Genomic DNA, 288,358 nt, shown 5'->3' with positions numbered 1-288,358 from the left:
CAAGGGAGGCACTCAGTATAAAACATATTAGGACTTTTCAGGTTCATTCTCTCTTCTATGCATTTTAGACTTTTTGCCTTACTTTGACCCTATCAAGCTATTTAAAGGATGTTAAGCACTTTGTTCTTTGCAATTCACAGTCCATGGCTCCTATCGTCTCTTTTATCTCTGAAGAAAAAGATAAGAAAAAAGCAAAAAGGTGGGGAAAAAAGCCTCTCCATCCTTGTTACAGTCATATGGCCAGTGCTAATGCCTTTTACAGAAGTGTCTCACCTGGGATGTTTTACTCATTCTCCTTTGACTGATGTTATTAAAGGTCTTTGGAGATACTTTTGTTTCATCCTTCTGTTCTAGTTTAGCAAGCGTGATGACATACCAACTGAAATATCTGGAGGCTTGTTAGCAAAAACCCTGTCACTGGGAGGGATCAAAGTGTTTTTATGCTGAGTCCCTGGGGCACTGATCCTGGCAATACAGATGGACTCAGATGCAGTCTCCACATGGTCTAACATGACAAACATCTGGATCCTCAAGCCAACAGACTGAGAGTTGTTTTCTCAGGATGAATAGTGTTTCTGAAAACCAAGAGGTGAAATCAGCATCATTGCCAGAAAATCTTAATTTATTTTGGGATATTAGTGGAAAAAAATGCTACTTCTTTCATCTTATGGAGAAGAAGAAACTGATTCTTTTCTCTGAAAAACCCCACAGAATGAGGACCTGAGCAAACTCATCACAGCACATCAAATTTTTGAACAATAGGGGAGTTGGCAGCAATTAACTTCCATGAGGCCAGCCCTCTGTGTTGATCAGTAATGGTTTTAAGCTGAAAATAAGCCCAACACTGACTGTCAAATGTATATGCAATCTTTGCAGTCTAGCTGAAGGACAATCCACAAACACAAGCTGGCTGTACATCTGTAATCAAATAATTGACTGGCTGACAGCTGAGACCAGTATTTGGCTTGATGCCCCTGACTAGACAGGAAATGGTATTTCCTGCATTTTGATAAAGCAGATGTCACTTGGTCCCTCCAGCAAAATACATGGCACCAGGGGCATCTTTAGTACAGGTTTCTTCCAACACATGTCGTAGTGGTCAGTTAAAAAATATTCTCCTGCAGTTTTATTAGGCAGCAGCTTTTAATGGGCTAAACATTTAGGGTAAAAAAAATATGCAACAGATATATCTTCATAGCTGACTACATCTGTTGCAGTGCTGCTTTCCCAAGCTGGTGTTCCTGCTCTCATTTAGGCTGTGCCCTTCCCTGAGGACTCACTCCCTCCTGCACAGAAACATAGCACTTTCTCAGGAAAGCAGGGATACAGCAAGGGCTCATGAGTTCAGGATGACTTGTGAGCTAACTACAGCTTGGTAGTTCTGAGCTAGTTGTCTTGCTGTTTCAGTTTGTAAACCTACAAGGTTTCATTCTTTGCATGGTTTTCAGATACAGAAACAGTAACCATGACTGCATTTAGTAAATAGCATATGATCGATGTGTTCCGGTTTGAATATGTGCCTTCCTCTGGAAGTTTACCACATAGACATGGATTAAACTTAAATCCCTAAGCCCCCTTGCACGTTTTTTACTTCATTGCCCAACACTTTAGAAAGTCTCATGGAAGATAGAGTCGGCTTCTCGGGGGGTAGCCAGAAATGCGGAGGAAGCAACGTGCAGTATGCACAAGCACCGGTCTCTTCTGCTCTATGATTACTTTTCAGTTGGTTTAATTCCCTGAACCAGCTCACCTCAAAATCACACAAATACAAGCAAGGAAGGAAAGAGCGGAGAGGCAGAAGGGACAGGGGGTCAACTGCAATCCCAGATGGCAGCTGCCTCTGTGAATGTGAGACTGGGCTCCCAGCAGACCTCTATTTATAGACTTCCCCAGAGGAGAGGGGAGGTATTTTAGTTTTGGCCCTCTGGGAGAAATAACAGCACTGCCATCTTGCCAGAGCTCAGTGCTGCCAGTCTGTTTTGCCAAGAAGCATTTGGGACTGCAGAGTAGATGCTCCCTTGATGAAATATGAAGAATTTGCATTACCAGATTACTTCACCAATCCAATGCACTTTCTGTCCCTGACAGCAGCCAGCACAGGTTCTTCAGAGACTGAAGTCCTCATTATAGACAATTTTACAGCCAATACAGTTCTAAAAGCCTGAATGTAGACAAATCCCTGCAGTTTTCACATTTGGAGTTTGCACAAGTTAAAGCTGAGAGCTGACTATAGGATTTGGCCTAGAAGAAAGTGGCAAGCCCCCGTTACCTTCAGTGCTTATGCTACTAACAAACAATGAAAACACAGAAGCAGTACTAGAGTTATCTGCAGAGTTATAAAGAACAGCCCTTAAAGGACACAGTCTTTAGTACTACATTTAGAGGGGAGACAGGTAAATCTTCCCATGGCTGCTTTTTTCTTCCCACGCCAGGTGCAGATGTCTGAAAGCATCTCTCCAGGATGAGTTCTTGCAGGACTCCAGATGCAAAACATAACCCCTGTGTGATCCATCAGGCTGGTTACAGCACTTGGTATGCTGCAAAGACAGCCGAGCTGAACTTAAGGAGGCAAAAATCGATTCATAAACAACGTTTAGATTTGAAAACTGTCCAAATGCTTACCGCTCGGGTGCAGATAATTGCACTTGTATGCATTTCTGAAATCTATGGCCAGGGTGAAAACAGGTATCATTCAATAACTCATCTCTCAACAATAGCTGTAAATATACTGGTTGATCTATAAAGTCAGCTTGGATTATTGTTTTGTGTTTCTTCATCCACTAGTTCTTTCTTGCCTCCTTTTTCTTTTACACTCCCCACCTCCCTGGAATTAGTTTTGATTTGCATGATCCCTGTACTACAAGCATGTCATACACTTACACCACAACCTGTTACCACCCCATATAATGAACAGAAAAGGCTCAAAGTTGTTACAAGCATTAACCTGTGCAGGCAACAACAAACACTGCGAAGGACTGCTTTGGAAGTTAGAGACTTTTCATTCTGGATCAGTGGAAGTGATAGAGATTTCTAGGCATGTCTTTGGAATAGACAATTATTTAGGCATAGGCTGTAATCAAGGTCTGTATTTAGCTCACTTCTGCCGGGCCAGAAACAACATGAAGCGCTCAGAATATTTAATGAAGCTGTGATTCCTTAGTAGATGAGGTTGATCCAAGGGAGCTGTGCCCCAGCCCAGCATTGCATCCAGCAGCTCTGCCCGCAGTTGAGATCTTGCCCACTCCCTTGCACCAGAACCGATACTCACACAGCTGCATGAAGAGCTTGTTTGGGGAGCTGAAACTAACTGCATAAATCTAAAAAAAACCAACTTCAGAAGCATTCAGTTAGTTCAGATCTCATGCCATGACTTTACAAGCAGCGGTAAAAAAAGGAAGGATGGGAACATAAAATTGGAATCAGAAGGGATGGAGAAATCAGAGCAGCTCTGTTTCAGACTAGCTTACGCTGCATAGCATTACATTCCCATTCACTTCAGGACCTATGCTTACACTGATTTGGTCCAGCAGAGAGACTTTAGCATATACCAGCGTCCCCACACCTCAACATATTAGGGTCCCCTCATGCCTCCAAATGCATAAAAATGTGCACCCTTTGAAGGAACGGTCTGACTCAGACTTTAGAACCAGGCTTCTGGTAACACTGAGAAGAGTGTAGCATTTTGTGATGGCTGGTGCCCTCAATCCTGGAGGAGAAGTGCAGTGAGAGACACAGAAAGGCATCTGCACTGGTTTTGCTTTTACACCCTTAGTCCTGCTGTTCTCCTATTGCATGTACTTATCACCCTGGGGATTCTTAATTAATGTATAAATTTATTTATAAATTCTCTTCATTACCTTTACACATCCATCCATTAGAGCAATTTTTATCCCATGATCTGTAGAAACCTGGTGTTCTATACCACTTAATGACAGTCCACAAGGCAACTGTGGCTCTAGGGCTTAAGTCACCATAAACTTGCCTTGTTACCAGGTAATTACTAGGGCAGCAAATCTGCCTACCCACTTGGGCATTTCATTCCCACTCCCACATTATTTTCTTCTTTGTATGGGGTGCGAGAAAGGAGATGATGAGGAGGCAGGACCAAAAGGCTGAGCATGACACAGCTTCATGTGGCTGTGGTGCTGGTCCTACACTATCTGAAAGCAAACATGAAATAATATATTAAGAAACTAGCAATATGGCTGTAGGCTAAAATTTGCTGAGGGTTTTCTGCTCCTCTAAACATTGTCGATTGGTTCACAGAATAGAGGAGGCTGTAGCACCATGGCATTACACTATCCTATGTGATTCAGGGCTACTTCAAAGAGGAGGAGGAAACTGCCATCTGACACAATGCAATCACACCTCTGGCTTCTTCTCCATGCCTTTGGGATTTAAGGTCTTTCTTTTTTTTTTAACCTTCAGTTCTCCTGAAGACCTAATCTATCTCTTATCCTACACAAGCATGTAAAGGTTAAGCTTGAGTGACACAAAGTTCATAGAGAGGCAAGCATCTATTATTACTTCTAAGAACCAAAAGTCAGCTTGCTTCTCTGTTATCCTCATGTTAACATTTCACCTTTGTCTAACACAAAAAGAGTTCTGCAAGGTGGCATAAAGCACATGGTGGAAGCCAGGAGTATATGCTGAACTAGGTGTATTCACTGCTTGCCTCTTGAACAGTGTGTGAGGTACAAGCAAAATGCATCTTCATGTATTAGCCTAATTTGCAGTTGTACAAGTGATTACACAGGAAATAAAATAATTGGGGGGGCAGAAATACAAAGATGTGATCCTTAACTGCTCCTCTCTAACATGGGTTGTGTGGTGCTGTGTTACTGCCTGCAGACTGCCCAAATCCTGGATTAAAAAACCATGTGCTGGACTGCTGACTCCACTGCATTCCTGTGCAGCCTGGTGCCACAGATATCCATCCTGTTGTCACTTCTGTTTAACAATAAAAGCCCTTTCTGCTTTGTATTGTGCTACATGCAAAACCAACAATAATGAAAGGACATTGTGGTGCAAAGTCAACTGTTCAAAGGTTAGGAAATGGCAGGTTTAAGATTTTCTACTCTCCTTCCACTAAGAATACAGCCTTTCATTATAAGGCCACATAACTATTTTTTCTGATGAAACCCTGTGCCTCACTCAGTGCAATAAATGGTGTCAATGCACAGCTGTGCAATGTATTGTTTTATTCCCTTCACCTGCCATCTAGTTCCAGCCTCTGCTTAAATATACCCTAACCAAATCCCTTCCAACTGCATCAAATAATTTATCTCTTCATGGAGTCTCCTGTGGTGCTTCTAAATATGCCACTTGAATGCTTCCAAAGCAAAAGTTAATTTATCTTTAAATTAGAGAGGAGTTTATATGACCTCCATTTTAAAGATGGGAAGCTGATGAAATGAGGTTACACTTATGAAGTACGGCAACCCACCAAAATGTGCCCTCACATCCCATTTCCTGCAATCATCCATCCATGCACCCTGGCTGGAGCACACACCTGTCTCAAGATGTGCACGCAGAGGTGGGTGTCTGCCCACAGAAAGGGGGCTGTCAGAAGGAGGGCAGGCACCTCCACTTCACCTCTCTGACGTGGGGCTGCAACGCAGCACATGCAGCCACTGCTGCCGTGCACTCCTGGCTTATACGCTAACCAGTGAGATGAATTTAAAGAGCCTGCAGATATTTATCAGTAGTCACAGAAACAGATTCCAGATTTTTAGAGAACTTTTACTTCAGCACTGTCAAATACGACCACTCTTGATCTTACGCGCAAACATAGCTCAGCATTTTGGTGTGGGTTTGTAAAATTTCCAAGATCTTCAGTAAGGGGATCAAGGAGCACAGTCAAAGTCTGTCTACTGCTATATTTAGTCCTGCATTTTTCCAAATAAAGGTGTATCCACACATAAAATACAGGATCTTTAGAGTGAGTCGGACACTTCTGAGTGACTTGGAGCTCACTGCGCAGCCACGAAGAGCAATAGGTCTGCTATTCCCACAATGGAGAGGGAGTTCGTGCAGAAAGGCCATGCAACCATGCTTCAGCAAGATCTAAGTCCTGTCAAGCAGCTCCATGACATCAGTGGCAGAGTGGCACAGGATAACAGTGCCCTGGAGTCCAGACAGCTACCACCAGCACCTCAGTTCACAGCAAGCAGCTCTTAACGATGACTTGACCATTTGGTAATTTGATCAGCAGCAGAAAACACACACTTCCTCTGGAGGAGGAATCATGGATGTTTCCTTACCTCTGAGGCACAGAACTGTCGTTCCCATACAAAGCAAGGACCCCCTTCCCATGTGTTCTGATAGGCATGAGTACACTTCTTTGCCCTCCCAGGGCTCACTCCTTTCGATGCTATCCTGTCCAAGGATCCTGTCTGGATCTTCTCCATGCTGTCTATTTTTTCTAGTACAGCATAAATAAAAAGCATGTGTTTAGTTACTCAGAGTGGAACTTTTTTCACACATTTACCAGGCCTTTCATTAGTGTGGCTGTTTCACAATGTTTACTTTGTTCACCTCAAGGACTTGGAAGAGCCTTCTTTCCTTTCAGATCTTTGATTATCCTTTATTAATTTTTTGCTTTGTCTGCCTGCATCTCCTCCCTGAAAGTGCTGACTGGCCACTTTGTCACATTATTTTATCTACACCTGGTGTTTTACCAGAGATGGTCTTTTTTTTTTTTTACCCTCAGATCTCGGAGCAGTCTCTCATAGCCTTACTGACTTCTCTGCATCATCTGAATTTTTCATTTACAGTGAAATTGTTTTCAACGACACTGTAATTATTGTTGCATTTATAATCTAACCTGTTTTCACCTTCTAACGTAGCAGTCTGGGTGCTCTATTTGCTGCCCACGGGGATTCATTCCCTGAGTAGCTGAGTTTATTGGAACGTTTTGCTTCAGCCATCACATTGCTTCCTTGCAACAGGCAGAGAGAGACTTTAGGGAGGACTCCTTTCACTGAACAACAGTCACCTTTCATTTTCAAGCCTCTGAGATTTCAGGGACTCCTGTACAGCCAGGAGGCATTGCTATACTCAAAGCTGTCACCTCTTAAATATCAGGATTAAAACACCTTGTATTTGTTATACCCATAGCCCTTTCCACTCTAAATCAGAAGGCAAAAGGTACCTTTTCAAGATCTACTCCTTTTCCTGAGAGCCTGTCAGGTGATGTTTATGCTAGAGCAAGGACTCACTGTAATAATCTTTCTTTGGCAGCACTTACTGCACAACTCGATGGTTCCTACCTCCAGAAATGTGTGTGATCTGACAGCTCTTTCCATTTTACTGTTCCTTCTCCATCTCTAATGAGTTTTTTCCTCTCAGTTTTAGCAATCTAATCTCAAGATTTCCACTCACTTCCATGACCCTGTTCCCAGGTTTCATTGCCTGGTTGTGAGCAGCAAAGGGGTATCTTACCAGGAAGAGGTGGTCCACAGGTTGTTCTGTCCAGAACTGGTGAATTTGTCACGTAGTGTTGTTTTCTTCCTTTTAGTTTAACATTCTGTATTTCTATCACAAATTTTGGGGCACATTTTCATATCTTTCAGTTTTGAATTTGTTTTCTTTTCTTTTCCAAATGAAAAAAATGTGTACTGCTAAAGTGAGACTCTCCCCTACTCCGCATCACTCAACAACAAAAATTGCAGCTATTGAGCTTCACAAAATGAGCCAGAATGCCCTGTGAGGGAATTACCTTTCCTTTGCTGGCAGTTCCTTTTCACCCCATAAACCAGACCATTCCTCCTCAGTCCCCAGCTGTTCCCATGACAGCTGCAGCAGTGGCATGGCAGGACCTGTGATGTGTTTCTGGGCACGTGGTTTGCCACACAGCCAGCAGCTGGGCATGCAGCTCAGAGCAGGTGGGACAACAGGGCTATGCTTGCCTGCAGACAAAGGGAGAGAAGGACTAAGTTTGGCTGATAAGGGCATAAGCAGAGACAATAAGAGGGAGAGGAGGTAACCTCTGTAGGGAGGAAGAGGGAGGAAGGATTGAAGGGCAAGGAGCAGTTTTGGAAGGAAATAAAAAATAAAGCCCATTCCTAATTTCTAGACAGTGTTGTTCCCATCCCCCTCCACTTGTCACCTAACACGGAAACTAATAATTTCATCAGATCTCTCAGAAGGGGGAAAGAATGGAAAGCTAGGAAAGAAACAGCTCGAATCCTGAGAAAAAGTCTCTGCTTGTAACCTGGCACTTCTCTTGCATTGCTGCTGCCTGACACCAGTGCTTTAAGAAAGTAATAACCTTTCCTGCATCTGTTTATGTAGAATATGTCTAATCCAGTCAATAACAAGGAACAGACTCTGGCACCCCCACCCGCTCCAGCATAAGCCTTTCTTTTGCCTTCCTCCTTCATGTGGCAGCAGCAGGATCATAAAGTATTCTCTGAGTCCTCAGTTCTCTACCCAAGTCTCAAAAGTCATATTTCACTGTATCAAATACTAAACATGGGGTGACATTTAATTTTCAGCACAGGTTACCATTCCAGAGCAGCCATCTACAGATCTAATGCCCTGATATGCTCTGTGTACCTGTTCAGATTATAACCAAGCATTTAGAGAAATACCATTGACTCACTACTCAGCTATTTTAAATTAATTAAAAGCAGACTCAATTTTCACATCTGATCCCAAATCTCTTTGCAAATTTGCAACCTCGGTTTTTCTTTAGACAGTTTCTTTCCTCTTCTCACAGATATCACCTTTCTTGAAGTACAAGACGTGCAAGATAACAAATTAAAACTGACTATTCAGGATGAAGCTGTGTGAATGATTATTCTCACAGATACCTAACACTCCCTTTTGACTCACCCCCCACAATATTGTTTGGACCTTATCTCACTGCATCTAGCACATTTTAAGCCTTCAGAGTCCAAATAGAAATCAGACCTCAACTTAGGTTAAAAATTGTAAGCCCATTTCAAGGGTGAAGTTCATCTATAGATTCTAGTCTCAGTGCATATACCCTCCCCTCCTCCTCCCAAGGCTAATCCTAACTTTTTGGGCATTGGACTCCCAAGCTCTGTTGATTTACACAGAGATGTCTGAGGAACTTGCAATGGTCAGCTCTTGCATACTTTTTTTCTTCTCCTGAGTGACTGCGCTAATGGTTTGAACCCTTACAAAGAGCACCAGAGCAGCTGTTCTTGGGCCACATCAAAGGTCCAGCAAGTCCAGTACCTCATCTTTAACAGGAGGCAATAGCAGATGCTCACTATAAGCTGCTATCAGTTTACATTAATATGCCAGGCTGCACAAATCACAACTGAAGCCTCTGACTCATCATCTATCTTGGATGTAGCTGCCCTTGTTACAGCCCTCGCTCCTGCTTTTGGGAGTGGATGTGGTGGGGAGAAGGTAATCAGTTTAGCTGCAGCTGTATGTAAGAAAAAGTGAACCAGAGCCTATAGATTTTTCCACACGGTTTAATTGTGACCTCTTTCTTTTCAGTCAGAGATTGAGCTGAGACTCCCAATTGCTATAGCTATCTGCCTAGCTTCATTCTTCTGCTCTTGACCTCAAAAATGAAAGTATTTCTTCTAAAGATTTATGTATTTATATAGACTCATCTGAAAAAAGAAAATGTGTTTGAATGTGTAAAATAAACAGTAGAATTAAAAAACAGGGTCTGTGGTCTGTGCACATAGGTACTACTTACAGTAATAAAAGCTGGAATAAAAGCTGGAAAATTTTTAGATCAAGGTGATATTTAAATTGAAAGGTGTCTCTTAAAATTATCCCCTTTAGATTAGAATTTTACACATTTGACAGACTGTTAAATCCCACAGAAATCCTCATGGATTTCCACCATGTACAGCTTTTTGTAGGAATGGACATTGTCACTTGAAAATGCAGCTGGACAGACAAAGGTTAGATCAGTGTTGCCTGGTTTTAGATCATATGGTAAATCTGGGTTTTTTAATGGGCTTGTATGTGCTTGAATAATTTACAAACTATGCTGTTGTTTCATGAAGCGTTGCCAAGTACAGGGAAAAGTAACAAGAGTTACTTCTTCCTGAAGGAAGATATACAGAAGGATGTGTAGGAAGAGAAAACTTACAAAATCTGACCTGGGTAATGTTGGCATGCTGTAAGAATAGGTTGGTTAATAGAAGATGGCAGGACAGGTTAATATTTTGAATTTGAACTTATGAACTTTATAGACAGGCAGTGGAACTTTAGCACTGGGCATGAAATCATCACTGCTTTATCACCCTTCCTTAGTTTGGACTTTGGAAGACTATAGGGAAACAACGTTAGCAAAATTTTCAATGCAGTACTAGACAGAAAAAAGAGGTTTGAGTTAAAGGGATATTTTCACAGAAAGTAAGCCTCCTCTTGCAATTTTTTTTGTCATTATCAAAATAACTAAATACTTTTGCAGCACCAAAACTCTCTCAATTTATTCCTGAAAAATGTTCCTTGCCCTTCCCTGCTCTCCTAGACAAAAAGACCTATACTTTTCCTTGCATGGAAACAAGTTTTCTATCCAAGGTTACTAGTAAATAAAATTTTTTTACTTCTTTTGCATATGTGTAAATAACTATGCAAAGTAATGAAGAAAGGGGCCGTGGGACTTTCATGTACTCAGTTTTTTTCAAATCCATTATCCTCCATGATTACGGAATTTTTCTTCTCTCTACTCCTTATGCCTTCCTTTTGCCACACTGCAAATATTAAAAAAAACCCTCCAAAACTTGAAGGCAAAATTCATAATAACAGCAGGTTGGAACAACTGCCAGCTTTCAAAACCATTGTTTAATTGAAAAGTTATAAAGTAAAAGCAAGTACATGAACTGTTGAAATTGTCTGCATGAAACATTTATAGTGAAAAACTCCATTCCATAACGATAGATGGAAGGACATATTTTATGCAAAGATAAAACAATTTATTTACTTGCAAAGCTGACATCTTGTAAGTGTGTCTCTGAAGAACAAACCGGAGCACGGAGCTGCAGAAAAATGCAAACCCTACTTGCCAAAGCATTCCTACATCCACATCAGTGACCTAAGGGAGTGGATGGGGAGCCAAAGGTGGCACTAAGATGTAATGAATTAACCTGCCTCCTCCCATGTGAAGAAGAGTAAATAAAAATCAAAGGGATCTTTATCCTACTGACAATATGGTATGCAAGGTCACATGAACTAATATTTTAAGAGGATTAAAGCTAAATCTCTGCAAACTTTGAAATGGCCCAACCAAGCCTGAAAGCTTTTCAATTTAAATGGGTGCACAGCATGACTTCTATGATCAGATGGAATTTGGTAGGATGAGATGTAGTGAAGTGGACTCTGAAACAATTCAATCCTGCAGGATAGGTTTTACATGGTATCTGTTAATTTGGAGCTGTGCAGGAGGTGGAAACAAAGCGGATCACCAAAAATAAAGCCCATTATGAACAAAGTTTGTGTGAAAAGGAAAAGGTCCTTCGTATTTATTATTCATCAAATTAGGAGCACCATTTCTGTAGTTCTGCTTCCTTTCTAGGAAAACTGCAAACACCAGGGTCCAGCTGGAGTACACAAACCACTTAAACAGCACTTCCATCACTCTTAAAAGCCATAGTTCTCTGGAAAGCGTACAGGAGACAGCCTTGCTAGAGACAGTGAAGAGCAATCTTTCATCAAAACATCTCTATTTGAAACTCAGATGTTATCACGTGCAAGGTACATGTGAAGTAAATCTATGCACCATATGGGGAAAATTGCTAATTGTCCAGCAGAATCCAGCCACCAGTTGGCAGGCAACTACTGCAAACAAGAGGCAGTCCCAATAACGACACATAAAAATAGCATAACAACATGCATTCAACCTGAACCATCAATTGTTGTTAGGGGCACAGATGATAGAAAAAAAAGAAAAGAAAGAAAATGGGAAAAAAAAAGGAAAAAGAAAAGCATCTGGACTGAAAGCAGTATGTAAATTTAGGTGCTTGTGTTTTAGGAGTATTGTGTAATGTTTCCATTTTAAAAGCAGTGGTAGTAGAGCAGAGAGACATTTCCTCTAACGCCGGTGGCCATGGAGCTCAGACTTGATCCTCCATATATGGAGAGGAGTGAACATTTGCTTTCCAGAGTAGTGTTCCAGACAAGTAGTTTTCAAATAATTGTGCCCACACTGTGCTTGCACACCTAGGAACTGAAACTGCTGCTGACCTACCAGAAAGTCTGGAAAGATTCAACAATTTTGTCATGAGCACAGAACCCTTCTAGATCTTAAGATAATTGCTCTCTCCTGAAAAAAAAATGTGAACAATTTAAATTATTTATGAAAAAGAAGTGGCTGATGAATTCTGGTTAGCTCTGTACCTTTTATCCTTTCATGTGGAAATGCTGATATGGAGATGCAGCATTTTCTTTCCTTCGCCATAGCCAATGCTTTCTTCATAGCTCTGTCTTGTCCACTTTCTTTCAACTTTCCTGTTGCTTCTACTAAATAAATTCCTGAGTTAGGCAAGACACCCTTGGGTGAAATAGAAAAACTACAAGAGAGCATATTTTCGGGAGAAAATGTAAGGAGTTTTTGACCAGCCAAGCTTTTAACCCAGACCTGCTCAGAAGGCAATGTTCAGCATTCATGGACTGAGACCTCTAGGTAACCCTTAAGACAACAAAAATAAGTGCTGCTTCCAAAGTAATTTTTCTTTTCAATGTTATTCAGTGCCAGTGTGCTCCCAGAGGCTTTCTCAGCAAAAGAAAGCAGGCAGCAGGACCAAGAAACTGCAGGGTGAGCTCAGTGTTCTCCAGCTACATTTCGGTAGCTCAGACACTCCCTGTGTCCCTAAGAGGTCAAAACAGAAAGGCTGAGTGGAGAGGTTAAGTTAAAGAAACCACCACCACCAACAACAAAAATATTAAAGAAAGCAGCATTTTAAAAAGACACAGTCAAGTGAGCAACATTCTACGTAATAACCCAGTTTTAAGCACCTATCTGAAGATCTTAATTAGCTCATTCTGCTGTTAATTTCACATATCCCCTCTTTGCCTTCAGTATCTTTATAGAACAATTTTCAGGCAACTGCATCTAAGTTTAAACCCATAGCCGTCTAGGCAGGATATGATTATGATTATTTATGATTAGTCCTGCAAGCATTCCCACTTGATCAGTGTAAGAACACAGAAATTAACCCGCTGCACTCCTGTCCCTAAGTAATTGCCTACACCCCATTAAAATAATAAATGTTTTTTTCCTAACAAACCTTTCATGGGTTACTTTTTTCCTTTTCTAATATACTTTTGTTAGTTTTGCAAAAAATTCTCAACTATGTTTTTGCTCAAAAGAAGGTTATTATCTTTTTATTCGTAGATATTCTTGGGAGAAAACGTCAGTTTGCAATTTGGGGCCAGCGGTTTCACCTGTTACTGTCTGAGGTAAGGTGCCCAGAGACTGTGCCTGACTGTGTTAGCTGTCTAAAGTGACAGCTGCCAGCACCCTTGAGACTGGAATGGGCATGGACATAGTGACACTGGATGCCTCATTGATTCACCCAGGTATCCCCTTGTGGGACCAGAAGAGTACCCCACGCCCCACCCCAGGCCTCCTGGCCACAGCTTAAACCCCTGTGGTATGGTCAGAAGAGCAGGTTTGGTTTGTTGGAGCAGGACTGACTACCAGATACCCCCCAGGCAGCACTGCTCACAGGATTTGTGCAACTTATTATCCCATCTCATTTTTGATCCTCCTTTCTGCCACCCTCATACCTCTCGTTGCACACTGCAGCTTCTTCCCAAATAAAGAGCAGCCCTTTTTTTCCCATGGCTGTCAATTTTGTTACATCGGTACCCAAATAAAGTATTACTGATGTGGTTACCTAGGTGCTGGTGGCCTTGTGGGATTACAGACAAGAAGGTCATTGCACTCCTCAGCTCAGTTATCTGTGGTGGCCGACTGTTCCTCATGCAATTCCCTCTTAGCCACTTGTGAAATCCATTCATCCATCCATCCATCCATCCATTCATCCATCCATGCATCCCTCCCTCTCTCCCTCATGGTACTATCTCTGTCAGCTCCTTACATGGTTATCTGTCACATCCAGCAATTTCTCATGGCATGTGCCAACCTTTTCCACTGAATGTCCTGCCCATTTGGCTAAATGGCAGGGCAGGACCCAGACAGAGGTGCACACACTTGCCCGTAGCCCTAAAAATCGGGTGAAGAAAGCCAGCATCTGAGTCACTTCTGTCTTCCAAAGCAAAATGTTCTTTTTTACCCAAATGATACTGTAAACTTGTGTCCAGCATTTTCTGACCAATCCTTCACCAAAGGCTGCAGTGCAGGGCAATATACTTGGCAGTCCTTTTTCGAAACTATTTTCCTATACCTTGTGCTTGAGTTTTCTTCTGCCTTCTGGTCCACTGTTCCTTTTCCTAGGCCATAACTGAGGCAATACACTGCACTCTATGGAAGAGTAACTTTCTACCAGCGAGTCTAGCAGCAATGTTCTTGTGTGTAACGGGTCACATGAAAATAGGAGGCCCTTCAGGTCTTGAACATAACATACCTACGGAGTGGGCTGACTGAAGTTTAGCTCTTCAGTGAGATGGGTATAAAATGAAGTTTCGTGTTACAGGTAAACTGATTGAACAGATATTAAAAATTCAGTTCCTGGTTTTCCCTACCTTCTTACAAACTCTTCCTCTTACATCAGCTCTGGCTGTTCATCTGACCCCACAGCAGGCTGTTGCAAGAGGAAAAATACAGCAGGAAGATCTTCATCAGCATAGACAGCAACTCAGTAATGCAAGCGTAGTTTAAACTGGAGGCTCAGCTCATTTTTGACTCAAATCATAGTTAGGGACACCTCTTCAAAGTAAATGCAGCCTGGAAGACTCAGACTTTTTGCACTCACACTAACAGCCGTGTGTAAAGCCAACTGTCCCTGATGTAGAAGACCTCTCTCACCAAATGGGACACCATGGTGGTACTACTTCATGCATGGCCACTGCTGCTATATTGCTTCTGTAGTGGAAAGCAGATATGTTTCCCATCTTATTTTTGCTTTTCCACAAGCAAGGAAAACCTTCCATCTTTCTAAAAAAACTGTTTTCCTTCCAGATATCTCTGGATAGTTACCTCAAAAATAAAAGCACTGAGAAGGGAAAAAGCAGTCATTTTTGAAAGGTCCGGAGATATATAACTTAGAACTATAACTATCTTTGTTGGACAGCACAGCAAAATAATATTTGAAAGAAGCCAATATATTTTCAATATCGAAGAGGCAGAATATTTCGTACTAAAATTACAATATTGACTTTGCTGCCATTACCTCCTTTCATTCATAAGCATTTGAAGCCTTTGCCTCTGCTGTGGGCATCCAGACAGTACCTTTATAGAGCACAATTGATTTTCTTTTGCAAATTTACATGATATCAACATAATGCCACCTAAAAAAATGCAAGAGAATGGAAATAAAGGCTGCTAAATTATCTTCTCCGGGTTTAGAAGTGTATTATGGGTAGCAATTAGAAAATGCCTTCACTAACCATCAACCAAGTGAGCAGATTTAGCACATCACAGAAATTAATGAGTCTCCATGTAAAAGATGATAGCAATTTTTCCTGAAAACTACCTCCTTGCTTGCAGCACAGCAAATACAATTTAACTTCTTGAGGCAATAGAGATGGTTTTCAATGAACTGCTGAGAGAGTTGAATGCAGATGCCACGGTCTGTAATGCAAGGAATGTAATAGGAACCTCTACTCTAATCTGCTCTGCCTTCCTGCAGCTTGACCTCGCTGGCCCATGGGCTCCAAAGCTGAAATCCTTCATATTTTATACGTGATGTTTACAGCAAGATGTCTATTTGCTGAAACACTTGATCCTTTCATGCTGTGGTTGTCCCTCCCTATTCTCCTAGAGGAATTTCTAGGTAAGGTCTTTCTTAAGAAAAAAAAAAAAGAAAAGAAAAAAAGTTGGAGGAGAACTAGCAAAGGGAATGAAATCAGAAAGCTGAAAAATTAGACAAAGCACAGCCTACCCTCCTGCAATCAAAATTCCCATGGTGGTTTATTTCTAGCCAAAGTTCCCCAGACCACATTCACATGCTAGAGCTTGTCCACCTGAAATAAACAGCCCATCTCCTCACTGAGAAGCTGCCACGGGCCTAGAAAACAATCAGCCACAAGGGAGTGCGATAAAATTATGAGAAGAGTGTAGGGGTCATAACAGGAATAGAAACACTGAACCAACACAAAGCAGAGGAATCTGGAGCATCATCACCTCTTTGCAAGGAATCTGAAGGGAGAAGGCTAGTAGCTACCAAGGGAACAACTTCTGTTTGAATGCTCTGCACAGGCTGGGACTAGAGGTAAATTCCTGACACAAAGCAACTGTATATCGAGCCGCTATCTTCTAATTAGGCAGCTGGCCATCTTTCTTGGTGGTAAGAAGAAGCAAATGAGTGGCAAAAAGAACTAATACAGAGAAAATGAAGACAGAAATTAAACACCTATAAGACTGTGATTTGCTGTACTGTAAAAAGCACACATTTTTCTTTCTTACCTCCCATGAAAGATACAATTGTCCAGGGAATAAAAGAACTTTGTCATAATGGTACACGGGTCTTGACTGAGGAGTTACAAGGCCAGGAGTTTGTCTTAAGAGTGATGAGTGGAGGACTGATCTGAACAGAAATATTTAAGTATATTTAAGAATTAAGGTTCATTAAAGGAAAATCCTTCATTGCTTTCTCATTCCATTATCTCCAGTGTCACTCTAGTTCTGCTACAAGAGGACATGTTTCTGAGAGTTTTTTTCCACAGGGTCTCACTTTCTTTCCCAATGGGATCTTTTCCCATCAGTCACTCCAAGCCTTTTCTCTCTGTCCTCTAAACATCTTGCTCCAACTGATTGGTTTCACCCTTCCTGAAGAGTGACTCCCTCAGCTCATGCTGTGTTCACACCTTCCCCCACCTCCTGCAGCCTGCACAACCTGCCTGCCACTCCAATCACTCAAATACTTCACATGCACAATCCGGGAATTAAACACGAATTCTGCAAGAGAGTGATTAGAAGAGGACTGCATGTTCATCCAAAATAGGACTGATCACAGTAATGTACCATTCAAACAAGGACAGGTCACGGCAGAGCTATATGCACCAAACATACTGTTATGGAGATTGGAGGCCCCGCTTATCAAAAGTTCTGCTACTCAGTTTAAAGAACAGTTGAGTAGCTTTCTTCGGCTCTAACAGAGTCTGCTGTTTGTCTGCCAGCTGTCATATTGTCCCTATCTGAGTGAGCTTTTATACTTGGAGATCATAAAACATACTTCTGATTAGCACTTTTTTTGCCTTTATAACGAGATAGATCACACCATGCTGAAGGTATTTTCAGACACGTTCTCAGGGAAAAAATAAATCCAATACTCCAGAGAGAAGCTTCAACTTAAAATGAAGCTGCATAAATGGTGCATATCTTTTCCCTAAAACCACATAGTGCAGTTCCGCAGCAAAGTTCATTGTGATATGTTTTAACCAGTTGCTTTTGCTTCCATAATTACAAGCATCATATATGTGTTTAGCTTAAGAGAAGAAAAAGCATTAAGCTTTTCCTTCAATCTATAATACACAAATGCTTTATGCAAAACATGTACTTCTAGTGGAGTAGAAAAGATCTGCGAGTCCTCAGTTTACAAGAATCTCATCACCAAAATACACAATCCCTGTGCCTTAGACAAGCCATGGAATGCATAATTCATTAAAAGTATGTATGATTTTACTAAAAAAACAGTAGCGGTATGCTACTCAGTAGCTTCGGTGGGCCAACTATACCTGTTCTTAACACCTCCATAAATGGATGATACTCAAGGTGGGGAAAAGTATATTACAACATAAACAAGGACAAATATTATTGGTTTGAAAACTTACACAAATAACAGCTTCAGCTACACAAATAACACTTCAGCTACATCTCATGTAAGAGGAAAACTCATCCAAAAGTTGTTCCTGGGCTTGTAGAGTGCTCCATGCAGATACCAAGATGGATATACAAAGCTATTGAGGTATACAGAAGAAGGCCACATCAAATCATGCATCCATACATTCTTCCAAGGAACTCCAAAGGCAAAGCATAAGTATCGCTATATTAACTCATTGTCAGGCAAGTCATGAAGACCACAACAATACACTAGAAGAGAATATCTTTTGCTGCCTCTTCCAGCTGTGTAGACTAGTCAATGCCAATAAAAGAACCAAAAACCAGAGCAAGAATGTCTTTTATCAAAGTCCTCTCCAAGTCATGTTAAAGCTAGAAATTAAGGAAGTGGAAAGAAAATTACTGTATTCCAATTATTTATATCCATGATGAGAAGAAAAGTACAGCATCAGTGCTATCTGTACTATTAAATCATTGCCTAAAACATATCTACTGTATTCTTATAATCAGAACCCAGGAAGCTCCTTTCCCAGTCATGCGCCTTGTTTTCTGGGTAAGAAGTAACATAAGATTTCCCAAGAAATCTTATTTCATTCTTCAACGAGAGAGGCAGAATATTATCCCCCAAACAGTCTGTTTGGTGAGGTAGTCTTTTAAGAGGCAGGCATTTTAAATTACTAAGTCTTTAAAAACGTGCTTTACCCAGGCGTGTGATCTCCTGGGTGGATGCTATCACAGCTATGCAACTGTGTAAAACTGAGGCAGCATTCAAAGCTTCAATGCTTTTTAGAAAAATTTGCCAGAATTTTGCATAGAACATAACACTGCTGGCAAATGCGAAAAGGTATGTCAGGGAAGCTGGCCACAAAACTCCCACATTTTTGGCTTGTAACCAGGTTTAGGTGGGAGACAGCTGCTAAAGTAAACATGTCAATACAGCAGAAGCTCTGTGAGTTTCATCATTGAAGCTTCGTTTGAGTTCCTAAATTCCAGGTCTGAGTACAGGCCCAGAGTGCCTTCTAACCAACAAAACACACCAGCAAAGAGTTCCAATAAAAATTATTTGTCTGGACAATCAGGGAACTGTCTCCTAAGGCTATGATGAATTTGGATTCAGTCGTGGAGAACTTTGCACAAGAAAACAAAATTGAGTACAATTTTTCAGATGCAGAATAAGACAGGCTTCAGGCAGGATTATTTTCTACTCTTAGTAACAACAATCCTTTTCTGGGCTTGGGTTCTTGTCCTTTAATTTTTTAGTTCCATATAAAAGATTATATATCTGACATTCCTTTACTGCTTCCAGTGCCTCAAAAAGGATCCACAAGGTAGATCATGAGTGAATGATTACCTTGCTTATGCTCAGCCAAACTCACCTGGCTGAGTGGTGCAGACAGGGAGACAGCTGGGTCTTCACCTTCAGAAAGAAGCTTTTAATAGCTGACAGCCCATTTGCTCACTTCTTGTCATTGCAGTACTATTTTGTACTTTTAAGGTTTTTCGTGGACGTAAAAGAAAAGGAAAGGAAAGGAAATTGCTGTAGTCCCACTCCTATGTGCTGGAAATGGGCAATGTTCAGCAATCCAACTATGCAGGAAAAGCTGGGACAGGATCCACAGTCCTGCCATATCGTAGTTGAAGCTCCTGATTTCAGTTTTGTACACTTAATGAGTTTAGCTGAAGTTATCTGAAAAGTGGCCTGTGACACAGGCCAATCTTAGAAGTATTGACTAACAGCCATTGTTTGGGCTTAACAAATGTTTTTATTACTTCACCCTATTTCCCCTCTTCAAATTTCTTTATTCTCAATTTTTCTCCCCCTAACAGTGTATCTACCTCCACTGCTGTAACTGAAGCTTGTATCTATACTCGAAACACCTTGAATTTGCGAATTTACTGTATCTCAAAGGAAAAACCTAGCTAAGGGGATGGGTAGAACACTTGGGAAGCTATACAGCTGTTGGTAGCTGTTAGTGACTTTAAGGCCTGAGACTCTTAGGTCTCTTTGCACTCATATACCGTGCTGCCACTGTAACTGCAGCAGTATCTCACAGTAACTGGCATTCATGCTTGGGTTTCAGTTTTAGTTTTCTATTAGTATTTCCAAAGGCTTTACCATGAAGGGGTAAATCCTATTGGAGAAAGCCCCATACAATAAATAGTGCTGGTATTATCTGTTAATCACTGGGCTGTAGGTGAATAAGGGATGTTCAATCATGTATACATATACATATAATCATCATAGAATCATAGAGTAGTTTGGTTTGGAAGGGACCTTAATGATTGTCTAGTTCCAACCCCCTTGCCATGGGCAGGGTTACCTTCCACTAGATCATATTCTTCAGTATGTAATATATATAATATATGTATATCTGTAAATACACACACATATATATGATCCATACATATATTTGACTATATCCCAGGTCCATGTAAGGTGATAACCAGTCTCGCACACTCTTTCCCTCCAGACAACCTGGCCTTCACATAAACAAAAAGCTGTTGCAGGAGGCAAATAAGAGTGAGAGCTGTCTCCAAGAGGCAATCAAGAATCAGCCATTGGATCTTTTTTTCTTCAAATTAAGTTTTAGAAGTCTGTTCATAATCAATTTATTCACAGAAGTGTCTGTTTCCTCACTCAGATTCCAGTCATCTGTGGTACAATTAAATGTATGAAATAAGAGAGTTTTCCCCGGACAATGCTAAATTATTGTCTGCTGGAAAGAAAAGTTGTTTTGAAGAAATTCATGATAAAGGCAAGGCTGTTGATCTGCATAGGCAGAAAGACATATCATGCCAAGTTTCATTTATGTATGTTTTTATTTTTTCACTGTTTTGTCAAGCACCCTGCAGCACAGTTCAGTGATAGCGGGTAGTGTTTGAATGAGTGGGTAAAGGATGTCAAGCTGAGTACAAAAATGAAAGCATTGGCCTTGGCTATGGAAGGTCTGGTTGATTTAAAAGCTAATTCAATGATACAAGCCTTCACTCAGCTGGTTTGTTCAAAGTATGCAAGCTGACTTTTTTATCTTCTCTTTTTTTCTCTTTGTCTTTTGAATGTGTGTTGCAGGCCTCAGGCATCTGTTCACAGGCTTTCTCTTTCTTGTCATGGAGAAAAAGCTTCTCACCTGTCTGAAAGATGGAGTTAGGACACCACACCACTTTAATTAGTTGTGAAAGAGTTTTCTTGCTTTTTTTGGTTCTAGGCATGCCTTTTTTTGTGTCTCTCATGCCTCCTAAACCTCCCTCAGCTACATTACCTCAGGACACTCACAGCCTGCTACAGCACGTGCTGTGCTGAGAAGAGGATGGGGTGGGCATGAGGCAGGGACAGAAATTCTGGCTGCTTGGGGATGAAGCTAATCAGCTCCTCCTTGATCTTGTTTCCAGCCCACTGGCCTGCAGAATGACAGTCTGGAGGTCACTTGCTAGTCTAGACCTCCAGCTGGGCTCCTGATGACACCTAGTTGAGAGCTGGGGATGTCTTATCCTTTTATAATTGGATCAGTCTTCTGGCTTGTCTGGACAACGGAGAAGTTCCGTAACATTTGCATGTATATTCCAGTACTGTATGGACTTGACTTGTCACAGTTGAAGTGACTCAGTCATGTAAGAAAAAAGGAAAATAATAAATCCTTCAGATCCTGCAGGATAAAAATGGCCTTCTTGAATCAGTCTTCATCTGATAGTAGTGTAATTATGGATTATTTACCAAGATCCAGTCTTATATTCACAGCACAAAAATTGCAAAGGTGCCTGGTACTAGTAAATTAGATAACAAGGAGGGTGATTTGTCATTATTACACATCATTAGTTCTTTTCATGTTTAAACTTGCCCTTTCCAAAGACAGACTTCTTTTGGGTGTCTGGAAGATACAATATGCTTCATTCATGACCCAGCTGGTATGTTAATCACTGCACTGGATTGATTCTTCCCTCTCCCAGAAAACAGCATTAAAAGCTTTATAAAATGTGATCAAAGAAAGCCAGCCACAAATGGACAAATAAGCCTTTGCCAATAGAGAGATTTTTAAGGTCAGGAACTTTATCAGTAGCGAAAATGTGAAAGGTGCAGTTCTTTCACCTGTTCCTGTGACCGACACATCCTCTGTTGCCAAGCCCTTTAGGAAAAGAAAGCTCTAAATGGGAGATACGTGAAAATCCCAGAAGTCTGACAGGACTGTCTGAGTTGGACCACTTGGAAGTGATGGCATCCTAAAATCCTTTTCCTTGCAGGTAGGAAAGTGTTACTGTGCTGCCCTCTAATGCTCACAGCCTTGCATTCACTCATGGATGGGGAGGGTTGAGGTTAGTGTTGCTTAAAAAGCAAATCGCTGCTTTTTTGTCTGCTCTCATCGCATAAAATTGGAAAAACAAGGCTTTATGCTAAATTCAGTGTCGCTTTTCCTATGCAAGCACACTTGTTATTATGCAGTAAAAGCATGAATTACTGAGCGCTTTGGGGCTGTAATCCAATTTGTGGATATTTCATTTAAAGTGGGCCATGAGTGAATTGTCCCACAGTGATGTATTGATAGGCCCTAGGCTGATACTGTCACTGAGAGGTAAAATAAGACAGCTCAGCACAAATGGAAAAAATAGAGGAACTATTCTTTTACAAAATCATGATAGACGTGTTGGGTTCCTGTGCCTTTAAATTTTGAAGCACGTAGAAATGATGCTCCCTGGTCTATTATATCTTGCAGAACCATTTCACAGGATCACTTAATCTTTTTCAGGAGCTTTCCTACTCTGAGTTTCTTATTGTTCTACCTCTGCATCACCTAAAACCCTGTCAAAACTTAAAACCACTATCCTTATCCAAGATTGACTGCCTGAGCTTTGTGCTTTCATACATCCTGTTTTGCACTTAAATAGCAGAGCCCCATCTTCTTCCTTGCAAAGAGGTGCAGAAAACGGGGAGATGGAAGTGGTCAGAAGCTCCAGTTCAAGGCTCAGAATCATTCATCCCTCTTCTAGCTTCAAAACTTGACCTTGAAATCTGAAAGCTACAGCAACAGCCACATGATTATTACCAGGATGAGGGCAGGAAGGGGAACAGGAGGGAGGGTAGGGGTGCAAGCAGGAAAACATTTCCACAGAAACCCAGTGAGGGTCAGGATCTAAACTAGCTTATCAAGCTGCATAAATATTAATCGTATCGTTTAAGACTGTATTCTGCTCCATCTGCAGAGTTTCACTGTAAGAGGTGTCTCTAATAGTGCATGGTGTCTCCAAGCACCTTTTATTAATTATTAAAACACTATATCTCAAATTACCACCTGGTTCATGGAAGATAATGCTGTGTTGGCAGTGTCAGACAGGGGAGATCCTAGTGCATAATGCCGAGGTGAAGGGGTTAGGTATGCAGCCTTCTTTTCTCTTCATTATTTACATTTCAGTGCTTCTTAAAAGCCATAGGATCATGCCCTTCTTGTGCTAGACTCCTGCTCCACACCTCTTTTGCCCATCTGCAAAATGACAGTGCCTTCATTTGTCAAGATTTTTGAGGCCTACCAATGAAAAGCATCATGGATGAGGTGGCCTGAAAAAGGACTTGTATGCCCAAGAGCTTGTTTATTAGAATGTATCAGTGGAGTTGTTAAATGCTAACACCAACAAATTTTGCCTTGACTGTGACCTTAGACTGTCACAGGCAAGCTCTCTCCAGGAACATAGTAAAAGGTGGCTCTGGAAAAATAAAATATGCATTAATAAAAGAAAATATACAGTTAGGAATTCCCTTCTGCCAAGGAAGAACAGGAAACAAACACAGCACAGTGAAGGGTGAAGCACACAGAAAGGCATGTGTGACCAGCGAAAACCCTCCTTCAGGGATCTCAGCCATAGGAAATGAGATCAGAGTAGTAACAGAGGTAGAAGATGAAATCAATCCAGACAAAACGAAATATTTTAATTGTGAGTTTCTGCTTTTTTTTCTATTGGAGGTGAATTTGCATCTGGCAACAGGCGTAAACGTGAACAAAGGCAGGTGCATGGCTACTGGTCTGGTACGACAATAGAGTGCAGGGAATGAAGTAGAAATGGTGCAGACGGGACTTAGCCCACTCAATGCAAAAGGGACTCTGGAACAAAGATGTCTTAAAGAAATGATGATCCAAGCATTATGGTTAACACGATGTAATCCCTGCTGCACCAACATTAAGTGTTTAGCTCTGGGTGTGGGGCTGCTGGAGCGATCAGGACTCTGCTAGAATGTGTTATTAGAAAGCATCCACACTTGGAGTGACTTTTCTCTGGCCACTTGTGATGTCCCTGGATCAATCTCTGCTCTGCTTTTATTTCAAAATGAGCAAGGCAACTGAATTTGTGAGTACCTGTAGCTTCGTCTGTACTTAAAGTGTTTACATCAGTGCAAGCAGGAGCTGCATCTAGTTGTGTTTGAAATTCCTTGTGTCAAAAATCTCTTTTTATGTGTGGAATGTTGTAAAAGGATTTCAGAACTGAGCTCCTATTGTTTGCAGAACAATGTCTACCACATTTTTAATTACTATACAGATTTACTTTGCACAGGGGCATGGAGGGAATCACTGATGAGAGCTGAAGTTGTCTATTTCAGCTACCTGATTTTTCCAGACATTTAAAGCTACTTGTTCTCATCTGCTCTAGCGATAAGATTACTTCAATTCTAAAAGGAACCTGGGTGCCAAATTTGTTGGCTAACAAATCTGGAAGAAGGAAAATAAATCCTTAAGAAGCAGATGCTGATGAGATTGTTTAGAAAAAGGTTTGTTTAGAGCAGACAGTACAACAAGGCAGTCAGGTAAATGGAGATGAAATTTTATTTCATTTTTAGTAACTATTTTAGCACTCATTACCTTCTTCACTTCCCTTCTGTGCTCCTTTTGTCATTGTTTTCTAATTCCATTTTCCTGGGATAGCTGGTTCACAGGAGGCTCTTAACATTTTGGCTAGGTGTTGTAATTGTGTGAAAACAAATTAGATCGCTAAGTTGAGGGACAAGAGTATTAAAGGACACGTCTGAGGTCACACAATAGGTTAATGGCTAATCACAGTTTGAATCCAGGAACTTCTAGTTATTAGACTTTTTCTGCAATTGACTGTGTTGTCTCCTGGAACTCTAGAGTGCTATAATATCACTTAAAAATTGATGTAAGGGTTGCATAGGTGAAAATAAAAAATGTGGTCAGGAGAGAAAAAGTGAGTTATTGGGAATCACTAACAAGCATCCAACACTGATCACTTCTTAAACAAACAGACTGAACTCTGATGAGATATGCTCGATACCCTCAGAAAAATTAATCAACTCTCAGAAGTGGCAAGTATCAGTAATACCATCTTACCTATAGATCACTGAATATCCACTGAAGACTCTGTTTGTAATAAAATCTTTCTTCTTTTTGTTTCCTTAGTGGAATATGTTGGCACTTACTTCTCTGCTGGGAATGTTATGTGGGAGAAATTCTGGAAGAAGGCAAAGTACTGCTCTCCTTTACCTGTCTCCTTCCAACTAAACCTCCATGGATTTATGTCTTAATAAAATGGTAGTTATACTTTCTTTTTTTCAATTCATCTTGCTGTTAAAACCCACTACTCCGAACATAATAGGCACTGTCTGCAATTACTTAAATTAGGTATAAACACTTATTGCCTCCTTGGCTAACAAATGCAACCTTGCTATTCATAGGATTGAGGAAAATTCCACTCAAGGTCAAGGGACCTGAAGTTTTCAGGTAGCCTCATTACCCACATTAGCACTGTAGAAGATGAGGCAGAACATCTGGTAGTGCCATAAAAAAGACAGAAATGTATGTATGTTTGCTTTATCTCTTCATGTCAACATTGAGCCTGTGCTCCCATTTTGGGTCAATGTTCTGAAAAACTGCTAGAGTCTCAGTGTTTAAGATTAAGCTCAAAAGATTTCATGGTCTCTGCCATTCTCTATGTCTGAAAAAACCCTGAAATTGTCATCTTTTGCTGCTTGCAAAGGATCTTTTGCAGTTGCATCATATTTCAGGCAGAGATGGTTTAGCCAATCTGATATGGATTTTGTCTCATGCATCTGACTCCTGCAAGGTGGCTCTTTGTTGGAGAGCTATTGGCAATCCTCTGTCATCATGTCTATCAATGAAGTTTGCTTACCATAACAAAAATGAGTTACAAATTGAAAGAAGAGAGAGTGGCTTCACAGCATGACAATTTCTGTACTCCTTTCTTTCTGCCCTCTAATGAGTTTCTGCCTCAGTGGCTTTGCAGTATGCCTTTAAGATTCTTCAGAGTGTGGAAGGGCAGCAACCAGTTGCTGCAGGAACAACCCTCCTTAGCTCATTTGAGGTGCACAAGTGGAATTTACAGAGCTCCTTGGGTTTTTTTGTCCAACTCCCACCCTCATAAGAGTAGTTCTGGATCCGTTTTGCATCTGTAGGTTATGAACACACACTGACAGCTGAAAGACATTGCTTTCTGGCTTTGCATTCCCCCTGAAGTCTGTCACATCGGAGATGTGGAAGGAGGGAAGTGCAAGATCTAGCTCTACAACTCCTAGTCATATGGAAACGCTGCTGTTGTATCTTCATATGGAACTTAGAAGAGCTTCCTCTCCCTTAGAGGCAGGGGAGCACTGCAGAAGACTGAAAAGCTGGCTGAAATGTACATGTACATGGCCATCTAGATAGTGCTTTGTATCCCATCAGCACTCCTGTTCATTTCAGTACACTGCAAATGTCTCTATTCAGCATTCAGGAACTCCCCAGCAGGTGCTGTGATCATCAAAAGCTGGGCCTTTTGTGATCAAAAGATCCCAGAAACTTACTTGCTCCCTGAAGGACCAGAAATAAGGCAATGAGAACAGAAAGTTATCTACCAAAGGGTTGCTGTGGATCTGTGATGTAAAAGGCAACCAGGAAAAAGGGAAGACCCTGGTGGGGAACTGTCAGACATGGAACTGGTCCTCTCCCACTCCAACTCATTCCTAATTGACCTGCATGTCTTCAGCTAAAGCGTAGAAGTGACAAGGTCGTCCTCCACTGAAAATATTTCAACCTCGGTCATCACATTGCTGTGACCAGGGATAATAAACACAAGCTGTACATACTTCTGGTGACTAGTTGGAAACTGCTGCAGACAGGAGCATAGGAACTGTACCCAGTGTTTAACAGTGGGCAATGTTGCCTTTTCCAAGGTGGCCTTAGTGGAGTTCCATGCAGAGATGTGAAACCAAGATAATCTAAACCCACAATTTTGCTCCATATGGTGTATTGCCTTAGCACACTTCCTTGCCTGTATTTTAAAGTGCTTCAATTCAGAGTAATTTAAAACCTCATCAGTACTCACTAGAGAGTTGGGGTTTAGAACCTCAGTCAATTAAGTCCATGTGGATGAGTAATAGGAGTAAAAATCACAGTTTTCTGTGTAGAAAAAGAAAGAAAAAAAAAGAAGAAAAAAGGTTCTATAGCCTAGCTATTCAAAAGCAATTATATTTTTAGTTACATGGAGAGACATTTTCAGACTTCTAATTGCTCCAAATCTATCTGCTAAAGAGTCATTACATTCCGTTTTAACCCCTCTCTGACACCAGGAACTAATGCTGTAATTGAACTGTGTCACCAGTGATCTCAGTTCAAAATCATTAGTGGAGTTGTTCTTTTTCATATTTGCTCTAATATTACTTCTCATTGCTTACAGGCTTGGGGTCAGATTTGCTGCCAGCATATGTGGGTACAATGTCACTGAGATGGGTACTGTTGTGTCCAATAAGGGCCCGTGATGAGGCTGGCCCCATGTGCCTTCATTAACCAATATATTCCCGTTACAGACTGTGATCTGCTCACCCAACTACATCCTCTTAAACATGTGGCAATGCAGTAGAATAAAACTCAGTGAGATCACACTTTTGAATTCTCCCCATTATTTTATTTTTTTTTTAATATCCAAACCCCATCTTTGGGCAATTTCATATCCACATATGATTCTGATTTTGCATGTAGACAATAAGGGAACAATATTTGTAAATAACTTGGGTTGCAGTGTGCTCTCTGATTACTGTATGTGTGTATGTAAAGTACCCTGGGTTTATGTCCTTTCTCTCCACAACCTTATTTGAAGAATGAAAGAAATTGAATCAGAATGTCACAGTAAACATGTTAATAAGGATACATGCAGCTTATGTATTAAAGTACAGGTTTCGTTGTACTTATGAAAAAGAAACATTAAAGGTCAGGGATATTGCTAAATGCAGGCCTAGAGGCAATATTTAACCACAAACAGTATGATAGTTATTGGCAACTGATAATGTGAGTCCTACAGCACATAGAATTAAGATTCTACTCACATTTCTAGTTTGAACTCTGTCATAAAAATATGCTCTCTACTATAATCTGGAGCACAGATTTTAGCACAGCAGTGCTTTTTGTTTGTTTTGATTTTAATTCCAAAAAATCATTCAGCCATTTTATAGCTGAGAAAGGCAAAGAGTAAGCTAGAAGTTTCCAAGCCTCCACTTATGATCTTACACAACTCATCCGAGCTCAAGATTAATGCTTGCAAATACAACAACTCAATCTCGTTCCCATGGCATTTGACAGTTTAGAGCCCAGCATTTAGTCAGCAGGTACTGAAGGGGTTTGTTGGTGCCAGTGTCTATCAAACCAGTTGATTCATACCTGCCTTACCACTCTGAGCATGTGTAGACCAGACAGATGTCATTATTTATGACCTACCTCTACTTATGTTCCCCGTGATAGAGTGTACACCATTTGGCAGTGTTAGCACATACTGCAAAGCTCTTCTCAGTATAACACTGGTTTAGCACAACCACTCAACTAAGCTTTGCTGGCTTACATCTGATTAGCTTACAGGACAGGTGAAGGTGATTTGCGACCATCTGTATGTGGTTATGTAGATAGCACCTGAGGAGAAACAGTTTTCTGGGCCAAACTGTGGCCCATGACCTGTTGGAAGGGTTACATTGAGATGAGCAATCTCAGTTTCCATTTTTACCTGTCTTATATTGAAACTAGACTCCCTAGGGACAGAAAATTGAGTTTGTATCTGGGCCAAGATCCTGGCTAACTAGGTCACCACCATGACAATGCCACCTGCAGTCAGCTTAGCTCCCGGGGAAGAGCAAATGCCCTGCAGACACAAACAATGTTGCACATGCTTCCAACGTTGCCCTCAAAGGAAACAGTCCTTCTTTCCCCTGACTCAGGCAGCTGGTAGGTGAGCAGCCCTTTACTCTCTGAGGAGAGAGCATCAGTGCTAGTAGCGGCACACAGTGATATGGAGTAGGGAATGGACCCTGGGTAAAACTAACTCAGAGGCAAGGAAAAAAGAGCAGACAAAAAACCAACCAACCAACCAAACAAACAAAAAAACCCAAACAAAAACCAGCTAGATTTAACCTGCTTGGGTTCCTGATCTTATTCCCTTCCAGCTACACCAACACTTACAGCCTCATCTACTAGCAAGATCTAATGCCAGTACAGTGGGGGAGCAAAGCTGAGGACAGTACAGGGTAACCTGCTGTAACAGCACTGCTGGCTGATGGCAATTTAGCATGTGCAGGGAATTACAGCTCAAAAATTCAGGTGAGATGGTTTGGTAATCACCAAATCATCACTCCCTAATCCACTGTGTCTGTTTGAGAACCCAGTTTTTGACTCAAGAGATGACTGATAAACAAGTGTTAGACCCAATTGAATTCCCAAACCTTTGGACTGGTACAACATGTTTCTTTCTTTGAGGCTTATTAAGAGGTTTTATGTCCTTATTACACAATTTTATCTAAATTTACATTAGTTTTTTTATTATATTACTACCAAATCAATTATATGATATTTTTAAGTATTTACTTTGCATAACAAAACCTGAAAAAATAACTAAAAAGTGAAATGAAAAAAAATTTCCCAGAGCAAAAATGGAATTAAAAGACTATAAAGATTCCATATTCCCAGCTCCTGTCACTTTTTGTAGACGTTTACCTGAGCTTTTCCAAAGTACTCAGTACCACTTTAGCTTAGCCCTCCCCAAGCTCAGCACCCACCCACATAAACAGCCCTTTTCATGGCAACTGGAGGGCAGCTGTGTGGAATATTCCTGACAGCACTACTCCACAGCAGGTCACAGACCTACTTTCCCCACATTTACTTCATTCACCCAAAAGATAGCCTCAGTTCAGCCATACTGAATGCATCCAGATTATACAGGAGGCAAGACACTAGTATAAATGACAATTATTCTTATTAGCTGTTGGAAAATAATCATTATCATTACATTTCCAAAATTGTGTTGCACATTAATGCGGTGCCCTTTATATTACACCACACAGGTTTAATCTGCAACTAGTTTTTCTTGCTTCTATGGGATTATTTTATTGCCTTAATGTTCCTCTAATAGACAGTATTTTTGGCATATGAAATGATGAGTATATATTGTAAACCAATTAGGTTTTATTTAAAAAACAAATTGTCATGGGCTATGGAAAACCATCATAAAGCACTGAGAAATTCTTGAATTTCTTGATAGTTACTACCATCAGAAACTGTGTTGTTTAGCCAATCTGCTAAACCATTGGAACAGTTTTATTTTTAGATTATATAGCTCCTGTGCTAACATTTTTCCTGCTCTGTAGAACCTATTTCCATACCATACACTATCATACATACCTTCAATTTAAATCAAAAGTTATGTTTATTCACTGATTCTTTCTAAAAGAACAAGAGACAAAGATATGCATGCCCTGGAACTAATATTATTCTGTAGAAAAATTCACTTTACCTACCATCATATTTTAAAGAGTTAACTTCCATTTTGACTGTGTTTTATTAATAGGCTACTGGAAACTTATAAACACTTCAAGGCTTTTAAGATTGCGTTTCTGCAAAAATGATTAATTATGCAGTGTTATGGATTATGATGCCCTCTTTTCCATGGTTTACAGACTTTTTGCTTGTTGTCATGTAGCTCCAACAGTTTGATGAACACAAGAATATTTTTTCCCTGTGTGTTCTAAAAGAAAGTGTGATTCTTTAAAAAAGACATATTGCAAATTGAAAACCTGCCACTCACACAGGCAGGTTGTCCTGTGGTGTATATCATATGTAACTGCCCTACACTTTCCTAAAGACTAGTTTAGCACTTATGTTAGACCTCAGACTATCAGCCACAGAGACTGACAAGCTTAAAGTCAGCAGGGACAGTGGTAATCGTCAAAACTGATTTCCCACACAATACAGACTATATACATTCCCTCACTAATTGTTCCAAGGGAGACAATTTTTCTCCCTGGACCATAAGAGCTATTTTATCTCTGAGACAGCAAAGGGACACTGTCACCTTCTACAATGTTATTTTTTGCTGAAGCAATGTCTGAATAGTTTCTTTACAAAAGTAATTCTTAGATTCTTTATGGTCCGTGTGAATGGGAACTGAGTAAATCTTGAATCAGGTATGCCTACTGGAGAATATCGATTTCAGTTCTTAATTAACAAAGACAGCATGTCCCAGCACTCCTAACACAGACATATCTTTTCCACTGTCTTCCTGAGAATATCACAATGAGTGGATTTATTCCCAGGAGTATTAGTGATTTTGTTCAGTAAACCGACAATGTAGAGAAATTACACTTCTGACTTAGTAGCAAATTCCCACATCAGGCCTGATCTAACAGGCCTTCTCTACTCTGCTTGGAGGGCATCCCTGCGTTGCAACAAAACCGTTTTACAAATGCAGGCAGAAGACAAGTGATATGCCAGGAATCGTGCACCGACGCTGCCAGTCTGCAAGGTGGTGAGATGGCCAAGTGCATTCAGGAGCCCTGGAGCTGATTCAACGATGAAGCACAGACAGAAAGATGCACTGATCATGAAGAATCACATTTTGACCTGGCCTGTCCATCCATGTAGAGAAGCATGGTGGGGAGGTAGAGAAATCTCTTATTCCCCTAGGGATTTTTCTTGCTACAGGAGACCAGCAATTTATGTCTTGTGCAGTAAACAAGGCAGACAGGGGTGCCCATTCTTCTCGTCCGTGATATAGTAGTAAGCTCAACTGAGTTTGCATGGACAAGAAAATAGAAGAGCCTAGAAGGCAAAAATGACCTATCTCCTCTCTAGTCTAGGACTGGGGGTGGAGGGGTTGCTGTGATTTATAGTCTGGCGTGCACTTTTCACACGGAGCTGGACAGCCACATGAAGCCTTTTCTCCAGGGACTCTTGGAGATGCACTTCTTATCTGCCACGAACAGTTAGCATAGAAACAAACCGTTTACTTTGTTTCATGGCTAAAATGAAGCAGCTATACCTGCCATCATTCCTCTATTAGAATCTGACAGAGCAATTCATGATCATGCTTTCGCTTTTATTTGTCCTTTTCACCCTTATTCTTGGAGTAGTTTGCACAAGGTAGATGAACTCTACCTTGCTTGAAATACAGAGAACAGTATCAACCCTATGTTACAGACAGGAGAGGCAGAGCATTCTGACCAAGAGAGTACAGGCATGTGGCACCTTTTAACTACATGTAAGCTGACAGAAGGAGCTGCTGCGGTTTCACTCAGTGCCGTTGCTAATCGCTGCTCTCCCAGCAGAGGCTACTGCTCCTTCAGGCTCCCTCAGCTGCCCATGGAGAAGCTCCCCAACCCATACCAGCCCAAACAAGTGGGCTCTGCTTAAGAAGACAATGAGGAAATCTCTGCTAACCCATCTGGTTCAAGTACACTCCCAAAAGCAGCTCAGGCTGAATTGCCCCTGGTGAAGATGGGTAGCAAGGAGGCAGGGTCAGGCTAGTAACCTCTTTATCTGGCACTACTGCTGAAGCTGGAAAAAGAATGTGTGCTCACACAGTGACTTGCCCAGGGTCAGACTGTGGCATAAACAGACTTACAGTTGGTCTAGTTAATAAGTAGAAGATAAGCACAGGAATGGCTTGAAAAAATTCACAGAAGAAATTCTACAGAGCCGTAAAAAGAGAAGAAACAAGGGAAGCAAAGGGGAATAGCAGTTTTCCTTATTAGAATAAAGTCCTTTATTCAATATTAGAAGAAAGCTTATTTTCTGTGATTCTTTGCTTTTTGTAACAAAATCTTTACACAAACAAGTCCTAGTTTTATGAGGCAGCAACTAAACAATCCTTCTCCAAAGCTGTCAGACAGTGGTAATTAAAGCTTCTTTTGAAGAGATTGGATTTGAACCACTGCTTGACAGGGAGAGAGCAATATGCACTACCCTGCATTCCCTCTGCATCATACAGCCTTTCCATTGCAATGAACTCACTAAAAATGAAAGTTAAATCATGTCAGAAAAACACATAATGAGCTTGTTCTGCAATGTTTAATAAGTTAATCAAGTATGTTAATGATACATAGTTACAAGAAAGGACTTTGACTCAAAATCAAGTCAGGAAACAACAAAGGCTAGTAATAAGAACATCTTTGCATTGACAAAGTCCAGATGAATATGGGATAATTTGGGCATCAAAAAGAGAACAGAGAAACTGGTAATAGCTGGAGCTATGAAGAAGAGCTGAATTTCACAGCATATCCAATTACAAAAGTCATTACTGATGGGAATAGCAAAACAACTTGTCTATAGAGGATTTGAGTAGAACTCAGTGGATTGTCTAAATCTGTACCACATTTCGTATTTATTTTTAAAAGTGGCTCGATATGTGGAATTTGAATCTGAATCCCAAAGTCTTGAAACATCTGGAATGTCTAAGGTTTTTGGTTGGTTCATTTGAAATTAAGGCCGTTGTGAGTTTAGGGTTTCCAACTTTATTTCCCCCTTTATAAAATAAAGCATGTTTGGAGTGTCTCAGATTGAGGTTTCTGTTTTTCTGGTCAATTCTCTTGTCAAAAATAAAATGATTGTAGTAGCATCATCTCATTGTGAAAGTCTCCATTTTAGATAATGTAATGGGCTGACCCTGCCTAGATGCCTGATGTCCACCAAAGCCACTCCATCACTCCCCTCCTCAGCTGGGCAAGGGAGAGAAAATGTAATGAAAGGTTCACAGGTCAAGATAAGGACAGGGAGAGATCACTCAGCAATTACCATGATGGGCAAAACAGACTCAGTGTGGGGATATTAACTGAATTTATTACCAATCAGAGCAGAGTAGGGTAATGAGAAGTAAAACCAAATTCCCCAACCTGTCCATTTTTTGACAGGCTCAACTTTGCTTCCAAATTCTCTACCTCCTTCCCCCAGTGGCACATGGGGACAGGGAATGGGGGCTGTGGTCAGTTATCACACACTGTCTCTGCCAGTCTTCCAGGGTAGGACTCCTCACACTCTTCCCCTTCCTCAATGTGGGGTCCCTCTCACTGTAGGCAGTCTTCCATTAATTTGTCCAACATAAGTCTTTCTGATGGGCTACAGTTCTTAATGACCTATTCTAGCATAGGTCCCCTACAGCAAGTCCTGCCAGGACCTTGCTCCAGTGTGGGTTTCCCAGGGTGTCACAGACTCTCTCGGACAATCACCTGCTCTGGTGTGGGGTCTCCCAGGCTGCAGGTGGATATCTGCTCCCCCATGGACCTCCTTGGGCTGCAGAGGGACAACCTGCCTCACCATGGTCTGCACCACAGACTACTGTGGGAATCTCTGCTCCTGCACCTGGAGCACCTCCTTCCCCGACTTCTTCACTGACCTTGGGGTCTGCAGGGTTGTTTCTGTCATATATTCTCACTCCTCCCTCCAGCTGCAATTGCACAGGGTTTTTTCTGCTTTTAACTCTGCTATCCAAGAGGCACGACTCTGGTCACTGATGGGCTCAGCCTCAGCCAGCGATGAGTCCGTCTTGGAGCCAGCTTGCGTTGATTCTGTCTAGCAGCTTCTCAGAGAAGTCACCCCTCTAGACCTCCCACTACCAAAACCTGGCCATGCAAACCCAAGACAGATAAGAAATGTCACCTTCTCTTGATCTCAGAACTGTGAGACTTATTTAGATGGTTGAAAACAGAGGAAGACCAAAGCACATCCCAACTGGGACTTAGCTACATGTCTTTCACTGAAGAGAATTTTGTTTCTGCTTTCTTTCCTTTGGAGAGGAAAATTATTGGTCCACTCTGTGTTCAAGTTTAAAGTTCCCAATTTCCAGAGGTGTGGGTGAAAAAACCACTAAGCCTCATTGCAATACTACATAAGTTTAAAAAAATGTGGTTTCTTTCAATGTCATCACTGTGCTGGGCAGATTGATGGTGAATCCAGAGACATTGCAAGGCACAGTGGCCTCCCTTGTTATTACCCTGCTGTGTGGCACTCCTACCCCATCAAATATGGTTGATCCAAGGTGCACATTCACAGGGCACAGTATCTCTCTGATATTAAAGAATCCACATTCTTTCTTTAAAATCTTTTACTTCCTTAAATTTACTTCGGTTTATTCTCAAGGGTGGTAATTTGAACTTGGAATTCAACGGTGCTTAATTATTTTGAATTTTTTACATATATATCTGGTTTTTTTGCAGAATAACAGGTATTTTTACTAGTAATCTGGTTTTGTTTGCAGTATTTGTTGTCCATAAATATCCATTGAAAATCCTGTATGAATAATTCCCAGAATGGGGGCTTTTCTCAAACAAACCACAGAGTGGTTTGGCTTGGCTATTTGAGCTTTATGACTGATTAACTGAATGGTAGAGACAGTTTCTGCTCCCTCACTGGAGGGTAGAAATATTGCAATCTGGAGAGTAAGGAGTAAGAGAGCTCTTTGCATTCCCAACATTATCTGTGCTTGAGTACCTAGCATTCCAAAGGATTGATTTATTTTTCGATGTTAACACTTTTTAACAAAGTATACTTGTGAGCTGCCTAATGTTTTACATCTGAAATTCAATTTTACTTGTATTAGGGGCTGCACTAACAACTACTAGCCCTTCATCAGAAGGCTAAACATCTCACTGAAGGATGAAAGACACTATGACAGTGCTTGAACTGTTAATAATGCTTTTCTCTAGTAAACTTCATAACCCAGATGTTAAAACCACTTGGAGCTCTAAATGATGACTCTTATGTCATCATCAGTGGCTTTCAAATAGCAGCTTCATAAAATCCCTCCAAAGACCAGCAGTCAGCAGGATAGATCATCTGATGTCTCTGAAAGGTTTTGGTTGTGCTGCTTTGATGGCCAGAATTCAGCATGCCTCAGACCCTGGCAGAGAAGGAGACTGCAAGCGATTGTCTGCATAAAGGAACAGAACATTTCCTAGCGCTGCTTCTCTCTTCCTTTGTTTCTTTCTTTTCTCATCTCAAGGGCTACTTTCACTTGGTCTTTCTGACAGCTGCACTTTTGCCTCCCAGTTCCTCTCTCATCAGTTGTTCTGCTTTTTAGAGTAAAACACATAGACTAGGTGGCAAGGAGACGTTTTGTGAACTGCAGTGAATATCTTTTTCTTTCAAGGTTAACCTCGTTGAACACACAGAAGTTTTCCTGGATTGTCTTGGCTTTTTTTTTTTTTACTTTCTCTAGATTGAAAAGCTTAGCCTCAAAGTACATTTTTCTCTCAGCTTTTGCAGCAGGAAAAAAAGCAGCTGTGCCACAGCTTTAGTTTTTTAATTTCTTCCAATTGTTGGAGAGACTATTTCTTTTCCGCTACAGCAGACTGTCTATGTCTAGCTAAGAAATAATGGAAAATAATAGTAAAGGAGTTTAACGCATTGAATGTATGTGTGAGACACGCACTTCATCCCAAGTCTTTTCTGCTCTTCATGTGCTCCTGTTTAGTCCCTGTTATTGTTCAGTCAGCATTTTATAATGACAGGCATATAAACATTATAGAACTGTGCAGCTGGAGCATGCCTTAATGCAAATTACTTCTCACAGGAAATTGTGTAACGCTCTCAGTACCTGAAAATAAAGATCCAGATAATGAACATGAAGATAGTTCTTTGGATGTGAGTGGAATTACGCTAATTTACAACAGCTAAGGATTTGCTTATGCATACACCTTAAAAAGCAGCTGAAACCCAGCTTGTCCTGTTCATAATTGGCATCTTTTCTGGCCTGGTTCCTCTTACCAGCCCCTGAAAATCAGATGTAAATTTCCCCCCTTCCCTCAAGACTGAAATGCTGGGGCTTGAGGGATTTGACTTGGACATGGTTTAGGTATAAAATGGTTTTAAGTGCACAGATGTGTCAATCCAACAAAAAGGTTAAATTTCTTCAGGGAGAAAGTCTTGTCCCTTGCCTTGAACTGATATGTCCTCCAGATAAAACACCAGACAGTTCAGGAGGCAAGGAGCAGATTTAGAAAATTGTAATGAAGTGAAGACAGGCTCTTCAGAAAGGAACTGATGCAATGTAGCTACTGGAGAAAGCAAGTCAATTGAGCTATGATGACAGAAATTGAGTCTTCAGTAGTTCCTTTCTCTCCTTGTGCTTTACAAAATTTAAAAGGGTTTATTATATCCCCTGGACAACTATTAAAAGCAGGGGATAAATTAATTAATTATACAGAGTCCTTCCACAAAGACAAAGAGTTTTGCACCAAAGCCTCACAAACGGTTACGGATTTGGATATGGTAAACGGTAGTAACAAATACCATAGAGAGAATAGGTTGGGCTAAACTTCCAGTATGGTGATTTGGCTTGTACCAAGTATGTGCTTCGTTTTAATTACTGCTTTGTGAAAAACTCCAATTCCCTCACATACCATACAAGCCTTAAGGAGGGATTTGTAGTGTTTCTTGCCCTTCAGTTTTCCTCGTGGAAAATGTTGATCAGTCTGCCTGAAGAGCCATTGAGGTTCTGAATCAAGGGGAGGAAGGAACAGAAAATACCCATGCCTTAAGTCTTCAGTGGCTGTTTACACTTCAACAAGAGCAGACTAAATCAAAATGACGCTTTCTGATACTTTATATTATGCAAATTGTTCCACAAGGGGTAACACCAGCACACAATGAAGTCCAAAGACTCACAGAAAAAGACTTGCACAGTAATTAAATGTGAGCTGAGTGAAAAGCTGCTGGTAATTCATAGGGTGAAGGGCTAAATGTCTTCATTTTGAAGCATGTGGGGGAACATTCAGGAACAAGGCAGCCACTTAGAGCAAAACATAGCCTTCACATAAACCTTTAAAGACACTGCACAGGCACTTTGAATGAAAGAAGAATGTGATAGTAAAATATATCGTCCTACCATCCCACAAAAATTCGCACACCTTTAATATAAAATGAGTGGAGATGTCTTTAAATTATAGGTATGAAGTCTTCATACCTATAATTGCCTGGAGCATTATCATCCTTGGTTCATTGTGACAGCAATAAAAAGCATGCTGCACACAAACTAACACGCAGTGAGTTCTGCTGCATGTTGGGGGAACATCCACCATGCATGTCTCTCTTAGTTTATTTTCATAAGTTTTGTCAAAAAACACGAATTCATTCACACTCTAAGAGGAATTTTGCATATAAAGAAAACCAGAACTTAGTTCAGAGGTTACATGGTGTTACAGACAACCAGTATCCACGAAATATCTCACCTATCCAAAAATGTAGCAGAAGACTAATTAGAAAAATACTTCAAATAATGCACTTCGAAACCTAATCTTTACCACACTATAGATAGTATTTAGTCATGGCATCCCTCATTCTGACCTGAAAACCAGCCTGAAGGTTCAGCTGAAGCATTGTTATTCCTTCCCCAAACAGACCTGAGATAAAAGTGAGCTAGAGAAAGAAAGGAAAAATCTATGTAATTATGCTCTTGAATGTCTGTTTAGGTTTAATGGTAAAATGACATCAGTGGGGTGAACATGTTGGTTTTAAATTCCTTGAATGTTCACTAAGCAGAAAGTGCAGAAAGGTCGGGTTCTATTGCTACTTTCCTTATTAGTTCCCTAACAGGAAGCAACTGCTATCTCAGTCTCAATGAAGAGCCAGGGAGTAACAGGGCATCTTTCTGAGCTTGTTCTCCATGACACATTCATAATTTTGGTTTATTTCAGAAGATTCCTTTAGTTATACTACACTAGACACTTCAGCTGGCTTTTGGGGTGAACCAAAAATCAGAATCATAGAATCACATAGAACCACAGAATCATAGAATTGTTTAGTTTGGAAAAGACCTTCAGGATCATAAAGTCCAACGTTTTATCCAGGGTTGCCAAGCCCACCACTAAACCATGTCCCCGAGTGCCACATCTGCACACCTTTTAAATAACTTCAGGTGACCCAACCACCTCCCTGGGCATCTTGTTCCAATGCTTGACAACCTTTTTGATGAAGAAATGTTTCCTAATATTCAGTCTAAATATCCCCTGGTGCAACTTGAGGCCATTTCCTCTTGTCCTATTGCTTGTTACCTGAGAAAAGAGACCAACCCCCACCTGGCTACAACCTCCTTTCAGGTAGTTGTAGAAAGTGATATGGTGTCCAGTGATCCTCCCCCTGAAGTCCTTTTCTGCTAGGCAGCTTTCCAGACACTCTGCCCCCAGCCTATAGCACTGCATGGGGTTGTTGTGACCCAAGGCCAGGATCTGGCACTTAACCTTGTTGAATTTTGTACCACTGGCCTTGGCTCGCTGATCCAGCCTGTCCAGATCCCTCTGTAGAGCCTTCCACTGCCACCCACCTTGGAACCATCTGCAAACTTACTGAGAGCACAGTCCAGATCATTGATAAAGGTATCAAACAGAACTGGCCCCCACAGGGAGCCCTGGGGAACATCAGTGGTGACTGGTTACCACCTGGATGTAACTCCATTTACCACCACTCTCTGGGTGCAGCCATCCAGACAGTTTTATACCCAGGAAAGAGCGTGCCCATAAAATCCATGAGCAGCCAGTTTCCCCACGAGAATGCTATAGAAAATGGTGTCAAAGGCCTTACTAAAGTTGAAGTAGACACCATCCACATCCTTTTCCCCATCCACTAAGTGGGTCACCTTGTCATAGATGTTGGTCAAGCAGGACTGGTCTCTCATAAACCCCTGCTGGCTGGGCCTGATCCCCTGATTGTTCTGTCTGTGCTGCATGATGGCACCAAGACAATCTGCTCCGCGACCTTTCCCAGCACTAAGGTCAGACTGTAGCTCCCTGGACCCTCTTTCCAGTCCTTCTTGTAGTTGTCTGTTATACTGTAATTTAGTGTATTCAAGCTCTATAGGGTCAGCAGGAGACCATGTTACTAAAAAATTTTGAAGAGTGGTATGAATAGCATGGCATGTTTCAGAGTTCTGCTGCAGTCCTGAATCTATTAACATTTATGCACAAATTGTTTGTGATAAACAAGACAAATCACATTGCTAAGATGAGACGATGGTCATAGAGAGAAGCAGCAAGGCACACTGCAAGATCAAAGCTTTTGCCCCCTTATCCTTGGGGAGCTTTGAGGAATAGGAAGTCAGAAATGTGAACATGGGATTTTTCTCCTGGGTGCCACCAAATCCCTGTTCTATTTCATTTGATTGGGTGGGATCTGCATCAAGGACTTCCTATACTTCTGCCTAATCAGGTGAAAACACAGTGAAAGATGTGACTAGCCATCTGTAGGGAACAATTTCTGGGCAACAGATAGGAGCACACATTTGCCTTGCTAGAAACTAATTCAGCCTGTGATTCATCATCCTTCCTGAGGCCCTGCTTCGAAATTCACTGTGATGGATTACATATGTCATTACCAAAAACATCTGAGAACATGTCTCTGGGGGCTACATTTATTAGCAAAAATACAAGTAGTCTTTGTTACAATGCATCTCACACCTAGTCAAGGTAGAAGTAAGGGTGATTGCTGCAACATCTTGGGGTTTTGGCAGCTTTCATAGCAGGATTGCAAAGAAGTTTAGGAATCAATGTTTTATTGCCTATTATTACTATTATTATTAATCTGAGAAAGGAAGCACAGGCCAATGAAAATAGATGTCCCATCAGATGAGATGTGAAATGAGCCCAACTCAGTCGCAGAATGTTTGTTCCAGATGGTGGAAAGAACAGGAGGAAAGGATCTACCACACACTGTGGAGAACTATAGAGAAGAAAAGAGAGGAAAGAAGCCCAAGAGTGCAAAGAATAGGCTGAATTCAAGGAAAGGTGGTCTTACTGTCACATAGCTGGTTAAGAGAAAAGGTTTTGATTGACTGAAAGATTAAGTCATGTACAGAAGTTCTCAAGCAGCAGGTTTCCACATAAAGCCGAGGCTTTGTTTTATCCTGTTCTTTATCCTACTGCAACACAGCACGCAATATGGCTCAAGAAAACTTTCAAGACAGGGACCCAACAGTAGCTACTTTTTTTACCATGTATTCAAAATACTTGTTGTCTTTGACATCAGCAACATCTTATGATGTGGCATCTGTGACCGTTTTCCACAAAAGTACAGTCATCTCTTTTTGTTTTAAGTCTCTGAATAGTCTCTGTAGCAACTTGGAGAACCCCAGCGGTGAGTTTATGCATGACTCATGAAACAAAATATTTCTCTGCCTGATGCACAAAGAGAGTATCAGACAGGGTTGCAAGACCATTGCTGAGCTAGGGTGCTTGATGTGATATTCAGTCCAGACAAAGCCAGGAAGGTCCACAAAGCACATTAATTTCAAAGTACATGTGTAAAAATACAATGAGAAAAAACCCAAAGAGATAATGATAGTAGGTTGTTTGGCATAGGGTTTTTTTCACTCTTCCTCACTCTCCCTTGCTACCATTCCCTTTCCCAAAGCAGCTGCCTTCACAAATTGGGCAAGAGTAAGAAGTGTTTTCATCACTCCTTAAATAGATTCTTTAGAAACTTGTTGTAATGAAACATACCTACTACATTTTCAAGGAAAGTCTTTTGCTTAAAAACAATTTCTGTGACCTTTTTAACAATGAAATATCTTCCCATATTGCTCATATTAGTAGAGGGATCTTAGAAACACTTGAAGTTGTTTTTGTGGTGTAAAAAATCCCCACATATTTTTCCCAATCTGTTCTTCTTTTTCAGATGAAAGAACAAGCAGTGGTGACAAACAACCCAGTTTATACGTGCACATATCTAAAATGTGAGTTATTTCTTTAATGATCACCAAAAGTGATGCAAAGCCTAATGAAGTCAAAAGGTCAAAAAGCAACTTTCAAAGTCAAGATATTCTCTGTGAAGATCTTATTTACACTACTTTATACATCTCTCGGAGTTATAAATTCTTAGTTACAGAAACCTTATCTGCAGAGGAAACTGAATGAGAAAATATTTTGTTTCTGCCATACCTTTCAGCATAGGCAATTGTTAATTACCAAAACCTGTTACTGGTTAACAAGTATTTGTAATAGCCTTTAACTGAATTGCTTTTGTCAATGAAGACAGGTGTGAAAATCAATACACCTGTCAGTCCCAGCAAAAATGACAAATCAGCGGGCTAAGTAATTTTCCCATTCTTGTGAAAAAGTCCAAAATGGAAATATATTTTCTTGATGCTGATGCACCATCAAATATTCCACATCACTGTAATCTGAAAAAAAAGTTTGCTTCCTGCTTCCTACATCTCCACACTGACATTTTTTAAAATGCAAATGCTAAGGGTGACTACTTTCTCCAGCATTTTGTTAAGATGTAGGGCTGCAAGAACTGCTATCTTTTATTAAATTTATGAAACAATTAGAGAAAAAAAAAAGTAAGTACAGATTTTGGAGTTCCGGTAAGAAACATCATGTTGAAAAGAAAGCTAGAAACAAGTCAGATATATTTGGTCATGGTTAAATCTAATTTTCTAATCGAGTAGAACACTTGAGAGGAAAGCACTGACAGACGTGGCACACACTAGCATGGAGAGAGTTGACAAAACTTATAGAACAAATATGAAAAAGAAACCTTTCATGTCCAAAAAATAGGATCAGATGGCAAATTCCAATCACGCATAATGCAATGTCTTCATTATTGTCCTTTTGAGTAACCAAAGGAATTACAAATTTTAATTCTAGACTTATTACTAGAAGGGATTTGTAGGTCTCCCTTGAGGTTTGCTACTGAGGAGCCAGAGTTGCTTTGTGAAAAACACTAGAACTGAAGATTTCTACACTTTATTGATTATCTGCAAAATTTCTTGTTTCTGCACACTATTATTCAATTTTTAAATGACAGCACTAGCTGCATGGGATATCATTTTTCAAGAAGAGTATATGTAAAATCAAAGTATTTTGATGGGTCAATTTATGGGGAAGTTCTAGATGTATTCATTACATTATCTGGGAAGAATTAGGTTCACTTATTAAGTATTAGTGTGTTAAAACTTTTCAAGAGTTTGTTGAGGATGATATTGTTTGAGAAGCAGAAATGAAATTCTGGAAAATGCTATTTACATGTATTTCGAAAGTCCCATTTCTGCTGTGCAGTGTGGAATACAATGACTGTATCCAACAGTGGTCAGGTAGAGCTGTGGCTGGAAATAAATTATATTGGTAGATGAAAATGGTGCATTCCTTGCTTTTATATATCAGTGCACAATTATATTTGAAGATTGATCCTTCAATGGGGGCCGGGTACCTATTTTTTTAAGTTTTTCCAGGGAACAGTTGCTCATCCCTTTCACTGTGGAATGCCTATCATATTTGAAGCTCTAAGGTAATACAATTTTAATTCAGAGGTGTAAGTGCAGACCAAAAGACAATCTGAAGGCAGGAAACCTTGGGGCAGATCCTATATCACAAAGTTCACAGAATGTCCCTCCAAGGCTGCTCTTACTAGCATGGAGAAGTAAGAAAAAGCAAAGCTATATACTACACAGTAGAGAAGTCCAGTGCTCAAACCCAGACTCTGGGTATTCAACATGTTCCCCTGGAGTGATGTGAACTGCCACCTTCAGCACACCTGCATTTAACACATCTGACACAAGATAGCAAACTAGCCAGCTGCTTCCAACTGGTGGTGTCACTGGTCAGGAGAGAAGGAGAAGGTGGTGTATAGGAATGCTTGCTGAGACAAAGACAAAAAAGGTGAGAACAATTAACCTCTGACATACAATATAATATATTATGGTCATCACCAGCTTAATTGACTGTAGAGGCTGCATCAGGAATATGGTCTAAGGTGCATAAGTTTTGCAAGGTTCATTTGCAAAATGCCACGTATTTGCTCTGCCTAGGAGTAATTTGCATTTCTGTTCTCCAGTCATTTTCAGACAGGTGAATGCTAATAAAGCTCCCCGGGTAACAAAATATTAAGAAGATTTAGAACGTGAAAAAACCACTTAATGTGGTTAAGGATAGCCACATTAAAGTGCAGGTCTTCTAATAGTTTAAAGGAAGATGCAATTCTCAGGAAAAGGTCTCAGGAAAACTTTGCTCATGAGACATTCCAGTGGCTGGCACAGGCCAGCACATAGTATGCTATCTTGAAGCCTGGAGACAGGAGTTATTTTTTTAGATCCATCAGTTGTTTCATTTTCTTGGCCGTGCTATTTTTCCATTTATCCTGGGGACAGGGAAAACATCTGTACACAGACTGATTCTTCACCTCTGCACACACAAGCTCTACAAAGCATCTTGCTGACAGACACAGAACACACTTCAGTGAGCAGGGAAGAATGGGTGGTTTGGTGCAAGTACATGGAAGATGGCAGTAAATGGGTAATATCTGATTAGGTCTATCTGCAGATTCCTCGTCCCTAAAATGGAGCCATTGAAACTTCGCTCCATTGTCATACAGTTTCAGTTCATGGGGGTAAAAGCACAACAAAATGTTTGGAATCGCTTGAATTTTCCATATTAATAGAGTGACCTGCCATCTGCTTCTCTGCCCACACTTATGGGCTGTTGCTCCATACTTAAGCATCCATTCACATGAGAGGAATATTTGTGTGGCAGGCAGCTAGGACTCTATTGTATAGGTCTTTACAAACAGTGCAGTGTGGTTTCCCAGGAATTTCTAAATCTGTCTCCAACCACAGTTTGCCTGTGTGATTTTGTTTAGTTGTGGTTTTTTTCCTTAAGGAAATCAAATCTCACATCTTAATGAGACTAAGTATTTTCCAAATGTAGAGATGCATGCACACATATATAATATTTTAGTATATATTTCTATGCATATATACATATGTATAAAAGTACAATTACAGAGAGATGGGATTAATATCAATTTCAGAATTAAATACTGCTGTAATTGACTCTAGAGAGAGACTTTTGGGGCAACTAAATGTTATTTTTGCTGACAAAACTGCCTTGGGAAGTTTCTCAGTGCCGCCCTGATCCAGCTACTTCTCCCCCTCCACTGCAGTTTGCTGTCTCCTTGACGAGGCAATGCTATTGTTTGTGGAACACACTGTGTCTCATACCCTTGATACAGTTCAGGGCAAAAAGAAAAACTAGAAAAAAAAAGGCTTTTGTCTTTGTTTTTTGTTTGTTTATTTGCTTTTCAACACAGATCTCCCTAATCTGGTCCACGAAATGATCCCAAGAGCAGTTGTGCTGGCACATCTCAATGAGTGTGGGAGCAGGCATAAAGGGCTGAAGGGCAGTGGAGGAAGGGCAGCTCATTTTGCCACCTAGGAACACATACCATGTAACTAATCCCAGCAGCTCTCTACAACGATGAACCAGAACTTCAAACCTTCTAAACTATTTACTAGATTAGATTCATATATTTAACGATTTAAATATTCTAAGTGTGGGGGTGTATTTTTTTAAAAGACGATTATTTTTTTCACTAAGGCATACTGACAAATTATTCATTTCTTCCAAAGTAGTGTTAGACAGCAAAATGCAGTTTTAAGCTAAAAGAATTTTTTCTTTTTAACGTAACATCTTTCTTGTCAGTGAAATAAACAACCAGCTTATATTTCCAGTTGGTATTCAATTCTTCCTCATATTTGAGTCAGATCTTGTACACTATTATATGAATGCTATTGTTCCTGTTTAACATATGCAGATCACTGGGTTTTTGTTCCTCAATGAAGCAATTTTTTCCTCTAAGATAAATAATTGTGGGCATTTTATTTATGGAAAGGTCAATATTGAATATGCTCATACTAGTCTGGCAAATAATATAAGTGTGTGCTTAACCTCGGAGGTGTAATTTCTGCTGCACTCATCAGGGACAATATTTACCTGCTGAGAGCAAAGCATGGGTCTTACTGGGTCACAGCCTGCGTGTTCAGAACCTCCCAAAATTGAGCTCATAGTTAATTGAAGTTACAACGTGCACTTCAGCAGGAGTTAGTCACCTAAATACCATTGGAGATCTGGTTTTAAATTCTCTTTGGAATCCTACTAATCCCTTTTTTTTCAGTCACGTTTTACATCAATTCATACACAGCTGTATGCTGTTTATGCTTCCCGAAACACCCTTTTAACAGCTTTAAATTGGTTTTCTTTCTCTTTATGGTGTTTCTGTATTTTTTCTATTATAAAAGCAAACAGGTGCCTCTGTCTGACCTTCTCTGTTCTAGTTGGTAATGGATGTATTTATGCTATGTTATAATTTATTTATTTATTTCTAAAGCATTCACCTTTATAATCACCATGCACACAGTAGACATCTTGCTATCCCTCTGATACTTTTTTCTTGCCCTTCTGTGGATCCATTTGCTTTACCCTTTTTGAAATGCTGTGCCCAGAATTGTAAACAGCATTCAAGGTGAAGGTACACTCAGTTTACTTTATGATACTTTCTTAGTGGCATTCTTTTTCTTTCTTAAGATAGACTTATTTTGTTTGAATATTGGCTTCCATCAGCAGGTGGTTTTCATCAAGGAGATTGTGATGAAGCTTTCTTTTTTTTTCTGCAGGCACACCAACTTGAATTGCATACAGACTTATCAGTATTTTACTGTCAGTTTCCTCCCGTTCAAATTCTTTGCCTACCAACATTTTGTCCTTGATTTAAATGTCTCCTTCTCAGGTCCTTCTCAATCCAAATGTTCAAACATGGAGAAATGCTGGTACTCATCTACACACCAAATTATGGCTGAATTGCCATTTAACTTATCCTTCCTTCATCTGTTCCGCAGTACGGCTTAGGTCATTCTCCACACACATATCCAACTGAGGTGACAGTCTCATTGAAAGTATAGGTAAGCAACTCCTCTTTCCCTTCCATCCCTGACACTGCTTATTGATATGCAAGAAAACAAACAGGAGTCCTACATATACAGATCTCCACATTCCCAGGATGCAACTTGTTGTTTCAGTGGCAAGTTCCTCTACCCAGGAGTGAGGGGCTCCATCGTCCAGATACGTGGCAGCCTGCTTCTAAAACAGTTCATTCCTTTTTTTGCTGTAGCAATGCTCTTTTACACTGTTCTCAGGCTTTGCCTTATCCTCCTTTGCTTCTTTACACAAACTGATGAATATGCTGCACCCTTCCAGTCAAAGAGGGTTTGTTTTTTTAATTTATTTTGCAAGTCAACTCCTCCTCGGGCTGCAACCAAACTGCTTAATACAGCCTATGCTGCTGACAACTTAGCAGTTTCTAATTAATTATACGACCCTTCTTTCTCATCCCACAAATGCATAGCTGCCTTTATGGTCTCCCAAGGGGCGTTGTCAGGAAATCTACAGCAGGTGGGAGAGCTCATGTGTCATCTCCTACAAATGGAGGCTGAGAGACTACTTACCCAAGCTAAAGCACAGAGAAGTAACCTAAAATTAGCTGGACATTTGGTGGCAGCAGCTGTATGTAGCAATGCACTGCAAGATGTAGAAACAGATGGCACATCAGAAAATACGGGTCTTGTTTGCTGTCTGACTGAAGGCCTCTCTGCCTCCTTCTTGTAACATCCTCACAGAGTATTTTGGGGATAAATTGGATTCCCTTTCTGCCTCCCTTTCCACTGCTTCTGTAGACTACTTCTTTGGAACTTCCCTCCATTCAGAGTTGGTCATTCCTACTGCTTCTTTTCTGCTTTTGATGCCAAAATACATAGAGAAAAGATAGAGAAAAGGTTTTTTTGGGTTTGTTTGTTTTTACAGAAGAGAACCAGCAATGAAAGACCTGTAAAGTTTTAACAAAGTTCTGGCAAATTTCCAATTGCTTCTCTCAAAATCAAGGAACTTTTTGCACTTCAGTTGAATTTTAGGGTAATTCAGTTCAAAGAGATTTCCTCGGCAGAAGTCCCTGAGCTCTTTCAGCTACAGACAGTAGCTAGGACCTAGGACACCCACTGACTTTCTTTCTCCAATAGTAGTATACAGTATTTCTTGTCATGGAGGGGGAAATGAAAAGCAGAAAAAATTACTAATTAAAAATACAAATTTAAGAGGAAGTTAAGTGAGAGTATCTAGTAAGTCTAAAGGTGTAAGGGAGTGTAATATACACCAAGGTAAGTGTTTCATGGCCTCCAGAACATGTGAGAATAGATTGTTTTTTCAAACACCCCAGGTTAGCTGATTCATCTCCACAGGACATAGTGGCACAACCTGCAGAGAGACCAGTGCTATGTAGGCATTTCAGTCCAAGGCCTAGCATAAACCCACAAAAACCAAGTAAAACACCCATCACTTTCAAAGAGCCAGTGGTCTTCCCTTAGCAGGATGAAAACCATCCCTCTTCTCAAGAAGAACACGAGCAGTGCTGCAGTTAAATCTTCTCTTGGGCCTTCTGCACCTCCACTCTGCTGTTCTATACCTTCCTCTGCTGGTCTTCACACTTCTTTCATAACATCTTCTCATCCTCCCTAGGAGTCCTCCATGGCATTGTTTTGTGAAGTGCCTCTTATCTCTGACTCTGCTTTGTTAGTGCTGATACATCTCTCCTAACCTGGCAGCCATATTCTCCTTCCATAGAAGCTGCTTCACGGCTCCTTTATTTACTCTCTTCCTGTCCAAGTCCTCCCCTCTGTGAAGGGCAGAAGTTAACCAGGTCTACCCATGAGGGACCCACCCTGGTACCGGGACACTCAGAAGCAGCCGGGCAGGAAAATCAGTGGGCATCAAAGGACATCAGAAGAGCATTACTACTTGCTTCTTTGCTGTTTGTCACCTCACCAGGGAGAAGATAAGGTCAGCTGAGACTAGAGATGAGTGTTTTACGCATGTGTTTATAAGTGCTCAAATCCTTCTTTTTCTTTGTGATTGTTTTTGTTTATTGGCAACGGATTAAGTAAAATTTTCTCACTTGAGACTTCTTTGGCCACGACACCCTCACAATTCACTCTGCTCGTGAGACCTCCAGTCTACAAATGCAAGTGTACATGGCCAAAGACAGGGGATGCATTTTATGCTCCAGGCCATAGCTTTCCCTAAATACTTTTACCCTATAATAGCTAGAGATATAAGTCCTGTGCACTTGCAAACTAGATGACAAACTTGTGTTCACATATTCCTGACAAACACAAGCCACAAAATCCCCAGGCACTCACCAGCTTGCTGGAAATTGTTGTGACCTTCACTCTGACATGGGATAGAGTGGCTAGGGGCAGAAAGGAGTTGCTGATCTGTGATTGCTTTTGAGGCAGTGAATCATAGTTATGTTATCCCAGAACAACAGGGTTGCATATCTTCCAAATCACTGAAAATTTCAATTCAGTCCACGAGTGGCATTGTATGACCTGGTTTGATAAGAGCTTCTACCTATCTTTCATCTATTGAAAACGACTGAACTGCAATCTTCTAGACTGGACAGGAACTTTACAGATTCTACAATCTTTTCCTGTTCATTAAAATCCGGAAATGTGATCTACATTGCACTCCAGGATCTTCAATATACAAATATTTGTATGCTACAATGTTTGTAATCCAGCATGGACGTTAGGGACTGCAGCAGTGAGGTGCTCTTTTCTTGTGGAGAGCAAACTCTCTAGTAGGCTTTGGGGTACTAATTTATAAGTGTTTTCTTTCTGTTTAATTTTGGAGAAAAATGAAGATTGTTGCTTCACAGGAAGTGTTAGAGGTGACACTGTTTGCTTGTGTTTCAGTATGTATAAAGCAAAAATTTACATCTTTCCCAATGTCTGCCAGAGTACACAATGAATGGAGAGGAAATATACTAAAATTTATAAGTGTAGGTATACCTTAAGGAATTGGATATCAAGGTATAAATGCTTTCTGTTCCTTAGGAAAAAATATTGTTGCAATCACAGGCTGCAGGAACTACCAGTTCTTCTGAAGCTTGAAAGCAATTCACTTTTTGGCTATAAAATATGTATTATTCATTTTGCCCAGGTTAACTTTATTTTTCTTTTAAAGGAGCTTTGACACTTTAAACTAGCATTTGTGAATTTAATGTAAATCTTTGCAATATTAACCAGGTGACAAGCTGGCTGCAGAAAAAGAGAAATATGACCTGTGGAGTAGTCCATTTAAACAGAAGCATGAATTAGGATTCAGCCTACTTGCAAACACTAAACAAAGTGCTCAGACCTCTTTCTACTGCCTTTCTGTAGCCACTGCTTTATCCCAGTGTCACAGTAACTTCTGAGTTCTATATAAATTTCTTTCTTTTTTCCATCTCTTTCCTAAGAAATCAACTTTAAAATTATTAGTACTAAGTGAAAATCTCCTGAAGACAATCACTTAAATAAAAAATTGAATTAGGTCTGGTCATGTTTTAGCCTGCTTTGCCTTTGTCTTTAACATGCCTCTAAGCAAGTAAATTTTGCTAACATAAGTGCTGAAGAAAAGTTTTGAAATTCACAGTAGAGACAGTGTATTTTAGGACATTCAATGTTGTTTACTCAGAAAGTGTCTGACCTTCCAAAATCCTTTCACACATCCTTAGCACAGAGATCGGGTGATCATTCAGGAAATGTTTTGGCCACACCTTCTGATAACTGGGAGTCCAGATGCAGTCATATTACCAGAGTGGTAATACGTTCATTGCAAAGTTAATTTCGGGAAATAGTATCAGGAAGGATGGGTAGAAAAAGGAGTCAGACTGAAAAGCCAGAGCATGTCACTGTCTCTACTGGTGATGCACTTGTATTATTGTCTGTATCATATATTACTGTTACTTAAGGCTGCAGAAAGTGGAGCTGCTCCATCTCAGTGAAATACTGGAAAACCTGTCTGTCTTTTTAAACAAGATTGAATTAGGAAGATAATTAACAATTTAGCATTTTAGAGTGGACACTGTAGATGTTTTCCAATAATGGCACTCTATGTTCACGAAAAGTATAGTCACAGAGTGGGAAAATATCATGGACTCCAACGAATTCAGTTGCTGCTCTTCTTTTGTGGTAATAAAGTTGTACATCTCTCACATAAAAAAATCTTATTTTTCAGCCATTACACAGATCTCTGCCTCCCCACAGAAACAACAAGATGAAGTCACTCAGAAATCTTACGTGGGTAAGCATGACTGGTTTTGAGTGGAGTCATCTGTGAAACAACACAAGAACAAACACATATCCATTTCTTTTTTTCAATAGAAACACTGCCTGAGAAAAATCAAGAGCTTGAAGTTTAATGTTGACTGAAACCCACTTTGAGCTATGAGCAAAATGTTTAATTCTTTCCACATTAAAGGCTACATGAGTAGAAAGGGATTACCTAAAAGATACCCAGCTCTCCTAACATAATGCTCTGAGGCCCACAAACTTCAGCAAACAGCAGAGGTCAAAAGGGTCTCTTCCTATACCAGCTGCAAAGAGAATGTAAATGACAATGGGCAAAGGATGTCAGATATCCAATGGTAAGTGAGAGCAATAACAGTCAATGGGTGAAATTATCCACCCAAGCAGCTAAGACAAGAAGGATACCTAGGGAAATACTGAACAAGCCAGACAGAATATTTCAGTGCACATCAGTAGAAGAGAAAAAGGTCTCCAGTGGAGAAAAACTGAAATGCTGAACTCACTCTGTGCCAGGAAAATGGGATTTAAAAACCTCATTCATCTTTGACCTTACACAGTGTGAACAAAATGAATGTTCCAATCAAAATATTACAAGATTGTTGCACCCTTATGAAAGCTCTGCATTTGGCCACCATGTGTTCCCAACAGTTGGCAAAAGAAGGCAAGGCATCTGATTGCTTTGTTGCAGCCTTTCAAATGTCTTTCATATCAATGTTGGAACATCCTGTAGAAGGAACAATTACTAATGGAATTACAGATGATTTCAAAAATGAGGTGGTTAAGGCACAAACTAGAGCACCTATAATCTCCATAAAGTGCAAGAAGGCACACCAGGCAAAGAAAAATCTGTGCATGGCACAAGAAAAAATGCAAAGGCTGACATAAGACTGCACTGTAAGCTCTGTTTAAAAAGAAACTGTGTGATAGCAGATCAGGGAAACAAATGCATTCTTGTGTTCAAGAAAGAGAATGAGCTTAGGCAAAAGTGCCCAACAAATCTCAGAGCTGTGAGCAGCTAACAAAATCCTCATAGATGACAGCTTTGAAGAAAAATAGTTTTACAGGAAAGGCACTGGGCTGAGCCTGAGGAGGTTGGTGTTCCCATTGCTACACTGCTGCACATGTTCTCTGGGACTGTAGAGGGGAAAAAAGATTCAGCAAATCTTTCCTTTATAGAATGGAAAGAATATTTCCCTTCCCTAACATCCTTTGCCTTATGTATTTATGAGACATGAACATCTTTGCATTTGCTCTCGGCTGAACCTGCCAGGAGTTACTGTGGAAAACAGCATTCCAGGGACACCTTACAGAAGAAAGGATGTACCAAGAGAACTGTTCAGAAAACCTGCAGATTCAGAAGGAGAAAATGAGGCCATGAATACCACTTACACAGAGGATGTCTTTCATGGAATTGAGGGAGGCTGAATCCACTCGCTTCCTTTCATGTCAGTCAAGGTACTTCTATGCTCTACAGATTGTCAGCAGGTAAATCTTACAACCAAAATGGGGTTTCTTGAAGTCCATTGGCACACATTTAACCAAAAGGGCCTTAAATGGTCCAATTGACCCTGCTGTGGGCAGACTGAAAGACATCCCATGGTCCATTCCAGCCCAACTGATTCAGTGACTCTATTGTTCTGTGAAATGTCCAGACTAAATATTAAACAAAATTAATTACATGATTTCTGTCCAGTGCATGGCACAGTTAGAGTTTGATCTTAAGATATGGCCTGAGAAAAGTAGCATAACACTTATGATGCAGAAGGTCCAGCTCCACTCCTCAATATCTCCATCAGCCCTGCTCCTAGCCATGCTCTCCCACTGCACACTTTGACCTGACTTTCATGTAAGTCACACAGCAAGCCACATCAGCCAAATCAGATGTCAAAAAAGGACAATATAAAGCAGTTTCATTTGAGAGCAGATGAATCACTGTAAAGAAATTAGGAGGGAAAGTCGATGTCTGGGGTCAGAGATGGGGAGGGGGAAAAGGAGAGAGGATGGAGAAAGGAGTCAGAAGAAAGGTTACCACAGTTTCCCCCTTTAGTCAATGGTGAACTTGTACATCAGCTTGACTATATTGTGAAAACATATCCTAAAACCAGAGTTAATTTAAATTTGCAATTTATCTCAAAATTATCCCACTCCACCCATATCCCATCGAGCAGTTGTACGCAGCAAGCAGAGACTTTTGGACCTCAGCAGAATTCCAAACTCAGGAATTAAGTAGTAGTGACAGTGCCTTACACAGCTGATGCTCTTGTGTGTGATATGATGGTGCTCTGACAGAGTGAAGGAAAGGTCAGGAAAATGAGAATGGTAGCTAAAACATGGTCTGAGGAGTTTGATCCTTTACAACACAGACAAAGTGTTATGAGCTAAGACAGAGGAGAACCAGAGCTTTACATTCAAGAAACAGGACATCTTTGTACCTGCAGGATAGAGCTGGCTCACAATTTGTCAAGAGCAGAGGCAAACTGCAATGTCAGGGCAGCACAGGACAGACAGTGAGGCTGTGTGGAACAGGCAGGTGTTGCCACAGGGAAGCAAGGCAGTTACCGCCCTCACCTCTCCTCTGCTGCCTTCTTTCTTGCCAGGCCCAACTAGCAAAGCCAATCTTCTTGTCATTGCCTATTATTTCCCTCCAGATGCAGATTTATCTTCACACCTCCTAGCCTCACCAGTGATGCTGTTTTCCCACAACAGGACAATGATCAGCCCATTCTGAGGGTCTTGTTTTGCTGTCCCTTATAGGCAGCTGCCTGCATTATTTTTCCCTGAAGCCAGCCCAGCTACCAAATCAATTCGTATCCAGAAGAGTAAATCTGAAGAGGATAGTACACTCCTACTCACACTACAAATTCTGCAAGGTTTTCCGGCATCAGTGTCCTCATTGATGATGTCCTGTACACAGCCCTCCTAATTATACACTTTCATCTCTGATTTATTCTGAATGGAGCAACATGATAACTGCAGTGCAGTGCTCTGTAACCTCATAACAGGGTATGTCTTTCTCCAATGACCTGCCTGTTGCAGGCAAACAACTTTGTTTATGCATTTGTCTTTGATCCCAAGGCTATGCAGCAAAAAAACCTAACCCCAAAATGCACTACAAGGACCATAAATGGAAAACAACAAGCCTTTGACACAGGAAAAATTATGCACTCAGTCAAAAGCTCCCAATAATCTAGAGCTGCTAAAATCATGATGAGTGGTACAAAAATATCAGTGATAATGGACATAGAGCTTACTAGCAAAAGAATACATGCTATGTAGCAATGGCTTTGTGAGTGAATGGTATTTAGGAACAGTCAAACTAGAGATACAAAAGACTGTAGTCAATGAGAAGTGATTGCATTGCAAGGAAGCATCTTCCCAGACAGAAGAATCCCAGAGCTGCACTTTGTACTATTAAGGAAAATTTAATCCCAAACAACTGAAAGTTACTCACTCCACAATAAAAGGGATGGATTTAGATCACTGTGTTTGCTTCTAAATTTGATCTTCCTTACAATTTACAAGCATTTACGACCATGTTTTCAAAGTGAATCTCCTCTGAAGGGCTGCAGCTAATACTATGGTAAAGTGGTAGCCATGGTTGGCTCATCTGCACTCTTGAACAGAGAAATATATGCAGCTTCTAGAGCTCTCTAGAAATGGAGAAGACCTTCTGTCCCCATACTCTGACCAAATGAAGCGTAGTCTGAAGGAGACTACATGGTTTAGGAACCTGACGGAAAAGCAATTTTGAGAATACCTCTTGCTTATATCTGGTAGCTGTGGGGCCAATAGAGCTTAGTACCAGAAAAGGATCACCTTTCGGGGAAAGGAAAGGTAACTGGCTAGGGAAAAGCAAATTCAAAACAGCCTGATTCACATTAGGACTGAGCATAGGTTAGGTGCATGTCTGGAAGCAAAATTGTCTCCATTCTAGTTGCTTTAATGTTGTACACTGTTTTAATCTATTTCCATTATTAACTGATTATCCTCAACTTCTTCTTCTCCACAGTCTGAATATGTGGGATAATTCTTGATAGGAAGACAAACCTTTCTTTGGTTCAGCAAAACATATTGACTCCTCAACTCCTACAGCCTAGTTGCTTTATTTCCTTCACTGTTTGCAAATGGCACTAACTGGTGCTAACACAGAACAACCCCGTGGTCAGCACCACCATAGCCTTGCAAAGCTCCAGTGGATGAGCTGGGACCAGTTTTGCCACAGGAGTGCAACTGGTACCTCCAGTTGACCGCCCTGCCCTCCAGCTGTCCACGCTAATGCCTCAGAAAACATTCCTGTGCTTCAGTGGTACCCACTTCACAGTCCTACATGTTCATCTGTTCCACCAGAGAGGAAAGTTTGGAAGGATTGCTGGAGAAGACTGGAGTGGTAACATATGGCCCTTTTCTATTTTGAGGTGAAAGGACTCCAGTGAATGGGCTACAATGAACAGCTGGGCCAGTAATGCCTTCAGTGGCCTCAAGTGTTTTCCCACTGAATGAGTAAGCTAGACCTATATGGGATACAAGGACAGGGTTGCTGTAATTTTTTCAGAACAGATATGCAGTTCATTCTTGCCAAGAAAAAGCACTAATGTGACTTTTCAAAGTTTTTCCCTCCTATGAGGTCAGCTCAGAGAAGAGTTCAGCTAGCCCAGAGCTGTATTTCTTTTCTCTGGATGAATGGCTACTCTAAGTTGTTAGTGAGGAGCAATATAAGAGAGCTGGTAATAGATGTGCCAAAGTCTTCTCTGTAGAATCGATATTAGCTTGTACTCATAATAGCATTTCAAACCATCATGTACTGAAGTCCTGACCATCTGGGCCAGGAAATGGCAATGGAATTAGCATTTCTCCTCTGCTAGCCCCCAGTATGCTACCCTGTGGCTATTACAGCCATCTATTTTGCATTCTGGCTCCCCTGTGATATTGACAATGAACAGTAAACAGTGCACTTGATAATAACTTCTCCAAAGGAAAAGGGAGTGGGAAAAACAACTCTCAGCAAAAAAGCATAATGTAGACACACTCTGTAGGAGTTTCTAAGATGGTTTGCAGCAGCTACTCAGGCATCAATGCCAAACAAAATTATCTGAGCGGTAGAAAAAAGTCCCCAAACAGCTGCCACCAGCTGTAGCAGGCCAAGATAGAAATAATGAAAGGAAGATTTTTTTCCCTGAGCATTACAAGAAATGGAAGCAGAACTTCATAGAGTGTCTGCACCTTCTAAAGACTCTTTTGTTGCACATAATCTTTATAGCAATTTACATATGTCACCATCTGCTGGTACCCTCCATTACTGCATTGCAATATTATGTTACTCTATGACAAGATGATTCATAAAATTCCCATGACTGTGTTTAGAAAAGAGTGGATTGAAAATGCCTGTGTAATGAAAATGGCCAAGCTGGTGTGAAACCACCAGAGCTTGAGATTAGTTTGCAGAAGTTCAGCCCATACTTTCGCCTGGAGAACCATACAGGAGGTTTTAGAAAGCCTTGCCTGGCAATGGGAAAAGGGATGGTCACCCAGTGTAACTTGCTACAGAATGATAGAGGGATTTGTTTGATTGCTTGTTATGGATGAAAGGAAAAGGTCTACAGGCAGCCAGGGATAAAGTAGCACTTCAGTCAGTTTGCTGTCCAGTCCCTAGAATCCTACCTTCTACCTTTCCATCCTTTTTTGCTTTACATCTGCCTGAGTTCTTGTACAAACTCAAATCCTGCAGTTGCTAATTTCAGTGGTTTGGGGGTTTTTTCTCTCTTTTTTTCTTTGCAGCATCTTCTTCAGCTTTTTGTGGGTGATCTTGAAGAATGGCTGGAAGCTCCACCTTCTAACTCTTTTGGACAGTGAATCTGCCTAGTAATGCTTTCTTTGTCCGGAGATGAAAACAGTCCTTAATGCAATTCTTCAGCATGGATCAGTGCAGTGCACACAGGCTAATATTGTGTAATGGTGAATCCAGGGAGTTTCACAAGGCTTAACATAAAATAATCTTCCATGAATTAGTCTCTGAGTGAAAAAGTAATGTAAAAAAAATATTTAAACATGCCACATGGCAGCTTTGTTCTCCTGCATACATAGGTTTGATATGTCCATCTACTTCAGGGCTTCTCTTCACAGCCAAAAAAGTTGTATTTCTAGCTGCAGAGAAGTGAATAGAAATGGGCCACCAAGTGAGGACCAGTTGAATAACATTTCCTTCCAGGTAAAATTTACTCTGACCTTAACTGCAAGAGGGAAATGGGGTTGGTCTAGGTGAATTTACCTTGAAGTGAAACTTTGGTATTTTATTTTCATTGCACTTTTTCTTTGGGATAGAAAATACTTCCTAGATCAAGGGAAAATAACCTACTGGTTTAGCAATGGAGACCAGATGCCAGAGAAACACTGAAAAAAAGAAGTGAACAGCTGAACAGAAATCTCAGAGGACAAAATGTCAAAAATACACCACAATTGCCTGGTTTTGTCATCTTTCTTATTGCCCCTGAAATGCACAACAAGGTGTCTCTCAGTAATAAGAAAGGAGTTAGGAGATTATTTTTTGGTGAGGGGGTATCTCTCTGAGGATTTGGATGGAATATCCATCTTCGTACTCCAGGCTTGAAATCAGCTGTTAAAAACTAAAACTTCAAATAATCTCTTTGCTTTTATCATCAGTTTATAGATATTAGATCGCCTTTGTCCCCGCTCTATGTATTTTACATGAATGGTGTTACTTCACCTTTTTGTAGTTATTTACATTCAGAAGACATGCTCTAAGCTTCAGGTAAGATTAGAAGATAACAGTTAAATTCTGTACTTTATTTTAAGGAACAAGTCACGTTTCAGGAACAGCTTTATCTAGAAAAGAATTTGAATTTTTCTGTAGCTTATCATGTTTCTGTTGTATTCAGGCAAAATGTCACGCGTTGGCATCTATAGGGGAGCTATTGTCAGTGACCTTTATACTACCTTGAAAAAGCAATAGAAACTTTTTTTCTTCATTTGCTTGAAGAAAGAAGAGAGGAATCAACTGTGAACTCTTTCATTAGCAGTTGAATCTTCACTTACTTCTTAACAACAGTCCTTGTCCAGAGCAGGTACCAAGGATCCCAGTTAAGGGAAATAACCTAAATAAATCCATGAAATGCTGAGAAAACTTTAGAGTAAAGCGACATTGTTTGTGGAATTAAAAGACCCAGGTTTTTGTAAGCTCAAATATTTTCTTTTTTCTCCATGAGACCCTCCTCGCAGTGCAGCGCAACTGTTAGTGCTGCACTGTTCAAAACCAAAATTAAGACCAGTTAGCACAGCGTTGTAGATTAAACAAGAGAAAATGTTAGGTAATTAAATGCTAATGATTCAAGCTGGGTGCTTATGTTTTGGATTACTTGCCTAATAATGTTAGCATTTAAATGGTCAGCTTTGAAGTTAACAAACAGCCCATTAAGATGCAACCGGGGAGTTGTGGGCTCTTTGGGTGCCATTGTTTCAGTCTGGCTGGCTGCAGACTCAACAAAACAGCAGCGATGGGATTTACATAGCGAAGACTATTATTGCAATTGGAAGGGCTAGAAGTTTGGTTTTCTTTTTAGTGAAAGCTCGTATTATTGAGAACACAGCATGTGGGAAAAGCCTAAACCTATTCATTTTCTTCTGAGTCCTGGGATTTCTATTGTCCCTGCTGACCACTTAAATACAAATCAGCTCGTTCCTGAACTCTGATCATCCTGCTGCAGCCATCAAAATTCTACCAGATTGCTGACTCTGAGGTGGTGTTGCTGGATACTAGCAAGGGTTACTATAAAAATGCAATCCCGACAGTGAAATGGAAAGGAGCTTCAGTGATGAAAATTGCATCACATAATGAGAAATCCTCAAATTAGTGGCTACTTAAAAGACAGGAAGAGTTAATTGTCAAAGGAACAGAATTTTATTCAGGATAACAGGCTCCTGCAGATGCACAGCAAAGCCCAAACTTTTATAGAAAATAAACGGCATGATGCAGCTCATGTTCATTCTTCAAATTGCACAACAATGATCCTGTGGCAATGGTCTGTTATTCTAAATCATTGATGTAGACTTAATTATTTTATCTGATAGAGGTTGATATGGGAGTTACTTACTGTGGCACTGTAGACCTATTGCATTTGGAGTGCCTCTGAAGAGAAAGGCACTGTGGATTTCAGTGCCTGGATTTCATCAAACGTTTTATCTCTACTGTGACTGCTATTCCCAGTACTTTCTATGTGGTGTTAACCAAGGAGAGATAGTTTTGTGCTACCACAAAAGGCAAGTGCTGTAAGAGCTTGATGTCACTTGGTGGCAACTGTAAATATTGACATTTTAGTGGGAACTTGATGCAACACATTAAAGGTAGGGAGGCCTTTTCACTGAATCTCAAGTGAACAATTTCCCTCGCTTTTTGGTGCATTGTGAGGAGGAAAAGGTCTGTTCTTAAATTGGCTTTGTTTTCTGATGTCTTCAACATGATGTATAAATGCCAGAACAATCTCCCAGTAAAAGTACTTTACTTCTTGTTTTTGATCTTTTGTGGCCTGCTAAAGTGCTGATTAAAAATGCCACAAAATATGTACTGCTAGCTCTCAGATCTTAATTGAAGAAATAGGTGGTCTGGATGTTTAACGAAGACTTCTGTGTGCCAGAAATATGAGATAGAGAAATAGTTCTTAGAAACATAAGTCAGTTGCACTACAACAATTCAGTTCAGTTATTCACTTGCTATCTTCATGGTCGTGATGTAATTTCTGTTATTTATTACAGGGTTTTTTTTCTGAGAAATGATAAATAGAATTTGTCTATTTATTTTGGTCTCCTGTTCCACTCTGTGTTAACTTAGGGAGACTACCCTTTAAAGGATATTTCTACATCTTGCCACCCACATATGACACGACCAACAAAATGATGGTCATTTCAATGCTGCATGGGCTACATTTAGCTGTACAAAACAGCACAGATTTGATCCTCTGTATTTTATGCAAAGGCTGGATGCAATAACTTAGCAGGTCGTGTGAAAAAAACCAACAAAACCACACAGAAAAAACCAAATCCAAAATACAATAATGATATAAGTAAACGGAGAACAATAGTGTAGTTAAAGTACTAGCATCCCACTGTTTTTTCCCAAGTGTCTACAGCAGTTATAGTGAATGCCTGATGATTTTTCAACTAGCCCAGTTTTAATTGAGTAGGTGACTGAGAGAGTCATTTAAAGCCTGCCTTTCTGACTTCTATTTTTTTTTTTACAATGACATTAACAGCATATGATCAGCTCTTTGACCTGATGGAAGGACAGCTAGCAAAATATCCACCTCTGTCAACCCTTTCCAGACATCTCCTTTGAACAAATTACCTTCTTCATGCCCATCCTGACTATCAGATAATTAGGTAGGAGATCGCTACAAATCACATGTGATTTTTAAGCTAAATTGCATCTCTCTGTTATTCTTGAATACTTTAGTTCTTCTGTTACTGTTACAGCAATGCCCATAAACATCAGTTAGGGTTACACAGAAGCCTTGCTATACCTAGCTTAAGCCCTGTATATGAATCTGGCTATAATCCTTACTGAAGATTATGCCATCTGCATCTTGAATTTAGCCTAAATTGCTCCTAGAGAAGCTGATGACCCCTTTTTAGTACAGTGCATTTATTTTTTGCCATATATGATGTTTTTGTCTATTTCTGACAGTTAAGAATATGTGAACATTAATAAATTTTGAGCAACTTGGCAAAGCTGTTATATTTACAATAATTTCTCTGGCATTGTAAATGGCCACTGTATGGATGACACAAGTAATATACATTACTTCAGTTTGTCTGTATTTAAGATTTATTATTATGTGTTGCAGCATTTTAGAATGGCAGTCACAATCTGGGGTCTGCCTCTGAATTCCAAGAAAGGCCAATTACAAACTAGCTCTGTCTGCCTGCTAAAGCCATGTGATGTATTTCATGTTGAAGCTGGAAACTACAGCACCGGCTTCTGTAGCACTTTCTCATGAGTATACATAATTCCCAGGTTCCTATTCTAAAGATGCAAATACTTCGTTTTGCAGCATCTTCATGGGGGGACTGAAAAAGCTTTTTGAGGACCACCTGAGTATGTCTATTTTTCTTAGGACTCTTCCAAGACAGATAATTTTCAATGCGCTCCACTGCTGACACATTTATCCACTGAATAACTAGTGCTCTCTACACCGCCTCTTCTTCAAGTACTTTCTTCTGTACCAGAATATCAGACTGTAGAATTTAAACAGCTGTTGGGAAGAAGCGATGAAACAACACTCCAAAGAGCAGCTTTCAGATGGGAAGACATAAGCAGTCTGTGAGAGTGTGGCTGCATGGCACGCATGCTCTTGCTAAATTTGCTGTTGAACACACTCATAGATATACCTGATGGGTGATGATGTCATACTGTAGAGAATTTATAATACTTTTCAAAAAAGAGGCCCTATTGTCCTTCCTATGCCTCAAAGTCCTGCCTTGAGCATGTCCCAGGCTCTCTCCAAGGTTAGCCTTTGACTTCTCTCTTTACATGGTTAGGGGCTAATCTGCACACGATATCTGAATGTGCTTCAGAGCTCTCTATCAGCTGAAAGACTCTCCATGCCACTATTTCTGCATGCTGCACTTGGCCACCTGAGTTTACCACTCTCCATCTCAAGTGACAGTGGTCCCAGATTCCTTCCTTGTGGAATTTTAGCAATACTCATAGGAAGGTGGCTTGTTACATCCTGGATTTTAAGCCATAGTCTGTGCAGAGTGGCTACATTTTATTTAAGACTTGTAACAAGCCTTTTGGTTCGTTATAACCTCTAATTAACATCCGGAGAAAGAGTCACACACTCTTCTGTAAGAGAAATTCTTTTAATTTAGTGAGGAAAATAAGGTATTTTGGCAAAAGGCTTTTACAGGAGTAAAATACAACCAAGAAAAGGCATTTCACTAAAACATTCAGCACAGCTACTCCACAGGAAACACCCACTAAAACAACCGATATACCAGCTTTAGTAAAACACAATTCATTGGTTTTAAGTTACCCACAAGAGAAGGAAAAGAGTAAAAGAAGAAAACAGATTAAAAGAGAAAAGAAAGAAAGGAAAGAGAGAGAAAAGGAAAGAGAGAGAAAAGGAAAGGAAAATAAGTTACCGACAAGATTCTATGATTCACAGGGTGCCAGCTGGACAGGGAAAGGAGGAAAAGAGAGAGACCACGTGGAGTCTCCTGTATTACAGAGTTCAGTTTTCCCTCCCAGGCAGGATATCCTGTCCATGCCTTCCAGGCCAGAGTGACTGTGCTGTAGCAGTCACAGGCTCCAGGGGTGTGCCATGATTGGGCTACCAGGCAGCTCTGCCTTGTCTGACAGCCCGGCTGCAGGGCCTGCAGTTCTGCCCTGTGCTCTGCATGGGCTGCAGGCCTTGCCTTCAGCTCTGCCCTGTGCCCTCAGCACAGGCCTGATGTGCAGGACCTGCCATTTTCCTGCAGGTCCAGGCCCAGCCCTTCCCCCCCCACACACAGACACTCACAGTGAGTGGGTTCTGAACCACATCCATAATTCAGTGAGATTTGGATCCAGGATCCAAACATGGGTCCTGCCCTGCAAGGCTGAAGTCTATTGTCTTCAAGTCAGTCTAGGATAGTATGGTTCTGCACAAGTCCCATTATCAAACTGTTTAATATTCAGACCTTAAAGAATGACCAGCACTGCTTACGGTAGACATAGAGATACTGCTTCCAGAACAGTTAATAATTGACACATAAAAATAAACAAACTATTCTCTATGGCAACTATTGACTGTCTATCTTTAACAGGTATAGATAAAAGCTATATATAGCCATCCCTTCATTTGCCTTATACTATGCAAGGAGATGCAAACCAATTCAAATGCAGTCAGAACTTGCAAAAAATGTTGTCACCAAACCTACAGTAATCACAGTTTTTAAATAATAAAAGGCAGTTCTTAAAATATTAATTTCTACATTTTCTGTTTTACTCACGGTAGAAAAATGCTACTAAAATTTTCCTGATATTTTATAGTTTACCTAATATTAACGGAAAACTAAGTGACCTTCAATTTTAGTTGCAGCTCAAAGAGATGGAAACAAAGACTGTTCATTCACAAAACACACTTTTAAAAACACAAATTAAGTGCTTCAAGATTTTACTTTCTAGGGTAAGGTTATGGAATCAGCCCAACTATATTCTCACTGTAGGCAGTGGAATGGTTGGCAATGATGTCATTAGAAATGGTTTAGTAGGTCTAACAGTTGCTGCACTGTGCATAACAGGTTAAGATAAGCCCAGAAAGCAGAAAATTGGAATTTCCCATGACCCTTTCACCCTCTGCTTCTTCAGATGATTAACTCTGCATCACTTTCTACCTGGATGCCGTTCAGCACTTTCCTCTTTTTGGCCAGGTCTCTTCTGGTTCCACCACCATCCCTTGATTACCTCTACCATGAGTAGATTTGCAATGTCATCATGTAAAGCAACTGGTTCCCAAGGTGTTATTAATTTGGAATCACCTGTGGCTGGAATTGAGTAGTTCAGTTTTAAAAAAGAAATATTATGAACAATTTATCAACTTAGTAAAATGGAAGCAAAACGGGAGAGGCCATGGGCCCATGAAAGCTGTGGCCTTTGGAATACCTGTAGTACTGATGTCAGAGGCACTTGCAGTGCAGGAGAGCCCCCCACTGTTATGTGTGATAGTCGAGTGGGAAGCCAGCTGTGCCTGTGACAGTAGGGCCCCTCCAGTACTGAAAAAAACATATCTAAGGGTTGCATCAGATTCTGAAAAGCAGAACTACTTAAAGCAATTCACTCTGCTGCTGCCACTCTGTTTTGATTGATATGAACAAGTCTTATCTTCAAAAATATGTACAGCTAAAGTGAGTATTTCTATAATCACTTCAGATTGCATTTTAGAAAGGAAGACAATTTTGCCTCCTCCCTGGCCTTCTTCCTCCTCTCATGTTCCCTCCACTCTGGAAAAATCTTATGCATGGCTAAAACATATGCTAAATGTGGGAGTTAAAAAATCTTCATGTCTTTGACAGCAGAGCAGCTGTATATATCCCTCTTCTTTAACGGTACGAATTAGGGCTGAAGAACTACTGCTCCAAAATCTCTTACCTTTTGACAGATCATTTTTCTGTGTGGTGGCTATGGTTGTCAGCAGCAGTTTGTTAAGTTTGAAACAATATCTGATATTGGAGGGATGTACCATCTTCTTTTAAAGAAGAGGAAATCCAGGAGGAAAATGACTGTGCTGGTCATGCACAGCTATGTATATATTTTCTGTTTGGCTCCTCTGAATCACAGAATATTCTGAGTTGTAAGGGACACACAAGGATCATCGCGTCCAGCTCTTATGTGAACGGCCCATAGGGGGATCAAACCCACAACCTTGGTGTTATTAGCACCACCCTCTAACCAACCGAGCTAATTTCAGGGCTCTTGCAGTCCTTATTCAACAGTACAGATCTTGCAGGCTCTAAAAGGCAGAGTTGCACACTCAAGGATGACATCCCTATCTCTACCAATCTCAGTACGGAGACTCAATGCTTGGTCCTGGTATGGGAGCAGTGCTAGGGGACAACACTTGCAGTACTAAAAAAAATTTCCCCCTGCAAGATGTGTTGAATGTGACTGTGGCTATTCAGGGAGTGAACACAGTCCTCTATTTTCTTAATAGGTATTAAACTGATTTTTAGGACAGCCAAAAGAGGTTTTGATTTTAAAAGCTGTTTCTAACAAAGAAAAAACCTCTAAATATCGGGAGCTGACTACAAAAGCTTTAAGGAGAACAAAATGAGAGACCAATAGCCACAGGAGGATTTTGATGAAGAAAAAATGACCCCTAAAAGGATGGCTGTATTTTAAAATAAAGAGGAGGAAAATAGGCAAAGAAATAAAGAGAACTGACTCTAGGTTAAAGCCTATTCACAGAGGCTGACCAGCCCTATTCAATTGCCCTGTTGGTGGTCTTTAAATAAAGGTCAGACAAAAAATCCACAGGGGGATTATTTAAATGCTTATTTAAGACAGTGGGTTGCCTGTGGGAGGCAGTGCTAGTTTCATTATATTTCTAATAGTGTTTAATTAATTTATTATTGCATTTGAAATTACTCCTTTCTTAGAGAATTTAAGTCTTTTTGTACTGTTCAAACTCTCTTCCGTCTACATGTCTCCCCAGAGCTGCAACAGAAACATAAGTTTTTGAGTTTAAATTTTATATCTTCATCTTTGTATCTTATCAAAGTTCTCAGGCCTCACCAATAAGCTCCTATGCAAACAATCAATCAAAATATCACCCTTTGCTCCATTTGTCAATGCTCATCTTCTGCCCCTGATATCGAAGCAACGTGTCATGCACTCCATGCACTTCAGAACCTTGTCATTCTGAGACTGATGATGAAATCATGGCTGTTTACCCTTTGGCAAGCTTAGTTATCAAGCACAAGGTGACAAAAATATTTATCTAGGAGGGTCTGCTGACCTTCTGTTCCCACAGAAATTGGATAATTGGAAAACGTGCAGTAATACAGTCTGTATGGTTGCACAAGCAAAAGAAGGTTGTGCAGCTCCTGAATGTAACCTACATAGACTGAAAAAACCTTTTGGAGCACGGACAGCATTGCTGTATTTTCTCCTTGTTTCTATAACACATGACAACACTTTCAATCAGGTATACAAGCTTGTGGACAGTTTCCCAGTGGTTGAGAATGTACAGTATCTCTTTGCTAAAATATCTCATCTCCTTACCCAGTTAAGGGAGAAGCTGAAATCTTCCAAAAGACAGTCCTGTATGTGACTGTAATCCACCCAAAATACCTTTTTTTTTGCCAATCTTGCAGCTCAGGCCTGTCCAAGGCTTTGTGGTTGGACCATTTAAAGCCTCTCGATACAATGCTTCAGATTTCCAGTATCTACAGGAGGCTTACAAGAGAGCTGGAGACGGACTTTTTACACAGGCAGATAGTGATAGGGCAAGGGAGAATGTCTTGAAAGAGAATGTCTTGAAAGAGGGTAGGTTTAGATTGGATATTAGGAAAAAATTCTTAACTGACAGTGTGGTGAGACACTGGGACAAGTTGCTCAGAGAAGCTGTGGATACCCCATCCCTGGAAGTGTTCAAGGCAAGGTTGGATGGGGCTTTGAGCTACCTGGTCTAGTGGGAGGTGTCCCTGCCTGTGGCAGAGGGGTTGGAACGAGATGATCTTTATAGCCCCTTCCAACACAAACCATTGCATGATTATAAGGTTCTATGTGACCATAATGGCCTTCTGAAAGACTTAGGTTGGAAATGTTGCTCTCAGAGCAAGCAGGCTTAAACCCCATTGTTTTTGATACTCAAAAGGGATCTGTGCTTAGCCCATACAGATCTCATTCAGAAACTTGTTCTCATGTTTGTTTGAGTAGCCTTCAGCTCAGCTCTCTCACAGCCTAAGAGCACCTCACCTGCAGCACCCAGCACCACCAGTCAGCTCTGTGCTGCAGGCACTGAGGGACTGGAAGACACTGTTGAGCAGCTATTGTCACTGCCCATCTGAGATGATAAAAAATAGAGGGAAAGAGCACTCCATGACAAACATGGATCCAGCTGCTGCTTGGCTGATTACCAACCTCCTATACCATTGTGTTGTCGAGCACCAGGTTGTGTACAGGATTTGAGCTCATTGGACATGGCATGTTGTTTCAGACAGCTCTTCTTTTTCTCTTGACAATAAAGTTGCTGCTTCCTCCAAGAAGCAGACTGAACTATTCCTAAAGAAAAGTGTGTGGTACTAAGGAGGAAGAGATATTTTTTTAGGTGTATTGGTGTGGAAAGTGAATCTTTGTTTGTGGAGAAGAAAGCAGATGGAACAATACTTTATAATGGAGCTACAAAGAGCAAGTACCTCGATGTCCTGGCAGAGTTAGATGTTTAGTTTAAGCTGGTTCATGTACTGTAGGGTCTAAGTGGAACCTTCAAGACAAAAATTTTCAGGATGTGAACAATTCAATATCCATTATTGTTACCATGAGTTTAAGCCTAATTTTACACAGGGCCTGAAATGTGAGCACTATTGGGTCCTTTTACTGCTCACTGTGACATAAATATATAAGGAGCACAATGACATACAGATCTACTTTAGGATTGAAATGACTCTGAAAATTTTCCTTTAGGGCAAAATTGATTTCACAATATGTGAGTACTGTAGGGAAAATTTCCCACTTTTTTTTTTTTTGTTTTGTTTTTGTAGAGAGTGTGCAAGTTGGTCTCTATCTTTCGCAAAATGGTATTTGATATGAATTATTATTAGCTGAAAAATATAATCTGTTCAGTGAAACATGCTCATTTTCTGGTCCTAAGTTGTCTATACTCCCTAGAAGCACCAATCCCATAGTAATTCAGAACACAGGCTCTGCTAATGCTATGCTTGATGCACATATTTATCAGTCTGATAATTATACTTAAAATAAGTGAGGGAAACAAAAAAGGCTGACTGAGAAAGAATTCTCATAAAATGCTAGAGGCAGACACAGTCCAGGTCTGCTAGCGCAGAGGTTTACAAGAAAACAGAAAGATAAAATGCAATTTTACATTTTATTCAGTGCTGTTTATTCAGCTCCTTTCCCCTGAGAATCATTATCAATATTCTAAAGTTATTTATCCTTCCATTTCTGATGGAACTTGGGCTGGGTCAGCAAATCTTTTCCAGAATCAAACATTCTTTCTTTTTTATATTTGCTCACAGATGTTTTAGGATGAGATATTGATTATCCTGCAAATGGACAAGAAAGCAGTTGCTTTTGAACCAGAGGGTTGTTTTCCTCATTACAGCTCTAAACCACTTGCTGTATTTTTAAACCTATTCAATCCCCTGGATCTGTTTCATCAGCTTCCCTTCAGCGCTGTTTTTTTTTGGCCTCTCCTCTCTCAAATCCTTAGGGTTGCAAAATTCCTAGGATATTTCACTGTTTTATTCATGCTGTACAGAGCTGACAGAACTAAGGGACAAGTGTGTGTGTTTGTTTCTATATATGTTTTGAAAAGTTAATGATGCAGTGGTACTGCCACTCAAATATTATTGGTGATATGTTTTTGTAGTGGGTTGACCTTGGCTGGCCACCAGGTGCCTACCCAGCTGCTCTTTCACTCTCCCTCCTCAACAGATGCAGGAGAAAATAAGACAGGGTCACGATACAGACAGGGAGATCACTCACCAATTACTGTCATGGGTAAAACAAATTCAACCCGGGGAAAATGAATTTAATTTATTGCCAATTAGAGTGGGATAGTGAGAAAACCAGACAAAACTAAAACACCTTCCTCCATTCCTCCTTCTTGCCAGGCTCAATTTTACCCCTTGATTTCTAACTCTTCTTCTGGAGGAGGTAGGGAGGGAGGAATGGGGTTGGGGGTTGTGGTCAGTCCATAACATTTCATCTCTGCTACTTCTTCCTCTGCACTCTTCCCCTCCTCCATCATGGGGTCTCTTCCACGGAGAACAGTTCTTCAAGAGCTGCTCCAGCATGGGTGCCCCATGGGCAGCAGCTCCTGCCAGACAATATGCTCCTGCAAGGGCTCCTCTCCATGGACTGCAGCTTCCTTCAGGGCATGTCCACCTGTTTCATCACGGTCTTTCATGGGCTGCACAGGTACAACCAGCTCCATTATGTTCTTCTCCAGGGGCTGCAGGAGAATCTCTGCTCCAGCACCTGGAGTAGCTCTTCCCCCTCCTTCCTCTCTCACCTTGGTATCTCCAGGGCTGCTTTTTACACATTTTTCACTCCTCTCACAGATGCTACCTCACGTTTTTTTATTCTTCGTACATATGTTATCAGAGATGCATCAAGAGTCTTGCTGAGAGGCTCAGTTTTGGGCAGCAGCAGATCCTTTTCTGAGCTAGCTGGAAACATCTCTGGCCCACATGGGGCCAACTCCTGATTTCTTCTCACAGAGGCCACTCCTGCAGCCCCACTTGCTACCAAAACTGTGCAACATAAACCAAATGCATTTTTTTTGAACTTCAAAATAGAATTTAGCTTGGAATGTAGTGGCCATCAAGGACACCTTTGAAAATCTTAGAAATCTGATTTTTTTTTTTCATTGGTATCACAATACTGTGAGCTGTGAATCTTAAAAGTAACAGGCCGAGAACAAAAAACTAACGTGCGTGTCTTGTTTTCTTGTTAAACCAAGAAGGATTGGCCTCCTGAACAAGTAATTCACAGCCCCACCGGTTTCCTAAAGATCTATTTGTACTAGATACTAAATACAGATAAAGCTGGAAGTTCATGAGTATGAAAAGCAAAGAAATCATAGGAGACAGGGAAGTGAGGGCTAAAATATCAGAAGAGCAAATAAGCAAAAGAGATTGGAGGCATTTTGCATTTATTTGTGCATCTTTGGCCTCACAAGAAGATCTGGGTGACCACAGAGCAAATGTGAGGCAGCAGTAGTTTTCTGAAGTTTCTGAACTAGAAAGTTCATTGTAAGTGTTTTCTTCTTTGATTTTTACAGCCAAACGTTTTCGTTTCCAAATGCTGCAAACTTTTGCAATAGGAACCCCTATTTTTAAGTGAAAATGTGTGAATAAAAAAAACAACTTAGCACCTTCAGGCTGAAGGGCAATTTGGAGGGTGAGGCAAGCATTGCTTTCAGCAAAAAAAAATGTTTGAACTAGGAAGAGACTTAATATCCAGAGACTGGTGTTATAACAATGCACAAGTGTTGTAACACAATATCACATAACCATCTGAGTCATCATCATTCTCTTACACGGACAGTCATGGGCTCAACATTTGCCTTGCAGTAATAAACATGAATATCAAGGTCTGTTAAGTTACACTTGAGTAAAAACTGTGTGGTTAGAGGTCATCATTTCGAAAAGTGATGAATGGAATCACAATATTCTTTGAAACTGTTCTTGAAGAAAGCTTGAGGCATAAAATCTCCTATAGTCAGTGCTTCCTAAAATGACACCCTTATCGAATACACAACAAAAGCATTTCATAGCACCCATGTGAAATGGAAAGCATTTTGCATCTTCTTATCTCTTCTGTAAGCTAGACTAACAGCTTTCTGTTGCAGTATCCTACCACATACTTAAGGTTGGTGAGAATAAAGCACATTCCAACTCAGGCTGAAACAAAGCAGCTCACCAGGGTGCAGCATGGAGGGCTGCTTCCTCTCCTGGCAAGTGCTAAGAGGCAGAACCCTGCCTTGCTGTACTCCCATCACTGTGTATAGCTTTACACCTCTTCCCTTTCCTTTTCTCTGTTTACAGTAGGGCTGTAATTGATCCCTTCTATTTCACACCTCTTTTTCCTTCCTGAAAAGTGGCTGAACAGCTTCCAGGCTCTGGTAGGACCCCATCCCCCCACCAAGCTGACACTCATACATCAAATTCTTTGACACTTCATACATACAGCTGTTGGAAGAATTTGGAGAATTTGAACAGCAACAAATGATTGGGCTGGTTAAGATATTAAGCTGACCAAACCAAACCAAAAGTATTCATATCCATTTTCTTCTTGTTTTCTGAGGTATGTTCCAGGCTGAGTTGTCAGTGTAAGACAAAGACCACTCAGTGAACATGACATAGGGTGCAGTAGGAATTTATTTTCTCTTTCAGGGAAGGACATTCTCAGCTAAAGAAGAAGAGCCATCAGGTGAAAAATTCTGGTTTGCCTGGAGTGTTTTGAAGGTTTGGAAAGCACTTTGTGTATTGGGGTGTCCATGAGAGTCTGGAGGGAAAGTCAGCCTGGGGAATGATGACTCCAAGGGTACCCATCATTTTGGGGCTGTTGCTCCTTCTATATCCTGTATCACTACAACATCACTCTCAGAAATACTAATTGATTGATACCTGCAAATATAAAGCAACTGAAATAAATAAAATTCTCAGCTAGTGTAAATCAGCCTAGCCTGAATGGTTTCAGCAGCTATGAAAAACTGAATAAAGAGATCAGAGATTCTTCCCCAATATACAAAATATTAAATAGTAGAGTATATTTCATACATGTGTGGGTATGGGTGTAAATGTGTGTTCATATCCATAAAATCATAATAAAATAGCAGCATTCTGTTCTAACATTTTTTAATATCAGCCTCAAAATGGACCAAGTGGATAATATTTTGAAGATATCAGGTTTTATTAAAAAAAAAAGGGGGAAATCAGTGAAGCTCTATCTCAGCAGTAGTGTTTCCTAATTATGGCCAGTATTCTACGTTGCTACTCTTCAGAGCTGAACTGGAGCAGATCTGAGGTTGGGTGACACTAACATGGGTCTCTGACAAGATGAACCATTCAAAAGCAGTGTCATTAAAAAGAATGTGCCATTTTCTGACACAACTGAATGCAGTACTTAGCCTACCAAAAGACAGAAAAAAAAGTGCTCTACCTAGAACTTTTCTCATTTTTCTCAGAACTCCAATAAAAGTCCCCATGATTCCTCCCAGCTACCAAATTATTGCTTTTAAAATCTCTTCCCTTTAGCTTCTGATGATTAACTTTCCCTGTAAACTGCTTTGTAATACTCTGTATGGAGGACAGTATATAAAAATAAATTGCTTTGAGTTTGATCCAAACCTCATTTGACTCAAAATTACACTGAGGTTTTGGGCTGCTTTTTTTTCACCTTCACCTTTCTAGGTCTGATTGGCAAGCCAAATAATTTCTATTTTCTATCATAAAGGCTAACTAAGAGGGCAAACAACTCATGCTTTTTCAATAAAATTCATGTTATTATTTCAAAATATAGTTCTCCTTTGTCAGCCCCCACCCCCAAATACTCATTCACACACAATGCCACCTGGATTGCTCATGTCTTTGCATATTACAGAGTCTGCAGAAGTTATGGGATCAGGTTCTACCTCTTTTGGTAAACCTGATCACCGAAGAAAGAGCAAGTCTGTTGGAAAATTAGCCTTTATTTACAACACTGGCAACAGCAAAAAGATGCAGCTTTGTGCTATTGTGCTAAGGTTATTACCTTCCTAGAAGTAAATCTCTGGACACCCAATTAAAATCAAGTTGCAGTTTGCAACAAACAGCCTGTAAAATTTTCTGGAAAAGAGCTGCCATATTGTCATTCAAAGTACTTTATACTAAACAGTGCAAGACAGCGACAAAACATCTAATTATCTGATTACACTGCAAGAATAGTTTCTTACATGCACTGAATTTTGCATACCATCAATGAAGACTGTGTTCATCTGGGACTCGCATAAACACAAGAAAAAATGAAAATAAGATAAAACAATGGGTTTCTGCTACTATTGTTCCTAAACTGCTGAGATATTTTAGCTAGTCCTTCAAAATAACAGTGGGAATTCTGGGGATATCCAGCTCACGAACAGAAGTTTGTTCTGTTCTGTTCTGGCCCTGCACAAGGTGTGTGGTGGCCAGAGACTGGCCATCTGGGTAGCCACCATGATGAGAGCTGTGCACCAGCTGTTTGGCAAAGGTGGGAGGATGAAGTAAAAAAATGCACCTTTAGTCTTATTATTTCACATTTGCCTGCCCCTACCACTGAAGAGAAGCCCTTTGGAGGGCAGCTGGGGCCAATACATAAGTTGCTGTGGTGTGAAGGAGGGTGGGGATTAGCAGCTACTTCATGAGCAGTGTATGTGTGCTCACTCTTACCCTAGAAAAATCTCAACGTAACCATCCAAGAGCCCTGGTGGAAACTTGGACACAGACAGTTAAAGAAAATGGATAAATTTCAGTTTTATGCACAGGTTTACCCCTCAGCTGCTTATTTGTCTGAGCAATTCAGCATGTGACAAAAACAGAAGAGCATCAGTAATGATGCTGTGCTCTTTTCCCATCAGCTTTCTTGTTGATAAGTCTTACCATGGCTGGCCTGCCCACTGATTGCACAGACAACATATTTGGTACTGCATATGCAAAACTAAACATTGGTAAGGTACTCTGGTTTCTTTCACTGCACTGTGGGGTAAGACAAAGGGGGAAAAAGGGTTTTTTGGATATCTTAAGACAGTAACAATTTCGGTGGAGGCAGTTTTTTACTGTGCCAGTACTTCACTGTGAGTGTCTTCACATCAGCCATAACATAGTCCCACTTCTTCACAGTCCCAACTCTACACCATTAAACATAAATTGAGGCCTCAAAAGACGCCCTTTTCCAGGAGGGAGAAGCAATTTAGCCTTGATAACAGATCAGTCTCCAGCTTGTCCTGAAAAGGCTGTCAATTGTGCTGAATTATGTATAAAATCAATGCGAGGTGCTGTCTGCCAAAGATGGGTTGACATAAGCAATTTCATTTTCACTGAGGGGGGTCACAAGTTCCAAATCTTCAAGATCACAGAATAAGTGCCCATTCTATCCTTACTTCTCTAGTTCTAAAATTATACACATTTTTACTCATTTTTAGAATTAAAAAAAGGTCACAACTAGATGATGTTGCTATGAAACATCTCTTTAATTTTCTGCAATGGGCAAATTTTTATAGTGTTGGAGATGTGGTGCTGTTATAATCTACCCTTTCTACTCTAATTTCATTATAGTCTTTATTAAGTGGACATTCCCAAACTTCTTTTTTTTTTGGTTGGTTGTTGCTTGCTTTTTTTTTTTTTTTGTCTGTTTGTTTGTTTGTTTTTTGTATTGGTTGTTTTTTTGTGGGGGATCCCATACAGTGTTATATTCAAGGAACAAAAATTTACACTCTTAAGACTCGTAAGGATTTTAAAGTGGTGGAGAAAATCTTCCCTCCAATTAGATGCACAAAATACGCAGAAATGCATCATATTCCTGTGAGGTGGGAGGATAAACAACCTTGTGACAATCTTCAGAGAAGCCTGATATTTATTTGAGACTGAATATGAATCCTATGCTTGTAAAACCGCAATCGCTGTGCAGGTGGCCCACAAGCCTACAATAAATACTTATACATTATATAGTTCATGACCCAGCACTTTTCTATATGCTTCTTGCTACTCTATGTATGACTGGAGCAGTGTTGAAATCTAATTTCACAGCATATCTCTTCCCTCTCCTCTAGAATGGCAGCTGATCTGATATTCCTGTGACAGCTACGAAAAGTCTGAGTGTCTAGTGGTCTTTGAGACCATCAGCCAGCAAAATTGTCATCAAAATTCTCTTCCAAATACTCAGTTCTGAAATAGATTTCTGTAAAAGCTCATTTAAACAGGGTCACCTGTCATCACAACATGGTCCAGAGTTCATCAAACAAAGCACCTTTGTGAATAAAGTGAGTTATCAAAAATATGAAGTCATTAAAGGACATTTTTGAAAAGGAAGCCAACTGACAATTGGTAACAACTTGGAATTGTTATGTCAGTCTCTATTTTCAGAAAAAAATGTATTCATGCATATATTACTGGTGATTCAAGATTGTTTAGCCTCAAATGCTATCATATATGGCTTCAGGAGTATTACAGATGTAAATGTTTTCTCTGAGCTGAATGCTGCTTTGAGGGTACTGACAGTGGGAGCCTCTCAGTTGACTCAGGAGCTTTGGCTCTGAATCCACTTTCAAAAGGCTGTGTTCTGCCACTCTCAGTTATGTTCTGTAGTGCGTTGCTCCAGTATCTATGTTGACACTACCGAGTTTCAAAGGGGCAACATTTTTCATGAGAACTTGACCTGATGGACCGCTGTTCAGCAAAAAGGATTGCTTTCCAGCCTCTGAAGGACAAGCCTGAAGGCTAGGGCTCAAAATATTTCCTTGTGGACATCATCCCATATGAAAACCTTGCCATTTCAATTTTGCCTCCAAAGAGACGAAGGTTAAGTGGGAATGTCCAGAAAACAATTTATTTTGTAAATAAATGCAAAGGATTTGTGATCTGTTTCCTTCACGATAAAGTCCAGAGCTTTCCAGAGATCTTCACGCAAAAGCTCATTATTTTCAAAATAATGGCATTCTCTCAGCATGTAAACACCAAGGTACAGTTACTGAGCATGGACTGGGGCTTTTTACACCTCAAACAGTAATTAAGGCTTTAAAGTCTTTTCTCAGGAATAGCAAGTATTTAATTAGTCATACCAACAAGAAACAACAGGAAACACCAAAGTAACTGACTCAAAAGTTAGAGCTTGGATTTAGACATTCGACATTCTGCAGTCAGATTATTTGGGCTCTAGTCAGTGTGAATTCTTGCAACAGAAAAAAATGGAAAGATCAAAAAACGTGGCAATAGCCTGGAATTCTTCTGTTATGAAACATGACAGCAGAGAAGGTCTTTGAAGTTGCCTCTCCCGTTCCATGAAGGGTTTTTAAGGGTTGGGTTTACTATTTTTGGTCATTTTCTTGTTTGCTTTCATTTTGCCCAAATGAGGAAAAGTCAGTTCTCAGAAAGATAGGGCACTGAATATTGCTTCCTGACTAGGTCAGGCTAAAAGATTAATTTTTGTTTATTTCTCAGTTTATCTTGAAATAACCTTGCTGAGCAAACTGCTCTTTGTTAACTTCAAGTCAAAACATACCAGTAATGATTCTACGTTTTTAGCGTAATTCCCTCTAATCATCCTAGCACACTGCTTGTTTTTATATCTGCTTCACACAATGCCACCAGTAATGAATGTTCTAGAACTGGAACATAATTTTGATTATCTAGCCATTTCTTTTGATTTATGGCACATAGAGACAGCTGGGTTTTTATAAGCTCACTCTGCAGTACTGCAGATAACAAATGTAATGTAATAATCAAACTGCTGTAATTTTGGAACACAGAATGGGTGGGCCCACAGATCTGTCTATATATACCCATACCATATCAACAAATTTTATCTTAAGAAGCAGGAATATAAAGTAATTTCCTCATTGCTACTATTCATTATTCATACCCAGAGCAAAATATGTTGCTTTCAGAACCAGTATTTAGGCTCATTGGGAGGGAATGAACCACCTGAAGGTGGTTTGATGAAATTACATAAATGTGTTCTGTACCACTATGAGATTTATAAATGCATTGGTGCTAAAAGAAAAAAAATAAAAGTGTCTCAAAATGAATATATTTTAAGAAATATATAATCCATTGTGAACAATGCAAAATCTAATTTTTTTTCTGGGTGCAACACAATGCAACACAGGAAAATAGGAAGTCTACAAGAATGTTCTCCACTAGGAGGAAAAAAAATAGCCACTTCAAAGAAGAGGAGGTTGGTCATTTTGTTTTGTTACAGGATATTGATTCAAGGTCTGAAAACAGCAGCAAAGAAATGGTTACAGAAATTGAAAATGGGGAAGTGGAAACAGAAACAAAAGCAGAAACATTCTCTCAGCCTTGCCAGGAGAACCAAGTAGAATCTGTTTATGCAAAACAAAAGGGCTTTAAAACTATGCATTAGATGGGAAATACATCAGGGAACAAGAATAATTCATATACCAGAGCACATTCCCTTTGTTAATAAGAGACAAATGGTCCTAAATACTTTCTAAAATTTAGTCTCTCACAAGGTGGGGGGAGGAGAAGAAAGACAGACGCCAATAGAAAATAACGACCATCTTGTCTAGGCAGTAACCGATTGTAAAGGTGGCAAGGCATAAAGAAGAGATGTGTCAGTGCTTGTGAGGTCCGAGTTTTGCATTCCAAGGGTCCCACATGGGTGGCTTTTGTGTGCTCAGGGAAAAAGGGCAAGAGATCTGCGACAATGCTTGAATCTTCTGAGTGGCAATAGCTACATACACACAAATGCATTCTCTGCAGCCAGAGCTACAAGGAGAGCAGCTCAGAGAGCACGTGTCCGCCACCTCACCCTGACTTGATCTTCCCAAAGAACTCTAAGTGGGCTGCTGAAATTCACATTTTCACCACAGTGTATGTCATTCCATGACAGAAAAATCAAGAGAGCATACAAATATGAAATCTGACTATAAGTACCCACTGGCAATTGCTGCATTTTTAGATGTTCTAGAAACCCACAGAGGTTTCATGCAAAAAATACTGCTCAGGACATTAAACTTTGAAAAGGAAGAAAACTCTTCCCAGCTATTGCTATGCTGAGAATACATCCTGAAGTCTACAGCAAAACAACCAAACAACAAGATTAAGAACTTGACTCCTTGAGGCTGCAAACTGAAGAATATACAGAATCTGATGTGAGATTTGGCAGTGTTCAACTATCTATGTAAACTGAGGGGAAGAACTGGGAAAGCTCAGTGCTGGAACGTAACCCAGCAGGAAAGGCAGCAGCACTGACACCGGGAGCTACAGGGAAGGGGCATCTCCAAGTTCTCCGTTATACCAAAAAAAGCTGTTTGGCCAGTACAGATGCAGCAGCTTGGCTGGAGAGTGTCTTGCACTGATTGATCAAAGGGTCCCTAACAAATGGGATGCTCTTTCCCTATCTGTATGATGGAAGGCACCTTGAGTCTTTGTGAGGAGCACTTAGCCTTTTTTCTTTAGCCATTCTTCTCCACTTCCATTTCCCTTAGCTTTGTTGCTAAGGGGAAAGATTTTCATTATTCCAGTGAGATATAAGTAAAGTGTAATTATCCTATGCTTTAACAAAATTCCTAGGAAAGAACCTTTTCTATACAAAGACTAAAAATTAAAGTTATGTAAATAGATGTAGAGGAAATGAAACAAGTAAGGACATCATACAAATCTATATCATCCTTGGCTGAAAACTGTGTATAAAATATACCATTGTGAATTAGGTATTAAAGCATTTGAGTGACTTTCCTGATTTTTATTTGAATACTAAATATCAACTGAGGTAAAAGCAGGGACTTTGCTTTCACATTTATGATCCATCAAGGTAAATCTGCAAAAACCATACTACCACCACTAGCAGGAAGGCAGGAATAGTTGTGTAAATGAAGAATTGGCAGTAGCTTACATGAGACATCTTTAATGACTACAGACAAGTTTGAAAGACCCTTTCCAGGTTGTGTGTCTCATAACCTGTCAGAAGAGGTTTTGCCTTGCGTGTTAAGGTAAATGGGACCATGGCAGAGCAGATACAAATGTTCTTCTAAGTAAGGAATCTGTTAAGGTTTGAAAAAAATACTACAGAACTCCCAAGGAGCATCCTTTATGTGGCTTTTAGTGACTTCGCTACTTTGGCACGAGAACAACCACTTGGAGTTGAACTATTTGGAGTAGTAGACTTTAGACTGTTTTTGGGATGAGTATTAGCATTCTTCACCAATATTTGGTAATCACAGAGAAAACACAGTAAGCTAGATCCATCCACACATAAAGTCACTGGTATCCATTTAAGATGTTTATTCCCCAAACCCACTCTTCTTCACCTTTATTGACCACAAAGTTCAGAAGGATATAGGCTATGAAGGACTATCATTGAAAGAAAATACAAATTGTAGAAAGGCTGAGATTTCCTAAGGCCTCATTTCTTGCCAGTAACTTGGATATGGTGTCTACATGGCAGAGATAATATGTAGAACTGCCAAATCCCGTTTACAAATTAGGCTGTGAAAATTTCCCAGGATAACTGTAGGGTCAAAACTCAGCCATCTTCCTCTCAGTGCAGTCCTCTGCCGGGATCGAAGCATGTATCATGGGTACAAAACCTGGTTGCCCATTTCTAGAATAAAAACCAAACTGAAACTTGATGAAAGAGGATCAGTTCAAATGTCTTTTTTCTTCTTGAATAAGCATCTGAGATGCAGAAAAATCATTTGCCTTTTGTTCTGCTCAGCAGACACAATGATGATCTAACACTAGGTCTGAGAACCATTGCTACACTTTCAAAGCAGCTGCAGATAGAGCTGGAAGATTGTCTGATCAAGATAAACCTCCTACTGCTGCACAGAAGAGCCAGATGCTCATAAAAGATAACCTCTGCCCACTTTTAACAAAAAAAACGTGCTATAGATCAAACTGGAAATCTTTCACAGAGCTTTCCCCCTCTGTATTTTTTAAAGTTCATTTAGCTTTTCTAGTTTGTTTGTTCCAAATAACAATAATAGAATTATGCTTAAAATACATAAATTACATAAGACAGAAAATCAATGTGCTAAAAGCAGCATTTTGCTTATTTAACATGCATTTACAGTTTAAATCCTGCCCTTCACCAAAATTTTCCTTACTCAACTATGCATGGTCAGATTTTCATTTTCATGTCCTGATCTATATCTTTTTTTCCCCTCACTCTGCAAACTGAATATGGAAATAGTTTACAGGTGGTCATTGGCAACTTTGACACACTACTGAAAAATCAAGGCTTTGTTACAGCATCAAGGTATAGTTGCAAATGCACGAGATAAATGATAGCCAGGCATGCAGAGGCTGAAATACTATATCCCAGTCTGAGGACTGCTACTTCTCACCTGTGTCAGGAGCAAGAGAAAGAAAGGAGACATGCCTACAAAAAGTGCAGTGGAGTTACCCCACATGCAGTGTTTAACACTCCCCAACTCGGATTTCAGGATTTACCTCCCAAAGTCACAGAGTCACAGTTAAATTATGCAAATTACAGTGTGAGTGCTGAGGAAGCACTGAAGTGGCACCAATGAAGAGCATTACCCAGATTAACTCCCTGCCCACCCAGCTGTCCCAGCACAGAAGGCTGCTATGCCAGTGCCAGAGGCCGGACCCCCTTCCACTGCTCCCCTTCTCTCAAGTAAGGAACTGTGATGTTTCTGCTGACTTTGAGCTTCATACTGTTCACAATTAGGTCCTTAATGACTGTAAATGTAGACATTGGACCTGAGCAGATTGCTGCAAGTGAACAAAGACAGAACTGCTGTACCTACATTTACTTTGTTTGCAGATAAATCATCGCAACAGGTCAGAAACATGTTAAGCAATGACTAATCTCCTAATGGGGCTTTTCGCTAGGGCTCCATGACCACGAGCACCTCCTTGATGGACATGATTTGGGGTGCCCTCAAGTTAGCAGGGGCTTGTCTTTCCTTCAGCATAAGAAAGTCCAGGTGGCAGATGACTGCCACAATCTGCAAATTATTTTATTTACGCAACCTGCAGCATAATCACACAATCATGACACTATCAGTCTAGAAATGAGCCAAAAACATTGCAAGTTCTATTATTTAGATAATTCACATTAAACCAAAGAGCTAGCTACTCATGCAGAACTGAAAATTTTGAATTCCCAGACATCCCAGCACAGTTACTTCGCTTTTACTGGGGAACTTGCCTTTCAAATTTGTGCCAGGTTTTCTTCTATATGCAGCTTATTTTCAGTCCAGCAATAAGTATGAAATGCTAAAGAAGTGCATACAAATTCTCATAAAATTCAAACACATTTTATGCACTTTTTATTTATTATAGTCAGGGCTGCTAAGGTAGAAGAAAAAAATGCCAAACCAAGCACCAGATCCAAAATTAGCATTTTATTCAGAACGTTGGGGTCAGAGGTGTATCATTCATATTCTGGTACACAATACAGAGGCAAAGCTGTTCTCAGAAGTCTCTCCAGTTTGAAAGCTTCTTCTCCCATCCCTCCCCACCCCCAAAACATACTGTATATTTTCTCGTGCCACCAGTATCAGGCCAACTTCCCTCCCCTCCCCCCCCCCCCTTTTTTTGGTACAAATTATGTAAAACTTTTTTGTGCTAAGAACTTTTCTCCCTCCCCAAACAAAAAAAATAATAAAAATAAAAATAAAAAAAATATTGAGTACTCTAACTACAGTTCAACAATTGAATCAATGTCACTTGTTTGCAACCTGTTTTGTAAATACTTTATCCATAACGAAAGATATAAACATGCAAAAACCTGAATCCATAGTCCAAATAATACATACACGTGTTCTGAAGTTTCTGCACTTCTCCACAGACTATGCCAATAAAACATTATGTACACATACCATTTTTTACAGTGAAGTGGGAAAAAAATACTAGAAATTAAAAAAAAAAAACAAAACCCAAAAGTGTACATGGATTAAGACCAAAATGTGTCTAACATTCTAGCATTAAGAAAAAAAAAATCAATTCTGCTACAAACTGGTGATATGAAAACTCCCTTTATTTGCAACCAGCTGCATAAGTTTTAGAATTTTAGTGAAAAAAGTCCCCTAACATCTAAAACTAGAAGTAATGTACATTGTTCCACCTCATGGTCTTCTCTCCCAGATAATAAAATTGTTCCATGAGGATTTTTTTGTTTATTTTTAATCTCCTTATTTTAATAAAAGCAATGCGATGTAACAAAAGCATGTTGAAGCATATTGTGTTTCACCTTACTCCTCCCCACCCCAACATATTTTGTCTCTTTAATGCATCATTTCATAAATCAGTACCATTAAAGCCTTAAACATAAAACTAATTCCGATCTGAAAAAGGTACAAAAAGGCACATAAAATCCCAGTGCTTCTGTACTGTAAAATTCAAGTGTAACTGAGCTCAATATTTTTTTCCAAACAGCATTGGATCACTGATATTCCACGGAGCCCAAATTGGTTTGCAGCCTAAGCCAAAGCCTTCAGCAAGCACTTGTGCTAGTAGACTACAAAGTTAAAGCCTAGCTTCTGTATGCTTTTGGGGAATATCAGTTGAAATGTTTGTACTTGTCCAAAACCAAAGTTCACTTTGAAGTTCAGTCATCGCCTCCACCGTACATATCAGCAAGTTTCTTGAAACGTGGGCCCCAGTCATTTAGGTAGTCATAGTCTTGCTCACCACCACTACTTGAGGAGTTAAGAGAGCTCAAGGATCCAGCAGTGGAACCACTTCCTTCATAGTCAAAGACTAAGAGGGAGTCATATGGTGGGGCTGTAGGGTCATTGTCAGCTGCTTTAAGTCCCTGCAAGAGGAGAGGGAGAAAAGAAGATGAAGTTCTGTATCTGAGAACAAGACAAAACATAACTGGAATATTGCAGTGCACTCATCTATTAAGCAGCACCTGAGAAAACAAAGTTCTTCCTCTTCTCCTGTTCACTGCAAAACAGGACAGTTATTTTTGTAACTCCTAGAATGACCAGGTTTCCAGCATTACAGCACTGGACATTTCAAATGTAGTTGCAATTACACGTCTAACAAAACCTTAAGAGAGCATCGTGGCACTGGGACCAAAGCTAATAAATAAACAGTTTCAGAGCTATACAGCTCACAACCTGCAGCATGGGTAATATGAGAATGGTTAAGCAGACAGACGGGGAAGGAGAAATAGGCATGTTTGCAGAGATTCCCTTTAACAGCCATCTCACATGGCCAATAATATACCCACTGACTTTTCTGGCCTGCAGTCCATTTGCATGTGCCAAAATCCTTATTTAGTTAGTCCTGTAAATTCACGCACCTCTGTAGGCTGCTGTGAGAAAAAGGTATGGTATGTTGGCTTAAGCCTTACGTGTTTTCCCATAGCTACCCATGAGATTTCACCTGCTCTTCAGAAAAAACATGCACACAGTGATATCAAAGCTAAATACAAGATTATAAACATTTTTGTTTTCTCGTTTCAAGGTACTGAAGTTATCAAAACAGGAATAGTGGGTCTTCAGTAATTTTAAATTTCTAGTCCACGGAATTTAATAACCCGAACTTAAACCAACAAAAACAGAGTAAGAGGAAAATCCAGGAAAGAACCACATTTACGGAGAAAAGTCTCTTCTCTCCCTGTTTTCTTACATAAGTCCAAACCAAAAAAATTACATGAGTAACTAATTTTAAAATATGAGACAATTGCTCAGTGCTTACCCACAGAAGATTGACATGTTGAATATAAAAGGCTGAACTCTGAAGTTAAAAAGGACTATTATATTTTGCATTTTTCAGCCTCACAGTTTCTTCCATGGGATTAGCAATTTTTTTCAAGATCTTCCACTTTGAATAGGATCTACTCAGGGAGTCACGGACATAGGATAATCTATCTTCCAGAATTCTATAAGGCTGTGCTGAGATTTTAAATTGCACACTATTAATTTTAACCAGTGCTATTTGTGCTGGTTTTGCTTTTAATTTTTAATGTTTATTTATTTAAAGAATGGCTTTATTATACTCCCACTTATTTGAAGGAATGAGTGTGCCTCCTTCAAATTATTTAACATATGCTGGTTCTAGGAAAGTCTGTTTTACTCTCAATTGTGTTTAGTCCAAATCTGACATAATGGAATCAGATGTTGATTTTTCTTCTAGAAATACACATTACAGCTAAACCTATTAATTAAAGCATATGGCATTGATAAGGTAGAAGCAAATCCTGGCTATCTAAAATAATTCAGATGTGTGCAAAATGTACGTAAAATAATTTGCAAATTGGTGGTGGAAAGGCCCAGCGTATTTATCAAACTAATGACCTCTAATCAAGAACACATTTTGGACTTGAAATGATCATTTCATGTAGTGCAACAACATCAAGCAGGTTATTAATAGCCTCCATCAGAAGCACAATTTTGAATTATCTGATAAGAATAATTGGCGATGCTTGTTATCTCTCTTCTTTGGCATTTCCCATCCTGATGGCCATAATAAGCACAAAAGATCTGAGATTTCAAAAAGGCAATTGCCAGTGTTGGAAGACTCTCCTTACCAACTTCAAAGCAGTAGGCAGTTCTAAGGCTTTCTCTCAACTTCTGCTGCTGATGCACAAATTCAATTTTATTTCTTAGGCAGTAAATGGCTTTATGGTATCTACATCTTTCCTTGAGCCTGCTTGGGATGACAGACAGCCATGCATTTGGAACACAGGTGACACAGAAGGAGAATAAATAGCACTTAAGGAGGTTAAGGAGTGCTGAGGTATGAATCCCAGGTATCCATGTGTTAAAGTCATTTAGAAAGTCAGTTTGGAAAAGAAATGCTATTTCCCTGCAGTTCCACCTACTTACAGCCAGCCAACCATGGGATAACAATTTATTAATAAAATCAGTCAGCAAAACATTTTCCTACATCACTGCAGAGATTCTGGTATCTATCAGCCATCCATGGCAAGGCAGAAGGCAGCCTCTTTCTATATGCTTTTCCAAAGGGGAAGTTTTAATTTCTGTTTTCAATTTGCTGTTGGTATCTCACAATAGCATTTAAAAAGAAAACTGGTTTGAGCTACTGACTTACAAGATAGTATCTCACTAACAAATTCACAGTTTCAAAGGTTGTGCTAGCAGTGTAATTCATTTCATTCAGAGAATGTAGCTGTGGGTCACGTTATGGAGGTATTGATTCAACAGTACAGCACAAGTTACACTAACATTTGCACTTCTGGATTAAAATTCCTCAGATTCATAGTGTAGTGATTCAGCTTAGTATCTAACTCTTCAAAAGACAACCAAGCTTTCTCCTATATTTGTGTGGAAAGTTACAAATTAAAATGAGAAAGAAATACTATGATGTTTTCCCTCTCCCTCTGCTAAGCCTATGCTTTGAACGTATCCAGTCTACTTCTGGGTGTTGCTGTCGGGTTCTACAGCATGTCTGACAGCTCTGGCAGTGATATCGGCTTAGAAGCTCCCTTTGGTTTCAGCATTGCCACCTTTTTTGTTTATTATGCCACTCCTTTCAGTGGGTGGTACCACAGCCTTCTGTATCTGCACAACTGAAAAGGCAACAAATGGCTGCCAGAATTGGCTTCTACTGATTTTGCTGCCATGGTGTTGCCAGCCGCTGCTGAAGAGAGATCTCAGTTTTTGCCAGATGTGTTGAAGAATCTCAGAGCAGCAGAGCTGTTAGAGTTACTTGGTTTACAGTTTCCTGATCTGAAAACCCAAAGTTTTCACTGGAGAGAGAAGCTCATTCAACAACAGAATTTCTGGGGCACATACTTGGGACCAGGGGAACCTGCTGGGATAGGGAACTAAGTCACATTTCCTTGCATCTGCTATACCACTGGTGCACAGCAAGAAGTCGCAGAAGAACCATGGCAACACAAAGGTCAGCTTGAGATCTAAGACAGACTGAGTCACAATCTCACTTTTTTCCTCTTCCTCTTTTATATAAGTTGTAGCGACTTTCACTAAGGACGAGATAAGGGGCAGAATGGGAGAACCTACTGTGCAAGTTATACTTGCCTTAGTACGTGTAGCATTCTCAATTTCTCTCAAATCAAAGGAAAGAAAACCCTTCAAATCTTGAATTAACATGAAACATTACAAAATGTAATGCTTTTATTTTCATTAATTCTACTACTTAATCAGATTCAGCAGACTTTTGATGAGAAGGAATGGAAGAACAGAGTCCTCCAGGGAAATAAAAAAAAATAGTTTATATCTGGAACCATTTTTTGACTTGACAAGAGAAAACAGAAAACATCGAAGGGACTCTATTCTGCATGGAGGTGCACCCTATCAATAACCATTTAGCAAGAATGAATTGAGGGTCCTCCATGTCCTCATGGGATGAGACTTTTAGTTTGTAATTCAAATTTAGTTTACCTCAGGCTATGTCCTCGATTGATTATAAACATATTCTTAGCCACAAACTCTCCACCACAATACAATTTGCTTGAGATTTCTAGGGACAATATAGGTGGTTCTTGAAAACAGGATTACCGAAGCTACTTCAAACAGGACTAATTTATACTGTCCTGCAAATCCTGACTATTCTAAGTGTTAATTATGCTCCACACTCTGCAGGTTATGCTTTAAAAGGCTCAAAATGGAAACCAAGGTCTACAGAGGATTCTTAATAACACATGACTTATTTCACTGACTTGTTTGCACAGTGGACTGGAAGAAAAGGAGGTTTTTCCCTTCCCCTCTTAAATTAGAGATTCATCTATCCATTGAAACAGACAAAACAACAAAGTCCCCAAGGTCATTTAGCTTATGCCTGCAAAACATATTTTGACTATAAGATACCTCTGGAACCTTCTTATTTTAGACAGTTCATAGATCTGTATATATTATCTCAACTTTCTAAGTGTTATAAAAACACATGACTTTTTATCATGCTTTTATAACTTGTTTTTCAACTGAGAAGTCATCAGAACACTACAAAATACTCTTATTTATGCACGTCTCATTGAGTTAAGTAGATTTAACACAATGGATGACAGCTAGAAAATAATATGCAAGGAGAAACGGAGTATTGCTAAAAGGAAAAAAACCAAAATGACCCACTAGGTCTTTTTCACTTTTTGTTTTATAACTCCGTAATAAAAATAATAAGAAAAAAAAACCCCAAACATGCTTTTTTGGCAACAGTAGCTAAACCTGCTAAAAACTGAAATCAATCAAGTTCTTTTTTGTCAAAGGTTGGAGTAATTCAGAGGCTAATCTGAACAATGCTGGCTGTGTTTCTGAGGTGCTGGTGAACATTCAACAGACTAAATGAATTCTCCCAAAGGATCATACTGAGCAGCATCTCTGGGAATAAGGTCAAGTCTTCCAAAAGAGCAGACATCTCCAAAAGTGTTGCATCTTTTCAAACCAAGGGGATAAATACAGACTTTGCTACCGAGGTGCTGACAACTCAAAGGCAGCCTCTCCCTGCTCAGCTAGTGACTGGGCTAGTTTTGTGAGTGGTTTGGATTAGAAATGCCCAAGGAAAAATTACATCTAATAATAATGAAGTTGGATGCAGAGATATATGAACTTTGCTCTTTCTTATCCTGCTATGTTATTCTTACAGCTCAGTCTATCTTCTGGATGAACTGCTCTAAGAAACATCTGGTACAGGTTTTACTTGAGATATTTATTTCACTTACTTCAAGTAAAACTGAGAGGAACTTACCAAACTGTTTGAGTATAATCTTACCAGGACTGCAAAGGGAGTTCTCTGAAGAGAGTCTGAAAACCTGTGCAGTCTGAATGTTTATGCTCTAGATACTGATAATTTTGAAATTTAACTATAATAGTGAATACTACTGTGAAAGACCTATTTCTCCCCCACACCCAACAGACATTTTAGAATCACCATTGTCCATTTTGCTCAGACTTTTGGCAAAACAGACAGAGCATTGACAACCTTTGGGTGGCTACTGTCTGCTAGACAGAGGGTTAGGCCCCACAGTAAAATGATACATTGCTGTGAAATCCTAAAAAAGAAATACCTTATGAAGAAGATAAGCTAAATATATAATGCTTAAAACACAGAAAATACCTCATACAGTTCCTTTCAGTCAGAGGATATAATTAATTCTGAGCTAAGTTGCAGACAAGAAAATTGCCATGTTTTCTTTAACTTCATATATATTCCCAAGGTTTATCTTAGAGTCAATGACATTATTTTACTGTGTGTGAATAGCTGGGAGAAGCCTTCTTTTTTGTGGGTGGTATGGGGAAGCATAAAGGGAGGTAGGGATATAATACAGTAGACAGCAGGAAGAAAATGGCTCCATGCTCATCCTCACTGCGATATAAACATACTGGGTTCAATCAAGCCAGCAAGTACTGTTTCTTCAGCTCCACGTGTACACAGGGATGCCCCCGCCTTCAAGAGCAATAGCCTACTGAAAAATAATATTGCAAGAACAGCTTGCTAAGTAATTTAAAAATTGTAGGAGGCTAGACAAACTCTGGCCCCTTCCTGGCTTTCCAGGAGAAACACACCCATTCCCTGCCTTTGCTCTGTAACAGAGCTTGACAGCTGCTTTGATAACAAGAAAAATCAGGGTTCTGTGCCACTGCCTGCCAGGTGGACAGTGTCTGGTCACAGCTGTGTGAGAACAGGATGGGAATCTCTGATTGTTTGGAAGAAGGTGAGGAAGCACAAGGAAGTTTTTGTGTGTACACTGCCTTGACCAACAATGTGGGCTTTTTATTGTCCCATTTCTCCACTATTTTCAGAAGCCAGTTATAACTGTAATATTTAGAGGTGTAATGTATGCAAAAACCTGAAGTCTCTTAAAATACAATGTTATATAAGAATATTTGGACATTTCCTGCTAGTCAACTTCCTGTAGATCTTTTTACAACTGTATTGCTGTATACATAGAAGGGGTAAACACAATTTTCTGCAGCTTTCTAACACAAAAGAGTGTAGTATATTAGCCTGATTTTTCTTCAAGGCAAACAAGAATAAACACGTTGGCAGAAACAGTTCTGCAATACTCTGCAGAATGTGTCCAGGTCTAGTCACCAAAGAAGATATAAGAAAAGTAGAGAAAATAATAAACTACAATTATTCATGTACAGAATATAGTAAAAAACAGTGGTAAATTTCAGGTTAACCTTTTTTTTTCTATAACCAGCAAACAAAGGAAACACATTCTATCATAAGTACCACAACGCCAATGATTTGAGACTGACCAGTGACAGAAATAATGAAACAAATATTTGTAGGAGCATTTCTTTCAGAACTGTGAATAATCTGGTATAGTCTGAATCTTAATTACATTTATCTTTACTAGACTGAAGAATCAAAAATAATGCAAAATTTTGAAAGCCCTATGACAAGAAAAGTAGTATTAAAAGCACTTAAATAACATTTAATTTAGTTGCCCTGCTCACTAACTGTATTTGATGGAATTCCTTTGGTCTTATTGAAGGCAGTGAATTTCCACTATTATCTGGATTCAGAGGGTAATGTATGAGGAGAATGAAAATTAACTTCTTCCACGATTAAATTACTGTGAGTTAATAAATGAATTTAGCCTATACTATAATTTTGTTAGTCTGTTTATTACTTGGAACCCACTGAATAATCCTGCTTGGAGATATTGTGGTTGCAACTGATAACGTATTATGAATGCAATTAATACAAATGTACAGAAGTTAATTGATATATCTTCTCTTTCTGTTTGAATAAGTTAATTAAATTTGCCTGCACTTTAAAAGAACATATTTACTTCTGTCTAGCAAGACAATTTTAATTGTCTAAGGATGTTTTAAAAAGTTATTATGTTCTAACATAACAGCTACTCATGCAGAGTAGAATAAACAAAACATAAAAGCTTATCAGATCTTAGGAGGAAACTCTTTTTCACTCTTCTACCTCATTAATGAAGTCCCCAATGTCCCCAGGATGAGGAGCAGCTGATCTGACTGGATACTGAGGTTCTGCATGAATTGGCCTTTCATCAAGACGTCTGATTCCAACAGGTTTGATGGCATCTGGTTCCACAGTGTCAGGCTGCTGGAGCTGGCTCAAGTCATAATCCTGCAAAATATGAAACAAAGACAGGACGTTAGCAGAATTTCAAACAATATCTGTCAGGGAGAAACATGATGAGGAAAAAAGGGAAAACCCAAAGTACAATTTCACCTGAGGTCCTATTTTCAGGATTGTAATGCTTACTGAGAATAAGTCAGTAACATTGTTATTTGCGTACCAACAAGATGTTATTTGATTCATATTCTCTGCATCTACCATTTTGATTCTATTCCATCAGATTTGTAGAGCTTCTCATAAGTTTTCCATTGACAAGTAAGGATTTGAGTAGTACTATTAAGAGACTAAACACTTTACCTACTAACAATAATTTACTGCACAGAGCAAAGATGCCAAATCCAACCCTCATTTTTCTAAGCAAATAAATATCACCCATTCTGAGAAAAGGGCAAGCACAGTGCTCTGCAGCATTTTCTAATACCTTCAAAGAATGAATTTAAGACTCCTTGCTGATTTCATATGGCTTCCATAATACGAAACCCAAAGGGGGGAAAAATGTCGTAAGAAGTACAAAGCTCCTCAGATTTGGCCTTAATTCTAAGCACTTTCTAGAGATTACTCATGAATCTGTTCATTAAGTACTTGATGCAGCAGTTTCAAACTCTGGCATACTGAAGAAGTTAGCACAGCACTATGAATTCCAATATGCAACATGTATGTATGTAAAAGTTTTAATCAGATCAATGTTTATGCATTTAAGATAGATACACCACAGTTCTCAGTTCTCTTTGCACAGTGTGATGCATTTCAGCACTGTCATTCACCTGACTCCATGACCTCACTGTTGTCATGTCGAGAGGGTAGTCGTGCTCTAGGATGCCGTTCAAGAACTATCAGTAGATGGGGGTTCATGCCAACTCTACCATATGCCAGATAACTGCTTGGATTATTTGTGGGGCAAGGTAAAAAGCATCCTAAATAAGCTACTTTATCAATCCTCAATATCCGTTTTTCAACACTGATGTTCTGGAAAAAAAATCTTATTTATAATCACAACTTGCTGGAAGTCATCTGTGCAGACAATTAGATTTTTATTAGTTTCTTACTGGCTTCTCAAGAAAGGAATGCAAGTTTTTACTTCTGCTGTTACCTCACGGGATGTAGGTCCTTTTTCAGAGCATGACCTACTGCACCCTCAAAACCAGACTTCTAACATGAGGAGAAATCTGTTGATAGCAGTGATGGTGGTTTGTGAGGAGAACAGTAACTGATTACCAAATCCACTACACCTTCTAATTTGTTACTTGGGTCCTCAGATGACTGCACACAAATATATAGGCAAAAAAAAGGTGGAACAGCTCCACTGAGATCTGAGAACGCAGTTTCATATGTTTTAATTAGATTACAAGTTCCTTGAGGCAGAGCTGTAACTCCTACCCTTCGGTACTTCATGTACCAAACAGAATAGTAAGTGATCTCCAGGAAGCGGTATGAACTGGAGAAAAGTAAACAGAACAGAACTTTTTATCCTTTTCCTTTTTATTACGTAATATCAAAATAGTTTAGAGACATGCTATCAGAAAATCCTATCAAAAAGAGAAGAATGTACTTTTTAGAATTTATAAATATGTAACATGAGTACTTTTCATACCCACCCAAGAGATAAAGGTGGAAAACACCAACAGGGAGAAATGAAAAATACATTTTTTTTCAATTCTAAGCATTTCATTATGGAGGACTTCAAATTGGTATGGTTAAATAAAAATGTATTAAAACCCGAAGAGTCTCTGGTCATTTCAATTCTAGATAGAGAAGATGTTTTTTTTCCACCCACGCATACATGTACACAATTCTTTTTTACTGGTTAGTGGTCATACAGAAATGTAAAATGAATCAAGTCAGTCAGCCTAGTATCTTCACACTTAAGGACATCTTTTTGTATGTATTTACAGTTTGAGACATATCCAGGATCTCATAGCTAAAAACACAGTAAAGACTGCCATCCATGAGGTAACAGCAGTACAGAATGTGTCCTTACATGGACTCCCACTTTGGTTTTCTTTTCTAGGGTAATTTATGACATTGCCATTTAGCCTTGTGTCAGAGGAAATTTATTTTGCAAGTCTATTAGTGTCCAGACAGGAAGAGAAGATCCATTGTACTCTCAAACCCCTCGTATCATTCGAATCAATACTAGCTGTGCATCAGCTGAGTATGGGCAAGTCATCCACCATCTCCCCAAACTGCTTTAAGTGCCAGGCAAACACAGCATCATGCAACGATTCCAGCTGTTTCAACATTCTGTCTGAAGTTGACTCTACTCAATTATTGCAAAGTAACAGAAGTAAAAATGTTCTAAAGTGCCAGGGTATAAGCTGTTTAGGGCTGCTGAAGTTCCATCTCTTTACTCAGTGCTGCTTTCAGAGATAGAAAAGTGAGAAAGTTTTTCACATATTACCTAAAGCTTCTGAACAGACTTTAAGGTTAGCCCCAAGCAGAGTTTGTTAAGATAGTTAACTGCAGAATTGAGCGCTAAATGGAAAAGCACCTCATCAGAGAGAGAACAAGACATGCTGGGGTAAGCTGGGACAGCCAGCTTTGAGCAATATTCTGGGTCATTATTTTTACTGTTAATTTCAGGACCAAAAGTCAACAGTGTTTTGGTTTTTGCACCAGTCTTTTCCCATATAACCTGTTCATAATTACAATCTGCTGAGAGACTACTGACAGCAGTTCTTGAGGAACAAGACTTGTCCCTCCACTGGAGGTGTACTTCAGAGAAAGCTGTGAGAATTAATTCATGGGGCTGCTAATTTTTGTCCAAGGCATTTATTTACACTGTTTAGGCCTAACTCTTGCAATTCTAGAACAAATAACTCTTTCCTTCAGTTTGGACTTAAGAAAATCCAAAGGGTTTGAGTTTTTCTCCTCAAACTTCTGGACAAACTTAGACTGTTAATGGAAGAGAGAATCTACTTAGTTTTCCTGTATTGGATGGCTACTAAATTTGCACCCATTTTGCATCTAGAAGAAACTTGGGCCTTAGATACCAGAAACTTAAGACTAATCTGATAGTCCCAGTCTACAGGCAACAGGGAAACAGAAACCTCACATTCTATGACAGGAATCTACGTGAAGCAAGCTGAACAATCCCTTGTCTTTCCCCTTGTTTAATAAGGGACCTATGATCATCGGAGACACTATAGCTACCTTTTAGATAACTGGTGGTTAAAGAGATGACAACCTTAATACTTTATCAGTAGAACTCTTCTGATGCAATCACCAGCATTTCTGTCTCTTTGGTTAGCATCTTTGGCATCGATATTTGTTCTTGCTGAAAAAAAGCCTTGCCATATGTATTAAAAAGCAACATCTGGTTGCTCCTAATAAAATAAAATCACAATGTACTAAAAGGACATTTTATCAGAAGTTGCATCTTGCAAAATCAATGAATGTCAAACAACCCCCCCCCCAAAACCCCAATAATCCCTTCCCCTCCAAGTTGAATACAACATTGACCTTATTAGCTTCACTTAGTTCTAGACAGCTTTAAGCAAAGACTTACATCATTACTAGTTGACACCTTAGGTTCCTGAGATGTGAGATCCCAGTGAGACAGTGCTCAATGTCAAAATCTGCTAGCCAGGTCCTACGAATTAACCCCCTTACCAGATGTGTACGCAGAAGTCTCCAAAACCCCAAAAAGCATTTCTTTAAGAATATGTAGTGTCCAAGTATCTCAACTTGAATAGAAAAAACATCCAGAATAAAAGAAAAGGCTATTTTATATTCCCCAGTAATCAATGAGAAACAAGATAATGCAGCCTCCAAAATCTCCTCCTTAAACAACTTCCTCTTGGGCAAGGCAGTTGTTCCTACAACAGCACCTGAGTAATAAGCCCTCATACAGCAGTCATCAGTTACAGAAGAAGAGATTTTTTTTTAAAAGTAACTCACTTTCTGACTGACAGTTAACAGATCCTACAGTCCCTGAAAAAAAATGAGGGGGATAGGTCAGGAAATAAGAGTTTCTCAGAAACTTCTAGTTTTATACAGCTTTCATTTTTCTTTCTCCTGGATTAGCTGTTCTAAATGTGAAGATTTACTTAGTTTCTGGGGAAAAAAACTTAAAGTAAAAATTCTTACAGTAACTGAACCTGCCTTATATGAATGTTTACTGGAACATTAAAAAGCAGAACTGCAAACAACAGAATGAAACTACAACTTACTGAAACTATAAAATGCTATGCACAGACAGGATTGACTTTTTTTGAGATAGGAAAACTCTGAAAGTATTGTAATATATTACATCTAAATTGAGCTTTCCACTATAACAGCGTAGTACCTGGAATCTGACTGACATTCATTAATGATTTAAGAATCTGGCTTCTCTGTTATCTCAGAGCTCTCCGTTTATTTCCTGGCTGCTCATGAGACTGTGTTATACACTTCTAGGGGTGACTTGGGGTTTTACCTTCTACAGAACTAAAGCTTTGGTAGTCATGAACATAGGCCTGGAAATATGAGTAATATAACAAAAACACTACACCTGTTTCTCATTTTCAAAGGATGCAGCCTTTGCAAATAAATATGAAGGTTCAGATCTATCTCCATACAGGAAACAATCAACTTCATTGTCATCAGATCACTTAATTTGATGGTGTCATTCACTGAACACAATCAACTGCTGTGGTTTAACTGCATGTAAAGCAACATTGGCAGAAATTTGCATTTCATTTGCCCCTTCTACAGGATGGTGCCTTAGTATAAACTAATTTTTTTTTTCCAAAGAGAACAGAGCAAATTATGACATGAAGTACCTATGGATAAAAAAAATGCATTCTCCTTTGCGTTCCAAAGACAATTACTGTCTATTCCAAGTGATATGGGATGAAATATTTTAAGCTGAATGAAAGGGAAGAAATATTTTAAGCTGAATGTTCCCACTGAGGTCTTTTAAAAACAAAGAAAAAGGACGCAAAACCCAATGCTGCTATATCTTACCATTCTACCCCCAAACATCACCCTAAACAACTGTTAGAAATTTGCACTTAAAATATTGCCTGAGTACTGCATAACGCTCCAATCCACCCTAAATCTTACATTTGCTGAAAAAATGGGACTTCAAGAAAAATAAAGCACAGAGGATTGACTACATGTAGGCTGCAGGTGGGAGGTCAGTTAAAATACTTGCGCCAACAGTTGCTCTTTATTTGCCACTTGCTTTTAGACTAATTTCTGCCATATTGCTTTTCCCAATTTTTTATTATAGATGCATCTGGAGTATTACAAGTTAGTAATTTTTAAGATAATCAAGATGCTAAATTTTTTAATAATAAAAAAGGTGAAAGTTAAACTCCAGCTGCAGATAAAACACAGTAACAGGCAGAGGTCTTAGATATGATAAAATAAACCAAATTTGTAATGGAATTATGGTAACATGACTTTTCATATGATGAGATAAGGATTCACCAAGGAATGACAGTAATTCCTCCACAGGAGCATTGTATGAGTTACTCATTCAAAAAATTGAAGCTACCATCTTAGTAAGCAAACACGATCCCCAAAATAACTACCTTTTAATTATAATATTGTATATTCATAGGGTATATCCTAGCAACCATTATTTCATTTGTTACTTTTAAAACTGCTGAACATAAAACATGTTCCATCTTCAATGCAATGCAAAATAAAGGTTAGAAAGTGAGAGTAAATTATCTGAATAACACTCAGAGAGGGCGGTGAAAAACAAAATATAATCACATGGATTTATAAAGTTTATCTAGTAAGTACGGACCATTATCATGTATACAGCAGAGGTTGTAACAAGATCAAGTACAGAAGACTAATATAATCTTAAAATGTAGGTATACAGAAAGTTCTGACAATAAGGAAAAAAACCCAAATCCACAAAAGTTCAGAAAGATTACTTAATTTGCTTTTATTTATGACACACAAATGCTGGAACAAAGCTACCCTTTCTATAAAGATGCAATTTCTGTTTAGAATTTAGATCCTGTACACATAACAGTAAATCATTGTGCTTTTATTTTTAACGCTATTAACATCATTGAAATAAATGTTACTATTTTTCTTCTTTACATAAAAATGTAATAAAACATGACAAAAAGCAAGCTATTGACTAATGCCAAATAAAGAAGTGATACAGGAAGGACCATAGAGAATCCTCAGAAAGAAAACTATTTTGAATAAAGTAAAATCATTGCATTGGTAACTCTTGTGCTGAGGAGACTTGAGGGTTAGATTAACATACATGTTGAAAACAGTTCACCTGCAATACTTTCAAAGCATACCACCCCCCTGCTTGGGAAACTTGTTTCAACAGGACCACCTGCATGAGGGAGTACTACTGAAATTCAAAAAACATTATAGAAACGAGCTCAAGGGAGAGGAGAGAATCATCTTGTGCAATGAGATGTATACAAAAGCAATTAAATGAAAAAAAATGTATCACAGTTATCAGGCTGACATATGCTGCACATATCCCAATCAAGCACCCACTGCCTCGATGTAAGTCACACAAATAATGACCCGAGATATGCGATGAAAATGAATTAGTGATGCTTATGGGTTGTGATGTGCTGTGTGCGTGAACTATGCTGCAGACACATGTTAAGTGCTTTAATGGTTGGCCAACAGCATGTTTTGGTACTTGGAACTGAGAATGGTGTTATAAGTTCACAGCACATTGTATCAGGGGAGAATTTTCGCCATTTGTACCTCACAACGCCCCATTTGCTAAACGACTACAAGCTGTAGATTATGCATCCATTAATAATCAAGACAGTCACTACCAGTTTCTTAATCTGAACCTCAACTAGGCACATCTGCTTCAGAATATGAAGTAGTATACTGTCCCCCACCCCAATGAGCTTAAGATTAATTTTAGAAAAAAGAAAACAAAATACCAAGGTTTAACAAAAAACCCCAAAACTAACCACAAAATGAACAACACTTCTCCCCCACAGCAAACCAGTCCCACTGACTTCTGTGGAATGATGCTGACTCAAAGTCTCTTATGGCCCACTCCCCTATAAGTCAGGTAGCTAAACTGTTAAAAGTAGAAAATAGTAAACAAAATCCTGAGAAGGAGCCAAGACCTTCTATCTGGAACAACTCTGCATCCTCTCATTCCTCCTTTATTCCCAGCTTCTGCTAGTACAGTGATCTTTCACAAAACCAAGAAAGAGTTTCTGCCTGGAACAACAGGAGTGCTGCACAGCTTTTGGAGGCCATTTTTCAGCCTGCTTTTCTGAGGAACACAAGTTTAGGTGAAAGCAGTCCAGAACATTTCCAGTGTTGACAATGCTCTTCAGTGGTGAGCAGGCTGACTTCAGTTATGACCCACTGATCAAAAGCTTTTTTGACTTAGAGAATTAAAAGGATTTTTCTGAAATGTTGTGGATGTCACATGACCCTGTGTACACTATGTCAGGCTAGAGGAAGACTGAATCATTCAAGATCCTCAATTTTCTTTACATGAATTCAGTCTGTCACACAAAACAAAGCAGGCCAAGATGGCATCAGATGGGATTAACAGAAGACCTACACAATGGACTAAACTGCTCTTTTATTACAGATTTCACATCATGATTCCTTGGAATTCCTAGCACAGGATTAAAAAAAAAAAAAATACACAAACAAAACCAAACAGGAATTTCCCCTTGTTGCTGGTAGTTGCTATGACTCAGAGAAATTTATCTGGAATTTGAACGCATCAAATTTTTTACAGGAGACATTACTCTGAAAGAACATACAAAGAGTTTGAAAGGAACATGCTAAACATGCTTTAGATGTTTCTGGGTCTGCCATGACAGCTAAGGAAACCCAACTGCATAGTTTCAAAATAAATAAATAAACCCTCTCAAATAAATCAATTACTTTAAGAGAAAAGCCACAAGTTTAAAAGTAATTTGGTTCAGGATATAGAGAGTCCTAAAAGTTCTGTCACTTATCTTCAAGCCCTACCAGCCATATATTCAAGTTACCTAAACATTTGGGAAATATGAGGCCACACAGGGAAAATTTTCAAGTATTCATCTAGAAAAGCATGTGATTTTAAAAACTAATTTGCTAGCTATAAATAGAGGTAATGGTAATGATTATGAAAATATCGGAAGCTTTTAAAATATTGTTCTCACTAAGATTCACAGGAAGCTTTGAGTATTCCCTTCTATTTCACCGCATGTGATGCAACCCTGGGCAGGATGGCTCTGTGTTTGAGTCACCTTGTGTTTTGCCTTCTACTGAAACTGCTTGTTTAATCAATCCTGAGGGTTTTGGGGACAATGCACCATAAAACGTTAATATTGATACAGAGCATTTTCCTCTGTCATTTGCTGATGACTTCTGGATTCAAGATTGACCATGAAATAATTTTTTTTTTATTTTAATAGAACAATGGCAGATCTACCCTATGAGGCCTCATTCTGAAAATACATTTTTGATGTCAGTCCCATGCTTTTTTAGAACATTTTCACTTTTACAACTAAATGCTTTTCTTAACTTTGACAAAAATGTGCAGATCTTTATAGCCAACATCCTTTGCCCACCATGTTCTGCACACAGCTTTGCTTATGCAGTATTTTGCTAAGCCACAGTTTGCCAAAATGAGATTACTACTTGTAGAGAACTTGTTGGGACATTTGAAAAGCTTTGCATTCCAAGTTCTTAAATCTCATATAAAATGTCTGCAAAACCAAATAAAATCAAATGACATATAATCCTCTTGCCGTCCCCTGGGCAAAGGAGGTGAGGGGGGCCAGCAGGGAACCAGGAAGAAACAAACCTAGGAACTATTATCTCTAGTTAAGCACAGGCAAAATTTAGATTTTACAGAATGCCAAATCAAAATAAAGTAAAAAAAGCTTCCTGAAAAGCAAGACAGAACTTTTTTACATCATCCACTGTAGACAGAAAAATAAGTGCCTACATGAAAAGTTTGTGCTTTCTTTTCAGCCACTCTGGATAGGAACAAATTCCTAGCTTTGAAGCTATGGTAGAATCTACCCCCTTTTTGCCCTACCAGTGGTCTAAAAACTCCAGCTACGTAAGTGGTTATAAAAGCTTGTTATATTTCTGTGAGCTTTTATTTCTTCTTCCTGACTTGTTTGTTACATTTGGAGCGTGTGTAAGATGGTTTAGACCCTCAGAGACCAGTCCTACTGCTCAATGGTTCAGTGTACCTGAACATGTCTGGCAGCAAAGATAATTAAATGGCAATAGTGGCTTTAAAATTTGTCTTAAGAAAGTAAGTATGGTTTTATGGCTAAAAAATCATTGAATCTTTTGTGAAGCCCTCAAACCTCTCTGTGGACTAGATGCCTTCCATGCTCACAGTGAGAAGAAATGATCCTAATTTCACATTTCTTACTATTTTACTGCTACTCCACCCATTTGCAATTTATCCCTTTCATTGCCTGCAGTACCCTCATTCACTGCTGGTGAAAGGTTGTGTTTATGGATGGTTTACATCCCACTATCTCTATGGCATTCACGGAATGTTACCCTCCTGCCACAGCAACCATCTCACTAAGACAGCACTTCATTGGAGAGGTGCACAGTACAAGATGGTCAGAGGAGAGACTTCAGAGCCATTTCTATTTTACTGTCATTGTAAACTGTTACAATGCTTAAAGTTTCTGATATGCACTACAACCTCTCCCAACACTACTCTAGCCTCACCTATGACTTCCCAATGGAATATACTAGAGAAACCTTACTCTGTCCTGAGGGTTGTGTGGACAATAATTAAAATCAAAACTCCGTACAACTGCTGAATAGATCCTCCAGAGAATTACGGGTGGACAAGAGCTGAGGATATGTGAACTGAAACATTAGTTCTCACAGCACTGAGAAGCCTTAATTTTTATAAAAAACTTGTAATTCTTTGTACAATAGCAGATGCACAAACAGGATGAAGTTCTCGTACTCAAACTATCTATGTACAAACAACTGGCATATATGCATAGACCAAAGGGTTGTTTTCACTTATTTAACAACATAAGCAATTTTCCAAAAGTGCATAAACTGAGGTTTCCTCTGCAAACTGCTTAAAAAAGAACATTATGCAGAAAAGCCAGGAAGTAGGAACAGTACTTGGGGAAATGCAGAAGCATGGAAATTACTAAGGGGAACACAAATTTCAGACAAACAACAGATGAGCAGAAGGAAACTATAAAAGTCTGTGCCAGTGAAGGGAGAGACTTTTCAGACACTCAAGTGCCAGATGACTCAGACTGGGGATGTGTGGTAGAATTACACTTAATTTTTCAAGGCTTTTAACTGGAAAATTTCTTAGACTCTATTATATCCACTGCTCTCTTTGTAATTATTAGACTTACTTCTACCACTAATAATGTGCATAAATCTACTGTTTGTCATGTTCATAAAGCACTTAATAAAAATTCCTCTGAAGGAAGGAAATCGCACTGCTTGGAAATCCACTAACTTAGAGAGAGAAGGAAAAAAGGAGCTATTCTTAGCATATACACATCAGTCCTAGTCCTCTGACATATCAGCAGTGGTTCAACTAGAGGTGACATGAGAGTAAATGCATATGGCACCTGCTTGGAAAGGTATTTGAATAAACACAGATGTGCCCTGACAGCTACTTGAAACCTAAATACTTTCCAAGCTTGAAATCCCAGTGGTGGCCAATCTGTCAATAGCCAACATTATTGTATATCTAGAAAGGCATTCACCTACCACCAAGAAAGGGTCATATTTGGATTAGATGCTATTAGACACTCTGAGCTGGTGATTCAGTACAACAAGATCCCACACAAAAAGCGAAGAAAGTTTAGACATAAATGAGAGAGGATTTTAACTTTCACTTAAATATAACAGCCTTAGCTGGAATCTGGTCTGAATGCTGTAACAGGGCAAGATATTGGTTTTACATCCTATCCAAACGGCAAGCAATTGGTATATCTGGGACTACAAAAAAAAACAGCATAAGAAAGCAATGTTTTATTTAATGTTTTGAAAACATCACCTATTGCCTTCAGTATTTAATGCAAAAATTAGCTACCTATCATAATGTGTCAATGGAAACAAATAGATAAAGTGCAGAGGTGAAGTGCAAATCTATACATAAAAACCACTCATCATTCCTTACCTGGTCTTCTTCTCCACCCCCTTCTTCATCGTATTTCAGAATGTTGTCCCTCACATCATCTTCGGGATCAATCAAGAGCTGCTTTGCCTGACGCTCTTTATCACGGCGTTTCATCCATACCACGAAACATTAAAACTAAAAACTGTAATATAAAAATAGAAGAAACAAAACCATGTCTTCTTAATTTTGAAACAAGGAGGCCATGAACAATTGCACAAATTTAACACCAAGATTTAAATTAAAAAAAAAAAAAAGCCAACGAAGTTGGATTTGACTGTTCTGGATGAGGTGTGGGTTAAATGAAAAATTTGACAGGAGACAGCCTAAGCAAGAGATGTTTAAACTCAGGCCTCTATAGGCAATTGATTGGAATCAATCACATATTCAAGGTTGTAAAGTCACAAGTCCATTCCAGATCTGCAAAATAAATTTGTCAAGAAAAGAATTAGAAAGACTATGCTTCATAAACCACTAGATGAAGAAAGAATCTCTCCTTCATAAGGCTCTGTTAATTTAATAGCCAACATTTAAAAAGTATCTTGTATCAAGAAAACAATTATACGTGTGCCTGTGTACAGTCCTGGCTTAGCCAGGCTCAAATATTATTTTTTAAAAATTACTTCTTTCCATAATTTCTATGTTCTAGACTGGTGCATAGTATACTATGAACAGGCTAATCCCTTCCTTGTGTTCCACCACATTGGGAAATCACTTAACTATAATGTGGAGGAGAGCTAGCATCTAATTTACTACACAGGACAGACACTTAGTCATGATGGTTTAGTCATTCCCCTTATTGAATGCACTTGATACAAAATAAAATACTAGCACAGCTTTATGCAGTACTTAAACACACACATCTTTGTTCCCGCATAGCTGCCTTTCTCTCAGGCCTTATGTGAAGGGCTGTGATGTATTACATTCCAAAATCATCCAACAGCCTACTTTCATTAAACTGAACCACAACAGTAGTCACACCAGAGCATTCCTTAAAATCACTGTTACTTACTGTGGTGCCATCAAATCCACGCAATACAAGCAGCACAAAAGAGATTGGATGTCTGGGGACTAGCGCACCTTCAACTCGGTCACTTCACTGATGTAACATTACGCCCACGGGTATAAATGGAAAATCTCTTTCACAAATCCACTGTGGGGCTTGACTGTCATGCAAGTGCTAGTTACACTGTCTCACAGACTCCAAATTCTGTACTACGAGAAAGTTTTCAAACTTGCTCAAAACACCGAACCATGCAGCAACAATTCCTGGACCTGAGACTTTAATAGCTCCCCTGTCTTTGTCAAGCTACCTGAGACTAAAACATAAGACTGTACTTGCAAAACAAGAATAAAGGAGTTAGGATTAAGAAAGGCATCTACTCACTGAGCAAGATGATGATACAAAGCAGAATCGCAATGATGGCACCAGTGCCCAGCCCTGCACCAACAATACGGTCAACGTCAGTGCAGTCTCCATTTAAGTCACACTGGCAAACTTTCACTTTCAGCAAGGACGTGCTAGATGCATGTGGATTTCCAGAATCTGTAATTACTATGGGCACATCATAGATACCGGCCTCCAGGAAACCTGATTCTTAGGGAGAGCTGGGGCGTGATCCACCTGTGTGTGAAATAAAGCACTTATTAAAAAGTAATGTACTGGTCACATGGGTTTAAAATCGTGTTGGCAAAAATGGCTCATCTTTGAGCTCTGCCTTAACTTCTTGCTCAAACCACTACGTGACACTTATGTTCACAGTAATCCAGAAGTCTGTTACTCTCTTTTCTTTCTTAAAATTTCTTGTTCTTTAGGGAACTTACACTAAGATGCTTTCCTGTTCTTATTAACAAAATCAGTGCGTGTTGTGAAATAAAAAGTAAACCAAAGTCAAATACAGGAAGACATAGTTTTTTAAAAAATTATTAAGATTTCTATAATGTTAATTACCACTAATTCGAACAATGGTCCAATTCCTCTTAATACTAGCAGGTGTGTCAGGCAGCTCAAAGGCAAAAGGGCCTGCATTTGGATCTATGTCAGGGTCTACAGCAGTGATATTAATAGCATTAGGCTGTAGTGTTTCACAAGTGGTGGCTTCTTTTGGATGCACTTGGGGGGCATTATCATTGATGTCCAGCAGGTATATCTGAAGTGTGCCAGTTCCGCTCATCGGGAGGTATTCCTTAAAGAAAAGAAAATAATATGAAACTGTTTCCATTTGCAAAGTTACTTAAATAAAGCTATACCAACCACTTTTCAATTACCATGTACATGTCTACCTAGTTTTGGGATTCCGTCTTTACAAAACCAATCTAACACTGTCACTTGCTCCTGATAACATACTAATTCTTATGTAGTCTGTTCTCAGAGAAATGGCTCCTACTCCGCAAATTCAGCAAATAACTGCAGATCTGCATATCAGGGACTCAACCCCTTCACTGACCAGACAGTTAATCTCCAGAGATGGCCCACACCAAAAGTTTTCAAAGAAGAAGGTGCAAATTCTGATAGTTGTCCTCTGGATAAATTATTTGTACTTTGAGACTTATGATCACCCTTTACCACACAAGCGTGCTATTTAAATTCCTCTAATACTGACTTTTAGGATGCTAATTCTAGACATTCTTCGTATCCATAACAAATATGTGATGCTTCCATAAACCTTGCTGAAGTCATACATTTATGTGAAAATTTGGCACTGAATTCTTAGTATAATGAATAACGGTTTCTCATTCTACCTCCTATAATCTTCCAGTTCCCATTTATGTTTCTCTCCAAACAGAGCCAAAGTATGGAAGCAGCTGATCTAGCTTCCAGTCACAACATTTACCATTTGTCTCCTCTCCAAGGCAAATAGCCCCAGTGTTTCAGTTCTCCCCTTTAAATGTGAGAATGTTCCTAACTGCGTCTGTCCATATTTCTACTATCAGCTATGAACAGTACAGCATTCCAGCTGAAAACAAAGGACTCATTTCTCAGCAGTGTCAACTGTCATTAACAAACCGACAATGAAAAGATACTTTTCCCTCTGCACTGCTGCAGCCTGAATGTGGCAAATATAAAACCCCTCCATCAACATGTTACTCCCCCAAAATCCACTCACGCTGTGCATTCACTCAATGTACCACACTCCCATACAGTTTTTTTCAATTTTCTGTAAACTCAACTAATGTAGCTAGCCAGTGCCTTTCTACAAACTCAGAGAATTATTTTTCAGCCCATTTCCAAGTAGCTGGGAATATACAAAGTCTGATAGAAATACAGACTTCCAACTGGATGTATTCTAAGCATATGCTTTTTTCTGCCCAGTAAACTGAAAGGCATTCAAGCACACAAAAGAAAGCTTTTTGGAAAAAAACATACAATATTGATAAATACCATTATCGGAAGCAGAAATGTTGCATTATACATATTGTTTTGCACATATATCGACTCTCTGTCCAAAACAGCTGTAGTAGTTATTTGTCCATTAACAGGGTCAATTTTCAGCCAGTTTGCAGGATCTGAAACTTTTGAGTACCTGTGTATTTAATCATAATTGTGTTATTTATTTTGTCGACATAAATATTGACAACAAAGACAGTAGTAGTATTTAATTTGCATTCTGAACACATTTTGGAATTTGGAGATAGTATTTCACAAATTTCCATTTATCAAGCCCTATGACTAAAATTCTTGAAAATACATATTAAAACCAGTCCTGCATTTAGATTCTCAAGTCCCTTGCCAGTAAGTTATCATGTAACAGGAGGATCATAAATTACCATAAACTACATAACATTAAATACCAGACTCAGTTAAAATATTCATTAAGGATTCTTCTTGGTTTTCCTATACCTACAGAGCTGTTCATACTAACTTTCACCCATGTGCGAAGAGCCGGAGCGAGGTAAAAGTGGAAAAAGAGTGTTATAGTCGCACTAACTCACACTGTTCTAGCACTTCCAATATCACTTAATTTTCAGAGTTTTACTGCATGCTTCTCATCATAATTTGAAAGAGGAGTGTCTTTCAAAACCCTCCTTCTATCTGATAATTTGCCCTTTGACATTAATCAAGTGCAAGCTATCTTAGTATCTGACATGAGTCCTCATGATGTCATGTCTGTGACAGTTATGTCCAGAAACGAGCAAAATATCACAATGAAGAGAAAATAAAATGTAATAATCTTGATTTTGAAAGGAAAGACAGAAAGTAAGTTCTGGAATCTCTTCTACATGAGCTAAAAAAAATATTGGATAAGCTGAGTTCTGATCCAAGGCAAGTCCCTGCCACAGCTTCACAGTTAATGACCATGTTTTATACGAGGTATGAGAAAGCATGCTTTAAGATTTCCATGTCTTCTTCTCTTGTCTCATTTAGCAAAGTTTTATTCAAATTATGATCATAGCTATCAGTAGAAAAAGATAGACAACAGCAGCACTTTGCACCGATGGAGAATAAATCTAAAGAAAACCCTTCAGATTTGATCAACAATCTGATGTGGTTTTGCTGCCATGTTGAAATTACTGATGAATTTAAATTACAAATTATCTTAGTTCACACAAGCATGTGTCTGCTCTGACTGAATATGTTGGGGTGTAACATCAACACAGACGCACAACTGCATTCTACCTTGATGAAATGCGGCTTAGGATGAGAATGTGACCCAGCTTACACATCTATGAATGCTGGTCAGGTCACCTTCTCTACAGGCAAAAATCCCTCTAGGGAGAGCTGCACAAAAGCCACAGGACGTATTGGCACAACTACATGCCACGGTAAATGCAGTCATTTTACGTCATCTTTTTTGCTCTCCACCCATTCCAGAACACAGATATTGCATTCCAGTTGTTAAATAACTGCATAATGTTTATACAGACCTTAGAGATGTTTGCTGCATGTAACGATCTGGGTCCTGAGCAGTGAAAGTTGTCAACATGCTACCAGCAAGTAGCCCTTCTTCTTGACGCACAAGCTTAGGGTTTGGAACAAAATACGGGCTCTCATTCACATCAATAACCGTAATGGACACAGTTGCTGTTGACTGAGGAGGATGCTGAATCCCCTTAGCCAAAGGCACTTGATTTTCGCGCTACAGTAAGTACAAACCTGTTGGTCTCGAAGTCAATTGGCTGGGAAGAGCAAAGAGAGAAGTGTTATTGTTTACTAACAGTAGCAATGGACACACAACAACATTTTTGATTTCATGCACATTTTTAAACGTTACTTGTACTGCTTTTCTCAAAAATGAGTACAGGGTCTAAAGAGAACAGAATAAATGCATCACCTCAACAGGAGACCATGGGCTTGGGTTTTGCTTAGCAGCAGTTTTCAAGTCAGAACAGCTAGAAACCTTGTCATTCTTGGATTTAACTTATTCTGGTACTGCCATTAGAGGTAAATGAGGGAACAAATAGTTTAATTACAAAATGATGTAAAAATCCCCAGCTTGTGCCAGGCATTCACATGTGGCTCCTAAAGAGCTCTCCTGGGAGAGAGCGAAAGCTGCTCTTTTCGTTAGGAGGATGAAAGTTTCCTTCAAACGACTTCATGACCATACCTTACCCCACAAGTCATATTCTCATGACCTTAATGATTCACTGGAAAGACTCTTGGTAATCCAGCTACCCCTACTTCTGGTATACATATGGCTCCCATATTGCCAGTGCAGACAACCTTTAGTTTTGAGACTTCCTCATTGAGCCAGAAGTCCAATTTAAGGAGGAGTAAAAACAGTTTCAGGCTAGAGTTCCTCTGTCATGCTGCACAGGAGCGAGGCATTCTGGAGACCTGATTCACCCTAGTACCGTGCACTGTGCTACTCACAAAGTTCTAGACTGAAGAGAAACCCTGTACCTTAGGGGACAGTTGGCATGTGACAGTATGAAGTCAGTGACAAGAGACAATCCAATCTTCATTACAGGTTGACAGATCAACTCACTGTAATGCCATAAAAACTGTAGGCAGGCTTCCAATTCTTCCCATGCCTGTGTGCTTAAAGGAGTGCTAAAAAGCATAGACACTTACATAATTCTTGCTGAAAGACTGCACTATAACAATTATACCTCTGGGGAAGAGCAGTTATAAAACAGAGACAGTTCTTAAAAAAAACCCAGTGTGAATTACCATTATAGTTGTACAATAGCTGTATCTTTTGTCACCTAGAAGAAGAATATTAAAAAAAACAAAAAACAAAGAGGAAAGGAATGAAGGGAAAGAAAGAAAAGGAAAAGGAAAAGAAAGGAAAAGAAAAGGAAAAGGAAAGGAGAAAAGGGAAAAGGAAAGGAGAAGGAAAGGAAAGGAGAGGAGAAGGAGAGGAGAGAAGGAGAAGGAGAAGGAGAAGGAGAAGGAGAAGGAGAAGGAAGGAAAAGAGAAAAGGAAAAGAAAAAAGGAAAAGAAAAGAAAAGAGAAAGAAAAGAAAAGAAAAAAAGGAAAGGAAAAGGAAAAAAAAAGAAAAGAAAAAAGAAAAAAGAAAAGAACGAAAGAAAAGAAAAGAAAAGAAAAGAAAAGAAAAGAAAGAAAGAAAAGAAAAGAAAAGAAAAGAAAAGAAAAGAAAAGAAAAGAAAGAAAAAAAAGAAAAGAAAAGAAAAGAAAAGAAAAGGAGGAGAAAAGTGAATGTTTAGTTTCCAAATGGGAATATGGCCTCTCACATTTGACTTCATAATGTATCGGCCAAAACCAGAGCAGGCCAAATCAGAGATGAGACACTTATTGGAAGGCCATGAGAAAAGGTCTACTGCTTGGTAGTTTAATTATGAACACATTGTTATTATCACTTGAAACAAGCCACCCCTCAACAGAGCTGTGTTGGCTAGGGAACGAAGATAGACAGGTTATTCCATAAAAGGTATTTAAATGAGGTTTTAAAAATGCCACTCTTTAGATGTCTCTTGTAGAAGTAGCCTCCCCCATCACTTTTTCTCCTGATTGTGCTTTGACTGCCTATATCTGTCCCTTAATGGGAACATCTTGACATAAAATGTGCAGACAACAAGCATGACTACTAACGGAGGCCACAAGGTAGGACATTTTTCCTTCAGACTAGCAAAAAATGCTAAGCAAATGCTTTTTCACAGACTAATTTCTAACTACTTGCAAATAAAGCTTCAAAATCCATCATTTTCAACAACCTAGCCTGATTTTTAAAACTGATAAGCTGGAATATTACCAGACAGTGTAAGCAAGGTAACACTCGAAGAAACAGATTGCAAAGTTCCACGAGACAGACAGTGCCAATCCATTTTCTTTCCAGATTCATGCTGGCCTCAGGAATTCACATTTCCCCCCTTCAATGTTCTCCCACTTATTCCATCTCTGCTTAATTCTCTGAAACATAAGCATCTCTTACCTTTACAACAGTCACCAGCCCATCGTTGCTGTTGGGATCAGTGAGGATGGTGAACCGGCCTGTCGGGTCTCCTCCAGTCATTCGGTACATTGCATTCCACGCAGGAGTGTGGGGTTGATCTTTATCTGTTACCGTCAGATTCGCTACGATCACATCTACCCTGTTTTCTGGCACTTCCCCATAGAACTGCAAAAGATAAGAAAACATTTTACTTTGTCTGGAGAAGCATGAGAAAACTTCTCATACTGAATATTCATCAAAGTGGGGGAGCGCATCTCTCTTCACTGGAGCTCTGACAATTTACCTAATGAAGTTTACCTGAGGCCACCCAGAGAACCGATGGCTTGATTCCCTTGTCACCTTTTGCCTTTTGACCAAAGCAGAATACTGTACCTAAGTGATTTATACTCTGCACATATTTCAATTCTGCCTGCCAGCGTAGTATTTAATAAGCAATAAATATTTGCTGTCTGTGAATATAATGAGAAAAGTGGATAATGGCTATAAATATGCACATCCTTCAGTAACTCCCATCCTGTACTTACAGTCATGGCAGTGAACTCTGGAGGATTGTCATTGACATCTGTCACAGCGATGACAGCAGTTGCTGTGTTTGAAAGACCATATGTTGGGTTTCCTTCCATGTCCGTAGCTTGAATTATTAATGTATATTGTTGTACTTTCTAAAACACAAGATGACAACATAAGTTTTAGACAAAACTAACATTACCATAGGACAGCAGGTGTTCCCAAAATTGTACTTTGCTAAGCAATAGAACCTATCACACTGTTTATTCTAGTTAACACTACCCAAAACAACAGGAACAAAGTTTGTGCCACAGAAATACAGCACCAGGTTGCATCTAGGTATACTGAACTACTCGTTGACTTTTTTCACATATCACCAAGGAAAGGACAGGCTGACTGCTTCCTACTCTCAAAAATCAAACCACTTTATACAGTTAATACTATGATCACAGGTTTAACAACGCTTTTCAAATGGTGAAAAAAGAACCAGAGTGCAGTTTATACTAGAACAGTGTAAGTCCTCAAAAGCATTTCAGAGCACTGAGCCAAGGTAGGTTTCTCAGCCAAACGGTCACAACTGCCAAGGTTTTGTTTCAGCCAAGCCCAAGTATAAAACCACTGCTGCAACTTCTTGAGATCTCTATGGAAACCAAAGATGTCAAAGCTAACAGAGGGCACTGGGAAAAAGGGGGAGGGAAGCACCAAACAGGCTATTTCCATAAATGTTAAACACCCTGGCCGAATATGGCGGTCATGGCCCCCCTCTCTCCCCCTGCGTGCGCGCCACCACTAACGGTCCTCAAGCCAGGCACTCGCTCCCCGCTCACAGCTGGAGCAAGGCCAGGGTCCCTCAAGCACCAGAAATGCCTGGCAGAGAACTGACCTCAGACTGGGTAGATGTTTTAAAACAACATGGACAAGGTTTTATCAAAAAAAAAAAAAAAAATCAGAAAGATGTTTTCTGTGTAGAGTTGCTGAAAAGTTTATTTTAACTCACTGCATGCAAATATTGTCCATGCTCCTTCATTTACCAGTTCATCTTCCTCCCTTTGAGAGAGGTGTTATCATTCAGTTTTTCCCAAAAGAAAACACACCAACATAAGGAGCTGCTATTACTTTGAAATATCACTTTCATGAATGGTTCACTAACACTGGCAAAAACCTTCTGGTAAAATAAAAATACTTCAAGAAAAGCATTTTTTTTCCAATTTGGTACTTTATTTTCTCCCACTGTCTAAACAGTTGGGTATATGACGCATTACTTCTCATGCAAACAACTTATAGAATCATGTAGTATGCTGAGTTGGAAGGGGCCCATCAGGATTATTGAGTCCAACCCCTGGTCCTTTGCAGGACAGCTCAAGAAGCACACATTTACAAAAAGAAACTACAGGTACCGATACAAAAAAATAAGCAAGGGCAATACCACTGATAATATCTAACTTTCTTTTTGGCCAGACAGTATGACAGACATGAGAGATTTAATGGTTATGCACACTTCCAAGCAGCAAATATGAGTCACTGAACAGAAAGTGTTTTTAAAATAAACTGTATGAATCTTTATCTCCCACTGAAGGTAATTTATGCTCATGCCCTCTTTCACAAATAAACCTTTACATGACACCCTCAATGTGTATTGCTATATATGTACCCCACGGTTCTTTAAAAAAGCAAGACTAGCATCATGTATACAGAAATGTAGTATATGTGTTTAATAATGCATAAATATGTATATGAATTCTGGTTTGGAAAATATACTTGCAAACTGACCTTCAAAAGGCTTAAATAAACATCCTAAAGGTCTCCTTCATGACACCAACAAGAGAAGCAGTCATGAGGGAATCAAAAAAATACTTTTACTACTTTCATTCAGGAAAAGAAACATACTTTACTTATGGTGAAGCAATAAAATCTAAACAAGTATTGAAGCAAATCTCACTGCCATATGATTCCACGTTATTGAAACAGCAGGTGCTTCTGATTCATTTGGGTCTTAACACATTGATCCCAAGAAGCAAATTTCATTATGGAAACCCTATTATTATTACACGGAGACTCAACTTCCCTACAGTCTTCTTACCTAATTCCAACAGAAGCAGCGTACTATAAACTTTCCCCACAAAGTGGCCCAAAAGACAGCACATATGTGATTTTGGTTGCTTGGTTGTTTTTTTCCCCTCTTCCCAGCACTCCCATAAAGAAAATCAACTGCTGAGAATGAAATTTCAGAAATCAACAAGCACACAACTTTGCAAGCATGGGGAAACTGGGGGAGGTGGGTCTCCTCTTTTTACTGTGGGTTGAGAAGCAGCCAGGAATAAGCTGGGGAACATGTGTCAGCAGTCTGCACAGACACTTAGCAGCAACACATCCAAAAATGAACTGGTAGCTTCAAGAAAGAACGCAGACCTCATCAGTTCACATCTTTCCACTTCAACACAGGCCAAATAAAAGAGCACTTCACTGAATTAACCTCACGTGTGGCAGGAATGTCAGTGTGTAAATTTAAGTACCCTCCCTGACTTCTTCAGCACCTCCAGTAGTAAGGTAGATGTTTTAATGCTGAAGTGAATTCCACAGAAACAGCAGAAGAAATAAGAATAGTTGGATCTCATAAAACAGCACCTTTTGAGATAACAAGTGAAAGATTTCTTCTGCCTTAAGCTGAGTTCCCTTACCTAAGCTACTCTCCTCCTGTGCATGTTAGCACAGATGATGCATTTTGAATGTTAATCTAAAATACTAGCAGATGAGAAATGCTATCAGAGGAACCACTCTTATTTTTTTAATACCTACAACACTTACAGTCCCATAAATAATGTGTCACATTATTTAAGAATTTAAAATTGTGTCTAGTATTTTATGACCTTAATTAGAGCTTTACAAAGAGAGACAAGACCTAGGAGAAAAGGGTGGAATGGCAGAAGTGGGCAGACCAGCTGGGATTTGTGGACAACAGGGCACTCCCTGGCCCACTGTCAGAAGATCTGCTCAATTCAGATGTGGCTTTCTAGACTCCTAGTCATTTTAATTTAATTGACTTCCACAAAATGACTCAGGAAATGGAGGAAGCAAAGCAATGGCTTGGGAAGGAAACCCATTTTATCTCATATTAGTCTAATTTAATATTTGAATGATTTAACAATAATCATTACTATTCAACATGATTGAGAAATGTTTATATATACTAATTTGGGTATCAGCGGAGTGATCCATCAGGAAAACCAATGGCAAATGACAAGGCTTCTCCAGCTGTTAATGTGAGGGTCTAAGCTCCACAGGCAGCTGGTTTCTTCCAAGTTAAATCCCTCCAGTACAGCTAGTCACTAAGTGATAAAACTCAAGAATTATCGTTGTGTCCTTCTGAAAGTTCACCTGTCAAAGATGACTACGGAATTTCAAAAACAAGGGCAAAGCTGCCCATCATTTTTTTAATTTAATAAGACAACATTGTAAAGTTCAGGGTTTTCCCTTCCTCAAATCCTTTCTCTTCAAAACCAACTTAAATAGAATGAATGTTAATAAAACCTCAAAAAATTAATTGCAATATCTAACAGTCTGTTTAGCTTTTCAAATCTACTGATTACCCCTTTCAAACTGAAATGCATCAGAATATTAATAGCCAACCCAGAACATCAGAAAGCATTTTTATTCTAATATATAGTTATTTCAAATAACTATAAACAAACAGCTAAAAAATGAACAGCAAATCCAGTTTAAAAAAACCTTCAGATTTAATGAGCTCAAATGAGGTTAGTAAAACAGAAGTTGAAACAAGATGTGTTCAAAAGAGACTTGTTTGGATTTTATAGCTTGTTTATAAAATAGTGCTTATCTCTTCTGAAGTTTTCAAGTGGTTCAAAAGAACAGTTAGTCCATGTGACAGATCTGGAGTTGAGAGGGAAATATTTTTATTCCCAACCTCACAGATGGGTGAATTAGAGCAGAGGATCTGGCACCCTTCTCTGGTGGTGAGCACAGCGAAGAACTGTCTAGACAGAATGGGACTTGCCTGGCATGTAGCAGTGAATTACTGACAGATTCTTTTAATTTTTCTTTTCCCCCCAAAGTTTTTGAATGTGTGTCCAGTCCTTCAGACAAGTCCATATCTATGCAGCTTCCAGTGCTGACTGTTTTTTTTTCTTAGAAGTGTGCTTTTCAAATTTTAAATTCAGTAACATTTTTCCTGGTACAAAGTTCAGATCAAGGAATTACTGCAAATGTAGCAACACAGCATTCAGAAGATTTTAAATATTTACTAGCTCTCTGTGAAGAGAAAGGAAGAGGACAGAGGAGCACAAAAGCTTTCCTGAAGCTTCCAAAAAAAATAAACCATATAGCCAAATTCATTTTCCATCTCTTCTTTGCCCACAGAGCTCATCAAGAGGAAAGGTCTGAAGCTCCCACTTTAGCACCAAGGCCTGAGCTCCTTAATTGCATTGCTCTGCTTTAGTGTGTATCTGTTCCTTAAAAGCAAACAGGCTTATGGGACAAGATCCTTTCCAGGACCCCACTGAACGAAGGGTGACTACACGAAAAAGAATGTGTAGGTCCAATTTTCCCCTCTAACATAATTTTCTCTCCCCTGGGTTTTTGTACTCTGGGCCTAGGACAGTGACTAGTGTCAACAAGGTGAAAAAAGGGAAGAAGTTCAGACTGGGAAGGGGGAGAAATATTTCACAGCATCATAAAATGGTCTGGGCTGGAAGTAACCTTACGAATTATCTAGTTCCAACCCCCCTGCCATTGGCAGGGACACCTCCAACTACACCATTGCTCAGAACCCCATCCAACCTGGCCTTGAACAATTCCAGGGATGGGGCATCCACAAGTTCTCTGGGCTACCTGTTCCAGTGCCTTACTATCCTCACAGTAAAGAATTTCTTCCTTTTACCTAATTTAAACCCACCCGCTTTCAGTTTAAAGCCATTCCCCCTCGTTTTATCACCACATGCCCTTCTAAAAAGTCCCTCTCCAGCTCTCCTGTAGGCCTCATTTAGGTACTAGAAGGCTGCTATAAGGTCTCCCAGGAGCCTTCTCTTCTCCATGCTGAACAACCCCAGGTCTCTCCCCCTTGTCTTCATAAGAGAGGTGCTCCAGCCCTCCTATCACATTCACGTCCCTCCTCTGGACTTGCTCCAGCAGGTCCATGTCTTTCCTGTACTGAGGACCCCAGAGCTGGATGCAGCACTCCAGGAGGGGTCTCACAAGAGCAGAATAGAAGGGAGAATCCCCTCCCTCAACCTGTTGGCTATGCTTCTTTTGATGCAGCCCTGGATATGATTACCTGCAAGTGTATATTGTCAGCCCATGTCCAGCCTCTCATCCACCTGTGCCCCCAAGATGTGCACCTTTAAGTGATTAATTAAGTCAATTAATGAATTAAGTGATTAATTAAGTGAAACCCAGCCTACAGGAATAAGACCTGCCATACCTCTCTGTCAAGCCCAGCTGCTACAGTGATAATATCACCGGTTTCGTTGTTGATTGTAAACATGTTTGGAGAAGGGCTGCTCGGAGCCTGTGACAAGATTCTGTATCTCAGCATCCCATTCTGTGTATTGGGATCATCAGCATCGATGGCAGTAACAGTCATCACGTAGGTTCCTAGCAGCAGGATAAATAATTGATGTTATATAAACAGTTTACACTCAGATTACACAAGATCACTTTACAAGCAACGGTCAAAGCATGTATTTCTTTTGGTAAACTCTACACATTCCTTCCTTACTTAAAACAAACTAACTAAACTCAAGACTCACCAACAGAGTAATTAAAATACATAAGAGGAGATAAAAATACTCTGTGTTTATAAAATATCAGATTTGCTTATAAGTGAAGAAGCTCCATAAACAATGAAATCCTACAATTCTGCCACAAATAACATTTCTGTAACAACAACGCATCTCATGTTTAGATACAAATGTGATTAACTGGGCCAAAGGAAATATACTTAACGTTCAGAATTGGTGCACATACTGATAGTGACTGAAAATCAATACAAACAATACTCTTTCAAAGGTCTTTGAGATGTATCTCAAACGCCAAGTCAACACTGTGAAGAGAAAAAACCCATTTCTTGTACTAACCTTTCTGAAAAATTCATTTTGCAATACTGACAAATTAAGGAAGTGGCTTCAGCCATACTGCAAACTTTAGTCTGAGCTGATTAGAATTTTAATGAGATCTGAACAACACTTAGGTTTTCTTGAGAATTCAAATGACATTGATTTCAAATCCCAGTATTTCAAAAGCCTCTGAGAATCAGAACTAGAACTGGATTTGGTGACATTTCCAAAGTCTCTTATACCCTGACCTGTCAACTAAATGAACGTCAATGTCTATCATAACAATAAATGTAAGAATTCTGACATTATAAATAGGATTTTCAAAACCACAACCCAAAACTTATATTCTTTAAGCCTTTCCTGCTATAGGTTATGTATATAGCAATTTCATCTTTTGGAAATGAATCTCAGCATGCTAAAAAGTGAATTTTAAAAAGGGTGAAATAAGAAGATAGTATCTGAGACTTTGCTCCTCACACTAAGACACCTTTGAAAGTATTACAAGGTCTGAAGGCACTACCTTCGTCACCTTCAAAATGATACTGTAAATATGATACTACAAAATGATACCCCCATCTCCCAAAAGCCCATGTATTACCTGGCTTTGATCCCTCAGGGACTGTCCCATTCCAAACCTGGTGTAAGAATTCAGGTCTATTGTCATTCATGTCAATGACATTAATAACGATGTCAATAGGATTTTCCACCTGGTTTCCATTTACATCCACTGCGTGTGCTCTCAGCTGCAAAAAATCATTAAAAGTATTAGAATTTGCACAAATAGATATAATAATGGTGACAGGAAATTTCAGGCCAGACATTTTTAGCTCAGTGTATTTTTTTATCTGTCACTGTTCCCTCATATTGAACTTTTAAGTTCTCAACTTGCTAATGGAACTGCTTTTCAGACTTCTAAAGTATTCTAAGTTGCAGACTTCTTTAATTTGCTGAAAATTATCTTAGAAGATCATGTAATTATGATTACTACCAGTGGCTACTGCCACTAATGGTCATTTAATAATGACCATTAGAACACAGACTCTAAAAAATATGCAGATTTATATTAAAACAGGAAACATCTTACAACTGATAGGGAAGGAATGCTTTCAAAAATTCTTTACTCATATACATATATTGGACAGACATGAATGCACAGAGAAAACATAGAGAATAAATTTGTTTTATCTAAAACACCAAGGTAGGGTTTGTGATAAACCACTGTCAGTAAACACACTGAAATTCTACTCTAAAATTAGCTGAAGCTAAATTAGGACTGAGTTTAAAGTTACTGACATACTTAAATTTAATGCCCTGATTGTCAAAAAGAGCTGAGTAACTAACTTTGACATCCTAAATTCAAGAGCAAAAAAAAAAAAAAAAAAAGGAATACAGTACTTTCTGAAAATGTAAACCTTGTATTTAGGCCAGAGTGCGGCAATTGCTAGGAAAAAGAGTAACTTTCTCTTATAGCAGTCCTGCTGATGCCCATTATACATATATACATGCACACACATATCTTATGGCTACAAACCTACTAGAAAGGAGCAAGACAGCATTATTAACTCACCGCTCTGTAAATGACTTATATAATGTAAATTCCCAAGCCAGTAAATCTTGAATCACCAATGTCAAATGCTCAGTAAAAATCTTACTGATGCCAGAGCTGTTGTTGGGAGAGAGCCTTTCCCCCTCTTCCCTCCTCCCCCTGACATCTCCTGCTGTGTCCTCTGTTTGGGAGCAGCACTCAAAGGGCTTCCCGGAACACAAGGCAAGGAGCGTTTTAAATCCACAACATGCTGGAAAACTCTCTCTAGGAGCTGAAGCGACTTCTGTAGTGATTTCAGCATGGTTTCTCAAAGCACAGACAACTTTAGGTCACAGCCTGGTCCCTTTCCTTGAAACCTTCCCTTTCCTCTAATACTGGAATCTGTGGTCTACTGTGTCCAATTTCTTTACCGCAAAGAATATCATTTCATAAGCTGACAGACCTAATTTACAATTCCATTAAAATGCTTAGATTGCCCCTAAAATGAAAATTGGTACGTTATTCTTCCTATCCATTTCTCAAATCACAGCTGCTGCAATTCTTATAGCAGTCACATCCTAATTTGAGTTGTTGAATTAAAAATAAACTTTTGAGAAGTATACAATTCAGTGGAGACTGTGATCAATGGCCTGTATTTGACATATAAGCTACAGTATCCATATTTCAGTCTTTAAAAATTACTTCATCTAAATACACTTAATAACTGTTTACATATGTTAATGCATTTAAGCTGCTTAAATATAATAAGAGTTAGCCTTATTAACTTCAGTAAATACAAATCTGCTACAAACTCTTCAAATCATATCTCACAGAAAACTAAATGCTGGCTGCTCAAGTCATGTTTGAAGCAGATGTTCATCTTCAATTTGATAATCTGATTTATGGTAAATTAAACTCTTACATGAAAAGAAGCAATCTGTTCGCGGTCTAAAGGCTTTGTCACAGACAGCTGTCCTGAGATGGGGTTGATGATGAAGATGCCTGTTGGAGGTTGGTCAGCGCCTGGGCCCGTCACACTGTACCCGCAGCGAAAGGCTTTATCACGATCGGACCTAATCTACACGTCAAAAAGATAAAGTTTACATTAGCTACAAACAACCGCTGGATGGGATGGCTGCTGAGGCAAGCAGCAGCTCTGGGGGTTTTTTTTCTCCTCATTTTTTAAGCTAAACTTGTAAAAATAATTATTCTGAAATGGTATAAGAGTTGGTATTATGCTTGAAGTTTTCAAAGCACCCTTTGTTAGAAAGCTGGTCAATCAATTTTTAGAAACGTGAAAATATCCCTATTTCTCATAATAGAATGAATTGTATTAAACCAAAACAAGTAAGTATTCTTACCTTAAGCAGCATTATTAGATCTTACAGAAAACATATACTACCATAAAATTATATATGAAATAAAAGTCTGTTTTTTCCGCTCTTCCTGTATCTTTCCAGACCAAAGCTACAGACTGTCTTCTACTACTGGCAAAAGCTCTTTAGAAGCTCACTATTTTGTTACGACTGAACTTTTGTTTCATCTTTTAAGGAAAAAAATGAAGGGCAGCATATCTGTGAGAAGCAGGTGAATCACTGGCACATACATTGACAGAACAGAGCAAAACTGTACCCTATCAACTTGGGCTAATGCTCTGCAAAGTTCCAATGAATTCATCATGACCAGACAGTACCAGGATCGGAAGCCAGCCCAGGAGAGGTGCTGGGCTCCTTGTTAATGGCCATGTCTGGCTGCAAAGTCCTGTGGAACAGCTGCTGTCCTCACCTCATCGATCCTATTTCCTCCTGGTGTATTCGTCTTCTGCCACGCCCACACCCTCCCCAGGTAGAGGAACTCCAGTGCAGGAGACTGGAGGACTCCTGAACCAACAGAGATACTGCTTATTCACTTAAGGAAGTCATCACACTTACCCACCCAAACCAAGGTCAACCTTCCACCAGTACAGAAGCATAGGGACAACTTAAACCCCAGGAAATTAGATGCAGCCCAGTACGCTCGCAGAGCTAGTGAAAAGAAACCAGCCCAAAAGGCTCCGATAATGGTCTGGACGATGAACAAGACAGCATTACGCAAAATCTCTTCAAGAGCTCTCAGAGGGATGCTTGAAACCACATTCCCATTAACTTCCTTACCCTAACTAATTCCTGAGGAAAAGGTCCTTTGGAATTTTCTGTAGGTTGATTGGAGGAATAACCCAGTCTCTCTTCTGCCTCTTCAAAGGGCTGCTGTGCTTGTATTGTTGCCATGGAAATACGATGTCTTCAATTTTCCTTTGGTCCTTTCCCAGGTACAAGATAAAATTAAGCACATGTTAGAAGGAGAATTACTAGCAGACATCATAAAGTAACTCAGATACAATTACATAATTGACTAAAAAGCTATCTTTCCTCTCTGTTCATGGAACTGTTTTATTTGCATTCACAGTGCAGTATGAAAAAAAACAAATATTATTTACACTGCACTGCAAAATTATAAGAACCTCCTTTTTTCCTTATTAAACTTGGAGGAGAAAGGGAATTATAAACCATTTATACATGGCACTACTGTTGTAAACTATTCTGCAATTTCTGAGAAGTAGTTAATATTTTGCAAATTAATAGTATGCCTTTACATATTTCTCATTAGCTAGAACTTCAGTTCAGGTAATGTGCTACTGTACACTAAATTTAGATCTGGATGTTCTAAAATATAATTTGAGTTCCAAGAGAAGTTTAATACAAACTGGTAAGGAATGTCTCAAATATTTATGACCCTATTAAATCCCATAGAATTAATGCTGTAATTATTTTAAACCTATGTCAGCCATGATGGATGCAGGAGATGACCCACTTTACACATTGGGCATTAATCTCTGCCGGGTGTCAACATTCCCTTCCTATTCCCTTCTGTATCTGCAGTCATTTCATCCTTTGCATGACAGCACACAGAGCTAGCATGCCTAAGGTTGGAGACAGGGCAACAAAAATGCTTTCCAAATATTTTAAAAGAAAAACTTTCTTTTTATTTTAATTGACTATGTCACAGAGTATAAACAGATGCCCAACTGAAGGCCAAGTTCTACTACTCTACATTCTGTTGATGGTAAGGATACCTGAACTGTGTCTTTGGAATGAACAGGACATGCTCTGGCATATCTAAGCATCTGCTCTTTCACTACACTTCCACGAACAGAATGACAGTATTTTCATTGTTAAAAACACGCCTTAGCAGATTTAACACAATCATTGCATAAGCAAACAAAAAAATGAGGATTACACAGCACTGGTCTCCAGTGTGTTCTCAGGAAAACTGTCTTGCGTAACCACATTTCTATTTTGACATTATGCTTAAATCTTTAATGTGTACCTATTACAGGAATGTTAATCTATGAATAAATTTTGTTCTTTATCTGAAAACTAAGCACTTTAAAAGAGAAGGCAAGAAACAGCAGGCAGCGAGTAATATAACAGAAAGAGGTAGACAACCTAATATGCTTTCCTAAAGTAAATACACTGTTAATTGCATATTGCTATGTCTGAGTTTTGTTATAGTAAGTGTTTTATCCTATGGCAGCTTCCAGCAGAGGGAGACTATCTTCCTTAACAAGTAAGTGCTGGAATCATGAATAATTAATACAATCTCCAATTTGATTATGACAGGACAAGACAAAGCCAATATTCCCTGCCAGAACTGCTTTCCTACTTACTGCTGTAAATCTACAGCTCCCATCTAATAAATGTGATGCATTCTATCACAGATTTGTTTATTTTCCAGTTACATTTAACCACTTGAATAAATACTATAATACTTCCAAGAAATTTAAAATAAAGAAATGGCTGTGTGAGATTTAAATTCAGGTGTAAATTTCAAACTATACAAACAAAAAGCTCAAACATAAATGAATCCTATACACGTAAACAGGCATGTCTTTCCATGCCTTAGCAAAGCTACAGAGTAAGACTACAGAAGTTCCTTCTGAAGCTCCAGCCATGCATGCACCAGGTGTCCATTAATAAGATGGCTCATGGAGAGGTACATGACAGGCAGAGTCAAACCCCTATTTTTATGCCTGTTTGTAGAGCTACATTTACACATGCTGTATTTAGTTGCTGTTTTACCTTTTCTGAAGCCCCTGTGAAGGCTGGTTCAGGGGTTAGCTTCACTCTCATTTGCCATTCTTGCTGGGTTTCCTTGTCTTGAGCAGACACAACAAACTCCGTGGGCTCTGCTGAAAGTTGAAAGCTTCGCTCCGCATAGACGACACCATCTTCACCTACTCTGAAATCTGGCTCACTGCTTCCAAAGTGTATTTTTTTGTTTCCATCACAGCTTTGAAACCTCACTGTAAAACAGACACAAAATGATGAACAAAAAAAAATTAAAAAGTTGCCCACTTGAACTCAGTGTGACATACAGTGCATTAAGAACAAATTCAAAAGCAGAAATACTTAACTTGTAACCGCTATTATCACATGCAATTATGAGTTAAGACTTGTACTTCAGTGGTCAGTCCACATAACAATGGTATTCTTCTGTGGACTGCTAGGTAGAGATTTTAAGCCTAGACAGACAGCCCTACTCCCAAAGATCGACCCCCCCCACCAGCAAGAAAACCATCTCCTTCCATGTTGTTTTTCAGTGGATGGCTGCAGGGGTTTGTACCTCAAGCTGCATAAAGATCCAGTCAAGTCAATTCAGTAAAAACACTCAAAAAATTTAATTACAGTGTAACCATGATTTCAAACACAACGTTCCCTGTCAACAGGGGTATGACAGAAACCTAGAAATCTGTTAAGAGATAAAGTTCTGTGCCCAGCTCAGCCTGCAATCCAGCTGTGTCATCTCAGGTAGGTTATTTAGGAGTGCTGGGGCTAAGTTTCCTCGTCCCTCATCAACAAGATGGGGGAGGCAGTAAATACTTACCTCACAGAAAAAACCTAAGTTAAAGACCTTGCCTTTTTTATTTATTTTTTAAAGCTATTTTGTGTACTACACATATCCATTAGTCTACTTAGGAGTTACCTATTCTTGCTTAATTCCCTCCCGTCTTCCTTCTGTCATGTCTGAAAGATGCACATTGGAACAAGAAGTCAGTAAAACCAATTGTATAGATAATGATGTGAAGTGCACAAAACAGAACCGGTAACAGGATACTGCCTTCTTTACCCAATTCTTTTCACCACCACTTATCTTCTGGATGACTGCAAATAATAATAAGCAAAAAAATGGAAGTGTGCTTTTATAATCAATGATCATTCTTTAATGTTTCCAAGGCATTATGAAATATTTTGATTGTATGAGGAACAGAAATGCAAAACATCATTATGAAGGTTGTGCTAAAATTCACATAGTGAAGATGAAATGATGCTTTATGCCTCATTTCAGTTATTGGACTTTTTATATTGTGCTAACCCATGCACAAACTATTTAGCTGCAAAACCTAAAGGTCCCTTTCAAGAAAAATCACTACTAAATGTCATGCATCATACACTTTCTCCTGTAATGCACTGTTTCCAGGAAGCTACTGAGAAGAAGAATCATACTTTTTTGTATTTGAACTTCAAGGACCAAAATGATGTTCAGTTGACAGACTAAATTTCTTTCCTTATTGCATTCTTTCAGTTTTCCAGAATCCCCCATTTGCCCTCTCCTGACAGAGAAGACTTAAGTCTTTCTTTAAGACGTAGTACTTTAGAAGGGCCCAGCAGGTACAAAAACGAGACAAAGCACAGCACTTCTCCAAATAAATGATACAGCATCAACCTTCTTAATAATGAACTTGCTGGACTGGGCAGGGATACTGCTCTTTCCAGATGGCTCGCAGAATTTGAAGGTGAAATGCCAGCCTCACTTTGGGGAGAAGAGCATGCCATGTCCACAAAACACTGAACGCCGGAAAAACAATCTGCCTGGGTAAAAGGCTGAAGCCTCACCAGCAGGCTCCTCCTGAGATCCTTCTTGGAGATGTTGCTTCAGGTCTTCCTCATAAGCAAATAGAGTGCTTTTTTGAAATTCTAACACTCAGCCTCTCACGTAAGTTTTCAATATATTACTCTCTAAGCAATCCCTGTGGCTCCTCAAGTCCATCCTACCTGATTCATCAAGTACAATGACTTCCTTTCCTATGATCTACAAGCTACAGGTCTACAGGATTTGGAGAAGGTGACAGAACTTCTGCTTTGCTGTTCACATGGGAAGAGAAAATTGACAGACAGAAGGTCCAGATCCCAGATGTTGACCCATTCTTTTCAAAATAAGCCTTGCAGCTTGAGTCAGCTTTCTGAAATACTATGTTGAAATGCAACAGCCAGCTGAGAAAAGGAATGAGAAAACAGCCAACTGAGAAAAGGTACAGCTATTGCAGTACCTAGAAATCATTACCACAGTCCTAATTTTGTAATTCTGATTGTCCAACTTTTAGAGCTGGACATACTGTATTGCCTAGCACAAAAATAAAAAGATGTCCAAGAAGAGCTTATTCAAAAGGTACTACATTTAATGATTTAAGAAGTTAATGACAAGTGCTACTTGTACTTGGTTTCTGAGGCACAGACCACCCAGACCCCAGTAATAAAGGAAGCTGGGCATCCCTGAAGTGCCATCACTTTTTACGAAGAAAACCCTCAGAAACAGTTCACATTGAGAGACTAAGTCAAAAAACCAACCAAACAAAAAAAACAACCACACTAAAAACACCCCAAAAAAATCCACAAATAAAGCCAGGCAGCAATAGCTCTGTGCCTCTGTTGACCTCCCAGCTATGACTTCTCTCAAAATCTGCTCTTCAAAAGAGTGTCTTGACTGAAAGGATGAAGAGTGAGCCAGATCCTCCTCTGCCTCTTCTCTGACTTACTTCTGAAAAGTAGGGAGTGGGAAAGAGAATGAATATTAATCTAAACTTTGATCATTATTGTTTTGTAAAAAGGTAAAAGCTAAAATGAGTATCAGCCATTAAGGTCCAAAAGATTAAGATATCACAGCCATATTTTATAAAAAATTATTATCTGTCTATTACAGAGTAACATACTTTATTCATTTTAGATTTTCAAACTCATAAAGAAGAGGATTCCTTCCTCTCCCATCTTCTTACATATAGACTCCAGCAACAAAAAATATAAAACCAAGAAAAAAACACCCCGCTAGCCATTTCATTGATAATCCTCCTCCAGGCAACAGTAAATTATGAAATTCAATGAAAATCCCTCTCCTTTGACAGTATCCTGGTAAAAACATATAAAATTGTCAATGCTTTGTGAGAATTATTCTCCCTTTGCAAGGAGCACATATTATCAAATTATACTCAAGTATAACCATCTATAATTAAATTCCCTTGGCAGAGTACAGGTTGTGCAGTAGCTACTCTCCCCCCAGCTGCATGGTTATCAGTCTCGTAAATTTGATTCAGATCACTTTGTTTCATTTTTCAGTGTTCAACTAGTATGAACAAAGAGTGATTTCTGACAGTGGCTTTTTAGGTAAAGATTTTTTTCAAAAATGCTACAAGGGATATTTTTTTTGTACTGTGGATAATGACTGTTTCTGCAACCATGCTCTTTCTAACCACAGGAAAGGGAGGTATGCTTTCCATAAGTCACTTTACGTTGACCAATCAATCACAGGGATTCTTTTCCCTTAAAAAGAAGGTTAACAAGATACATTATGCAGAATCTTAGTCACTCTGTATGCAGCAGAAAGAGATTAATTATCTGATTTTACTGGTTTTTAATAACACTGCATAAATGATCTGATGTGACTATCACAATCTGTAAAAAATAACTCCTGGATTTTTAAGTATTTCTCATCTGAGTATCTTGTACATCTTCTGAAAGTATCACCTTTTTAAAAGTATATTATCTGAAAGCCACAGAAAGTATTAAATCATAATAGGAAATATATTGTTTCAGTTTTAAAGAGAATACCTTTAGTCAGATCAAGGCAGTAATATGCAACATGGGAGTAAATGCAATCAGTTCCCAGGCTCAAAATACAGCTGTGCACAAGGATTCATAAAACTAGGGTCTTTAAACAAAAGAAAAATTTTATTTCTTATTAGTATAAGATTATTATTAAATACTATACCCTAAGAAAAAACCCATTAGTATCCTAATTTGTGAGTCTTTTCCTGTCCTAAACCCAAGACAAGTATATATTATTAAAGCAAGAATAAAAGAGAACCTCTGACTGCAACATTCTGAAATGAAAACCTAAAGCTACGTGGTATGAAAGGAAGCTCTCAGTTTAACACTCTTACATGGAAGTAATTACAACATATGCATACATATGTAGCGTACAAAACGTTAAGAACTAGACATGCAAATTCATTTAAAGTGCACTAGAGATCTCTACCACTCATGCTCAGGTCTAATGAAATGAATGATTCATAGTATCTACAAAATACATGTCTAAGTCTAACCTCGTGTACCTGACTAGTAATCTTCAATTACTTAGAACCATTTCTCCGACAATAAAAAACCTTTTTCAGCTACTTATGTTGGTTTGCACTCTTCGACACCTTGCTTCTGCTCTTTTTCTCTTAGGCAAATAACATAAAAATTAATTGATCCAAGCAAGGACTGAGCAAAAAATTATATAATGGGCTATATTATTAACATAAATTTTTCATGAACATATTTGTGTATAATATAGAATATTAATACCGCATTTTCTTTACTTGCTTTGATTCCAAGACAAGTTGCACTGAGTTTGATATCTGGATTTTTTGCGCTTTGAAAATATTCAATTCACTTCTAGATAACATCCACACGTGTACAAACAAACAAGTGTGCTTCCTGCTGGAAATTTGCTGGAATGGTGTTACTCCTCTTGAATGCTCTTCTCAACGCCTAAGCATTGACCTGAAGGCAAAGGCTCAGTAAGAGGACATTATGGAAATTGCAATGAATGCCAAGTGCTAACAACACATGTACTTCAGCAATACAGTTGAGACCGCTCATCATAAAATGGAAAACCTAAGGGTATTTAAACCACTCGGAATCATTCTGCAGCAGACAAAATAAATAGAATAAGAAAGTATCTTAGACACAACTACCTACTAGATACCACTTTTACCTTTGACAGAACGAGAAATTATATGGAAACATTCTCCTTGAATTGTCTAGCTATTTGCATACTTAATATCTGAATGCTGCTTTCTCCAAGAACACTCTGTATTTAACAAGTCTTCTCAGACAGAGAAGCAGGAGAAAACTACACAAAAACCCTCACATAATCTCCCCCTTACTTTATAAATTAGTAATTTATTCAGACTGGTTACTTCTGTATCTGTAAGATGATCTGTTAGTCCTACTAAAACAGTGCACATGCTCCTATTTCAGTTCATGGCTTGTTGGAGTGGCATGTGAAATGCCCCTGAGACATCCTTTACTACAATTATAGACGACCTTCAAGAGAAGTGGGGTTTTGACATCACAGTGAACTGTTACAATGACAAAGAACTGAACTACATTCTAACTCGCCTTTTCCATCACTAGCAGCACCTTTAAAGTGGATCTGATTTTAGAACTTCCTGAAACCAGCTTAAAACAATTATTTAATATTTGATTTTTGATACATGGGTGGTCTACAGCAGCCAGAAAAATGTCTTGTTTTCAGGTGTAAGCTGAGAAAACTAGCTACTTGCTGATTCAAAACACATATGGAATATAATCAGGTTATTTTAGGCAATGGCCATTTTCCTAGCGGTATAGTTACTCAATTTGTCATTATATTCTTTAGAGACAATTCGATACACCGGCATTGTTTCTAAAAGGTTCTTCTAGTCTTTCGTTTTTAATTCCCTTTCTTTTCTACTTTTATATTCATGCACTTAGTTTATCCTGTACTCCAGATCATCCAGAAAAATCTCAAAGAGCTACTAATTTTGAGCCTTTCTGGAGTAACCAACCTACGACACTTCAAAAGAAAGCCTGGCTGTCAAAAGGCAGCTACTCACCACTTCCTGAAGGGCAAGTCTGCTAATTCAGTAATTGCTTTTGAAGATCTCTGCCTTTGTGCTGAGCACTGCGTTCTGCCACCCCAGCCCACGCCAAGTAGAGGGCTGTTTCAGCAGGTCACACAAACCCAATTGGAGTTTTGCCACTTACGGAGGGCCAAATATGGCCATTTGCCTCTAATTCCTAATTTCACATGTCTTCATAAGCTTTAAAACCTGGTGCCATGTGAAAGCCAGGTTATGAAGCTCACAAGAGGTGAAAAAACCATCACATCAAAAGGTTTCAACTGAGATAAAACTAGGGATACACTCAAGCTATTTACCAACTTTAGGTGTTTCATGATCTGACTAATATAGCAGCTTAACTTTCCACATTTCCATGCTGTACTGTTTGTTTAATTGTCTATTCAGTTAGGAAAACAATAATTAAAAGGAAAAGTGATATGCAAGACTTTAGTTTAATTCATACTGTACGCTTTTTTCACTAACTGAAAGCAGTTTGAGTGATCTGCAGCAGGCATTAGGTAAAACCTAGTACTAATATATGACTTTATCTTGTGGAATTAGGATGTTAAGTAAGTAGCATACTGCACAAAAGCTATAAAGTTTCATGACAAGTTTTATGATATGCTGGTAAAAATAACTTGTGCTGGTTACTACAACTATGATTCAATGCAATTCTCTCTCCTGCTCCACTCCCCAGACTACTAGTTCTAAATAGATAAATATGCACGTTTCCTAAAACAACATACTTTTAAAGCAATCTGGCAGCCTACATGGCAGAACGAGAGTGGACATAGACTTCACTCTCCCTATCTCTGCAACATTTTTTTTCGTTCTTAATTTTTACAATTACACTGAGATTTTTTCTTTTAAAGTATTTTGTTGCAGGGTACAATTGGGAAATATTAAAGATCTGTCATACGTAACAGGACTTCTTCCTTATAAACCCTAATAACTCAAACACAAATGCCTATTTTTAAAGTATTTTCTTTCACAGGTGGCTATGACCAGACTTCCCAATTACTGTATTCACAGGGAAAGACTCAAAACAGTTCTTTAATAAAATGCCATCTAGTTTCCAGTTCCCATAATCCTTTTTGTTTACAGAACAAAGTCGTAACAGGCATGCCAGAATGAAAATGGGGATAATGTTCTTTCTATTCGATAGAAATGCCTCTGCAGCTTTTCAGTATGGGAACACTAGCCATCAGCAAAACACAGGACTGGTATCTCAAACAGAGTCCAAATTATATCTGATTCACTGACCCTTTTCAGTCCTTGCCTCTACCACTCACTGGCACAAAGATCTTCTGCACTTTCACACCCCTTTTGTCTTTAGTTCAGAAAAAATAAAATGCGTAAAAAGAGAATAAACATCTTCAAGAAGGGGAAGTACTTATATTTCGACAACTGCTTTTGTTTTAAAACACAAAAAGGTTTCTTTCCCTTTTCTTCCACTCTGTATTGTTTAAGGCAGTTTCACTACAGAACAGCCTACAGGCCCCTGCAGAGTTCTACGCCAGACTTTTTCTAAATGATGCTAGCTGAAAGAAAACTCAGTAATAAATGTCATTTCTGTACTCGAGAGTACGCAATGCACCTTTAATACTTTCCCAAGTATACCATTCTACACAGTAATAAAAAGAAGGATTAAACACTAATCTCTTATACCCATAATGCATCAACTGACTACACCTGCTAAAATCCAACTTGGTAATTAAAAAATATATCTACTTAACAGCCAAACCAGGAGACTAAAGGGAAAGTACTGTCTCTGCAGACAGCTAGCAGAAAACAGTTGCAAAATTGAGGCACTTAACAGAAACCTATTTTTACCCCTATTCATTTTTATGCGACCTTAAGCAGTGTAAGAAACAAATACCTACAATTACAGTGCAGCAATTAAAGGGCAGTTTTAGAGCTACAGTAATGACTTAAATATCTAGTAAAAACCAGATAAGCAGCTTTGCCTTTTAGTCTATCTTCAGAAAATGCAAAAAAAAGTTAGCTTTCTCTTTTTTTTTTTTCCCGTTTCTTTTCCCTTGCTAGCAATAAGTAGAGCGAGAACAGAGAATAGATGCCTTTATATGTCCCCTTTGCCAACTACTCCTGGCCTGAAGTTCTTATATGCTTCAGGTTTCAAGCTTTTTTCCTAGCTTTTCTTTCTTTCTTCTTCCTCCTCCCCATCTCTTCAGGTGTTCTGTTTTCTGGTTTTTTAAACTTACTTTATTCCCTGATGCTCTCATTTTTCCTGTTCCCACTTTCAACTGTGCTCCTGACCAAGGTGCCAAAGCTTTACTAATTTCAGGCTGCAGCTCAGGCTTCAAGCACATCTAGGCAGAAAGATAACTGGAGGGCTGTCTTTACAAAAATAAACAAATGAACTACATAAATAAATATGCAGGCTCCTGGAGTTTCTGTAAAGAAGCAGAACTTGCTGAAATATCAAAAGGGTGCATACTTTCAAATGAGCTGATGATCTGTTCCATGAATGCAACCGCTCAGCAGTTTTAAACAGTGGCTTAAGTCCCCACACTAAAAGGGGTTTAGGAACAACAACAGAACATAGGAAAGAAGCATATATCGCTTTTAGGCTATATGTCACTTCTTACCATGAAAAGAAATACAATAAAATAAATATAGGGTAGTTTCTCATTAAATTACGGGACTGCTCAGGCAGAAGTGAACGTTGTATTTGCATTGCATTGCATCAAACAAAAATTCCCAGCACTGACAAAATGGCAGTGATCTGGTCAACGTTCCTTGCCTCCCATTTAAAAAAGAAATGTCTTGAAGCAGATGCAAGAACATTCAATATTCTGTATTCTGCTGCATACCCCACAATACCACCCGTTGCTTGGGACCACATTTTGCAGTCCCTCCCATGTGGCTATGGACACTGTGAGGGGAAAGGGAACAACTTTCCCTAAACTTGCCTTTCAGCTTCACAAACCAGCACACATTTGAATGCGATGATCCTCCACAAACATCAGTACAGATTTTCCTCTCCTTCCTTCCTTTCTTCCTTCCTTCCTCTGTCTGGTCTGTCCAACACTGGTGGCTGTTGTCCCTCTCTCACATGTCACTGCTCTCAGTATGCTACAGTCTAATTTTCCAACGCTACAATTATTCTTTATGACTTTTAAAATGTCCTTAGTCATACTCTAGTTACCGCAGAAGCTCTGCATGTCACTTCTTTCCTAAAAGATGAATGCTGTTATCTCAGGGGGGAATCTGGAGAGCCTTCCAGCCAACAGAGCCGGATATGGGCACAACTGCATGAGCATCCCCACAGCAAACAGCAGGCACAGCCGATCACAAAGCAGCATCATCGTGTAACACAGGGATGCTCATTACCTCAGCAAATGGTAACGGTGAAAAAATACTCTATTTGTTTGAACACTGTGCTTTTGTACCTAACGGGGCAAGAAACCTGCCAGTTGCCAAAGGGAGTGGAAGAGACAGCAGAGACAGCCTAGCAGTATTTACACTGATGTGGTTAGATAGCCATAAAAATCATAAATCCCATGGATTACACTATCACTGGATCATGTCCAGTAGGCCTCAGGCAGAAAACTAGTTGGCATGGCATCTTAATAGAATCTAGTCAGACCTCAGGTTTTTATCATTATTATTCTTAAACAGAGATATCTGACCTCAAAAATGAAAAAAAGCACTTGGTGACTGGTGCGGGCTAGCACAGTGTATTTCACAGGCAGGCCACAGTAGTGCTTCCCATAACAAAGGAGAGAACTCAAAAAGCTAGGGCAGTATGTCTGTCTCATCATAAGGGAGTCCCTGTGGGTAAAAGTAACCTCTAGATGGGTATACTCTCCTTCTGTGTATCGCTTTCAACATTTAAAATGGCAAAGGTGACATGCTAATAAATCATTAATTGATTATCAATAAAGAGGGGGAAATATCAAGAGAACTATCAGGATTTCACCTATTTGAAGATACCTCTTTTATTTGGGTCATTCATACATCTTGTTATAGCATCTCTCCAAATATGCCTAATGTTTCCCCTAGGTCCAACAAATGTGTGTACATACCTTAAAAATAAATGAAGGACCACTAGTATTAGAATGAATCAGAAATATACAGGAAATTACTTGACACTGCTGAGCATGGACGTTTACCTAAAACATTGCAACATCATAGGAAAACTTCAGTGTTGTAATCAATCCACACACGGTAGCAAAGAGTAATTAGTACATATTCTACATGTTTTTCTTCATGACCTAAAATAAGTACAATGATCAGGAAAAAAAAATCCAGTGCTGGAATACTTTTTAGTGGCAATTAGTGAAGGCTCACAGATGATTATTAACTACTTATATCTTCTTGGTTGATTACCTAAACCATATTCTCAATGAGACAAAAACCGTCCATCCTTGCAGGGTCACCAAAACTCAACAGCACAAAAGGAAAAAACAAAAGAGGAAGAGAAACTTGGCTTCTTTGGGTCTAAGCTGCAGTCGGGACCTCAGACTCGAGTCTTTTCAAATTACTGTTTTATTTCATGTATGGTCTACCTGACTCTAGATAAGTTAGAGAAATACTAGCTGCAAGCAGAAATAGTATTGTTACTTCATGTTTGACTGCACCATACAGTACAAACTCATTAAAATGACCAACATGAGGTCACTTGTGTACAGCTGACACAGTTTAAGCCAAAATTCAAGTGACACTACTTTCCTTCAAGATCTTTTACCATTCTTTGAATACCTTGCCTAGGCATTACAAAATTATGAGGCTGAGATAATCCCCTTAAATTTAAATTGACAGTAATAGAATTGACAGAAATAAAAAAGGCGTTCCACCAGGAAAAAAACCCCACTGATAAAAAACCATTTTCTTCACAAAATGCAGACAAGCATGACAGTAGCACAACACGGTACCAGGGTTATTATAGGAAAGGGAAAAAGAAAAGAAATCCTTGGATACATATACAGACAAATGAGAGAGATACACACAGACTTCATTCAAAACAGAACTTTCAATACAGCCACTGCAAAATTAAGACATACTTAAGGATCCTAAGCCAAGACAATGCTGTGCAAATTTATGCAATTTATTCCAGGTGGAAACAGAAGAGATAGACCTGGCTGAACAGACTCTTGTTTAACAATCGTGATTCAGTCTAGTCATAGAAGAACACAGAATAAAAAGAACAGATTTTCTGATATATTTGAAGATACACTGCCTATGATAAATGCAGCTTTTTTCTTTTTGTGTGTGTGTGTGTGTGTCTAGACTTTCCTGTGGGCCTTGTGAGCGCAAAACACAAGACACTTGACATTCAAATTGCGTTAGATTGGAATAATGCCTGAAAATAGCAGGGGCTTGACTGATTGAACTAGAACTGAAAATTCTACTTTTAGCAAAGCCTAAGGATGAGAGCAGGATATTACCTTTCTGAAACCCTTTGCTGGATTGAACAGTTACATGAGCTTTGAGACCAAAGATTACAGTTATAAATATCGCAATGAAAACCCCACATGTGATAATGGCTCCTAAAGGGAATCATTAGGATTCATTCCTGGATGTGGCAATTAACCTATTACTGTCCGAGTCAAAACTATTTTGCTGAGAAGCAGTGAGCTATTGCACTCTATGCAGTCTTGATTTTTCAATTACTAGTCACGACATTCTAAGTTTCTTAGTAAAGATTATGCAGCAACACCCTCTAAATGCCTAGACTACAAAGTGTCTGGTGATTATTTCTACAGCAATCAGTGTAATGGGACTGATCCCTGAGCAGAGTCCAAGGTATAAGATGAAAATAGTAATAACTTCTAACATTTAGATGAGTCAAACACAGTCCAAGCACCTGAATAATGGAAACATTCAATGGTAACTTGCCGAATCAATGCATCACAAAAATAAAACTAATTTTCATTTAGAAATCCAAGTACTGTCTTATTCCAATAGGAAGGCACCCCTTGCTTTGCTTACCACAATACTAAATAATCATTTCCAAAAGAAATCTGAGTGGAAAAGCCCCATTGTAATAAACATTTCAACATTTCAATAGCTATTTCAACTGCCATTGGTATTCCTCTCAATTTTCCTCAAATAGGCACCTGTGGCATTCACTCAGAAGAACAAACACCTCTTTTCACTTCCTTTCCTTCAAAACAATGCCAGTTTGCAAATGGAATAGAGTAAGCTATGATACACTTGCTATATACTTCAGAAAATACTACCCAGTGTGTCCTACAGTAATGACTGCTGATCGAGAGATATTTTTCCGTATGTTAAGCATTACCATGAACATTGTGTGCTAAGATCACCAAAATGCTGTACTTTCATAGCTAATATAAGCAGATTCATATCTAAACAATTGTGAAAGTTCCTCATGACAAAATTCTTTCCTTTCTTGGTGCATGATGCACAGTTCCTCTCCAATACTATAACCCAGGCATGGCTTTGTAGGCATGTGAAAATGCTTTCAGTCCATAAATGCAATTGCTTCACCTAAAGAGAGAAGACGAAGTCATTCAGTGAAACAGCATACTGAATTTCTGTTGAAACAAAACTGTAGAGCATGAAATAGCAACCTGTCATCAGATGTTGGGAGTCTGATGTTTGTCAGTAGCAGATAAAAACTGCTCTCTCCTCTCGCCTGTGTCTGAGGGAATTGACAGCCATCTGCATGCAGGTCTGGCCAGACTACATCCTGCAGGCAAGGACTGGACTCTGTGCAGTGATGTTTAGGATCTATTTCACTAGGATTAAGGGTTATGTTCTAGAAAATTAAAATAAAATAAAACAAAACAAAAAACCCCAAACAAAACGAGACCAAAGGAAGGAAACAAAAACTACCAAAACAAAAACTCACCCCAAAAAACCCCAAACAACCCCCAAACTAATCCAACACTAAAAAGTCACAAAACAAACCCTCCCTCACACATGCACACCCTAAAAAATTGAACAAAATAAACCAGCCCAAGGCTAAATGTTTTCTATTAATTTCAAGGAATGTCAGGGTACACGTTCTTCACTACTTTTTACTTTCTATTAAAAGGTGCACACCGTAATTGGAAAATAGATCCATATTTACGTCACCCTACCCCATTTTATAGCAAAGGTGAGGGATTCACTTGCCCCCAGGAGAAGGTTCACAAGGAATACAGCCTGAGAGTTTGCAAACACAGGTTCATTAGTTGTCCAAAAAGCATTATCCAGAAAATGTGGCATCACATCTCCAGATTTTTTTGACAGGCTACTCACAGTCCCTTTACTGCAGACCTTCCTGCCCCGTGGAGAGAGTCCACATGGCTGGCGTATAACACTTTGATGAGGTAATCAGACAGGTTAGCAAGCAATATAATCAATTTGATCAGCCACCTCAGCCGAGAATTCTGAGCCCAGAATAGCTCTTATTAAGTTAGGTAATGCCTACAGTAAATGAGTGATGTGTTATTTTGATTTGCCTCTCAGGGCCCAAGATCGTGGTATCTAAAGCTCACCTTCCCAAGAGAAAGGGATTTCTGCAAACTAAAAGCAGCCTCTTCAGCAGCAGGAGGAAGCAGCAAGTGAGACGGAACAGATCTGACCTTACAATAAACATCTGAGCTACATTTTAAAACACTGGCACCGAGATGTTATTACTTTGCTTTGATATGCTGCCAAGGGAAAGCAAAGAGTCACTGAAATTGAACTCCATTTTCAAGTCCTGTCCATTTTTCAATAATCCTTGTAATACTGTGTACATAACTTAAGGATTTTGCAAAAGACAACAAATTATGATGTCATAAAATAATAGTATTTATCTGAAGGTCTTAACAGATTCATGCTTAGTAGTGTCATAAATTAGAAAAATTACCAAGGAACATACACATAATGCCACAAATGAAATACATACAGTAACCTGGGTATGGAGAAAGGCATTTGGGTAAAATAAAAAGACTTATGGCTCTCGAGCACACAACATGGCTGCTGTTCCTTATTAGACGTTAACAATTTGATAAAGTTCACTAAAGTGCAGTTTATTGTTTTATAAATGCAGAGATGTCACTTTTAATGTGCATCTGTTAGCATTTTTCCCATTATAGACATAACTTACAGATTTTCAAAAAAACTGGCATCACCAATCCACATGGTTTTTCCCTAACTCCTTTATTGCTGGATGCCTGCAATACAACGATTCAACTTCTTCACTGAGGACCAAGGAAACAGAGTAACTTGAGACATCTGAAATTTTAGTCATGGAACTGTGGTACTCTCAACAACCTCCCAGGAAAAAATCAGTAACTGCATTTGATCTATTTACAAATCACATTCAACTGTCTCAAGTACAGCTGCATAGCTTTGTGTTTATGTTAGCTTACCCTCAGATCCGAGAGATGTCTGCAGTTTTGCCAAGAACTGCAATGTTAACTTGTTTCAGTAATAATTAACATCTTTAATATACCTTGTCTCCACTACATCTTTCCTTAGCCTGCCTTCTAATACGTGACAGAAGCCAACTGTCCACCTTCACATTTTTTTAACTAGATGCGTCCAAGAGGTGTGTGCCATAAATGTGTCTATGTTTTTCAAGGCAATTCACAGGCCCTTTCTCTTAGGTGCCAGTGAAATCTTTTCTATCATTCTCCAAAATGGGAAGGATGGGGAGGAAATTAAAAAATGTCAGCTCTAAAGGCAGCAGACCCAATGGTCTTCCCAAAACCTTGATGCAGTGTGGCAGAGCCAGGACAAACAGCAATGCCTTATGCAAACAGACCTCCCTCACCTAGGACAGTTTATGTCACAGTATTTTATGAAACAACAACATCGGGTACATCACTTCTTTCCACTATTCTGTCAAATGCATTCTCCCCATCACAACTTGAGATGCTGTTATCTAATGACAGATGAAGACTAAACAGAACTCATGCTGTATTTACCAAACATTCAGAAACAATTCTTAAATTAATTCTAAAAACCAGGCGAGACCTAAATTCAGAGGACTTCCACAAAGGAATCAGAAATCAGCATGAAAGTCTGTAAAACAAAATTTGGAAGTCATACTGAGTAACCAAAAAACGAATGAATTAAAACAATACTACTCTCTAAAAACTGTCCTGAAACTCTGTCACCACATAAACTACATATAGAAATCTTTGTCTTCTTATTTAGAAAATATAAATGGGTATGATTCATGTAAACGTTTCCTCTTTTGTCAAAGAGAATCATTCTCTCTTTGTAGCCTCAACAGGTCAAAAGCATAGGTGAGCTTGTGGTGCTCATTGATCTGAAGGAAAAACTAAATGTTTAAGATCAAAAAAGCTATGTAATTTATCTAGATGGAAAGAATCCACCTTTTCCTAAATGTCTTCAGTCAGGTAGTACTTACTATTTTTAAAATACTTGATAATATTTGACACTTTTCCTCATTGTGATCATCAGTTGCAGAAGGTTGAGATTTGAGAGTTTTTTATTAATTTAAGAAAGAAGGCTTTGTCCTTTACTTTTTTCAACTGAGCCTGAAATACAGTTAGAAGACCTAGTCAATACATGTATACAGCTTTTAATTAGAGAACTGGCTCATCAGAACTAAATACACTTTTGATATTGTTTAATGCTGTGTCGTAAATTATTCCTGTTTCCTGAAATTAAATTTACCAAGCTTTTAAAAGGTGCATTTAGGTTTCCTGACACAGTACTTTACTACATTTACTGGACCAATAGTAAAGTCTGCATTTCTCATCTGCTCATAAACATCATGCACTTATAGTAATGGTTTGACTTGGACATGGATAATAAATTCAAATAAAAACAAAAAGCAAACTTCTTATGGGCTTCAAATTCACCTACTACACAACATGATCTAAGGTAAATAAAACTGTCCAGTACAGGAGGCAGGGAATGAACAGGGCGTACATCTATCCCTGCCCCTATTAATGCTGCTCTACTGGGTGACCTGAAGAAACATCCCTCCTCAGTCACACAAGCAAAATGGAGGTGGAAAGGTGAGAGGTGAGCAGGATCCACTGCTATTGCTGCCATGGCTGAGCTGGGCAGTTTCACACCACACAGGGCAAGCACCATCTGAACCCAACCACAGGCAGTTTCTACTCCTCCTGTAATTGTTACAAACCTCTGTCTTTGCAGACAAGAGAAGCCATCTCAGCCTCTCCTCAGACAAGCAAATTTTTATGCTCTGACCCACAAACACAGAGCTCAAGAACACAACATCAAACGCCACCGAAATGCTGTAGCCCTGAGTCTTCCAGTGACACCGCTGCAGGGACAGTTCTACCATGCAGGCGGGACAGAGGGTCACACAGGTCAGCCAAATATTAAGGGCAGCAATTTGTTTAGTGACTATTTTGTTTACTGTGCAAGTGGCTTTTGACTAAGAGGGGTGGTAATTCTTTCCAGCTTGCCTTGGGCAGTGAAAGCTATAAAAGCGTTTGTACTTCACTGGTGTCTAGGGAAATTGGGCCGAGTCCTAGGGTCTGTTTCTTTATCAAGTTTGCCAAGTGCTATGCTACGTGTAGCACACTTATTTTTTCCTCTCTTTCCTGCCTCCCAAATTATTCTACATAACATGTCTAGAAAGAGTAAGCATGCCAGTTCAAAAGCAAACAGAAAGCAGGCAAACAAATCCCTCCAAAACTCAGTATTTTAGCAAGTTGTTTTTGCAAAGGTTTACAATTGGAGCAACAATCTACCCTCATCTTCATAGCAAAACACAATGAATGCCACATAAATTCCTCATGAGAAAAATCTCTCTCAGGCCAAAGATTTGCATGGCAAGTTGAAGGAAGCAGTATATGGCTGAAAAATTATTTTATTTACAGCTTGGCAGAAGTTACATGACGGTGCCTACTAGCAGGTGCTGCCAATGGTAAAAACAGAAGCATGGATTTTTAAAGTTTATTTATGGACCATTATGTAGTTTAGGTTGCACCATGTTAAATAAGAAATTATAACACAGCTGGTGACAACTGGGAATTTCAGTAATAACATGAAACAATCATTTTACCTTTCCCCCCAACCCCTACCTAGCAGAAAGTGCAATTTTTGTCAAAACTCCTAAAACTGAAGTTAACTGTAAAATATTACCATCTCAGAAGGCAGCAACTTTGGATAATACTGATCTATTTACAGAGAGGAACAAACCACCTTTCACAATGAAAACATGAAACATGAAACACCGAAATGATTAAATATTTAACAGATTATAAACTGTGATTATTAAATGTAACTTAAAACAATAACTCAGAGAAGAGTGCTTTGTCTTTTAGGTTATTTTGATAGCGCAGTAGATTAAAACTAATTATAGTTTCAAGGTCTTCATTATTACGTAACTCAATGCCCTCATCAGTCAATTTACTAAAAACATTACATACACATGAAACAAATGATTTATGGTGCAACTTAACAACTAAAGGAGTGCAGCCACATTATTATAAATGTGAATTTAAGCAGGACCTAAAAAGCCTGAACCAACCAGCCACAGTCTGTTACTACAGTAAGGCCAATCATATCAACCTTAAATTCTTACAAGTCTATATAAAATTTAAGTCTCCCCAAAAACATAAATAAGTCCTACTCCTCCCCTCCAACTTGTAGGTATTATTTACTCCACTGCTCTGTTAAAATCTTGGATGGCATCTAAAGGAAATGCAATTTCATGTTGTTTCGAAAAAAAAACCCAAATAAACAAACCATCGAAAAAAATCCCACCTCAAAGACTGAAAGCATTAAACTAATCTTGGTATTATTTATACTTGCTTTAAATGAGGCAAGAGAGGAAAAAATGAACTGACTGCTACAGAAAAATGCATGAGTTTTCACTTGTGATTTCATTTGAAAGTTAAACAAAAAACCTTCCTGAACATGCATCTCAAATTGATACTTAATAAATAAATAAAATGTCAACAACCTAAACCCAGCTTTTCCAGAGTAAAGTCACTGTGTTTGCAAGGGAAGTGCTAAAGGGAAACAAGTGGATACCAGAAAACTCTCAGTACTGCACAATGGTATTGATTTGGGGGGGGGGGGTTGGTATGCACAAGAACTTCAAGAATGCATCCTAGGGAAATGAAACAGAGCTACAACACAGTTTCTGATGCCTGGAATCTTACCACCAAATGGAGGATTTGCTCCCATGGCTTTTCCTAAAATTTCTCATGGCTAACAGAAAAAGGGGAGGGGTGTGTGTGTACAGTGTGTGTGTGGGAATCAAGGCTGCCAAAGCATGAAGAGTATCCCAATCTCCCCTTCCTTTATAGTATATCCCCCTGCCCCTCAATTAGACTGCTCTGCTGAGACCCTGGTAGAAAACCAAAGGAAATGTTCCTAAACACAGTGCTAAGGGAGTAATGGCTGGTCTCAACAAATGCACATAGGCAAGGGGGAATGCTTCTGCCAAGTTAGTTATGGCCCTGGTCATACACATCACAGGTTGCTCTCATTCACTCCATTGCAGACTACAGCTCCACTAATACTGTCTTATTCCCACAGTCCTTTCTTACTGTCTACAGACAAGTCTTTGCTTATCCTTTTCAACAACAACAACACAGTGCTTGCAGAAATCAATTTTATCTCTAAGATACTGGATTCTGACATACAAATAAATTAATGGTTTACAACAAACACTATTAAGGATGTTGCATCCATTTAAAGATTTCCCAGCATACATAAATGTTATCTGTTTATCCGTATATTTTTACAGTATATTATCTACATATCTGTATAGTACACTGGGGTTGCCAAGAGAATGAAATTGCCAACACTCAGGCTGGAATTTGCTATGAGAGAATTTTATTTCTTTTTCTTTTGTCTCAGTGTGTGGGTCTCAGACATTCTGGAAAGTGACAGCGGGAAGAACAGTTGCTTTACTCCTACAGATACCCATGCGACCACTTTGACAAGGCAGATAGCAGGGATGGGGTGGTGTTCTTTACTGACATGGCTATGAGCCATAAATAATTACATGATCTTTAACTACTCTTCACCTCAGCAGAAAGAAATCACCCTTGGTCCAGCTTCTCATAGACAACTGTAAGGAAACAGAACAACAGCAATCCCCAAAGCCCCTGACCTCATGAAATTCTATTTCATTCACCAGTTTTCTCCAAGCAAGTGGCAGAGCAGTACATTACACGGAAGGGGACACAGAGGCCAAATCTGGGGCAGATGAGCATGAGAAAAGGATTGTGATGATGTTGATCAGAGAACACATACATCATTACCCTCCTCCCCCCAGTTCTTCTGATTTGCAAATATGCAAACTGACAAGACAACTCTACAGAAATCGTAACACTAAGTATTTTGACTTTCTTAACTTACATCTGAAATCAGTAATCATGAAAGAAGGCGGCACACATGGGCAACAAAGAGCAGGCAGAACACAAAATTCAGTACATCTCTATTCAGTGGCAGGAAGGCATCTATTATCAGATGCAGAATGGGCCTGAAACGCAAAGAAAGCCAGCATTGTTGCAGACTGTTACTGGGAACATCATAACTGCTCCTTACAACTATTCAAAGAAAGACGAACTGGGACAACCCTAAAACAGTATCTTTAAAACGAATATCTGATAAACTAAAGCTTAATTCTAGAAATAAAACTGAAACCAAAGGAAGCACCTGCAGTACACTTAGGTACTAGTCAGAAAAAACATGGTTAAAAAAACCGGCTAGAGGTTGGCCCTCACAGCCCATCTCGGCAAACTCACTATAGAGCTGCAGTAAAAGATGCAGTCAGCCTTTTAGACATGGTTGTCTTGGAGACACCAGAACACACTGTATTGATGACAAAGGAAACAAAAAGCTGGATGCACTTTCTAAGGCTTTTAGTCTGCTCTCTTTCATGTGGAGTTTACGGAGGAGGGCCTCCCCGGGATGAGTATGCAGAGAATGCTGGCAGCAGGACCCCCTCATTGAGGTAGAAATCTGCACATGCTTAGGAGGTTTCATGCAGCCCCAGAGCACCTTTTATCCCTGGGAGTGGGAGCCTGAGACATGGCAGCTCCAGCAAATGACTCACATTTGCTCACTTTGAAGGTTTAGCCCTGAACAAGCACTAAACCCTTCCACCTAAGGGTCTTTATGAGAAATAAAGCAAGCAGTGTCTCCTGGTTTGTGCAAGGGCCCTGAAGCTGCTCTGAGGGCTCTCTTCATTTATTAGAGTGTTCTTCTGCTAGGCTCCTTCCAAACTTGAAGCAGAAATCCAGCAACATACTATGAAGTAACCAGCAGAGAAATGACTAGAGACATTTAGGCTTTAACTATGAAAACTACAAGTTTTATCTCAGTGTAATTGAGGTAAGCACGGAAAAGAATTCTGATGGAAATCTGTTTTTTAAAGAGGCCATGAACAGTGAATGCTTCCTATTCCAATTAATAAGTCTTGTAACTCTAAAATGTGTAACTTCCCTACCACACTCTGTTAGATTATAGCTTTGTGAGGAGACAGGATAAGCATATAGTTTTTGTCCCCTTTAACCTGCTTGGAGATGAAGGCTATTACCATGAAGCAGCACTCGGTTAGACTGGACCTCTTCCATACTGCACTGTAACATGTGCATCGTGTTCAAGGATCTTTTCAATTTGCAGTACTTTTCACTGATAATGTAATTCAGACCTATATCAGAGGATGCCATGACAATAGTAGTAACTACTGGCTTTAGATACACACTGTCACAATAACCTATCAGTTCCTGAATTAAGCACTATCATTAAGGTCTAGCTGCATAGAGTGACTATCTAGGTTTATAGTGCAACGTTTGTGCAAGGGTTCTCCCTGTCTCTACATCTAAATCTCCTGCAGGACAAGCATGATAGTGAGCATGCATGATAAGAGTGCAGGGGTTGTAAATATTTCTCATAAAAAGAGATGGAAGGTCTCACCCTGCCACAAGTCGCCTGCTTGCATGAAAGTATATAAAGTTCCTGATTTCACAGGCTGCTGACTTTTATATGCCCACTTTCAAATTCTGTGAGTACACCAAAAATTGTGCATGATATATCAACACTTAGTTCTGACTGACAGTAGGATAGGTGAAGGTGAGACAAACGGAAAATTTGGATCTGATAATTTTTCACATCATACCCTCCTCTTCTTTCATGCTGCTCCTCTCTTTTGTCTGTACACTGGATTGAAGAGGAGGGAAGTAATGAGGCTACACAGACAGATGTTCATTCCTTGCCTTCCCAGTCTCTTCTGAAGGGTTATAAAACAGATAATAGGTATCTGACAAAAGGATATTGAAATAATCAGCACCAACATCACAGAAGACCTCTTGATATCTTTATGTAAAACTGTGTATCTGTAGTAGACGACTGCCACCCTCTCATAAATATGACTGACAATGGCAGAAAACCTGGGTCAAATGATGCAGAAGACATTCAACCTGATGGGATCAACTGCTACCCAATGTATTTCCAAATGAGGGCTGCCTACATCACGAAGTAGTATTAAAACAACCTACATCACAAAGTAGTGTTAAAACAACCCATCTCTGTTAATTCTGGCCCATTTGTCTTGCCATTAAATGCAAAACAGTATATTGTATTAACTGTACTGCTGAGAGCAGCTGTGGTTTTCTGGGGCCACTAAAAATCGAACTATTTATATATACCATGATATCGATTTTGGAATCTCATTCCAGGCATCACACAGGTTAGGCATAAGGCATATCTAGACATCATCAAGACAGAATACCTCTCGGAGAGCCTATGATTTCAGCAAGGTTAAAAAAAAAAATAAAATCCGGAAATCCAGTCCTCAGATACCACACTGAACACTGGTTAACTGCACTCTTCCAAGGCTTCCTGTGATGCTTTCTCTTCTGCTAAGGCAGCAATACCTTCTTGGAGAGGCATGCCATGAGTAGGACATACTGCCATGGCTATACCTCTTTACACTCACAGTACAAAGCTTGCCAGGTCCCCTTCTTGTATGTCTATGTCATGGGTCTCTACTTGAAACAAAAAAGATCTACCCAGCATCCCAGTGTTTTCTTGGGCACAAGCCAAAAATCCAAGGACCTTATTAGGATGCTGCAGCATCATTATGACCAGTCACCAATGCTTGGTCATTCTTTATGAAGCACAGTCTTTGACTTGTCAATCATCTGTATAATGCAAATCTGCCACCATTGCCTTAAAAAAAATTCAGTAATGCAAGTACAAATCTGAAAACTGTGTTAGTTTCCCAGACTGAGTCAAAGTAACCAGTCTCTCTTTGATGCATCATTTAGAGTTTCTTTGATAATGAGTAAATCCATACACTCCATGTACAGATGACCTATTCCTTGGTGTAGCTAATTCGTGTACCTGAAGCATCTGTGGCAGTACAATTCAGCATGATTTATGAGGGACAAAAAATTCTATTCCCTGAGTTAGTAAAATTAAAAAACCAACTATCCAACAGGTGGAAGTGCAAGATCCTGCCTACAACAGAGAGGTCCTCCAATATGGATACAGGTTAATTTTGCACTCATGGCATCATTCCTGCTGTGAAGTTTATAGGAACTAAATAATCAAGCTGTGCTATCATCATTTCGGACATCAATCCCAACAGTAAAGACTAGACTCAGAAACACACAACTATGTTTTGCTTATGATGAATGAGGCAGAACACAATATAAAATATTCCTTCTCCATTGACTTCAATTTTTAAAACAAATAAAATATTGCATGAGATTCATAAATAACAGCATCCATTTTGTGAATTGCACTAGAGACACATTCTAACAGGCAGGCAGAACAAACAGAGGATAAACAAGGTAGGCATTTGCACATGCTTTTGCATCAAAATCCCTTTTCAGGTTTGATTCCCATCTGCAGCCTACCTCATTCTGTTAGAGGAGGTTCTCAAATGCTTCTCAGAATTGGGGTACAAGATGGTTTTATACATTGAACCCATGGACATTTAGTAAAACAATTACACAGTGACCATAATGTACATTCATAGTATGCGAATTTTTAGCTAGGCTTTTAATCTTTCCCTAGATCCAATTCAAAAAGCTCAAAACTACAGCAAAGTCTCCTCTTGACTCCCAGACAAAATAAATAAATAAAAGTTCTAATCCTACTTTTCAGGCAAACTGTAATTAAGATCTTCTACCACATTTATTTACAGGCAGGTGCAGTTGAAAAGATAATATGCTTTTACTGACAGCTGAATTGTACCATTGTGGCCTTGGCATATCAGAAGTTTATTAAAATTATTTCACCATAAGAAAGTTGGAAATAGCAAATTAGAGGTTTGTTCCTTGGAGTGCATTCCCCTCTGCCCCAGCTCAAAATCACTGCAGTTCAGTTTACCAGAGCTTTTTTAAGGGCCTGTGCTTCATGTAGGTTAGGTACACAGATTGCCAAATTCCAAAGTTACCACTGACCCATCTACTACATCCTTGTACAGAAAAACCTAAAAGCAACAAGAAGGGACATAGCTGTAAAAAACAGAACCTGGAATATCTTCTTCATTCCTTTCGTCATAGAAGACTCTGTGAACCTATTAACATTTGGACAATAAACCTCTGTGCGTTTTCAGTATTTGCAATAATCCGCCAATAGACTGTTATCACAAGATCAATGCCCAAAATAAATATTTGCAAACTAACATATTGAAACTTTTATTACTAAGTAGAACAGGTTTTCTCATTTCTCGCAGCAGAAGCCACTTGCTTCCATTACTCTGTTTTACGGGAATTCTGTTCTTTATTTAGACTTGAGAAAGAAAGGCTGCATGGTTTATGGATACAATTATAACTGCAAGTCTGTTTCCAATTTTCCAAAGCCAAACCTTCATTGTAACAGATAAAGTCAGAATTACGGGAACAAAACATGATCATGGAAGAATGACATCTGTAAGGTAAACACACAAAATATTATACTGTACAATCAAAAGGTGCATTTTGCAGCCTTAGCTAATACAGATCACCATAAGGTCATTTGTAGGATTTGCCTAACTGACTGGAAAACAAAGCCTGAACCACTAAAATAATTTTTGTACTAAAACAAATACTCTTGGACTACTCATATGTTTCAAACTGGACATACGTATAAATCATTGTGGAGATGCAGTCCTGGACTGATAACACATCTCAGTAGTCATACAATAGCTGAAAAACTGACATTTTACACTCCTGCTGCTAACAGCACTTTTTTAGCTCTAGCTGGTATTTACATCCCCGCTGTTCCTATGGTGGAAACTGGCAGGATAATAAATTTGGCAGGAGATGCTACTAAGAAGGTATCTACGACTGATTGCTTTATTTAGTCATCTGCTTCCAAAAAAGCAAAATCACTTCAAACCCATCAGAGTAGGCTCTTAATACGATACTTGAACATTCCTTCCTCTAGCTCATTTTCCCCTTATTTTTTTAAATCTGTGTATTATATCCCTTCCACATTTTCTCAAGCTAAATCCCTTTTCTATTGTGCAGATGCAAAAAGAAATGCAAAACAAGCCTGTATTCCTGCTGTGGGATTGTGTCACCAAAGTAGAGAGAAGTTCACTAGAATTATATACTGTCAGCTCTGCTCTACTCCCACCAATGTTCACAGAGAGTCTTACTGTACAGGAAGGAACAGAAGTGCAAAGCTCTAGCATACAGAAAATATGTATGGGAGGGGAGGAAAACAAAATGGGAATCCTGGTATATAATAAATATTACAGACACTGACTGTGTGCAGAAGCAAGAGGAATGCTAGTTCTATAATCAACAGTCTTCCAATTTGCTTCCAAATTATAGGTGTATATAACTCATGGAGTTGGGGGTAAATCACTGCTTAAAGTCAGTAATGTCAAATAAACTATACATTAACAATTAAATGGGTTTTCCCCCCCTCTAATGCAATATTCATAACATGAAGTCTGACAAGTTTCTTTTCAGCTGAAATCACAACTAAATACACTTCACAGAAGAGATCTGGTTGCCTATGAAGTTGTTAAAAAGACTCAGAACCACTTCAGTTCTCATAAGAGTTTCTCATTCAAGTTTCTGATGGCCAGGAATCTTATTTCAAAATAGTTTCAACATTTACAAGTTCAAAATATACAGGTTATTGCTACACTTATTCCAAAGTGGACACATTCCTGCATTAGAAATTCTCTGGTAAAAAGTCAAAATTTGCTAATAACACTGGTGAAAAACTTTAATTTTTCAAAGATTATATCTGTAATTGATATTAAAAGTTCAATTTCCATTTTGAGAACAGAACAAAAGAATAAAACACAGACAGCAAATTGAAACATTTTGTATTAATTTATTTCCATTAAAAATGTTTTCTTTAGCCTTTATCCAAAAACAAGTACTAAATACATAAGAAAACCTGACATATATTCAAAAGTACCATCAACCAGTATATTTTCAGAATTTCAGCTTACCCTTAACAAGACTGATATTGTTAGGGGATACAGAAAAATGCAGAATGTAAAACAACAGGTTTTCCTTATCTCAGGACATATGCATTGTTTATATATACATGGATGCTCTACGCACATATACTAATAAATATATATGGATGCATATCAATGCCTTAGGACACCAAGTGCTGTTTATCTCTGCCCTAAGTGAACTGTGTATTTAAGTCCTTGATATAGGGATGCTTGTTGATGTAGTATTTATGTAATGGCTTCTGTCTTCAGGGGATCCTTAAAAGAAGCAGACTTCCAGAAATTATCTGGCATATCTTTTACCCCATTTTCTATCCAATTTATCAAATAATATAAACATTTTAAAGACAAGAACAACTACCTGAAGATGGTGGGTTTCACTGCAACCAACTGTAGCAAGTTCAAACTTATCATCATCTGGACACTTTCTGTACTCAACTGAAAGACAAATTGCTTTGCTAAAGGGTTAAGATAGACTGGGCAACCTGCCATCTAAAAATAACTCCCTCTCCAATGGAGAGACCAGAAGCCCAGACAACATCCATTAGAGGCTTAACAATGAATGATAAGTTTTAGATGAAGAAGTATCTTTCATTAGGCCAGCTCGCATAGTTTTTTAAAATGACACAAGATTTGGGGCACACAAAGCCTTTTTTATTCTAAAATCTTTCCAGTGTTATTCTCAGTTGGGCAAGTATTCTTATTTTGGAGTTCAAGAAAGGCTCACATACAAAGTCAAAAAGATTTGCCCTGGGCTACTGTGCAAACCACCAGTAAACTAAGATCAAAGATCAAGTGGTTCTAGATGTAGATTTGGGGAATGGGGGTGGGGACTGTGGGAGACACACACGACTCCCATCTAACATCACTTCTCTGATATTTCTGGAGAACTTGCACTGAACAAAGAGATACTTGAGAAAATGCCTTAAGTGAATTTTTGCAGGGCATATTCAAATGATAAAGGTACTTTGGTGTCATGCACCCAACAAATACATTCGTTGCTGATAATAAATGACACCAGTTTTAGTAAGAAAAAAGCCCACACTCCACCAATATTGTCTATTTTTAAAAAAATGTTTAATCCACCTACGGAAGTATGTCCATAAAGTCAAAGAACAGACATCTACAAGGTGGAATAAAGCTTTTTTTTGTGGCATTTGTGGTTGCTTGGTGGGGTTTTTCTTAATAAAAAATTGTAACCTTACAGAGAAGCAGATTTGTCCTAAATAAAATTAACTGGACTGAAATAAGAGCCTGTTTTTAGGCAGTGTCTCTGAAAAGGAGAGAATGAGTCAGTACAGATCAGAAGTGGTTTATACATACAGATATCCAGAGGGAAAAAATGACTGAAATATTTGTTTACAGTTCTGAGGCTGAGACTGCCTACAGGTAAATAGTCTAGATGAGAATTAGTGTCTGAGGGTGACAGGTCTCTCAAAAGTCTCTGATCTGATATAATCCTTCCACTGAGCTATAGCTAGATATATGTATACCTGCCCCTTGGGGACTCATACACAAGACCTGACCTTGAATGGATACCAGCTGGCCTAGCAAAGGCTCCTATCACTGGATCCAAAATAGCCTTCACCCACCCCCAGTGTGGGTCGCAATTAGCACTGCCACTCGACAACGAGTAACGTCTTCTCTAGTCTGCGTTGCAGTTGGCGGGCACAAACAAAAAGCTTCCCATAAACTGTTGAGCGGTGTCCAACCAAGCAGGAAGAATCCAGAGGGAAGCTTTAATAGGCCATTGAAGAAAACTGTGATGAGCTAAGTATGAAACAGCAATAGAAATAACAGTGGAAGACTGCAAAACAAGGGCATAAGGCCTAATATGAAAAGATGTGCCAGCTGGAAGCAGAGAAGAGCTAACACTAAAAAGGAGAGATTACAATGCAATTCTTAGAACAATGAATCAGATAAAAATAACAGGTTCCTACTGTCTTTAACCTGTGATGTATTTAGCTTCATTGCGTGGCTAGGGATGCTTCCTTGCCATTTGACTGTGCTTCCTCACTGGCTCTCAGCAGTCTGCAGCACACTGTGCCACCAGCTCCTGCTCCCCTCCCAGTACAGTGCCCCACAAACCCTCACTCAAACTTGCAAATGCTCAAATAAAAACAGACTCATGATAACTTTACCTTCTCCTCTGGTTTCTACAACCTGTAAGACATCTCTCAAATGTAAGTCTGAAGTTTAAAACCTGGACACTGTGCTGCTAAGCACTGCACACAAGCAACAATTCCCCAAAGACCACAAGTTACACTTCATAGAGGCTCTGCTTCTCTCTTGGTACAACCTCACAGTGCTATGGTGGCAGGGAAGCTATTAAGACTAAAGAGCAGAGAGGAAAGGTCAGTTAGAAGATGGTGTGTAGTTTCCAATTCATATATTTACGGGAAAAAAAGGGACTTGCGATTACAAAGGGAAATCAAGTACTATGGGTAAAAGATGCCATAAAGTTTTCTCTTATTTTCTGAATCTTTGTATGTATTTCTTCCCTCTGTGTTGCTAAGACCTTACATGAACACCAAAGCTACTGAAAACATACCATTTCTCTCAAAATGTCCAAGCAGCCAAACGAAACATGAATTTAGGCAACTACAAAAAGGCACTTCCCAATTAGGACCCATCAAGGTTTAAAAGCATAAACTGTTAAGGTTAGAAAAGACCTTTAGGATCATTGAGTCCCAAGCATTAATGCGACACTGCTGAGTCCACCTCCAAACCATGTCTCTAACTACGACATCTACACGTCTTTTAAACACCTGTAGGGACGGTGACTCAACCACTGCCCTGGGCAGCCTGTTCCAATGCTTGAGAACACTTTCAGTGAAGAATTTTTTCCTTATATCCAATCAAACCTCCCCTGGCACAACTTGAGGCCAAAAAGTACCAGCTGCTGAACTCTGGCTAACAAAGATACACAGTCTGGCACTCTTAGACTTATAAAAGCCAATCTTAAAGGAAGACATTTATTTCTTTAGAGAAGGAATATTTATTCTTTTTGAAAATGTCTGAGATTTGAAGTAAGGTATGCACACAGACATAAGGGAGCAAAATCAGCAGCTGGAAGCTGGGCTCTTCAGACAGGCTGGCAGAAGAAATCACATACTCTCAAAGACTATCTAACTGCAGGAGATTCACTGCTTGGAAGGAAGTCCATCCTAGTTATGTATGAGACAGGTGTCCCTGCTATTTGTGCTTCGAGACTAAGGAAGAAATCTTTTATGTTTAAACATTTCCTCATTTATTCTATTCATACTCCTAATTACTTAGATTCAAGCTCTTCTAAAGTCGTTCTTCCACTTACTAACAGGAAGGAGAAAAACATGCCAGGACATAGGAGTTAAGTACCAGGCTGACCCTTCCACAGACAGAAACCTGATAACTACAGACTTAACTAGGCTTATGTTTTACGTGCTCCACTGTATTAGATTAGAATCAGATGATGCCAAAGGTGGGACATGAAGGACACAGGTTGTTCCAGCAAGGCTCCTAGGCCTGCTCCAGGACTTGATTCTCAACTTATTTATGTAGTTAATAAGATTTCTTATTTAATAAGAATTTTACTAAATGGCCTATACGGTAAACTGATTGAGCAGAAAGAATCAGTGTAGAATTCTGTCTTGTAACAAACAAGAATCACATCAATAACATCTATAAGGCTATTCTTAGCTAGCTGTATTGAAATGAGAAAAAAAATGCTTTCCATCTGTAGAAAACATTCTCACAATCTGGATAATGAAACACTGGTCATGCAAAAACTGCTATTACAATAAATATCCACTATTCCTTATTCATTCAGAAATGACCTTTAGTGGTAACAGTTACAACTCTTCCACAGTTGCATGGGCAAACATGGTATCTTCCATCCTGTCACTAACAGATTGTCACTCTGATGATGATTTACAGTGACCACACTTAATGAATAAGACTGCATAGTGAAGAATGCAATGTTTCCCTATTCACTTGCTGAAGTAACTGAAGAGGCTAAAATGGGATTTACAAGCCAAACAGTTTGAGATAAGAACAAAAGAATTCACTTTGTTCAAAGAAATGGCTTTGCTTTTCTAGGGCACCTCAGAACAAGTTTATGTTTTATAATTCTGTAACAGCGTAGCTGCAAGACAGCTGCTTTCAGAGTCACCCTTAGCAGTTACAGAGGAAATATGCCTGCAGATAAGCATGGGCCTGAGGGTCTGATTTGCCTCTGCAGTATTAAAGTTTGTGAAACTGTTTCTGTCCTTTTTAGGTTGTTACTTCAAAGGTAGTTCAAGGGTTAGAAAATGAGTATCAATTAAAAATAAACCCAAAAGGAATTACTGGGAATGGAGCAGATCATACTTTTGCTTTAAGAGCCTTCAAAGAAACATAACATTTGCACTTCCTGCATTTCAAATGTGACATTCCAATTGGGAAACCCTTTTTATATATTCTGTAATACATTAGGTGTCAGTTGCCCAAACTGACCATTTCATTATAGGTTTTAACCTCTATTCCATCTTCTTTACAAAAATAACCTGAAATTACATTTCATTGATATTTACTTACAAGTCCATCTGTGTCCTCCTGTTACCTCCCCCCCCCCCTCGCTGTGTTGGCTTCTGAATGGTGCTAAGCAACCTGCTGTTTTGTGCCTTTATTAATACTTCAATGGTTCTTTTGCTGAACACAGAGTCTAAACATCAGGAGGCAAGACCAAAAATCCCAGTTTCACCACATATAACCAGCCTAGATGCTTACCGACATTATTACCAGAAGAACAGAAAACTATTCTCAGAGAAACAGCATAGAAGTTACAGAAAGATTTACTGTTTGGCTCTAAAAAGTATTCATTGAACAGCTGGACAGATAACAGCGCAGTAATATAAAAATTATTCAACACGTTTATCTTCTAGTGATGAGCCTGCCCCATCATTAATTCCTTACAACTAGCTTTTCCTTACTAGATATTAACATTCAAAAACAAATGGAATGCTTCTTTAAGTACTCCCATTTCTTTCAGTTTCTCAAAACTGACTACTCCATTGTCTTGCCTCTGATCATCAGGACGTTTTATTCCAATATATTACTTTTGAATTCAACTCTAGAGAGGAGGACAAAACTAAAACAACTGTTAAGTCAGAGGCATGTTTAGTGCTACCACTGGACAAAACCCAAGTGAAGAGGAAAGAGTGTGGCTATTGCTCTTTACTACCAAGTTGGAAAATAAATATTCCCATGTTTACACTGTGGACAACAATCCTTTCAGCTCTCAATTTGAAGCAACCAACAAGCTAAACTGCAAAATGCTTTTTAGAAATAATTTTTAGTGGATTAAAGCATCTTTTAGGTCATACATTTTACAAATGGTTAATTTTGCAAGCAATGGAAAAAAATCACAAGAATTTAATGTAAGGATTGTTAGCTTCAACTCAAATTATTACCTCTTTTTGAAAAGAGATACATGTATATTCATTTAGTTCCGTAATGCTTTTACAATTCTGCTTCTAAACTAGAATTTTCAGGACAGTGTGTGCTAGACATATGTAACTGGCATAATATTTTTAGCCTGTACACGATAAAGAGATGATAAAAACTATGAGAAGTCCAGGGCTATCCCAGGACCATGAGAAGTCAGGGAATACTTCAGATGTCCCTTTGAACTTTTAAGAATTAAAGGCTAATCGCCTTTTTTAAAACGGAGATTGCTTAAAGCTTTCCGCAGTAGATAAAATCTTTACTAGATGAACTACATCTGTTCAACACATCATTTAGAGTCAGCCACACTGGTCATCTTGGAATGAAACACAACAAATCTGTGTGGAGGTTAAAAAGTGATTATTCTGACTTCAGTCCTTGCACACGCACAATTCAGCGCGAGCCCCCTGAGCTCAATGGGGGCTTCTGCTCAGCCACCCTTTCCCAGCCTATGCCCTCATCTCATTACAATTTCTGTATCCTCTGGTCCAGCAGAATTCCCCTTACCTTCCTTTGTGTTAAAGCACTAAAGACAGTAATTTACGTCTAATTAACGGAACTGAGTCATAACGAGCTTTTCTTTTACGAGACTTGAATGCTACATGTCCAAAATAACCAATGAAACCCGGCTTTTAGTCCTGCTCCCTGTATTAAGTTCCTCCAGCACAAAGCTGTTATTCAGGCCTTGCTTTGCATACAGTCAGAGGGTTGGGGGTTATTCACACTGACAAATTTTTAAGATGGCACACACAGAGCCACCAGCTTTAATATTTTAGCTATGCAGCCATGCTGAAACAGGCATCCGTTGATTTTCTCCTCCAGCTTTGGGAGGGTATCCTTTTATCCCTGGCTGAATTTGACAGTGCCCTTTAGGAGGGATCAATTTCCACACCAAAGAGACAAAAGGCGGGATAAAAGTTGGAAGGCAGGCGCACAAAGGGCTGTGCATCTGCCCAAAGAAAAGCATGATAAAGCAGTTCTGCTGTTGATCCAAGATGAACCACCAAGATGTCATGAGGTAAACCAAGGGTATCAAAAGAAACCAACTAAAGCAAGAACAAAAGTATGCACAAAAACATAATAAGAAAGAAACTGAGCTTCTCACTCCATGAAAGCAGCAACTATTACTGATCCAGTAAACTGAACCACAATAACACAAAACAAATAAACAAAACTTATAACGATACTGACCTATCATCCCAAAAGACAAAACAAGTTTTTCTATCACATTTTCATCACTGTGCTTTAAAAACTATATAGATAACGGTGACAGTGCATGTATTATGTAAATACTAATATGTTACTATAAGCAGGAATATATAAAAACAGCCTAAGCAGAACCAGGTACATTACCAACCCACAGTCTTGGACAACTTTGTTCTTCCATGTCCACATAAGGTGCCAGAATTGTGGAAGCGAGTTCAAATGGGCCCTTCCACCTGCATAGCACAGATGCCTCTACACATCCACTCAACTTCAAATGGATGCAAGAAAAAAGAGGTTCCTATGGTACTTCACAGTCTTGGGCCTGCCTGCTTGATTTTACAGAAAATGAAAAACTCTTTTGTGGGCTACTAAATGCAGTAAAGATGAAAAATTATCTTTTTAATCATTAAAGTAATTCTATGTGTTTGTTGTAACACTGGATTTACAAACTCTTTTTTCCAAACTAACTCTAGGAAGAGTATTTTCTTTAATGTTTAACTATTATGCCTGATGTCAACTGACACAAAAATAGTTACCCATCTACCTACCCATTTTTATCTGTAGTTCAATTAAGTACAAAGTAGTGACAACAAAAAAAATCTCAGACTAAGTTATTAATATTGAAATCCAGTTCGGATGGACACTTTCATAGATTCGACTCTGTGTCAGTATGGTCTCCTTACCTGCAGCTACCTGCTAACTTTGAACTCAGCCTCTCCAAAAATGTCACGAAGAACAGTTTAAACACTCATGGCATCTAATTTTAAGCTGTTCTGACTTACCTTCTACTCTCTACATCATTCTTTTTACACAAACTTATGCTACTGAGACAAAAATCATAGTTTTTATACCACAAAATTTATGCAATATGATTTACTGCACAGACTTTTACAGGTTTTTTGGTTACAATTGATTGAATATATTAATTAAAACATACACAATTTTTTTCCTCTCATGTCGGTCAAAATGACTGATACACATTAAGCTAATAATCTAGTTGCTTGGTAAAAATATTTAAGTTGCTTAGTAGAAAGAAAAAGTGATTATTTTTCAGTTGGTTAAAAGCACCATTTGTTGAATTGAATTATACTAAGAGCACTTTTAATTTTATAATCATATGAAAAGAAAAAACAATGTACGTTTAAAGAATCATGCTTGTCAAACATTCATTTTCTTAATGTCCTATTTTAGTCTTCCATGTTAATGGCTTATTAAATGCACTTTTCAAAGAAATTTACCATATAAAGAAAACATTTTAAGTGTATCACAGTATATTAAAACTAATCCTCTTTTGAAAAAATACTGGTAACGAGTTAAGTTGGTAAACTGAATTGCTTGCAGAAGCAATGTAAGTTCTCAATCAAAGAATGGATTAGTCAAACATGGACATCTTAGTAAAATCACTAGAGTCTCTTTAAACCTAACCAGAAAAAGATATGTGGTTTTCCATATCCCCAATACATTATTTTTCTTTACATGTAAATATAGAAAAAAAGACAACATATCAAAAAGTACATAACATGAGTTTGTCAAGAATTCTGTTCCTCTTTCCTCAGTCATTCCAGTTCTGCTCCTTTCAAACTGAGTCAAATGGATTTGCAAAGGTTGATTATCATCATTTGCATGTAAAATGCATTTTTACTGGCGAAGCACACAGGGCAGATAAAAAGACAAGGGGGAGGGAAACTGCTAATAAAAACATATACCAAACAAGAAAAATTGTCTCCAGAATTCCTCTCCCCCAATATAACCACACCACCACAGCACAGAAATGGCAATTTGCTGCTGAGACCACTCTGCTTGCTAAGAGTATAAGGTTCAGGCTAAAGTGTACTATGTTTTCTCAGAAATTCCAAGTGCACAGTTGCCTGGAAGAAATATTATTGAAATAGCATATATATTATTTCTACCCACAAAGTATGTAAGGTGCACCATAGATAACATGACTCTGTTCCTGAAAGTACAAATAAAAAGCTTGACCAACAAAGCTATGCATAATTTTCTACTTCAGTATTTGCAAAGGATTTTGATAATACCAAATTTGGTTTCCTTAACATTCATTTTATCCACATTATTTTCTACTCTATCATTTTAACATTTTTCAAACATTATTTATGCAAGTAAACTGAATTATGAAGAAAACCCTGGCGGACTGACAATATATCAACGGATGACGTTGTGATAAACTCAGATTGCTTCAACACATGCTGTACTAGTCCTGAGAGCATTTTACCTTCTCCTGCACTATGAAAACTGAATATGAAAGCCTGCTTTGTCGTGTTGCTTAAAGTTTAATTGTATATAATAAGAATCTACTCCTAGAATTTAGCAGTCGTGGTCAATGAAATTTTAATGCTAGACAAAGATGCCAGATAGGATTCATTTCTGCAATTTAAATCTCAAATCTCTTTAATTTATGCAGCAATGCAGTCATCTATTTAGCAGTCTACCAAAGGAAAACTTGCAAATCTATGGAAAACTTGATTCTGAAACAGGGATAAAGATGGATGGAACACTACTAAGAAACTTGCGTGCTTTGTTTTGGTTTGGTTTGTTAATAGATGTCTTTAAATGGGAAGCCCACTCTTCTCCCGGCTCTTCCAAATACCAGGTTCTTAATTCTCAGTTACTGGTTCCACTTTGTTAGAAACTATTCTTAACTCAGGTATAAAAGCCTTTTTGTTCCTATACTTAGCAAACAACCAACAGGAACAAGAACAGTGACAAAAATTCAGGCTGGAGAGAACTAGTTTAAGGCCTCATCTCTACAAAGGGTCTTTTTAATTGCTCAGTTAGATTCTTTTCTTTTGCATTTGTGCCCCAATGCAGCTGCACCAATGCCAAACTGACACAAAATAAGGGATGCAACATTTTACAGCAGTGCAAAACGTGTGCATCACTAGCACGAAACACTACAGGAGATCAGAATTTTCAATGAAACATCAGTGTTGTTTCCTATCTCCTTAAGTCTTTGCTTTATAAGGTTTCTCTTTAGGTAACACAATTAACTTCAAGTAGATTAAATTAAGTGTTTGACAAAGGCTATCAGTGGCAGTGTTTTGTTGTTTGGGTTTTTTTGTGGTATTAATTTATCTTTGCATATTAAGGTTTCAGCAGAAAATGTGCAATTGCTCTGAACAGCAAAACTGTGGCCAGTGCATTTTTCCATTTCTGGGAACAAGGAAATATGCACTTTTCCTATACGCAGCAAGATATCTTGCAGGTGTTTACGCAGTCACAGAGCCAAGGTCCAAGAGCTGGATACCAGATCCATTTTTAAAACACTACCTCTCATGTCAATGATAGTTAAATAGTAATAAATATTGTGCAAAGGAGTTTACCACCACAGTTACATTAAAGGTAAAATTAAATAAAGACGGACTTATCAATCCCAAATATTGCTTTAAAGGTCCTCATCTCAGGCTTTTATTAAGGATCCATGCAAACTTCTCTGCTTTGGAAATGACTCCAACCTAAAACTAGAAAAAGTCTAAAATGTAACATTAAAGGCATTTAAAAATAAATTATTTCAAAACCTTGGGACATGGTGAATAGAATGGTTGCCTTTTTGTTCCTTTTTTTCATTTCTGATTAATTATACTACCAGAGACACGCAAAACCTCTTTTCAGAAAGGCAATGTATTGTTGTCTTCAGAGCAGAATTCACATTGCAGTACACGGTTCTTGATGAGTATAGGACTCCATTGAATAATGTTTTCATACTACTGCAGAGCACAGTATAAATCCTGGGTCACAACTGAAGTGTCCCACAGCTCCACCACAACAGCTAAAATTCCTCATGTCACCAGGCACAGTACAGTTGGTATGTGCTGAAGGGACAGCTAGGGCAGAAACATTGTGTTTCGACTGACGTTGAGAAATATACTGCATAACACATGGTTCTCTCTGGTGCTCATTTCAGAATTAAAAGCATGCAGACAAAAAAAGGAAGTATTTTCACTGTGGCCAAAATTAAGCATGACTTCCACTAGCATGAGAACAAGAACAGAACACAATAAACTACTTCTACAATTGCACCGCTACTTTATAGGAAAAAAAATTGAGATTCCAAGAAGGTCCTTCTCTAGCTTAAAGTACTATTTCCTTGAGGTTTCTTAAAGCATATCAGAGTCTTTATTTCATGAAGTAAGCGACTGTCATGCTGTTAGGTAGACAAGTTATGTAGACTAGAATTTAGTCTTTGTAACACAGAGGCTTAGTCTAAACTTCTGTGGAAGGTTTTTGTCTTTGTGGTTCTTCAGTTCCCTGTGCATGACACCACCACTGTGCTTTTAGTATAGAGTTGAAGTGATCTGCCCATGATTTTTATAAAAAGAGTAAAGAAAAACTCTCATTTTGAAAATATTGAACTTAAAATACAAACTTCCAGAGAAACTATACTGATTCATGGGGTTCACACTTATCAGGGTTTTTTTAATCTACTGTGATATAAATTATTTCCTTAAGAATCGATTCTTTCAGGTATGAACATACACAGTTATACAGAAGCCAATGTTTTTGGATGAAATAAATTTAAATCCAATCAGTCATCATCTTACTATAAGGGGTTGTTCTACTCTACATGTGGTAGCAGACACAATACAATGTTAATGATTTACAAAAGGAAATAATCATGCTGGAGAAAGCCAAAATATGGCAAATGAATTGCATATTAAAAATATTTCCTGTGTTAAGAAAATGGGTGTGCTTGCAAATAAATCTTTGCTATCTGGAATATTGTTTGTTAAACAGTACTATTTCATTATTAAATAAATAAATAGCCTCTAACATCCAAGCAAGTTTGTTCCAGGCATAGGGAAAAATATTTCCAATAAACTGTGGTATCTGCTGAGTTACATTAAAAGAAACCCAAAACAATAATTCTTTTATGATGAACACAACATTTAAAACTGTACTATCAACAGGGTTGTAAAGTACTACACCACCCAGTGAAGTCTGTCAGAGGGAAAGCTACCTGTCAATGATTATACATTCTCATCTATCAACTGCAAGTCACAAGAAAGGAAACACAGATTTTGGAAAGGGCTAATAATTTCAGGATAGAAGTTAAATATTCCTAAAGAATATCCGGAATGACAACTTTCTCCTCCCCTCCCCCCAATCCAAAAGCTAGTTTCCAGAGGAGTGAAAAAAATGCGCAGAGTCATCACCTCTTTCATCAGGACCTCCAAAAAGAGAACAGATTAAATCAAGCACCTGTTGGATTTTTTTTTTCCTTTTTGTGCAGGCCTAAAATATTTTAAACAGGACATGTACCTCTCCATCTAACAAACTTAAATGTCCTGATAAGGTAACTTCTTAATACACCTGCAGTAGACCTTCCAAAACACACAAACAAGAAACAGCAAACGTAGTAATTAAATAGCTATCTTCATTACAAGTGAGATATAGAACTGATACAAGGCAGCTGGCTGTAGAGACAAGGAAGTCATGATTACTCAATGCATTTCAAATCCTGTTATATTTGTTGCTTTATTCTGCCTTTAGATTTTTTTTTAAAACATATCCACTGTACCGAAAAAAAGTCGGAGACTGAGAGGTTCTACCTATCAGACAACAATTCTGGAAGGCAATAATCCTTTTATTTGCTTCAGTCTGGAGATCTGTCTTTCCTCAATGGTCCTTACTTGCACCCAGTGGGGGCAATGAAACTCAAATCACATATTTTTTAAAGGGCAGCTGTTAAATTTGGAAAAGCATATATAATTTGGGGGAAAGAAAAAAAAAATCATTCTTGGTTGCAATAATTTCTTGCAGATAGCTGCCAGATGGGACAATTCCCCAGACTGATCTGCTTTCTGATTCTGTTTCAGATACCCAGCTTTGCTAAATAATTTTAATTGTCTCACATAAAATGTCTGGCATTAAGTCATACATATTTCTTCTGCAACTTGCTATAAAAATTCTACCAGTTCTCACTAGAATAAGAGTTGTCATCATTTGCATATTTGTAACAACTCCTTTCTTTCTTTCTGTCAACTGCTCCTTGATCTTTGTTTTAAAAACATCATTCAAACACACAAAGTGACTCAGGGTTACCAGCTCAAGAAAATACAGCTACAAAAGGACTACAAACCTATGACCTCTCTGATAAGTGGAGTATGGATAAGCTGCTATGCTTCTTTAAACCAATTTCCCAACCACCAAAAAAATCCACCTTACGTTCACTGTATCTACAGGATGCTGATGCTCCCTTTTAAGTCAATCCAGTAATACTAGAGATGACTTTCCCCTTCTAACGACTTAAAGCAGAAAAAAAAGAACACATAGCTATATCATCCAGAAAGACTGAAGGTAGGATAATTAGTGATAAAGGCTTAATATATACTATTATCTTCCCTAACTACCACCCTAAACCCTTTGTTTGTCCAAGTCTAAGAAAGAGAAGAATAAAGACAAACCAAAGTTAAGCAACAAACCCAAGAAGCAGCCTGGCAAGAGCAATTAATGCTGGATGATTAAAGAGCTGAATATAGTCTGTATCTTGGCTAAGCAACTACTGAGGAAGGCATGATATTATCTGCAAAGTATTTGAAGGACACAGATTAGGGAGGAGGAGGAATTCTGTAAGGCTGCATGACCCATGAGGGTACCACAGGTGCACCAGCTTGTCTAGATAAGAACAATGGAAGCAGAGTAAGAGCCTTTAATAAGAATCACCACGCAGTTATGTTCAAAGAAGTAGCACTTCCCCTGACTCACTCAACTTCCAAAACCTTGCACCACCTCTGGAGAAAAACAGCATTTCAAGTGGGAACAGCGCTTTGCAACTTATGTGAGTTATTCACCTGCAGATTTGTTTTCTTCTCTGCAATTTTGTTGGTTTTCCACATGGGCTTTGCTAGTACAGCAGGAATTATAAAACATGGATTTAGGAAGCACTATTACCGGCCACATGAATAAGAGGTGGCTTTTTTTTTAATAAAAACCACAAACAGGAATAGCAAAATAAGAAAGCCCTTAGAGAATCCTTCTCAAACATGAAAAAACCCCAAACTTTTGAATAAAAAACCACCACCAAACCCATAAAACAACACCCCACCTCCTTCCCCAGACAGATCTGAAGAAAATACTCTGACATGCTCCAGGGATGAACAGCTTACCACAGAGGTGAGAGAAATGAACATCATCCCTTTTTTCCTTTTTCAAGGTGTTGAGTAAGAATTACATCAATATCTGAAAAGTATCCATAAAACTGTTTTATGAACCACTTTCCAGAGACAGCACTGAACAGGGCAGAGGCAAAACAGCAAGGCTGCTGAACCTGCATATTCATGCATGTGCCAAACAAGTGTAAGACAGGGCACATGACAGAAAGGCTTAAATCCCAGAAGTTCATGTAATTCTATGTAGGAATTTCCTCACATTGGCTTTCTATCTAGCATTGGTTTCAAAAAGCTATCACAGGAAAAGAAAAAGATCAGGTTTTTGGCTATGTTTCACTTATAAAAGCCTTGATCTACAAGATCAAGGATTAGTATCTGCTACAGCTCAAGATCAGCAACATCGATGCTCCAGGAGAGCAAATTTATATCTGGTCTTTGAAAGGGTCTGTGGTTCTCAGATTTACTACAGAGGGAGATACAAAAATACATCTATCAACATTAACTGGCAATAAGAAAAGTTACCTAGTTGTCTAAGAAAAAAAGAAACCAACAAAACAACCCCAAACAACTAAACAAACAAATGCATCACTGGATACGTGCTTCATAACGATGAAGACACGCATACACAAAAGGAAAGACAAAGAATGGCATTACAGCATCCTATCTACAAAGATGCTTTCCTGAACAAATTATGCATTGATTATAAACTGTGAGCCAAATGCAAAAAGCCAATACACCTATGCGAGTGTCAAATAAAATTATTTTTGGAGGGTGATGGGAAGGCTTGCCTAAGTACCAGGAAAAAACAGTTTCTTTTATTTTTTAGGTATACAGTGTATCTCTTACAATACAGACACACCAGCACCATTGGGCAAACTCTGCAGGACTACAGTTGCAAAAATAAAAGTTTAGCTGAATCCACATAAGTTTTAATATTGAAAATGATAAAGAAAAATGCATTTTAAACTTAGGTTCCAGACTGAAAATGCAAGACTAGCAATTAGAGGGAACATAATTAAACTTGCAGAGTAAGCATATTTGATGTAGATCTCACTGCTGAACAATACATTGGGAAGTACAATGCCACATTTACATACAGGTTTTTCAGAATACACACACACAGACACTGACTTTAGGGTGAGACCAGAATACAAAATCCTCTGTTGACTCTTTGTTAATACTTTGTCTCAGTCCTGCACATAGCATGGCTTTCAATTAAACATCTAGAATGAGTCCCATTCTTTGAAATATTACTATGCTTGAGAAAGTCTCCAATTTTAGATAAAAGGCCATTACAATACCTTTTGTAAGCTTTCCCTCCACCGTAAGGGGTTCTGTTTAAAAAAGCCACCCCTTAGGTACTGTACGTAGCCTCCTAACTGGTAATAGCTTGTTCGAAAATCCTAAGGAGTGCTCTGGTAACACTGACCTTTGATGTTGCTTCTTACAGTAATTATGTTTAGAAGGAGAAAAGCATAATTACTTTCCTCTAAATGTGATTGTTATCTCTTAATAGCGGTAAATATAAATAAGGGTCTCAAATAATGTCAGATTTATATGATGCCTTTTCCTAAAGAAAAAAAATGTTTCTAAGGTCAATTTTATTTAAACAAGGTAATCATTTCTGCCTGCCACTTTTATGATAGGGTGCCATCCCAAAGGGCTCCCCAACAGCCCTGCCATCATCCTGCCCAGACCAGCCCCTCTGACTTTTCCCTGCAATTTAGGCACAGTACACAAAATTTACATTTCCTTTCCTGGAGTCTAATTTTACATCTTTATTCAATACAGTGTCCCTTGGCTCCACACACCAGATAGCAATTAGATTTTACCCTCTTTGAGCAGTGGCACTCAGACCACCATGTGATCAATCCTTAATTTGATTGCTGCCCGCTTTTAACAACCAAGTTCTTGAAAAAACTCACATTATTTTACTTTACTTTTTACCAAGTAATGTTTATTTGCAGCCTCCAAAACAAATGCAAAACTACAAGAAAGATATACACCCTAGTTATTTGATCGACAAATCCTGGACAGGCCGTCAAGTAAGATGCTTACTTACAGCCTGTCCTTTTAGACAGCCCCAGGATTACATTTCATCCTTTTCCTCCCATAAACGTACCTCTGGCAGAGGTTGTCAAGTAGAAGCATCTTAAATGGGCCATCTGCATGGAGTGAATTCCATCCACAAACCCCATTTACTGCTACTCAGTATTTGTATATTTTGTGCATGAATCTTCTACTATATAATTTATGCAGTCGGTTCAAAAGTACACAGAAGTCATTAGATGCAGCTGAACATTTAGTCTACTCAGATTTATGTTATGGAAGTCTGAGCAGCATCAGAAATGAGATTATCTGATTTGCAACGGAAAAGAGAAGAAAGCATGGAGGGAGGGTCTTCAGTCAAATAGATCCTTGTTTTCCTGAGCTAACATTATGTATTTCAAGTTTGCTCTCTGAAAAAGAAATTGAAAAAACAGTTATTCCAATATGACACAGCATGCCATTTTGGCCACCTCCTTTTTGGATACTAAGTCACTGCCTTAAAACAATCAAAAGCTCTAAACTTCATGGAAAGCAAGAAGCTTTAACCTAGGTCCAAACAGCTGACATAAATGTGGAAAGCACAGTTTGGTGTCAAAATGACCATCACGGAATCCAAATAAGCTTCACTGAAAAAAAAACAAAAACAAAACAACAAAACAAAACAGCTCTTGAATAGTTTTGTAAATACAAACCATTAGAAAAAATTACACTTTCTATCATTTCTCAAGTTAATATAGCTATGAAAAATAATAAAATCAACAAGAATCCTTATTTTTCATCATTAATTAGGAATTAGTTTTAAGAAAATTATCTTTTATTGTAAAGAAAATTATGTTTGTTTGTAAATTTCTAGTCGTTATGCAATAAAAACATGCCAGAGACAATTATGTATGTACAATGATCAACGCATGTTCCTACAACTGCGTACAACCTAACACACCTTCCTTCTTTAGCCCACCGGCACAAAGGAAAAAATCAGTGTTTACAAATGTCTCATTCTGAGGCAATACTTTGTTGAAAGGGCTAAGCAAAAACTTTCTCTCTACATTTTGGTTAGCCAGCGTGCAGAAAGGACATGAAGACAAACTGTTAACATATTCTGCAACTCACCTTCTACATTCTACCAAAAGATAACCCTCCCACGCTGAGCCTTAAAAGAGTAGGTTTCCTTCAGTATAATTTTTGCAGCTACTGACAATATTTATCTTGAAAGAACTCCTTGTTTACAGTACATGTATTATTCTTCCATTAATTAAATGCAAGTATCCAGATTTTTCTGGGTTTTTTATTGAAGCTATTTAAAAATCCTCTAGCACCCTTTTGGTCCACAAATAAAAGAAAAACTCACAACTGCTGGGAAGGGGCCAGGGGGTTGGGAATGGAAAAATATGGGAGGACAGGGGTCTTGCAAGGCAGTTAATAATAAAAAAAATAAACCTACATGTTCAGTGAGCATGACAAATGGTGAAGAGATAAACCAACTCATTTTCTAACACTTTAGCCTTGGCATTTGACCAAGAGGTCCCTTCCTGGCAAGTAGCCCTGCAAGCTACCGACGCTCATAACATCTGTAAGTATAAACTTCTTCTGGACATTTATTCATTCCTAACATATGAGCTCATTAACTTTTTTTCTACTTGCAATCTGAGTGGATTTTTTTTTTCCCAGAAAGACAGAGGGAGAGTACCCAGCTAAATGGATCCAGCTGCTGCAACAGCAAGCAGCCAAAATGCAACTGCCTGTTCCTGCGACTCTGCCAGTGCACCCCCATGGGCTGGTGCTCAGGCCTTCACCCCATAGTTTCTGCCCAACTCTTTCTAGCCCATTAGAAGAGACTTCAACTGCAAACCCAAACTCAGATTTATTAAAACATCAGGTCTGAACTGAGCAGGAAGGTGGTTGGACTTCCGCACCTCATTTGTACTGTAAAAAGGTACAGTGTTTAACTAAAAACTTTTCAAAACTTGTAGCATCTTGGTCTTGTTGGATACCTTTGTACTATAATCAACCAGTCAGTAAATCACCAACTTAAAATAGTCTGACTTCAAAGTCTAGTTAGCCTTACCATTATCACAAAATTGAAAGTGGAGAGTGAATTTCCCTGTCTATTTTTAAACTGACATCACTTCTCCCCACCCTGTAATCTCACTTTAAGAATGAGCATAGCCCTTTCAGTACTGCCATCCTGTGGAATGGCATCCTACAAAGCAAAACCACAAACATTTAAGTAACTTGCTGGATTACAGAGTTTATGAGAAAATAAGTTAACTTTGGTCTTGCACCACATCCCAAGAGAGCAGGAGAAAACTGCAGCATGACTTCTCATTATTCCCACAGAACCATTTATGCCTCTTTGCTGTGTAATCCCTGCACTTCCGGTCTTTCATTACATACTCAAGAATGCACATCATGTCTTGTTAAGAATAATTCCACTATTCAACATATCATTTAACTATAACTCTTGAGAAAGAACTAAAACCAACCCCCGTTCCACTGTGAGTCTTAAGAGATGATCAGTTCTCAGCACACAAACCTCTCATGGGCCTGATGCCCAAATCCCAACATTACACACGTGACAGGGCTGCCTACAAGGAATGGGAAGGCTGTACAAGAACGGAAAGGTAGATCTGTTTGTGCGATCTAATTCAAACTGATAGCACTAGGAACATGCACCTTACACCTACAAATGTTTCTGGCATACACAAGCAATGGACGGTAGGGTTCAGTTTTCCACCTTCTGGATGTGCCACCACTTAAGGAACAAGGAAGTTCTCAGCTGCTAAGTGACAATGGTAACCTGTTCCTGCAGGAGACTATTGTTCCAACAATGGTGAAGGCAAAGGTGCATTTGGGTACTGAGGTATGCGCTTGAAAAGATGAGATCTTTCTGGTTTGGCAGGTCAGGGATACAGAAGAGGAAGAAAGCAGCAGGAACTGTGGCAAAAGCAATGCTGGGGTCTGCATTTAGGAAAGCAAGATGAAAATGTGCAGAGAGGCAGGGCTGGGTCCTGTTTTCAGCAGGGTAGGAATACAGTGGGAGCACAGGGAAGACAGATTTGAGAGCCCTTAAAGTAACTCCAGAGCCTCTTGTTGCATGGCGCAAACTTAAGTCAGAAAGGTCAATTCAGCCTACGTGCAACTACTCTGAAAACAAATGAGGAGTGGAGAAAGATGACTCAATCAAAGAAGTTTGGGGCTATTTTTGTAACACTGTCATTAGTTCTTAGGTACAGAAAACCCTAGAGAATGTCTTCCAAGGTTTGCCACAAAGCAAAACCTCCTATTTGAAGAAAATTCAGCTAACTAGTAAAAAAGATGGAATGAACTTTATGTGGCATTTCAACAGCCCTGTCCTGTCAGAAGATTATAGATGAAATCACAAAATATGCGTACTGTGCAATGGTTAGACCACAGATGGCGATAATGATAGCCTGCACTACCCAAGGTTTGTCATTGTCCAAGAGCTTTGCAAACAAAAAAAGCATCACCACAAAGGTCCTTCCTAACAAAATTTTGTCTGGAAAAATATGAAAGAGCTTTAAACCCGTGACATCCTCCTCTCAACTTTCCTTCTTGACCACATCCCTCTTTAGGCTTCAGCTGGCATGTAAGTGGGCCAACTTGAGTCTGCTTGCTCTCAGGGAGTGCAAAAGATGAAGGAAGACCAAGTTGGACTGAATGTAATGACACATTAATTGTCTCATGTATTAATTCTATATCAAACCTCTGAACCACACTTGCCAGTGGTTCACAGGTCTAGCACTGAGAAATGGAGAGTGGAGCCTTTTTTTAGGGCATGGAACATCATGGGGCAGGCTCTACAGAATCAACAGTGTTCAGCTCATATAAGAAGTAACATGCTAAGGCCCATCCAACTCCCTTGTCTTTCAGCAGTAACCTGGATCTGTAAAGGCAAAAAACCCAGCACATGCAAAAATGTCAGTTGTCTCCAATTGCTAAAAAGTTCAATCCCAGTACCAGAACTGCCACAATTCCTGGTATTAGTACATAAAAGTAACAAATTCCAGGGTGCTGTACCCTTGGTGTAGTGCTCTCCTTCCCTGTAAGTATTTTCTTTAGGCATTTTAATCGCTAGGTTAATTTAGTAGTCAAATGATACAGAGGATTGCATGTCAGGTCTAACCACCTAAGGACCAAAGATTCTTTTTATTAATGTCTGGTAACTTTAAATTACTAGATCTACATTATTTTACATAGAAGGCAAACAAATGGGAAGCATGAGACTTTTGCTCACATTGTTATGATTTTTTTCCACCTTAAGGTTATGTTATTTCTTTTAACAGTATTTTTTTGTGTCACCTTTGCGTGTTTGATTGTCATGTCTTATAGACTGTGCCAGTGGAGAAACAAATGAGAACTTCATCCAGCATGGCAGGATTTGACCCCAATTCTTCCTCTTCTACCTGTAAAGGACGCCCAGAGAAACATGCTCAGCTACTCACTGCTTTTAAAAGTATTCAGCATTTAAATCTGCATTGCTTTTTTTTCCCTTGAAGTCCTAATTTTTGCTTCACTTTTGACTGAAAATTTCACTTCTACATTTTAACTTTACTTAATGCATGAAACAATAATGACTACCAACTAATAATAGGCCTAGCAGAAAGTACAGCCAAAATCCATATACCGAAGTTTATGGAAAACCTTGTCACCTTCAGATAACTTCTTAAATCACACCCGCTACAGGCTCTTGGAGGCATGCAGTCCTTTTAAGTTCCTATCTCTGCTCTGTGGCCAGAGACAAAGTCACAGGACCAAAATAAACCACATACACTTCCTGCTGTTACCATCCTGGGAGCTGCCAGGAGATGACTAGAGGTGTCTTGAGCATGTGACCTCGGCGTAGCTGTACGGTGGCTGGGCATATGGAACACGTTCTGCACGCCCAAGTCCCATGGGATCTGACACCGAGGTGAGGCCTACAGATAAGGGCCATCAGCTCACTGCCACACCTCTTAAGTCATTTGCTTTAAATAGCCTCAGTATCTGTAGCATTCAAAGAGAAGTCTGATGCATGTGCACATTATGGTCTCTCTGTGAATTCACTCATTGGATTCTTTTTTTAAGTCACAGAAAATAAAGACAAAAAAGTAAGAGCTGTTATCAAAGAATAGACAGTACCTGATAGCAACAAAATCTCCCTTCTCCAAAGCTTAACATTAGATTAATAGAGGCTAAAAAAAGAGAGAGGCAGAAAAGAAGAGGAAAAAGAAAATAAAAGGTTAAACAACCATCCTCAACCTTCTCCATGATGAAAATACTGACAGCAAAAGGTTAGCAATTACCAAAATCTGTCTTCTGTGAGTATTTCAACTCCAAGCCTCTGTTGAGGTGAGGAGGACTCCCCCATTTTTCTTACTGCTTTATCTTTACAATGGACTGTTTCAGCCAAATATATAAAAAGACTTCACATGAGGGATTTTTACATTGTCTCTTATGGGTGAAACAGACAGTTGCTCTTTGACTTAAGACTTAATTTTTCTTCTCAAAAGGCTCTCTTCTACTTGAAATAGTCTCTGGAAGCTTGTCCTATAGCGAGATCCTTCTTAAATACAGAGATCAGCTTTGACACTTGCTTTTTATTCTTTTTTAAAATGCACTTTTAAGAAATTCATCTCAAGTCACTCAAGACTTTGAAGATTGCTATTGAGCCTTCATTCCGGGTGCAAGGGTGGAGCACAGGTCTAATCTCCTCAGATACAGATTAGTCTTGCTTGACAGAACTGGTAGCACACTGTGCCTTGTAAACCCACTGTCCTCCCTCCCATGGCACACAGATGCCACCATGCCTGGGGGCTGCCCATGCCTCTGTCTCCATTATCACACAGCAGCCAAGTACATGTGGTTCTGTTCAGAACTATCTGATCCCACAGCTTTCCTTCCCAGATGCACAATACAAAGGTTTTTTAGATCAGCCCTTCAGATTCACAAGCCACCTTGACCAATGACACGAAGCCAAGCACTACAAACAAACTGTAATGAATTACGTCACTTAAGGAGGCAATGTTTCAGTAAAGGCAACCAATGACTTCCAACTAGACAACTTCCAAATAGCCTTCCAACTTTTGAGAGATACTTTTAATCCACATGCTATTCTCCTGTATGCATAATGGTATCCTTGTAAGAGCAAAGGTTGCACCATGGGAGATGACAAACTGGAGTAGGTCTCAAAAACTAGTATTTCATACTGAGCTGTTCAACAGCATTGATAAAAAGACAAAGGCTGCACAACAGTTACATAAAACCAAGGTCTTCTTGGTTTTGCTTTGTTTTCTTAAAAATCAAAGCCTTTAGTACGTACAGAATTCTTGCATTGTTGAAAAAGCCCTTTCACATCTCAACATTTTTACTGAGAAGTTCTCAGGTACAATTGCTCTGAACTATGAACACTGCTCTGCATTTTTTAAGTCATTCTTAGCATCCCACTCTAAAAATTCTGTTCCTCCAAGTTCTCCAAGGTTACTGTCAAAGTCAATGTCATACCACTTTAAAATTGTTCCCAAATACCAAACACCACAGCTTTTGAAATTTAGGTAGTGAGAAATTTAAGTATAAAGACAGAGAGATGGAGAAAGCACTCAGGAAACACTTCAAGGGAACAGGGTGGTTGAACAAAGGAGGAGACCTTTTTGGCCAGTGCAGTCTCCCAGCTGAACTCTCCTACATCAAGCACAGCAAGTACTCCACCTCCAAATCACCTTCAACCCTTTGGCATTTCTAATGACACACAATAGGATGTAGGCTCTTGCTCCCTACAGCATCAGAGACTAGAAAGTGAAAGGATTCCCAAAAAGCAGTGTGATGTTCCCTGTAGTTCCTGTATCAGCTGACAAGATGTTCTATTTTTCAGCACTGTATGGCACTACTCATCTTCAGTATTAACCACAAATTTCTAGACTTTTAAGAGCACAGCCTCTGTGCTGATAATGATGAAATTTTACTGTTTTCTGTTGCTTCAAGAACATAAATAAGAAAAAACCAAAACAATATATCTAATGAGATCTGAGCCTATAAAACTTAATTATCACTGAGGTACTGCATTTATCATTTGAGAATAACAGATGTCCCATGCTTTCACATCTACTGCAGTTTGACAGAACTGAGAAAAAGTTAAAGCACTGATGTCTAACTACCAGTCTTAATGGTAAGTGTGCAGGAAACTACTGATTTCCATATTCTAATCCTCCTCATGGATTTCCCAGCTTGTGACTTGGAATAAAAGAAAAACCCATGGTGACATTAATCAACTGAGACTCATCCCTCCAATAATTTTTTTTCTTGTGTTTTACTCCTTCCTCACCTAGAATACTTGTAGTAAGACTGAGATGCTCTTTAACTATCATGAAGTATTTCTTGAGCTCTGCTTAATAGGTACACTTGTTGCAAGTGTATTAAAATTGCTTATTTTAAAATGTAGTATTCATGTTCAGTAACTTATATAGCATTCTGGAAAAGCTGAATATTATCAAGTACCTAGTACTTCTTGAAATTGCTCTGGTTTTTTTAGTACTACAATTTACTTCTGGAGTATTGCACTATGACAACTGCCACCCATGCAAGGCAGGCAGTCATTGAATTCAGATGAGGAAATCATTCTGTACTACATCTGTCTAAATACTGCAGATTTATTTTCCGTGTTCTCACAAAAGAACAAAATATTTCATATGTAAAGGAAAAAGAATAAAAAAGAAATGCCTTCATTAAATTTTTGACACAACAATGAAAGCTCCCCCCTCCTCCCCTTAAAGTCTGCTTAAAAAATTAAAAGTATTGGCAAAGCCACACTGTATTGCATTGAAAAGCCCCCTCTGGCCACAGCTGTCAGCTTTTACTTTTAGCATCAGGATCTGCCCGTGGGCACAAAGATAGCTTGTAGCTCATAGGCTCATTACAAGTCAAGGGCAAATAAAAAAATAATCCATGTAAACCAGTAGGAAACACTAATGTAACTTGGGATGTTTAATTATGCAACTGCACATCAGTATTCTAATTAAAAAGAAAAAGTACTAACAAACACTCAACTTCAAGGGAAAACCATACTAGGAAAACATGTAAGTCATAAGAAAAAGTAACAGAAGTCCTGACCACTGGGTCAGTTTAAAATAAAATCAGATATCAAAAAAATCTTTATCTGAAGAATCAAACCTATGTCATTAGATACATTCTCTTCTTCATCATACACAAAAGCACACTAATTATTAGTCTGTAGAGACATCTTTATTCCTATTCATCCCTGAGCAGGAAATCAGCATCCCTGTCAGTCCCAGTAACATTCACAAAAATAATTTGTAAATCTTTTCTAGAATGTAATATCCCCAGCAGTTTCCGCAGAATCTCTCTTTTCCAGCTGAGATATTCCAAAATAAAAACCAAACAAAACCCCAAACCCCTAAATACTAGAAACTTACTAACTTTGTGGTTGATTTTAGACTATCCAGATTTGCCTTGAACTTCAAGTACTCTCAGAAACTCTGGACCTAGTTTTCCTCTTTCTTATACTACATACTTATGTAAATCCACTGGTTTTGATGAATTACTTTTAATCTGACCACTAATTTAAGAGGAGAGATAGACTGTGCTATTTAAAGAACTTTGTAGTAGATAGCTTAGAAGATTGCTTTTTTTTCCCCTCCCTTAATGGGAAGCTTGAAAAATGTTTTCCAAAACAAATCATCATCTTCAGCTTAAGAGGGAACATTCCTGTTGTTTTCAACCCAAACTTAATTAAGCTGATTATTATAAATCACAGAGAATGTTTCTTTTTAACCCCAATTGCCACAGTAGAAGCACCTGGAACTAGACTTCAGCCTTAGCTGAGGAGCAGGAAGCCCAGCTGCTGCAGAAAATTACTTCAGAAAGCGCTGTAGATCACTTTCCAAAGACCACTTCAAAGGTCCCTGTAACCAAACAGGAAGGCCCGCGGCTCTTTTGCCTTCCCACCACAAAATACTCCCATCTCCAGACATCTATCTTGACTCTTTGCTGAGGACAGTGCCAAGCAAAACCTGACAGCAGGGCACACGGAACCTTGTCCTGCTGCTCCAGTTCTTTTGCTGCTGCCTTGGTGTCAGCACATCTTTATCGATAATTCACAGGAGTCTTTGACCCTCAGAGGCAAAGCCTGGACAGGTAGCCTGCGTCACCAGCCTTGCTGCAGGATGGCTGCCTCCAGCAGAGAACCAGGATGGATACATGGAGGTGTTAGGATGTGATTATTAAAAGATGCCCCTGTCCAAATTAAGACGCAAACAAGACCATGCCCTAAAGTCAATAGTACAGATTTTATTTAACAGTAAATATGAGGGCGAGAGAGAAGGAGAGAGAGGAAGTGGGAGGGGAGAAGGAGAGTGAGAGAGAGACAGAGATTGTGTAAATAGATCACTATCACGTGGATCCCTGCCACATTCCGCCAGTCCTTCTTCACTCATTCTAGTTTGCTTGGCGGTGGGGGTCCCAAAGTTGTGCTTCTGGGGTACCACATTTATACAGTCCAAGCCCCAAGTATTCATGGGGGTGCCATTCCCACAATGTGGGCTGGCATGTGTATAAGGACTTACTTCCCTTTTCCACACCTTGCCATGGTCAGAGTTTTGTCTGGTGTGCTTACAGTCTGCAGGTGGGAATTTTTGTCCAGACAGGTTACCCAGATATGCCTCATCAGGCCTGGCTTTCTATTGTTGCCAGTCTGCACTTTCTCACAGTTTGCACAGCGCAATTCTGTCCAGTGTGCTAATTCCAAACCTTCACCTCCGTTTAGGCCTTGGAATTAACGCCTTCCTGTTTTGCATCTGTGTTTATCTGTTGTGGTGGCTTCTCTTATTTTGAGACAGATCACTGTGCTCTTTAAGTCCTTACAGGAGGCAGCAGCATCCTCTGTTACAGCAGGAGGCTCCAGCAGAACTGTCCCTCGAAGCTCTTTACATGGAAGAGTTTGAGGACCGAGCATGGTGCTGAAGCCCCTGGAGCACCTCAGGTAGACTGTCAGGTGACTAAAGAAAGAGTTCAAGAGGCAGTTCATGCAAAAATGGCTTACATATACAGTAGTCAGCTCTGCTTGTTGCATTTTGCCTTTGCAGTAAGCCCTACAACTTTTCTTGTCTGAAGAGACTGTCACTTGTTTAGGGGTTTACTGCTGTATTGTCTCTGTGGAGGGAGAGAGACTGGACAGATTGGAGAAAAGATTAAAATGCTGCACAGCATTCTCATATTTCACAGAAGGGCTTGAGCTAATGGTGAAATATCCATGATTTATACATTAATAAAAAATGTAATCACAGTGAAAAGGTCATCTCATTTGCATACTAGATGCTCAAATCAACCACCTTGGTTTTGCAGATCTAAAATGACAGCAAAGCAGTACTGTTGGCCACAGAGAGACAAAGGACATCCTCAGTAGAGGATGAGCAATATTTAGACACAGCTAGGATGCCCTTCCGGTAGGACCATTAAAATGATTTAGGCACAAGATGCTGCTAAAAGAGGTGGTCTTGCAGCCCATAGTCCCATCTCCCTCTTCTCCCAGAAGCCACTGTGGTGATGCCGTGGGACAAGGTGATTTATCCAGCTGATCCATGGGAGTATCATTTCTCTCACTCCAGAGTAAGCCTGCTGTTTGATCAGCCCAATGCATTGACTCATACTGAGGTTGCACAACCACTGTATTTAGCACAAAAGATGCAGCTGGAGCTCTGGGAAGGGCTAGGAATATATGTGGGTCTGCCCTCTCCCATGGCATTTTACCCTTAGATCACTTTGTTCTAATACGGGACTTAGGCCTTAGACTTGAGAAGTAAAACCTGCCTGAGCTCCTATATCACCAGTGAAGACAGACACTGGGTTGTCTTCTTCTCTGCCAGTGTGACTCACATCAGAAAAGTTGTACCATTCAGCTCCTCATTGAAACACCTCTTTCCCCCCACCCACCAGTCCATCACCCTTTGGTCCTACTACCTATTACTGTACCAAAAACAGAGACCAAGCTTTCATTAAGCCACCTAATCCAGAGTAATCCAAGTGCCTCCACACCAAGTCAAGTCTCCCAGTGCATTTGGATCTGGGAGAGTGAGGTACAAGTACGACTATTATCAGCAAATGTTATTTTACTGCCCATCTGTTTTATGTTTGTCTCTCACTAGCAAGATACGCTTCTCTACTTGGGAGCTGCTGATGCTGCTCTACAATTCTTATACTGTTTATCAGCATTGCTCTAAATTAGGGGGAACTGTACTCCTACAGTGAGAGAACTTGGGGCAATCAGTCTTCTAAACTGGCCTCCTAACCTTCCCAGCCATTGCCAATAACCCCCACGACAGCACCTTTTAAGTCTTTTAATCACAGACGAGTTAACTTTTTTTTAAAAGCCACCAATAGTGCCTGGAGCCTGCAACATCCATCCTGGAGCGCTCCAGACACCTGATGATTCAAGTCAGGGAACCACTAAAAATTCTGCAACCTGTAGCAAAAGCTTTTTATAAGCTAAACTGTATTCGCTATAGTGAGGAGAATGTACTTTGAACGTTTGGTAGGAGCATCAGTCCAAAAGTTGAGAAATGTCATGTTCATCCACATGCACATTTTTGCGTTCAGAAAGGCAGCAGAGAGATTGTGTATAAATGAATAATAACTCCCCAATGACTTTATCAGAATTAATCCAGTACATTCTGAAACAACCTAAACCCGCTTGCCTGTATTAAAGATCTTACTGTCCTCTTGCCATTTCCAGCTCTTTCTAAAGACTTGTCTAATTTTATCATTTCCTTAATAAAACATCTTCCCTTTTGCTGCTGGAAAAATTAGCAAAGTTAACATAAAGTATGAGAGCAATATTATAAACACAGTTCGCATTTATGGCACGAAGGTGACCTTCTTCTCTCTTAGTTCATGGCACAGTACATTCAGAATTCAATTTATCCGGTTGCATATCTGTGTACGGCTAGTAAAAATTTTAAAATGTAAGATAGCAAGATTCTTACTAAAACAGTAATACACAGACTTTATAACTCTAGCACCAAATAAAAACAAAGACCCATAAGCAAAGAAACCACGTTTTGACCTTCAGTGACATTTTCACACTATGCATAGTCCAAAAAATTCTCTGCATCATAAATATACATGTTTGACAGCTGTTAATTAAAATACTGGTATAACAGTTTACCAAACTAATTAACTATCTCTATACATTCTACAAGGGTAGAAATGCTTTACAAAAGTTATTGCAATTAAAAAACATGTACAAGAAACTACATAAAACCCTTACCAGACTTCGCTCATCTTCTAGGCTCACATTCACAATATTTTGTTTGCATATTTAAAACATCAACTCTGACTCAGAGGAATAAACACAGACCACCTCCAGTAACGGTCAGGAAACAAACCAAATATTCCCAAACTCTTCTGGTGTTCTTACTAACTAAGCCGTTATTGATTTATTTGATGGCATTTTCAAAAAGAAGTCATCATGAAAAACATGTAGGAGCCAGCCTACAGATAACCTCAGAGTTCATATTACAGGACATTCAGAGTTTGTAAAGGTAATTTAGAAAAGTTATTCAAACCCTCTATGAGAGGAAAAAAGTCTTCAAATGTAAATTTTGTTTTGATTCACTGTAAAAAACCAGGAACCTTCATATCCCCCCCAGTGATCCTTACCAGAGAACTGGAGCACCGAGCCCATTACAGTGTATTGATCTCCCAAACAAAGGGGCCCTCATCCATCGATCAGCTCCAGCCAAGGTCCATGCTGCTTGTGAGGCCATGCATGACACACAGCTGTGGATCACTCCAAAAAGACAAGTAACACAACACATTTTCTTCCCCAAGCGGACCCAGGCACAGCGTTCTTTCATGGTATGCAACAGAAGTCACACAACCACCTCTGAGCAGACAGCAGGCAGTCTTCAAAACCAGTTTTCTCAGAGACTTTGTTTGGTTACCCTACAAAACGTTTAGGTACCACTTTAAAGTCGATAGTCACTTACAGGAACAAATGTTCAGAGCTTACTTCTTCAGTCTTTTATCCACAGCCTGCATGATAGATGGGGCTTAAAAAATTAAGAATCCCTGTATACTTGTGTCAGTTTTTGTGAGGAACACAAAACTCAATACTATTAGGAGTCCATAATTTTCCTTTTTATTTTCAATCAGATGAAATATAAAAACCACAGACTGTGAGAAGGTGGCCACCTTAAGCCAGGCTTCATTACTGCACTATGATCTGCCCAGCAGATTGGAGCAGCCATGTTCTGCCAGGATCTCTCTTGGAAAATTGAATCCTAAAGCCAGGTGCACCTGTGCTTTAAACAGCACCTCCTTTAAACAGCAAACCCACTGAAGGCTAACAAAAATTTTCCATTTTAGTGACTACTTTGGCTTTTTGGGGTGCACCTGTAAATTACGGAGCGTTTGTTGCAAAAATCTTAAGGAGGAAATAACTTGCAGATCATTTGCAGCTGTAACAACTGACAAAATCAGCTTCTCTGAGGAAAAAATGTTCCATTTTTATAAATAATGACATGTATAATTCTTAAATATTTAATTTGCACACAGGCATAATGACAAGATTTTAATTAAGTGAGACCTGACATGGTCAGAAGTGCAGACAGTGACACGCAGGGTAAGAATGAAAGGGATTTCTTTTGCTGTTAATTTGTATTTTAAGTTTCAATGCAATACAGATTTCATTCCAGTTCTGGGAAACACATAGAATCAATTACATGTAGGCAAAAACACCTCGGACACCTGAACTACTAGATGCGGTTTTTGCTCCAAGCTGTTAAAAACTCCTGCCCTAACATACTTCAGCTCTGCATAAATATGCTCCAAGAGGTTAGAATTCCACTCTGTTTCATTGCTTTTCTCTTTCAGACAGTTGGGAAAGCACTGTGATATTGACCTTCTGCAGCTACCTTCGCACACATGAGCACTCCCTGCCCGCATGTGCTGTCCCAGTTTCAAATAATTTCAGCAGTATTTCTGCTCTTATGTAATAAGTACCCTTTCAACAGAGACTCCTTCACAAGAAACCAAATCAACCAAAGCTCTTTTTGCATAACCTACCAAGCAGCTATAAGTTAGTGGCTACTGGATGCAGGTGACAGCCTGATCTGAACCCGTGACCTCCAAGGGACATACAGTCCCCCATTACCCAGCCCCTGAGAACCAAACTAATCAATTTTTTTTATAGAAGCACAAACACGCACTGAAGCACTGTAAAGGGAAGACTGTGGGTATTTGAACAGAAGAGTACATATGGAATTGGAAAGCCAAAGACTTTCACTGATGTATTATTTCTATGGTGTAAAATGCATACTAGTTGCTTTACAGAAAACAACACAAGGTTTTTTTGTTTTGGCTTTGTTTGGGTTTTTTTTTTCCCCTTGACAAATTCAGACAATAATCAGCACTGAAAGCTAAATCTATGCAAACATTAATTGAATTTAATGAATGCATAGTGGTAAGAATTTGATTTAGGGAAGTACATTCTAAAGAACTTCTGTCATAAAGATGATCCTGAACAAACATCATGAACAGCCGATGGAAGGAGTATGAGGGGTTGATAAAACCACACAGCTGACCCACAGACACAGTCACATTTCCACTGGTCAATAAACAATATGCTTACAGAGGGTAGCTGGCAAGTTATCAGTGTGTCAATGATTGAGAGATGTTTTACAGATTAGAGAATAAAGATATTAAAAGAACCTGAAAACCAAATTTTAAATATATGATCTTTAACTACCTTTCCCAACAACAGTTCTTATGCACCAGCTTTCTTGTACCATTAGAAAGAAATTCTTTACTTTGTGCATGGTGGGACACTGGAACAGGCTGCCTAGAGAAGCTGTGGATGCCCCAACCCTGGCAGTGTTCAAGGTCAGGTTGGATGGGGCTTTGAGCAACCTGGTCTAGCAGAGGGTGTCGCTGCCTACAGCAGGGAACTTGAAACTAGGTGATCTTTAAATTCCTTTCAACCCAAACCATTCTGTGATTCTCCTTTGTGGAAAACTACTTGAGCCAGGCATTAAATTCAAGAACCTGTACCTTATGCCATAGAAAACCTTACAACATAAACACCAAGAGTATTTTATGCATCCAGTTTTTGGCATAAGGCTTGAAATTAAATGGCTACACCATACAGTAATAATTTTAATAATGAACAAAATATGATCGAAATCCACCACAACTTCCACTGACTCAGTTATGTATTAAATCTGTGCACAAGCCAGCAAAACCTGAAAGAAATATAGACAGGGAAAAAGCTCATACACACTTAGCATTATGTTACTAATGTTTAAAAGCTACTCACTTGTGGAAAAAAGGAATTTCTTTTTCCTCTTTTCATGTGCTTAAGCCAAAACATTGACCTATTGTAATCAATGAGCCACCATTAATAAAGCTCTATCCTGAAAACAACTAAGAGCTTACTCTTCACCCACACATAATTTCAATATAGGTATGCTAAATGCAGACACCAAAGTCTACTTACATAGATGTTTTGCTTGTATTTGATTGCCAGTTTACTTGTATTTGAATATCAATTTGCAAGCTAATTAGAGAACATTGCTGAGCCCATTACAGAAAAATAGTGCTCCACCATTAACTGCAGTGCTATATCACTAATTCCTTCTAAGACTGGCTTCAAACAACATCTTCATCTCCATTCAAAACAATTAGTGTACATTTATTTCACATTTTAAACTGCAGCGAATCAAATTTTTAAACGCTTTAACAGATTGCAGTGCTATTTTGATAGCTTTTATGTTACGAATTCTGCTTTTAGGGATTCCTAACTTTCCTATTTAAGAGAATGTTAAACTGGAACTCACAGAAGGCCTTAAATAATTCCTCCTCTCTACAACCTGAAACTCATATGCCATTAACTTTCAAAACCAAACAAAATCTACTTCTTAAAAGGCAGCACAATGCACAAGAAAGAGCTTGCTCCTGCAGGCAAGCAGACAAGATCATAATTATCTGCCCCTGCTCACAGGTCTGCCAAACTGCAGCAGACAGTAAAAAGGAAAAGGAGAAAAAACCAAAATGGGGCAGTTTCCGAAGCTCTTCAGGCAGCTCAGAGAAGGAGGAGATGCACCCAAGCCACGTTGTGCTGCTCCTCTGCCCAAAGCATCAGTGCCAACGGGCAGGCACGGGCTGCAGCCAGTGAGGTGAGGGATGGCAGCAGCAGGTGGTGGTGGGTGCCCTGGTTCTCCAGGATTATCTGCAGCCAGGCTGGCGGGTTAATGGGATTGCTGGCTAAGAACCGCCAGAACAATTCACTACGATGCCTGGGTAGGCCTGGGATGCAGCAGGCAGCAAGGGATGGGAGGAACTGATCCTCAGTTGCCCAATTCTGGAATAAATTAAAACAGGAAGAAAGCTCTCAGTTGCACTGCAGGAAGAAAAGAGGAGAGGAAAAAACCCAACCAAAACAAAACCAAAAAAACTAATAGAGAATCCAATACAGTGGAGTTTCATTCTGTTATGACCTTTCTCTCATCACCACTAACAGACCACATTTCTCATTAACTTATCTCCTTTACTGCAACAGGTCCCAGCAAATCAGCAACACAAGCTGACCTAAAGCCCACCAGAAAAAGCAGGAACAATTCTGTGACAGAATATCTCCCTGATCTAACTCACTTGTCCTGCAGCTACATCATTGTGATGTATTTATCCCTATAGAAAAGACAGTTGCAATCTTGGCATATCCTCTCCTAGCTTCACTTAAGGCTTGTGTTTTCATAAGCACTTAAAACTGCACATCTATACACAAGGTGAGAAACAAGGAAAAAAGTATTACTGCTACCAAATCACATGTTTTGAGATCACTCAACAGACACTGATTGACTCACAATGCTCAAACCCAGTGATGCCTCCAGAACAGTGGACAAGCTATGATGTGCAGCTGTAGGTACTTCTTTAGTCAACCTGATGTCTTGGCTATAGGATCAGTATATCTTAAAAAGGCTCTTCCCTGTGCATGTTCTGATCTTGAATGAATACTCAGACAATTAATTTTTTTAGCATTAGTATAAATTGCAAAAAAAGGGAAGATACAGACACCGTGTTCTCATTTTGGTGTCAAAAAGGCCAAGGTGTTTCTCCCAGAAAAGCTTCTCAGCACTAGTTGCTCACCTAATTCACATTGGCGAGCTCCACTGGGTCCTCGGCACTTCCTTTAGGGTGGGCTCAGATGGCCATGACTAAGTCAAATTGGATGTCACGAAGAAATCTGAAAGTACTACAAGATGCCTTCCTTTCTATCTTAGGTTGCTTCTGCTCTCTTCTTCCAACTAATTCCAAATTTCTCTGTGCTAGGGTTGTGGAGAACCTGTGCTTTCCTCTCCCCCTTGAACAACACCAGGGTTCATTCCTCCATTCATTCCACCATCCTTCATAACCTGGATTCTTCTGCTTTCATCTTCTCCCTAGACTTAGCTCCATTTTCTACTCCAGAGTTTCACTCCATTTAACCCCTAGCGTTATTTTCCTTGCCCTGTGGAGGACACATCAACCAGCCGGGGTATATGGAGAGGAGTTGAAAACCACCTGTGGCATTAAATTGGAAAGATTTAAAGTGTACCAAAGGTCAGTTGCTCCTTCTACAGCCTAATTAGAAAATAACAACAACTCTAGTAAATTTCATCCAAAAAATCCGACCCTGTTCCTTTGCACTTTCCTTCTCTTCCTCCTTTCTCCTCAGTTCAGCAGGGCTGACTATGATGCCTTGGATGTGTTGTGAAAGCTTGGAAGTGAACTCTTCCAAAAATTATCATTTCCAGACTAAAAAAATGCCCCCACATTGAGCGTCTCAAGTTCAACCAAAAGTAATGAATTTGCCTCACTGCATTCAACCCAAATCAGAGCAGTTCAAACTGTACTTGGACTTGTTGACTCACATCCAAGTTTTCAACACAGCAGTATTTGATTTGATGTAGTCTTTAAGTGTTTAAATACTACAGGAATTTATCTGTATTTAGTATGGTAATGTGTTTTACAATAAAGGACGTTTTCCTAAAATATCAGTCCAGTAGGATGCTCTAGTAAATTTGTCTTCCAGATTGTTAGAAAAAGGACAAGTCAACAAAAGATGTATTGTGGTCTTAAGCGAGAATTTGAATGCATAATTATACATACCATGTGTCTCACGTTATGCTAACACAGATGGCCTCACCTGAATTTTTGCTCCATGTATTTCATTTTTTTTTTTCTTGCAGCTCTTGCATGCAACAGCAACTTTTCTTCTATCTCTAAATAAATCACCCATACCTAAAGGCACCTTTGCCTGCTGGGGAGGCTTTCTGCCACAGCTTTGCAACAATCATTCCTCCCAGCCTTCCCTAGAGCACTGGTCAGCTTTGAAGAAGGCTCTAACTATAGTGATTCCAGGAGAAATAATGGCCCCTTGGGAATCAAAGCCAGATGGCATAGTTTAAAACTGAACTGAGGCTACACTAAATGGTGTTAGAAAGAGCATAATGCTAGACCCAGTTCCAGAGGGCAGAAACAAACAACTCCTTTGCCATCCTCCATTGAGCCATGCCCAGAGCTTACTGGAGCAGCTGACAACTCAGTTCTCATAATTCATATTTCTGCACACAAAAAGGACACTACCTTTGAGACACTCGCAAGTAACCAGCTGAATACAGGAAAAGGGAATAAGTACTAAGTAATTCAGTGCATTCCAAGTAAATGCATCATAAATGGAAATTACTATCTGAGCTGGACTAATTCACTAAGAGAGTAATTTACAGATCCCAGAACACTGCAACCATTCCAGATTTCCATAACTTCTCTGTATTTTTCTCTTTATCAAGATGTAGATATAAAATGCACTAGAAATAAATGCACCAAATAAGGGTAAATCATGTTTCTTCTTTGGAAAAAGCAGACAGAATAGTTCATTCAGGATTTCACTACAAAATATATTTCCACCTCTAATCCAAATATTCCATAAAAAGAAAACATTTTCTTTAGTATACGTTTATAGGTTTCTTTTAGAATTTCTTCTCATCTAGAACAAGTGATTAATTCTTTGATACTGGATATACAAATTGATCCACATACTACAATTCCATAATAGCTTTACAGTCCACCAAGGGATAATGTGAGTTATGTTTCTGAAATATTTGTCCTTTGTACATATTCAAAACATCACCACATTTCATTATTTATCCTTGTTCTCTGTTTATATATATGTAATGTTCAATATACAAGCTTGCAATGAGAAGATACCAACATTAGTCAATAGTTTAATATTTAAGAGTAAAATCAGGTATCACACACAAGTCAGACAAAAAGGAAAAAAGGAGTCATCATTCAAATAGGTTTTTTACCACTGTTCATCAAGGTGAACACATGCTATGTGTACTCCAGGATATATTCTATGCTTAAGGAATGAGGAGTAAGGAAACCATATCTCAAGAAAAGCAGTCTCCTGCTTCAGCAGAAGAAAGCTCTGATTTTCAGGGCAAAAGTATCTAAGAACACATTAAGAGCCTGGTACGTGAATAGACAAGAGGCATCATAAAACAGGTACTGTGCTAGTGTAGTTAAAGTAAACAGAAGCAGCTCTTTCAATCCAGGATAGTAAGCTCAAAACTGACACTGCAGAATTTAGGATGCTGTGGGGCATGGAAAGAGTACAAATAGGAAAACTGTTCAAGAAAAGAAGAGGAAAAGGATTAAAAAGGCAAGAAACAAAAAACTGCAATGCAATTGTAACATACAATAAAACAAGGTACAGCATCACCAAGCAACAGCATTAAACTTTACTCTGCTTCACATGGAAGAGGACAAAACTAGATCTACTAAATATTAAGATAACTGAAGGGAAAAAAAACTAAACCACATATTCCCAACACAAGCTTCCGGGGAAAAAAAATTCTACTCCCACTAAGGCTTAAAAGAATAACTAGAAGGATGGTGGGTTGTGCGATTATTCTTTTTTTTTTTTTTTTGGCAAGGGTGGGCAAGATGAAGAGTATAGGAAAAGAATTTCAGAAAACAATACTTCTGGGAAGAATTGAAACACTTTTTCCCCAGCTTGCCAGCAGCTCATAGAGAGACCCCATCCATCCGAGATTCTTTGGCTGTCTGCCTGGAAGGAACTTGTCAACTTGTCTTTTTGCTTAAGGCAAGGAGACTTCAAACAAAGTGGTTACCATTTTCATTTTTTTCATGGAAAGAAACAAAAAGGACAACTTTTTTTTTTCCACAGGGAAAGACTAGTTTCCCTCTTGGAAAATATGATTCTGCTAAAAGCACTTCCCCTGGCTCTACAGTTAATATGCACTGGAATATCAAAGCCCCCAGTGTATGCTGCCATACTAAGAATACAATTGTATGAGAGCTGTTCACAGAAAGAATGACACATAAGTCTTAAAAGATGTGCTGCCGTCTTCAGTTTGAATCATTAGGAGTTTTTTAGAAAGAATTTTATTCTTAGCTGATGGTAGACATTTGTAGAATAATAAAACACCACTAGCAATAAAAGAAAGCCAAGTGACTTCACCTGGGACAGACAGCATCCATGCAACCCTCCGCTACTATGTCAAGAAGAAATGTTAGTCACTCTTAAATGCCAGGCAATGCCTGAGCGCTGCTCTCCCAGCAACATGTTTCTGGGTTGTTTCAGACCAACTGGCATTTTCAACAGCAAACTACAAAATAAGTCTGTGGGAATGCCAAAATCAAGTTTTGTCACTCAGTTTGAAAGCATCAAAACAAATATTATTTTCTAAGCATTTCACTGCTAGAAGAGAAAAGGCAGTAGGGACACCATAGCTCTATTTAAACATACAAGGTCTTTGAGTAAAAAAATCTAAAGGAGTAGGAGTGCAAGTTTACCCCAGATAAATTGGCTAACCCTGTTCATTTTATGAGCACTTGGTACCAGGCTGAAAGAGGAAGGAAGGTGCAAGCGTGCCTCTTTCGGCAAAGCTGACGCCGATGCTTACTCTGGCTCAAATGGCTCATGAAACTGCGGCGTTACTCATCCATAATCACTGCTTATCTCTGTGATCAACACCAAAACATATTTTTTTCTTTATCACTGTGCAACTCAAAGAGATTAGAAATATTTTATAGTTACACAGCGCTCCAAGGATACATTTAGGAATGAATCTGCTTAGCAGAAAACTAAAATCATGCACTTAAGTAACAAGACAGACAGTGTTAAAGTAATGTCTTTGAAAGATAAGAAACTGCTACAATAAGTTATCAGTGTAAGAATCTCTAAGAAATGATTCACCAAATAACCATTCAAGTAACCTTTCTAGGTGAATGATTTTAGCTGAAATGCATTATTTGTATCTTAAAATTTGCAGGATATAGAACAAAGATTAGATAAACTGGCTGGACACATCGAACTGCCACAAGTACTTTTTCCTGGATGAACTACAAAAATGCAATAAAACCAGCACAAACAAGGGCATTTAATATATTAAATGGAACTCTCTCTTAACTTAATCTCTCCTTCCCTGAATATCACACCTTATTTATGGCCCTCCAAACAGCAATCACATTTTATTTACAGAAACAAGTCATAAGTACCGTGCCTACAAATTTGGGTTAGATATCTAGTTCTGCTAGGTGATGGCTGCAGAGTTATTTGCCTATTATTATTTTCTTTTTTTAAATGTTGGAACATTTAAGTCCTAAAATAATTCAAAGTATATTAAATTCTAAAAACTCCATGGATTTACTAAGATGGTTTTTAGCAGTGCATGAAGTTTCTTTTACTTCTGTTTCCAAAATTATTACTTCATTTTTTCTCCCTTTACAGAAATTAAGGTAGTAATTCTGAGTTCTTTGGTAAAATTCACCGTAATTTCATTGAAGCGACTGGAATCAAGTGGAACAACATGTAGAACAAAATAAACAAATTCAAAACCAGGCCTACAAGACTTCACTTAAATGTGTATAGTGACCTAAGCATGTTATATCTTAAAGTCAGACTTGCCAGACATTGTGCAAGACAAGTTCTAAGACATTACCTTTGAAGTCTCCAAGGCTACGACCAGTGAAGAGTGTTTAAGGGAGCATGGGGCATTGGTGATACTACGCCAGAAGGAGGCAACAGGACACAGCCTATATAGTGTGGGTTACCTCCTACACAGTTCAGTCACAACCTACTAAAGGAGTAGTTTCCAACTTCTTTTGCTGTGACTCCTCAACTAGATGCTTTTCCCCATTTCCTCATCCTGAAACCAAGGACAGCAGGGGCAGCTATCTTGGTCTCTTTTTCCCCCCTCTGCCCACATTAATAAATGTAGGGTTTCTTTTCCCTTCACCAATTTATGTTATTCTGAATATACTGCTCCACTAATTTTTCACATACTGGGACAACTGAACACCTGGATAACAACTGAACGTGTAGTTGCCTCTCATTCACAAAAGGACAAATTAGTAGATGCCATATGAATGTCCTAACCATATGAATGAACACATATATATCAAATATATATATTTTTTAAATGCTATGGGAACAAATCCGATCCTCCCTCAAAAACAAGCACCACCTGAATACAAGAATAAAGAGAAACCTCTTCAGAAAACATACAGTATCATGTAGTACATGATAGAACTCTGCTGATACTTTTAAAATAAAGATTTCCTACAACAGTACTTTAAAAGCCAGATATCCTATCTTACCGTAAAAGCTGGAACGCAGAGACCAACAAGTCATATGACAGCACTAATTTTATTTCAATTTTGGTGAGATGGAAGCCAAAGCACTTAAGAGAAGCCTGTCCCCCACTGTACTAGACCAAAGTAAATGAACAAGACAGGTAATAAATATGTCATCATTTTCTTGGTCAGTATTTTAAGAAGCAACTTGTCAAGAAAGCATCAAGTTAGGTTCAAATGACTCTGCAGCTGAGAATTCCACAAAGTCTCTGTGCTTCTGGTATCAATGCACAAAACCAAAGAAAATTAAGGCTTTCATCTCTAAATCATTCAGAAACTAGTATAAGCATCTACAAGGATGTCACAAGGTTATACAGGGAGAAAATCAGAAGGGCCAAAGCAGAGGTAGATGTTGATGGAAATGGTACTAAAATATTTGCTTATGCATTCAACAAGAATCACTAAGGGAATCCGGCTGCCTCCTGCATGAGCTGCTGTGGGAGAGACACTGGGAGAGGACTGCTCCCAGATTTCAGGTGCTACATCTGAACTCAGTGACAGTGGACAACTGCCTGGACAATCTGCACCTTGTCCCTTGGGAGTGGAAGCCCAAAGCTGAAGAAACCTCTAGGAAACAAAGGGAACAAAGTCTGTATTGGCTGGCAATCCAACAGTTTCCTACAGACCCTCCAGAAGAGCAGTTTCTTGTCCTCAACGTAACAAGATATTACAACACTAACGGGGACGTCCTGGAGAAGAAAAACAACTCCTGCACATACTATGAACGTCACTACCTCCCACACAAAATGACTGAAAAAATGAGTTACATGAGTTCAGTATCTGTGGGCACTGCCAGGTTGCACAGTACTGTGGGCCGCAGTGCCAGCAGGAGGACTGGCCTGCCCACAAGAAATACTGCCAAGAGTGGAACATAATCTGGCTACAGCCTAAAAGATAATAAAAAAAAAATCTTTCTAAAAATCCATCAGCAACTAAACGAGGGCTAAGGAAAATTTCCATCCTTTACCGAATGTGGGGGGAATTATAGGGACAAAGGACGAGAAAAAGTCTAAGGTACTCAGTGCCTCCTTTGCCTTCGTCTAATAGTAGATCAGTTGTTCTCCAGGTATGCAGCCTCCTGAGCTGGGAGACAGGGAGGGGGAGCAGGGGAAATGGTCAGGGACCTGGTACACCACTTAGACATACACAGATCTATGGGGCTTGATGGGTTCCATCCAAGGGAACTGAGGGAGCTAGCAAAACTGGTCATCAAGCAACTTTCCATCATTTACAGAAGTCCTGGATAACCGGGGAGGTTCCAGTTGATTAGAGGTGAGCAAGTATGACGCTCATCTACAGGAAGGACTGGAAGGAGGATCTGGGAAACTACAGGCCTGTCAGCCTCAGTGCAGGGGAAGGTCATAGAGCAGATCACCTTGAGTGCTGTCGTGTGGCACACAGAGGACAACCAGGGGACCAGGCCCAGTCAGCATGGGTTTAGAAAAGGCAGGTTCTGCTTGCCTGACAAAATCTCCTTCCATGACCCACTTAGTGGATGAGGATAATGTCTACCCTGACTTTAGCAAAGCCTTTGATGCCATTTTCCACAGTATTCTCCTGGAGAAACTGGCTGCTCATGGTTTGGATGGGTGCACTATTTACTGTGTAAAAAAAAACTAGCTGGATGACTGAGCCCACAGAGTGGTGCAAAGGGAGTTACAACCAACTGGCACCCGATCACTAGTGGTGTTCCCCAGGGCTCAGTGTTGGGGCCAGTTCTGTTCAATATGTTCACTGATGATCTGGAAGAGAGGATCAAGCACACTCTCAGTCAGTTTGCAGATGACACCAAGCTAGTTAGGAGTGTTGATCTGCTGGAGAGTAGGAAGGTTCTACAATGGGCCAAGGCCAACCATATGACCTTATTGCTCTCTACAGCTACCTGAAAGGAGGTTGTATTGAAGTGGCAGTTGGTCTCTTCTTGCAGATACAAGCAATAGGCATCACCTTCCATCAGGGGAGGTTTAGATCGGATATTAGGAAATTTTTTTCAGCTAAATGGCTGTTAAACATAGGATGAGGCTGCCCAGGGAAGTGGTGGAGTCACAAACCTGGAGGTATTTAAAGGATGTGCAGATGAGGTGGTTAGGGACACAGTGTAATAATAAACTTGGCAGTGTTAATGGTTGAACTTGATGATTTTAGAGGTCTTTTCCAACCTAAGTTGGAAAGGCAACAGAGATCAGAATCAGACACATGATTATACCCAAGAAGCAAATGTCATGCAACTATAGTTAACTTGCAGCATCATCTGAATCTAGTTTAATAACCAGAAAATAGGCTTTTGACAACAATAGTATTTCAAAATGACAGTATAATTAAATTTAAGTCAAAGCTATGCAATGATGGACTGCATGCTTATGTGTAACCAGCAAATTATATGCTTTTAAGCACGTCAGAATTTTCAAAAGAATTAACCACTGCAGTAATTCAGTTGAGGAAACAGTGGCAGGAAAAAGACTCCCCCAGGTCATTTTTCAACCAGCTGATATGGTGTGATACATAGTGTTTGCCTCATACAGTGTTTCCAATTCTTACTTCCCTAAAATGCTATGCATTTTAATACCATTCAAGGACAAATCAACAGTCATGCTTCACTCACTTCTGAGAAGCAAGGGAGGGGACTGTGGGAATGGCACGAGTAATGAAAAAGGAAGTCAGTCACTTGTCATCCTATGTTATTAGTTGAGATTCAGTTAATGCTGGTCAGTCATTATCATCAGGTTTGCATGAGCAATACTAACAATTAGTGTCCAGTCCACTGTGTTTCCTGGTGGGAAGAGAAAGGGGAGAAATTGCAGAAAGGGTCTTGATTTCACAGAGTGAAGAGAACTTTCACAAGACAGAGTAGATCTCACAACTTGTGTGATCTCCATTTTAAGACAAATTGACAGTTAACCAGTAAAAAACACATGGTGATTTCAAGGTGGCACCTTTGCCAAGCACTTGTCTGCTGTGCTGTGCGTTCCTGTTTCTAGCCCCGTCCATGTTTGTTCATCCACCAAGGAGTTCTCAGTGCTGATGGCTATTGCAAAAGTCCATAGTAGAGCCATCTATTAACTCCCATTTGGTGGGAAAGTGAGGAACATTCTCTTTCCTTTTTATTATTTTCTCTATTGGCAGAACATTTACTTTAATACATAAATTTCTAAGCTATCCTTTAGTAAAAGAAAAGTCTGTGGTGGTAGAATATATTTCCTTGAAACTGAACAGAAAAAAACTTTAACAACTCAAGTTTAAATACACACTAAAGCTAATCGATTCATCCTGCACTCAAGTTTCCGTTATACTTCTAAGAAAGCACAAAACAGGTCTGTAAAATATAATTAAGGAGAGACTGCTACATACAGCCCGTAAAATCAAGACTATAGCTTTTATTTCATTTGTTTTGCAGACTCATTAGAATTTTTTTCATTTAAATATCTTGAACAAATTTATATGTGAAAGAAACAATAAATTAAACTAAATTAGCCCTTATTTAAGCTGTATTTGAAACCATCTAAAACTGATGTTCTTAGTTCCACAATTTCTAAATTAGATAAAAAAAAAATTATGTTACCAGTTCACAAAGCAGACAAATTAATGCACATTTTTTAAAATGTTGTACTTCTGCAAACTTGTATACTGAAACTCAACTGGCTGGGAAACCTAGGAAAGATTCAGAGCGTGTGCCTCTGTGTCCTACTCTATCCCTGAAAAATAGAGACACAAGAAGAACAACGAACCGTATTCCCAACTTGGACAACCCGCGGGCAGATGCACTGACCGCAGGGCATCCCCGGCAGAGGCAAAGGCTTGCACTCACCAAGCACAACGTGAGCACTAGCATCCTGAGCCTGGGCATTGTGCCATTCAGATGCAGGCAGGTGCCAGGGTGAGAGAGCAGCACACTGTCTATGAGACAGCCCTGGCACTGCTTCTTACAGAGCCTGCAGTGCTGCAGTCACTGACCGAGGGCTCACAGACAATCACACTCTCATGTTGCTGTCTGTCCCGTTACTTGCTTTTCATAGGTGTCTCTTCTCAGGTTGCCACGAAAAAGCAGTAAGAGAACTGTCTCTGCATTAACATGAGTGCTAGGACTGGGTGCAAGTGCAGTATTTCTATGAAAGATATAACGCATAAAGAAAATTTTCATTGCCTCTTCATCATGCATACTTGGGCTCTAGGTATAGACTTGAAACATCAGTGCGAATGATGTGCTGAGAATGAGAATTAGTGGACAACAACAGGAAGTCCTCCAACACTCAGAGTTTTCAAATTACAGTCAGAGGTGCATGTGCTGCCATTAATGCCAACAGATTTTCCAAGTCCTATGACAGTAATCAAAAAATAATCACAGAGCAGCTGATGTTCTTTCCTGCAAGAGTTTCTGCCCTATTTAAGGACAAAAATGCTTCAGAGTGATTTATGGTTAAAATCAGAGGAACCAAAAAAAAAAAACAAACCAAAATCAAAATATGCTTTCTAACCATACCGTTGAGAAGAGGTTGTCCTCCATGCACACTCCTTGACACCACTGCACTGTGAACATCTTCAGGAAACCCAGTCTTGCATGACATATCTTCTTCACAGGTTGCTTTTATCGGTGCCTGAAACGCAAGACAAAATTTATGTAATACTTGCAACCCTCATTCACCAGAGAAACATTCGGGTTGGCATGTACTCCATTTTGCTGCTGTCTTGTAAAAGCAGAATCTTTGTTTCCGAATGCCTGCAATTAGGACCGCGAGGGCAAAGGGTTAATCTTTCTGATAACTGGAATGGAAGGAACAAATCCCACTTGTCTGGTAAGATCTAAATAATACACAATCTTGATTCTTCTGACAACTGAGCATTTCCACTAAACCAGCCATCAAGACTGAAGGGGAATCATAAGGGGAACAAAAACATTCCTTCCTCTGGAAATAAATGTTGCACAAAACCCTTTGGCAACTTTTTCACAGACAGATAACTTGAGAGGAATGACTTCAACCACTGCTTTAAAATGCTTTATTTAGAGTATTTCTATGTGAGGTTGTACCAGAACAACTAAACCAAGATAAAATGTTACATTTGCACTACGTTAACATTTGTGTTAGCATTCAAAAAGATACCATATAAAGCCAAATGTTTCCAATGCAATCTCCTTCCATTTCAAAGGGACATTAAGTTAAAAGCAGAGCAGCTCATTATTAAATCTGCACAACAAGGGTAGAGCTGAGCCACTGAAACTGTTTTTTCTCTCACTTGTTAAGAAAGTTTACCTTCAAATCACAGTCTTAAAAGAGTTTCATAAATGCCTTTCTATTAAAAAATATAATACAGCATTTGGAAATTTGTTTTTTCTGTATCTTCCACATTCAGAAGATACTTCTGATAGCTAAGCTATTTTCCAGGACAGCTCTGTGGCAAAGGACTAAGATTTCTTTTCAGCTGGTTGTTTTTGTCTCATTTCAGTGCTGCATAAGACAACAGCCCATCTTACATGTGAGTATGTAAGATACATGGCAAAATCCCTTTCACACTGCACAAGGCAGACAGACCAGCTCCCATGCCAGCCTGGGCTGAGATATGTACAAGAAATCACGAGAGCCCTCACACAATCTCAAACATGCCTACATGCCAAATAAAGGCCTATCCACATGCATGCCTAGATGGGTCTGGTCTTTGAAAGCACAAGCAACTGTGTGGTTATATCATACTTTAATCTAATCAAGACTTAAATTAGATTTTCCTTTTTATTTTCTCAGATGGTCTTCTGCCAAGCAGACCTGTTCAAGGCCATGTAAGCACATCTGCACCTACTTGACAAAGAAAGCCCTACAGGAAAAGGAAAGAAAAAAAGGACAGAGAAAGAGGACAGGATGGTGTTATTCACCCATTCACAATAGTAATTTCAGGGAAAAAAGAGTATTACAGCAGAGGTGGGACAGGAGCACCTCAAACTACAAGGGTTTTGTCAGGGAAATGGGACGGGACAGAAGCATAATCTCTCCACTGATATACACACGGTCAAGCTCAGCCTGCCAAGCCCTACTAGAATAATTTTATCACTAATACGAGGAGGCATTTGTAACACATTGCTCTACATTAACACCAACACATTCCTAACTGTGCAACTCAACACTCACACTAGCAAAAATTAAAAAAATTACTACATAACTAGCAAGTTAATTCACTATCCAGGTAACTGCTCAGTGAGACAACTTGATAATTATCGAGTTTCAGGTTAATGGAAACTGTGGTGTGGATTTACTTGTGACTTAAGCTCTACATAGGTATCTCACCGTGTACAATTGCTTATGTACTTGAAAATGTTTATATGTGGACCCTAAAGAGAAAGCAAACATAAAGTAACAGTTTAAATCACCATGGGACTATGTTACCCGCAAAACTGGAACTTGGATCTGTAGCTAAGCCCAAACAGTCTATTTAAACCCTGAGTTTTTAAAATAAAAAGATGGTAAATTAGAAATAATTAAAATTCCAACTGCCAGTTTCCTCAGCTTTAGAACTCAAATCACAAGTTTGATAAGGTTCCCATAATTTGAAAGAAAACTAGTAAGAGACTCATTTAAACTACTGTACAAAAGATGATGTCACAGTAAATGTGGTGGAAAAGAAAAAAAAAATAGACTTTCATGGTATCATTGATACAAAAAGGTACTGGGTGGCTTGGTGGGCAGCTGAGGAGATAGCAAGATTTTTAACAAGTCTGCACCCATGTGCCTGGGAATCTTTCAGCCTTTCCAGTAATCTATATGTACTAAACAGCTCTTATAAACTGAAACAATGCCCACTGAAACAAAGGCTGGGGGACATGAATAGAGAGCCTTCTTTATTCTTTCATTTGCAGCCATCGATTTTATCCGGAAACAAAAGACTGTACTCTGCTCTCCAAAAACAGCCCTTTGTAAAGATTGTTTCAGAATAAAAACACAAGGGAAAGAAGAATTCAAATTTTCAGCAATTCTTAATTGCCCTGTGTTAAGCGTTCTGAATTAAGTTGAAGTTGCAACTTCAGACACACCAGGTCATATCAAGTTCAGCCTAAGAGTACTTCAAGATTTAAACCATTTTAACTCAAAGCAAAGGTGGATGCTGAAATATTTTTATCCCCTTATCTGGGGCAAAAGGTGAAAGCTAATGAAGATTATGATTACAAATTACATTATTGGAATTTACAGAGTTTTGTGTGATTAGTACAATTCCCAAGACTGTTTCAAACATAAGATAATATTACTTGTACGTTCATCTACAGAAGGACTCTACTTAAAAAAACCCCTGTCATTTAAGATGGAAAGCAATTACTTTAGCTTGTACCCACATAAAACCTACTCAGTGCAGTTACAAAACTTTAAACAAGTTCAGCACCTGGAAAATTCTCCTCTCAAGCGCTGACAGACTTTGCTAGAGCAAAATAGAGTTACTACTGAAAAAGTATTCTGCGTTCCTCATCCTTTATGACTTATTTAGTCATTTTTAACTGCAAAATGAGTAATAACCATTACTATCTTCAGATGCTAGAGAGCTAACACCTAGTCAAACATGGTGTCAGATCATGCATATAAACTCAGTACTGTAAGATCTCAGAATAAATGCAACACACAAACTGCAATTTTGAAGCATCATGATGTAAATTAGAAGTCCTTTGCCAAAACTGTTATTCAATCAATTAAGAGAATTCACCTTTTTGATATACTTAGACAGGTAAGTTTGCAATTTTGATACCTTGCTCCTCACTTACTTTAGTTTCATACTTTAGTTTCATATCTAGAAATCTGTGTTTTAATTCCAAGGTTGTATTCTGGCTCAGTTAAAAAAAAAATAAATTACAAAAACACCACAACAACCTGTTAACAATCTCAATTTTATAATTCTAAACGATTCGCATTTACATCTTTTTCTAAACATCACCAGTAGAAGTTTTCCAATACAAGCCTCACAGTTGTGAAGTTTGTAAACTGAAACAAGAGTAAAGCCAGGCAGGATTTCTTCACTAGTCTTGACAGTTCTGGATGAATAACCCTTTCAAATTTCCATAGTTTCTAAAAAGTAGACATATTTAAAATGCAATTCCAAACATCTGGAAACATCCATTAAAGAAACATCTATTTCGAAATGTAAGCTCACCACTTCTGAATATACCATACACCACTGGAGTTCAATAGTAGCTATATTTATCTGAAATATCAAAAGTCTCCGTTCTTCAAAGTCTCTTATTCTGCATGTATTACAACATAAGATTTCTTAATAGCAATTGTACCAAAATGCAAGGGAAGTTGCTTTTGAAAGACTGTTTTCTTTTATAATCAATGTAATTTACTCCTATAGGAAAATAAGCCTAGGTAGTAAAATGAGAAAAAGAGGGGTATGCATCAGAGAAAATATACTATAGAGTATAATTGAACATAGTACAGCTACTAGTTGCCAAGTCCAGCCAATTCACCAGGACATTATTGTATGAAGTTCAAAACAATGTCTGACATAATTATATGTATGACTAAGCAAGAACAGGGTATTCGAGCTCTTCCTCCTTAATAACCAATATTAATTTGCAGTTATGACAGTAATATTCAACTTAAGCACAGATCACAGAAACATTTGTGACTGTGTTTAAAGACTGGGTGTTTCTTCATTAATTTAAAAGCCAGGATGGTACCCAATACTCATTTGCAACTTAGGTTGCAACTGTAGAGATTGTTCTGTCCATTTTTAGTTTTGTGTAAAGACATTATCTGACACAGTGGGATATGCTGTAAAAGGTGGGTGTTATTTCATAGCAAGTTTCTGCTTACTGCCATAAGGTATACAAAAGATACTCTGCAGGATGATAGAACATCTCTGAAAAGCTTTAGATGCTAAAATTCAAACTGTTAAGCAACTCTCTTAAATCTCCAACTTGCTGCAAAGAAAAGCTGCAACAGTTTATACCCCCACGGTACTCAGTACTTCAGCGAATGTAGTCAAGTATAATTTGTTTTCAACTGTAGAGTGCAACTGAAGCAAAAGAAATGTGCCTTTCATTCAAATTGTTCAGGAAGCCAAGAGCTTCCAAAGTGGGTGCCAGGCTACATCCTCCCAGAGGTCATTCAGTTACACCAGAAAGGGCTTTCGTTAGGCCATCTTCACTTCTACTTAATGCTCTGTTTCATGAACCACAAGATTTTAGACCAGAAATTAAACCAATGCTTACAGCTCTCAAGCACCTTCCCCAAGTGACAAAATCTGCAACATCTGTGTTTTTAAATAAAGTTGTTTTAAACCACCAAAGGTTCATAGAATCATAGAATGCCTTGGGTTGTAAGCAACCTTAAAGATCATCCAGTTTCAACCCTTCTGCCATGGGCACGGACACCTTCCATTAAACCATGTTGCTCAAAGCCCCATCCAGCTTGACCTTGAAAAAGTTGAGGTATGGGGCATTCTCAACTTCTCTGGGCAACCTGTTCCAGTGCCCTACCACTGTCACAGTAAAGAATTTCTTCCTAGTATCTAATCTAAACCTACCTTCTTTCAGTTTGTAGCTATTCCCCCTTGTCCTGTCACTACATGCCCTCACACAAAGTCTCCCTCCACCTTCCTTGTAGGCTCCCTTCAGATACTGGAAGGCTGCAATTAGGTCACCGAAGCCTTCTCTTTTCCAGGCTGAACAATCACAATTCTCTCACGCTTTCCTCATAGCAGAGGTGCTCTATCCCTCTACTACTCATCTTCATGACCCTCCAACAGGTCAATGTCCTTCCTCTGCTTGGGACCCCAGAGCTGGATGCAGCACTCCAGGTGGGGTCTCATCACAGCAGAACAGAGGAGCAGAATCACCTCCCTTGACCTGCTGCTCACGGTTTTGGTGCAGCCCAGGATATTGTTGCTTTTCTGGGCTGCAAACACACATTGCTGGGTCACATCCAACCTCTCATCCACCAGCACCCCCAAGTCCTTCTCAGCAAGGACTCTCAACCTGTTCATCTGCCAGCTTTACAAAACATGTTCATAGCCTATTCTGTTAACTCCAACTGAGAAACAATGTTCATTTGCTTTACTAAAAAAGGAGACACTTATTTAGTATATCCCACATAGTTCAAAGCCATCACCCAATATGGACGTTTCCCCTCCCTCAACTAGGAGAGCATGGGAGTGCTGCATCTTTCAAAACACGTGGTTCTTCAAGTAAGTCACAGTTCAGAGTAGGGTATCTTAAAATTTCAACTGCAATAATAAAACTAAATAGAATTTCTGTAAGTCGAAGCTACATTTTTTTTATAATAATAAAAACATCTCAACCAAATAAGCCAGTCCTGTATTGGACCATACATTCTAATTTCTCTACAAGAGGAAATGGCCTCTCTCTGATTTGATAATAGCCATTGTATTGCTCACACTGAACATCTCAGCACATGAAAACTGCTGCTAATGTGTACCGGAGGATGCTGTTTTTTCCTGAGCTTTGGGGAGGCCTTGCTGGGCCTCTTTGGGGGGATCACAAAATTTTAACTATGTCTTCAGCTGCTGGGTGATAATTATATGCTAATTATAAGGAATGGAAGAGTCCCCAGAGGAGTCTGTTGGTAAAAATATATTTTTTAAATATGTCAAGGAGTGCCTAGAGGAGAGGATAAATGCGCCTTTTGGAAACATGATATTTAATTAAATACACGAATACTGACTAAAACCAAATAGTTTAACTGAAACACTAAAAAGATTTGGCAGCGATACACCTTCCATCTTGGAAGCTGCTGATCCTGTATCTGTTTTCATAAACCATTTAAAAATAGAAAGCCTAATTTCTCTTCTTTATTCAGACAGAGCTCCCATGATCTTTCAACGAGAACTGCAAGATCAAATCAAATGATGAATCATGCAGACTTGGTTATACACCTCTCAAGGTGAACTGCAACATGGCCTGACATCTGGGTGAAAAAGGTCCCTCTTAGCTCAACTCACAAACTACAAACACACTTTAGCAAAATACAAATCTTCATTAAATTCATCCTGCAGTAATGTACAATACCTTTCTTTCCTCTCAAGACTCATTTCTTTGTATACCAGTATTAACTTGGTCAATGAGCAAGTCCCAGTTCAGTGGTACGTGAGAAGTACTTTACCACTGCTACTGTAAAAGACATCAAGTATTCCTTTTGCTTTTATTACTCTTCACTCTGACATGTCTCACTGCACTTTACGTACAACTAGTGCCACCGGGTTATTGGAAGTACAGAAGTATTCAGCAAGGCCACTACAGGTTCCTCCCACACTTTGTAACAAAAATCTAAAATACAAATGCCAGGGAACCTTTGGGGAATGGACTTATGTTTTGTATGCATGTATACACTGTTTGAAATAAATTAAATTCTCCTCCTAACGGGAGCGGTGGTGAACTACTGAAACTACTGCAAGTTTTCTAAACTTTTTTGTTAATCTACAAAAGCATTTACAAAACCAATGAGAAACAGAAAGAGAGTTTAACTGGCAAATTATTCTCTAACTCAGGTAGAAAAAGCCATTCAAAAATTCCTTCTCCTTACCACATGACAAAAAGTCCCTTACACAATACTGTCTGTACTGAGTAAAAATAACTTTACTCACAGCTTCCTCAAGCTATTTTTAAATATACACATGCAATTCTGTCACAACTAAACTGTCTCATGTGTTAGTGTTCAGCTATTTAAAAAACTAATAAATTAAATTATTGATATAAAAGCATCAATGAAACTAAGAAAGATAGAACATGACAGGGTTCTTCCAGTGATGTTTCTGGGAGGTCCCCCAACTTCTGGGAGCAGAAGGGAAAACAACAGATAGGAAATTTTTGAATTAGACACTCTTGACTAGATGTAGTTCAAAAATATGGTAATTTGAGACAATATTTTAAAAACTGGTATCAAAACTATACATTCATCTTCCTAGCATGCTGAGCTGCATGCCTAGGTAGCAGTACTACCCATGAGGAGAGAGAGCACTAGAAGGTTCTCTAGAAAATACATATTTATAAAAAATACATAAATTGACAAGAGAAGAGAACATACACACCTTTGGTTATGTAAGCAGTATATGCATTCCTGAGCTTGCTATAATATCTGGCCAGACAATTAGAACTCATTTAATACGCAAAATTATCTCCTGCTTTGTCAACCAATGACTTAAATTCCAAAACCTCGCTGCTGAATTATGCAACCTTATCTGTCCTATAACAGATGCAAAAAGTAGTTTTTAGAAATTATTGTAACAAAATATATATTTAAATAATATATTCAGTTTAATATCCAAAGAGATAATTGTAGAACTGAAGGAAAAAAAGTATCTGAATTTTGAGGCTGTGTCAGTGGTATCACTATCACCTAGACCAGACAGACAAGGATTAGAGAGCTCTCTGCTGCAATAGCCTGCCACATTTAACTTTTCCAATAGATTCTTTGAAGACAAAGTAAAACCAGAACAGAAAGATCTACTTCCAAAAAGGCTGAGGTACTCGCATAGCTATCCTGGTCTGGGGCTTATGAGATGTGTTATAAAATGCATTCAGTTCATTTCAGTTCACTTTGTAAGGAGTTAACGATGTTGGAGTCTGTTAATGGGGTTGAAAATCAGAGACATCCTAAAACTTATGTTTATACAATTGTATATTTACTGTATTACTTAAAATAGACTAATTAAAAAAATACCTAAGACACAGGTATATTGTGAGAGACAGAATATGTACCCACAACAGGAGATCTCGCTGCCACTTACTCATAAAACCACATTAATATTTCTCATCCCAATTCTGCCAGCAACTACTGCTGGGGCTGATTACTAGAGGGGTAGAGGTGGCAAGAAACGCCATTGATGAATTCTCAGCTGAGGCAGCTTAACAGGAGTGTCATTTAGGGTAGTAGCTTTATCACCTGGATACATTCGCTAAGACCTGGAAGATGACCAAAATTGCCTGCAGAGGGTAATAACTTATGTCCTCTGTCATCATAATTCGAATTCAAACCAGTCACCTAAGCTCCAAAGGCTCCAAAACTGCTTAATTGTTTACTTGCTTTTGATTTAGAAGTGGACAACATCCAGAGTGCTTCAATCACCTTATATTATATGTTAAAAAAAAATTATTCCCTTTTTGAGCACAATTTCTACTCCCCTTTCCAGTTTATTTCTAACAGTATTTTCATTCCTGTAAACTCATGCTAGCTTTCCCATTCCTTCTTAAATCCTGTTGGACTGGAACTGTTGTTTTAGCCAGAAAAACAAGACTCACTCCTTTTATCCTCTTTTCTGTCAGGATTTTTTTCACATAATACTCTCAGACTCATACTGATCTGCTAACCAGCAAAATAAAGGGCAGTTTTCATTCTCTTCTGTCTTGAGCAGGTTACATATTGCTAAAACTCTAGAGCCCCGTTTCCTGTACATAAACAACATCCACAGATCTGCCATAAAATCTGATTCCAGTTACAATCTCTCAAGTAATTCCATAATGTCAGCTTTTCTACACCACTAACAAACAACAAACTGATTAATAACTGTAGAAAATAAAGGTAGATAGCAGTTGTGTTGCACAGAGGAAAAACTAAGCGGAAAGGTTCAGCATTTCAAAAGAACCTGACACAGATAACCTCATACAAACCAAAACTAGTAGGTGCGATGACAGGGGAATAAAAAGTTAGCACTGCACCTAGCTTGGGAAGGTTCTTCGCAGTATGCTTGAAAGAAGAAGGGGAGAGGAAAAAAGAGCTTTTAAAATGAAAGTGTTGTACAGACACAGGTCTATAAATCTGATTTCATACCCAAGTTCCAATTTTGTTACACACTATTAAAAATCAACCTTAACCTGATTTAATGGATACCCAAACAAGGGGGAAATTGGATTCCCCAACCGTAACGTGCCAGTGACACTGAGTGATACATAAAAGCAACACGGTTAGCTCCTGTCCTTAATTCATAGCTTGTGCTTCAATTTCAAACCTGCCTTGGGTAGAAGGAAAAAAAAAAAACAACCGGAATAAAAGCTTACTGCAGATTTTGTGCTTTAAAGATTTATTGAGATAGGAAGACTAAACAGAACTGAAAGCACATACAGTAAACAGCACATAAGGACTTTAAAAAAAACCACAACCCAACATAACAACAGCCGGTAAGTGGTACATCACAAGTTTCTGAACAGGGTGGCTGCTCTCACATGCAGCCGCTCATGCCCAGCCGGATACTCCCGTGTCACGCCAGCCAGCCTGCCTTGCGTCCCCCTAAGACTCAAGGGAAAATCCTCGTACCTCGCCTGGTGCAAGTCATCAGCCCCCGAGACAGCCTCAGAAACTGCGGGAGGGACTCATTCGCCTGGGGACCCCGTGAGGGGATGGGGGTGTCAGAGGGACGGAGAAGCGGAGACGGGCGGACGGCCGGGCTCCTCCTGCCCCCCGCTGCGGCGGAGGCGGCGGGGCCGCACCATGGACAGTGGCTGTCGCCCGCCGCCCCCCCCGCCCTGCGCCAGCCGCTGCGGGCTCGGCGGGAGGGCGCCCTGCCCGCCCCAGCACCCCGGCCCCGCCGCCGGCCTCGCCTCAACCCGCTCCCCCGGCCCGGCAGAAATGCCCCAACCGTAAATACCATTAAGAGGCGATGATCTGCGCCATCTGTCCTTCGGACTTACCGCCCTCTCCACCCCCGGCGCGGCGCCGGATACGAGCTCAGCCAGCACAAAGCGCACGGGGAACCCACCGCCACCCTCCCACCTCCGCTCGGGGAGCTCCGCGGGCTCCGCGCCCGCTCCGGACACCGCGCGCTGCCGGAGGGGAGCCCAACCACCGTCCCGCGGGCATTGCCCTCGCTGCCCCAACCGGGATCCATTTTGTCGTCTCCCCGTTCTCTTCCCCCCCCCCCCCCCCCCAGCGTCCCGGCAGTCCTATCTCGCCGCAGACCCCTACTTTCTGCACCCCACGGGGAGCACATCGCGGCCGGCGGTGCCCGGCGCCTCCCCGCGTCCCGCGACCACCTGCCCAGGACCCCGTCACTCGGGACACAGCCCGCCTGGAGGGCCCCGGCGAGGCAGCAGCAGGACTCGGATAATAATAAATTAAACACTTCGGAGCCCGAGCCCGTCCCAGTGGAAATTCCCGTTAGCGGCAGGGGGTGGGGAAGCCCAGCGCCCAGGCGGAGGCTGATTAAATTCTTCCCGGGAAGGGATTAGTGGGCACGGGAGCCGGGGGTAGTCGAGGCGCGGGGGCTGCCCCCTTCCCCGCACTTCTCTGGCACCCCTGCCCGCCCTTCCCCACGCGGGGCGGGAGAGTGGGATGTGCGCTCCGTTCCCCGCTCCGTTACTTTGTCCCCCGCGCTCATGGCGGGGCCAAGCTCCCGTGCTCCTGCCGGCCGCGCGGGGACCGGCCGGCCCCCCCGTCCCGCGGCACCTGCTCTCCCGGCAGCGAGGGGGGGAATCCGCGCCCCGTCACCTCTCGCGTCTCGGGGACCACCCTCTCCCTCTCAGCCGGCCCTGGGCACGAGCTCCCCTGTCTCCCCGGAGCCCGGCGGGGCTGCCCCGAGCAGGTGGCTCCGCGCAAGCGGCCACAAGCCATCGCGGGGCACACCGGCAGCGGGGCAGCGGCAACAGCCACCTTCCCCGACCCCCTCCCAGAGACTCCCCCTCCTCAAAGCGGAGCCTGCCTGTCCCCCACCCCCCCTCCCATTTGCCCCCCGGCTCTCCCGCCTTCCCCGGGCATCGCCGCCCGTAGGAGAACAAAGAGCCGCAGCCCGGCCCGCTCCCCGCCGGCGGTGCTTACCTGCTGCAGGGCCGCCAGCAGCATCAGCGCTAGCGGCGGCAGGATCCGCGGCGGCGCTCCCGCTACCCGGCACATGGAGGCGAGAAGGGGCGGCGGCGGGGCGGCCCCCAGCAGTTCCGGAGCGCGGCTGGAGCCCGCGGAGCGGGGCGAGGGGAGCGGCGGGGAGGGTCGGGCAGCGGCAGCTGCCGGGAGCTGCGGTCGGCGTCTGCCCCCGCCTGCCGGAGCCGGCTGCCGCTCTAGCTCATGGGCAGCGATGCAGCGGAGGAAGAGAGAGACGGCAGAGAGAGCGGGGGGCGGAGGATGGATGAAACTCAGCTCTGGGTCAGCCTGCTTGTCTCTCTGCCGAGCCCCCTACGCGGTGCAGAGGGTGGGCAGGGAAGAGGAGGAGGAGGAGGATGGGCGAACAAAAGGCTGGGAGATAAGAAAGAAGTAGTCGCTGCTGCTGCTGCGAGGCCAGTGCGGTGGCGGCTCCCCTCGGCTGGCTGACTTCCCCACGTCTGGATCGTGCCCACCTCGGTCCTCCCGCCGGTGGCCCTCAGCGAGCTCGGGCAGGCGGCTCCTCTCAGCGCCTCAGCCCGGGCACGCCAGCACCGCCGCTTCGCCGGCCCCAGCCCTGCTGCATGCTCGCCCCGCACTTTCTCTCTCCCTCTTTCTTCTCCTCCCTCCACCCCTCCCCCTGCAGGCAAAGCCCTCCGCCGAAGCACAATGATAACAATACCCCAGCAGCCTCTGCCTGCCGTGCGCCTGTGTACGCGCTCGCCCGATGCCTGCCTGCCTCCCTGCTGCTGGCAGCTCCCTCTTCGCCTCCCGTCGCTCCCTGCCGGCCGCACGGCCAATGGGAACGGCACGGCACAGTGAGCGCCGGGGAAATTCGCCGCTGTGCCTGCGAATAGCGCTGCCCCTCCTCGGTCCGCGGAGAGCGGGCGCTGAGGGCAGCGGGGCAGGCGCCAGCGCCCATTCACCCTGCAACACCAGCAGCTCTGGAGCGGGGGAGCGAAATAAATTCCAACCCACACACTTGGTGCACTGAAATGGTTTGGGGGGGGGGGGGGGGGGGGGGGGCGAGAACTTGCTGTGGAAGGAGGGAGCTGCCGTGTTCGGCAGGGAACAGTCGGTGCAGTGAGAAGCTGCGGGGGCGCCGCTGGTGCCCGCCCGCTGCCCTGGTGCTGGCGGCTCGGCAAGTTCCGCTCAGCTGTTACTGCTTAGCTTTTTTTGTTTTTCTTAACCACCTCCCCTCCGTATTTTTTTTTTCCTAATGTACCTGCTGAATTTTATCAGCAAATGTTTTCAAAACCTTGGCTTGTCCAAAAATGTCAGCGTGCGGAAGAGAGCTGGAAAGTGCTGCTGAGCGAACAGTTAGAGAAGCGAGTACCAGTGCTGGCTCATTTGCGGAGCTGGCACAGCTTGTCTCTCGCCCATAGGTCAGTCGGCGAAGTTGTTTTGTGTCCATGCATCAGAGCTTCCATCCTTGGATATAATAAGGGGAGGATTTGTAGGCATTGGCCCATAGACAATCTCATGAAGTAGTGATTCAAAATGGTGCATTATTTATTTTAAGGCATCTTGTTTTACACTTGAACTTGGAAGCAAAATACTTTTCCCCCCGTGCTTTAGAAAATAACACAAACCGTCATGCTCATGTTTTGAAAGGAAACAGCGGATTTGCTTTTATATTTTTGTCGGGGAAAGGCGGGGTAAGTACGCGCTTTTACGATGCTGATTTCATTAGTCTTGAAACTGGAAATAGCGGTCACTTGTGAGCTGCGATAGAGCTGTGTACCCAAGTCAGGGAAGAGGGAGGACAGGCCCAGAAGCCGCGGGGGAGATGCGCGCCCGCCGGTGCCGGAGCGGGAACCGCGCCGCCCGCCGCCTCCGCGGGGCAGAGCAGGGCCCGGGCAGCGAGCGAGCCACTCACCACCTGCAAGTCATAACAACCAAATGAGACTCAGCCGAGAAGAGCAGCCTCAATCAGAAAAACAAACCCCCGCCAACCCCTCCCTTCACGCGCCCTCTTTAAAGTTGTAGCCCATGCAATTGCACTGATTCCAGGAGTTGTGAAGAATAGTAAGTGAGGGAAACACCACCGGGGCATGAATTTCGGATTAAAATTTAGCCCAAGACTTAGTGAAAGTAAGCAAGAAGGGCATAGCTGATGTTTAAACACTGGTACAAGGAAGAGTTTCCCGGATTTGCACCTCACGGAACATGTGTTCAGTCTCTTTAGCAATTCTAACGAGAATTGCTTGGATTTGCTTCTGAAACAGTGACTTTCCCTGAGTAATAGACTCCTGTTTGTATTTTCTGGTGGGTAAGCAAAATATTAGCATTTACTAATGACTGTATCTGAGCATTTATTCACTCTTACAAGTGTTCTACAAAATGCAAAGCACCCAGCATAAACAATTCCATAAACCAACTGTCCGGTGAGAGTAATTACCTGTCACCTAAATGAGCCTGGCCCCACACATCCTTCAACCCATCCATCCCTAAAGGCCTGAAAAAAATAAAAGACTGCAGCATAGCTGGAAAGTTACCAGATCTGAGCTCTGGCTGATGAGTCTTACAGTTCTACTACTGCCTTTAAATTTACTTAGCAGAAATAGTAACACTGGCAGAAAAATTGTTCACAGCATCATCATTTTACTGAGTCTTCTAGTCTTGAACAAGTTTCTGTCAAGCAGTTGGCTTCCCTCATTTACATTATAACCAGAAGATTCCTCCAGCTCGTGGTTTCCTAGTTTTGGATATTGTGGTAAAGAGATAAGAGAGCAGGGGTGGGTAATACCTTTTTAAGGTATAATCTTTGCGTTGCTTTATGGTGAGAGAGAGCAGAGAAAAAAACTGCATTCCTTCCAAACATGAATGATTCCTCAGGTTTTATGCTTCATCTGTAGCATAAACCCAAGAGAAGCAGCTCTTTTTTTTCTTTTGGCCTCCTCAGAAATGATCTAGCATTAAGTAGGCATAGCTGGGGATTCAGAGTTAGATTGAGATTGTCAAGGCTTTTTATGTATATTATGCAAAAGCCAGCAAATGGTGGCAATTTCTGGCCAAGATTCAAACAAGTGATATAGAACTCAAAGGGTTGATCTCCTAACTCGGCCTCAGATTGCATATATGAGCATTTGTTGCATTTAACTAGTATAAAAATAATGGACATAAGTTAATGTTCAACCCAGGAGATCTCAAGGGCTTCCAGAAAAACCTTGTTAAAATTCCATGATTAAGTTGAAGAGAGGATTAGGGTAATTCCCATGTTAGTCATGGAGTTTGAGTCTCTCTTTCAACTTGTCCAAATTAATTTTCATTCCTAAGGTTCATAAAAATTCTGTAAAAAATGAATGTTTTCAGTTTGGAACATACTAGATTGCTTATGTCTTCAAATATTTTGGAAAAAAAGACTCTTTCCCTGTGGGTCTAGTCTTACATTTAATCTGCCAGGTAGTGCCACTACCACTCTCTTCAATTCAAATTATGCAAATTAAGTACTTTACTGACAGTTTAGGCCTTGATCTGACATTTATACATGTGATCTTAGCAAATTGAGTTACACTGCACACATGCATATCCCCATTCATATGTCTAAGTATTTACAAGATAGAAGGATAAATGTACTGAGCAAAAGTGCTAAGGGCATATTGGTTTGCCCACTTTTCGTGTATTCTTCATGACATATCAAGAAATATTTTTTTTTTTTTTGAAGAACCAAAACCAAAGCACTCAATTCATGGGTCTGAGGGCATTCAATGCATATTAATGAATTTTATCACAATAGTGGAAAAAGCAGTGAATGTTTTTAACTATGACACGAAGGCTGCACCACACTATCAGCTAATCCAGATACCCCAGGATATTCTTTTAACAGAAAAGGAGGAAGCACTAATAAAACCAAAAATCCAACCTTTTAGGACAGTGGTTTTTAACTTGGGCTCCATTGTCATCTTAAGACCCCAGATTTATTGTGAGTAGTCTGTGACAGGCAATGGGGAAAAAGCATATTTGTATATTCTATATAGCAATTTCACAAATGTAAAATTCCTAAAGGGAGGGCGATTTTTCTGAATAGTGAGATTGTTAGTTGTTGGCAATGCATAAAAATTATTTATTGTTTTAGGAAGTAAATAATCATGTATGGCCAGGGAAAATGCAGTTTTATGTAGATAGCATCAAATGGATAAGAAAAACTGAGTGTCACAGATGCTAAAACAGCTTAAATATTTTAAAAAGTGGGATAATTAAAATGTTGTTGTAAGTGCTGCTGTCTTTCTCTTCCTTCAATAAAATAAGTATGACTCTTTGAAGTATTTGGTCTGAGTGTTGGGGGTTTTTTAATATGCTTTTTCGTATTGATTACCTATGTGAACTAAACCCCTGATAAGTTGTCATTTTATTTAGGAAATAGTCTTAGAAAGAGGAAAAAAAAGGTTGTCTTAGCAGTAAGTAATATTTACTTGACTGCATCTTGTAATTTGTTACAAAACTTAACCAGTTTATCCTGATGGGCTTTTCTGGACCTATCATTGCTCTAACATGCTTAGCTCTACATATTTCTCCAGTCTGTTTCTTACATCAAGACAATGTAAGACATGGAAAGGTAACTACAGCTGCAGCATCAGTGGGCTGTTCTGCTCAAATTTGAAAATCAGCTGGGTTAGGAAACAAGAATGTTACATTCAGCAGTTCTGTTTCTGCTTTAGCAACCCTTGGCATCATCAATCTCTTTTTGTCTATCTATCTATCTATCTATCTATCTATCTATCTGATTTGGTAGAAGAGGATTTTTTTTCCTTTTTTCTAATAGTTAAATAGTATCTATTGCCACACTTCTATTTCTGTAAGTTGCTAATGAATTTTATGAAGGATTTCTCTATGGAGAAGAAGCTGAGCATATGTAATCCAGATGTGATACAATGTATTTGCATATTGTGTAATTTGCTTTGTGTCTATACCCTTAGTCTGAAGATCTGGGATCAACATAGTCAAGCTTAGTGCTTGTATTTCGTTCTTCCAGGGATCTCATTCAGCATCACTGCCCAATGCCTGCAAGTTGTTTGATATGGAGAGTTTCTATTGAAAATCAAGATAGAGACCTTCTTTTCAGAATAGCATCTATATTCAGTGTGATATCTTCAAAAAAAAAAAATCTTTTCCAGAACAAGGCCTTAATCATATGGTGTGATAAAGGATGATGGACTTGTAACTGATGATTGACTGAAAGGATGATGACTTGTAACAAGGGCCTGTGATGATTTCTAATCCCCACAATAGAAAGTTTGAGTGTCATAGAACTGTTTCATATTGAATAGGCTAGTAGAAAAGGGTAGACTGGTCTCTTAAAAAGCTATCTTCAGTAAAAGTATTTTTTATTATTATTTATGATTTGAAGTATTTCCTTTTTCTTGATTGGCTTTTCAGTTATATCAAGTAATTATTTTATTGGCTTGGGATCAGAAGTCTAGCCTTTTTTCTGATTTATGCTGTCTACAGAGTCCCAGACTCCCTCTAGAATTCACTAGCACGAATGAAGCTGTTGGCTTCTCTGAAGAGGTATGTGTGTAACACTACAAAAAGGAAACAAAGAATTTCCAAACGGCCACTCTTGTTACTCCTGACTTCTAGGTAATAAAAATTAAGCAACTCGAACCCTAATTGTTTATAGTAAACCAATATAGATAGATAATAATTTAATTTAATGAAGTTTTAATAATTTACTTTAATGAAATTGTAAGAGCTGTTATGTGGATTGTCACTTTATTATTAAACATAGTTTTTAATATCTACAGTTAGATTTACCTAGTATTTTTTATCACCAAATCTTATTTTCATTTACTGTGGTATTTCTTTTTTTTAGTTAACAAGATTCAATTCTCTAGGCTGATTGGCTGTTTCAAGCCAAGTGCTTTTTGAAAACTTCAGAAAAATCCCTTGTCCTTTTTGAAGAATGAGATCAAGGAAGATACGTAATTTTATTTTTGTTCTATAGATTCTTATTGCCATTTCAGGGATTTTACTCCAGGCTCTGGAGCACAGGCTTTAACTTTGGGAGGATCACGATTCTTATGTTGAGTTTGTGCCTTTTTTGATTTCTGTTAAAGTTGACCAAAATCTGGCATATTTACAGATCTGAAAATTATGTTATAGTTCAGAAGAGTTTCACAGCTACTTCCCCTGACAGATGTCTGCATCTAATATACCTCTTATTCCCCAAACAACTGCTGTGTTGCAAAAATTCTGCAAACAAGCCTTCTTCATAGAACAAGTCAACGTGCCTTACTTGGAGACTGGAGGAGCTGGACTGGAATTTCCAGTACTTTCTGTTCTATTAAGCACCAGATTATCTATACTCGTGAGTTTGTTGCTCCCCTTGAAAGGCCCCAACAGCACAGGGGATGAGCTGGGTCTGGCTGATGTATCAAAGAGTAAGCTGAAGGGAAGGGTTGAGACTACTTCTCTTGGATGCAATACTGAGGAAAAAAATGTAGTGCTTAAAGATTTCCTCACAAAACGACAGAAACGTACAGCTTCTTCCAGTGAAGAAACTGTGTTGTCAATATAAACTGTAGATACATACCATAGATACCTTCCTTTGTCATGGATTATAATAGCAGTAATTAGATTTTCCATTGGAAACATGAAGGTAGAATATAAAATGGCCCAGAATTATAATATAATTGATATGCTGTTGATACCCTTTTCTGCTTCAAGGAAAGTTTTATGAAAACTGGGGTTGCAATCACAATGGTCCTAAAAGTTGCAGAAGAATTCAAGAAATTTAGAGCAGTTAAAAAGTTAAGAAGTTGTGGATTCAAGCATCTGAAAATTTGTCTTTATTTTGTTTGTACTTCTTTTATTAAGAGCATTTACTTTTTGTCTGCAAAAGTTCAGTCCAAGGTAAAATTACACGCGCAGTGAAGTAGCCATGCAAAAATAATTTACGGACTTTTAGAGAAATCTGATGATTAAAAAAACTTTCCTGCTTTTAAAATAATTTTTACATTAGTAGGACTTAAAAAGGAATTTCATCTTTAAAATGAAATTTTAGAGATCTTCTTTCTGTTTTGCAGCAATGTAAGCCTAAATTATCCCCAAACGCTATCTGAATTTACATGATCCAATCATTAACCTGAACTTTAGGAAGTCTCTAAAGATTTATTCATAGGGGAAGAATATTCTTCCTTGATTACATTAGATCTCTGGCAGCCTGGAGACTTGGGGTTTTGTCCTCACAATGCCAGGTATGTCCTGTGAAAAGTCTGATCTCTTCAGGCACAGCTGTGTCTGCAACTAAGCTCTTCAAACAAAACAAACAAACAAAAAGAAAAAAAAAAGTCTTTTTCCTGTGTCACTGTAGTTTGCTACTATTAACAGCTGCCCACCTTGTCTGTTCTCGAGGGATCTCCATCCCCGGAGCTGAGGGAAACACATGCTTGTACCCGTCTTCACCAGTTAGTTAAAACACATGAACAGCAGCATGAGCTAAACAACTGAGTGCTGCTCCCAGGTAGCTACCAAACAGTGGATTAGAAAAAGGCATGATGACTCCGAGGCCAAGGAGCAGGAGGGTTGTTTGGATTAAGGTGTTAACAACTGCCATCGAAAGATGAGACAGGGCTCCTTTGTCAAAGCCCTAAATCTACATCCTTCCTCCTTATAAACACCACTCTGCTGCTTCTCACCTTAGGATCAGTGGGACTTCATGAGGGCTTGTCATGTTCGAAAGTGTGTCCATTTTTTTCCCAGACCTTAACAGAAGTATTTAGGAATTGAAATTAAGATTTTTTTTTTCTTTTAATCATAGCCTTAATTTATTTTCTGTATTAAAGCGCACAATTCAGTACGTGTGCAGATTCTGAAAATGACTAACTAGGTAACTGAAAAATCCATTACTTTAGTTCTTTGGCTTTAAAATAAAATCTCTTTTTCTCCACTGCTAATGCATCATGTCCACTGGTATTTTTTATGTTTTCTGAAGTCAGAAGGGACCATTTTAATAATTATTTGACTTCATCAAAGCACAGACTTAAGAATATTACCTAGTAGTTTTCCTAACGAAGCCAAGAACTTGTGCAGAGCAAGGGGACGTTTTTGAGGGAGACATAGAAGCTTGAATTAGAGTGACAGAATCCACCACAAGTCTTGTAACTGTTATATTTTCCCAATGAATGAGGTTCTTCTGTGAAAAGTCTGACTTCACAAGTCAGGGACAGACACTTTTTCCACCTAGGCCTTTCTTTGAACCACTCTGGAGAGGGTGCAGTATCAGCTGCTGTTACAACCTTGTCTGTTCACAGTTCCCGAGCTGCAGGCAACAGCAGGGAGCTCAGCATGGACTAAACATCCAAGTATTCACTTTGATTTGTGGAAGGATTTTGCATCCAGCTCTGAGCTTTGTGCTGCTACCACCCCGTCTGATGCTACTGCAGTGGTACCTACATTGCACTGCAGTTATTGCACAGCCAAGAATAGTTTTTGGATAAAAACAAGTAAATGTTGAAAATGCTTTTATGCCTCACAGGCTTTGTAGTCAGGCATGCTTTATGCATGCTTCTGATTACCTTAAAGTTGTTACACTGGAAATGTTATGTATCCTAGATTAAATGAACAAAGGTGTAGGCTGTCTTTTGACATAGTATTGATTATAAAACATTACTGAAGTAGTTGCTGCCTAAACTAGAGGATTTTTTCCTACAAAACAATAGTCCAATTTTCATTTAAAAATTACTGATAATGAAGAGTCTAATGTCATCTGTATTAAGTTGTTCCAGTCAGTGGATGGTTACCCTTCTCTTTAAAAATGTCTGTGTCATAGAATCATAGAATCACAGAATGATTTGGGTTGGAAGGGACCTTAAAGATCATCTAGTTTCAACACTCCTACCATGGTCAGGGACAACTCCCACTAGAACAGATTGCTGCATACAACCTGGCCTTAAACACTTCCAGGGAAATCATGAGTAAGCTGCATTTATCTAACTTGTGCAATTGCTAGACATTCACTCCTGTTACTTCTTTCAGCACTGAAAGAGTTACTTTCTCATGTGTCTGTTCACTGTATTGGCACTACAGACCAGTTATCTTTGATAAGACAAAGCTTTTCCTCATTAAACTAACCAAGTATTTCATATGAGTATTTCATTAAAACACATAGTTCCAAATCATTTAATAAATGTTCCAGTTCTTCCCTGACCCTCTAATTTTTAACATACTGCTTGAAACACTGGTGCTAAAACTGCAGGCTGTATTTCACCAGCAGCTGTAGTCATTTGAAAAAAACAGAATTAATACGTGTACCAGACTCCTACTCAATGCTCCCATGTTAACAGATACAGTGATCATATTAACCCTTGCTTTGGGAGTTGCTTTAGTTATCAGATGACTCCCCAGTCAGAAGCACAGTTTCCCAGAATAGTATTCCTTGTTCAGGAACACACCCTTCAGTATTTGTTCCCAGGCATCTGAGTTTTGCAGGAAGAATCCTCGTTTTCCTTTTCACTGATGATTTTGTAAATACATTCTTTGCAGTTCCACTTCTGGCAGTCTTCCACTTTCATCCCACGCTCATCACTGTACATTGCTCTGTATTCTCTCCTGCCACTGATTTGGAGTCATCATGACCAGATTGCCTCTACAAATAAATACCCTTGGGAAGCCAGGAGTGCCCCTATCGACTGAAAAGTAATACTGAGTTTCCATATCCGTTAAAACAACCATGCCCCCTTTGATTCTGCTTGAACATATCATAGGCTTCTGAAGAGAAGCATGTGTAATCCCACCTGGAGATGAATTAGTAAATTGTAAACTCAAGATTTTCAGAACTAGAGAAGAAATCCCTTCAAATATGGGGCCTCATGTCAATAGCTAAGAAGTGGCAACAAAGAAACAAGGATGAGGGCACCAGAGGAGGACTGCTGGTAATGGATGTACCACAGTTGTGAGGAGTCTGTATCTTGGTTGCATCAAACAAAAGAATTATGTAGTGTTTAGTTATACATCAAAACCACAATTTATATGATCCATGACTGTACCTTTGCATTGCATGCACTAAATTCCAGGCCTTGGGTTGGCTTCGAGTTTTGTTCATGCACGTTACTTTGCCTCACATCTTTTCCTTCCTGGTGCTGTTAATTCCCTAGAGTCAAGGTGCTGTGTAAGCACCATAAACTTCAGTCTGAACTGGAGAACTCTGCTGAGCAACATTTAAGTTTTGGAAAGGGTTCATTCTTTCAGTGGCTTTTGCGCGTTTTGCATACACATCCATATTATGACTCAGCACCTCTATTCACAGTACTGGTTTTTCTTGAGGAAAACAAAAGTCTGGCAATAGTTGCTGCTGAAGACAGTGTTTTAATAGAATAGTAGAATTGTTTAGGTCTGGCTTGGGGTGCACTCAATCCCTCTGTCCAGGTCATCGATAAAGGTAATAAACAGGACTGGCTCCAACACTGAGCCCTGGGGAGCACCACTAGTGACCGGCTACCAACTGTATGTAACTCCATTTGCCATCACTCTGTGGGCTCAGTCATCCAGCTAGGTTTTTTTACACAGAAAACAGTGCATCCGTCCAAATCATGAGCAGCCAGTTTCTCCAGGAGAATGCTATGGTAATTGGTGTCAAAGGCTTTTCTGCAGTCTAGGTAGACGACATCAACAGCCTTCCACTCATCCACTAAGCAGGTCACACTGTTGTGGAAGGAGATCAGGTTAGTCAAGCAGCACCTTCCTTTCATGAACCCATGCTGGCTGGTCCTGATCCCCTGGTTGTCCTCTACGTGCTGCATGATGGCACCCAAGATGATCTGCTCCATGACCTTCTCCAGCATGTGGGTCAAACTGGCAGGCCTGTAGTTCCCTAGATCCTTCTTCCAGCCCTTCTTGTAGTTGGGCATCACACTGACTAACCTCCAGTCTACTGGGACCTCTGTGGTTATCCAGGTTTATCTATGGTAAATGATAGAAAGTGCCTTGTTGAGCACTTCTGCCAGATCCCTCAGTACGCTTGTGTGGATCCCATCTGGCCCCATAGACTTGTGTGTGTATTAAGTGGTCACTGACCACTCTCACCTCTTAGTAGATCACTGACCATTACCCCTTGGATTATGGGGGGATTTGTTCTGCTCCCCATCCCTGTCTTGCAGCCCAGGGGCTGAGTACTCTGGGTCTTACTACCAAAGACTGAGGCAAAGAAGGCATTAAGTACCTTAGCCTTTTCCTCATCCTTTGTCTCTATATTTTCCCTCACATCCGATAAAGGATGGATATTCTCCTTAACCCTCCTTTTGTTGCTGATATATTTATAGAAACATTTTTTTTATTGTCTTTTAGTCTGTAGCCAGATTATGTTCCAGTTGGGCTTCAGCCCTTCTAATTTTCTCCCTGCACAACCTCATGTCATCATTGTAGTGCTCCTGAGTTGCCTGCCCCTTCTTCCAAAGGTCATAAACACTCCTTTTTTCCCCTGCATTCCAGCCAAAGCTCTCTGTTCTGCCAGGGCAGTCTTCTTCCTCACTAACTCAGAATTTGGCGTATTGGAATGGCTTGCTGCTGTGCCTGTAAGATTTCCTCCATGAAGAATGTCCAGCCTTCCTGGACTCCTTTGCCCTTCAGGACTGCCTCCCAGGGGAACCTGTCAACCCATCTCCTAAACAGGCTGAAGTCTTCCCCCTGGAATTCCAAGATGACCATTCTTCAGACACCCCTCCTTACTTTTCTGAGAGCCAAAAACTCTGTCATTTCCTGATCATAATGCCCAAGACAGCCTTCAACCATCACCTCACCCGTCAGTCCTTCACAAACAGTGTCCAGTGGAGCACTTTGCCTTTCTGGCTTACTCACCAGCTCTGTCAAGGAGTTCTCTTCCACACGCTCCAGGAACCTCCTAGACTGTTTCCTTTCCCCACTGTGTTGCATTTCCAGCAGATATCTGGTAAGTTGAAGACTCTCATGAGAACAAAGGCTAGTGATTGGGAGACTTCTCCCAGCTGATTATAGCATATTTTATCAGCCTTTGAATCCTAATTGTGTGGTCTGTAACAGACTCCTTAGATGATACCTGCCTTGTTGGCCTTCCCCCAGTTCTCACCCATAAACATTCAACCCCATCATCACCATCATTAAGCTCCAGATAATCAAAACACTCCCTAACATGCAGGGCTACCCCACTCACTCTCCTTCCTTGCTTGTTCCTTCTGAGGTTTTTATAGCCATTATTGCAACACTCCAGTGGTGTATTTCACCCCACCATGTTTTCATGATGGCAACTACATGATAGTTTTCATGCTGGTCAGTGGCTTCCAGCTCCTCCTGTTCATTGCCCATACTGTTTGTGTTGAATAAGGAGCACTTCAGTTGGGCTATTGATCCCACCTGCAACGTTTTTATGGGGACAAACCCCAATTCCTACATTTTAAATGCTTCCATGGTTTCTAACACATCGATAACCCTTGCAGCCTTGATGTCAAATGGATCTCCATCCCTACCTCCACTGAGACAATTATGGAGGCAGTTTTGATGTAGGACATAGGCCAAGTTAACCTCAGCAATACCTCCATGGTAGCTGAATGATCATCCTCGTCATTGTTCAGTTCCACTTTCAAAACCCCATACCTGTTTTGCCAGGGTGTCTGGGAAGGTGGGACAGTCACAGAGAACTCACACCTGCTCTACCAGGTAGGAACTTGTCACCATTTTGCACTGTCTCTTTAGTGACTGTGTTCAGCCAGGGAGAGAGGTGGGTGTTGGCCAAAAGCAAACTCCTGACTGTTACTTTTCTTCCTCCCATGTTCCTAAAAATTTTAAATATTTTGGGTATTTTAACTGCTCAATTTTCCTTTGACAGCAGCTTTGGAGTGCAGGTAAAGAGCCATTCAACTTCAGTAAGCACTGGTTTTGTGCTCACTGAAATTTTTTGAATGAATACAAGGCTATAAAAGGTATAATATCCATTCACAGTATCTCCCCCAAGATATCTTAGAGGTGCTGCTGAAGGAAGTGCTGAAGCAAGGTGCTCATCTAAAAATAATTTTGATGTTTGTTTTCTTCCTGGTATCACGTGTCCAAAGAATCCTGTATAAGCTAATTTCAACATGTGTCTCCTTTCTAATTCTAAAGAGAAGCTCATTATGAAATGAGCCTTAATTTAATACAAGGCTCATTATGGAATAGCAATTTCCTTCAATTAATTTCTGTGAGAACCTTTAGAAAGTTGCATGCTTCTGAGACCCGGTCTCCTGGTCACCATTGCTCCTGTGGCAAACAGGCAACTGGGATTTCTGTGTGCTCAGGTGTCACTTCAGTATGAAGATGCAGTGTGGCTGCAGGTCACACTTGGACTCAGTGAGTTCTCTGCTTTCCTCCAGAAAGTTAACAAACCAGGACTTTGGAGTAAAAAGCAATCAAACATGATGCTTTGCAGAGGAAGGAGGCTTATTATAGTGACAGATCAGCATGAGAGATAGTGAAAGAATATTGGCTTATGGTTTCTTTAGAGTGCTTAGTTTTTCCTGCAACTGAGATTTCGTATCGTAAACAGCCAAAATCACATTGCAGAGACAATTCAGACACATTTTAAGATGTTGCAAACTACTTCCCCTTAAACAGTAACTACAGAATGCTATTAATTTTACAGTGTATTTTATAATTATTTTTAGAGGTAATATAAGAGAACCGAAAGTTAAGGGCACTGACTTCAAGGAAGAAAAACTCTCCTGTACCTGCTCAAATGGTTGATATTTCTCTTTACTCTTCCAGCAGCTGGGGTGCATCTAGGGTTGAGAGTAAGATGAGGAAAAGATCATGATAAAGAACACCCTTGTGCATCTTTCCACTTTGTTTATTGGGTTTTTGAGTAAGATCCTTCTATACTTCAGGAGAGTCTTGCCTCTGGGTAACATCCTCAAAAGTAAAACCAGCTTTGATGGTATTAGCAACCATCAAATTGATTTTCTTTCCTTTTTTTTTTTTCTTTGCCTAGCCACCAAAGTCTAACACATTGCTGGTTGAACAACCAGTTACTGTCACAGAAGCTTTAAGTAGAAGAAATTAATTTTAAATATAGTTCAGCTTCTCAAGGGACATCAAAAGAAATCAAGAAATCCTAAGGTAGAAGAGTAGCTGGAAATGACACCCCAAAAACTGCGGGAAAGGTGGGAAAGGGGAAGAGGATTTTTTTATGTTGTTAGCACTAATATTATGAAGAGAGGTCACCGAGCACCTGGGATGTTTCTGTCATACTACAGCTTGTGTAAAGGGGGTAGCTCTTCTCCAATGAGAAGCAGACATCTCCACAGGAAAAGAAACAAGAAAAGATCTGTTTGGGGGATTATTGTATTTGCTCTAAGAGACAACTGAGAAGTAAATAGTTTCTTATGATAGGACCAAAGGATCAAACTGGAGAAAAAGGGTCAGGAACAGGTCAAAATGAAGAAGATGAATGGAGAAATGATGCCAATGGAAATCTTCAGCAAAAGGTTGAGCAGCATGGCCCCAAGCTCTGCTTCTGTCACTGTGGGGAGCAGCCTTTCAAAAAATGGCTATAGGACCTTCTCACAGCAATAACTCTCTCCTTCTTTCCTTCCTTCAGAATAAAACAGTTCTTTCCACACATCCTTGGGAGAAATTCAGCATTTAACCATAAGTGGTCCAAAAGCATTTTCCAATTTTAAACTAAGCAAAATGAAGCCAAACTATTATTTTTTCTGTCTGAGGAACACAGAGGAAGCACCATATGCTGGGGAACTGGAAATAAATCAGATATTCCCTACTGAGGTGCAAATTCTTAACATTAATATCCAGATTATCCACAGAGCAGATTTTCCTTTGGACACTGCTGAAAATGAACCTCAGTTCTTGGCAATGTTGATGTTTCCACATTAATATTAGTGGAACTTCCTTAATAACTGGTGAGGCCCTGCAGCAACATGGAAAAATACCTTGTCCTGTAGATGAAGATTTTGAGAGATAAAGTCTTGAAACCTTCTGAAGGTTAGTCATCCTTCTACGAGTCCTAATGGAATTATGAATGCAACTATACAATGCAATTCATAGGCCTTCCTGAACAGCCAAAGTTACTGATATGACACAACAGCACTACTTCTTCCAGTACTTCTGATTTTCCCCATGACTGCTTTGCTGTGATCTGCTCAAATAATTAACTGAAGACAAACAAGTAGCAGATAAGTGAGCTTTCTGATGACAGTGAGGTATGGAAACACTGTGCAGATACAGAGAAAAGCAACCTTTGTCATCTTGATATTTTGCTGCCATCGTTGACGGCATCATTGCTCTGGTCCTTACCATTGCAGTTAACTCAGGAGCAGAAGCCAGGAAAGTTGTACCATGTTCTGTAGAATTGTCTACTGAGCCTGTTACTCCTCTTCCATGAGCCAGATAACCATGACATCTGAAGGCACACAATACTGCATGGTGATATGCATCTGCTATGAAATCCCAGTGGTATAGACACTGCTTCTTTGTATAAATAAGTTTTATATTCACAGCATTAATCAAGATTTCTTCAGGTGTCCTGAAAGCTGTTTAATAACAGAAATGGCAAAAGTAATGGATGTCAAAAAAACAATGGTGTTAATCTGAGGCACAGTTTGAAATTCTTTTTTGGGGGACTATCCTGCACTGAGAAAAAAACACAACAACCCAAATATGTAGGATAGAGATGTGTGGTGGAACATCATACCATAGTGCATCTTCCCAGACTACAGAGTGGTGCATTTGAACAAATAGCATTAAGAGTAACACTACTGTGAGCTGGTACCATACAGTGACACAGACCCCCTTGGGTTTGATCTCACTGTAAGCTGGTACCATACAGTGACACAGACCCTCTTGGGTTTGATATTGCTAAATTTCTGTGCTCAAACTGGTTTATCTTATGTATGGTCAATTACAGGTGCAGCCTCAGAAAGGTGTATGTGAAGTAGCTCTTCAGTTAATTTTACTTGGTATTGTTTGCTAAAACCTGTACGAGGAGTATTATAAAAGTGCTGAGAAAGTTTATTTTGTTGAATGCCATGTCTCTCCCCTAGCTCATTCTTGTCTAAAAACTGGGCAAAGCACTGTAAACCACAGAAGTACAAGATCAAGATTCAAATTAACCTTAATGCCACTTAGTGAGATAATTTAAGCAGTTAAAGTCAGCGTGGTTTTACAACAATAAAGTACTGTTACAAGGCAAAGTCCCATTGAATAGAATTATATCAGTGTTTAGTACAAAATAATGTACATTATCTTAGCTCTATGAAGTCATGATGGGGTATGGTGCCAATACATTTTAAGAATGCTTTACATAGACCTAGCAAAAAATTTAAACGTTGCCAGTGTCAACTGAAGGGCAACACTAATTTTCTTGAGGTCATGCTGGGTCTGAAGAAAACTCCTAATGCAAAATATTGAATATGATATCAAAAAAGGATTTTGTTTGTTTGAAAGTAAAAGAAAATGAAATAAAATGAAATAATAATAATCCGGTTACCAGGAGGCACTCCACCCAGGTGATGATTCATCCTAATCCAAAATAAAACAAAAAAAGACCAAAACCAAACACTCCAACACCCCCCCCCCCCCCGATAAAATTAAATAAAACTGACTTTCAAAAATAAAATAAACCAAAGCTAGTTACTCTGTTTGTGTTGGATGGAAGAATCAGAAATAGAACTCTGTCCAGCCAATACATTCGTCTATCTACACAACCATCATAGTTCTATAGATCTTTAACCATCTAACAATCAGTTCTGTTACTCTATGTTTGTGCAGAAGTGCACAGAAAAGACATGAGGATATCGCCTTAGTCCTTACAGGGCAAATAAATTTTAAAACAAGTTCCCAGAAAGCAAAAACCTTTTATTCGTGTTATATTAAAGACATTAAGCAATATCTTTCTAAGTGTCTTGCCAACAGTTCAAACATGGAACTGACAAAGCTACTTCTGTAATTACTTTACTAATTGGTAACCTTGAAGCTGGGAAGTCTCAGAGGCTGCACCTGCTTTACATCATTGCCTTTATGATAAAATTTTTCAACTCATAATACTCTATTATAAAGGCTTTAAGTTTCCTTTAAGTGTTAAATCAACCATTGTATAGAGTAATATTAAAAAAAATCAGAAATTTTAGACCCCCTGGAAATTAGGGGGAGAAATTAGGAAATTAGGAGAAAACAGTTTTCTTTGACTCACTGAAGAAACCTGCTGATGAACTGGCTATTAAAAGCCACAAGTTACTGGAAAAAAGGAGCAGTGAATATTTTGAGCATATTCTAAATTTGAATCCTCCTTCTCCTTGGTGAATCCCAAACCAAATTTGCTGCTAGGAGTGAGTCCTTTGGCTTCTATTGTCTTTGAATTTGTCATGATCTGAGAATCTGCCATTTTTGTGGCCCCTACTGCAGGGAATGAACAGTGTGCCCTCTCCTATATTGCACTTTAGTTACCCCTTAGATGCTCCTTCACTTTCCTTGATCCTCTCTGTCCAAGATTTATACTAATTCCTTGAATTCAGCTTAATCTTCACTGAACTCCATTGAAGCTATCTCTTAAATTCTGAGCAAATATTCCATGAGGAATTTGCTACTATGTTATTAGACAAATGCAACCAAGGTAATTAAACTTGGCCAGCTGGATGGTTGAAGTTCTTTTTTTAAAGATTCCTGTAGGTTTTAAGGTTTTTAATCAATGTAGAAGTAACGTGTTGCTATAGACAATCAATTTATTTACAGCAGAAATTAAAGTATAATATTTACTATTCAGTGCTCCAGCCAGTTACATGTGTGTATATGAATTACGTACTCTGTTCCTAAAAAAAATAAAATTGAAGAAGCATAACATGAGGCAATTTTCAAAGACTAACAATGCTGACAGTATATGTCCTTTCAACTGAAGACTTTTTTTCTGAGATCTCTTCAGTAAGAGGGTAAGTTCTTTAAAATAACAAAGTTAATTGTAGCTAACACTAAATGATAAATAAAAGATTTGACTCTCTACAGGAGGCTATTTTTTCAACTGATAAAGGAGGAGAGATGTCTGACAGAATAATGGGATTAATTTTAAAAACATGCTCAGCTTTGGACATTATGTCCAAAAGGAATGACATGATTACATGATTACTGTTGTCTTTAAAGAAAGTACAAAAGTTTAATTTTAGGGAAAGCACTGGAAAAAGCATTTGATTTGCTTTGATGACTTAATGGATAGTTTACCTACCTTTCAAATTGATGGCTGACAATTGAAAATGGTACCTTTGTAATAAATTGTCTGGATTTCACAATCTCGGGTACTACAGGCTTTATTGGAAATCGTACTGTTAAAATCTTTGGTTACAAGTCTACGTTTTCTTGAGTCAGTTGTTTTGGATACCACCAACATTCCCTGTCGAGCAACATGGGCAAGGAGGACACAACTCTACTGTACTGATCTAAAAGGAAAAGTCAATCACATTTAAGATAGTTCTCTTTGAAAGTGAACCCTGGATCACCTTAAAATTAATTTACTTTCAAACAATTTAAAATGGTGTTTTGTCACATGAACACACAGCTCTCTGAAAAGAAACCTTTACATGTTCACACACTGAAGCAGGATAAAGACATTGTAAGAAGCTATTTTGAATTTCCTGACCTTCACAGAATTGAAGTTTCAACTTTAATCAGTGCTAACACAGTTTTTCTTTCCCCCTCCTCTTTTCACAATACAATAAGATTTTATGTGAATATTGTAGTGTGGGTTATAAAATCCCAGAGAATTGAAGTGGCAAGTCTCCAGGATCTGATTGTGCTAAGGGAAGAGATAAATTACCTTTCTTGAAGAAGTGAGTGATTGCTTCATGTTTAAAACCTTTCTGCCATTAGGAACGAAAAACAAACACTTAGATTTTGCACTGTCACTCCATTACGATGCCCATGAAGAGAATCACATAAATGTCAACTAAAGTAGACCTTCACATATATGGGCTTTGAAACAATTTCCAGAGGGGCTGGGGGCTTCACCAGCTCAAAAAATAACATTTCGGAAAGATGTTTTGGGGACAGGTGTATATTATGCATTACAGTAACTGAAATCTTCCAACTTTTATTGTTTTAAGCAAAAGAAATGTTAGGAACATTTTAGATTACTATTAACATAACTTCTACCTCTTTAACAGAAGGCATTTGTAAAATCAATAAAGTACGCTTTGAGAAGCATTCTTGTTGTACCAGAAAGTTTTAAGCACAAATATTGTTATTCTGCAGGGATTGTCTGTCTCTTTCTATGTAATAACAGAGTTCTAACATTAATAAAAGAAACCTAAGTAACATAAGTACCTCTGCTTAGAACATTAACTGCAATACTAACAGTCCTTGTCATTGTTAAATTTTAAATCTTCATTGCCAAATACATGAGACAAAATAAATCATTTTGTATAACTGCAGAAACCTTTCTCCCCCAGATTCCTTTCTTTTCCCCTCCAAGACTGTCATGCTATTTTAGTGGTAGGATAACACGTTAACTTCTTTATGCTGCAGTTTGCTGATATGAAGTTTTATTATACATGTTAATATAGGAAAGCTACAAGAAAGTTGCTTGATCTTCTTCCAAGTTTTAAATACCAATTTTAATAGTCTCATTCACTAATTACTATTTATTTCTTACATGCTGCTGTATTTTTCCTTTTCGTATTTCTCTCTCTGCCACAGCTGAGTCTATTTAATTGCAGCATGATTTTTCATTCTGCTCAGGTCAGTTTTATTTCCCTTCTTCCCACAACTTTAATAATATTTGCACAGAAAAATACTGAGCGCTGTGTTATTTTTGGCTTTTGATAAAAGTAGGCAATATATTTTAGCTTTGCATTAAAACTAAGGTTAAGTAGTGTTATAAGTAAGGTGTGGACCAAAACTGCAAAAAGCTGCTTAGCTAAAATGTTTGTTTTTAAGAGATCTTGTTCACATTCAAACAATAATTCTCAGTGATGCAAAGCTGAGATCTCATTGCTAAAGACAAAAAAAAAACAGTTATCCTTTCCATTAACAGGATAAAAAAAAAAAAAAAAGAAGCAGAAAGGAACAAACTATCTTTTTTTTTTTTCTACTAAAGGTGGTGTCTTCTTGTTCTAGATGCTTTAAACGTGAAACAGCCATAGTGTTCTAGCCTGCAGCCTTTCCCTCAACTTTGCCTCTTAAGTCAAGAAATGGAAACATCAATGAAGTTGTTGCTTTTATTGCCCAGACTTGGGGTGTCTTCAGGCATCCTGAAGGCTTTTCTTGAACTGCATAATGCTTCCAGGGAAAAGTATAAGCTTCCTTATACTGTTCTAGTGTTACCAAACTGAACTTTAATTAATCTGTGTGTACCTCAAGGAAAGAAACCATCATCTCACTTAATGTTTCTCTGCATGTATCTGTATGTTCATAGGACATGTGATCAGAGCAAAATGAGTTCTTCATTCTGATCCAAATCTCACAAGTTAATAAAAAAAGAGCTCATATTCATTAAATGCTCTGTGTTCATTCTCTCTCACTACTTGTTTTCTTCTCTGCACTGTTTTTTCTCCATCTTTCTCTATTTCCTACACTGTATTCATAATGCAGTGAAATGTCAAGTTACTTACACTAAAATAATTAAGTATTAGATAAATCAACTACTTAAAGCATACACTGTTTTTCCCCCAGTCCCATTCTTCTTTCTATCCCAAAGATGTTAATGATGGTTATAGGAGACCATACAAAATTTCCATGGAAGGTGGAATGTAAGTGCAGCTTACTAATGAACTTAGCAACCCCCCCTTTTGACATGCCAATATTATTGACACTGCTTACCAGACTTCTGCTGCGTTTAGGGACTTTTTGTTCTGAGCACTATGTAAACAAAGAAGAAAAATAATTCTGAGCTAATGAGGCTAGATTTAGACTTGGCAGGGCGAGTGAAAGTAGGAAGTTATCTTCATCTTCAGGAAGGATGGAGAAGAGGGAATGCATACGTTCTGTCTTTGAGAGTGCCTCTAGGCTGATAAGATTTGACTTATGAGACCAATACTAGAGATGATGTTATAGTTGAATGAACCTGTTAAGAAAACCAAGAAAAGGAGGCTCTGTAAATTAAGGAGATGGTGTCTTGTGTATTTTTATGTTTCAAAAATCCCAAATTTCAGATAAGTTAAACCAAGACAGGGCATTTCATCAGTCCACTATTAGATAGCACTTGAAATAAACATTGGCTTATGTTGTTGAAGTTCTGATGAGTACTTACATTACAGTTATTTTTGGAACACTCCACTGAAGTTTAAATTAAAACAGACAACTTGGAACTGCCATAGAAAGTTTTATTTAAAAACTAACTTCCATATAAATCCATATAAAAAGCTTTCAGTAGCTAACTAATAAATACAGCAGAATACCCATAAAAAATCTTGAAAACCTCTGCTACAATTCTGTATTACTTTGTTCTAACATTTATCCTAAATAGGCCACTTTAATCTCAACTCTTTAAGTTACATATGAGCCTGTTAGATTTTCAGTTCCGTCTTCCCTCCACATGCCTGCTACTTAATGCGGGTGTAAAAGATATTAAAATTCCTATTTCTCTTTATTCACCAGCATGGAATAATGACAAAACAATTAAGTTCAGTCTCACAATTTAACTGAAATATTTCTTTTTCTAACTGAGAAGCTAACACTAAATATTAGCACCTTCAAAGCACTACAGTCTCTCTTTGAATCATTCTTCCCGTCTCATCACCTGACTTGTCAGGGATTTTTGTTGGCGTGTATGCAGCAAATGTAAGAAATGTTTAAGCTGCAGCTATGGTGTGGAAAGCATGGTCTGAAGGAGAGAGATGTAGAGTCTGTAAATTTCTGTCAATTTATGTTACTTTGTAAAGCTGTAAAGGCAATTATGTCACAGGATTTGTCTTAAAAAATTTGAACCAGTATTGTTTCTGTACAAGCACACATTCTCACATCTCTTCTAGATAGGTAGTTTTTTGTTTTCTAGTACAGCTTTATAAAAAAATACTAGTTGTAAAAAGCAAACATTGGATCAAAACCAGACACTCTTTCTTTCTAAAGTTGAGGCAGGATGAACAGCAAAATTATTCTCCTTTCCACTTCCAGTATCCTGTTATACAGTCCATAATGTGATCAGAACTCCTTTCTCCTCAAGTTTCACAACTCTGATGTTTTTTCAATTCAGAAATTAATTCCAAAACACAGCAGCAATAAAATTTCCTTTAAAAAATATAAAATCCAGACATTTTGCTTGACTTTTTGATTTTTTTTAATGTCTGAACTAAATAATAATTCAGTTCTACATGATTTATTTGCTTACAGAGTTTTTATCATCAATGCTTCAGTGGCCATTTTGCTGTTCTGGCTGCTGCTGATATATCATAGACTTCTCTGTACTGTCTGTCCAGTCACATGCTGTTCAACCATAGCCAAAACCATCTTCACATTTTCCACTAATAAAACTGTAGTGTAGAGAAATTGTCACATTTATAGTGCTACTAGAAATAATAACCCTTTAAGACTTAATATACTAAAAGGGAAAATAAAACAGCATCCCTCAAGATGGCTGAGGCTGTGAAACTCAGCTTTAAAGACTATTTTTTTCTTTATGTTGCTTTTGCTTTTAGACTTTACTGTTGCTTCGTCTTGTACTGAAGAAAACATAAATTGCTCAACAACAAAGTAAAATTTAAGAGAATTTCTAACTTCTAAAAAGGGATTAAAGTATACTCAATCTCAAGAACATTTGTTAGAAAGCCTGCTTTACTCACATCTTTTGCATCCTCCCACCCACAGAAGCAACTGTAAAAACTGAATTTTGTATTAGTCTGGGAAGAGAAAACCACAAACCCAAAATGTTAGTGTTTGGAGATTAGGTAGGTATGAATAATAACTTTTTCTACTACCTTCTTTATTTTTTTTTTTAATGATGTTGACATCATTAAAAGTAATTTGTTCTCAGTGGGAAACATAAGATGTATGATCTCTAGGGAGGATTGCTGAGGGGATGAAAGGGCTCAGATTCTTCCATTAAACAGCTCCAGTTTTATGTGTCAACTGAAGATGGGAGCATGGCTCCTGTACCAGGTAATCTGCTTCTGTGGACTACCCAGTGATGCTGCATACTGCATACAGCTCTGAAACAGCACTGATACTATCATATCATCCCATTATCTCTCTACCATGAAGGTCTTTACATTTGCATTCTGATGCACTTAACCTGTGTTATTTGTATTATTTCAAAACACAATGGCAAGTGGCTCTCAGAAAAATGCTTATGCAATTCCCACGAGGTTTGAACTTTACGGACTGGGTACAAACAAGCCCAGGTTTCTTTTAAGTATCTGGCACAGTAAATCTAAGCATGTTGTTATGGTTGCATGACAAACCGTGCTTTAGATCCTGCTAGGATATTTATCAAGTGTCAGGCTTATTTTCCCTTACCCTTCACAAAAGATGAAGTCTTGGAGTCCTGTAGCTCTGTATTCTCAGCTGTGTTGGCATTATGGACCCAGTTATATCCAGCAAAAGCAAAATCTTTCCTGCCAAAGAGTCTGTGATCAGCACTCTGGGTAAAAATAATGCAAATTGAGGTATTTATTCATTCATTCAAAAGAATACAGAAAAGCAGGAGAAAGATAAAAAGGCATATGCCCATATTTCCTCTTAGCTACCTCTTAATCTTTACTTTCAATGATTGGTAAACCAACTTTCACCCAGTTCTGATCTCAGAAAAATTAACTAAGCTTCTGCATTGTGCTTTATTGAGCTAGGTGTAACTTTTCAGTGATATAGTGACAGCCTTAGATCAAGAGGATTAAAGTGAGCGATGCTTACAGCTGTTCATCATACTGTTATATCCAGGTAGTGGATATGCATCCCAACTAGCAATACCACAGGAGGACATCACTCCTAGAGACCCCAAGCCTGAGTTTTAAATCAGTGAGAGTTGACTTTGGAGTTCCACTGCACAGAATCAGTCTTGCAAAACCTTTCTTTTAAATACCATGAAATCTAAATATATTATGCAAAGAGGAAAAAAAAAAAGAGATTGAAATCTTACTGTACCAATTTGGTGCGTGAGAAAAGTGCAGTATTTTAAATGAAACTAGAGCATTAGATTGTGGTCTGAGTTCAGTTCAAGGTGTTAAATTTCAAGAATGATGTAGACTAGCTAAAAGTAGAAGAATGAATGTAATCCAGAATTTAAAAAATCTCATGTTCCAGGGAAGGCTGCATCATGAAATGTTTTCCATAAGAAAAAGAGGTAGGAGAAGGACATGATTACAAACATTTAAAGAATTGCTTGTTATTCTCTATGTCCATGGAGATTAATGTAGCATAGGAAGAGAGAATGTGCAAGGAATAGGTGAGGAATAAAGTGCTCTAAGGCTTCCCAGGTCTCCATGTCTCATAGTAAGGACTGGGACAGGAGAGGATGATCAAATTCAAGGCTGCATAGATCAGTTAGATGTATGGGTCTGTGTGGGATTCCTTGGAGGGTATTGAGAGGACTGGTCACTATGAGGCTGCGGTTTGCCATTGAACTCATGTCCCACCAGTGTTCTCACTTGCACATGCAGTAAGATTGTCACTAACTCACAACTTGACAGTCAAATCTGGGGCACAATTCTTGCTATCCATTAAGTTTTCTAACACCTAACACGTTAAAACTAAGAATTGCACCACCTGCATTCCTTTAATTACTTTAAGATAACATGATGCTATTTATGCACATTAACATAATACTATTTATGAATGTTACCATGATACTACTTTTAAGTAGCTTCATTAAAGTGAAGTTTGCTGTAAATTTCTTAGCAGATCAGTGGCTTTTTTAAATTCTGGAACTAATTTCTTGACCTCTTTTTGTTCACAGCTGAGGGTCACCAGTACCCAGGTATTCCTATTCTCCCATCTTTCTTTCTGAGCTTCCCAAGTATGAGTCAACCTGATCTAGAGCTGCATGTGAAACAGTAAGCTGAAAAGTGAGTATATTAATACTCTGCTAATTTGCCTCTCTGGCTGCCAAGCCAAAGCACACGCACAACTTCCTAGCTTGGAGTACAGCCAGGATAAATCTATGACTACGCTTATCTGAGCAGATACACGTTTCAACATCTAATTCCTTTTTATGAACATCATTCTAAAAACCCTCTCCTCTTTTAGTGTAGGAAGCCGCTATACATGTCTTAACATGTGTTGCTGAAGGCAGTAGGAAACAGCAGCCATTTTGAAAGAGAATAATTCTTTTGTTTCACTAGGAAAAGCATTGGCGTCTAGTGAAAGTAAGTTTCAGCTCTGTGTTTTTATCGTAAGTTAAAATAATAGCAAGGGTAAGAAGGGCAGAATATGGGAGGATGAGTGTGTGGGTGTGCATTTAAACAGCATGGCAGACAAGACCGTGTGTCAGGCGTATGCAGGAAGGGCAGGGAGTTGTGAGGAAGTCTAGCATGGACATCTCAGCCACGTAGGCTCCTGTGACACCAGAAAGAGAAAGAAAAAGGCACTTGAATGTGTCCTGGGGAGTAATTTCTTTTAATAAATATTCCACTAAAGGTGAGGATCCAGATGAATGTCTCAGTCGTGACCTGAGATTAATGCATAATTTCGCTGGACGTTGTAGATCACAAATGGATTGTTTGTGATGCTGTCCATAACCGGTGCCTAGTTTTTAGAATTAACTTTTGTCATTTTTTGTTTATATACATGTTATACTTCTAAGCTCTCTTTTGACTCTATAGTGTATGATGGGGCAGAAAAATACAGAGGTGTTGGTTGGACATGATTTTTCAGCAGAACCACTTGTGGAAGATTCTGTTTTGGTAAGAATTTGATAGTTTCAAAAATGCAAATCAAGGCTCAGTCTATAAAACAGCATCATCAATCATTCAATGACTCCAAATAATTTTTCAATTGCAGGTTTAAGTGAATTAAATCAAACCTTTTAAATAAGTTCATTGGTTGAAATTAATTATATTGTTGGCTGAATTGTTTAAATTGAACTGGATTGTACTGAATATTCTTAAGATCTCAGTTTTTTTCTTGATTTGATCTGTGAAGAGATTATAAAATCTTGACCTTTATCGTGATGATTAAACTATTTCCCATACAGTTTTAATTTCTAACACTGTAAGAATATGTTTTAGTATAGATTTCAGATATATGCTGTCAACCTTAATTCAGTTTTACTGTAGATTTTTACAGCAATTTATTAACTGACACAAATACATTAAGACCATATTGTAAGCCAACCACTGATATAGACATATTGAGGCTTAAATTCTGTCTCAGCTCCTGTTCTCTCCTTCACCTTCCAGCACTACACTAAATGAAATTATTAACATTGATCAGTTGCAGTTGTAGCAGAAGGTGGCAAGATTTGTAAGGGCCATTATTTCATGTAGTAGCTTAATTCATAGTTTTGTAGACACCCTAAAATGTTGTGTCTGCTGCATAGACAAGCTTTACCTTTATCATAAAATCACCCTTGTGTCTGAAGAATAATACTACCACTCATTAGTCATCATTTGAGAGCTTTAGATGATTTTTTAGTTACCTTGGCTCCATATTAAGTCTTGTCTGGAAAATAAAGACTGTGTCCCAGCACATGAAGTGAAAAACAGATCAAATGTACCCGTGGTAGGTTACATTATTGAGGACGTGTGCTTAAGACAATGATGATGATGATGATGACTGATATTATTATCCCTAAGGACTGATAATTTCCTGTCCAGGTAACTTCTTGCAATAAAGTTGTGATAGGACAAGACAATGGATGATGATGTCATTTTCTTCTGGGATGTGATGGAGGGACAAAGTACCACCAGATTTACATTATCAAATAGTGCTATTACAAAAGACACTTCACAAATAAAGTTGTGGAGGAATCTGGTACAAGCAAATGCTCCACAACTAAGTCAGGTTGACCGACTAATGGCACATACTTTCAGCCAGAGTGGACTCAAACATGGCAAAGCACACTGCACAAAGTATATTCTATTTACCTGCATGACCTTTGCCTTGCTTTGATTTACCTTCATTTGGCTATACTTCATTTGTTAGATGAGATAATCTGATTGCCATTCTAGTGATTAATGCTGAAGATAAAGTAGAGTTAATTTTTTTCTTAGAGTATCAGCTTCATCTCTGCATTTCTTGATTTCTCCATGATCCCGATATTTTAAATGCAGCATTCTTTATAGTAGTTTTGTTGGGTTTTTTTATTTTTTTTTTTTTTTAATAATATTCTTTTGCCATTGGAAAAAATACCTGCTGGCTAGCCAGGTCCATTCTGTAGTATAGCACCTTGTATAACATTATTCATATGCTATGAAGAGATAACAAGAACTAGGTAAGTATATTACCTACTATATATAGAAAAGATCCCCAATTTGACACAATTCAGCATGTCAAAAGGGAGAGTTATGAAATATAGGTGAGTAAATAGGAGACATAGGAAAGGGGTAGGAAATGATGCAAATAATCCTAATGCTTTTCAGCACAGATGAGGCAGTGCAGGGCTGCAGTCGTTTGGTGCTAGTAAAATCTGGTACTGTACTTTCTCATAAATGTAAAAGGACATTTTAGGGAAGTAGCAGTGCAGGTGCTATGATTATATGATATATAATATTATTCACAGCCTTTGATTAAGACAATGCTTGAAAGCATATCCAAATATGTATGTGTAGAAATATACAGGTGTGTATTACATGCAAACATACATACATACATATATATATGTGTGTATATATAGAGATAGATGTGTAACATGTAGTTAGCTATATATTTAATATGGAATGTTCTTCAGTTTGTTGTTGTAAAAATGACAAGTTTGATCACTCCATGTCGTCTATATCTGTTTGTAGGTTACCTGTTAGAAAAAACACATTTTACTTTGATCTGAAAGGTAAGTGAGATATGGTTTGTTCTGATTCATTCTATGTCAGTATAAATGCAACCTGTATTTTAGCTGGAGAATGTTTGTTGTGAGTGGATGGAGAATGATGTATGGAACAGAAATAACATAGTTTAATTTTTTTTTTAGGCAGAAGCTGAACAAGGAACATAGACTATTGGATAAAAAAAGCATGTAAAAAAAGGTCCCTTTTGATTTGTAAACTGAGCAGATTTAATCTGGAAATCACCAGGGGAAAATAAATACAGTACATGATAGATGTCATTTTTATAGTGTGATTTTTTTTTTTGACCAGAGTTACAATTTAGCAGTTCTGCTGACATGATAGATGTTCCAGAGGAGTCTTGTGCCTCACAGAATTTTAACTGCAAACCTTTATACTTAACACGTATCTCCTAAGGCAATAAGATACACTGCAATCAACACTAACATCATTTAAAACTGCATCAGCCAGAAACTACAGGTCAGTGTCAGTTATGATTGCTGCCCATTAATGCGATCCTTTGTTATTGCACCACCTATTATTTTACCACTTGTCTTTATACCACCCATCCCTATGTGGTATGAATGAAGTTTGCTTTTTCCAGTAGAAGTAAAATGAAATTTTATGCTCATAGAAATGTTATTATCCATACTGCATTGTTTCAAAATTATGCAACTTGAATGATTAGTCCCATATGGGAGAAGAGAACTAGCAATGGTACCTAGAGATTTGCAGGATATGGATTTGCTGCAGTAAGGCCTCTAGAATAAGTGGAGAGCCTGACAGATGATAATTGTAGAGTACAGCATGAGAAATGACAGTAGAAAAGTAAAAGAACTGGGGAAAAAAAAAAAGAGAAGAAAAAGTGCAAAGTGAATAGTGACACTAAATCCAGCAAAGAGTAGTAAAGGAAAAAAGCAGATATCCAGGGGAGTGAATAAGCCTTTAGTTATCCATAAGTGGTCCCATTACCAATTTAGAATTCATTACGAACATTAGCATGGCAGCCATCAGCATCGTTTCTGGAACCTCCCTAAATGCTTTCTTTCATCCTTGTGAAAACCTCCAAAGCATAGCAATACAGCATGCCTGGAGCAGTGCCAATGCAGAGCTTCTCAGCTGCATGGCAAAAGCAGAGTTACACTACCAGAAGGCTGAAAAGTGGGGCCAGGCCAATGTCCTCTCCTTTCACTGGGGTGGGCATGGATGGGGCAAAGGGGAACCATGGGGAGGGAAGCTCGTTCCTGTGATGGATGAGGGGACAAGCTGTGTTCTTCACCCCTGACCTCCCACTGGCACCCACTCAGCAGCAGCAGCGGTCAGGAAGATCTCCAGGGCTTTGGCATAGCAGCCTAATTTGCTGAAAATCTATTGTTATCCCAACTGTATTACGGATGGATTCCCTCCACTGCCAGCTGAAGAGTAAGGGAGACTGACCAAATCTCTTGATGTTTTGGGCATCTCTGGTTTCATAATATCTGATAATGTGTGAGTTGGTGTTCTCAGTGATGATAGCTAAGGAAGCAACAGTGGAGATATGTTGAGTTGAGAATATTGTCAAATGGCGTTTGCCGAAAAATACATTTTTGAGTATGGCTAAACCCTTGCAGAAAGTTCTGCTGAATTCAATATTTTATTTTAGTTGATAAAGGTTGAAAATATTTTAATGTTTGGTAAATGTTTATGTGTTTTTTCAAATATTTAATTTTAAAAATTAATTAAAAAATAGCAATGTAAAATGTGTTAATAGGAACATCTAAACCAAAGTGAATATCATCTTTTTAAGTCAGACAAAATGTTTCATTTTTCAAGAAATAACCCTTTGTTCTAATGCCAGAAGAAAACTGGGAGAAATTTTTGAAAAATAGATGCTAAAATGAGAAATGTGCCCGTAGCTTCTCTGAGGACTGCTACTCTTTCTTATGTCCTTGGAAGGCATTTGTGCAGTCCTCCAGTATTTGAGGCAACATTGTTGTGTCATTTTATTTTACTCAGGTGCTACGTCCATGTTGCAAATAACTGAGTATCTCTCTCTTAATCAAACATTGAATTTGCCTGGGACACTTAGAGATTCAAACACATTTATAAAGACAGCCCATACCAATAAAACATCCTTCATGGTGACCCTCAAAGTATCTTCAGGGAAACAATATACTAACAGCATAATGTTTTCTGAGAAACATGTTTTTTCCCTTGTGAAAAGAAGCAGATGAATTTGTAGTTATCTGGGATAAGCTGGTGTTAGTCTGATGGTCTATCAGGAAGAATTTTTGAAAATTATATTAATCTCCAAGGCAATTTTGATGTAAGAACATATGGCATCCTAACACCAAAGCCAAGTTCTAAGCCTGGTAGAATGGTGCTCTCTGAATATGCTTGTAGGAAGTTTCCTAGGGGCTACTAGTAATAGAAAAGGACAACATAGTAGATTACCTATTAAAGATATAAATAGCTGTTTATGTGTAGATATATAATCAGCACTCCACCCTCTTCTCCCTTTGCTCCTTTGTAAGTATTTGTTTCTGTAAAAATAATTTGCTTCGAGGAAGTTTAAATCAAGCTCCTAAACTTCTATAATTGCTTCAGTTTTGTTCTTAATGTGACTTTGGAGATTTCTTGAAAAGGAACAGAAAATGGTATCCTCTCTGACATCCCCATTATTCGCAATGAGAAAAGAACTTTTGTCTGAATTCTGAATCTAAACTTTTGCATTTCAAGAAGTGTAGTAACATTGTTAATGTTGAACATTTTACACTACTTCACAGAAAGATTGGTCAAATTTCCCTCCTGATCTCGTGTTTTCACATCCCTGGGTCATATTAACATAACTAGATCTCTTTGATACTGTGGACATTGAAATGTCCTGTGTCCTGATTGTGTTTCCTTCTCTTTCACCTGGATCTCCAGATAAATGTGAAGAAATCTTTACTGCAAATGTTTCAACTTTTATAATGACAACTGATATTCAAAATGCAGCTTAAAATACAGACTTCTAGCTCACCACTTCTGTATCTATTAGGCACCATTCTGTGACAGTGATGAGTTGAATGAGAAATAATACAGCCTTGGTCTTTATTGGCATTTCCATTAAGACATTTTGCTTTGAAAGTGTGGGAGAAATCAGCAGCTTACCTGGGTCAGTCTTGCCTGCTGTCAGGAAGCAGTAGGTGCAGACCAATGTAGGTGCAGGCAAAAACATTGGCCTTTTCTTTCTTTTTGCTTTTCATTTCATCTTGTTGATGAAATAAATAGTGTGGGTTGGAAGAAACCTTAAAGATCATCTAATTCCACCCTCCCTGCCACAGGCAGGGACACCTTCTGCTAGACCAAGTTGCTCAAAGCCCCATCCAACCTGGCCTTGAACACATCCAGGGAATGGGAATCCACAACTTCTCTGGGCAACCTGTTCCAGTGTCTCACCACTCTCTCAGTAAAAAATTTCTTCCTACTGTCTAATCTAAATCTACGTCCTTTAATTTTGAACCTATTCACTCTTCTCTATCACTACCTGCCCACTACATTCCTCTCCAGTTCTCCTGTAGGCCCCCTTTAGGTACTGGAAGGCTGCTAAAAGGACTCCCTGGAGCCTTCTCTTCCCCAGGCTGAACAACCTCATCTCTCTCAGCCTGTCTTCATAGGATAGGTGTTCCAGTCCTCTGATTATCTTTATGGCCCTCCTCTGGACCTGCTCCAACAGGTCTGTGCCCTTCTTTTGTTGGGGGTCCTAGAGCTGAACTCAGGCTTTTCAGAATAGTAACATTTTGGCCCAGAGAAGCTTTGTTGCTAATTATTATTTATTATGCTGAGTGACTGTTGGTAATGTACAGGCAACCCAGACAGAGAATTCCTCAGAAACCTTACAAAAATAATAAGTGCAGTGTGGTTCCTTAGTAGTAGCAAAAGAGGAGGATGGGTGGAAAGGCTGTAAACCCCATTTGTGGCATGGTGAGCTCGTGGCACTCTGTAGCTTGTATTGTGTTCATTGTGCATAGATATCTACATCGCTAAGTCCTTGTATTAGTCTAAAAGAACCACTAGGAGAACTTGAACAAGGTGGTCTCCAAGAGAGCCCTGCATAGAGTTGGTGTGTGTTTGGAGCATTATAGCAAACACAATGAAAATAATGGATGGTCTGGTGTACCAAAGCTGATATGATGTACTGAGAGGAGGTGGTGGCCAAATACTGAAGTCAGATAAAACAGCATGAAGCAGACTTGGGGATCACTGTAGCAAAGAAATGGAATGCAAATGCATTCAAACAGATAAAACAGCAGGAAGCAGACTTGGAGACCAGTGTAGCAAAGAAATGGGAGGCAAATGCATTCAAACAGGGATGTTTACAGCACTGATGTAAACACCACTGGTTTACATCACTGGTTTACACCACTGATGAAAACAAGTATGATTTCAGCAGTAACATCCTCCTAAGCAAATAGAAACAACAGGGACTTTAGTGGGATCAGAAAAGGTATGGTTATGATAATTAAGTCTTGAAATGGTAAACCTAATAGTGACTATTGTTATTGTTGTGACCATTGCTATTATTGTCAGTATTTGCCTAAACAGACAAAAGTACTGTTTTTGTAGGGAACAGAGTAGGAAAATTCGGATTTGATGAACAGAAGGCAAGGCAGAAAAATGTAGTGCTTATGTACGCTTTTAAATAACCCAGTAGTATTTTTGTAGGATGGCACTGGTATGTTATTGTATACCAAATGAGTCTCACAGGTGCTACATACTTGCGAGCTCACCATCATATTGTATTTCCAACTTGTCCCATCGGTTCTGCGTGTGTTTCACATCTGTTATAGGAACTGAAAGCCTTATTTCAAGCCTGGCTTTATTCTTTTTAGATATTAAAGTGTAGAGGGTTTAGGTTTTCCATTATTTATGAACAATAGAGGAATTCTAGAGGAGAAAAAACCCAACACATAAAAACTGTGTTCCTGCTTGGAAAAAACTTATCATCTAAGGTGTACAAATATCATATGCAACTAATTCAAGTGACAGGCAGTGCAAGGTATGTAAAGCATATGGAGGTGTTCACCACCAGCCCAGTCCTGGACTTTGGCAGGTGTCTCCTGTGCAGAACAAGGGGCAAAAATTTTGGAGAAAATGCGAATGTTCATGGCAATTGCGAGCCTGGGAAGAGAGGCTCTTCTGACAAAGGGAGCACAAGGAAGAGGAATAAGAAGTTTTCCTTAAGGGATGATTCTTTAAGCTAGCAGACAACATGCTAGATCAGCAGGCCTTGATTCAAATGACGCAGGAAAGAACAAAAAGCTGGAGAGCCCCTCACTGTGTCCCAGTTGCTGATAAGGTGAGGATGTCCTGTGCCCTCAGGCAAGGATGCTGAGTCAGAGGGCTGGCCAAAAACCAGTAGTTTTGCTTTTTGAAAAATCTCAAGGTGGTTGAGATTGATGTGAGGTGTCAGCACACACAGGATGGAGACTATCTCATAGTTATCATTGAAAGAATAAGATTTATCTACTAGCCAGTGAAATAAGGCTTTTGTAGGGGAATGACTTACACAACAGAGTGAGGATGTGGCTCTGACTCTGTATATGAGTACATTGTGGGTATGTGTGTATGTGAGGATATTGACCAGTGTATCTCTCCCACCTCACAATGCAGCCACCAGCTCTTGAACAGGGAGTCTTTGGATGGGCAAACTGGATCCTTGCTTGGCTCTCCTCCGCTTAATCTCATCAGTACAACAAGTCCAGCACTGCTGCCTGTCCTCATCAACATTACTGTTTGTTACTTGCTGTCATGGGGCTTGTCCAGTGAGGAATTTTTACCTCTCACAAATGGAGTAGAGGAAAGGTAGAACAGTACAGCAAGGGAGGAAGGAAGCTGGCTGTCTTTTCCTTTTTTGTACTGTTTTTCACTCCAAACCTGTATGACTGAACACAGCTCCTTCCCCCACAGGAATCCCATTATTTCACTTTGAAAATCTGGTCAGTCTGCTCATCATTAGGTTAAATCAGGATTCCCTGTCCTGTGCCTAATGTGTTATGTTGGGAATTAAGTAATGACGTTTAAAATCCCTTCCAGTTTTAGTCTAAATTCTTCTCTACAATTAAATCTTGCTTTCCTGACAAAATTATTCTAGATTATTTTAAACAATCAAATTTGCTGCAGACACATATCCCTTGATATGCTGAACTTCATCTTCCTCTCTTGATCCTGTAGTGACTTGCAGCCATGTGTACTTCTTGCCCCTTGAAAGAATATCTCAAGGACAAAAAAGCTGTCAAGTGACAAGAACAAAGCATGGGGAAGTGCTGCTTGTCTTTCTCTCCCACCCAGTCCCTAATAAAGAAAACTAATAATGCCCATTTTAGGTAGCTGCTTGTGCAACTCTAGTCTCATTATTTCAGTAAAGCAGTCTAAGCTGCCAGCTGTATCTTTTATACCTCCAGACAGACTTTACAGAAGAGCTCTTTGCTGCTATTTTGAATGTGAGTTTCCCCCCTCCTCCCTCTTTTCTTCATGTTGCTTCTCTAGATCCTGACTGAAAGGAGAGAAAGGAGAGCTCTGCATGCCTGGATGAGGAGGACAGGCAGGGCAGGGGGTGAGCAGCAGCAATCTCTTCTATTACTTGTGTAGTTTTCTCACTTCCTTGCTAATACCCTGACAATTAGAAGGGTTCTTATTAAGCTTATACCAGTTCCTTGGTTTAAATGCTAACTATTTGTAATATCCAGAGGTATCATGCTGACTGCTGTTCTGAATAAGAGCATTTCTGCTCACATCCCCACGGCTTTTCAGCTACAGAGCCCTTTAGGCAGCCATCTCCCAGTTCCCAGCATAGCTCTGACAGGATTCTGGGAACGTACAGAGTGCCTCTGTAGGGCTGCAGCATGAGTGCTGCATCCTATCTCCTTTAGTGCTGTCCCTACTGGCCTCAAGCCAAGTTTAGCCCTTGCCGAACACAAGAAAAATCCAAGTGTTTTTTGGCAGAAATACAAACCACTTGGAGCACTTTGGCGTATGGATGTGAAGTGTTTTACAAGCATCCTTAGAAGCCCAGCACAGCTCTTTGTATCATAAATTTCTGTAGTGTGGACAGGCCTTGAGAAAATACCTAGGAGAGGAATGGGAGGCAACTGATAGCATAATTACTGGTTAGGGGAAAAAGGAGACCAGAAACGGAGGGGAGAAGAGAGACTTGTTGATTGAACAAAATTTTAATAGTATAGTTTAACCAAGAATTTGAAATCAGAGAGGAACTGAACACATTTTTATTTTGAAGCTTTTTTTTTCCTTACTGATAACAAAACCTGAAAATTGCTGAAATCAGAATAATTTATTTTCATCAAATAGAACATTTAAATTTACTGGAACACAAGTTTTCCTAAATTTCATTTTGGGTTTAGAATTATTACACTACTCTTATTTTACTGTTACTTCTATATCGCACAATCCTCTGATCTCCCTTTAATTTGCATGGGGACAGTAAGAGTTTTCTGCAGAGACTATATTGTATTTCTGTCCATACAAAGTCTCTGCATCATTGCATTCTTCAGCATGCTAATGTTGATACTAGTATTTTCTGCATGAATTTACACATTTTTATTTCTCAGCTGATGCCTCAGATGCAGACCACAGTTTCATTCCATCAGAAGTGATGACAAATGTTCTTTGGTGAAACTGAAAGATGGTATCAGAATACACTTTGTGTGCAGTGCTCTCATAAGTACATCAACAACCTATTTCTCTTGGCCATTTAACTGATGAAAAGGAAGAAAAATTCCTACATTAGAAAAATCTAAAAAGAAAGTGACTCCACTGACTTAAATCCTTGTCTCAGTTTCACTGTTGAGAATCTGGAGAGAGAAAAAAACGAAGTCATATAATTTTTTTGTCTTACCCATCTTTGTCACTTGAAGAGTCTGGTTAAGTTTCCATAGCTATGAAACAGGATGCATTTGTGAAGCTGCTTGAAGATTAGTGGACACTCAATAAAGCAATGATAGAATGACCCCAGTTAACAGGTTTTATCTTGGCAAGGAACTTATTCCCATCTGCCTTAAGCAGTTTAAAAGTAAAATAAACAAAAGCTGTCAAGGTCTTGGGAGGTGTGAGCATCGCTTCTGAGTGTTAGTAGTGCAGCTACACAGAACTGAGGAGGATCAGGAAAAAAATTAGAGGTGTCTGCTTTGCTCTGGTTCCTTTATTGCATTCAGACCACACCATGCACATCCCTCCACTAATTCACACAACACCGTGTATCAAACCAATCTAAAGCAGATGGTTAAGCAGCTTTATACCCATTGCTGTCATACAGGACATAACCTCAAACACGGGGCAGAAAGCAGAGAGATGTTCTACCTCCAGTAAACCTATAGTGAGAGATACATGCTATCACATCTCCTTTTTGCTCTCCCTACATACTGTTCTTCTGTTACCACATAGAGGTACAGGTTTCATGGTGAGTGAACTAAATGATGCTCCCTACCTATTCTTGATACTTCTTTGTGGAGAGGAAAGACCAATCCCTGTGCTGAATGCCACAGCTATTTGCTGCTTTCCTATGTCTTGCAAAGCAAATCTTGTTTCCTATATGTAGTGGTTTGGACTTTGTTTTCCCCCAGAGGATAAGAAAAGTGGTAGACCCCAAGGGGTGGAAACCCCTGGAAGTTTTGAATTTCTGTCCAATGAGCGCTCCTGCAAAAAATGTAAACATATCACAACCAGACCGGAAGAGAAGAGTTGTAGTTTGAGGTGGTTAGAAGAAGGTGGCCATGTTGTGAGCCACGAGGAAGGGGCTCTGAGCCCCACAGGGGGGGCTTTGGCCCCCCAGCCCCAGCTGGGGCCTGTGGGGACCTGGAACAGCATAATGCTGGGCTAGGTGCCTATAGTTATGCTGGGAGATGTTTTCTCCATCGTGGGCAGTGGCCGTGGCAGTGGCCGGAGAAAGCAGCAGCCAGAACTGAACCGAAGAAGCAACAAAGACATGCAGCACCAGAGAAGGGACTCCTGGAAGGAGACCTGAGGGAAGGAGAGTCAGCAGCTGAGTTCTACAGAGTTCTTGGGGGTAAGAACTGATACCAGACCCCCCAAAACTCCTTTGAGACCTCCTGGAAGGAGGAAGTTGATGGACTCTTACTTGAAAGAGCCTTGAAGTGCAACATGCTGAGAAGCTCGGACGTCCTGAGAGCTCAGCCAGGACGGAGTGTGGGAGGTTGGCCTTGAGGGCCCTCCCTTGCTGCAAGCTACAAAGAAGCTCGCAGCCTGAGACAGGGCACAGAGGCCCTGCAAGGAGCTTGAATCTCCTGAAGATACCAGACCGTCACGAAGACCCCCCGTGCTTCGTGATATGACGTGGTGATACGACCTTGTCTGGGGTGACGAAGCCCACGGAAGACCACTCGTTTGGAGAGACGAGTGGCCGAGGGGGATACCCCCCTTGTGTGTGCTGGCAGAGATCCAGCTATCAGCTGCTACAAGAAACAGAAGAGACAGAGAGAGCCTGCTGCCTTAGAAGATGCTGCTGCTTAGTGACTGCTACTCTGAAGAAGCTGCTGCCCTAAGAGACTGGAAGGGATCTGTCCTTCTTTCCCTCCTGGACTTTTATTTGGAGGGGAGAAGAGATCTGATCCATTGTAAATACTTATGTCATGGTAGAGATAGTTGTAGTCGTGTGTATAATGTATTGTAGTATTTATTTGTATAGTCATTGTAATATATTCCCTTTCCCCATTCTGAGTCTGGTTGTGTTTTGTCTGGAAAAAAACCCATCTCACATTGGGTTGAGATGTGGGAGGGGGGATGGAGCTAGGGAATTGGAATTTGGGCTATCTCAAACCATGACACTATAACAAACCTACAGTTAGGAAATGATCCTGTGATGTTACTGGTTTATTAGGAGAAACTGGGAGCAGAGAGAAACTGTATGAAACTATGGGGGGAAGAGAAACTGGATGAGAAACAAATATTCAGGAAAAGTGGGCATTACATGTATTTTCCTAGCATGGCAATGCCAGGGAAGTTTTTGCAGAAGTTATGAACAAAAGAGACATTCTCCTTCAGTTCTGCATCTAGATGACTGCTAGTGAATCCTCGGAAAAAGATAAGAAAAAACATTGGACTTCTGAAACTTAAAACTAACTTCTTAGAGACTGGAAAGAAATTTGAATGAGTGATCTCAGCATGGGGAGAAGCAGCACAACATAGCTGTGAAAGAAGGTGCACTGGCTGAGCCTCCCCTCCTCTGCTCTTCCCTCTGATGGCTGCTCTTAAGTTCCAAGTTACTCCAGTGGCTGCTTCTCCATGGACTATCAGCAAGATGCTCCGGGGATCACTGCTTACCCTCTGCAGCTAGAAGGAGACAGGCTGTCTTGTTCATTTCACCAGCATTTACTAGCATTCAATAATATTCAGTCTGCAACTAATTAAGGAGGACTTGCATAAGCATTTTATCCACTGGACCTGAGTGGTTGTCAGTCTTCAAGGGGACAGTGGGATCCCTTGAGGAAGGAAATGGTGGGACTCCTAATATTGGAAGATGATCATGCATAGACTTAATTGCAACCAGCATTTAAAAACAGACTGCTAGAAACTTCAACAAGATGCAAGAAAATTTTTAAGGCCGTAACTAAAGACAAAACTTTAGGCCGTTACCTTCAATTATTCCCAACCTCTATATGTGTGGGGGGAATTCATTGATATACAAACTTAGGAACACTGAGATGTAGGATACAGGCTACAGGTGATAATGGAAAAAATAATGATTTTGATTGCTTCACCTTCAACAAGTAGGACAGAGAACAATAAGGCAAATGGGGACATCCCTCCACATGGTGAACAGCCAAATATCAAACATCAGTAAAGATTAAAAATAATTGTCATATATGCTTAGTATTTGTGCTTTGATATAGACTGAGAAGAAGGCAATTTAATCAATTTGTTATACTCTGTGTGATATGCATGTCTCAGAAGTTTGTTGTTTTGAAGCTGGTTTTGAAAAAAAAAAAAGAAAAAAGGCAAAGAGATTTCGTTTACAGATAATATGCTAAACGTGGGTATGAGAGAGGCCTAGAAAATATATTAGTAAGTAGAGCATAGTAGAATTTAAAGTAATAAGACTAGAGGGTAACACGGTAACGAAGTTTGACCAGACAGGTAGGCAGGACTCCTCTCAGTATATGGCATCAGCATGTGCCATTCCTGCCACCTGCAAAAGATTTTCTATATGCTCTTTCTATACACAAATATTACTTTGTCCTTAATTGTTTTTGGCTTGTCTGCGAACTGTCTTTCCTTACTGGTATTCTATTTCTTGATTGTGTTTTGTTTGGTTTGGTTTTTTCAAAGATCATTAATATATAGCAGGTCAAGCCTTGCATAAAATCTCTGTTAGAGCAATATGTTAGGCTATGGAATCTGCCACACAAAAATTAGAAAAAGACATTAGTTTGCTATTATAAAAATATGGCCAGCAACAATTCACAGCCACAGCAAAAGAAAAGCTGATGCTGAAAATTGGCACATTGAGATATTCTCACTGTTCAAGTCCAATTATCTCCCTGGTAACAACTTCGTTCATTCATTTCATATTGTGTGGTCAGAATAAACCATGTAATAGTGCTGTATCTGGGTCTGTACTGCTCCCATAAATAAGGAAGCCTAAATATGCAACCTGGTAATCATTTTCTTATGCTTGCTGGAAAATTAAAATATCCAGATTTGCCAGACTACAGTACTTTTCGGGTTTTGTGTGTAACTTTCAAGATACAAATCCTCAGAATTTAATGGGTTCTGAGTGGTTTACTGACTGATGAAAGAAAAACCTCCAAGTGACCATGTATTTAAATCCCCCTCTCACCAATACGTTGCGATTTTACCATGCCAATAACCTCATTCTGCTGAACAAGTTTTATACATTTCACGCTTTTGCAAAAGTTGAGTGGACTTTACCTAAAGCACAGGTGGAACACATTGAGGTATTCAGATATACAGCACCTCAGACACAAATTAAGCGGTTGCAGCTTGAGTGCTGAAAGTATAACTTGATGTTGTTGATTTTTGTGGGATTTTTTTGCCTGATTCCAGCCTAACTGCAATTAAGATAATGGTTGCTGGGGGCTGAGAGTGGAAGAGGCCATTCATTCAATAATTAGCAGGTCTAATGTCAAGGAAACTGCTACGTGTGGAAAAGAACAAGGCAGAGCTGGGCTATTACAACCTTGTGTACACTGCTATCTGTTTTGGGCCAAGGTCCAAAAGAATTTGTGGTCTAAAACAGCATCCAGAGATTTCAGCTGGGATAGGAGCCCATTTCTCTTTGTTGCACAAGCACATATGAAGAGATGTTCTGCCACCCAAGACTTGCAGTCTTGCTAAAACAACACACTTTAGAAAGGGGATGGAAAGATGAAGACAACTGGAACTAAAACACAGCTTGAACATGGCTTCGACATGACATCTCTCGTGAAGTCATGGAAGCAGTGAAAGAGAATACCAGAATATTCACCTCTTCACTGCTTCCTTCTGGACAGTCGAGTGATCTGAAATACAATTTTTTGGGCCAAGAAATAATATCATATAATGCCAGTACAGTTAGAAAACAAGAAAGATGTAGTATGAGAATGGTGGCCGCAGTTCCCTTGTGTAGGAGAGAGTATTACCATTCATAGCAAGAGTTATGTACCTCTTAAGTTAGAGCCTGCCAGCCTGCTTACATCCTGCTGCTAAGTTATTGGTATTAACTTGGCATGTTCTGTCAGTCATTACCTTCAATGTCAATCCTAAGCTTTTCTTGGCTGTAGCAAAAGTGGAAGAATTAGGACAGGCAGCGCTGCTGTGCATGAAGTAAATAAGAAGTCTGCCCTCCTCTGATAAAAGCCAGTCTCCGTTAGAGTGATGTTTGCTGCTGCTGCTGCTGCTAATGGCAGTCCATGCAGGGATGGGTGATTTGAAGGCACATAGTTATCACAATGTTATCAATTTTTAGGTTAGTTAGGGAGATAGTAAATTGAGGAATGAACCAACAATGAGATACTAATATTGAGATTCACATAATGTCCAAAGGACCAAATATCCCAGAGAAAGCAGTTTCTCCCAAAGTCAAATGAAATATCAAGACCAGCGCATGTGCGGTTAAAAAATAGTCACGGAAATCTAACTGCATCAACACAGTATGTGAACTCATGTACGTGTGATGATTTCATACGAAGCAGAAATTTCAGCGTGACTCCTTTCATCTGTATTGTATCACAGAGGTGATGTTTGCTTGAGCCCTGCTGTGTACAGTGCAGCTGACCCATATCTGGATTTACACTGGCATGTATGGTTGTGTAGTTTTATTCATAAGCACTCAAAAATGTTCCTAGCCTCAGCCTGAAAGCTCTTCAGCTACACATGATATGTATATACTGGCTGACAAATGCACACTCTGGAGTGTGTTAATGGTTACTTAGGAATAGTTGCATTTTCCTTAGCCAACTTCAGCTGGCATGTTGCCTAAACACAGAGATCTTCCCAATTGCAGGGAGTCCCATGATTATGAGACAGTAGGTTCATGAAGAATATGACATTATTTTTATATTAGAATCTTCAGAGGAAGCTGCTAGAATCAGAAATCTGATCTTGGACTCTGCCATTTGGGGTATTTCTATTTTATCATCTAACAAAAGGGAAAAAATATACTGAGAGTGTTGCCTTTCTTCTAACCCTTTCCAAGCTTAGCATCAATGGGACTTGCTATGTTTTTTTCATGATGACTGAAAAGGGAAGAGTGTCTCAGAGATACTGGGAAAGTGTTTTAACACAGAGCAAAAAGCTACAGCCTAAGGAATAGATCTAAAAAGGTCTGGAAAAAGTCATTTACAACTGGACATTGAAGCAATTTCTCATTTAAAAAAAGGATTAGTTTTTTAATATTTATTTTCTTCTCATAGGTCCTGATTACTGTTTCAGTATTACACATGCTGTCACATGGAGGAGAAGCATGAAATCAGGATTTATAAAAGTGACTTGAGTGATCATTCAAATACTTCTCTCCATGTAACATTAACTGTACAAAGAATGCCAAAAGATGACAACACACTACACACTGGAGTCTCAATTAGATAAAAACCTGCTGATTCAAAAAAAAAAAGTTTTCCTTTCCCTAAGCAGTGATAATGTCACTTAAAATACTACTAGATTTCTGAGCTTTGAGCTAACTGCTGTCCTCTGTAACTTCAGATGTATTTTAGGATTACTAGTGTTGAATTTGGAAAAAACTGGAGGTTTAATCCAAATATTAGAGTCAAAAGAGAATTACAGATATGCATATTGCAGGGTGCTTTCACAAGATTCTGATACTGGAAGCTAAACAGAAATTTAAGTACTTCCAAAAGGAATTTGAACAGGGAATAGGGATTTTCCCAACCCTATAACAAGTTTATGAAATCTGTTTGATGTGTGTTTCTGAGGAGGACAAAGAGCCCTACGTTTAAATTTTTAAATCATTTAGAGACCCAAGTAGGGCACTATTGACCTTCCACATTGACAGTTTTTAGTTGGTGGTGGATGTCAGTGACTTTTAACCATGGGTAAACCCTCTCTTCCACCATTAAATCACGGCAGAATTCTGATTCACAAAAATAATAGGGCTGTCAAATCTAGCCAGGTGGAAATTTATATCAGCTTTATACAATTTATACAGATACATTTTCATTGTCTTAGCTAAACACTGATGGTTCCTACTGAATTAAAGGCACTAAGGGAGTTGGTCCTGATGGGAATGAAGTTATACTCTGAGGCTGAGAAGAATAGAGGTTTTTCCTTTTGCTAGTGAAGCTGCTTCATTCCATGTGGTCCTGTCTTCCTAAATTGGCCCTTTACCTATTCATTAATGCCATTACTCTGACATTCCTTTAGTTTCACCAGCAATGGTATACATCTTAGTAGCTGGCAATGTTTTAAATATAACAGTGCTTGATCAAAGCAGACCTAGACTTTTTAAACCCGCTTTTATTACTCACTCATATTTTTCCTAAGCAAGCTGTTCTTTCTGCTGGTATGATAGATCCTGGTGTGAATGATAGGATTTACTCCAATGGGGAAAATGATTCCAGGCTTTTCTTTCCTTTTGAGCTTTTTTCTATATATTGTGCATGTTCATGTGTTTATTTACTTATGAATGTAGAAAATTTATTTTATTAACCTTAGTTGCAAAGTCACCATAACAAGCATCATCTTTTGCAAGTTAGAGGTATTATAAAAGAGATTGCCCAGTGGCGCTGTAGTGAGACGGACATGAGGGTAAAAGAACAGAAGAACAGACGCATAGGAAATCTGGTTTCATAAGTTCTTTTCCTTGTGGAATAATAATAATAACAACAACAACAACATCAATAACTACTAGTAGTAGCAGCAGCAGCAGCAGCAGCAGCAGTAGTAGTAGTAGTAGCAATCATCTCCTAAAGGTTGGAAATCCAGTGCTTTTTAAGTTACAGGAAAAATGTGTTAAAAAAATGGTGACAGATTACAACTCCTGAAGCTGGGGATATTTCTTACACCGTTTCTTCTGCCCAGCTCATTATCTGCATCTCTCATTGTCCCAGTGCTGTGTGTCCCATAGAGAGTTAAAAAGTGATAAACAAATAGATCTCAATTTAGCAGCAGATCCTTCTGGGAGGATGTTTGTAAAGCTGGAATTTTTCCATCTTCCAAATTTCCTGGTGATTTTGTATCTGAATGTTTTTCAGATATGAAAGTCTTTTCATATCAGCTTGACAGGACGCAGTGCATACCACACTACTGTAAAGTACCTAGAGCTTAAAATGGGAGATGAACAACCTGGCTTAGCAGGGGATGGGGGAAGAATTGGTTCAGCCCTCAAGGCAAATCTCAAAATGACCCCACACTAATTTATATCTGGTTGAATGTTGTCTTCAAATATTATTTGTTCCAGAGCCCCTTGGAAAAAGAAGATAGCAGTGCATTTTGAACTCTTATGTAGGGAAGCCCCATAACTCATGAGATTTGAAAAGATCATCTGGTGAAAGCCCAGTGAGGGGTTGGAAAGGATGCATAAAGGACAGATATAGGACCCCAGTTCCTCAGAAGTTGTTTGTCCTGTCTGCTAAAATGTCTCTTTCACTGTTTCTCTGAGTCATGTCATAGTAACAATACTCTGCGCTATTACAAGAGGGGTTGGTGAGAGAATAGAAAAAGTAAAGTAGTTTCCTTTGCTCTAAGGCACCCTCAGTGAGTAATACATACGAGTCTTCACATTCAATTCCATCTGTCTTCAATAAAAGGATTGTTTATTTGCCGCAAGGTAGAAAAACAAAGGTAAACCAAAGAAGAAATAATCAAAAAATAAAAGTTAAGAAGACGGTAAGCACAATAGACCAGATTACTTCAGGGATGTGTTTGACCCAGCCAAATATATTAGTGAAGAAAAAAACCCCAAACATTCAAACTGGACATGAAAGCTGACATCTTAAAACTTTAGTGTCCAAAGTCAGGCACCTAAATCTAGAATCTAGATGATAAGTGCTTAAAAAAAAAAGAATATTTCCTAAGGTGGTCACATTTCTTCAGTTCTCACAAATGTGAGCAGTACCTGAGGGGAACCATGTTTTGCACCTTTACAATTCAAGCACTCCACTTGAAACAACCTAGCACAGAGCTGTAGTAAAACTTCAGGGCCCAGTGTCACTTTGGCACCTCTCCTCCCTGCCTTCCTGACCCTGGAGATGCAATGAAAATTCTGTAAAAGACACAAACAAGCAGCTTTGAATCTGGATTACAGCTTTGCTGCAGAAAATGGGTATTTATAAGCACTTAACTCCTGTTCTCATTGTGTTTGTTCCTAATTTACAGTATTTTTGCCTCTATGTTGTAGACACTCCAGTCTCTTCTAACTCCTGGCATCTTGCTTGTCTAAACATCCTTGCTTATCTGTGAAAGGAGGGGACTGAGATGCATTCAAGCAAGGATTGTGAAATATAAGCTGTCTTCTCCTTTTCTTTTATGAGATACTCTTTCTTTTCATTTCTGGATAAAAAAACAACCTTCCAACTCAAGACCATATTTGGAAGGGATTTAAGTCACATAGTTCGAATCTAAAAGGCTGTACAATATTCATACTGCCAGTTGATTTCAGTGGGAAATGAGGGAGGTAAATAAGCGTTAGAAATACTTTTGTGGGTATAGAAACCATGCTCAGTATTGCAATACGTCTCTTCCAGTCAATCAAATGAAAGCTGGTTTTGCTATAACAAAAAAACCCCCCATTTCTACTGTAAAATTGCCTTAGCAGATGCTGTGGAAGGTGCATGATCTGACCTGTGCATTTTAAACACTGTAAAAGCCCATTTTTCTCTCATTATTTCACATTCAGTTTAGGTTTACTCACTATTTGTATTGTTTACAGTGTTAATGATTTGCATTTAATCAAACAATTTCGGTCCAGTTTCGTTGTATAAATTACTTCTCCAAGTGTTCACATAAAATCCCATTAATGTGTTTTCTCTCAGCACATTTTGGGATACAATAGCCCATTACTATGAAAATGGAAATAACAATACTCCCAGGAAGGTGAAGTGTTGCGTAGCGTAACTGCTGTGCTACTAAATTTTTACACTCACATTTTGTTATACAATATAATTTATATCAGAAATACAGGATGGTGACTTGTCACATGTGGTATGTACTGTGGGTTTTTTTTCAAGTTTTAGCAAAAATCAATCTAGCTGCTTGAGCTGTGTGAGCAGGAGCTCCCTCCCCCACCTCTCCCATATGTTGTGAATTAACTGCTGCATTCACATGAGCAAAACAGAGCTGGAAATAGAAACTAGAGCCCAGATCCTCCTTTGGCATAAACTACATAGACTAGTACAGTTACACTGTAGGTAAGGCCAGGGAAGAACCTCAACAGGCTGGATGAATGGACAGAAAGCGGCATTGTGAAGTTCTGCAAAAGCAAAGGTAAATTCCTGTGCCTGGGGCAGAATAACCCCATGAATGGACACCAACTGGGGTTTACTGGGGAAGCAGCAGTTCTCCAGAAATGGGCTTTGCAGTCCTGGTAATCAAATGTGCCAAGAGCCTATCTTTATGGGGAAGAAAGCTGGGCTGCACTAGCAAGAATATATCCGGCAGGCTAAACAAAGCAATTTTCCCCTCTATTCAGTACTCACAAGCCACACTTGGATTGCTGGATCTGGTTTAGGGGCACCTAAAAAGAATTGTTGACAAACTGGAAGCCCTCACAGGAAGCCCTCACAGGAGGGCTGCTAAGACACTGAGGAGACTGGAGAATGTGAGGAAGCCTAAGTTTTTGTGTGTGTGTATCTTAATTTAGTCTTTCATGACCTGAGGAAGGGTTAGAGGGAGCACAGAACCTGACTCTTCATAGTCCCTGATGAGATCAGATTGTGATCCCCTGATGGGGACAAGAGACAGCGGTGATAAGTTGCAGAAAGGGAAATTCTTATTAAAATATTATCAACACAAAGTGTGTTCAGACAGGTTCACATGCATGGAGGTGTATTAGCAAGGGCCATCCATAGCTGATGGTGTGTACATCAGTTCTGATGATGGAAGCTATCTTCAGGGAAAAATATATGGGTAGAGAAGGAGAAACAGACAGAAAGAAGGTGGTGGGGAAATTTCTCATGGGCCAGCTGGGAAGTGGTGAGGGTCCCCAGAGGAACACCCTCTGTGTATGTTCTCCTATGCAGCAGGGTTCCCCTATAGTAATTCTTCCCCAGTAGCTCTATAGTTTCCACCAGTCCTTGTTGGTCGTTCCTGCTGAGGAACGTTAGCATGGCTTGGAGCTTGCTTTGATGAGCAGCAGATGCTATGTGCTGCTTGGTAGCTGAACTTTGTGGATGTGCATTGCTGGTTCTCTAATGTAACCCAGATGCTACAGCTGAAGGGGAATGGGGAGACGGGGAGAAAGAAGGTGTGATTGCCACACCAGCGGAAGTCACTTCCCATGAGAACCCCTTTCCCAACAACGCTATCAGTGTTTGCACGTGCTTGAAATAGCCTGAAGAAACAGCCTGAGAGCAATAAAAGAAAGACACCATGTCAGAGGCTCTGGAAAACACTACCTTGGCAGCTTGTGTGAAAGGGAGCAAAGCTGGGCGTGCAAAAGAAGGTCTACAACATTGCAGGCAGAAAACCCTTGCAAGCCAACAGGCTAAGGCATCTATGGCACTGTGCAGCAAGGCTTAAGGGAAGAATCCTTCATTGAGAGAATGATTTGGCACTGGAACATGAGCTCAGAAAGGCTGTGAAATCTCACTCCCTTCAGACACCCAAATCTTGACTGGACAAGGTCCTGAGAACCTAACTCTAAAGTAGCCTTGTAGAGGTTTGTACTAGGTCATGCCCAGAACCCTCTTCCAACTTCAATTTCCCTATAATCCTCTGTCATTAGTGTTGTGTACCATCAGTACTGTAAATGTATTTCAGCTGGTGACTAAAGCCTTAAAATCTTGTCTAAAAAATCCTGTAAGGGAAGAGTACAGAGCTCATACTCACAGTGGACATATTTTGATCTTCATAGGAAGATGATTTAAAAAAGATTATTTTTATTGACATAATTTTTATAGGGACCTAATCTTCTTTTGCTTTGTTTGGATTGTGGCTTATGAAAAATGTAAAAGATGATTCAAGCATAAGTACCAAACACACTGAAGATTTTGCAGCTATATTTGACTCAATAGTGACTTCAAGGAAAGCTATAATAATGAAGCTTTCTTAATGTCATGAAATCTCCTTAATAATACTATTCATAAAAAGTGTTTACTGCTTGAGCTAAATGCCTCACAAACATTAAAGAATCATCCATATATATCACTTCTATTTTCTTTCCCAGGTTTTCCGATAGATATTCTTGGAGAGATTGTCTTTGCCTAGGTTTATAAAAAGGAATGAAAACAGGTGAGCAAATTTATGTAGAATATACGTCTTCAGGGAATTATGTAAATGAAACCGGATTTTTTTTTTTTTATATATACTGTAAATCAGAGTTCAGATAAATGAGGCCCTGTCCATATTCTAGGTGAATTCAGTCAACTCATGTTAGGATCACATTTAAAAACAGCTTCCAGCACAGTAACCAGCCACTGTGCAATCTAGCCAGTTATATTACAAAAGAGTTTCATTAGAGTTACAGTTCCTAACTAGCATTTGAGAACTGTAGGGACTCTTTTTATGCCCTAGAAGGAAAAGTGAAAGTGTTATGAAAGGAAAAGTGAAAGGGTTATGAGACTGATGTCATTCCTGTACAAGGGAGTGAACTAAAAGATTTGAATGAGCAGAAATTTGGGATGGAGTTATAGTTCTGGTCTATATCAGGTGCTTGAGAAATTCCAACACGGTTCTAGATCCAGCTGTTGAGAAAACTAAATATATATTTTGCCTATTTAGAGCAATATTTCCATCTTGGCACTGCAGCCTTCAAGAAAATATGGGGGTTTGTTTTTCGTTTCTTTTTTTTTTTGCTTTATATGATTAACTCCATGTATGTGACTGATGGTTACAGACCACCTGAAAAATTATCAGAACTGTACTGTATTCTGGTGGAGGGAATTATTCTGTGCAGTTATGATACAGGGTGGCAGTGGTGGTACATACAAATAAACACAAGAAATCCAGATATCATGGGATATCAGAGTTATGCTTTTTCCATATTTAAAGTTAGCCACAGGAACAGTGCCTTTACTCTGATGGAAATCTAGCTGTGTACCTTTGCCTGAGAGAATGGGGAAGGAAGGCTTTTAAAGTACTAAAGTACTGATCCTTAGCCTATATGTACATTTTGGTTATACTTTTTCTATTTTTGAAGCACTAATGCTTCATGGAGAGGTAAAACAAAACAAGAACCTGTGAATATCTAATCCTAGATTCAGAAATGGGAAGAGGGTAGTAAGGATATCTAAGACTGGTTTTCCTTGCCATTGTGTCTCTCAGTCTGCTGTAAATCAAACTAGGATGAATAGAACTGTTTCATTGGTCTCAGTTCACAAAATGCAGTCATTAGCCCATATGCAATATCTTGGACATGCTGGAAATGTTCTGTGGTCCATTGCATCTGCTTTGTACCCCAATACAGAAGTTCCTGAACAGGGTACTGCTGTTAAGAGCAGGTTTCCAGCAGAGAGAAGCCAGTCTGTAGCTGTGAAATAAGGATACAATACAATGTGAAGTTGGACTACTCAAGTTGAATTAACCCTTTAAATAAATACGAACTGCTATGAATCCCACAGGAAGTATGTGTAGCTCAGGTACTGGCAGTGAAAAGCATAACAGTGCTGCTCACATCCTTCTGGTGTGTATTGAGGGATGCTCTGCAGCTACTGTTAAGTTCAGATTGTCTGTCTGAACAGGAGGTCTGCAAGTGAGGTCTTCAGCTGAAGAGGCTTCCTTCACAAAATTTTTGTGAAGGTTTGCCTGGTGAGCTGCCAAGGGGTTTAGCACGCACACCACCAGGCACATCCAGCCAGCAGGTCTCTTAGGCTACTGCACGCTCAGATAATGGAAGAGAAGATTGGAGGGAAGCTGAAAAGACCAGTTGGTTTTAGCTCATCTCCTTGATCCGAAGTTGGATTAACCATCGTCATACTGAATATTAGACATCTGTCCTGACTAACTTTTACTTTCAAATAATGCAAAACTGGGGGTGTTATACTTACCACTGAGTGATCTCTTTCTAACTGCCTAGTCTGCCATCAATCATGCACTGCAGCATCTGCTGCACTAATTTTGATGGAAGAACTGAAAATGCAGGAACAACGCAACACATACAGTCACGTTTCACTTTTTTTTTCTTCATTACTGAGAGCAAGGGAGAACTAACTAATTTGCTAATTGTTAATTTGGCTTTTTCAGATATTGCTCTCTGCATCTGGAGATAGGAGGGTATATCTTCTGCTAATCCAACCCTCTAGAGGCATTTTAGCAGCTAATCTGGTTGAATCAAATAATTTCTGCTGCATATGATTAATTTTGGGCCAATTTAATTTTTATTAGTCATGGGTTTGAGTCACCTACAGTTGCATGACTATAATTGCCCTTGAGCACATGGAATTCCTTTGTAAATTTGATTTGAAAATACACTAGGGTAGCCCCGCCTCTGCTTCACCTATTTGTGCACTGCTAATCTTATTGTGCCTAGATTCGTGTCCTCTTAAATATAGGTTGGCAAAATAAAACCTTTACAGGCAAAATTGGTGAGTCAATTTGCTTTCTAATTCTGGGATTTCTCAAGTGAATTTAGTGCTTTAGAATGTGGTGCCTATGGCACCCATGAAAGGATTAGTTTATGAAGGCCAGCTCTTAGAAACAGCCCAACAATAGTGCCTTATCCTCAGGATCACTTATCAGTCAATGGGAGTTTGTTCTCAGGAGGGCCAGAGCCAATGGGTAAACTCCTGTTTATGCTAGCTGAGGAACTCTGACTTCAATGTTTGGATAAATTATGACTTTGTATCCTGTGGAGGTAGAGTAGTATGGGGAGCTCAGAGGAGTCTTCAGCTTTTCTTCATGCAACTTTGAGTCAGTTTGGTCCTGCATGTGCAACAGAATAAATCTACTTTCGCGTGGAGACTCATCTTATACTTCCCCTTTGTTACCGTTAAATCTCCTTCAGTTGCATCCATGAAGTTAGGTCATTCCCAGGAACTGCCTGGGTCTTACAGGTCCTGGACAACCTGGGACTTCACAATGAGGAAGGTAATAATGCCTCTAATGACTGCCAGAAAGGATAATGATTTTTCTGCTGGGGACAGTGGAGAGGAAGTGCCAACTCACCAAATAGCAGCAACAGTGTTGGTTTTGTTGGTTTTGGTCAGCCCCAGCCAGGGCTGATTTGGAACTAATGACATGAAAAGATTCCTCGTACCATTACACTGCTCCCAGGCACCCATGTGACTTTGTAGGGACTGAATTTCTGCATCTTGTGGTGAACGTTAGGTCCTAGATACCTGTGCTTGATTTGTGTGACTTGAAAAACTGCTTCTTGTTTATCGAGTACAGTGTAAGAACAAATGAAGGGAAAGCCACAGTATCTCTTCTAATAACATTTGCTCTTTACTAAAAACCCATAGAGATGTAGCAGACATCAGTGGTATTAATATTATGTGACTTAGCTGATGCTAAGAAGCATTTGGGAAAACTTTGACTGACTGGCTCAGGCAGTTGCTAATGAGGATATCCCACTTACAGGGATATGGCAGAGTAAAGAGGTTTATTTCTCAGTATGCTATTGCCCTGTCTGGGAGATGAGGGAAATAATAAAGCAAACAGGAGACATGAGGAGTTGTAAACCTCTGGCCTGCCTCAGCCCTGGAGACATGAAGAAGCTAACAATGGCTTCCTCTCTACCTAATCATGGCATATAGACACAATGATGCTGTGAGCTGTGGGAGGAACCATTTTACATGGAGATTAACACCCAGGAGCAACAGCCCAGAGAAAATACAGTCCAGAGCTGCTATCCTAGGCACAGCTTGATGAGAAATGGCTTGAGGCACTAGGGGGACCTCTCTGTGCCAAACACTCCCCCTAGGTGAAAAAATAGAAGAGCTGCTCATTTTAGAGACACTGAAAATTTCAGGATGTAGCTCTGCCTGCCATTGAGGAAACAACTCATCACCCCTGTTACCCTTGGGACTTCTGGCTGATGTACCCTTCCTTCATTAGCCACCTAAGTCTCTGAGGCTTCTCTGGGAGGAAATCATTCTGCTTTTCTCAAAGGACAGGAAAAAGGATTTATTTATTTGTTTAGATGTTTTTCTGAGCTGTGCTTTTCCCTCTAACAATGAAGGCTGGTTGGAATGTGTGAATAGAGACAGTGCGGACAGATTGATCTGTACTAAATGAATCTCATCACAGTTTCTGTGAGAAACCTATTTAAAATGTCTTTATTATTTTTTATTATTTCTCTTTTGTTATTTTAAAAGAGAAAACGTCATCTCCAAGATTTTACCAGTGACTTACTGCGTTGTGGACTCCAATAAACTTTGGTTTCCAAAATAGATATGGTCACTATGAAATCATTTGCATGAATTTTTCTGATTTATTCCCAACCTTGGAGAGTATTTGCAAGTATACAATTCTTAATAGTATGTTTCACTTAATGCAACTAAATTCTCATACTGCAATTGTGAGAAGTGATGTAGCACCAGGTTTAGTCCCAGTGAAGCTCTTTGTGGACTACTCAACATAGTTAAAATTGTTTTCACCCTAGTATAATGCTGAATGACAATAATTGTTCAGAATATACTCTTTTCACTGTACACTTTTCATTGTACAACTACTTCAATTGTTTCAAAAGAACAGTAGTAAATACTGTCTTTATGTATCTACATTTTTCCATCCAGAGAGGGAAAAAACCCAGCTAACAGAAACCCACCTGTAAACTTCAGAGTTAAAACATTTCTGCAGTTCTGGTCATGCCCTTCATGGTATCTTTCAGAAGCTGGAAACATGTAAGTATAGTTTATATGCATTTTAAATGGGCTGAGCTAACATTCAGTTTAATTGGAAAGAGTCCTGAATGCAAAGCAAAGCCTTCCCACGCTGTAGAAATCCATATGTTAAAATGTTTCCTTTTTTTTTAGAATTTCACAGTGCTATAGCCAAGAGTTGCAAGAACAAAGTCCCTGTGCTGTCCTGTTTTGCAAATAAACAAATTGACAAATCTGTTCTTTGTGCCACAGCCACCATTTCCTTGGTATATTTGCAAATGCAGAAACATGAAGCTGAATAATCTGCCTCTCTCAAGACTGCACATTAGGCAATTAAGGGGATATGTTTGAAGGCAGGCACACTGGGCATTAGGCACACGACTAGTAGTAATAAGAAGAATTGGGCATTTAATTCTTTCATAGGGATGAAAACATATCTCTGCTGTTTAATGCAAACCAGCGTAGTATTATGTGATAAACACAGATCAATAGGAAAGGATTTTTAAATTTAGAATGCCGTTCCTCTACCACAGAATTGGCAATAGAGACTGTTTCCCAGTAATAGAACCAGTCTACCTTTGCTGAGACAGAAGCAAAGTTATCTGAGGAAGTAGCAACAATGTCATTTATTTTAATGAGGCTTGTTCTTCAACAAATGCTGTTTCCGCACTCTCAGGAAGGTTCCAGTAATGCTATAAAAAATGAAAAAGAGCCCTGACAAATGCTCGAGCATGTCTGTGTTTATATAACCTCAGACCATGCCAATAGCAGGGCCCTGTGTTCATGCAGTAGCAGAGTTATCTAAATGAGTATGTCTGCTCTTATTGGATATTCAGCTTTTTAGTCTAGCTGATAAACTGATTGTCATGTATGCTTAGGTGATTCATCTGTTTGTTGAATACTAAAAACTGTAGGTTCAAACTTCTCCGGATGGATATTAAAAAAACCTGTTGCTTTTAGAACATTAGGGATCCATTATCCTTGTCCCTTTCCATGGTATTGTTATACCACCTTTTGGCTTGCCAGTCCCATCCCAGTTGGGGTGTGTTGGGAGGGGGTGGGGGGGTTGTGGAGAGGAACCCAACACGTTGGCTTTGATGTGGGGTTTGAGTCCAGAGAGAAAGCCAAGCTAAAACTGCCACATAGGCTGCATTTACTTTTGTAAATTTGAATTTTAGCAGTCTAGCAAACCCAATGGGAAACCTAATTTCTAAACATTAACATTATTGAATTGCAGAAGCTATATTTAGATCAATCTCTTCATGCCAAAATTATTAGACTTCACTAGGAGAAAATTCATTACTGACTAACATCAGCATTACTTTTCTAAAATGTACTAACTGTATTTTAATGAGCTGTTACCTAATTCTGAAGACCCAGTATCTACTTCTGACATTATGAAAAACCTGAGAAGCTTGTACATGGATGTTTTACAAGTGTTTTCTTTGTCAGGTAATCACTCAATCTGGGTTAGACAGATATTTCTGTTAGGGGAGTGTGCTTGTCCATTTTTTACCTGCCTGTGCTACTTTCTTCATGCTAGTACAAGTGTTATGGTAAAGGAGATCTTGTTCAAGAAACCAATCTGGGAAAAATATGATGTAGAAAAAGATGGGAGAAATTTAGAGAATATAAACAGAAGAAGAAGCAGAAGAAAAATTGTGCAATGGTATAGAACCAGTATAAGCATGTGGTGAAAATTTAATGTTCTTTTAGCAGGCATGTTTTTTTGAGCATACTAGTTAGAGTTTCATTTACACCAATGAGTTGTCATGCCTTGTCAGATAGAAAGCTGTGGGTTTATTATAGATTAACTTGTGACATTTCTAACTTTCCCGAAGCAATTTTGAAATGTAAGTTAGAGCAAAAGCCCAGACAATGTTTGTTTCATGAAACAGTAATTGATGAAGAAGTGTTTGATGACTAAAAGAAATTATGGACCTCTCACTGGCAATTAAACCCTATTCATGGAGAAACTCCATACTAGGTAATTGGGATTGTCGTGCTTTATGATTCAGAAAGAGTGGGCAATGCTTGTAGCAGTGTGAAATGGAACTTGAGCTCAGCAACAAAATCTTTTCTTCCCATAGACCAGCAACTCCTGATGCCTCTAAGCAAAAAGCAACTTAAACTGGAAAAAAAATCAGAAAGGCACAGACTTTTCCTGCAAAGTGTAGCAAATGAAACTTGTTAACACTTATATTTAAGGTAGCAATCAGTTTACTGTAGTCCACAGTAAGGTTTATAATCTGCACAGTACTTTTCTACGCTTCTCTTTTAGAAGAAACCATCAAAGATAAAGCATCATTGAAAAATTCTGTGGTAAAGATGGCTATCATTTGCCCTTTCACCTTATCACTTCTCTATTGCAGCTTCAGGAGAAGGTGATAAAATATCTTGCTGGTGAAAAATGTTACATTATGTGTTCTTTTTCATAATTTAACTCTATTTTATTATGAAAGCCTTGTTACATATTAAGTCCCAGTTCCACTTGCTGATATGTGATGAGGTCTTTTTATTCTGTTGTGATAGAGGTTTGTAAAAGGTTAAGCTAAAGTGTTCTGAGTGGAGGTTCAATGTATATTCTATGAAGAAAGAGGAGAAAACATATTAATAGCATTTTTTTAATAAGGGCATATCTTTATTTGGCAATCTCAGCCTGTAAAATTCTATGAGATACAATGTCATCCAAAGTTAAGCCAAGGTTATCTGCATAGTATTGGCAGTTTTATGCCATGTCACCCTTTCCTGCACTTCTTAGATAAACCCAGTGACTATGCGATGCATGATTTTAAATATATAGAATAAAATACCAGTCTGTTTTAAGTCAGCAAAAGGTTTCTCAGAGAAAATACCAGGCAATAAAGATGCTGCAAGGGATAGGCAAAACCCATTTGATTGTTTAGATACCTATTAGGTGTCAATGGCTTAATGCAGAAGCTACTCCTATTTCCCGTAGCAGCACAAGAGAGTTTTTTTCTATCAGAGACGTGGCTACCAAGGTGAGGTGTCTGGTCAGGTGTATCAGGAGACACAGAGTGTAAAACATGGATGTGGCTGAAATCAGATACCTGTGGGTCATTACTGGCCGAGGTTATTGTCCTGAGGAACTGTTTGACACTGAGAAACTGATTGGCATAAGCTAGTTAATGCCACAAAATGAAGGGAATTATCCTTCAAAAATAAAGAAGTGATCAAATTCTTCAAATGCTGTGAGTCTAAAATTGAATCTCTTACCCAATCTTAGAAATAGTCCTGCCTAATATTATAATTCCTCTAAATTAGACTAACCACATGCTTACTGCTAAGCTCAAATCTGTCTGCAGGATCTAACATATGTTCAATCATGTGTCTGATTCTCTGCAACCTATTCTGTAACTCAAAAATGCACCAAAAAACTATCCTATAATTTCCACTTATCTACCGACAATTGAAAACAAATTGCAATTGTGTTACTGAAATTTTCATGACCCAGGAACATTTTGCAGTAAATGTGTTTGCACAAAACCCCACCAAACCCAAAAAGGGGGAGAAATCTGTGTTTTCAGAGAACATCTTATTTTTCTGCAAAAAAAAAAAGCTGTAATGGAAATCATTTCCCTCACCACAGAACTACAGTCACCTCTGAGTAACTATTCTTGGTAGTTTCTTGTTATAGTTATAATTGACAGACCGTGAAGAGTTGCTTTTTTTGTACATGTTGAACCTTAGTAATTCCTTTTTTGATTTTGTAAAAATGCAAAATTAAGTGTGTTTATTTAAGTGTGGTACTCTATTTGGAAGAGAAGTAGTTTATAGCACATTGAAACTAAGAAATAAAATTCAGGTCATACTCGTGAAGGACTGTCCTGATTTCTTTACAGATAACAGATTTCAGCATGTAATATTGGGCACTTGGTTAGTTTGCAACTTGAATTTTTACTCATAGCTACTTGACTTAAGCAGCTTTGTTTCTCTTGGATACAGTCACATGATGCTTGGTTTCTAACAAGTGAGTGGGGGAAGCTCTCTTATAAAGCTGATGCAGAAACCCAAGTGAAATTATATATGAACTATCTAGTGTGGGCAGGCTTACCAGCTACCCCTTTTCTTTACTATCTGCATCAGGCTAAAATGACTGGTAGCTCAGAAAAACCTCAAACTCTGATTAATTTCAAAGTTAGTCATTGTGCAGCCCTTGACTTGATGAGTGTTACTTCCCATGCTGCCCTTTAATTGATCTTAACACTGGACTTGTGGAGTGAGCACTGATAAGGGGTGAATGACAGTTCAGCTGCATGCAAGCTCTGAGCTAGGTGACTGAGTCACCTGGACCTTGTGTATCACCTTCTCTGCTTGGGTGATGCTGCAGGCTCCGACCTTTATGCTGAGGGTGCTGAGCTAAAAGCACCGAGCCTGTCTCTTTCAGTGCTTGGGTTTACTTCCAAATGTCAGTTCTTTTATAAGAATGGGTAGCAGAATCACTCTTTTGACAGGTTCAACAGGAACAAGAGTAAAAAATACCCACAAAAACCCAACCAACCAACCAAAAAAAAAAAAAAACCTGGAAAAAGACTCTGCTGGTTTTTAAAACAGAGAAAAGTTCCACCGAGTGTACTCCACTTCAGAGTCACGCAGTGTCAATGCTTACCCTCCCATAATCAGTTAGCTATCATGTCCCTACTTTGATAGTTACCTCTCACCTTAATCAAATTGTCGTAAATAGGTAAGGAATCCTTGCTACTGGTTTCATTCAGTAACACTTCTTTATCTCTTACTTGTCCTAAGTCCTATCCAATTTTCTCTTACTTTTCCATGTGCTCTGTTCTCATGACAATCACTTCTGTTTGATTACTGCTATAAGGCCCCGATTGCAATTCTTCACTGATGAGAGAGCACCGGGACTCAGGGATTAAGGTTGTATTCCAAATTCTGCCAAAAACATCCAGACCTCAGGCAGTGCATTCTGGATACATGTCCAGTTACACAGAATATTTGTTTACTCCAGAAGGAAAGAATAAACAGGAATCAGGAAAATGAATCCCAAAATGATTTTCTGTGTTTTCTGGCAGAATTCACAGGTTTTGGCCTAAAAGTATTTTTGATCCGTTTTACCTCTGATAAGATAGTGCTTCTCTTGTGGGGCACTGGAAGTATATCTCTGTTAACAATTGTGAGATGGTCCCTAACAAGCTTGCTGAGAATGTGGCTACTGTCTGACACCAGTCTGATAAGTGCGAATAGACTATTAACAATCTTAGCTTGTTAACAATGGACTATGTTGATTTGGCTTCCTTATTTCAGCATGGCTTCCTTTTTGCAGATTGTGTGTATTACAATAGGATTTATCTTAGTAAACCTAATGGCTTATAATTGTAGGATTATACACAGTAATTCCCCATTTCCCCATGGGAATTCAGCTGTTTTTCCCCACTGAATAAAAGGGGATGAATTTTCTACTGGTTAATGCACAAGCCTGGGAATTGGGGAGTCCAGCTTTTATTCCCAGTTGTGTCAGTGATTTACTTGGGGATTTCTCAGCGCTTCAGTTTTACTGGAATAATGGTGTTACTTACATTTGATAGGAGTGCTAGGAAAATCCCCGGATTGTTTGCTGCTTCATTGTACATGAGGTTGCTCCACACTTACTGAAGGCAGATTAGTCATTCAACTAATTCAAGCAATAGCTGGAGACATCGTGATTCTACAGAAGGTTACAGCCTGTGCCTTGGTGTGTAACATTGTGCATAAATTGAGTATCACTATTGTCCCAGCTCTTCTGGGTGCTTGCTCTGTGGTTTAAATGGGCATTTTGGAGGCTGCTGTGGCAGTCTGAACAACTGAGTCTTATGGGGCTCTGTGCACCATCTGAACGTCTTTGAATATTTCTTAATTAAATTTCCAATCTGTTTAAAATATTCACATTGTTTTTATCTACCCCTCACCCCACTTATATGTGTAAATATCCAAACATACACTCACACACACTCTTAAGAATATCAACTTCTCTGTCCTCTTTGTCCAGACTGGCAAAAAAAACTACCAAAAAAACAAACTCAAAAAAATCTCAACAATTGAGAAACAGGGGGAAATCACTGTTCCCTTCATACATAAATTTTTTTAAAGGATTAGAAATGAAAAAAACACATTTGTTTTTATTCAGGAGTGATATGGTGAAGCTAATTAGTTATTAATTTTTGTTCAACAACCTCCTCTGTATTATCATTGTCAAGAGTAGGTGTACAAAGCTTCCTACTCTATAGTGAGATTGCTAAGGTATAAAATCATATTAAGATGACTAAGGAGAGAAGAGAGCTTCCAAAAGTGTTTGGAAAATGCCTTTAGATTTTTGGAGCTTTTAGTCCTGCATATGAATATACATACATAATAAGCATGCATACATATTTTATGCATATATATATATACAAGCATGCATATAACTATAGCCCCTTAACCTCTCCACTGTACACCAAAAAGACATTCCAGAATGTCCCTTTCACAAGGTATTTTATTTCACAAAACTTTCTCATCTCTAAATGACCAGTCTTAATCATTGTAATCCAGACCTCTTACAAGGTACAATGAAAGTATCAGAAATCAGTTAGTTAATCAAGTCAGTAGCAGGTTCCACTGTGTATATTCACAGTACCAGCAGAGGCTTCTGCTGTTCCATCTTTGTTATTTTATTTTTTGCTTTCTACCCTGCAGCAGCAGCAGCTCTGATTGCAGCAACCAATAGACATGGTTGGCAGGATGAAACGTAAAATAACTAAAACTGCAGTCTGTCTAGCTTTGTGGATATTATGCTGCAACAACCAGCCATTTCCTGCCTGTGGCTGTGTCAGCTGAGCCATCCACAGTCCATTTTTTCATTGGTGTTATTCTTTTCAATGTCTATGAAATCTGGAATGGGACACAGCATGCTTGGAATGTGGCCAGTATCCTATTGAGTTAGTAGAATGGAAAGAAAATAAAAAGTACACTGACCCAATTTCTTTGACTGAATATACTGGGCCATAACAGAAGAAGCTAGGAACGTGTTTATTCTTTGAATCATTTTTCAGATGAAGTTTCTTAGGACAATGCATTACAAATGGAGATGGAGATCGGGGCATGAAACCTACTCCTCAGGCTCTCCTTTAGCTTCAAATGTCTCTTTATGTCCCAGGTCTCAAAAATTTAAAAGTAGGCTTTATTTTTTCTTTCTGTTGTTTTTCTACCTAATTTAATTTACCTGAAATTTTCTTTTGACTTTTTTTTTTTTTTGGTACCTGTTTTAATTAAAGGAGTTTAACAAAACAAAACAAACAAAAAATAAAAACAACAGCACAAATCAATCAGTCAGTGTATTTTTCCTTTATGTGACAAGTACCAATATTTGAGATTTGGGGAGACTGTGTCTCTTGCTCTCTGATGTGAGTAGAAATTAATCTGGCTGCATCTGGAAGTGAGAAGAAACATAATAGCACAATCAGTTAGTTTTTCAAATGCAAAGTGAAGGATGCACTTAAAACGTCTAAATGGAACAGCTTGTGCCTACCTTTGGCTCCCCCACACCTATACCATTCACCCTGCTATCCCAGGGAACAGTGCTGTTCCAGTGAGGAGTGTGCCAAAGGGGTGGCTGCTCTATTCTTGGATCTGTGTCCCAAGAAGGACCAAGCAAACCCTGTGAGATCTCTCTCTCAGTTTCCTCATTCATAAAATGGGGACAATGATCTGCCTCCATCTTGTCATAACACCTGGGTATATCTGAATGCAAAGTGGAAGGACACAATGGGAGCCAAGCAGAACTGTTCTCCAGTGCCATATGGCCAACCAGGTTGCCAGCATTCAGAGATAAAGAAGACAGAGTAAATTTTAACTCCTCCCTCAAAAAAGCCCAGAAACAAGAACAACAACAACAAAAAACAGACAAACCTCCCCCCCCAAAAAAAAAAAAAAACCAAACCAAAAACCTCAAGACCAAACAACAAATAAAGGCTTAATTTAGTACTAATAAACAACATACATTGCAGAAATGCCTGGCGAAATAAATATTCCCTTGCAGCACCCCACCTACTGGTATTGGCAGAATAATAATAGTACCTGCAGTATGGTGCACAGCTTCTCTTCCAGTAAGTCCCTGTTTTCATTGTATTCTTCAGACCTACAGCATAAGGTGCCTATCTTACTACCCTCCTGCTTTTCAACTTTTCTTTCCAGTGGTCCTTCCAGAGCACTTAAAAACTGTAGAAAGAATTATGCACTGGGAGGGTATGAGAGAAAAATATAGCTTACCATGAGAATTGGGATTTGACTTGGTTCTGAGCTTTTGCCTAATTCAGAGATAATTCAAGCTGAACCCTGAGTTTGTTTTTGGCAGCCTTTCTCCTCAACATTGAAATCCTCTGTCAGAGGGGCCAAGACCTGAAGAGAGAGAGGGGAAGGATCGAACACTAAAGTGAGGGCAAAAAGGACATTTTGATGAAACTTGTAGATGTTTCTGTTCAGGAGAGTTTTCCTGTCCCTTATGACTGCAGATGAGCATCAGACAAGCTGCTTTAAAGTATCTTGCTTGACTTGGTAGAGGAGTGAGGAAGAGTGGTCTGTCCAAGATGATGACTTGGGGAGTTCTGAGGACAAAAGCCCAGGCTGAGCCATGCACTGATATTACTTTGAGCATCCTGAAAGTACCAAAGAAGGAATCCCACCAATTTATGGACTCTAGCTGTCTTTCAGAGCAATGGTTGTCCATTCCACAGTTTCACAGGCAACATCTTCTTTATGGAACATTTCTGTTGGAAGAGGTTGCGTGAGCAGAGATAACAGTATGGTGATACAAGGTCTGGGCACTGATTTCAGGAAAACAGTGATATTTGATACTTTTTTATTTTAAACAAGAGGTTTCTTTGCATGTGAACCCCCAGCTAAAGTCTATTCATTGTAAGAACTAACAGAAATGAAATGAGGTGAAGGAAAGCAGATGGCTGAAACACGTCGGAAAAAAATCAATAGCCCCACTTCTGATGCATCGATATTTTGGTGTAGACACATTCAGAATTGATGTTTAAATGTCAGCTGGGCCCAATTTGCAGCATTTCAAAGCTGCCTTTGTGTTTTCAATTCAGCAGGACTGAAGGTCAGGAGTTTTACTAAGTATTTGAATCCAATGGTACATTTTGCAAACATACATTTTTATTTGAAAAGATCTTTTATCTTGTTGAACTGGTAGTAGCCAAGGTGGAATAACACAGAGCAGGCATAAGTTCAAAGCTTGGTCAAAGAACAACAGTTGTTTATGCTATCTTGACCCTAATGCTCCCTTTGTTGCTCTTGAAAAACTAGATAGCTTCGAGTTTGCTTTTTTCCAGCATAGAATTATATTATATCAATAAATTCTTTTTTGTCCAAATGAGTAAAGACACTGTGGCAAATAAAACTCTTCACTGAGTTTGTTGTTTTTGATGTCTGCATCTTTTGTAGTAGAAAGAAGACTGTGGGGCTATTTAATAGAAAGTGTTGATAGCGCAGAAAAGAAGAACATGAAAGAAATGTATTTGCTTTTTAATGCTATATATTTAAATTATCAGAACTTCAGTTAGTACAGTGTAGCAAAGTTGCTTTAGAACTAACAGAAATGTGCATTTAAACCATCCTGAGAGTTAGTTACGAACACTGAAACACAGTAGAAACAAGAGATACATGAAATTATATAAAAAATAATCAGTGTTTCAACACTGATACCACTAGGATAGTTTGGTTTTTAAATTGATTTATATATGTTGTTTTGTTGCCTTGACATGGTTACTGAACAATATTTTAGACATGCAGACATAATAGTTTAGTTGTCTATTTCACAAACGTGAGCAAAGTCCTCCCTTCTTTACATATAGTGGGGACTTCAGGAAATAGTAACTGAAGTTTAAGCAAAAAGGACATTATAAGCAAGATTTTGCTAAGTAAATTCAAAGGGACAATTTTAAACCCACTTTAACTGAAGCAGATGTCACTCAATGTGCTGTGGTGGCATTCACTATGTGCTTTGCAAAGGAGCAAAAGACTGCATGAACAAGACAGGTCAGGATGGGGAAGTCAGGCTTCAGAGCTGTTAACAGGCTACAATTCCCTTGAAATTAGTAGGGCTGGAGGGTGTTCAGGGTTTTTAAAGAGAGTTGCATTTATTTTTTGTCTCATCTACATTACGTTCTATGAGTGACAGATGTGTGGCAAAATAGAGTACTGAAATTTTACTTTCAGTTCTGAACTGTGAAGATAGAACAATGCTTGTCACATTTCGAAAAGGCTACAAAGGAATATCCTAAATAGTTAACAGAGACACTAGAAAGAAACAAAATAGAAGAGCTTTGTAAAAAAAAAAAAAGAAAAAAGAAAAAAAAGCCTATATTTATAGCTGTAAAACAAGGAATCTTCAGATCTTTCTGAGTAATAGAGGACAAGAATTATCTCAAAATCCCAGGCAGAAAAATGAACTTGAAATTGTGCTTTATTTTGAAGAAAATCTTGGATGTACTTCTGTTGAGCAGAAGATTCTGTATGTAAGGAGGAGGCTAGGAAACACATTGGAGGAAAACACTCCCAGCTTGCATGACACAGCATGGGTTGTCTGGAGGATCAGAATAGGATACAATCATGAAATCATCTAGACATGAAGGTCAGCTTGTCCAAAAGGCATGTAAACAGGATTGTGGCTAGGAATCAAGCAGGCAGGCAGTTAAAAAATACCAAACCCAAACCTAAACCCAACCTAAGCTTTAAACCCCCTTCTAATAGGAAAAAACCCACAAACAAACAGAAAAAAACAAGCCACAAAAAAAGGCAGAATTTAAAATCATTGTAAGGTCTGGTAGCTTGATATTTGAATACTAGAGTAAAAGTTGGAGATTCAGCATACTCTGAATAATATTTAATTAAATCAAAGATTCAAGGATGGAAATATACCATGAGATACCTTCTCTGGAAGAGAACTGGGTCCTTCAAAGAGGACCTCCGCTTCAGTGTTACTGTGAATCCTTTTGTGGGGAAGATGTACTTTATTTAGGAGTTTTCAAGGGTTGAAAGAAATTACATACCATGTTTTCCTTGTCTATTTTACAATTAATTACCAAATACAAAGAGCTTTCTTGTCCTCATTTAATCTGTGTAAGAGGAAGGAATAATTAAAAGAGCCCTGAAAAAACAAAACAAAAGAAAACAGGATCAACTTTATGGCCATGTGCCCCATTCAGACCTTGGAGATATGTTTTTAATATTGTTAAAGAAAACTGAAGTCACAAAGATCCTTTCGACTTTCTTGGAATGACATTTTACTTGCAGAGAATGTTAGTGTTTGGTTGGCTGGCTTGTTTGTTTGTTTTCATTAGAGGAGTCTGCTAAAGCATATTGACTTAACACAATGTCACCTTGGTATCAATTGCAATAGCCCCCAAAGCAGTGCTTGGATTTGCAGCTCTAACCCACATTGTGTTCTACTGGTATTTGAAGGCTTTTGAAAGTTAGTCTGTTCTTAACACCACTAACCAGGCAACTGCTTCTTGATCTTAAGTATTTGAAACATTATGTTCTCTTTGATTTCTCTCCCAGTGTTTAAAAAAAAGAAAATCTCATTCCCTACCCTCATATTCCTGTTAGATTTTGTTATTAACAGTCCATAGCTTTGAGTTTATGACTGTAGAGGCCCCTTACAGCATGGGAGTCTCAATAATGCCACTTACTCCATGTGTGCTTGCTGCACTGTGTGTGAAGGGGGGACTACATCCCTCAGGGTTTTCTCAGCAGTATCCTCCACAAACACATCCCTTCTCTAAAGGAGGAAAGAATCTCCCCTTTCAGCCAACTTAACTTTGTCTAGACAACAAATGCAGCCAGGTTTCATGCAGCTGATTCAGCTTCCCCACCTGACTAATCTAGATTGAGTGTGATTCACAAAGATTTTCTTTCTATCCTCTGTTTGTCGTTCTAACTTCTCTGGCTGCTTGTCTATGCTTGTACCTAAGAAACCTGGGAAACTCTAAGCAGCTATCCCACACTGCAAGCTGCATGCCAATCACCTCAGCAGGGATACACTAGTGGTAAAATGAGACTTTGCAGAGTTTTATGGGTAACCTGCAGTGAAGATGATGCAGATTTCTTCATTTTCCATTTCAGAAGTTCTTATTGTTTCTTCATGTGGTATGGTTTTATCTGTAGTTTGCCAGTATCTTATAAAACATAAGTGTCTTTACAGCTCATGATAGGTATTTTTCTGCCTTCTTATTAATTTAAAGAAATAAATATCTTGATGAGAGTGACCTTCATTATACTTCAGATCTGATCATTGCTCCCTGTGGGCTCCATTACCTCAGTGAAAGCCATAGACAGAGTTCACTCAATAATTAGAGGGACTGGAGTTGTTCTGGTCTGAGAACCTGACACCCCTGCTGTGCTGAATGGCAGTGTACAGATGAGGGATTTGAGAGCTAAAAGACCAAACCAAATTAAGGCTGCCTAAGGTCTGCCTTGTGCATTAACTTGCAAATAAGGTGGGAGCACAACAAAAGATGAGTGATCCTTTTCCTAAGTAGTAGTAAATCATTCCCAGTCAGGATATGTTCAAACAGGTTGATGTGAGCTTTCATGTGTATTCAAACCTACAGTAACATGAGATGAATACATAATAAAAAATATTGTTTTGTGTCAACTGAGAGGTCTAGTACTTATCCAACAAAACTTGATGTATTTTTCTGTGCAACCATCTGTTTAGAAAAGACATTATACACAAGAAACTAATGTAATATAAAATATGTATAAATATATATTTGCATACACATGTGCACATATATATGTGTGCACATATCTGAACTAATCAGTGCATAGCAAGAGTACTTATTACAAGGATAAAATCTTTTACTGCTAAATTAATGGACAAAATTCATGTGTTCAACAGCACTGCCCTTCTACATTACCACTTATACCTGCCCTGAAGGACTATTTAGAAGATGACCTACAGCCAGCTTGTCCTACAGCTGTCACTATGCACCAGGTCAAGGCCTAGGACAGCTCCCATGACAGGGAGTGGACACCCACAGGGTTTGTATGAGTACCCTTCAGAAAGACTACATCCAACTTGGATTTTATGAGAAACTTAAAGGCATATATAGATATAACTGAGAACTGGGGGCCAATGAGTGAAGATGCTTAAAATGGGACTTTGGTGGACTTTGTGCAACACTGACATGCACAATGTCAATGCTGCTAATGCAGCACATCTGTAGCTGTGATGGGCTGTCCTGGTTTCATTTCAGCTGGGATAGAGTTGATTTTCTTCCTAGTAACTGGTAAAATATTATGTTTTGGGTTTTGTATTTGAATAATGTTGATTACACACTGATGTTTCACTTGTTGCTAAGCAGTGCTTACTCTAAGTCAAGGACTTTTTGATTTCCCATGCTCTGCAAGAGAGCAGGTACACAAGAAGCAGAGAGGGAGCATAGCCAGGACAGCTGACATGAACTGACCAAGGGGATATTCCACACCATAGAACATCATGCTCAGTGTATAAATTGGGAGAGTTGGCTGGGACAGACATCACTGTTCAGGGATGAGCTGGGCATCAGTCAGCAGGTGGTGAGCAATTGTATTGTGCATCACTTGTATCTCTTGGATTTTTTTCTCTCTCTCTCCTTTTCATAGCTATTATTATTAGTCTTTGTATTAATTTGTTATTATTATTATTGCTGTTGTTATGTTTTATTTTGTTTCACATATTAAACTGTTCCTATCTCAACCCACAAGGTTTACCTTTTCTTTCTGATTCTCCTCCCCACCAGGAGGTGGGAGTGAGTGAGTGGCTGAGTGGTACTTAGTCGAGAGCTGGGGTTAAACCACGACATGTGCGCAGGATGATAGTGGTGAACTTTGTGGCTTCCGTGGTCTTTCACGACATGTTAGTTCTCTGGAACAACTGTTCACTTTTCGACTTTCAGCATCTGTTGTTGTTAGCATCCAGTTATGGCATCTGGCCCACCTGCAATCTCAAAACCAGGAAGACCTACTGTATTTTATGTGAAAGTGCTCTTGACGCACACCAATCTGTATCGGCTGTAGAGGGCACTTTCCAAAATGTGATTCAGGCCATTTCATTTTTAATATGTGTTTTTAACCATCCCATTTTCCCAGAGAGTATATTAACAACCGCCCCCTTGGTTAAGTCACCCTGGGGAGAGGATCAGGAAGTTGAGGCTGCCTTTCATCTCTGCTTTTGAAGCATTGTGGCTGTGTAGAGGGGAATGTCAGGCTATTCCATCGACCTTTCTAGCTTGTCCTTTCGAATCAGATTTCTGACTGAGGGGAAGCAACCAGCAGAGTCAGTCTCAGATGCCTAAGTGGTGGGTGTCTGTCTCTCCAGGCTCCCTGAGGAGCCCAGCTTGCCCTCATCTGAGGGCACAGGAGTCCCAGGCAGGCAAGAAGGACAAGTCATTTGATTACACCTATTCTTTCAGGTTTGCAAGGGATTAGAGCAGAGCATAGTGATATGGAAGGAGATGTAACTCTGAAGCCACACAAGACAGAATGGCAAAGTTCACATTCCAATAGTAATGCTGTTTTGAGCATTCCACACCTTTTAATTTATTTCCTTCCACAACAGCCCTTCTTTTCACTTTTATTTATGCTGGTTCAGTTTTCAAGTGTGAGCAATTCCTCTATCCAGGTTGCAAGAAGCAACAGTGCCTGGAGAAGTGAAGGTGTGGTGGGGAAAAAAGAGCAGTAGGAAAAGAAGGTAGGTGAAAACTCCCAAAACCATCCTAAACCCCACTGTTGCTGAGTGAATGGCTGTTACCAGGGGGTGGCATTATTTTTTGATGCCATGACATCAAATATCTTCTTGATTCTCTGCCTATTTTTTCCATCTTTCATTTTTTGGATGCTGCTCCTTGGCTTTTTTCCCTTCTTTGTCATTTTTACAGCCTCTTTTTGGATCCTCTGCTCACAGATGTGTTTCATGCTATGGTCACAAAGGCCATGGGATTATTGCTGCTGTTATATGTCTCCTTGGTGTATTATACCAGCTGAAGGAGTTCTCTCCTGCATTTGTTTCTTTCTGGTGGAGGTTACCCCTCTGTTGTGGTCTGTTTGATGTGGTCTCTGACACACTCAGTGTTGTTGGGTGTTTAAGGGCCACCTGTTGGTCCTGTCTGGTGACCAAGCTGTCACCAGCCTCCACTTACTCCTGTTTGTGTGACTGTGAATGAGGCAAGAGAAACAGAATGTACAATGTGTTAAGAGGAAATTTATACCGTATTTGACAGCATTACCCTATTGATGACTGCCAAGAATATGACTGGCATAATTTTCTTGGGTCTTTCTCTGATCTCAGATGTAAATTTGATATGTGTTCAGGCAAACACATATTTTAGAAAAAAATTTAAGAAGAATTTATTCTACATATAGCTGTATTACAAGTATTTACTCTGCCAAATTGAATTCTAGCCATCTTCATAATTTCTCTTTGTTTAATGAGAGTAATCATTGTACCATCTATAACAGTGCAACTGTTTATCAGAATTGGAAATTTTAAAATCCCAACTGCAAATATTCAAGAAATTTATTCCCACGTTCCTGTTTAGGAAATTAAAAACAAACCAGATAAGAGACATCTATATAACTGTAGGTGAAAATAATCCCACCTCTGCTATAATATATGGTTAGTAATAGGAATATTAGAGTGATTTTTTATTTTTTTTTATATTTCTAACAAATGGCACTGAGATCCTATTGCAACGTACAATTTGAACCAAACATCTCCCCCACAGCCGTCTTTTATAAAGAACCTTGTGCCTTCTAAGTGTTAAACTTTAGAAATGTTGCCTTGTAGGCATGTTACACCCCACGTGCAGCTAATTCCTAAGTATAGTGTGTGTTAATACTGCTGTAAAGTGCTTTCGACTTTACAGGAGGAAATTTTGAAAAGAAGCAAATGTGGTTAGGTAGGTTGATAGGCATAACATATCTTTTTGCTTTTATAAACTTGTTACTCTAACATATTGTGGCGTTGATATGCACACATTCTCTATTTGTAGTTTTTCATACTTCATATGTGCTTTGTCTAAGCAAATTTCTATACTCCCTCTTGATGACGGACAAAGTACTGATTTAGTTTAGGTAAATATGTATTATATTAACGTCCACCATTGCTCTTACAACTGAAGGAGGTATAAAGTGCCTTGCTTCTGCGTGTTCTGCAGGCAACATGGAAACATTAAAAAACCCCAAAACTTTAAGAGTAGAGGACAAAAGTCACAAAAATTTTAACTTTGGATTAAAAAAAGTTTATATTAGAAGTTTTCTTCTTTGCAGAGAATGTGTGACAATAAAAAAGAGAGCAAAGGAGCAGTGCCAAGGTGAAATGGAGTCCTGAGCCCCTTTGCTACCATGTGTCCAGGTAAAAGACTACTTTGTTTTCTGGAATGAGGTCAGCTTCATTATTTGTTTGCTCTGAGTCAGAGATCAGCTGCAGAAATACTAGCCTGCTTGACAGAAAGGAGTCAAAGGAATACAAAGCAGAAGGGTGACAAAGTGGCATACTGGCTCCTGGACTGAGTTAACATGTCACATAGGGCTGCATGGCAGCATGTAAAAAGGAAATGCGAGAACTGCAGGGAGAAGGGAACTTTTCACAGGACTAATGGTCCAGTGCCTCTGAGCTTTTCTTAAAAAATAATAAAATGATGAAAAAAAGAGAGGCAGTAGCAGCTAGTACTGAAAGTTGAAGGATTGCTTAATTCCAAAGCTATACCATTAGAAAACAAGTTGAGAGAAGGAGGCAACATGAAGGACTGGAAAAGGAAGGATGGGGAAGGGGGAGAGGGAAGACAGACAATTGTGCCTGACATCTTGCAGCCTGAGAAGAAACAAAAAAATTATTGGTGCTTCCCAGTCAGTCGCCAAGACAACAGCAGATTGAATTTGGAGCTGCCTCTAATAATTTATGACTATTTTGTCTTGGTTGGATTACTGTGTTGCTTTGCCTGCTTCAGTTGGATTCATTAGCTTCGCAAAGCTGCAGCCAGAAAGACAAGGTAGAGGGAGAAGAAAGGGGGAATTTGGGGAAGTTCAGATCTACAAAAGTATGATATGAAAATACTAGTGAACTTGAAAAAGCTTATTGCTCTTGTTGTTTTGAACATCTTTTGGGCAATGATTTCTTCCCAGTACCAAGAGAGAGAGAAATACACACAAAGAGAGGTGACAATGAAATCCTTTCTTGCTACACAAGGACCTTCTGGTCACTGTATCCACTGCTGATCTTAAGCTCCCAAAAAGAAAGTTCAAGAATGTGCTGGGACCTGGTAGCACCCTTGGCCCTGACAACCTGCTAGAAGGAGAATCATGGTGTTTGTACACCTGCAGGGCAGGGTGGCAGGTCCAGAGGCTTGTGGAGGTGGGACGTATTAGTGGAGCTGAAGCGATGGTCCTGCAGAAGTTGTGGCTCAGTAACATGGTACATTTTGAAGACAGGAATGACAGGGATAATGAGTAGGCTGAAAACAGCTGTCTGAAAGGACCAGTTCAAAAAGTAACCCAGCAGTGGCAAAGCAGAGATGGACAAGCGTCAGGCAACATGTTGTACTTAGCACTTCAGCTGTCCGGCGGATGGAGAGATAGAGACTGGTGGTGAGGGAGGGTGTCCTTTCACAGCAGGCAAACAACTGAGTGACAAAAAATCCTGTTAATCCACTCCTGCTGTGATATCCACACCTGTTAGGGGCAAAGATGCTAAATTGCACACACAGGCAAATTGCTTACCATATGGTCTAATTTCCTTTGGAACTAGTGTGTAGCAAAATGCAGAAGAAACCATCCAACAGCATGCAAATAACATGCAGTGTTATGGCTGTGGACCTTTTAGGCTTGCTTTTTCAAAAGCCAAAGGTTTTGTTGCAAATTGGCTTTCCTGCAGACTTACATTTCTGGGACACTACAGAGGCATATTAAAACATCCAAGCAACAGTAGTAAGACAGTATTAACAATGGCTGGGAAAACTCTTTTGTACCTCTGAATTGGATGCTAGCATTCAACTCCTGAGCACCCAAAAAGGGTGGGGATTTGTCTGTTCTGCTCCACCTTCATGCCAAAATAACCACACTACCACCCTAGTATTTAAAAAAAAAACAAACACCACTGATTCCTCCATCTCTGCTACATGCCCAAGTTTTATGGCTTCAGTAAAGTGACAAATGTGAGGAAGGAGCAGTTTGGTATGTGTCACGCTTCACACGTTACACTGATTTTGTTACCCCTAACATTTAAAGATGTCAAGGTAGAAAAGACCCAGACCCTCTGCATACAAAGGACCAGTTCAATATGGGGGTGTCTAAACAGTTGAAATTAATGCATAACCTGCACAAATGTATTTGTGTAAATAATTTAGTATTGTAACCTGTTTGGGTTGAAGCATCTGTTTATATGCCTGTATTTTTCTTGACTTGTAGCTTTCCCTTCCAAAGATATTATGGCAGACTTCCCTTCCCCCCCTCTCTGTCCCCGAGGCTAGAGTCAGCTTAGAATGCTGCATTAGGATTACAGTAAATAAACTTACAAAAAACATAAACAAGAAAAAGAAACGGCAACTCTGAGCTATTCATCATTTTTCCTTCACTTCTTTCTCCCTACAGCTATTGCTATAGCCCTTTACGAACCCTGAGTGCTCCTTGCTCTTCTGTGGCAAACACTTTGTGAATTGTTTATTAGCTAGGAAAACTGTTTCTGTCTCTCAGGACAGGTGTCAGTAGAAGATATCTGGGATGAGTACCTGTGAAGAAAGTACCTTTATGTCTTAGGAACCGATAAACTATTCCAAATGATCCAGTGCTATGAACCATGCTGAACTGAAGACCAGCAATGTTACCTTCCATCTCTTCCAGTGACTTTAGCGTTGTCTTCATTATCATCTTCTGTTCTCCCTTGCCAATTCACTCAGCAGTTTGCCTCCTGCGCTACATACCAGCTGACAGATGTATCCTTTTCATTTCACATACTCTTAAAGCCTTGGGCACTGCTTTTTGGAGATATTTATACAGCTCTGGGACCCAGTTACTGGAAAAGTGGTTTGTACTGAATATTTCTTACATGTTCTACAAGATCGCACACACTTTTACTTTGCATAGAATAAAACAAAACAAAACAAATGGTGTTGATGCTTTGTATGTATTTTGTATGAAACTTAAACAGTACCCCTTGCTGACAGTACGCCTCGGTCTGACTGTCTTTCAAAGTTATCCTCCATAACAGCATGAATTACATGACTAATAATTTTTATATATGACACAGTGCCTTCAAGACCTACCTACCACCAGGTTTCTTCATTTCTCACAGGTGAGTGTGGAAATGGGAGAATGTCTTCCTCCTGCTCATCACAAGATGTTTCTGTGTCCTCAACTCAAACACTGGAAGAGGAAGGACATCTGCAACAAAACACACCACTGAGTCTGTCCCCCCGTGTTAGTCAGCAAGAACAATTAGTCATGTGCTAATTCTGCTGGTGTAATTTCTTCCTCTTATTTAATCAACATGGGACAAAATATGGAACTGATATAAAAATCACTCAGTTTTATTTTGAAAAAATATGTATTTCTGACACAAGTCTATGTGTATTTCACTTTCAGCATACCTTATAGATATGTTAGATACCTATTGAATAACCATCTCCTGGCTCTGCCAGAGGAAGGTGTCAGAATCTGAAGGTTTTTTTGCCAAGTGTTTCACCACTTTTTTCTCATTTAGATGATCTGCTAGAAAAAGTGATAAACACAGAGTATTTGAAAAATGCCATAGCAGAACCCTTAAGGTAAACCAGTTGGCCTTTACTTCAGTTTCTAGGGCAGCATTTTAATAAACATTAGTCATGGTGATTATGGAACATTTTTATCAAGGATACATCATTTCCAACATTATCACATTTTTGAGTCCCTATTACCATAATAGCTTGCATTATTAGTATAATGTGAGACGTTTTAAGAACATGGCTGGAGAATAAGAAGCTCAGGCTGGAGCTGATTGCCAGGGCTTGTCTTGCTTGCCAGGGCCAATTAACATATCTCTTCCATTTTCGCCTTTGTTTGACTTATCAAAATACAAATGTGCTGCAGACTTTCAGAATCAGTTAGGCTTGTTGTTCAGGCTTTAGAAGCACATAGCAACACGAAGCACATTCATGCAGATTAAGTGCTCTTTGGAGTGTTAGAAACCACTTAATCTGTATAAATATGCTTCAGATTGCTCAGTTTTCACACCACCTTGAGAAGGAACTACACTGGTTCTGAAAAATGTGTGATGCATTATTTAAAAGAAGGTATATAATCCATGATAAATTTATCTTCCAAGTGACTGTTGTCAGAATCCTAGTTTATATTTTTATATTTTGTACTTCATTACACTGCGTTAATGCAAGTGACAAAGAGAATTTCCAATTATATACTCTATTAATTTCAAAATTCTGGTTTTATCACTGTTGATTTAGAAGATAAGCATGAGAGATGTATAAGTACTGAGCAATTTTACTTTACAAATTCATGCAGCAGGAAGAATTTACACTTTTAAGCAGAAAAGGTAAACAGTTTTTATTTTCTCACTGAGCTAAATATGTTAGTCCATGCATAAAAAAGACCTTTTTAGTTTCCATCAACTCTAATTTTCATTTGCAGTAGAGCTGAAAAGAATGAGGTATGAGGTAGGACTAAGAACATCATATTGGGACGTTAGATATTTTGCTTTTGTGGTTTACAGTGTCATTAAGTCTAATAACTCTTCATAGTATAGTTTAATTATTGCCAAAAATAGAAAGCATTGTTGCATTGTGCAGCTTTCCCAGAGGATATCTTACATATCCTGAGATAAATTTAAGCTGTATATTTAATATATGTGCAGCTGCAACAGTGTCGTATTCTGGAATCCCTTGGTAGTCAAATGCTTACAGCAACCATTAATAATTGGATGGTGATATGGACAAGATAGTGTTCGTCATAAAATACCGACCCAAAGAAGTAAATAAGACTTTCAGAGACTGGATGACCTCATGAAGAACTGATTTCAATATATTGAATTCTATTTTTTGTGAAAACACTGGAGTTTTAATATCAGTAAATACCTATTATGGGAAAAAGCCTACACTCTATGATTGATCTCAAAGGATGATTGGCCCCTTGAGTGGACGTGCAACATCCTTTCCAGGTGTGGTAGGTCAGTGCCAGCTGCTGGAGGCAAGCACCGTGTCCTCTACCCTTCCCCAGAGAGATCCTTTTTTTTCTGGGGATGCACCACTGTGAGCAAACACATCAAGGTCTGTCAGTCCTGGCAATTATCCTAGGTAGGCCATAATGTCCACAGTGGTTTATATTCAGGTCCTAAGGGAGGACTTCCCTTGCCACTATGTTCATAACCTCACTGTACTTGTAATAGTCGCTGCCAGGGCTGACATGTTTCCAGAGACAGCAGGAGCAGGGCAACGCTTACTTGTGTATTTGAGCAGGCCGAATACTACTTTGAAAGCCATTAGAAACACAAATAGGCCTTGCAAAGGGCAGAATGAGGCCTGTTTGTTGGATAGAGAGTTGAATTTTAACCTTCCTTTTCTCCTTTCACATAAAATAACCAAGGACGTGACTTTAGCTGTGAAAGAAACCGTTGTGTGTTTGCTCTGCATCATGTAATTGTCCCTGTAACAAAGTTCTTTGTTTTACGGATATTTACAAATTAATTTTTTTTTTTGGTGAGAATTCCAAATGTTCTCTTTTGTAAAAATAAATGTAAAGAAATTGAAAAGAAGCTTTGGAAGAGATATTTTGCTATGATAGTAGTATGCAACTACAGTAATCTAAATTGGGTGAATAAAGCTTCTCAGATAAATTCAAAATGGATTTAAAAAATTCAATTAATTAATTAAAGAGTTTTTTTAAAAAGTGTTAGGTAATTAAGAAAAATTTCCTAATTTTCATCCAATTTAAGGTGCAGGTTGCATTGTTTATGAACCACACAAAAAATGCCAATATTTTTTCCACTGTAGGCTTGGAATGAGTTCCCTGAGTTATATCCAGTGCAAACATTGAAATGTTATATGACCTCTATTGCACAGAGGTCCTTTGCCAGAAGCTCATTGCAGTAATGGGCTTTAATATTTTTTGCATTGGATTTTACTCTACTGTTGGCTTTATCATTCTTGATCTCTGCAAATGTGCTTTATTGTCTGGATCATTTAATTTTGTTAGGCATACGTGCTTCATTTTTTAATGATAAAATGTTAGTGTGCTCTTCAATAATAACTGTTTTTCCTTTCAGAACAACTGATGCATAAAGTCTAATCTTTTGTAGTTGAAGGAAGATGTTCTTTAAGAATTGATTTACAGTCTGCCTTTGTCTTACTAATTTTTAATTACATGCAGTCAGACCTGATTAATCTGAATTAGCATGCAAAGCCCCTTTTTAGAACTAAACAAAATCAGATTAACAAGTAAAGGATACATACAAGGATGTGTTCTAAGGTTGGTTAAAAGTTAAATCCTTCTTATTCTTAAACATACAGACATTTCTGTCTGAATAGTTTATGTCTTCTGATTTGTTACATAGTTTTGCTGTGTTACAGAGCTTTAATTCCTTTCAACTTTTGAGCAAAGCATCTAGGCGTCATAATAATATTATGCAATAAAATGCTTTTGTAGGGTTTTATAACTGAAATGGGACTTAACAAGATAGTTCAGCCAATGACCTTATGAATGCAAGTGCTTTTAAAGAGGTGGCATTATGTTGCAATTTCAGAAAATACTTTGCTTTTTAAAAAGTGGCTAATGCAACCTGATGGAACTAAGAGCAGCTGCACTGAGGATGAAGACCTCACCTTCCCTCCAACCTCTGCTCCCCTCCTGCTCCTGGCCATCCACTAATTTTTTACTGGCTTCGGTGATTGTTGGAGCACAACACAGCACCTCAACTACATAAAATGGCACAACATAACCTAGGAAAAAAGTCAATATGGACTTTTTCTGTCGGTAAAGCAAACTGACGGAGTTGATTTAAGGGTCAGCCAAGCACTGAAGTTGATGAGATGAAGTGTAGAGGGTAAATATCTAGTGAAGGGGCAGGAAGGGCAGTTGAAGGAAGGAAATAAAAGAGAGGGCAAAATCTCTTTCTTTCAGACACTGTGGATCATTTGTCAATTTAGTCATAGTGGGGGACTGTGCTCCAAGGAGGCCAAAGTCAAGTCTGTAGCTCAGCTGTATTTGAACACCCTGTTTACTTCACAGGAGCAGTCTCAGTAAAGTCAGCTGGATTTAAGTATATGCTTTGAGCGGAGGTAGATTTGACAACCCACTATGGGTATACAATTAAAATGTCTTCTGACTGTGCCCCACACACATACCTCTGCCTTGATGGGAGCATGCAACTGTCCTGGTGTTTGGCTAATATGAGCTCTTCTCTGGGCAGAGGCCACAGGTATGCAGAAACTTCCTTGGAGACAATTGCCTTTTTAAAATGATTGCAGCCTATTATACTATTACTACACAATTATATCTAGTCATAAGAGCTACACAGTGTAGTAACTCTGCATCTCATCTCTATGTCTCATCTGTGTTTCTAAAACAAAACATGGCTTATTGCACTGTTAGCATTATGATGGAAAAAATAATTAAAAAGCTTTTCAAATACAATGGGAAAGGTTACTCTAGCAGGATGTTGGTTATTTTAACTTGAAATTATAAATACAGATGTAGTAGATGACAAAAAAGGCTTTGTACTTGACTAACCCATGCCCTATTTATACTACATTTTGCTGGGATGTATTTCCGTATTGTGTACAATAAAACAGAAATGAGTCAAATTCATCAAGAAGGGATTAATTGGCATATAATAGGGGATCTGGCTACTGTGCTGGCAACCTGCCAAAATAAAAGATGAAAAAAGCTTGTGGGGAAGGGGACATAAAAATACATGTGAGTGCAAAAAGCCAGCAACTATAGGAATAAGTTTATGTGCAAGCTAAGTGCAGCTATGTGACCTGGTTTATATCAAACAACAGTAGTGACATTATGAGATTCCCAACATGGAATTATTTCTGTGAGTCATTCATATATTTAATTTTATTTACGCTTAAACAGAATTGCTTGAGCAGACAAGTGGAGTTTTGATATGGCTGTTTGGAAGCTGTAGGAACCCAGATGAGCAGAAACTGCTAGCATGCTGATCACATCTCTTCAAGCTGAGAGGCCAAACACTGCAAATTCTTAGCTCTCTGATTAGACACTTTTCTTAGCTGGGGCCTAAGTCAGAAAAACTCATTACTATTTTCTTCTTTTTTTTTTTTTTACTTTTTTATTTTCCTTTTTCTTAAGACTATATTCGCCATTCATTTCTTGTACTGCTGTAGATTTTCAACAATGATCACATTATTTGTCAAACCCAGACCCTCTTTCCCAACCCCCATCAAAAATGAACAAACAGAAAGTCTGTACAGTTTCTTAAAAATCTGCTGCTGCACTTATGAACTTTAGCTGCCAGGCACTTGGATGCAATGTTTTTCAGGAGGGAATACAAATCTGTCCATTTCAGTGCTATTCCACTTACCCTTAATTCTCTTCCTTCATTCTGGATAAATAAAAAGATTAATTCCCACACATTCTTGAAGCTCTGTTTGGCTTTAAATTAGATCAACTTGTGAGTTTTGCTCATTACAGCTCTTCTTCCCTGCTGGCAGAAAGGCTCTTGTATTTGTCACTTGTATTCTTCCTGTCCTCCTGTCCTTACAATTCAATTGTAGATTCCACATGACCATCATTCAACCAAAGTACAGACTATCGGGTCTTTTTAACATGTTTCTTTCCACAAAAAGTGTACAAATAAATGCACATTACTTCTAGACAAACCCTTATACTGCTAATAAATTTTTAGATGCATAGAAAATAATGCAGTTGAAAATACAGTGGAGCACAAATTTTAAATGGCTTCTTATCTCATTAGAATGGCATTTCAGCATTTCCGTGTGCCAGAGTGTTGCTTCAGTTTTGTGGGTCCTCCTCTTCAAGTAGAATTACTGTCTCTCTGTATGCAGGCATACTCTGCGGCAACAGTTCCCACCATGTTTTTAATACATATGTATATAAATCTCAGATGCATAAAAAGCTATACATAGGATGAATCATCTGTTTCATAAACTAGACTATGCTTTTGTCAGAACCTATAAAAGCAATGTGACAGGCAGGCCTCGGCAGAGTGTCTATCCACCAGCTGTTGTGAAGACAATCAACCACCTTCAATCTTTGTCACCTTGGCTGGAAACCTGCCCTTGGTAGCCTGGGGGAATACAGACACGCAGGAAGCCAAAGGTTTGAGAGATCTGATTTTTCAATAACCGGGAATATATGTGTCATAGCAGGGGTTTTTGAAAATACCTTGTCAGTCTCACCTTCCTGTTTATACTGAAGGAACTCCAGGCTGAGCAATTTTGTTGATTACAGCACCAGTGAGACTGACCAATATGATCCCATCTAGAAGCATCTCTGCTTCATAAATGCTGCAACTTTTTTAATAGCTTGCTGAAAGTTTATGCAGGCTCCTGAGGTACGCTGCTTTCCAATACATGAGCACATGCAGGGGAAGTCTCTTTCCTGCTTGTCATTCTAGATGGCCATGGACAAACATCACCAAAAAGATTCTTCAACAGCTGAATATGTTCGTATTAGTGAAGTCAGGTTGACATTACTAATGTTGGTTTTGGTTTTTTTTTTCTGCAAAGTGACAAAGTGGAGTGGCTGATGAGGGCAGTAGTTCTAGCTTTCTTTCACCAGAAAAAAAACCCAACAGCCTTCAGGGGATTGCCCTAATGCATGTTTTGTTTTTAGAAAGGTGCTAAAATACCAGGACTGGTCAACACAAAGTGGCCAAACTACACAACAAATTGGCTCACAAAACTAAGCAATTAATCCTGTGAACAAGAAGCCAAGGAAATTATCTTAGCACTTTTCTATCTCTTTTATCTCCCTGTAAAAGCCCTAAGATGACTTGAGTGGACTGTGTGGACACAGGGATTTTGGTTATCCCTAGATCAGTCAGACCATATTAATTTTAGCATCCTCCAAAAGTGTAGGAACAATAATAATGTAACACCTTTGGGAATTCATACAAAGCCTTTTTTAAAATTACAAAAAAGTAAAAATAATGTTGAGTTCATGTTCCAGAAAGTAAGAATTTTGTCTACTATGAAATTACATGAAATTTTTTGTGATTTTGTGTGATAAAGTTTATGATTATGTGCTTCTTAATAAATCCTCTGATATTTGCACAGCTGAGCTGAATTCCATGGAAGAAATTTGGATTTATGTGAAATTAGTAGATTTTTATACTGAAAAACATTTATGAATAAGAACAAGAAACTGTACATATCTTGCTATTTTTTTTGAACTATCAAGTTCATTAAAGAAATTTAAAAACAGTTTAATACATGCTTGACCTCGAACTTGACTTTAATGATATGCAATTTCTCGTTTGATTTAGAGCACAGGTTGAAGCCTCTTCAAAAGTGGATATAAATTTCCATAATGCAGATTTGTCTGAAATTCAGATAAGACATAGACAGGTGAAATGTTACATCACGTTGATGTGTGTTTTTTTCTTCAGAATTTTCAGCTGTCAACCCCTACATCCTGCTCACCATATTCAGAGACATGGAAAAATTCAGAAAGGAATAATTTTCTTTTCCTAAATTTCAGTAACCTCAATTCTGCCTGAATAGGAGACACAAAAGCTGTCTGAAAGAGAAGAAATAATTAATTTAAATTAAGATGGAATAGTAATAAACCTTTGGCTAGTACAAAGGCATTTCTTAAAGTGAAAATTTCTGTTTAATTATAACACTTGTAACGGTAGAGAGGGTTTAAGGGGCAACTGTCTGGTGAGATCTACTCAACCATGTTTCTGTTTTCCGAGTTCAGCACTGGAAGTCCCCTTGCATCTACTGAAAAACAGCTTGAACAAAACACTAATGAATATACATAGATGATACAACAAATCCTGTGCTGGCAGAGGAACAGATTTTATGACCTAATAGGTCTTTTCTCTCTCCAAAGGCTATAATTCTCTGAAAAATGAATCCCTGTCCCTGGAAATGTGAGTATCTACTGCACAGAACAATACTATTTTACAGAGTCGGTTAAACTATGTGGAGCTCACCCGCACTTTGATAAAGGTAAAAAATAAAGAGATAACCGAGCAGTTACCAATAAAGGCCCCAGAAGCATAAATGACTTTTTTTTAAACTACGTTAAATGATTACCCCATTTCTAGGCAACCCAGCCTGCTGCCTGAATAGTTTTGTGTTTTCCATAATCCCACTAAAGTCTTACACTGCCTAGCTGAATTTAATTTCTTCAGTTTCCTATTTGTATCCCTGTACTTTCTCAAATTAACCATTATTCTAGTGATGTTGAATTATACAGAAGCTTTTGATTATAGTGCTACCAAACACAAGGAACCTTCAATATAACTGAGGTTTCTACAGGAATCAAACCATCCTCATCTGCTTCTTTATGCAGAATTACAGAAACCATGTGACGTGGCACACATTCCTCATGACTTTGGCAATCCAAAACATTGTTTAAACAAGAAGGTACTTTGGCACTGCATATAATTCCCAGAAACACAAAGAAGAAAATTTCAGAGCAGTATGACTCAACAAACAGCCTTAAAAGAAAGATTGCTTTCACTTCCTGCTGGAAACAGGAACAAAATAAATTCCTTTTTTTTTTTTTTTTGACCATCATCAAAATTCATTCTTTCCAAAGGGAGCCAAACTCAACTTCTGTTCATTTGATACTGCTTTCCTTTGTGCTTTAGGCTAGACTATGCAATTAATTTTTACCAAGGTCTGTTGAGTGATTTTACTGAAGCTCACTAATTTTTCCCAAAGTCCTCTGGATAATTTTATTCAGAATCTGCTCAGCAGGAAGCTGTTCTGGCTTCTGCTCTGATGGTTTAGCCAAATGCTGGATGCTGTCCTCATATCTGGAACAGCAGCAGTGCACTGCAAGGGCTTTTGAAGACAGCAGAGCATGTTACGGATACAGTGTCAGGAATGTTCCTGCAATCTCGGTGAGGTCTGTTCAAAAATGCTTTTATTCCTAATCCATCTGGAATCTCTTGTTTGAGCTGATGCAGTGTGCATTTTATTAATCTGATTTTTTCTTATCCCATATTGGTGTCATTCCATGAACTTTCACAATTATTTTTATTTATGGTATTGTTAAGGAGGGAAGAAACAGGTCCTTTACTCAGGAGTTTTTTCTTAAACTTAGCGCTCACTATCTTTTAATTTATGACAGTTTATCTGACAACCTTTTTTTGATGGGATGATTGTAATATTTGTGAATGCATTTTGTCCTCCTTTTCCATAACAGGTTAAAGTGTAGATATTTCAGTGGCTTGACTTAATGAGGTCTTTCCTAACCTAGTAAGTACAGTTTGCTAATTCCTAGATATGAAATGAGGTGAACACAGAAAATAGGAGGGTTTTTTCTTCCTTTTCACGTGAATAACATTTTAATAAAGTTGTTGAAAAGTTGTATATATCTATGGAGAATAAAGGCAACTCAATCATATATCTAAAAGACATTCTGAAATCCACAGGAGCTGGAGGTACTTCAGGGAGAGAAGATCAATCCTTTCTAAAGTGTGAAAACTTCAAAGAAGATTTCAATTGTCCAGAACATCTACTTTCACCTCAAACCATTGCTTCACATATTGATGTGTATATTTTCTACATGCTCCCTTGAACGACCTGGGGAATCAGCTGATGAAGGCGTTGCTGCTGAAAGCACACAGTCCTTTCTGAATATCAGAATAAATTGTTTCAAAAACCCCACTACGTTACTTAGGAGATATTATACCCCTACTGCTGTGGATATCAGAAATCTCTGTATGGAAAGGTTTTCTTCTTGCCCCCTTCATATTTTACAGATTCTGAAGTCAGTGTTGTCCTCCACCAGTAATAAGGAGTACAGAAGAGATAGAGACTTCTGTCATTTACACACCAGTTGAATCCACAAAGCCAGTTAAACACTTATCTCCCATTGATTTTTATGGAGCACTGGCTCCCAAAGGCTTTTGTGGATCTAGCAAGTTGTATATTCTTCTCTTTATTGATATGAAGGAAATTATATGGCCAAATTCCTTCAAAATCCAAGAATAGTCTTGTCACTCTAATGCATGCTTTTTGATCAGTATTTGAAATCTTGTCAGTGTATTTTACTGCAGTGCTCAGAAACTTAATTACATGCTTTATAAAGTATAATCAATATTAGCAGACTAAGGTATAGAACAATCTAGATCTCTTAATTTGCCTGTTTTCCATATTGTTACATTTTTCAGTATGGTTGGAAACATTAGCAATTAAATACTATCATGACTTAGAGAGGGAATTAGGAATAGCCTGGGCTGGGTTTTCCAGCTCCTCTTGTGCTTCCTTAGAAATATAAAACAATCTTAAATGGCATTTGTCTGACCCATCAGATCAGTTTTACATCTTCTTTCTACATCTGGGGCAGTGCAAAACAGCCAGAGTATGCTGACGACTTTGGGTCATTAATTTTAACTAGACATTGGGTCTAGGGTTGTTTGATACCTCTGGACTGAAGCTTTCTTCTCTGCCTCTTCAGAAGTGTGATGAATGCGGTTGGCAGTGCCATGTCTAGAGCACCAGTTTCCTGACTTACACTTCCCATACCCACATTGAAACACAGCAATGAATGCAACTGTCCAACAATCAAAAAATTAATCCCATCACCACTTTATCTCCTTGCTGTACTTTATGGCCAGTTTTGTTGCACAGATAAAATGCTCCATTTTTAGGAGGGGATTTCCACAGGGGAAATCATACCCTGTGGGCAATGGTGGCAGAGCAAGTCTCCTCTGCTCTGCCAACTTGCAGTAGTCCCATGGGGCAGTTACCACACCTATGAATCACTGTAGGAAGTTGCTGCATCAGCCTCACTCTTACTGTACAAGAGCAGTGCATGAAAGAACTTGCATGGAAATCCTCAGCTGCTGTTACAAGGCTTTTTTAAGTATCATGCAATGTCAAGAATCAATCTGGCCCTAGTATACCTTAACTTCATAATTAAGATCAATGGGGCAACGCTAACATAAAAATGAGGAAGGTATAACACTATTAATCCAAAAAAGTACTACATTTAATGACACATTATCTAAAATATATTGTCTACTGTTTCAAAGTTAACACAAAAATACAGCGTGCAGGTAGCTCAGTCTGTGATATAAGGGTTATGTCTAAAGGTTGTCCTGGTTGTTACTGGAACACCATCAAACTCTCTTCTACCCACATATATCTGACTTTGGAATGTTCCAGAGCAGGACCAGCTATAAAAAATGCTGTCTTTTATTAACAAACTCAGTGCACTATCCAAACAAGATTATGGAACTCTAGGAGTTCACCATGAACGCACAGTTATATGATCTAAACAATTCTATGATTTTATGATTTCAACAGAAATAGTATATGTTCTAATATTAAGAAGGCACTATGGGATTTAGGAACCTATCCTTCTTGAAAAGAAATCAGATTTCAAATATATTAGACTTAGGGTAAACTAAAGTCAGTTTGTATCACTAATCATTAATCTGCATTACTGAAATATAAGCCAAACTCATAGATTACAAATCTATGAGTCCAAGTCTATACAGTCCAAGGAAAATCTTGAGTTATTAAAAAAATAACGCAAAAAAACCCAAACAAAAAACCAAATCAAACCACTTTTGCCAGTATTGGGCACTCAAGGAATGCCATAGGATGTATGATCTCTGACCCTGCACCAGGCCTAGCCATTTCAAAATCATACAAATATGTGGTTACTCAAATCCTCCCTTGTGACTAAAATGTCACATTTACTTTTCAAAATGGATCTTTTGTGTTCCTTCCCCATTAGCTGAAAATTATCAGAAGTGCCAACCAGTCCACAGAGAGGATAAGGCAAAACTCTTTAACACTTCCAGATTCAAGTGCCTTTAAGGCAGCAGCAGCCCTCACCAGCCTCCCAGAGAGCCCATGGGAGACATCCCCACCAGTCAATAGAGCACTGTCTGTCAGCACCATTCCTCCCAACCTCACCCTTCCTTCAATGGGAGCTAATGAGGGAGATCATTGCAGAGAGGGAGATGCTAAGCCCAGAGGCAACTGTTCTGAATAATGTCCATTTACATTGGTATTCTAGTCTTGTTTTCCTTTAAAGCTAAAAATGTAGGGACTTACAGCAGTTAACTATCCTTATGAGGATGAGAAGTTGAGCCTATAGGGTTTCTCTTTATGGGTACTCTTCAAGGAAAGAAAAGGGGAAAATTGATGACTACAGAAACTAGCATAATATTAAACCTTGTCTTACACTTATTTATGCTCATTTAACCTGTTAAATGGGCTATTAGCAGGCCACTGCTTTTCCAAGTGTCTCTGCATAGGCCAGGTCTAGTATTGCTACCTCCTTAACACTTCCAGAAAAAGTAAGACAGCAAAGAGATTTAAAGTTCATTTGTAACTGATTTCTGTGAGTAGCAGTGTGCTGCATGTTTATCAATGTGCCTTCCAGTGTTGGAACTAGAAAAGTAGGTGTTTTCCTTTTACCACTTACCCCCTATTAGCAGAGGAACATACAGTTGTCAGGTCCTCTGAACTGTTTCAACAGCTACAGGCTGAAAATTGCACAGAAAAGGAAAACACAATCCAAACAAAATTGACAACTTCGAAGCAGCACAAATCTGCCTGTTCACTTTGGAGACCCTGCACCTTGTTACTTTTCTATGGTGGTAGGCCATCAGGAAGAATGAGGAAGATAACTGGAAGAACACTAAAAAATGCACAGGAAAGAAAAGTAAACAACCTAACAGCAGAGAAAGTAGCTTAGTAAGCAGTTATGTCGTGAAGGGACTCTCCGTGCATTCCAGACAGCTTTGCTTAGTGTTTGTACAAACTTGCATTGCCTTCTTGAGCAATAGTCCCATTTCTCTCTCTAGATGTTTGCAACTCTGTTGTCCTTATATACCCTAGCTTATCAGTTTTGCCTAGTTTTCTTAGGAAAAAACTAAAATAAAAACTTAAAGTAAAGAAAGAAGAGGAGAACATCTATCAGTACATAAAATGCTTCAGGGAGGTTTTCATCTGGAAAAATATTAAAGAATGAAAGGGAATGTATAAGTGAGTTTCTGTGAACAACAATAAAATGTAGTAATACAAAGTACATGTAAAATAGGACTGAGCCATCAGCAGAAAGCACATAGGTTGCTCCTGCAGAACACAAATGTCTGGCCTGACATGCCCAAGGATATCTGTATTGTTTGCTTCCTCAGCGCACTGTGGGCAGCATTCTCTAACAGTTACCCTAATAAATGGTTTGAGGAAAACGCCCCCATATTTTCCATTGATATGCAAAATGCTTCCTTAGAGAAAATAAAAAAAACAAGCATGAATAAATTTAGGCTCTTAAATTATGACATTCCCTACAAATGAAAATCTTGGCCAAGAGTCAGCTAAATGCAACAAATATGTTTGCTGAAAAAACCAGCCCAATCAAAACCTAACAACTCTGAAATAAAAGGTATGATACGGAAAACAGTTACATAAATTATTCTTACTGTTATTTCATTGTATAACTGGCTCCATAAGGGACCCATCAACATCAGAGCTGAACACCTTCACTGTACCAATCCATTAGTGGCTTCTCAAAATATCCCTCCAGGTTGGTTCCACAAATGAAGTTTGAGGTTATAAGGGAACATAAGGAGGCCCATTTCCCCTCTGTATTGCTTGTCTGCATCAACAATCCTTTCAAAGTCTGAGCAAGGAGAGAAAAAAAAGAAAGAGCAGGCTATGTCTAAAACCTCTAAACCTTATCTGCCAAAGGTGAGAAACAGGTCATGAGGCAACAGTGTCCAGGGTAGAAAAGAAAGCCTTGCTGTGATTACTTTCTTCACTGGGATAAAAAGGATCAGTCTGGGGCACTTGAGCCTCTTCATTGCTCTGGGCAAGCAACTTTCTCAGCAGTTATGTTAAGTTACAGGGTTAAGCCAGCTCTAGTCCTCTTGGCCAGGGTTTTCTGCCTGTGGCAAAGCTGCAAGCAAGCTTGTGTTTATCTGCTTTGAACTTGGTAGCCTACACATGAGGTTTCATTGGAACTGAAGGCTATCTGTAGTTGTTGCTGATGTGGCCTTTCATTTCCTCCATCTGTGGGCCTTCTTTTGTGGAGGGATTTGGGCAGGACAGCCCTCACTTGGCAGTAGCTGCTGCCAATCCGTCCTGTGCATTTGACACACCTTCTGCTCCAATGAAAGGGCCATATCGCAGAACAATAACGTTTCCTTCTGTGGTACCAGCTTCAGTTTGCTAAATCCTTGCTTTCCCGTGCTGTGGAGTTGGGAGCCCTTCTGTAGGGTATGGACGGGCTTGTGGGATTTGGTCTCTGGTTTCTTGGGGACCAAGTGTCTGCTACAGAGCAGCCAGTGTGGAGGACTGGACCCAGTAATGCCAGTGTACTCCTTCATGCTACCCTTGAAGAAATGTGGAAAATCATAACCTTTACATATCAAGAATTAATCTTACTCCTATCAAGGTTAATGGCAAATCTGCAGTTTATTTAAGTGGAAACAAGATCATGTCCCGAGTGGCTGGAATTAGAGCTTGGAGCAGGAAAAGACATTGAAAATTAAAAAGGTGGTTGTGGTTACACGGATATTTTTCCATTGTTGTGTTGACTGAAACAGCCCTGCAGCCACTTGTTCTTGCCCTATTTGTTATACAGACCCCAGCGTTTGTACACAGAGCTAAATAACTTTTCTGAGTGGAAAACAAGCAGTTTTGGGAGGGGGTGGTGGTGTTAATTTTCATGAGATCCCTCATGTAGCCCATTCTGTGCTGCCACTTATGCTTTGCAGACACAACAGAGGGTAACAGGTAGCAGGGATAAGTGGCCAGAGAAGTTGGAAGTTGCTTAAACTACTTTTAACACCATCTCACTTTCCTTATTTCCTACTCTTTCCTGTTCCCATTTCTGGACATGAAACATAAAAAGGAAATGATATTTCATGTCTTCTCATCATTATCATTGCTGGCTGCTCAGCTCTGTCATCTTCTGTCTTTCAGAGACAGTGGCTGGCTGGTAGTGTTGGGGGCAAATTCATGTAGGTGAGCTGGCAAAACTCTTACCCAGCTGGAAGTCAGGAAGGTGTCTAACACCCTCATGAGCATTCAGACTTTGTGTGCACTGGATACTGGTGTGGATTAATAAGGCACTGCTTATCAGCTAAAGTACAATAGCTAAAAACGTGCATGTCCTCAGGCAAACACAGAGTGAGCTGGCTTACTTAAGTCTCTCTTCTCGAAAGCTGAACTAGGGCAAATTGCCTCAAATTTCCTGGGGCAGACCAGTGTGCTGATGTATGGTGACCTGACTACATCTGAGTCCTTAGTCCAATAGGAAGCACATGAATATTTTAAAGGATCTACTCCTAAATATTAAGGCATTACTCTATATGTCATCAAACCACTATAGTATGATATTCCCTTCTGGGAAATAATACATTGTAACTTACCCTTCCTTACAGTTTACTTGCCTTCCAGTTTTGCTACTTTTGCCCAGAAACATTCTTGTTTCTTAACCTTCCTTTAAAAGTACCATTAATGTTATGGGCCTGTTGCCAGCCCCCGTTGCTGTTGTTGATCCCTCCTCCCAGCTCCTCTGACTCAGCGTTTTGTGAAACCACACTTGGCAGGAAACACACTTTTAGAGGAACCAACTGTAATTTAGACAAAAAAGACCATTAGCTGCACTCAGTAGCAATGGCAAGGCTGTTTTTCTGCTGTTGTGTTAAAGCAGACTGAGGGCAGGAAGAAATACATTATTTATGTTCACTATGTTTTGGATAGATGGCTTTTCAAAACTTACCCTGCTTCTTTTGCAGTATTTTATTCAAATAGATGACAGGATCTGATGAGAGATCCTGCTCTGTGGCATTAAGTAGTTAACATTTAACAAGGACGAACCCACAAACCCACAGCTGTTTCTGTGGGCACTTCAAAGGAATGTGGAGTTTTCTGAAATGGAAAGACTATAGCATGTGGCAACCAACATCGGCATGGTCTTTGAATCTTATCCCTGCTCCCAGTAGACTGGATTCCCTACAGAATTGTCTGTTTTCCTCATTAGGACAGAATTACTGTTTTCTCCATGGCCAACCAGCCACATACTCTATTTGGATCTCCTCTTTTGGATGTCAAACAGAGTAGAAGAGCAGAGGTAGTTATGGGTGATGTATTTACTTCTAGTTAGCAGGGGGGGAGGTGGGGGTATTTCTATTAAAAGAGCAGAACTCTTTGCCGATACAGTCAAGGTCTCTTGAGATTGTCAAAGTAGGTACTTTTGAAAAATATATGGCTTCTGACAGGACAAACAACAGTTTTCTGTGGGAACAGGGCAGTCAAAAACTCTATTAAGCCTTTATTTTAGGCAGAATGTACAGCACTGAGGACAGGTCAAGGATAATGAGCTGTGATTGTAAAAGTCATGTACAAGAGAAAGACGTAGCAATGTGTCATTTCAGTCAGGAGAGGGTGAGTGGGAAAGGTATTTGTCTTCTACCTTCTCAAGGAGAAATCTGTTTCCTCCTGCAGCACTGACATCAGCCCACAGTCGACATTGGTCTGAACTGGCAGGTTCTGCTTTCTGGGCCTCTAGAGAAGGGTAAGAGCCCACTGTAGCTTTTGGTCTGTTGCAAAGCCTGGCTGCAAGACAGCTCACTGGGCACTGCAATGCAGTGAAATAAAAGGCATCAACAATTAAACAGAATATTCATGACAGTGATTGAAGATGGCTTCATTTCTTGCTGCCTTTGTTTAAAGCATGTCCTTTCCATATACTCATAATGTACATGACAAATGCGTACATAGCTGTGGGAAAAATACATAATGCTCTCTGTCTCCGATCCAAGGTTGATCACCAAAATAATTACAGCAGTGTCGTTTAAGGTTATTCCCAACAAGGACTTGATAACTTCTTTGTTATTGGCGTTTATTTGGGCAATTATACCAAAATAAGTTATGTATCCAAAGAGAAAAATTGTTTAACATCATGCATATATGCATATGTAAACATATCTAAGTATTATTTTAAATGTCTCTCTGACAAAGAACTAAGTGTGGAAGTAAGCATGGGGAAATGTAAATGAACAAACATTTGTTTTTTCATAAACAATACATTCTCTCTCATTTGAAAATTTGAACCTAGCCACTAAACAAATTCTGAGAAATATTAGTTGTTTGAGGTTTTTTGATTTTTTTTTTTTGGTTTTTTATGGGAAAGAAGGAAGAACCAGCAGGTGTGATCTGGCAGCATAAGTGAAAACAAACAAACAAACAAACAAAAACTAGTAAAAAAGCTCAACCAAAAAAACCCCTAATGCAACAAGTTGGAACACCTTGATCTCAATGGAAAAGATATGCTCATTGGTTGAAGTATCTCCCACGACTGTTCCTCAATGGATTTTTTAATCAATTAATTTGAACAGAAATTTTTAAGAAATTATCTGACAATCTGAGAATTCATCTATTTCAAACAGCTTTTCAGGGCTGCTAGGCTGTTTGAGTTATATGCTCTCTTTTTTAAGTAAAATCCCCGTTATTTTAAAACAGAGCAGAACTAAAAGCACTACAGACAATCAACAGATCTGATTATAAATTTAATGGCCTGATTCACCCCTGCTCTCCTTCAATTTTGGAGCAGTGTGAATCCAGTGCTTTTTATCTCCTCACCGCAGACACAATCTGGACTAGCACAGCAAGGAACAACTTTCTGGGAGCTTAAGCTTGTTCCACTTTATTTGTTTTTTCTGGGTT

At 39.3% G+C, this 288,358-nt stretch overlaps 1 protein-coding gene across 1 annotated transcript; it reads right to left on the bottom strand.

Annotated features, from left to right (window-relative positions):
• Positions 1-80,370: 80,370 nt before the first annotated feature.
• Positions 80,371-199,267, bottom strand: CDH2 (cadherin 2). The gene is given in 18 exon segments (XM_032697291.1): positions 80,371-81,797; positions 88,862-89,026; positions 100,119-100,294; positions 101,503-101,739; positions 102,070-102,301; positions 103,498-103,639; positions 104,982-105,191; positions 105,193-105,233; positions 107,450-107,635; positions 107,995-108,132; positions 113,412-113,584; positions 114,644-114,788; positions 116,493-116,648; positions 117,724-117,764; positions 117,767-117,869; positions 119,689-119,912; positions 187,906-188,020; positions 199,160-199,267. Coding segments are annotated over 18 exon segments (2,766 nt in total). The 5' UTR covers positions 199,235-199,267; the 3' UTR covers positions 80,371-81,590.
• Between the last annotated feature and the right edge of the window lie 89,091 nt (positions 199,268-288,358).

The sequence above is a fragment of the Chiroxiphia lanceolata genome, chromosome 1 (assembly GCF_009829145.1).
Source record: "Chiroxiphia lanceolata isolate bChiLan1 chromosome 1, bChiLan1.pri, whole genome shotgun sequence".
Lineage (NCBI taxonomy): Eukaryota > Metazoa > Chordata > Aves > Passeriformes > Pipridae > Chiroxiphia > Chiroxiphia lanceolata.
The sequence above is the reverse complement of the archived record's forward strand: the minus strand, read 5'-3'. Positions and strand labels throughout refer to the sequence as shown.